General features: G+C 45.3%; 1 protein-coding gene and 3 pseudogenes across 3 annotated transcripts; 3 read left to right on the forward strand and 1 right to left on the reverse strand.

Annotated features, from left to right (window-relative positions):
* Window positions 1-2,417: 2,417 nt before the first annotated feature.
* Window positions 2,418-204,345, reverse strand: GFRA4 (GDNF family receptor alpha 4). Of its 3 annotated transcripts, none has more exons than XM_061583560.1 (8): window positions 204,286-204,345; window positions 69,807-70,085; window positions 33,053-33,133; window positions 31,486-31,831; window positions 25,709-25,818; window positions 20,692-20,826; window positions 12,582-12,739; window positions 2,418-4,577 (listed from the first exon to the last, which is right to left on the reverse strand). In XM_061583560.1, the coding sequence occupies exons 2-8, from the start codon at window positions 70,078-70,080 to the stop codon at window positions 4,434-4,436; spliced, it is 1,248 nt and encodes a 415-aa protein (XP_061439544.1). In that variant the 5' UTR covers window positions 70,081-70,085; window positions 204,286-204,345; the 3' UTR covers window positions 2,418-4,433. The 3 variants fall into 3 exon arrangements, with proteins under 3 accessions (XP_061439544.1, XP_061439543.1, XP_061439545.1); XM_061583559.1 differs by lacking the exon at window positions 204,286-204,345 and adding an exon at window positions 184,626-184,845; XM_061583561.1 differs by lacking the exons at window positions 2,418-4,577; window positions 12,582-12,739; window positions 204,286-204,345 and adding exons at window positions 18,502-19,101; window positions 184,626-184,844.
* On the forward strand, window positions 56,845-56,963 carry LOC133364720 (5S ribosomal RNA; annotated as a pseudogene).
* On the forward strand, window positions 171,274-171,392 carry LOC133364665 (5S ribosomal RNA; annotated as a pseudogene).
* A 28,412-nt stretch (window positions 204,346-232,757) lies between the features above and the next one.
* On the forward strand, window positions 232,758-232,874 carry LOC133364651 (5S ribosomal RNA; annotated as a pseudogene).
* The last annotated feature ends 55,484 nt before the right edge of the window (window positions 232,875-288,358 follow it).

Genomic DNA, 288,358 nt, shown 5'->3' on the forward strand with positions numbered 1-288,358 from the left:
CAAGGGACTTCTTCCCGCCTGTTCTTTAAGAAGGGGCCAAACGGGCGCGCAATCTTTCGCTCCTCCTTAACTGCCCCTCAGGTACTGCCCGCCTTCCCCCCTTCTCTCCTGTCTTTTCAGCTGTCTGCGTGTGCGCGGTGAGGGGGGAAGCATCACCCCCTCCTCTTCTGAAGTTTCCGATTCCAGGATAGGGGATAGGGGAGGGGCTGATGGTAAACTGCCTCCCCGCTTTTCTGCTGTGAGCAGCCCTCCCTCTTCCCCCTCTTGCTCTGAGCCTGAAAGAGGGGGAGGCATGAGAATGTCCAGGGAGGGCTCAGGCTCCCCGTTGCTAAGCGACCTTATCACTGGCAGTTCCTCTGTTTCGTCTTCGCTCCAAAGGGGGGAAGTTCCTCCCCCTTCCCTCTGCCATCCATCCAAATACTCTTCTCCCAACTCTCCGGGATCCAGCTCCCTGGGATTGGGACCCCAGCTCTGCCTTCCGACACAATGGAACTATATTAGTCTGAACTTGGAAAGTTTTGATATAACTCTGGCTGTTCCTGGTGCCAAAGCTAGATTGGGAAATAGAGTGTCAAAGACGGTCTAAATGCTCAAAGGCAAACAAATATGAAAAGGTTAAAGAAGCCTGAATTCACCAAGTTTTCCCCTCTGCCAAATCTCAGTAGGTCCATTTTGTGATTTCTGAGGTTCTGTTTTTAGTTTTTCATGTCATGAAAATTGGGGGTGGAAGGAGAAGATATGTGTTCAGATAAAACATGGTTAGTCACCCATTGCATGGCTGAAACATCACCTGCAAATCAGCTCAGTGACTTCCAACTGAGTTTACATTGGTTGTAGCCCTCTGCCTTTTAAAAAAAACCTCCCCCATTTCCCCATCTTTATCCAATCAGAAGACACCTCTTCATACTGGTGACTATAACCATCAGATCAAGAACATGATTCTTTTGCCCTCCTAAAAATATTTAACTTCTAGAGATATGAAAACAATTGAGAGCAAAATAAGAGCATAAGGAAGAGCTTTGGGGCTGGATCAGGCCAAAGGGGGCCCATCTAAGTCCAGCATCCTGTCCTCACAGTGGCCAACCAGATGCCCATTATGGGAAGCCCACAAGCAGGACCTGAGTGAAAGAGCACTCTCCCCTCCTGCAGTTTCCAGCAACTGGTATTCAGACTGTGGAGGCAGAGCAGAGCCCTCATGGCTGGTAGCCATTGATAGCATTATCATCCATGAATTTGTCTAAACCTCTTTTAAAGCCATCCAAGCTGGTGGCCATTACTGTGTCTTGTGGGAGCAAATTCCATAGTTTAACTATGCGCTGAGTAAAGAAGTTGCTGCCCTGAATCTTCCAACATTCAGCTTCATTGAATGTCCACGACTTCTAGTGTTATGAGAGAGGGAGAAGAACTTTTCTCTCTCCACTTTCTCTGTGCCATGCATAATTTCATATTCTATCATGTCATCTCTTAGTCACCTTTTCTGAGAGGTGACCTAATAAAAGTACATAAAATTATGCATGGCATGGAGAAAGTAGGCAGAGACAAGACTCAGAAGTCAGACTCCATATTTTGGGATTTCGATGGCATCCATGCCTTCCTGCACTTTCCTTTCAGCTTGAGTTGCCACTAGGTTGGTGATCAAGTGCTAAAGAAATGCCAAGATGCCACCTACGATTTCCTCTTAACCATCAGGCGGAAACAACTGCAGCACTTCAGGTGAATGCTTGACGTATCTAAAGGGATTTTTAGAAACAGCAGCTCTGAGTCAGAGGGCTTCATCACTCACCTTCTGCTTTGATATGAAGAACATTCCATCACTGCAAAGGCCTAGAAACTTCAGCAGAGTCTGCAAGAATGAACACATTTAACAACCCAAAGAATCACTTGAAGCATCAATGTGTTGTTTCTGGGAGCTGTAAAAAAAAGCAGGCTGCAGCCTCCGCAGTGCAGCCCAGGACCCCTGGCAAATGGTGCAAAGGATGTCTGCAAATGTTCTCTGCAATGTTGTAGAACAGGGATGGGTAGCATTTTTCAGCCCAAGGGCCATGCTTCCTTCTGGGAAACTTTCTGGGGGCCACATCCCAGTGGTGGCCGGAACCAGAGGCGAAAGTGAGCAGAGCAATGAATGTGAATTTCACCTTTGTACGGTAGGCTAATTTCTACACCCCTCTCCCATCATCAATCCAGACAAGCAAGAGGCGTTATCGGACTTTCAGGACAAATTCTAGCTAGGCAAAAATACTGAAGGAGAGTGCAAAGCAGGGCTGGTGAGGGGTATAGCCTGGAGAGAATCCCAAGGGCCAGAGAGAGAGACCTGGGGGCCACATTTGGCCCCCTGGGTCTGAGGTCCCTCATCCTTGTTGTAGAATATCTGAGGATGCACCTGTCAGATTGCCGGGACTTGGGCTGAACTGATCTATAAAAATGCAGCACTAGTTCAGAGAAGCAGGAGACAAACTAAATTATTGGCCAATTCCAATATAACATAATCACGACAATACTTTTAAGTTGTTGTGTAGGCATGGTATAGTAACACACTGGAATAACTTCTGATATTTCCCCTAAACTGATCCCTTCAGCACTTTCTAGCTTTTCCAGTTTTGTGTGCTTATGCACACCTTTCAGCAAGTAAAACATCCACCTTCTGTGGGACTACATATTTGCATTAGAGCCCTAGAGAGATTTGGAATGTAGGTATGAGGTCAATATTTTTTTTAAAAAAACAAAACACCACCATCTTATAAGTAGGAGGGAGGCCACATTCCAACACAAGATTAAGGACATTCAATCCCCTTGATCTGAATGGGCTCAGTGAGGCCTACCTCTGTCCTGAATTGTAGCCAAAATATTGTGTTGCAAGCCAACTATGGCTGATCCAGATCACCCATGTCCATTAATAAGAAATCTGATACATTGCCCAGCGAGTTTGAATGGTGTGGATGCGGGGAGTGCGCAAGATCTTCAGTCATAGACCTGCTTCACACTGACAGGTCCTTCACTTGTTGACGGTAGCTTTTAGCGGTCACTTGAACCTGTGAATCAGCCATTGCTGATGAAACCCACCACAGATGGAATATCCATTATATCCAATCTCAACCCAAACAAGGTACTTCTCTGGAAAGGTAATTCAAACTTTTGGCTGAGTGGTGATCATGATGCATGCAGACATCAGTCCTGATGGTGAAATTCTGCCTTGGATCCCAGTGGCTGCTGTTTTCCTCAGCAAATGTTTGGCTGCGCAAAATGTGATGTTTTGCACCTAGAACCCCAAAATCCCAGAAGATTGAAATGTTTGAGATTAGGTCTTTAGATTTCCATCCTGCAATCTCTTTTCAGGACCAAACTATGGCAATGGGTTTTCTGTGGTAAATACAAACTGTCCTTTAAAAAAATCACCCCGGAGAGTCTTGAGGAATCGCTCAGAGATAACTCAATGGAATGTTGCCGAATTCAGAGTCAGCAGCCAGGGTCAGTCTCTAGAGGGACAGTCCAAACTAAAGAGACACACTGGTTACATGATGGGATTTCAGGTACATCTACAATTGCTCTCTTGTATAGCACCAGACGAGGTGGGATTCTGTCCTTGAAGGTGCTCTGTGGGAACCAACGATGTGCTGGTAAGAATGGGCAGTTATTTCCTATTTGGAGCCAGAAGTTCAGTCCCATTGGTGCTGTCAAAGCAGTCACCAGTTCTGAGGAAGCTTCAAGCAAGCATGTATTTTCAAAGCAAAAACCACTTCCAAAACATAATCCATTGTTCCCATTTCCCACCAAATTATTGTGACCAAGGAGAGACAATGGATCTTGCCATTTGGGCCATCTAAGACCTCCAAACTTGTCTGTCTCTTTCTGAGTCTGGGACATCTAAGTCTCAAGTCCAAAACACTCAACCCCTCCCCCCCCTTTAAAAAAGATAGATGGTGATTGGGCGGTGTCATTACCAGAAGTTGACAGTATTGGCATGATGCAGCAGTCCCATGACTAGACCCAACACATGGAGAGACTAGGACTACTTCAACCTATTTTTGGAAGGTTTTCCAAGATGGCAGCAAGATCTTCTCACCCACGGTTCCTCATAAGACTGCTTCAGCACACCAAAGTAAGAAACTTTTCCTGACCTACTAATGTTAAAAAAAGAAAGAAGCTAATGTGAATTACTCCCTACTGTGACTTTGGGACTGGCCCATGGTTCCTTGAAGGGTCTGATCTCTGGTTCCTCCAGTAGATGAACACACTGTTGCTCACCGGGAAGGTGTCCAACAAGCTGATGCAATGAGTTTCTTCCCTTCCCTTCCAATAACCTTGAAGAGGAGGAAGCTAGAAGCTGGTGAGACCTTTCACCTCTGCTCCCCAATTTTCATCCCTGCTCCCCAATTTGAAAACAAACAAAGAAAAAGCAGTTCAGTCACAGCTCTTGAGTGCGGGCGAACTCCAATTCACATGGATGCCAGAAGGAATGTACTGGTGCATGCAGAGCACCACATCATCAACCAGCCATTAACGGTCAGTGCCAGTGCTGAGCTGGAGGCATCGGATGCTAGGTGATTGGCATCTCGTAGAAGCTTCTCCTCTGCAGATATCTGGAAAGAGAAAACACCCAGTCTGTTGCTTAGTCTATATCTCGGCCTGGGACATTTAATGGAGGGATGCATTTGCATTAGGTCAGGGGTAAGCAAGGGGGAGCAATTCAATTCAGTTTGCATTTAAAGGCAAACCTCTCTAATCGGCACATTCCGAAGCAACTGCACAATTTGCACTTTCCTGAACAAAAAATAAAATAAAATAAATGCATGCATTGGTGAAAATTGAATACAAAAATGTGTTCAGTTAGGGAAAATTGCTTTGCAAAATGTGAGTGTTAGGCGAAATTGCATACAAACATTTATATTAGGAGAAATTCAGCTAAAATGCTGATGATTTTTCCTGAGGGCTTTACAAATTAATAATTTGCAAACTGATGTAGAAATATGGAGAACTGAACTTAAGAATGAGAATAAATGAGACAGGGAAACTGACACTGATTTGCCCATCCCAAGTCAGGGGTGGGATGAGGTCCTGTCTGTGATTCCACTTCCAGGTAGAGTTCAGGGAAGGGTGGCACGTGAAAGGGCCTTCTCTTTGGTGGTGCCCCATCTCCGGAATGACCTTAACTGAGGTGTGTCTGGTACCATCATTATTAGCCTTTTTCAGGCAGGTGAAGAGTCTACCCAGGCCTTTGGGAGGGGGTAATAATGAAAATGAGCCAGTTCCAGTGGGCTTATTTGTTGCCCTGCTTTGATAGTCTGTTTGGATGCTAATTAGCAGAATGATTGTTGTAACTCTTCTATTTATGTGGTATTTCTTGCTATTTAATTGTTTTCATGTCCTTTTTTTACTTTAGAATTTATTAACCGCTCTACATTCAAAGAATATCAGAGCGGTGTACTGAAGTTGAGTATAAAACACCATACGGATCATAAAACAGTGTGGAAAAATGTGAAAACTAACAAGATTTAAAAACTGTGATTTCCGCCCTTGGACCCTTATTTATTTATTTATAAATATATTTGTATACTGCTCTTGCGTTAAAAACATCAAAGCAGTGTACAACATTAAAAACAAACAAACAAACATATGATAAAAACAAAAAAATGCAAGAAAAACAAAGGTCAACTGTTGCAATGGTGACCTCATGATGGATTATGAACTCTACACACAAATAAATGTTAACATTTATAGGCCATTTCCCCCAACCCTCAGATAACTTACAACAGAGGTGGGGAACCCCAGGCCTGGGGCCTGAATGTGGCCCTTCAAACTCCTCTGTCTGGCCCTCAAGACTCCCCAGGCCACACCCTTCACTGGCTTTGCTTTGCACCACAAATGTTTTTGCCAGGCTGGGGCGCATGCTTGATCTCCGATAATGCCTTATTTGGATGGAGGATATAGAGAGGGGGTGGGAATATGGGTAGAAACTAGCCTACTTGTTCAGAGGCAAAAATTCCATTCATTTCTCCACCGACTTTCGCCTCTGGCCCCAATTGGGAGTGGTGGTGGGGGGAAGGCAGGGAGGCCAACGACAAGCAGCACTAACAGATTTTAGATTTGTCCTGATTGTTCTTCCTGTTGAGTTCTACAAGGGCAACCTGGAGGCGAAGGAGCAGGAAACTGACAGCTAGCGCAATCCCCTGGATTGTAAGTAAGAAGGCAGGCAGGTGGGAGTTTGCCAAGGGCAGACTGAGTGCCCCATTTTCCCTAAAGGACCAGCCTCCATTGGCATATGGCCCCGAGAAGGTTGCCCGGAAAGGAATGGGGCCCTTAACCCGAGAAAGGTTCCCTGCCCCCTGGCTCGCAACAATTAAAAAGCTCAAAAATATCTTAAAAGAGCAATGAAAAATAAAGCGAGCAGCTTAAAAGGTGGCATTTTTCCAGGCAGAAAGAGGCACTTGCCAGACAGTCTTACTACCAAAGAGTTGTTTAACTGGAGATGCCAGGGATTCAACTCGGAGCCCTCTGCACACAAAGCAAGTGTGTGCTCTATGATTTAACTGTGGCTTCTTGAACGGCTGGTGTTGGAGCCTCTACAGGCTCCAACAAGGTACAAGGTACCTTGTACAAGGATTCATCTGAGTTACAAGGATTCATCTGAGGAAAGGTGATCAAACAGCCGCCTGCTGTATTCAGCCCAGGTTCACAGCCAAGACTCTTATGAATAGGTTATTCCCAAATCTCAATAGCTCGTGTTTAGATCTGAACATTTTGCAGCTAGCGAGGCATTAAATTTTAGTTACACAAGCAATTGGTACTAGGCATATAACTCCCCCCCCCTCCAGACTATTAAGTGTACATCTCAGTTCTGGTTATCAAAAGGTGCGTTGGAAATGAGAAAAACTGCAGGGGCGAGGGATTGATTCCTTTTGTGCTCCCTCCTTAGGGAAGGGCCATAGCGCAGCGGTGGAGAATCTGCTTTGCATGCAGAAGGGCCCAGGTTCAGTCCTTGGCATCTCCAGGTAGGGCTTGCAAAAAGCCCACTGGGAATCCTGGAAACTTCAGGATAGACTAGGCATGAGGAACCTCTGGCCCACAGGTCAAATGAGATCTGGCAGGGGTCTGAATGTGGCCCGTGAGGCCATTTCCCGCAAACCGCACCCACCTGCCCCACATCTGATGTGTGCCATCAGGGAGGGGCAGGTAAAGATGCTGCTGCAAAGGAAGCCTCAAGAGTTTAAAGTGTGCTTGTAGTAGTCCTGTGGCAAGCAGAGCCCCTCTGATGTTGTCTGTGTGCAGGGATGGTTTGGATTCAAACCACACCTGCAAACAGACGTTATTCATCTGTAGACTGGCTTTAAAGACAGTTCTGCCGGTCTACAGAGGAAAAGATTCCGATTGAAACTGTGCTTTCAAATGATGAAGTGGAGCTCAGAGACTGGACACCCCTCTCCAGTGGAGGCTCCGATGTCAGTGGGGCAGTGAATCTGCTTTCAGCACCTTGGACAATGCCTTGAAAGTTCAGAGTAAAACCCAGAGCGGATTCACTGCCCCACTGAGATTGGAGCCACCAGTCTCCACTGGCCCTCTGTATCATCCATCCAGACGAGTAGAAGGCACAAGCAGACTTTCAGACTGTCCCAGAGATTGAATGAAGGCGAGACCTCTGTATTCCCAGGACACGCTTGGCCACGGCCTTGTGAAACTCTCTCCTGACTCTCAGCCCGTGGTTCTGATGGCACAAGAGTGGACTGGCACAGTCCATGAGAAATGGACGCTCTCAATGCTGCCATGCAGAGGTGATCTAAATTGGTCAAAGTGGATGTTGGGAAGTCCCGTGGACATTGATCACCAGAGAGGAGGGCTCTTGATTATGATGATGCCCTGGAATGCTGAGGACATCCACCAGCTGACAGCTTGATAAACCGCCTCTGCGCACCTCAGAAAGCGCAGGCAGCAGCTCTGGTCTCCCAAGACATTGGCACAAGTGAGCTACCCGCCTTAAGAATCGTGGCACTCTCTAGTTTACCTCTCCAGCTGGGTTGCTCTTGCAGAACAGCCACCTTCCACATTTGACACATGTGATTTTAATGTTTGGTGGCGTGACTTTGAAAGTTAGGCATGCACAGTAGTGCCTAATCCCTCCTTCCCTGGCTTTTGGAGAGATGCCTCCTCTGACAGGGCTGACGCATCACAAGGCCCTATCTGTGAGCAGAGAGTGGGATCGTTAGATGGCATTTCTTTGAAACCTCCTGCTCCTGCTGTCTAATCGGCTTAGCCCGTCTCTTATCCTACAGCTGCTGGGTGCTGGGAGGCAAGTGAAGTTCAGTTCCCAGCATGGAAGCGGCAGCTAAGGGAAGAGTTTCCAGCCAGGCAATCTTATCAGATCTGGCTTGACAAGGCATTCATGACTATCAAATATAAAGGGGAAAACACACACTGAAAAGTGACTTCTTAGAAGTGGGCTGGAGTGTGTGTGTATACGTGGGGGGCGAGGGGAAGGGAGATAGGGAGGGTGGGTTGGGGGGTGCCAGGAGAAATGTAGAGGGGAGGGTTGCAATTAGGGACGGGTGAATCTGTCAGTTTGCATTTCTCTTGGTTTCTCATTTTTTTCCAAACCATAACTTCGGTTCTCTTTTCACATCCGTTTGTGATTTAAAAAAAAAAAAAAAGTTCTCATGAAAATTCATCGGCATTTGAGTGCAAATTTCTCATAATATACGCACTTTCCCAAAGGAATTTTTCTAATGCATTTTTGAATGCTGTTTTTGCATTTTTATGCACGCTTTGCCCCAGTATAAGCATTTTTGTACACATCATTTGGCTGGCGAACTGCACGGCAACATTTGTAAACCTGAGAATTATGAAGGATGGCTGTGTTTGCAGTTCTTGTATCGTTTTGGAAAGTGTGAGTTTGAGAGGTTTGCTTTTAAATGTGAACTTAATCCTAGGAATGGACATAGGACGCTGTCTTGCACTGAAGCTGTAAACACACTAGTCGCCAGATCATTGGCCACACCTGGAGGGGCAACTGGTTGATCTGCCAATCAGTTGCAAAACCTCTTTGAGGCTGAATTTAAACAATGAACTCAAGTGGCTCCCACCAGTTTTTACAGTAAAAAGGGGCAGGGTTTGACCAGCATCGTGTGCCGCCATTTTCAGGAGAGAGAAGTGGAGACACTCTGGAACCGGTGGAACAGGGAGTGTGTTTCTACCCTGAGTCCATGTTGCTCAGGGTTTACACTGACTGGGAGCAGCTCTCCAGGGTAGCAGGCAGGGAGACTCTCCCAGCTCTGCTTGGAGATGCTGGGGATTGAACCTGGGACCTTCTGCATGCAAAGCAGATGCTCTACCACTGAGCTACGGCCCTTCCCCCAAATCAAATTGATCCCCTGTCCCCAGTTGCAACGTCATGGAATGAAAAATATTTAAAGCTGGAATCAGAGACTTGGCAACAGACCCCAGGATCCCCACTTCTGCATTTGCCTCTGATGTGCAAAGTGGGGGCAGTGGCAGGATTTGTACTAGAGAAGCAGGAGGGGTGTGTGAGTGTGCTTAACCCTACTCCTTCCTTGTGCTCTTCCTCTGAATCCTCTCCCTCCACCTGCTTCTCCCCGCTTGACTAGGAAACCTGGCCTCAAAGCCAAGATTGGGAGAAAGGGGATGGATGGAGAGGAGTCACAGAAGAAAATGAGCGGGGGTGATGGAGGGTTAAGCACCCACCTCTCTTCTGCCCTGCAAGTGCTCCTCCCCTCCCCAAGTATCCATCTCAGAATATAGAGTGCTGCCCTTCTAGGGTCCCTTGACATCATGAAATAGCACTAGTGGAGATCAGGGAAGTGTGCCATTTTCTTCTTGCACTGGCCAAAAGTCTGATGGGGCACCCAGCCGTAGTTACACAGGGCACGACAATTCCAAAATCCTTCCCACATGTTGCATTGCTGAGCCAAGCATCCCCCATCTTATAACTGTGCATTCGGTTTCTTTTTCCTAAGTGTAGAACTTTGCATTTATCCCTGTTGAATTTCATTCTGTTGTTTTCATCCCAATGCTCCAGCCTATTAAGGTCCCTTTGGATTTTGTTTCTGTCTTCCACGGTATTAGCTGTGCCCCCCAATTTTGTATCACCTGCAGATTTGATAAGCATGCTCTGTACCTCCTCATCCAAGTCGTTAATAAAATTGTTGAAGAGCACTGGGCCCAGGACCGAGCCCTGCAGTACCCCACATCTGTCCAGTTTGAGAAGGAACCATTGATAAGCACTCTTTATTGATAAGCGCTCAGGTTGTGTTGTTAACTTCCTGTCCTTTGATGTGGTAAACCTGAGAGGAGGAGTGAGGGACCTTTTTCAGCTTGAAGGCTGCATTCCTTTCTGGGCAACCTTCTGAGGGCCACATGGCAGTGATGCGCAGGGCCAGAGGCAAAAGGGTGCGGAGCAAGACATGTAAATGTCACCTTTGTGCCGTAAGCTAGTTTCTACAAACATTCATCTATCCTCCCTCTAGAGAAGCAAGAGGCACAATCAGAGCTGGAGTACACATTCTAGCCAGGACATAAGAACATAAGAAGAGCCTGCTGGATCAGGCCAGTGGCCCATCTAGTCCAGCATCCTGTTCTCACAGTGGCCAACCAGGTGCCTGGGGGAAGCCTGCAAGCAGGACCCGAGTGCAAGAACACTCTCCCCTCCTGAGGCTTCCGGCAACTGCTTTTCAGAAGCATGCTGCCTCTGACTAGGGTGGCACAGCACAGCCATCACAGCTAGTAGCCATTGATAGCCCTGTCCTCCATGAATTTGTCTAATCTTCTTTTAAAGCCATCCAAGCTGGTGGCCATCAGTGCGTCTTGTGGGAGCAAATTCCATAGTTTAACTATGCGCTGAGTAAAGAAGTACTTCCTTTTGTCTGTCCTGAATCTTCCAACATTCAGCTTCTTTGAATGTCCACGAGTTCTAGTATTATGAGAGAGGGGGAAAAACTTTTCTCTATCCACTTTCTGCATAATTTTATACACTTCTATCATGTCTCCTCTGACCCGCCTTTTCTCTAAACTAAAAAGCCCCAAATGCTGCAACCTTTCCTTGTAAGGGAGTCGCTCCATCCCCTTGATCATTCTGGTTGCCCTCTTCTGAACCTTTTCCAACTCTATAATATCCTTTTTGAGATGAGGCGACCAGAACTGAACACAGTATTCCAAATGCGGCTGCACCATAGATTTATACAATGGCATTATGATATCGGCTGTTTTATTTTCAATACCTTTCCTAATTATCGCTAGCATGGAATTTGCCTTTTTCACAGCTGCCGCACACTGGGTCGACATTTTCATCATGCTGTCCACTACAACCCCGAGGTCTCTCTCCTGGTCGGTCACCGCCAGTTCAGACCCCATGAGCGTATATGTGAAATTCAGATTTCTTGCTCCAATATGCATAATTTTACACTTGTTTATATTGAATTGCATTTGCCATTTTTCTGCCCATTCACTCAGTTTGGAGAGGTATTTTTGGAGCTCTTCGCAATCCCTTTTTGTTTTAACAACCCTGAACAATTTAGTGTCGTCAGCAAACTTGGCCACTTGACTGCTCACTCCTAATTCTAGGTCATTAATGAACAAGTTGAAAAGTACAGGTCCCAATACTGATCCTTGAGGGACTCCACTTTCTACAGCCCTCCATTGGGAGAACTGTCCGTTTATTCCTACTCTCTGCTTTCTGCTTCTTAACCAATTCCTTATCCACAAGAGGACCTCTCCTCTTATTCTATGACTGCTAAGCTTCCTCAGAAGTCTTTGGTGAGGAACAAAACACTCAAGGAGGGTGTGAAAGAGGACCATGTGGAGGTGTGGCTGGGGATGAGGTATGGCTTGGGGAAAATCCTGAGGACCAAACGGAGAGGCTTAGAAGGCTATTTGGTCCCTGGGCCTGAATTTTCCCATGCCTGCCCTAGAGACCCCTGCAGTTAGATGGCATACGGTTTGTAAAGGTTGCCCTAAAGAGACCCTCCATCTAGTGGGGACCGGTGGCTCCAATGTCAATGGGGCACTGAAACTGCTCTGGGTTTTAGTCCAACCTTGGAAGCTTGGATTAAAACCCGGAGTGGATTCGCTGCCCTGCTGACATTGGAGCTACCAGCCTCCACTGCCTCCATCAAAGAAACAGAATGAGGGCAGTATTCAGCTTCCACTAATGCAAGGATTTCTGCTTGCACGATCGAACTTCCCCTCACTCTCCTCTCCTCGCATGTCCCCCGCGCCCTCCTCAAACCTGCTCAGGAGGGTTGGTGGAATCTCCCAAACAGATTTAGGGGAGCACACGTGTTTGTGCATGCGCACAGGGAGAGGAGAGGGAGAAGTTCTGTTGGGCAGCCCAAAGTCCTTGCGCTACTGGAGCCGCTTTGTCGCTTTCTGAAGGAAGCAACTTGTTTTCACGACTTCCACAGAGGCTGGGCAAAGACTGCGAGCAGCACCGGCGGGTGTCCCAAGGTGTCCCTTGGTCCGTCTCTGTTCAAACTCCCTCTCTGTGGGGCAAGGGGTGGTGGTGAAAATGTCTTCCCCTCTCTAGGAAGTGGCAGCTGGCTCTGGCAGCTCTGCCCAGTCTCTTGGCTGGATCCCATCCCTACCTTGGTGGGCTGCAGCTCTTCGAAGATGTTCTCTCTGAGGGTGGCCGCTGCCTTGTTGGTGTTGCGCTCCTGTTTGCGCATCTGCGTCGTCGGAGGGGTGGAGGAGCCCAGGGCTGTGCTCAGGTATGTCCCATTGCCGAAGGCCTGGATGGCATTTTCTTGAAGGAAAAAAACAGTAGAGTGTGAGAGCTCATTTCTCTTGAGGGTCCTGGGAACCTGCCTCATCTTGAGTCAGACCATTCATCCATCTAGCACAGTATCATCCATATCGACCAGCAGTGGCTCTCTAGGATTTCAGGTAGGGGACATTCCCAGCCCTACCTGGATGGAGATCTCAGGGCTCAACCTGGGACCTTCTGCAGCAAAGCAGATGCTCTTCCAGTGAGCTACGGAATATAGGAAGGAACATAGGAAACTGCATCCTACCAAAAGCCTTGGAGAGCCACAGTCAGCCATCACTGACGTTACTGAACTAGACAGATCGGTGGCTTAGAGTAGACCTGGAGATGGCGGGGATTGAACCTGGAACATTTGTGTGCAGAGTGTGTGTCCTTCCACTCAGAGACGGCTCCTCCCCATCACAGGACGCTCTGTTATACTGAGTCAGACCACTGGTCCATCCAGCTTAGCACTGTCTACACACCAAGGGTTCCCAAACGGCGGTCTGTGGACCACCAGTGGTCTGTGAGCTCCGTTCAGGTGGTCCGCTGCATGCCCACATTAAATATTCTTATTGATTTTTATTGTATTTTTGCTGCTCCTTTTGCTTCTTATATTGCATTTTATTGCAGTACAGTTTGAATTCTACGGCATGCAAACCGTAATACAATAAAAGGCAATATGTAAGAAATAAAAGAAGGAATTAAACATATAATAAAAACACACACAGCATTGAGCACAGCACATTACAATTGCTACGAGAGGAAGAAAAATCATTACGTGGTCTGCCAAGACCCTCAGCAATTTTCAGCGGTCTGCGGAGTAAAAACGTTTGGGGACCCCTGCTCCACACAGCTCTCTAGGGTTTCAGACAGGGGACATTCCCAGTTCTGCCTGGAGATGACCCAGGCTCTTTGGCATGCAAATCATCATCATCATCATCATCATCCTACCCTTCTTCCCAGTGGGTGCCCAGGGCGGCAAATAAAGGCACTAAAAACACTATAAAACATCTTAAAAACAGACTTTAAAATACATTAAAATAAAGCATAGTTAAAAAACATCTTTTTTTAGAAAAGCTTTGAAATCATATTAACAGCAATTCCAACACAGATGGAGACTGGGATAAAGTCTCTCCTTAAAGGGCTTGTTGAAAGAGGAAGGTCTTCAGTAGGTGCTGAAAAGATAAGTGACGGCGCCTGTCTAATATTTAAGCGGAGGGAATTCCACAGGGCAGGTGCCACAGCTTTAAAGGTCCACTTCCTATGTTGTGTGATATGGATGTCCTGATAAGATGGTATCTGCAGGAGGCCCTCACCTGCAGAGCGCAGGAGTAAGATGGTCTTTCAGTGTCGTGAGCCATGCAGGGAGGGTGCGGATAGACGAGGGAGAAACAGATGATGAGGACATGGATTGGGAACCCAAAGAGGGGTCAGGCAGCGGGGTGGACTCACAGGGCACCCCGGCCCCCATTGTTGACAGTTAAGCCCCCTCAGCTCATGATTCCCCTGTGGAAGCACCACCTGGCCCATCAGACTGCTCTTCAATTGGACACACTCGTGCTGCCCGCACCAGAGATTCAGCCTTGCACACCAGATGTTTCCCAGCCAAGCACTGCCCAGCTTTCCATGCCCAAACTGACAGTTAGCAGCCCTCTTCCATCGGAGGGGGAAGTTGAGATCAAACCACCTTCATTCGCTCTTGGAGGCGCTTCAGGTGGGAAGTTCAACTGCTTGTTGCACCTGCTCTACCAATGAGCTATGGTCTTTCCTCTCCCTCTCCCTCCTGAGTATGTGTATGGTGGTGGTGATGGATATTACCGCATCTCAGTTGGACTTTATTCCATGCCTGCCTGCATCCTTATCTTTGCTATGTTCCAGAATGAGGCCTAACTTCAGGGTCAAACTACATGTGACATTCACTCTGCAGTTCTGTCTTTGAATGCAGGTTTTTTCCCCCCTCCACAAATTGCCAGCATGGAGGGAGGGAGACGGAATTAGAGCCTAGCATTGGGGAGGAGTTTGGCTTAACCCTTTGCTACCTGCTGTGGCCCTGATTCCGATTGTGTCTGTGCGTCTACAATTTATAAGTAGGAGGACAAGGGAATCTGCACTTAAGGGCAAAACTACACAACTATGGTTGTATGTCGTTCGGCCCTTCTCCCAGCGGTACCACCAGGGCAAGACTTTAGGGCAGACATCCAAGGCCCCACTCAGCAGCAAGGGCAAGAGGGCCCCAACAAACAGCAGGGCTGGCCAACCACGTTCGGTAGCAAGCGAGGCAAGACTCATTCCCCTCTAAAGAAGATGTGTGTGTAGAGCCATTCAATCCAGAGTCTAAAATTACCTAAGTGTACTCCCGTGTGATGGGAATAATTTACCTGCCTTGTGGAGATGGAGAGAGACGATTTGTGGGTCTCAATACTTTAAAAAATAGAGGAGGAAAAAGATCCCTGTTGCCTCCATCCCATCGACAAGTGTCCAGGGCCTGAGACATTAATATGACATATGGCCCAGGCGCCCGTTTCAGGAATTCTTCTGCAGCCCCGCTCACATTTGCAGACTAACTAGTGGGATATGCTGGTCACACACTAGCCCACATAGCAAGGAGAGCTCCCTGAGGCCCCCTCCCCATTTCACTTGCTTGTGTGCTGCAATGTTCTCTCCTAACAGCCTGTCTTCCTTGGATTTATAAGCCAGGAGGGTGTTTGTGTTCTTTTGGTAAAAGATACACTCGAAAACAGCCCAGTTGTCCCAAGTTAGGTTATCAACATTTCAAAACATACTGCGGCACCTGTAGGGCGCAAAACAGCAGGCTGTGCATTACATGGTGCCGTAGTGTTTGTGTGCATACATTCACAGGCATTTGCACTAGTGACATGATGCTTCTGCTCCCCACTCTGATGGTTTAACTGGCGGAGACTTTGGAGAGGGAGTGCTTTGAGTGAGAGGCGAGACCAGCGGGAGAAGGCAAGGCAAGGCAGGCAAGGCAAAAATAGCACCGTGCACAGTTCCATGCAGGCTTAGCGTATCAATCCGGTAAGAGCAATGCTCGAGCTGCCACAGCCGCCCAACATGAACCACCACCAGCAGCAGCAGCAAAAGCCCGGGGAGCAGGACCTGAGCAAGCCCAAGGATGTGGAGATGGAAGCAAGCCTATCTGGACACTGGGGGAAGGCACTGCTACCAAGGGATCTGCTGCAGCCTTCTTTGAAGGATATGGACTGCTTACACAATGATGGGACTCTACTGTATATTTCTCTCTCTCTCTCTCTCTTTTGCAGGCTAGATTAATTTGAGATTTCAGCCTGTTTTGTGATATTTGGTGGTGTTATTTATTGATACTGTTGTCATTTATTATTATTATCATGTTCTGAACTGTTTTTATTATATTGTTCTGTTCTTGCTATGGAAGCCACTTTGAGGTCACCTGGTGATGAAAAAATGGAAATGGACAGCCTTCAAGTCAATCCTGACTTACGGCAACCCTATGAATCAGGTTTTCATGGTAAGCGGTATTCAGAGGTTGTTTACCATTACCTTCCGCTGAGGCTGAGAGGCAGTGACTGGCAGTCACTGAGAGGCAGTGACTATCGCTAGTCGGGCGGTATATAAATTTAATAAATAAATAAAATAAATAAAATAAAAATGGCTGTGTGGGGTTTTGAAACCTGGTCTTCCAGGTCATAGCTCAACACTCTAACCACTACACCACACTGGCTCTCATAATGGAAATGGACTGCCTTCAAGTCGATCCCGACTTATAGCAAAAATCTGAATAGGGATTTCATGGTAAGGGGTATTCAGAGGGGGTTTCCCATTGCCTCCCTCTGAGGCTAGTCCTCCCCAGCAGGCTAGGGCCTGCTCAGCTTGCCACAGCTGCACAAGCCAGCCCCTTCCTTGTCCGCAACTGCCAGCTGGGGGGCAACTGGGCTCCTTGGGACTCTGCAGCTTGCCCAGGGCTGCACAGGTGGCAGGGCACGTAACCCCTGAGCCACTCGCTGTGTGTGGGGATCATTAGCTGGCCCTTGACACCCAGGAGACACGAGCGGGGATTTGAACTCACAGACTCTGGACTCCCAGCCTGGCTCTCCTCCCCACTGGGCTATACCAGCGGCATACAAATATACCAAATAAATAAATATTGTTTCAGCAGCAGTCATCTTTAGATTGAGCCTTAAATAGGAGCTGCAGTTCTGTCCTAGCTACTAGCTCCACCTTCTGTCTCAGGAGTCCCTTCATTTAAAAGGACCTAGCTTGCTCTGGGTGCAAGCACACTAGTCGCCTACAGCGAAACACTTCCGCTGGCCGAACCTGAAGAGACAATGAGTTGATCAGTTGAGAATCAATCAGCTGAGAAATCAATCTGAAGCAATTAAAAAAAACCTTGAGTTGATCCCACCAGGCTTTTTAGCAAAAAGGGGTGGCGTTCAATTAGGGTTGTGTGCTTCCATTTTTAGAAAAGAGGTGGAGATGTACTGGAACCTGCAGAACAGTGAGTGGGTCTCTACGCTCTGACAGGGCAGGGAAGACTGTGGTTTGACTCAGGCTTCTGAGCTTCCAAGCTGGAGTCCTCTGTTAGAGGAGGGCAATGCAACCTCCTTGGGCCAGACAGGTACTGACCAAACCGACTTTTCCTGTGCAAGTGCTTCTAGTGTAGAATATACACCTGAGGCTTGCACTGAGGGCAATTCCCTCTCCCACTCTGAATCCCCAACCTCAGCCCTGAAGAAGGGAGCCTGATCCCAAGGTCACAACAGGGAGGTGCTGGGTTTGAATTATTGGGGGTATTGTGGCCGTTAAGGGGCATCTCAAAATGTTTAAGGGGCCAAATACTAGCAGCTGAATTCTGAAGAAGGGCAACTCTAATAAAAAAACATACTGGACCCTTTCAAATTGTGGACTAAATTAGGGACCGCTGTCCGAAAATAAGGACTGTTCCACGTAAACACAGGTAGTTGCCATACATGCCACTCGATTGCCGTTAACGTCGGAAAGGCCGGTGCTGTGCTCTCTACAAATGTTTGCTTTCTTTCAGCAGAGCTGGTTTGTGAAGGACAGGGAGCAGAGGAAGGCAACCTAAGTCAAAACCACTGTTGACTTATCTTTAAAGAAATGCATTTTTTAAAAGACTGTATAGAAAACGTTACATGAAAGAGCAAGTTAAAAACTGCTGGGCAGCCCCCATTCAATTCACCTGGACTATGCAGAGGCTGTCCTTCTCTTCCAACTTATTGTTGTTGTGCGTTCATGATTTGTGCTCTTGATGGCCTCAGGGCAGTTACACACAATCCCGCTTTTAATGCTGCCTGTGCTTGGAAAAGTTTTTGGGTGGACATACCGCTTCATTTCTCACCAGTGCATGTCTTGTAACTTTCTGCTGAAATCCTGTAACTTTTTATACCACAAATATTCTTGGCTTGGTTTTTGTGTGCGTGCCCTGCTTTTGTTGTGCTATAGCAATACAGCAATAATATTGGGAATGCATAGCAAAACAACTAATAAAGTGATATCGTGTGTGGACGGTCCAGTATAAATCCACCACTAATGCATTATTAATGTGTCAATGACATGTTGCTGAAATATGTCTGCAAAAAGACACACCTGTCTGGAAGGACCCTCCAACCTCCTGCTCTCTCTCACCCATTCCCTTTGGGTTTGCTTAAGGTTTTCAAAATGCCCTTTACACAAATGCATGTGGCAAACAGAAGAGAAAAGTCTCTCATCCTACCTTAGCCTGTAAGGGCCCCCTGTATTATTTGTTTATTCATATACCACCTCATGCCAAAATATGCTTCTAAGTGGTTTGCAAGTATAAAATCCAATGACACAAACATTGAAATAGAAACATTCATAATTAAAATACACAATTAAGACACACACTAAAACAATTGAAGCATTAAAATATAAACATCTATAACTGAAATATGCAACAAAACAATTCCCATTAAAACAACCCAGTAATTAAAACAGGAGACTCAGGTGTACAGAAGACTCTAAAGGTGCGCATGGCAGATTCCATGGAAGGATTTTCCTCTGGCCAGAAGATGTTTTCCTCCTCTGCACCTAAGAGGCTCAAAGGACTTCATAGTTGGCCGGTGTGCTGAAGGCCTGCCCTTGTCAAAGAGTTCTGATAATGAGGGGACTCTCTGTCCTTACAGACACCAATATCCAATCTGTTGCAAGGACCCCTCTTGTCAGATCTCCTTGAGCCCTGACAGCCTCGTGTCCTTCTTGGGATGCTGATGAGTCTTGATGTGCTCAGCTCGCCAGAGATTTTTCTTCTCTGTCTCTGACATTTGAAAAGGTCTGGCTGCCCACTTTCCTTCCTCCCGCTGTGCTCAAGGTCTGAGACATCCATTCTGGAGAAGAAGGTTTTCCCTTACTCAGAGGTAACACTGCACTTGGAGATGAGAGGCTACAGATTGTATCCCTACCCAGCTCTGGGCTTTGCAGACGTGCCTTTTGTTTTAAAATCTGTCAGGATTCTAATCCAGGGGGGCACTTTTGCATGCAAAGAGGAAACAGCTATGCATTGAAGTTGCATATCTTCATACATATATATTTGTAAGTGTCACACTTATAAAAGGGGAGCTCTGGTGACCTTCAGGGGGTGGGGGGAGCTCAGGTGACCTGTGGGGAGGGTGGGAGGAGGTCCAGTGACCCACGGGGGATTGGGGGAACTTTGGTGATGGTTGATGGGGTTGGTGAGCGAAGCGAGCAGGGGTGGCAGCCCCTAGTGCTAACATATGTATATGATGTCGTCTGTGTATACACCATACATTTAAATCCAATTTAGAGCACTTAGCTTCCCCCAAAGAATCTTGGGAACTGTAGCTTACCCTTCACAGAGCTACAATTCCCAGCACCTTTAAAAACAAAAGTTCCCAGGATTCTGAGCAATTTATTTATTCATTCATTCATTCAATTTGTATCCTGCCCTTCCTCCCAGCAGGAGCCCAGGGCGGCAAACAAAGCACTAAAACACTCTAAAACATCATAAAAACAGGTCTTAAAATACATTAAAACAAAATAGCATTAAAAACATTAAAAAAAAACTTTAGAAAAAGGGTTAAAACATTATTAAAAAACATATTAAACAATTCTGACACAGATGCAGACTGGGATAGGTCTCAGCCTAAAAGGCTTGTTGAAAGAGGAAATTTTGACATGCATGTCTGTGTCTCTCCATCTGTTATTGTACCCTGCGCTAGACAGTCACCATGTCATATTCCTGTCAAAGCCTTAGTTCCTTACCTCTAGAAATGGGAACAAATGGCCCGCCGCCCAAGGCTGTTGTAAGGATGGACAAGACCAGGAGGGTTTGTTATTCTTGGTTGCTCCAGAGGGTAGGTCCTGAACCAATGGGTTCAACCACCAAGAAAAAAGACTTAGACTAAACATTAGGAAGAACTTGCTGACAGTATGAGTGGTTTAATAGTGGAACAGACTTTCTGAGAAGGTGTGCAGACTTTTCTTCATTAGAATTTTTAAGACAGAGGCTTATCAGGGTTGCTTTCCTGCATTAAGCAGGGGTTGGACTAGATGACCCTTTGAGGTGCCTTCCAGCTCTAGGATTCTATGGAAACTAGAAACCAAAAACCCCAAAGTAGCATGTAGATGGCCAGGGAACATGAGCCTGATACATGACACAGATGAGAGAGTGACAACTGGAGGAAGTCTGTTGAAACAACTGCAAAACTGCCGCCCTGGGCTGCTGCCGGGAGGAAGGGCAGGATATAAATCAAATAAATAAATAAATAAATAAATAAATATGGGGTTGCCTTTCCCGCATCAAACAAGCATGACCCCAGATCAGGCACGGTGGTTGAGCGAGGCAGCCGCAAGCGGAGGGGAGAGTCCTCCTGCATGCCCCACTCCACTCCAAATCCCCTGACTCCTCCCCTGGCCCCCTAACATGGGGCAGCAACATGAAGCCACGTGGTACTCACGGAGGCAGAGGTTCTTGGTGAAGAGGTGGAGGAAGCTTTCGCACTCTTCCTGCCTGTTCCCGCTGGCGTTGCACGTACACCAGGGTGCGATGTTAGAGGTCGAGTTGTCACTGTAGTTTGGGGTGATGGGACTACCTGCCAAGGAGGTGGTGGGATGAGTGGCGTGGAGGGAGGAGGAGAGAGAGAGGGGAAAAAACCAATCATATTTCAAACATGACCATCGGCAGGGATGGGAGCTTCTGTCCATTTTGCTTCCTCTCTCTCAGTTTTGCAAGCTTGTTCAGTTTTCCACATTTCCACAACAGTTTGCAATTTAAAAAAAAAAACCTTCATGAAAATTATTAGCATTTTAGTGTGAATTTCTCCCAACAGACATTTCTTTCTGTTCAAATTTGCCCAATATACACATTTTTGCAAAGCAAATTTCCTGTATAGAATGCTTTTCTTTGTATGCTGTTGTCATGAATATCTGCATTTTTAGGCAAGCTTTACCCTAGAATGTGTATTTTTGAACATGCCACTTGACTGAAGAACTGCATTGAAAAATTCTGAGAAGTATAGTTTTCAAGAGACAGCTATGTTTCTGTTTGCTTATGGTTTTGGAAAAGGGTACAGAAGGTAGGCCCGCCTAGACAGGTCTCATGACAGATTATGTTGGCAATATGACTAACACATCAGGTTAAAAATAATAATATCAGTTACTTCATCAATGTAACATGCAGTTAGGGCAGGAAGAATTCTTCAGTTCAGTTCCAGCTCAAGTGCAGGACACTGGATCCTTGGATATAGAAGCACATATGCAGGCATGTGCAAGGAGTGGGATTTGTATCTTGAGCCAATGTGGTATAATGATTAGACTTCTGGACTATGACACCAGAGGTCAAATCCCCACTCAGCCACAAACCTCACTGGGGTGACCTCGGGCAAGTCGCTGTCTCTTGGCCTAACCTACCTCACAGGATCGTTGTGAGGATAAAATTGAGAGAGGGGGTGAAACATGTACACCGCCTTGAGCTCCTTGGAGGAAAACATAGCATATAAATATAATAAATAAATAAATAAGTAAAACAAATAAAATAAAAGATGGCAACCCCATTGGTGATTTTCCTTCTTCAGCTTCTGTAATGTCTCATTCAACTTGTGCCATGTTCTGAAGTTATTAGAAGATGCAATCCCCCACTGTTAAGCGGAGGTGGGAAGTCAAAATGTACATATGCCAGGCCATGGGGTAAAGTGAATTAGTTATTAGGGAGGGGAAGGGGGCAGAACTGCACACCACACTGTTGTCTTCAGCAGGGTAAGTTCATAAATAACTTATGAAATAACGGATGGATTTGAGCGGGTTTTTCCTTCAGAGGCTCCTCTGAGGGAATAACGGATGGATTTGAGCAGGTTTTTCCTTCAGAGGCTCCTCTGAGGGAATAACGGATGGATTTGAGCAGGTTTTTCCTTCAGAGGCTCCTCTGAGGGAATAACGGATGGATTTGAGCAGGTTTTTCCTTCAGAGGCTCCTCTGAGGAAATAACGGATGGATTTGAGCAGGTTTTTCCTTCAGAGGCTCCTCTGAGGAAATAACGGATGGATTTGAGCAGGTTTTTCCTTCAGAGGCTCCTCTGAGGGAATAACGGATGGATTTGAGCAGGTTTTTCCTTCAGAGGCTCCTCTGAGGGAATAACGGATGGATTTGAGCAGGTTTTTCCTTCAGAGGCTCCTCTGAGGAAATAACGGATGGATTTGAGCAGGTTTTTCCTTCAGAGGCTCCTCTGAGGAAATAACGGATGGATTTGAGCAGGTTTTTCCTTCAGAGGCTCCTCTGAGGAAATAACGGATGGATTTGAGCAGGTTTTTCCTTCAGAGGCTCCTCTGAGGGAGTGGATGGATTTGAGCGGGTTTCCCCCCCCCTCAAAGGAAGGGTCATAGCTCAGTAGTAAAGCACTTGCTGTGGGAGACTATGGAGAGTGGCTGACAGTTGGAGCACACTGTACTGAGCTAGATGAACCAGTGCCCCGACTTGGGAGGAAAGTGATGGGGAAATGCACTGGAAAGTATGGAATAACAATTGCTTGGTGTGACATTATAAAACCTCACAAACAGAATGAATGCTCAATAAACAGATAATCTAGAAGCAACTCATCCATTTACCAGTTTTCAGTGCTATCTTAAAAGAACTGCCCCCATCCTTCCTTTGTTGTACATTCTGAGAGATCCCTACACCAATACCCATCTCACTGCTCAGATAATCTAGGTCCAGCCTAGGGCACACTTTTCTGCTTGGTGTAGACAGTAGTTCCAATTTTTTAAGCAAGTTGTGTATCGCAGTGTATGCAGTAGGAGGTAAAGAAAATGCTGTGACAATAGAGCTGTGAAAAGGAGGACAACGAGCATGAAAAGGAGATTTTGCCTGGGCTTGGGGATAAAAACAACAATGAGTTTTGTGGAACCCTAAAGATGGTCAGATTTACTGTATTTTGGCTTAAGTTTTTGGGGACTAGAGCAAATTTCTATGCAGAAAGTGCTACCCTCAACAGATAAATGTGCACATATGGGTACAGGAGGCATATAAGAGTTAGACCAGAAGATCATGAGATACAAGAGGCAGCAGTATGCCCATAGAGTCCACAGATAACAGCAGTGACCAATTCACAGCATTAGTCATTGATGATACTATCTGCTAGCTGTAGTGACGGATTCCAAGGGAATACTTGTTTTAATCTGTTGCAGGAAACACATACACTTTCATCTAATAAATTGGGTTCTAGTCAGTGATTTCCACAATAAATCTGAAAGTCTTCAAGGTGCCACAAGACACCTTCTGTAGTATATTTATTTGTTAATAATTTGTATTACGTATGAGTTTATTTGTATTATGGCTTCATCCGAATTATGGAACAGCTTACCTGAGGAGAAACGCCTGGCGCCTACGGTTCTTTCTTTTAGGCGTCAGGTTAAGACCTGGCTATACTCCCAGGCATTTTAATGTTTAATGCTTTATGTTTATGTTTTTAGTTTAATGTGTTCCTTTGTTACTGATTTTATTCTATATTGTATTTTAATCTCGTTTTGTACACCGCCCAGAGAGCTATTAGCTATGGGCGGTCTAGAAATGAAAATAAATAAATAAATAAATAAATGAATACTCAGTTATCCCAGATCTCTCATGTTTGTCACATAAAACAGCCTTAGCAAGTTTCTAGCCCTCACTTGTACTACCCCTGCTCCATCCACACATTGGAGAAGTATTGGTGACTTACTGATGGCCTGAAAAGGGGGAAAGTGGCTCCCCCCAGAAAAGGACCAACACCCTTCCAATTTAGAGATTATCCTCACTTGTCACAGATGACTCTATGTACAAGCCTGCATATAATGTTTCACACAAAAAAATATTATTATATATAAAATTATATTAAATTTCCACCTTCCAGTGGAAATTACATGCAGAGTATCTTGTCACATCTACACCATACATTGAACTCCCCCAAAATAATCATGGGAACTGTAGTTTACTCCTCAAAGAGCTACAATTACCAGCACTCTTAACAAGCTACAGTTCCCAGGAATCTTTGGGAGGAGAAATGTGCTTTAAATATATGGTGCAGATCAATGTGACTTCAGTTTCCCTCTGGGGATTCTGGGACTTGTAGGCCTGCTGGGGACTGAGTTTGCTTGCTGCAGAGTCAGCAGTTATAAGATGGGGGATACTTTCAGTTATCAGATGGGGGATACTTGGCTCAGCCATACGACATGTGAGAAGGATCTTGGAATTGTCGTTGATCACAAGCTGAATATGAGCCAACAGTGTGATGTGGCTGTAAAAAAGGCAAATGCTATATTAGGCTGCATTAACAGAAGTATAGTTTCCAAATCGCGTGAAGTATTAGTTCCCCTCTATTCAGCACTAGCTAGACCTCATCGTGAATACTGCATCCAGTTCTGGTCTCCGCACTTCAAGAAGGATGCAGACAGACTGGAACAGGTTCAGAGGAGGGCAACAAAGATTATCAGGGGACTAGAAACCAAGCCCTATGAGGAGAGACTGAAAGAACTGGGCATGTTTAGCCTGGAGAAGACTGAGGGTATGATAGTACTCTTCAAGCACATGAAAGGTTGTCACCCAGAGGAGGGCCGGGATCTCTTCTCAATCATCCCAGAGTAATAATGGGCTCAAGTTGCAGGAAACCAGATTTCGACTGGACATCAGGAAAAACTTCCTAACTGTTACAGCCATATGACAATGGAATCAATTACCTAGTGAGGTAGTGGGCTCTCCGACACTGGAGGCATTCAAGAGGCAGCTGGACAGCCATCTGTTGGGAATGCTTTGATTTGGATTGCTGCATTGAGCAGGGGGTTGGACGTGATGGTCCTATAGGCCCCTTCCAACTCTACTATTATATGATTCTATGATTGCCCCAAGGTAAGTTTTTGGGGCCTTGGAGCTGGAGCTGGGAATGCTGGGGGAGAGGGGGGACAGAGGAGTCAGTGGCTGGCACACAGAGGCTTTTTTGAATAGTGGACTTTTGAGTGTTCAACTGAACACTTAAAAAGACCCAAACTCCTTTTGGAGCACACAGGATGGCAATCACTCGACCGTACGGCACTGCACTGTGAAAAGCCAAGAACGTCAGAAGTTATGCTTCATTACAGTGCTATAGCGAGTGTGAGATGCAGAAATTCTAGAAATGACTGTTCCTTTCAACATTAGAAAGATGCGTGCCTTTTGCAAACACGGGGCTTTGAATTCATCCTTTGATCTGAGTCTGGTAATTGCTTCTGCAATCAATAACAATAACAATATTTAAAAGCATTCAGTTGCATATGATCTGACACTGTGACTCATCATGCTTTGCAATTTTAGAAAGGATCCTGGGTTTCTGATCACATACTGTATCCGTTAGGGCTGCAGACTTCAGTGTGGGGGTTAATACTTACATGAACGCAGCAGTGGTTTTTCTGTATAACTGAAAACAAGCAAAAAAAGAAGCCACCAATAGCATTTAAGCAAGTCCCAATTATATACCTATGATCCCAGTATAGGCCAGTAGACAGGCAGCGTAATTTTCCCTCTGGCACCCTGTTGCAGACTGTGTGGACGGCTGGCAGTTAAACTGGAATTCAGCAAAACGGGACCTGGGAGAGAGGAAAAGATGGAAAGAGGAATGCGTTAGCAGCTATCATTTGATTTGCCATATTCATATCGTAAGCAGATTCTCGGTAAGGCAGCCTTTCCTAACCTGGGGCACTCCAGATGTTTTAGACTGCCACACCCATCAGCCCAGGATGGGGCTGATGGGCATGGCAGTCCAAAACATCTGGAGGGCCCTATATTAGGAAAGGCTCCAGTAACGGCTAAGAAACCGAAAGATACAATGCAAAGGGATCCTGAATATTGGTTTATTTGCCAAAATGTTTTCATTCCACCTCTTAACCCTAGCAAGGATCCAAAAGCACATGCATGCACACAAAAAACAGCTTAAACAATGACACAGTTAAAGCACACTATGCAAACCCAAGGCTGTAGACTCAAAACCGACAAACTCCAATGAAAAATCATTAAAAGTCAAGCAGGATAAATTTGTTTTCTCTGCCCTGGCAAAAGGTCCTTCGGAATGGAGCCAGTCTGAGCTCCATAGGGAGGTGATTTCATGAGAAGAACAGATGAAACGCCAGGCTTGCAGGATCAGGCCAAAAGTTCCTCTAGTCCAGCACCCTGTTCTTAGAGTGGCCAGCCAAATGCCCCAATGGGAAGCCCGCAAGCAGGACCTGAGCGCAACAGCAACTCTCTCCCAACTGTGGTTCCCAACGACTGGTATTCAGAGGCACATTGCATCCAGCAGTGGCAGTCTCTGGCCCAGTTCACATGGTAGCTGAACTTTGGATTAAAGATGCAGCTTTTCCTGCCGCAATTAGGGTTGCCAGGTTCAGGGCCTGAGACTGATCCTGTACCCTTAGGAGAAGAGAAAGTCAGCCAAGTGCAGGTGTTCTTGCAACCCTGTAATGGGAAAAACCACAAGGTGGAATTCTCCCTTCCCCCTGCACAACTTTTAAAGATACAAAAGACCTCTTGGTTGTCAGGCCCAGCCTCCCAGAGGTCTTCTGTATCTTTAAAAATTGTGCAGGAGGAAGGGAGAATTCCACCTTTTGGATTTTTCCATTACAGAGTTGCAAGAACACCTGCACTTGGCTGACTTTCTCTTCTCCTAAAGATACAGGATTAGTCTCAGGCCCTGAACCTGGCAACCCTAGTCGCAATAGATTTCTAATGTTCACACTCATGCTACCTTCCCTACCTTCCAATCTGCTGTTTTTCTGTTTGCGTTCATTTGGAAAGATCAATAGCTGTTTCCAAAGTCCCCGCCCCACGTTTACTCCCTCCGGAGTATCCTGAAGGGGAGTGGGGTTTTTTGTCAATTGCATGCTAGCCGGGAGACTGTGTGTGTGTGGGGTGCAATTGAGAGAAAAAACTTTTCTGTCAATTCCCTCCTGACACGTAATGATTATACAGGGGGGCGGTGTGTGTGTGTATATGCATAGGCATTGTTAAGCTACAGGGAAAACAATCAGGTGGGGGAGAAGAAATGATGGCTAGAGTGACCCGAAGTGCCTTCTTCAGCGGCGGGGGAGAAAGGGGAGTATCTGAACAGTGACGATCTGCCTGCCCACTGGAAACATTGGACCAAACAGCCTACATGGGAGGAAGGCAGCAAAGCAGAGTAGTTTTTTCCTTCACTTTTTGGATTTTTGGCAGCTTGATTTCATTCAGATTAAAGAAAAAGCAGCGGGCAGCTTCCCTTTGCTTCCCATGTCATGTAAACTGTGCGAATTAAACAGGCATGCAAGTAGAGGCCATCTCACTTTAAATCGCCATGTGAACCGGCCCTGTATCTCCGTTGGAATTGGTTTTTAATATATTTTTAAAGCTTTTTTAAAAATATGTTTTCAAGGCTTTTTTTAAAAAAAAGTTTTTAAACGTTTTGTTTTAATATGTTTTTAAGGATGTTGTAATATGTTTTAAAGTCTGTTTTTATGATGTTTTAGAGTGTTTTAGTGCTTTTGTTTGCCGCCCTGGGCTCCTACTATAAATCCACTTAATAATAATAATAATAATAATAAATAGCCATTGATAGCCTTAGAATAATAGAATAGTAGAGTTGGAAGGGGCCTATAAGGCCATCAAGTCCAACCCCCTGTTCAATGCAGGAATCCAAATCAAAGCACTCCTGACAGAAGGCTGTCTTATCCTTCATGAAGTCTAAACTCACTCGACAATGGGTCATGGCACTTCCCCAAGGTTTCAGAAAGTCCTGCCTGGAGATGCTGGGGGATTGCTTTATCCTTCGTTTGATGGGCATTGTCAGCCCAAGGGAGATTCTCTTAAGAGCATAAGAAGATCCCGGCTGCTGGATCAGGCCAGGGGCCCATCTAGTCCAGCATCCTGTTCTCACAGTGGCCAGCCAGATGCCCCTCTGGGGAGCCCGAAAGCAGGCCCTGAGCTCAAGAGCAACTCTCCCCAGGGATGCCTGTCTCCCAGCAACTGGTGTTCAGAGGCATCCCACTTCCGGGACATGCTTCTTCCTGCTGCTTCTACCACCATAGCCATTGTTCATTAATAGACACTATTTTTTCATGTGTGTGTGCAGAAGACAACTGCATGAAAAATAACAGTCCCGGTGAGCTGTTGTGGCAGTGCTAACAGCCAATGTCAAGGAAGACAGATGCTGTGCTGCTTTTGCCCCAAACTCAAGCAGAGTTTTAACGCATGCACACGCACACACCACACACAGAAATACACAATGGTGTCATACATTTCTGATTCCACATTACAGAGCCAGCAAGGACAGGGGTTCCCATTGGTTGACTGCAATGTGCTGATAACTCAAGTCAGCTCAAGACCAAGGGCATTCTAGTCACAGTCTTCTCTCTGTGTCGCTCCTTTTTTGCAAAATGAAGGCCAAAAGAGCAATATATTGTTGCTCTTTCTGCTGATGCCTGGAATTAAGGGTGAACTGGAGCCTCTACCTCCCACTGGCAGACTTATTAGCCACAACTCCAGACATGCTGCTGAAGTCTGCAACAGGCTGATCTGTGTTTCAGGATCCAGTGGGATCAGCCTCTGAGCTGCATGCCTGAGATGAATCCACATTGTTTGCCTTTCTGGGAGGACCCAGCAGGCTTCCTTATTCTTGCAGTCTGGGCCATGTATCTTATGCGTGTCAGATTGGACATCTGTTCTGCACAGAGGGTCTGGGGATTGGGGTTGGAACTCGACAACTGACTCTTAGTTTTTCATTCAAGTTTCTAGACCCAAGGCTGCAGTCAGGAGGAGCAGCTGGGATCAAGATAGACCAGGTGCTGAAGATCTGCAATCAGATTTCCCATCAATTTTAATTTCTTTTGAAAGCAGCTGTGGAGTGTGTGTGTGTGTGTGTGTGTGTGTGTGTGTGTGTGTGTGTGTGTGTGTGTGTGTGTGAGAGAGAGAGAGAGAGAGAGAGAGAGAGAGAGAGACTGGGTTGTGTCCATGATGCTGGGACAGAAGAGTTTAACATTTTCTCTGTGCTGTTTTCCTGATCTGCATTGCCCCCAGCTGCTATTTGTCCCAACAGGGAAATCAGAGTGGTTAAATCAGGAAAATGGCATGGGAGAAAGGGTTAAATCCCCCCACTTTTGTCAGTACCAGAGACCTGATCCACCACCATCACCATGCGCTGCTTTTAAGGAGGATCTAGTCTGGCCTCTAGTGCTACACAGCGAGAAGAACAGACAGGCCATCCATTGGGAAGAAGACCTGCCAGCTTCTCCACTGACTAGTCCTGAAGTCCTCGTTCCCTTTCCTAGACCTGTGATGAAAGGACAACTAAAAGAGGCAGGAAATGCATTAATATTTCCACTAATTCAGATTCTAAATCAGCCTTTCCCAACCTGTGGGTCCCCAGGTGTTGTTGGACTACAACTCCCATCAGCCCCAGCCAGCGTGGCCAGTGGTCAGGAATGGTGGGAATTGTAGTCCAGCAACACATGGGGACCCAAAGGTTGGGAAAGGTTATTCTAATTTATCCAAAACAGACACATCCTGTTGGCAAAGTTGAAAAGGAGACTTCAAGTCTTCTACACAATTTTGCAAGTTCTGAGGTTTGCCTCTCTTATTTATTTATTTATTACAGTTATATACCACCCATCCAGCCAAGTCCTCTGTGGGGTTTCTATAAACACAAAAGACGATTTATGTTTTTTTAAAAGACCCACACTTTCCAGAATAATGATGATGATGATGATGATGATGATGATGATGAAAACAGCACTTCTCTTTGCAAGTTCTCTTTGCACAATTTTAGACCTGAGCTGTCTTGCAAAGGGTTTTGCTTTGAATTAGCAAGTTCAGCAATCTGGGTGTTTTAGACATGAAACTTCGTGTGTGTGTGTGTGTGTGTGTGTTTGCCAAAACTAGTTTAGTAAAGTAAACATAATTTTACTTTGGCCAAAACACATTTTCATGTTGAACATGCCTTTCTTCTGATGTCTTAATCCACATGAACACAACCCCAACTGCTTGTTCTCTGCATCTAGAATTCAGATATATACTGCCTCTTGATATGGAGGTTCCATGCCAGCCTTCATTGCCAATAACATGGTGCAGAAAGCCTCAGTGACAGCTTGGAATGGGTGAACCTGTCCATTTCTCACTTTCCCGGTCTTAAGTTCAGTTCCCCACATTTTCATATCACATTGAAAATTCTCTTTTTAAAAGTCCTCATGAAAATTCATCAGCATTTTAATGTGCATTTCTCCCAATATAACAATTTTTGGTTATACAATTTCTCCTAATGTAATGCATTTTATGTTATTTTCACTAAAGCACATATTTTTATGTACATTTTCCTGCCAATATATGCATTTCGCTGCATGTAATTTGGTGAGAGTCTGGCATTGCAAAGTTCATCAGAGAAGGTGAATTGCAAAGGATTGCTGTGTTTCAGTTAGGGATGGGTGAGAATTTCGATTCAGTTTGCATTTCAAGCAGAATTTATCAAATTTGCAATTTCCAAAACAATATGAGAACAGAACCACAGCCATCCTTGAAACTCACATTTATTTATTTGGGATGCAGTTTGCCAACTAAACAACATTTACAAAAATGCATGTATTAGGGGAAAGTGTGCATAAAAATGAATACATGAATGAAAATTACATGCAAAAAGGCATGAAGTGATGAGAAATGGCTTGCAAAAATGGGCACCTTTGTCAAAACTGCCTGCAAAAATGTGTTTATTTGGAGAAATTTGCACTGAAATGGTGGAGAATTTTCATGAGGATTTTTTTTTAAAAAAGGCAGATTGCTGTAGAAATGCAGACAACTGAATTTAAAATTGGAAAAATGAGAAACTGAGAGAACCAAAAGAGACGGATCTTTCCATCCCTAGTTCCAGTTCACATCTTGCACAAATTAGGTAGGTTCAGAGCTTGGAAAAGTTACTTTTTTGAACTACAACTCCCATCAGCCCCAGCCAGCATGGCCACTGGATTGGGCTGATGGGAGTTGTAGTTCACAAAAGAAACTTTTCCCAGCTCTGGGTAGGTTCATAGTAAAATGCACCTGAATGTCTCTCCCCTCCCAAGGGATGGCCAAACAGGCCAAGCCTAATCAGAGACCCAGATGTAACAGGAAGCAGGCTGGCATGAAGAAGGAATCCAAAGCTATTTTCAGCATTGGCATAAGGGGGGGAACGCATTTCCCCAACCCAATCTCAGCCTTCAGAGTTACTCTTTTCAGTAGCAAAGAGCAGGAAAAAGTTGCCAAACCTGCAGACGTAGTTCACCCGGCAGGAGTCGACTGGGGCCAAACAGTTCGGTCTCTCCTTGGCTTCATAAGAGCAGGCGGGCACGATGGTCTGCCTGCGACGCTCAGCACAGGCCGTGTCGTCGCAGGGGCAGAAGAGAAGCTCCTGCGTATATTCGGGCGGCACGCGGTCAAAGAACTTCCGCAAGGCCTTGTGGCACTTGGAGCGATTGCAGGTGTCCGCCCGGGCCACACGGCGGATGCAGGAGGAGACGTACTCAGTCCGGAGGCGCTGGCAGACCTCATCCACATTGCAGGCTTTGGCGGCATCCAGACAACGGTTCACTTGAGTCACTTCGTTTTCGGAGCCTGCACGGCAGAGAAACACTCATCTGGCTTAGCGGCATGTGTGGAATCGCAGAACTAGTTTAAAGAGGGCATGCTCATTTTTGCTTTAAAAGAGCCTGTCCTACAGACTCTGAGCCCACCACTTTAAGAAGTCTCCATATCACTCAGTGGGAGAACAGCTAGCCTGTGGATATAGGGATATGCCAGTTCGAACCCCTGCGCCCTGTAGAGCTCACAGGACTGCTCTGGACAAGCCTCTGGTCGACTTCACAAGCTTGTTGGGAGGATCCATTCAGAGAGGGTATAGTTCAGGGGCAGAGCTTGGCAAAGTTACTTTTTTGAACTACAACTCCCATCAGCCCAATCCTATGGCCATGCTGGCTGGGGCTGATGGGAGTTTTAGTTCAAAAAAGTAACTTTGCCAAGCTCTGGGGTGAGGGACCTTTTCCAGCCTGAGGGCCACATCTCCTTCTAAGGAACCTTCCGAGGGCCAGAGGCAAAAGCGGGCGGAGCGATGCATACAGCTTTTATCTTTGTGCAGCAGACTAGTTTCTGCACACACTCACACGCCCCTCTCTGTCCCCCATCCGGGCAAGCAAGAGGCATTATCAGATACAGCTGGATAGAGCTGGCTTCCCCAACTGGTGCCCTCCAGATGATTTGCTTTCCAACTCCCATCAGCCCCAGCCAACCTGTCCAATGTTAAGGATGACAGGGAGGTGGGGTACAAAACATCTGTTGGGCGCTACATTGGGGAAGAGTAGGGTACATGGTTAATTTAAAAAAAGAGAGTCAAGGATGCCATATGGGCCATATTGGGGGTTCAAGCTGTTTTGCAAGTGTCAGCCAATTCTGCAAGGAGGAACTACCAGGGTTTGGGGGGACAAGAATGAGCAGCTACATGCTAGTTACAGAGGATAATGGTATCCCTACACAGGCCAGAGGCAGGAAATAGGTTGTTTCAGCCACAGATTTGCAGGTGAGAAGGGGAAACCTCCATCAGTGAAAAGCCAAAGTGGCCTCTGGAGAAATGCATAAAAACAGGCTTCTTCAGCACAAGCACAAATTAAACAATTCAGGAAAGTGAAAAAGGTTTTGTGTGGAGGTTTAAAGTCTTGGAGAGAGAGCTCCTGCATGTAATGCAGTATTGTCACAAGGACTTCTGCGTGTTTTTTGCAACTTCTAAGTGACTTGTTGGGGACAGGCGCATGGGGCAGAGATAACATCCTCACAAACACCTACCTGCAGTGATGGAAGCCAGTCGGACGTAGTCAAAGCCTCTCACAAATGGTTCGTAAGGGGAAGTCTCCATGACATTCATGCCTAACAGAAACAGAAAGAGAGGTCACTGCAGAAAGGTACGGCTGTCAATTGACTTTTTAAATAAAAAAAATCCATCCTTAAAAGTTCCAAGAAAACCTCCAGTGTCACTTATGGCAAAAAAAAAAAGGTGGGGGGAGTTTTAAATCAAAATAACACAGAGACCATAAAACGTTAAGCAAACAAAGAAGGGGAACCTACGAAGGAAGCTATACTGAGTCAGACCATTGGTCTATCTAGCTCAGTATTGTCTACACTGACTGGCAGCAGCTCTCTGGGGTTTCAGGCAGGGAGTTGAACCTGGGACTGAACCTGGGACCTTCTGCAAGTGGAACAGATGCTCCACCACTGAGCTACAGAAAGCAAAGCAGCCCTGATGGCAACAAAACAACAGCCAGTGGTCATAAGCACCCCCCCAAGACTGAGGTCTTAAGAGAGGGGCAGGGAAACTTCTTCAGCCAGAGGGCCACATTCCCTTCTGGGCAACCCTTCTGGGGGCCACATGTCAGTGGTGGGTGGAGCCAGAGGCAAAAGGGTGTGGAGGAATGATTGCAAATGTTACCTTTGACTGGCAGACAGCAACGGAAGGATCAAACTTTTTCACAAAGAACAGAAGGAATAGAAAGGGAGGCGGAGTCACGCTATATGTTAAAAATATCTATCCTAGAAATACAGGAGGATGAGCTTGGTAGCTTCACTGAAAGTATCTGGATTAAAATAAATGAGTCAAGGAATAAAAGGAACATGGTGGTTGGAACAAATTGCCAATGTTGCAAGGAGGCATGATGTAGTAGTAAGGGGGGACTTCAATTATCCCGATACCTGTTGGGAGACAAATTCTGCCAAAGAGGGTCCCTCCAAGAAATTCCTGACTTGTGTTGCAGATAACTTTCTCCAACAGAAAGTAGAGGAAGTAACTAGAGGATCAGTTATCCTTGATGTGATTCTAGCCAATAGAGATGCCCAGTAGGGCCATATGCATACCCTGGACTTCAGGAAAGCAGATTTCAATACACTTTTACTATGTCTTTTACTATGGGTGTACCCCCAAAAAACTTTTTTGTTGCTTTTAGCATCCCTCGCTAACCTCAGCTCATTCAGCTTTAGCCTTCCTGACGCCATTTCTGCAATTCCAAGATACTTGTCTGTACGCTTCCTTTGTGGCCTGGCCTTCCTTCCACTTCCTGTATGTGTCTTTTTTTTGTTTTCAGGTCCTCTCTAAGCTTTTTGGGAATCCATGTTGACTTCTGCTATTTTCCATCTTTTTTCCTTGTTGGAATTGTTTGCAATCGTGCCTTTAGAATTTCCTTTTGTAGAAACTCCCATCCAACTTGGGCTCCTTTTCTCATTAGGGTCACTTGCCATGAGACCTAACGTATCATTGCTCTAAGTGTATTAAAACCGGCTTTTCTGAAGTCCAGGGTACGTGTATGGCTACTCTCAGCTTTTGCTTCTGTTAATATCAAGAACTCAAATATAGTGTGGTCACTTTCCCCCAGAGTTCCCATAACTGCCACTTCATCCACTAAGTCATCTCTGTTGGTTAGAATCAAGTCCAGGATAGCTGATCCTCTAGTTCCTTCCTCCACTTTCTGCAGGAGAAAGTTATCTTCAGCACAACTCAGGAATTTCCTGGAGGGGTCATGTTTGGCAGAATTTGTCTCCCAACAGATATCAGGGTAATTGAAGTCCCCCATTACTACCACATCATGCCTCCTTGAAACATTGGCAATTTGCTTTTCAAAAGTTTCATCCTTGTCTTCTTGATTGGGTGGTTGGTAGTAGATTCTAACCACTGTGTGCCTTTTAATCCTTGCCCCATTTATTCAATCCAGATGCTCTTGACTGAACTACCAAGCTCAACTTCTGTGCAGGGATGTATATTTTTAATAATCCTGGGAACAGAAGTTTGTTAAGGGTGCTGAGAGTTGTTAGGTGACCCCTGTTCCCCACACAGAGCGACAATTCCCAGAGTTTCCAGGGAAGAGGGATTGGCTGATAAACCATTCTGGGGATTATAGCTCTGTGAGGGGAATTTCCTAACAACTCTCAGCACCCTTCACCTTACAATTCCCAGGATTCTTTGGGGGGAAGCCATGACTGTTTAAAGCGCTATGATACGCTTTAAATGTATAATGTAGCTGGGACTGAACGGAGGTTTCTGAACAGTATTCAAAGGCAGCCCCATGTAAACGACATTGCAGTAGTCTAACCTGGAGGTTATTAGAGCATGGCGAACTCTGCCCAGGCTATCTCTGTCCAGCAGGGGTTACAGCTGGGACAGCAACCTTGAGAGGGAAATGAGGCACGACTGGTTTCTCAGAGGGGAATCTGGATGTGTCATAAAAAAGCTTATTGTTAGATTGACTTTGCAGCGTTCTCTTTGATAATTTTCCATAAGACTGCTTCCTCAGCCTTCTATTTTATCTCTCCTCTCTCACAAAACCAGGAGCTGAGCTATTTTGAACAATAAGCGATTTACCATCCCCTGTTTTCTGAAGCAGTAAAAATGTGCAGTTTATTAAAACAAAAACAAAACAAAAACAGGGGGAAGAGGGAAAAAATCTATAATTGCCCAAATAAATGCATATTGCTACAGTATGCTGCCGTGGCTAAAAGAAAAGATATACTTGAGCGAGAGAGAAACTCAGCATGGTTGTAAATCAACATAGTTTTAATGGTTATATCAACAAATCACTGTGCACATTTCCTTGTGGGTGGGGTGTGGAGGGAAGCTGATGCACCCAAGAGGAAAACAGCTAAAAATCAATGGATGTAGATGAAGGCTTTCTGCTTGGTGATCTAAATAATGACTCCTGGGTGCTGGTTTCAAGCCAGCCCCCTGCCCGGGCCTGAGACTGTTCCTTGGCTTTCCTCTAGCCCAGCCTTTCCCAACCGGTGGGCCTCCAGATGTTGTTGGACTACAATTCCCATCTTTCTTGACCATTAGCAATGCTGGCTGAGACTGATGAAGTCCAAGATGGGGAGGTGGTGGTTCTCTCTCTGGATGTTGCTGGACTCCAACTCCCTTCAGCCTCAGCCTGCGTGACTGAGTGGTCAGGTGCGAATGTCACCTCACATACATATTTTGTATGCAATTTTCCCCAAGACACACGTTGTTGCAGAGCAATTTTCCTTAACATAATGCACAAATGTTTTCATGAACATATACATTTTCATGCACACTTTACCCTAGTGTATGCATTTGGGTACACATTACTGGACTGGAGAACTGCAATCCAGAGAAGTGTGGATTTCAAAGGGTGACTATGTTTCAGTCTGTGCATTGTTTCAGAAAGTGCAAATTAGGGATGCTTGCTCTGAAATGTGAACGGAATTTCTCCTCCATGCCTAGCAAAGGCCAACAATGACCAAACAGGCACACATTAGCAAAACGTAATTCAAACCAGAGAATCAAATGTAACACAGCAGCAGCAATCGTATTTGTAGGATTGCATCCCCCAAATATGCAGCTTCATGGTCCAAATGCCTGACCAAATCAAAATGGCTTTGGCCTTTTCTTAAACATATCTACAGTGGCAGCACAGCAAATATACTTTGGAAGGGAGTTCCAGAGGTGTGGGGTGGTGGTGGCAGCCACCGAGAATGCCCTGTGTCACAACACTGCCCTTCTTACCTCTGTTACGGGCAGGATAATAAGCAGACCCTCTCTGGCTGGTTGTAATGCATGGGTCAGTGGGTAGGGTGGAAGAAGCTCCCTGAGGTGCTCGGGATGGAAGTCATTAAGGGCGTGAAATGCTAACAGCAAATGCCTAGAACAGGACATGTCTACTCTGCCTGGGGTCCACCTAAGGATGGAGGAGAATTTTGCTAAATTCGAATTTGGCACTGGGCTTCCCTATAGTCCGCACCTTTGTTATCTTCGCAGACCAATCTTGTGTGCTGCGAGATTCTGCGGCTTTTCCTGACACCAGATTTTTTTTAAAAAAAGGTGTCAAATATAACAATATAAACAATATTACTGTGGATATCAACTCTCTCTTTCTGCTTGTTTTGTTCCCTTCTTCCCATGCCACCCCCCCGGGCCTGGTCTCTCTCTCTCTCTCTCTCTCTCTCTCTCTCTCTCTCTCTCTGCAACCTTCCCCTTCATTCAAGTAAAACCGGATGCAAGCAGGGAGGAAGCAAAGGAGGGCTAGGCAGGTGAGAGGCAGCTGCAGAATCTGGCATGGTGGGGAGGGGAACTTGAGCAAACCTTGACCAAAATAACTAGAGGAAATAATCAGTTCTATCTCCCTCCCATTCCCCTTGCTCTTGTTTTCAGCCTGCTAACTTTCTTTATATTGGGCGTTAATGTTCTTTCCATGCTGTATGTAGAAAGATCATTAAAAATAACATTAACAATAATGTTATTTTTTGCTGGGGGAAAAAGTGAACCAGTAAAAGCAGAAGATAGTGGAAAGCAAACACACCCAGACTGGAATCTCCTGCCAGTTTGGCAGAATGAGATTGAGCCAGCACCAAAAGCGAACTCCATCTCCAGCCCCACCCACAACTGCCAGGTCACATGCTGGCTTTGACCCCATCCATCAGGCTCTCCTTGGCTCCCCCCCTTCCTATGAGATTAGGGGGGACCTTCAGTCCTCCAGTGCTGCTGCTGCTGCTTCAGGCCTCCCCTCCCCAACTCATCTTGATGCGGAGGGATTTGAAACCTTGGTCTGCCCCGCCCATACTTGGGCCAACCAATCAAAAGCTGGGGCAGGGTTGAGCCCCAAATACTTCTCATTTAGGAACTCTGTTGGAGCTGAGTCCTAGTTCCAAAAGTAAGATTTCCTTGAGTCCTGTATATGCAGAGCAGTCATGAGGGAGAATGCATCTCTGGGCATGTGCAGAGTGGTGTCCTAAGGGGCTGCAGCAGGGAATCTTCAAGGTCTCAGGCAGACAGAGAGGGGTCATTTCCAGCCCCACAGCCTGAGATCCTCTCAGGTGGAGGTGGTAGAGATTAAATCAGGTGCATGCAATATATGCATCTTACCATTGAGCTAGTTTCCTCCCTGGTGTATGGAGGAACAATGGAAGCTGCCTTAGACTGTCAGACCATTGGTCCATCTAGCTCAGTGTTGTCTACACTGACTGGCAGCAGCTCTCCAGGATTTCAGACAGGGGTCTTTTTTCCAGCTCTGCCTGGAGATGCCATGATTCGCACCTGGGACCATAAAAAGCAAATGCTCTTCCACTGCGCTATGGCCTCTTCCATACATAGGAAGCTGCCTTAAACTGAATCAGAGCATTGCTCCATCTAGCTTTGTATCATCTACACTGATCGGCAGCAGCTCTCAATGGTTTCAGACCAGGGATCTCTTCCAGCATGACCTGGAGATGCCAGGGATTGAACCTGGGACCTTCGGCACGCACAGCAGATGATCTACCACTGAGCTATGCCCCCAGAAGCAGACCCTTCGCTGCCTTCTTGACCTTGCTGCAGAATTGCTTGCTGTGCTGGTTGCTCAGTTCATTGCCTCCAACTCTCTCCGGCCTTATCTCACCCCCCCCCTGCTCTCCCAGTTTGCTTTATTAGACAATATGTGTGTGCACCAATCCATTTGTGTCCATAAACCTTGGTATTTCACACAAACACACATGCAGCCCCCCCCATACACACACATCTTCTTCTCCCTGTTGGCTGCCCTTTGTAGTGGAGCCTTGTAATAATGACACACAACCCTGGCAGAAAACTCCCTGCAGAAGACATCAAGCTAATTATATTCAATCACTTCTTTCTCCCTTTCATCTGCTCCAAGGACCGTAAAATGTGCCAGCGTACTGACTCATCTCACTGGGCATTATTGGAGGCAAATAGTGGGTTTTTTTAAAGCAAGTTTTTAAAATATCAAAAAAATAGAACAGCTTCCTTCCCAGGGGGTGGGGGTTCGACATTTATGTAGATAAGCACAGTGGTCTACCCTGCAGAGACAGGAGGAGACGGTTTACATCAGCCATGATGGTCCTGTGAGTTGGGGAGGGGACTACTCTGCAGCAAGGCGACCAGGATTCCAGCAGATATGCATGCATTTGACTGCCTTCGATGATTTACCCCTGTCGTTAGCCATGGGGAAGGGGCACTGACTGAAAATGGTTGGCAGGAGATTCAGGCCAGACAAAAGATAGTACTCCTTCACACATGTAATTTTCGGATGGAGTTTTCTACCATAAGACACAGCGATGGCCTCTGGCTTAGATGGCTTTCTAAAAGCATTTAGACAAGCGTGTGGTGGAGGAAAAGTCCATCTGTGGCTGTTAGCAATGCTAGCAAAATGTATCCTCCATGTGCACAGACAGTCTACCTCTCAGGACAGGGATGAGAGACCTTCAGGGCAACCTTCTTGGGGCGACATGACAGAAACAAAAATGGTTGGAGGAATGAAAGTAAATGTTCTCTTTGTAACGCAGGCTGGTTTTTACCTGTCAAGAATGCCTAGTTTGAAACGTTAAAAACTAAAATGGTTCTAAGGCAAGGAATTGTGGGGGGGGGACATCTTGTCTGAAATGGGGCCTCTGAGAAGGCCATGAATTTGCAGTTTTCACAGCTGAAGCGAGTTAATTGAAAATTTGAAAATATTTATTGAAAATAAATATTTATTGAAAATAAAACAGCCGATATCATAATGCCATTGTATAAATCTATGGTGCGGCCGCATTTGGAATACTGTGTACAGTTCTGGTCGCCTCATCTCAAAAAGGATATTATAGAGTTGGAAAAGGTTCAGAAGAGGGCAACCAGAATGATCAAGGGGATGGAACGACTCCCTTACGAGGAAAGGTTGCAGCATTTGGGGCTTTTTAGTTTAGAGAAAAGGCGGGTCAGAGGAGACATGATAGAAGTGTATAAAATTATGCATGGCATTGAGAAAGTGGATAGAGAAAAGTTCTTCTCCCTCTCTCATAATACTAGAACTCGTGGACATTCAAAGAAGCTGAATGTTGGAAGATTCAGGACAGACAAAAGGAAGTACTTCTTTACTCAGCGCATAGTTAAACTATGGAATTTGCTCCCACAAGATGCAGTAATGGCCACCAGCTTGGACGGCTTTAAAAGAAGATTAGACAAATTCATGGAGGACAGGGCTATCAATGGCTACTAGCCATGATGGCTGTGCTCTGCCACCCTAGTCAGAGGCAGCATGCTTCTGAAAACCAGTTGCCGGAAGCCTCAGGAGGGGAGAGTGTTCTAGCACTCGGGTCCTGCTTGCGGGCTTCCCCCAGGCACCTGGTTGGCCACTGTGAGAACAGGATGCTGGACTAGATGGGCCACTGGCCTGATCCAGCAGGCTCTTGTTATGTTCTTATGTTCTTAATTAGGCTATGCTTATCAGGGGAGACTGGTACTTCAAGGCCACTGGCCTGGGAAGGTTGGTGTGTGCATGACTGTTAGGCGCAAAATCTCTAGGTTTCATAATCAGAAAGGACCCCTGATTGGCTAAATTCCTGGCTGCTGTAGCTGGGCATTTCCCCATAAGAATAGGATCCAGATCTTAGCCTTTGTTCCCCAGTGTTCCTCTATGGTTGCTGATGCTATCTACATGGCTTTCCAAATTCCATCTGCTAACCAGGCTATGCATCTCTGGGGAGATGTGGAACCATTAGGTGGTTTGCCGTTTACCTCTAGTATAGATTAGTCTAGACAGTCTTGTTACTTTTGTCTGTGATTGTAACTCTCTGTATTTTACCTGGCCTTCAGGGGTCTGGGTTTTAAGGAACTATTTTGCTGTTATACTTGTGCACTTATATTTTACTTAATAAAGCTACTTCTTATTTATCAGTGTGTTTATCATTGCAAGGAAGATTTGGCTCTAAATCCAGCACCTTGGTCATTTAACCACGGACTACCATATAACTGGATATTTTACCTTAAGGCTCCAGGACAAGGAATGCACCTTTGGCTCTTGTGTTCTGGAATCCTTGGCAGGTCTATTTCTGGCCCTTTGGGGTTCCCCTTGGTCCAGAGTGGGTGACCAGGATTAAGGGGTGGTGGTAGTCTACCTACTTTGCAGGGTTGGTGTTGGTTTACTCAGTGCTGGTAAGGGAGGCAGGGGTTGTGCCTGGCCAGGATCAGTTGCCCTGGGTTTGAGAAATGAGTCCTGGGACTGAACCGGGAGCAGTTCATGACACTACCTACACTCATACGACTCGTCCGGGTTGCCAGGCCTGGCCTACAAGAGGTCTTCTGTATCTTTAAAAGGTGTGCAGGGGGAAGGGAGAATTCTACCTTGTGGTTTTTCCCATTACAGAGTTGCAAGAACACCTGCATTTGGCTGACTTTCTCTTCTCCTAAAGATACAGGATCAGTCTCAGGGATTGAACCTGGCAACCCTACATCCCAGCCAGGCAAAAAGACTCAAGGAGGGTGTGAGGCAGGGGAGGTGAGGGGTGTGGCCTGGAGAAAGTTCCAAGGGCCAGGCAGAGATGCCTGCAGAGCCACCCTTGCCTCCTGGGCCTGAGATTCCACACCCCTTACTCAGGAGCTGGAAGGGAGAATTCATGTCAGGAAAGAGATGTGCACTTCTTTTCAGCCTGTTGTGTAAACGTTGATTAGTATATGCTGTTGTTTCTTGTGGAGGTTTATTAATAACTAATAATTAACAGATAATTTGTTATTTGTATGAAGTCTTGAAAATGCATGGTGCTTCACAAAGGGTAAGAGGGCCGGTCCCTGTTCTGGGGAGCTTACAGTTTAAGATTTGGCACAGGGAAGGCAACAGAGGGAGAGGAGTGGGACGGAGGTGGAGGGGTAGGGGAAAGAGATGGTAAATGGGAATGTCCACGGGTCAGTGAGTTAGGGACAGAGAGTTATGAGGGCTAAGGGGCTATTCACAGAATGGGTAGATTCTGAGGAGCTAGATGTGGCATCATCATCATCATCATTAACAACAACAACAATGCATTTATTACCCTCCTCCCTGAGGTTCCACGGCAGGTTACAATTTAAAATGCATCCTTAAAAACCATTTAAAACAACTTACAAGTACAAAAATTACAGAAATAGGGTGGGTCCTAAAATATCTATCTCTCACGTGTCAAAAACCAAGGTCAAGAGGCATTTGATACCTGAGAGATATATCCTGGAAATCTCAGTCACCTGAGCAACACCCTTACTGATGCTAGCTTTCTCACACTGGACAGTGTACCCACCTTTTTTCACAAGGTTCACACTGTAGTGTAGTGGCAAATTCAGAAGCGCAGGGCCCCTTCGTGATAGTCATGCCACACCCCCTTACAGCCACACCCCTTCACTTGCTTGCTTCCTCTCTGTCATCATCTCCACACCCCTCAGTCCTTCCCGCGTGTGCTCCCACAACAACAGATGTCCCTAGAAGCCAATGAGCATGAAAGAGGAGTGTGTTAGCTACTGAGAAGAGTCTTCTCCATGGCTACCACTCTCCTGTCACTCTGATTAGTTCCAATCAGCAGGAAAGGACAAGGAAGCACATTAGACACTTCTTCTCAGTGACTCACTCACGCCCCTTTCATGCTGATTGGCTCATAGGTTGCTGGAGACATAGGGACCCTGAGAACCCCCTGAGACCCCGGATGACTACACCGCTGGGTTCACATCTTAACAGGGGCTGCCCAGTTCCTGGACAGCAACAAGCAATGCCACATGTTCATTGGCTGATGTAACGGATCTCCTGAGTCCTCGCCACCCTTCATTTCAGAGAAGAGCTTTAGGGAGGTTCCTGTATCAAAGATTAGCATTGTGTCTCCTCCCTGCTGGAAAAAAATGCATGCATAGGGCTATGAATTTGCCATGGCTGTAGTCAGTGCAATTAATCTTACAGAAAACTCACTTTATAGGGCATGAACACCCCAATTACAGACCCTGGGGCTGATGGGAGTTGTTGTCAAACCATCTGGTGGGCACTGGATTGGGGATGGCTGCTCCAGACCAATTTAAGATTTTCTTTTCAAGGGTTGGAAATATCTCCTCCACAGCCGTAAGGGTCCAAAATGGATTGATTTCACGGTGTGCAAGGACACAGCCTATGTACTTCTTCGGCCCACCCCGAGAGCTGGATGTGGGCTTCCTTCCTGCTATCCTTGTTTTCAGGCCCAAAAGAGAAGAAAAAGCCCCCCTTCCACATATGGATCCTCTTGCTTGGATCAGGACAATTGCGTATGTAACAATGTGGCTGGTTTTTGTCCTCAGACAATTTCACCGGCGCTTGCAAATACGCAGGTTCCTGAAATGCAATCTTCGCTTTATTCGGCGTTGAGTAAATAATACGCTCCACAAATTCCCAGGACACGGGCTTTGATAATTGATTGTATAAATGGCTTCTTGGAAGCTTTTATGGCCTCTTGAGGGTGCGCACGTGTGAAAGACAGCGCTCTGCAAACAAGCCCGCATTGTCTGGGCTCCCTTTCGCTGAGACTCATCCATCAATTGTTCATTTGGGGACAGGGGGAGAGTTGGAGAACCAGCAATTTCTAAGAGAAACAACTCTGGGAGACCCACTTCTAACACCGGAGAAAGATTGGGAGGAACTGCAACAGGCCATCTGGAGCTGGAATTGTTTTTAATAAGGAAAGCAATCAAAAGAGGAATGTACTAGAAGGAGAAAAAAGGGCATCTTGGCATAGAGATTTTTATTTATTTATTTTGCCATCCAGTTGCAGGTCCATGTAGGTGCAGGAATCTGGGAACTGTTTCTGGCTTTATTCCGCCATCATGAGACATGTTTTTTGGGGCGACCCCCAATGGTCCCCACTCAGTGGCTGGCAAGCTCTGATTGGCTGTAGGTCCCTGCTGTGTGTCCACTGGCTGTCTTTCACGCTTCAACTGTTTACACTCAGAGGAGACTGATAGCTCCGGCATCAGTGAGGCAGTTAAATCTGCTCCAGGTTTTAGTCTGAACTTCCAAGGGGCTGTCCAAAGTGCTGAAAGCCACCAGTCTCAACTGTTTGCACTGGTGCCATGTTGGCACAGTTGTAGCAAATATGATTGAGGAAAGGGCCATAGCTAAGTGGTATTTGCATGCAGCTTTGCATGCAGAAGGCTCTGGGCTCAACCTCTGGAATCTCCAAAAACGAGAGTCCAAAAATGCAGACAGCTGTGTTGTTCACACACATATACATATAATGGTAGTACATAGCACAATGCCCAGTTTATTGGAATCAGCATGATTGCTATCCTATGCATAGGTTGCCTAGGATTAGGAGTAGGGATGGAAAGGCTCTGCCAATTTGGTCCTCTCTGTTTCTTATTTTAAAGTCTTAAATTCAGTTCTCCGCATTTCCACAGCAGTTTGAGATTTTTTTAAAAAACAACAAAAAATCCTCATGAAATCCTCTTCATCTTTTTAGTGTGAATTTTGCCTAATAATTTTTGTATGCAGTTTTTACTAATATAAACATTTTTCAAATGATGTTTCCTAATATTACACATCTTGTATGTTATTTTTACTATATATATCCATTTTTATGCACACTTCCCCCTCAAATCTCTCTTCTCAAGCATTCCAGAGTGCAGAACACGGAATAATGGGCTCAAGTTGCAGGAAGCCAGATTTCGACTGGACATCAGGAAAAACTTCCTGACTGTTAGGAATGGAGGCATTCAAGAGGCAGCTGGACAGCCATCTGTCAGGAATGCTTTGATTTAGATTCTTGCATTGTGCAGGGGGTTGGACTTGATGGCCTTATAGGCCCCTTCCAACTCTACTATTCTATGATTCTATGAAATATGCATTTTTTTAAAGACTGGGTGGAGAACTGCATTGCAAAATTCGGATAAGTGCAAATTTCAAAGGATGGCTGTGTTTTGGTTCTCGTATTGCTACAGAAAGTCCAAATTTGATAAGATTCAGCTTTACATGTGAATTGAATTTCTGCTCCATCTCTAAGTGGGAATAAGCTTAAACTGAACTCGGCAGTGTTGACTTCTGATTGCAGCTTTAACAAAAGGTCTTTCGCCTTTGGCTTTTAATCAGAAATACAAATCATCTTGCAAAAAAGTGTTACTGTTTCCACTGCTAGCCAAATGAAGCATTGGCCAGACCCTGTATAAAGCAGCTTCCTGTATTTCTGTGTCCCTATGTTGCGTAACAACATGTTGCGTAACAATCACAGTTGCTGTGAAGAGCCCTCTATTTGAAGGGTGAAGGAGAATGTTGGGCTCACCCCCTAATGAGGCACCTCTTGATATGCCAAAATGATGGACTGAATTTCCTTTCAAGAGAGGCTCCTTCTGTACCACTCCAGACAAGCTGAGTTTCTAAGGGCCCCTCCAGACATCCTTTTTATTGTGCATTCATGATAATATCTGCTCATGATGGGATCAGAGGAGTTATATGCAGTCCTGCTTCCAGTAGTACTTCTATCTTCAAACGTTTTGGGGTAAAAATACTGCTTCATTTCCAATCAGCGTATCTCCTGTAACTTTCTGCTGAAATCCTGTAACTTTTCATTATACAGCCACGGGAGCAGCTATATACTATAGTCAGCATGGATTTTTTGCATTCCGCAATGTTAAATTGGAAACACCCCCATGCCATTCTGATCCTTCCTATAAGCTCACTTCAAAACAAAACCTTACAAAACTTATAGTCCTGAACTCAGAAATGCTTGCTTAACAACCCTTTGAATTTTCATGGCGATACACAAAACAGTCAGAGAGAATTGAGAGTTCAAAGTGTAAAACGAGAGAGAGAAAAACCACACCCCTTTTGAACTTTTTTCTGTCAGAGTTCTTATAATCTGTTGAAATTCATTAAAAATCAGTCATGTTTACAGCGTACCTGTACTCCTGTTACTGACCTTGCCCCATACTCTGACCTTCATCTTCTGCAGTTTAAAGGTAAAAAAAATGCCTGGCTGTTTTTTAATTAATTTAAGAAATTTTGCATTGACCTGAATGATAATGTTGGGCATGCTCAGTAAGAACCAACTGTCAGTGTTCTAAAAGACAGACTCACAGGTGCTGGGCTTGCCTAATCAGGGGGCCACACCCACACCAGACTTTGATTTCATGTGAGACACTCATGGCTTCCCTCAGAGAATCCTGGGAAGTGTAGTTTGTGAAGGGTGCTGAGAGGATGTGAAGGGTGCTGAGAGGCCATTTAAACAGGCAAAGGGACAAGCCAGGTTTTATTTCATCCTGGTGGACGACTTTACAAGGTACTCATTTGTTTATTTGTTGAAAAACAAGGCTGAGGCAGCTGGCACACTAAAACACCATATAGCATGGGTGGAGGCAAAATATAAAACACGGATAGCAGGAATTAGGTCAGACAGAGGGGGAGAGTTTCTGTCTCGACAACTGCACAGTTTTTTATTTGCAAAAGGAATTAAACAAGAACTCATGGCCCCGTTTTCCCCACACCAGAACGGAGTAGCCGAGAGGAGGAACAGGTATTTACAGGATACAGTGAGGGCTATGCTGGCGGACCCTCCATTTTCAAGAGAATTTTGGGATGAATGCATTATATATGCAAATTATATTTTGAATCGTATGTATGCTAGTACTGTACAGTGCACTCCTTATGAAATGTTAAATGGGCAAAAACCATGTATAAAACAAATCAGAAAATTTGGTTCAACGTGCTGGGTGCATGTGCCAAAAGCACAAAGGAAAGGGAAACAGGGTCCCAGAGCAGTGAAAGGATCTTATTTAGGATTTGAAGGGGCTTCCCATCGCGTTTGGCTAACTAAGGAACAACGTATTGTTGTCACTAGGAGCGTAAAAATGCAGGGGCAGGATTGGGGGAACTGTAAAAACAGCAGTACAACAGTTGGACTCAGGGAGCCACCAGAGATTGACGTAGCAATTCCCCCAGTATATGAGGAAAGGAATAATGAAATCCTGTTAGACTGTTCAGAGGAAATTGAAGAAATAAGCACTCCAAGCTGCAAATATGAGGAGGTGCAGAACTCTGAACGTGAGACTCAGAGTAGTAAGGAAGAGCAAGAAAGCTGTGAACAGGAAACAATTCTTGAGGGTAGTGAGGAAGGTCAGTCAGAGTTAAGTCCTGAGCCAGAGCTAGTTGCAGAACCCCGAAGGTCACAAAGAACCAATCTGGGGAAGCCTCCAGAAAGATTTACTGTGGCACAAGTAGTAGCACAGGAAGCCAAAAACCCAGCACACCCCCAAGAAAGGGAAGACAAGTGGACAGCAGAGGACTTCCAGGAGTGGTATGCTATGCTAGATGGGGGAAGAGAATGGAGGGAGCCAGTAGACGCAATGTATTGGTATGATGACTCCAACATATAACATGATGTAAAATGTTGAAAGCATGTAACAAAAAAAAATATGCAAGTTATGTACTGAGAAACATGTGAAACTATGTGAACGTATGGGACTTGTGTAAAAGAGTAAAAGAGTAAATATAACATGTATATACAATTGTTACTGCAACATGGGTCTCCTACCACGGAGAATGGGTGGGGGATGTTGAGCAAGGTTGCTAAGTCATTCCCTGAGGTAGGAAGGGGTTAAAGATGACTACTCTAATTGTGGAGGCCACACAGCTGCGGCTTATCAGTTGGCTGGGCATAAAGCCTGCAAGCCCAGAACAGGATGTGTGGGGGGTGATAGGAGAGAAGCTAAGTATGTTGGTGTGTCTTGGATAAAGGGTGTTATTGCAAACAATTCTGAGTCGTGATTTCTTTGCTGAAGGGCGTTGTTACTCCGCACTGTGCCCTGTGCAACAAGAGCAGCTGGCTAGTTGGTTCAGGGCATATGAGCACAACAGAGGAGACTCCTATTCCCCTGACAGAGCTCCAGTGGCCAGAGTGGTTTAACAGTCAGCCACTCTGACTGAAGGTCTGTGAGGGGAACAGGGCGTCTCCTAGCAACTGTCAGAACCCTTCACTAACTACACTTCCCAGGATTCTTTGGGAGAAGCCATGACAGTCCAAAGTGAAATAACAGTCTGGTGTAGATGTGGCCAGGGACACCTTTGGTTTAAATCTGGGTGGGAGGTTACATGCAGAGCTTGGAAAAGTTACTTTTTTGAACTACAACTCCCATCAGCCCAATCCAGTGGCCATGTTGGCTGGGGCTGATGGGAGTTGTAGTTCAAAAAAGTAACTTTTCCAAGCTCTGGTTACATGTGCTTGCTGTAGAATTAAAAGGTGGGGGGAAAGCTGAAAAGCAATGATACTGTTCACAATGCTTTCCTTTTGGAAAGGAAGGGGGCTTCCCCTCTGCCCAGTGTCCACCCACCCAATCTCCACCCTTCCCCTCCGCCTTCCCCCTCCCCTCCCCCAGGTCAGTTTCACCTATCCTAAGCATGACTGCACAGGAGTAAGTCTCACTGAACTCAAAAAGCATGCCAATGTTCAAACCTGCCCTCCCCTCCTCCTCCCTCCTATCCCCTCCCTCTTGCCCCTTCTGTCTCCCTTCCTTCCCCTCCCACTTCCCCTTCCGAACTCCCCCTCTTCCTTCTCCTTCCCCTCCCCCTCCTCCTCCCCATAGTCAGTTTCACTTATCTTAGGACTGTGACCTGGGAGACAAGGGTTTGAATCCCCACACAGCCATGAAGCTGGGTGACCTTGGGCCAGTCACTGCCTCTCAGCCTCAGAGGAAGGCAATGGGAAACCCCCTCTGAATACCACTTACCATGAAAACCCTATTCATAGTGTTGCCATGAGTCGGAATCAACTTCAAGGTACTCCATTTCATTTTCAAGCATGATTGCACGGGAGTAAATCCCACTGAACTCAATAAGTATGCAAATGATCAAACCTGCCTCTTCCTCCTCCTTCCTCCCATCACCTCCCTTTTGCCCCTTCCCTCCCCCTTCCTTCACCCCTCCCCTCCCCTTCCAATCTCTTTCTTCTTCCTTCCCTCTCCTCTCCTCTCCCCTTCCTCCTCCCCAATGGTCAGTCCCACCTATCCTAGCCGTGATGGCACAGGTGTAAATTCCACTGAACTCAATAAGCATGCAAATGATCAGACCTGCCTTTCCCCTCCTTCCCCTCTCCTCTCCCTTCTCTCTTCTTCCTCCCCTCCCCTCTTCCTTCTTCCTCCTGCACTGCCCACTCCAGGCTTCCCTCCCCATGGTCAGTTTCACCTATCCTAAGCATGATTTCAGGGAAGTAAATCCCACTGAACTCAATAAGCATGCAAATGATCAATCCATTCTGAGCTTCTGTCCTGATTTCTAAAATTCCTTTCACACTACAGTACCTGTTGCATCAAGGAACAGTAGCTTTTTCAGCCGGTATATACTGGCATTTCACACAACTGTTTTTCATGCGGCTGCAATCAATGTCCTGTTTTTGTTCTTTACCCTTTATACACATGTACACTGTTCCCCACTGTGTAGGAGATCTAAGATATCATCCCATCGCCATGTAAGGCGATGCACTCGGGTCCTGCTTGCGGGCTTCCCCCAGGCACCTGGTTGGCCACTGTGAGAACAGGATGCTGGACTAGATGGGCCACTGGCCTGATCCAGTAGGCTCTTCTTATGTTCTTATGTTAAGGCCTCTCCAGCCTTGCAAACGTATTATTTTTGGTATTATTTATCACAAAAATTAGCGCTAAACTTGCACTATATTCCAGTAGAATTCCAGAACTAGCTTGTACGTCGTGTGAAAGCTCAAGTATAATGCACACATTACCAGGTAAGAAATCGTCAGAATAATGGAATAAAGTGCAGTGTGAAAGCAGCCCGAGTGATGGTCATGATGCCATAGCAAAGTTATCTACTCAAGTGCTCCCAAATGACATTTTGAAATGGGAACTTCCCCCTCTGGTAGATACAGGGAGAAGACCTCCACACTGTGAGATATGTCTTTATTCTAACTCAGCCTTTTGCCAAACGTTGGGTCTCCCGATGTTGCTGAACTACAATTCCCATAATTCCTGACCATTGGCCATGCTGGCAGGGGCTGATGGGAGTTGTAGTCTGGGGGCCCAAAGGTTGGGAAAGGCTGTATCATTTTCCTCTTATCTCCTCTTATTTTGGTGATGCCCAAGTGCCCACCCTAGTAAGGGTAAGAATGGGAGGTCAGGGCAGAGAAGGGGCTTATTTTTATTTATTTCAGGTATTTATAAACCACCTAATATTCAGAATTTTGAATTTTGACTTATAGCTGATCTGCGACAAATCGGAAGTCAACTAATTTTTTTTTAATTTTTTTTGTTGTATTGTTATGTTTTTTGACTTTGTTCTGTTTGTCTTTTGAAAAATTTGAATAAAAATTATTAAAAAAAATATTCAGAATTTTGAAGCAGTGTACACAGAATATTTTTAAAAAACCATACAAAGAATAAGAACAATTAGAATTCATCACAGCAACAGAAAACTACCTTAAAATGCCTGCTGAAATGGGGAAGTCTTTGTTAAGCACCTGAAGCTTAGCTGGCTTGCCTAATCTCATGCAGGAAGGAGTTCCTGGTAGCATCTTCTGGTGGTTACAAGCTGTGCATCTGAACCAACGGGGACCTCCCAAGATCTCAGGGTCTGGGCAGGGATATCAGGGTCTTAGGGATCTTAGACCCCTTACATTTTGAGAACTCAGGTCCCAAGAGGGTCCCTACGTCTCCAAGCATCCTATGAGCCAATCAGCATGAAAGGGGAGCATGTTGGCCACTGAGAAGAGTCTTCTAACATGCTTCCTTATCCTTTCCTGCTGACTGAAGCCAATCAGAGTGAAAGGAGTTTGTATAAGTTCCTACTACAAAAAGCCAAGTTGTGGAGAGTGAGAAGTCTGATACTGCGGAAGAAGAGACAGTGAATCCTGATGACAGCATCCCATCTACAACATCAAGCAGTTTGGTGGAAGCAGGAGATAAATGACTCTGAATTCCAGAAATATCTCTGACAGTGGGAAAGGACAGTCAAATGATGACAGTGATAGAGAAGCAGAAAGCAGTGTTCAAGGCTGGCCAGATTATTCTGGATTAAACTGGAATGGGTTCAGAGGAGGACAACAAAGATGATCAGGGGACTGGAAACAAAGCCCTATGAGGAGAGACTGAAAGAACTGGGCGTGTTTAGCCTGGAGAAGAGAAGACTGAGGGGAGATATGATAGCACTCTTCAAGTACATGACAGGTTGTCACATAGAGGAGTGCCGGGATCTCTTCTCGATCGTCCCAGAGTGCAGGACACGGAATAATGGGCTCAAGTTCTATAAATACATATTCTATAAATACATTCAAAGCAGGAGACCATCTAGGGAGACAATTGGACCCTTGGATGATAAGGGAGTCAAAGGTGTACTAAAGAACGATAAAGAGATTGCAGAGAAGCTAAATGAATTCTTTGCATCTGTCTTCACAGTGGAAGATATAGGGCAGATCCCTGAACCTGAACTAACATTTGCAGGAAGGGATTCTGAGGAACTAAGACAAATAGTGGTAACGAGAGAGGAAGTTCTAGGCTTAATGGACAATATAAAAACTGACAAATCACCGGGCCCGGATGGCATCCACCCGAGAGTTCTCAAAGAACTCAAATGTGAAATTGCTGATCTGCTAACTAAAATATGTAACTTGTCCCTCGGGTCCTCCTCCGTGCCTGAGGACTGGAAAGTGGCAAATGTAACGCCAATCTTCAAAAAGGGATCCAGAGGGGATCCCGGAAATTACAGGCCAGTTAGCTTAACTTCTGTCCCTGGAAAACTGGTAGAAAGTATTATTAAAGCTAGATTAACTAAGCACATAGAAGAACAAGCCTTGCTGAAGCAGAGCCAGCATGGCTTCTGCAAGGGAAAGTCCTGTCTCAGTAACCTATTAGAATTCTTTGAGAGTGTCAACAAGCATATAGATAGAGGTGATCCAGCGGACATAGTGTACTTAGACTTTCAAAAAGTGTTTGACAAGGTACCTCACCAAAGGCTTCTGAGGAAGCTTAGCAGTCATGGAATAAGAGGAGAGGTCCTCTTGTGGATAAGAAATTGGTTAAGAAGCAGAAAGCAGAGAGTAGGAATCAACGGACAGTTCTCCCAATGGAGGGCTGTAGAAAGTGGAGTCCCTCAAGCATCGGTATTGGGACCTGTACTTTTCAACTTCTTCATTAATGACCTAGAATTAGGAGTGAGCAGTCAAGTGGCCAAGTTTGCTGATGACACTAAATTGTTCAGGGTTGTTAAAACAAAAAGGGATTGCGAAGAGCTCCAAAAAGACCTCTCCAAACTGAGTGAATGGGCGGAAAAATGGCAAATGCAATTCAATATAAACAAGTGTAAAATTATGCATATTGGAGCAAAAAATCTGAATTTCACATATACGCTCATGGGGTCTGAACTGGCGGTGACCGACCAGGAGAGAGACCTCGGGGTTGTAGTGGACAGCACGATGAAAATGTTGACCCAGTGTGCGGCAGCTGTGAAAAAGGCAAATTCCATGCTAGCGATAATTAGGAAAGGTATTGAAAATAAAACAGCCGATATCATAATGCCGTTGCATAAATCTATGGTGCGGCCGCATTTGGAATACTGTGTACAGTTCTGGTCGCCTCATCTCAAAAAGGATATTATAGAGTTGGAAAAGGTTCAGAAGAGGGCAACCAGAATGATCAAGGGGATGGAACGACTCCCTTACGAGGAAAGGTTGCAGCATTTGGGGCTTTTTAGTTTAGAGAAAAGGCGGGTCAGAGGAGACATGATAGAAGTGTATAAAATTATGCATGGCATTGAAAAAGTGGATAGAGAAAAGTTCTTCTCCCTCTCTCATAATACTAGAACTCGTGGACATTCAAAGAAGCTGAATGTTGGAAGATTCAGGACAGACAAAAGGAAATACTTCTTTACTCAGCGCATAGTTAAACTATGGAATTTGCTCCCACAAGATGCAGTAATGGCCACCAGCTTGGACGGCTTTAAAAGAAGATTAGACAAATTCATGGAGGACAGGGCTATCAATGGCTACTAGCCATGATGGCTGTGCTCTGCCACCCTAGTCAGAGGCAGCATGCTTCTGAAAACCAGTTGCCGGAAGCCTCAGGAGGGGAGAGTGTTCTTGCACTTGGGTCCTGCTTGCGGGCTTCCCCCAGGCACCTGGTTGGCCACTGTGAGAACAGGATGCTGGACTAGATGGGCCACTGGCCTGATCCAGCAGGCTCTTCTTATGTTCTTATGTTCTTAAGTTGCAGGAAGCCAGATTTCGACTGGACATCAGGAAAAACTTCCTAACTGTTAGAGCCATATGACAATGGAACCAATTACCTAGAGAGGTAGTGGGCTCTCCGACACTGGAGGCATCCAAGAGGCAGCTGGACAGCCATCTGTTGGGAATGCTTTGATTTGGATTCCTGCATTGAGCAGGGGGTTGCACTCGACGGCCTTGTAGGCCCCTTCCAACTCAACTATTCTATGATTCTATGACCTTAGAAGGGGGTGTGGCTGTGAGGGAGCGAGGCTGTGACTATTATGAAGGGCCACTGCACTTCTGAATTTGCCACTACACTACTGGATATAAGGGATCAGACGGTCCTTAAGATATCCTGGATCCAAGTTGTTGAAGGCCTTGGAAATTAATTCAAGAACCTTGAACCTGACCTGGTGATGTAAGCACCATTGTTATGCCCTGTTGGTAGTCTGCCCCCAGTAACAGTCTAGCTCAGCCCTTCCAATTTTTTTGGTCTCCAGATATTGCTGGCCTACAGTTCCCATCATTCTCCTGACCATTCGCCTTGCTGGCTGGAGGTGATGGGAGTTGTAGTTCAACAATATCTTGAGACCCACAGGTTGGGAAAGGCTGGTCTAATGGTAGCATTTCCCACCAGCTGGAGCTTCTGGGCTAGGTGCATACAGCACATTACAGTAATCAAATCTTGAGGATGAATGAAATAATGAAATCATTTAAGCTGGGGTGAGGTCAAAGACGTTAAGTCAAAGCCTCCATGGATTGGGTGAGTTTGGAGCTTGTGGTTTGGGTGGTGAGAGAGTGGTGATATTCTGGGAGGAGGTTCCCGACAAAACAAGGCAGCAAGACTTTTGGGAGAACTTTGGTTGGGTCAGAGTAGCGCTGTCCTGACACCTTTCCTCCATTTTCTCAAAAGCTTGCTTCCCCAATGAAAGAGGCTTCCGGTTTTCTATCTCATTCACGGGGCACTTTAGAATTTCTCTACAATTTGGGTAGGTGTGGAGTTGAGCTGACCCTATTGTTGTGAGGTGGCTGAGGGTGGTGTGCATAAATTTCTGTTAAACAGTTCTTCAGAGCACTGCAGACCCCCCAGCTGACCGTGCTTCTTGATATGAAAATAGCTCCAAGGGAGCAGCGACATCTTCTCCTGGACTTTAATGGAAGCTGGGAAAGTTGGGTACTAATAACCTGAGACTGATATATTCACTGGTTTTGTTTTTAAGGAAAGTCCTTTCTTTACCTTTTGTTTTAAAATCCACACTGATTTTTTTTTTTTTAAGTAAAACGCTCTCAGTTAAAAACAAGCAAGGAATGAACAGCTATCAGGAGCAGGGGAAACCGCCTTCCCAGTTTCTTGCCCTTCCAGGAATGCTCGGCTGAGAACATCATGGGGTTTTCAGGAAGTGCAGGTACCCGGGAAAGCTGCACAATGCAGACCACCAGACAATTGATTTGCAGAATGAAAGAATGGGCACCCACAAAACCCTCAGCCACTATGAAAGCAAGGAAAGCACAACAACAGCAGCCAAATCCCACCCATAAGATTTCCACCCAAATTTTATCTCCTCTTTGACTATTTTTGAATGCATTTTTTCTCATTAATTGATGGAGAATGGTTGGGGGGGGAGGGGAACAACTACAGAATAAATTTTTGATACACCACTAACTCAGAGTCTCCTCTGGGTTGTCTCTCACGGACAATGCTTGGGTGTCAAAGATGGGTATTTCTACCACCTAAGCAATCTCTCTCTCTCTCCTAATTCATTCCCACTTTTTTTTCTTTCCAGCTTCCCTACCTTTGCTTTCAGCCCCCCAGTGGTGTTTTATTAATCCATCTATTTTCCAGCCTACGCATGGCTGCTCTTGTTTTACTCCAGGTTTAATTTCCACGGCGCATAAAACACTCATGGCTCTGACAAGGCAAGAGTTATGACTCCCAGAGTTAACACTTTTATGAGGTTCCCTTTAAAAACTCAGTACTTGCCAAAAAAAGTAGTGGCTTGAAGGAATAAAAAACAGTCTAAGGCCGTAATACTCTAATTATCGCACTTAAGAGGCTATTATTACACTTTTCGGACATGGGCTAGCCTTCGCTGGTCACAGGCGTGACGGAAAGCATAACACTGGAAGGACACTTCCTGTCTTGCACAAGTCGCACTAGCTGGTTGAGGAACCAGGCCTGTAAAGAGATGTTGTCTTCCCTTGAAGATGTGCTTTAAATGTATGGCGTGGATGTGACCTTTGTCTCCTGGAGTAGAAGACTGTCCCTGTATAGGAACCTGGCTGGCCTCAGGGGCAGCCCTGCTATTGGGCGGAGTGGCCAGAGCTTGGAAAAGTTACTTTTTTGAACTACAACTCCCATCAGCCCCAGCCAGCATGGCCAGTGGATTGGGCTGATGGGAGTTGTAGTTCAAAAAAGTAACTTTTCCAAGCTCTGAGTGAGACAACCACCTCAGGTGGCAAATGCTCAGGGGCAATAACCCTTAGCTGTTCCTTCTGAGTCCCAAGGCATTTCCCTCTCTTGCCTGGGGCCTCTAATCTGGCCTGCTGCCTCAGGTGTGGTGGAGAATGTTGGAAGCGGGGCAAGAGCAACTCCTGTTGTGTTCTTTTCTTTATGTTCCAGAAGGGAGATAGAGTTAGGGTCTTCCAGATGGCTAGACTTGACTACCTTTACCTGTGATGCTCTGACTGACTTCCTTCCGTTGCTAGACTGATATGCTTAGGGAAGCTTATCTGCCCCTCCTCCTTCCGCCCTTCCCTTCCTCTCTTCTTCAACTGTCCGAGAGAGAGGAGACACCTTTGTCTCTGCTCTCTCCCTCCTGAGCCATGAGGGCAACTCCCAAACCTGGGCATTGCGCCTCCAACTTAGTTAGTTAGAACTAGGTATGCCTTTCCTATCTGCTATGTATTTCTATAAATAAAGTGGCTTTTTCTTATTTTCCTAAGTCTTTAAGTCTCAGTGATCTAAATGCAGGGTAAAAACTGCTCCTAAGATAAATACACACACTGGCACACATGCAGCTCCGACCCCTGATGATCTCTGCTCATTTTTACAAATTTACGTAACAGAGAACGCTATCCTGCCCCTAGTGGTAGGAAGCTGACCTGTATTGTCTCCCTCTGTTATAGCGCTAGAACTCGGGGACATCCAATGAAGCTGAATGTTAGAAGATGCGGGACAGACAAAAGAGAGTATGAATTCACGCAGCGCATATTGAAGCTGTGGAATTTGCTTCCCCAGAAGGCACGGATGGACACCAACTTGGATGGCTTTAAAAGAGGATTAGACAAGTTCATGGAGGAGAAGGCTCTCAGTGGCTACTAGCCATGATGGCTGTGCTCTGCCTTAGAGGCAGTCTGCTTCTGAATACCAGTTGCTGGAAACTGCAGGAGGGGAGAGTGCTCTGCACTCAGGTCCTGCTTGGGGGCTTCTCATAATGGGCACCTGGTTGGCCACTGTGAGAACAGGATGCTGGACTAGATGGGCTGCTGGCCTGATCCAGCAGGCTCTTCTTATGTTCTCATGATGGGTTGCAGCTCTCAAGCATTTCTGGCAAGGAGACTTTCCCCGCCCAGGGATTTAACCTGGGGCCCTTTACATGCAAAGCAAGTGCTCTTCCACTGAGCTACAAGCTATATGTCAGTATTATCTACAATTATTGTCATACGGCCATACTACCCTGACCATGCCTGATTTCGTCTGATCTCGGAAGCTAAGCAGGGTCAGGCCTGGTTAGTACTTGGATGGGAGACCGCCTGGGAATACTGGGTGCCGTAGGCTTAGAGGCAGGCAATGGTGAACCACCTCTGAATACCTCTTACCATTCAAAAAGATTCATAGGGTCGCCATAAGTCATAATCGACTTTAAGGCATCTAACAACAAATTGTTGTTATTTGCATTTATCTCCCACCTGTCCTCCAAAGAGCTCAAGGGTCTCCCCCTCTGCATTCCATCCTCACAACAACCCTGTGAGGTAGGTTAGGCTGAGAGGCAGTGACTGGCCCAAGGCCACCCAGTGAGCTTCATGACTAAGTAGGGATTTAAACCCTGGTCTCCCAGGTCCTAGTCCAGCACCCTAACCACTACACCACACTGGCTCTCAGTCTTTACCTGGCAGGGGAGATACGCTTCAGGGTTTCAGAGAGGAATCCTTCCCAGCCCTACTTGGACAGGCTGGGTGGTTGAACTTGGGACTTTTTGTACATACAGCAGGCGCTCTACGACCAGGCTGTGTTGAGTAATGGCGTCGTAAGTGCTGGGTTACAGGGGAAAAAAAAGAATACTTAGCCAGTCCTATCCAAGTCAGGACAGGGGGAACATCTCGTAGAGCAACAGAGCAGGGCGCTAACACAATTTTCTATTCCATTTCATCTTTATCCCACCTGGAGGCAACTTCCCCAGCACCAGCTCACCAAAGCTGGTGACATCCCTCATTCCTTCTTCCTGCACCAGCTGTGTGCCAGCCAACACAAGTCAGCCCCAGGCTTCATGGCGCTTTCTAAGGCAGGTGGTGTGGGAGACCTTTTCAGTCTGAGGGCCAGAGCTTGGAAAAGTTACTTTTTTGAACTACCACTCCCATCAGCCCCAGCCAGCATGGCCACTGGATTGGGCTGATGGGAGTTGTAGTTCAAAAAAGTAACTTTTCCAAGCTCTGCTGAGGGCCATATGACCATCTGGGCAAACGTCCGGGGGCCACATGCCAAGGATGGCGGAGGTGATGGAAAGATCTGTCAATTTAGGTTCTCTCCATTTCTCACTTTTCTAATGTTAAATTCAGTCCTGCAGCAATCTGCAATTTTTTAAAGAAAAACAACTCATGAAAATTCTCCACCGCATTAGTGCGAATTTCTCCAAATAAACACAGTTTTGTAGGCAGTTTTGACAAAGGTCCACAGTTTTACAAGCCATTTCTTACCATATCATGCCTTTTTGCATGTTATTGCCACTCATGTATTCATTTGTATGCACCCTTTCCTGTAATATATGCATTTTTGTAAATGTTATTCAGCTGGCAAACTGCATCCCAAAATTCTAAGAAATGCAAATCTTGAAGGATGCCCGTTTTTCGGTTCTCCTATTGTTTCGGAACGTATGAATTTGATGAATTTTGCTGGAAATGCAAACTGAATTGAAATTCTCACCTATCCCTAGCTGAGGCAGAGGCAAAAGTGGGTGAAGCAATGAACGTAAATTTTATACAGTAGGCTAGTTTCTATGTGCACTCACACGCCCTACATTACAAGAGGCATTATCAGAATTCAAGGACACATTCTAGCCGGGCGAAACACATTTGGGGTATAAAGCAGGGTCAGCGAGGGATGTGGCCTTGGGGGAAGGGGGAGGCCTGAGGGGAGTTCCAAGGGCCAAACAGAGAGGGTGGAGGTGTCATGGCCCTCCCCAAGAACTCCGATGAGGATGACAAATCGGAGGAAGAGGCCACAGATCACAGCCTTCCCTCTCAAGTCCCTTGACTTGGAGATGGGCCCTCCCATTGAGACTCCCTCTCTGGAAGTGTCACACACAGGGCTGACGCCAGGCATGACTGGGCCCTTGGGCACCAGCCTGCCTGCCCGCCCGACGTACCTCTCCCATCACTTCATGTGAATGCCGTGCACGCTGCACACCCAGGCGGCGGCAGGGGAGTAAACTGGCCCTGCTTACACATCCCCTCTTCCTTGGCTCAGGGGAGGAGAGAGGACCATCCAGTGGCAGGGAGGCCCCTGCTCTGCCAGGGGAGGAGGGAAGCCAGGCCACGACGATGCCTCGAGGCAACCCTCAAGAAGGAGTGCCTGGCTGCAGGCCAGGAGCTCTCAGTGGGGCAGGCATTCTTGCGAGTAGCAGGACTCTCCCCACCTTTGTTTACAAGCGTAGGGTAGGGATGGGGAGAATATTCGCTAAATTGGATTTATTAATTGGATTTTGACATAATCCGACAATCCACATTGTTATCAGACCGGCATTGATTTCTTGCGGTGGGTCGCAGCTGTCATCGGCACGGTTTAAAACCCGCTCCAGAGTTTATGTTATTGTCTTTGTAATCAGCTTTCCTCTAAGCTGATGCATTCTTAACTTAACTCGGTGGAACAAGCGCCTACAGCACAAACATTTTCATTAGCATCTTTGTCAGCAATTATGGCATTTTCTTTTGCTGGGGAAAAAAACCGCAAATCGGCAATTGCGCAAACAATCAGGAACAAAAAAATGGCGGCTTGGTACTCAAAGCCGGAGTGTCGGAATTCAAATGGATAAGAACCAGCTACCGAACCCCATTCCTAGAGGTGGGTAGGCAGGACCGATTGCTGGAACAACTTCATGCTCCTGTGCAGTCTTAGATTGCAGCACCTGATCCTGGCACCCTGACCCCTGGCCTTATCCTTGAACTGCATTGAGGGAACCCTGAAGCTCCTGTCCTGAGCTGGTTTGATCCTTTCCTCATTGCTGGCGCCTAAGGGAATCTGGACTAATTTACTGCAGTCTGCTGGAATAAAGCTTGCCTTTTTTATTTTCAAGAAAGTACACCTGTTGTTGTTCTCAGCGCTTGGAAAAGTTACTTTTTTGAACTACAACTCTCATCAGCCCAATCCAGTGGCCATACTGGCTGGGGCTGATGGGAGTTGTAGTTCAAAAAAGTAACTTTTCCAAGCTCTGGTTGTTCTTGGGCAGGGGCCAGGACAGGAGGGCTGGGTTTGGCCTCTAGGCCTCAGGTTCCTCACCCCTGTCCAAAAGACTGCTCAGGGCTTTCTTTGGGTGGTAGTACTAGTTGTAATATATAACTACTCTTCATAGCAACAAGACCAGTTCCAGGTTTGAAGAGGCCCTTAGTGAAGTGCTTTATGGTGAGCATAACATTGCATCCCTGGCACCTTAGAATCATAGAATCACAGAATAGTAGAGTTGGAAGGGGCCTATAAGTCCATCAAGTCCAATGCAGGAATGAGCAGGGAGTTGGACTCAATGGCCTTATTCATCTTCTACATCCCCCCCCCCGGCATACTTATCTAGCAGTGGCAGATGGGGGAGGAATTTGGTTCGGTTTGCATTTAAAGGCAAATCTACCTAATTTGCACTTACTGAAACAGAATGAGAGCTGAAACCCTACAATCTTTTGGAATTTGCACTTCTCTGAATTTTGCAACACAATGCTCCAGACAAGTAATGTATACAAACATGCATATACTACGGTCAAGTGTGCACAAAAATTCATATATTGGTGAAAAATTATTTATTAATTTATTACATTTATATCCCGCCTTTCTTTTCATGATAGAAACTCAAGGCGGCTAACATATGGTTCCCAGGCAGTCTCCCATCCAGGCACTGACCAGATCTGGGTGCTTCCCGCATGTGCCTTCAGACCATAGCCTGGAACCAACATAACATACAAAATGCATTATGTTAGGGAAATTTGCTTTGAAAATATGGACACTAGGCAAAAATAAATTCATACTAAAATGCTGAATTTTCATGAGGCCCTTTTAAAAGAAAGATTGCATACGGATGTAGAAAAGTGGAGAACTGAATTTAAGACTGGGAATAAGAGAAATTCTGAGAGAAACCAAAATAGGGAGATCCACCCATCCTTAGGGGCAGCGACCATTTTAATTTCCACAGATGCCCCAAAGCGATGCTTCAAAGGCAACATGGTAGGAAATCAAAATGGCTGCTTCCTCCTGCCACTATCAGATGCAGAAGGAGCGCAGGCATTTAGTACCAGTGGGTCCTGCCAGTCTGAAGGGGCTCTGCCGGTTGCCTCAGGGTGCCAGGCACCAGCACAGAGCCTTCTGCAACAGTTACAATTGCGAGATACTCTGCAGCAGCCTTCGGCAACCTGGTGCCCTCCAGATATTTTGGACTACAACTCCCATCAGCCTCAGCCAGCGTGGCCAATGGCCAGAGATGATGGGAGTTGTGCTCTGACAACATTTAGAGGGCATCATGTTGACAACCTCTGGTGTAGCGGTTTGCTTGCTATGTACCTGCCATTCCCGGTGGCATGCTTAGCACCCAAGAGCTAGCCAAACTGCCAAGAAATGAAGACAGCCGTGGAAAGAGGCTAGAGCAGCCTTTCCCAACCAGTGTAACTCCAGATGTTGTTAGACCACAACTCCCATCAGCCTCAGCCAGCATTGCCAATGGTCAGGAAGATGAGAGTTGTGGTCCAACAACATCTGGAGGCACACTGGTTGGGAAAGGCTGGGCTAGAGCATGCCTCCTTTTTGTTTCAGTGGAAAGAAACACCTGTGGAAATCTTCATTTATTGCAGTAGCCACAACACAATGAACCGTGTACACATGGAGAACTTCAAAGAGGAATGGTAAGAGGAGGGAGGGTATCTAGGATCTCTTCAAAGGAGGGGGCTATCCTGGCTCGCTTAACCACCCCCTGAGCCACGGACATACCCCTGCATCTTGATACAGTTCGGATTGGAAATTGCAGTTGGTTCAAAATGCAGCAGCCAGAATGTTAACTGGAGCACGGCGCAAGGAGCATATCACCCCTGGGCTTTACTGAATCCACTGGCTCCCAATTTGTTTCCGGGCCCAATTCAAAGTGCTGGTTCTGACCTTTAAAGCCCTAAACGGCCTTGGACCAATGTACCTGAGGGACTGCTTGCACCCATATGTACCTGCCTGGGATTTAAGATCATCTGCCTCTGGTCTCCTCTGGAGTGAAAGAGACAGACAGGCATGCAGGAGAGAGCCTTTTCAGCTGTGGCCCCCAAGCTTTGGAATACCCTATAAACATTGCAGGTCAACACTGCCTGGGAAGGGCTGTAGGTCATAGGTTGAGCACCTGCCGTGCATGCAGGAAGTCCCAGGGTCAATCTCGATTCAGTTTGCATTTGAAGGCAAACTGTCCTAATTTGCACTTTCTGAAACAATTCATGAGGTGAAACACAGTTATCCTTTGAAATTCGCATTCCTCTTAATTTTGCAGGGCAGCTCTCTAGCAAAGTAATGTGTACAAGAATGCATATATTCAGGTAAAGCATGCGTACAAATGCTTATGTTACTGAAAATAACATACAAAAATGTGTATGTTTGCAAAACTGCATAGAAAACATGTGCATATGAGGAGAAATTCACATTGAAATGATGAGAAATTTTCCTGAGGATTTTTTTTCTGCGGATCGATGCAGAAATGCAGGGAACTGGACTGGAAAAATGAGAAAGGCAGAGAACTGAAATTGTCCATCCCCATCTCCAGGTAGGACTGGATAAGATACCTGCCTGAATCCCTGGGGAGCTGCTGCCAGTCAGTGAGGGCCATACTGAGCTGGATGAGCCAATGGTCTTGCTCAGCAGAAGGCAGATTCCTCTGTTCCTGCATGAGGGAGGGGGTGACTCTGACCCTCTGTGTTCATCTAGCGGCCCCTCGGCACCCTGTGTGGCCTCTGGATTGCCCTGTTAGAAGCTGCAGGAGGCTTCACCTTCTCATCTGCCTCCTTCTCCCCCATCCCCGTTTTATGCCGCTGCCTACGATTTTGAAAGGCCCACACTGAGCTCAAAAAGGGCTTTGAGGTGTTGTCATGCCAACCAGCTGCCAGAAGATGTACAGCCCAGAACTAGTGATGAAGGTCACGGAAAACAACATCAGACAACATCGGAAAATCAAGAGGGACGCTCTTTATTTCTAGACATGCAACAATGGCTTCCTCCTCCCTCCCCCGTGAAGATAAAAACTCCGCTCTGGTCTATAGGGCCAGTGTGTCGGATTGATGAATCCTTCCCTATGTGGAATTCTTTGGGTTGTGGGGGTGCTCTGCTGAAGTTTTCCTTTTGCCCCAAAGTTGGGGAGGAGAAGGCATAGTGATATTGGAATAAAACACTGATTATTTCAACATATACTTTTGTCTTCATCAGAGTCACAGTTATGACAGATAACACCACATTACAGATGTGTTAATTTATTTCAGATCTGTGGTTTCACTAACCATCCCCCCTATTCCCAGCACCCCCAACAATCTACAGTATAAAAGCAAAGATGGCAGAGGGCTATACACACAACAAGTGGGTTCAACAGACTTATTTTGTGCATCCCGGAGAAATGTTATTTTGCATTATGGAAAAGGCTGCTTGAGGCAGGTGCACCCCCCCGCACACTTTTGTAAATATGTGCTTAGACATTCTGTTGTGAAAGCCAGGAAGGGCTTGTGGATGCAGGAACCCTTTCATCACGCAACACAGGAGGCGGCAGCACAGTTCAGAGGAGGGTTTTCTGGATGGGCGATGGACGTGGATGACCAAGGCTGGGAAGGGCCACAGCTTAGCCTGCAAAAAAGTCACAGGTTCAACCCCCAGCATCTGCAGAAACGTCTGGGAAAGACACCTGTCTGAAACCCTGATAGCATATGCTAATTTATATGCATAGATGCAAATGTAGAAGTCATGTTGTTAATTTAACTAGAAATGCAATACATCTCAGAGTAGTGGGGAAGATTGTGATCAGGCAACCTGTCCAGGTGCTAACTGCTCAAGGGAAAGTTCAAGGCTCACCCGCTCTTCCTTCTTAGGGCTCTTTACCTTTAAACTAGGTTTGGACCAGACAATTCTTTAAATGAAGGTCGGTCCGCCGACAATCCCTCAAATAGAGGACTGTCCTCTGTAAAGTAGTACCCATGGCCACCTTAGCAAGAGCAGTTCTCCTAGTTGCTCCTAACTGCAGCAAGCATGCTTGTCCTGGGAGTGTTTATACACAGCCAATAGCAGACGGATGGGCTTTAGGGAATCCGTGACCTGGACGCAAAAATCAGTTTCCAGTGCAATAAAATTAATTGTATTTATTTATTTATTTATTTATTTATGGGGGTCCATAGTTTTTATCACACTCTCAAAGGGGTTTGTGACCCCAAAAAGGTTAAGAACCACCATCCTATAGTATTATAGAATGCTTTGATTTGGATTCCTGCATTGAGCTGGGGGTTGGACTTGATGACCTTACAGGCCCCTTCCAACTAATATTCTATGATTTTATTATTAAGAAGTAGGCTTCCTTGGCAGGTCTCACTGTAGTTCCCCTTTTGGCCAGAGTGGGGCAGTAGCACATAGGCTGAACCCCTGCCTGGAAAATCCTCAGATCACCATCTTAAGATCCACAGTAATGTTTCAGGTGTGAAAAGGACCAGGTAGGTGCCTGCAGCCGTGAATAAAAAATGTTTTGGGGAAGGGCTGTAGCTCAGTGGTAGAGCCTCAGTTTTGTATGAAGAAGGTCACAGGTTCAGTCCCCGGCATCTCCAGGTAGGGCTGGGAATGTCCCCTGCCTGAAAACCTGGAGAGCCACTGCCAGTCAGTGTAGACAACACTGAACTAGATAGAGCCATGGTCTGGCCCAGTATAAAGCAGCCTCCTGTGTTTCCTTAGTCCATGCATCTTTGGGTTAAGGGAGGATCGCTGATTGATCTGGCCCTGATTTAGACCATAATGAATAAATAACTATTGTGTATAGAAAACCAGCATGTCAGGAGGCTAACCCTGACATGCTAGCTTTCTACATTTAAAGGAGTATTCAATCATGCAAGCCACCACCTACAACAGGTGCAGGGAACCTTTTGCCCTCCAGATGGTGCTGAACTACAACTCCCTTCAACCCTAACAAGCATGGCCAATGGCCAGGGATGATGGGAGTTGTTATTCAGCAACAGCTGGAGGGCTAGCAGTGCAGCCCAGAATCAGCTTTGCCACTCATTTGCTATTTTTTAAAAGAACAGGAATGAACGGGCCACCATAAATCCCCCCGACTGGGCCAAGAGTATCAGTTGGTATTGTGCATTGCTAGCTTGACATTACACACATCTACAGTTTGGATGCTCCACAGACAATCCCAAAGTAACTTCTGAATGGTGACTTCCTAATGTTCAACAGTCAAACAGACTACCTTGGGGCTGGGCTGGGCTGAGGTTTCCGTCACTGGAAGCATTTTAGCAGAGGCTGGTCAATCAGCTGTCAGGGATGCTCTAACCCATTTGGATCCATCTGAAGGATCTTAAAAAGGATCTTAACTCATCTGGATCCTCCATTGTAAAACCTTCATTTAGTAGGGGGCTGGACAAGATGACCTCAAATATCCCTTCCAACTCTTAAAATTCAATGATTCTGTGAAAGGGGGGATTTAATTTCTGAGTACCTCTGCCCTTGGAAAGAGCTAAGATACGGTCTCAAGAATCCTAGGCAGATGCTTTCTACAAGGTATGGGTGATCGCAACACAATGGAATGGTAGGCCACTGAACCCCTTTTGAAACTCATTGAAACCTCTCTTTGCATGCCCAATGACTATGCACTGGACATAGGCATAGACACATGTCTATTTATTGGACATATCTATACACTGGATATCCCTATGCGTTGGACACATCTATACACTGGATATCCCTATGCATTGGACACAATGCCTGCACAGGATCCCATGCATAGAGGCATGAATCAAACAATCTTGACACTGCAAATCTCACCATGGGGAGGTTACTAGAGATGGGGAAGAAATTCGGTTCTGTTTGCATTTTAATGAGAACCGACTTCACTTGCACTCCTCGAAACCACGTATGAACTCAAATGCAGATGTCTTTTGAAAAGCCCCCTTCTCCAAATCTTGCAGTACAATTCTCCAGCCAAATAAATGCATATACGTAGGGAAAGGGTTCATAGGCGCACTTGTTTTAGTGAAAAATAACCTGCCAAAAATGCATAATATTTGCTTCCAAAAATATGTACATGAGACAAAATTGGATACATAGATGTATTTGCAAACTGAAAAATCAGAAACTGTGAGAAACTGAGCCTGAGAGATCCGTCCATCCCCAGAATTTACATCTGTTGTTCCCAATCCCTGTACAGACCTCCTTCTCTGGGCTTCCAGAAGTGTGGAGGCAGAAGAGCCCTGGTGTCCTGATCATGATCCCCTCCCCAGCCCTCCACGCATAGAGAAGAACATCCATGCAGGCTCTGTTGCTCAGTTAGAATGTGACATGGAAGGGAGAGATCACAGAAGGGTGGGAGAGAGCCGAGGGGGAAATAAATATCTGAACTGTCGAGAGCAGCCTCTCGTTTAATAGCGTGCGCTTAATTAGAGTGTGCACTTGTTTAATTTGTTATTTGACACTTCAAACACAGAGCAGATCAATGGTGACAAACTCTCTGTTAAGGGCACCAGAGTTAGGACTGCTTTGCAGGGAACTGATGTGAGGGGGCCAATCCGGGAAAAATGGCTTCCTGTGGCCAGGATCCAAAGTGGCTCAATAATGTACAAAGAGTCAACCGTGCAGCCCGCCCAGGTTGCGTGTGGAGTTGCCTCTCACACCAAAGCAGGACTTCTGCTGGGTCTGCTGATGGAATATAGCCACACAATGTGGGCGCTGTGATGGGTGCTTTTTCGGGTTGCCAAGGCAAAAGGAAGCTAACCATAAGGACAGAGATTTCAGCAGGAGCGACATCTAGACAGCCTTAAGACATAAAGCTAGAGAAATTTTAAATACCTATGGAATGTAAAGGCACTGATGGAATGCTGTTAATTCAGCAATTGGTAAGGTTTATGCCCGGGGGAAGCCTTTTTCAGTCCGAGGGCCGCATTACGTTCTCATTTATTATTTATTTATTATTTGAATTTATATCCCGCCCTTCCTCCCAGCAGGAGCCCAGGCCGCCACACTAAAGGTCTGTTTCCTATGTTGTGCAGAATGGATCTCCTGTTAAGATGGTATCTGCAGGAGGCCCTCCCCTGCAGAGTGCAGTGATCGACTGGGCATATAAGGGGTAAGACGGTCTTTCTTGCTAACTTTCCAGGGGCCACATGCCAGTGACAGGTGGGACCAAAGGCAAAAGTGGGCTGAGCAAAGGATGCAGATTTTGCCTTTGTACTGCAGGCTTGATTCTACACACCCCTCTCTCTATCCTCCATCCAGGCAAGCAAGAGTTCAAGGGCACATTCCAGCCAGGCTCAAGGTGGTACAAAGCAGGGCCAGTGAGCAATATGGCCTGGGGAGAGGGGGTGTGGTCAGGGAGAGTCCCAAGGGCCAGAGGGGCCTGAAAGGCTACATTTGGCCTCTGGGCCTGAGGTTCCCAAACCCTGTTTTATGATTGATTTTTATGTGTTTTAAATGAATTGTTAAATGTTGTTGTTATGTGCCTTCAAGTCGATATCGACTCATGGCGACCCTATGAATCAGCGATCTCCAAGAGCACCTGTCATGAACCACCCTGTTCAGATCTTGTAAGTTCAGGTCCGTGGCTTCCTTTACGGAATCAATCCTTCTCTTATTTGGTTTTCCTCTTTTTCTACTCCCTTCTGTTTTTCCCAGCATTATTGTCTTTGCTAGTGAATCATGTCTTCTCATGATGTGTCCAAAGTATGATAACCTCAGTTTCAACATTTTAGCATCTAGTGATAGTTCTGGTTTAATTTGTTTTAACACCCAATTATTTGTCTTTTTCACAGTCCATGGTATGCGCAAAGCGCTCCTCCAACACCACATTTCAAATGAGTTGATTTTTCTCTTATCCACTTTTTTCACTGTCCAACTTTCACATCCATACACAGAGATTGGGAATACCATGGTTTTAATGATCCTGACTTTAGTGTTCAGTGATACATCTCTGCATTTGAGGACCTTTTCTAGTTGTCTTATAGCGGCCCTCCCCAGTCCTAGCCTTCTTCTGATTTCTTGACTATGGTCTCCATTTTGGTTAAGGACTGTGCATATGAAGCGGGAAGTGCCAGACGTCCAAGCTGGATTCAGAAAGGGAAGAGACACCAGAGATCATGTTGCAAACATACTTTTATAATGGAAGGGACCAAGGAATTTCAGAAGAAAATCACCCTGTGCTTTATAGCTTACAGCAAAGCCTTTGACTGTGTAGATCATGAAAAACTATGGAATGCTTTAAAAGAAATTGGGGTGCCACAGCATCTGATTGTCCTGATGTGCAACCTGTACTCTGGACAAGAGGCTACTGTAAGGACAGAATATGGAGAAACCGATTGGTTCCCCATCGGAAAGGGTGTGAGACAGGGGTGTATTTTATCACCCTATTTGTTTAATCTATATGCAAACATATCATACGGAAAGCGAAATTGGACCAAGATGAAGTTAAAGAGGAAAGCACAAAAGCAGGACTGCAGCTGAATGTCAAGAAGACTAAAGTAATGACAACAGAAAATTTATGTAACTTTAAAGTTGACAACGAGGATATTGAACTTGTCAAGGATTATCAATACCTGGGCACTATTATAACCTCTGCTATATATCATGACTATGTACTATGATTGTAGACTGCTTCGTTTTTGTGAGCGGAACATTGTTCCTGTAAATATATTTGTGGAAAAAATGCTATTAGAAATCAATGGACTGTGACTTAAAGGCAACTTACGAAAGCAAAAGCACATTGAGGTTGGATCTGCGCTGCTTCCTTCTACTACTGACAAGGAGAAGGGAGGAACCAAATCAGCTCCTCCCCTTCCTGCTTCCCAAGAGTGACATCATGGTGAGGGGAAGACCAGCCTGGCCCCATCCATCGGCTAGAGAAGGTGCACCTGCAGGGAGTTCTCTCCTCCATGCTAGAAGGGACCCTGGGCACCAACTGCCATTTGACCTGGGTCTGCAGAGCAGGAGAGGAATGAACCCTGGACTCTGCTATAGGGGAAGGAGATCGAGAACGCTCACCTGCAGCTGCCAGTGGTTCTGGGAATGCAGAAGCAAATGGGGAAAAGGACACTAGTTTGGCTCCATCCCTCAGCCAAAAGTCAGCAAGGGAAGATCAGCCCAGTGGAGCTGTTGGTCCATGTCAGTGGGGCAGTGGAATCTGCTCCAGGTTTAGTCTGAACTTTCAAGGAGCTGTCCAAGGCAGCTGGCGGCTCCATGTCAGTGGGGCAGTGGAATCCACTCTAGGTTTTAGCCTGGACACCTCCTTGAAAGTTCCAACTAAAACCCAGAGCAGATTCCACTGGCCCACTGACAGGGAGCCACCCTGGAGCCACTGGATCATGCTGGCCCCAGCTGGGTAAAACTGCTCACTTGCCGATCACCAGGTGAGGTCTGAGCCTTGAAAAACTGGCCTCCTACATTTCCTTTCTCCCTCCACTCTCCTTTGTAAGCCTGATGTCAGGGACTGTTGCTTTCTGTCTGTCTCTTATTGATGTGAATTACTTTGGGAGACAATAACTGTCTGAAGAGTGGGATAAAAAGCTAGTAAATAAAAAGATGGCACCTGGTCTCCAGCAAGGCAGTGGAGGGGTCTTGGCTGTCTTACCTCCTCTAATGCTCCTTATCCCAGTCTGCATCTGTGCTGGAATTGCCTTTTAAGCTGTTTTTTTCAAGTTGTTTTTTGTAATAAGTTTTTAAAGATGTTTTGTTTTAATATGTTTTTGAGAAGTTTTAAAGGGCTTTTAGTGTTTTTGTTTGCAACCCTGGGCTCCTTCTGGGAGGAAGGTGGGATATCACATAAACAAATAAATAAACAATGTCAGCTAAGGGGTCCTTGCTGAGGTCTGTCCCTCTGATGAAACCCGGTAGAATGCCTACCCTTCCCTCCCAATAGCAGTTCTGTGCTGGGTCCTCCCCATCCTTTTTTGGCCCCAAACCGCCCCTCTTCTTCCAAATCTTCCCTCACGCTGCAGAGCCCCGTTGACTGACCTTCCATCAAGGTATGGTGGATGCTCCAGTAGATGCTGAGACAGTGCTTCTCCTTCTTCATCCCCCGCTTGCACTTGCAACCGTACAGCTGGCTGGAAAGGAGGGCGGTCACCGTATTCTGACACTGGCTCTTGGCATCTGGCCCTAGCTTGTTGGCACCATTGCCCGCGATGCACTGCCGGAGGGTCCGGAATTTGGAGCTGCAGTTGGGGTCGTTGGTGCAGGATTCACCGGCCTGCAGGCAGTCCCGGGCTGAGCTGACCCCGTCTGTCATGCCTTCTGCAGAAGAGCAAGGGAACAGAATGATGACATCCCCAAACTGGGCCCCCTCTAGTGAGATATTCAGATAACTGCCCAATAACCTTGAGCTATAAGCAGGGGGTCTTCAAGTGCAAGCATCACAAATTAATTTAAAAGGGTGAGATGGTTTGGATGTGGACGTTCCAGGTTTCGATCCTGGGGAACTCTTTGGATGGCTTCAGGCAAGCTGTTATCTCCCAGCCAACTCTACCGTACAGATGAGACTAACAAGCCAGAGAATGCAGAAGATTTTCCTATGACTGACAAGCGTTTAGTAGCTAGGAATGAGCAACGATGTATTTGGGAAATATTTTAAAGCTGAATACAGAATGCTGACCTAGATGGACCTTGATCTGATCCAGCAAGGCAATTATCATGGTATGTACACTTGTCAAACCATCTTGCAGCGCTGAGTAGAATATGAATTGCCTTCTGCACAGTAGAATCTACTGGATGACCACCAAGGGAGAGGGAGAAATCTGTTCCATTCACATTTCAATGCGAACCCACCTAGTTCGCACTTGCCGAAACAAGATGCACACCAAAACACAGCTATCCTGCACAATTATTTTGTGACGCCCTTCTCAGGCCAAAAGAAGTGTTCAAAAAGTATGCACAAATATGTGTAGATCAGTGAAAATAATGTGCAAAAAGGCATTATATTGGCAAAAATTGCTTGCAAAAATTCATATATTAGCAGAAAAATGTGTATGAATTCCATGAGGCCATTAAAAACAAAAACTTCAGAAACTGATGGGGAAATGGGACAAACTTTACTTGAGTTTGGCAAAATGAGAAACTGAAATTAATGGAAATGGACAGATTCGTCTATCCTTACTGACCACTGGCCAGTTTCTGGGGTTCACCAGCACCTTCTGATTGCTGGGGTTCTTGCATAGAACACTGGGCCCTATCCTGATCACCAGGTCAGACCATCCGTCCATTTATCTCAGGATTGTCTGCACTGACCGGCATAGGCTCTCCAGGGTTTCAGACAGGAAGTCTGTCCCAGTCCTGCTGGGAGGTGATGGGGATTGAATCAGGCATCTCCTGTGTGTAAAGGATCACTAAATTTGACTACAGAGTTACAGTCCTTCCCCAAGGCACTTCTGATATTCTTACGATAGAGTCACTGAAACCGGACTAGTTATACCTTAATTGCTAAGGGATCCCAAACATATGTTCCTGCGTTGTAAATTGGGAACATACTAGTGGATCATGTTGATTCCAGAATAAAAAGAGATCACACTAGGCGAGGAATAGTCAATGTGGTGTCCTCCAGATGTTGTTGGACTACAACTCCCATCAGCCCCAGCCAGCATGGCCAGTGGTCAGGGATGATGCGAGTTGTAGTTCAACAACCTTGAGAGGGCACTGCATTGGCTGTCCCTGCCTTAGACAACCCCCTTCCCTATTAAGAGTACAATTTTCTCTTCCTTGGTGGCCTTCCAAAGCTTTTAAACGATTCATACATTCAGCTGCAGTTCATCAAGTGTTTGGAAATCAAGTGATATTGCTCACGCTTGTGTGAACCAACTTGTTTCAAGAGGCAATAGACTTCATTGTTGTTGTTATGTGCCTTCAAGTCGATTACCCTATGAATCAGCAACCTCCAATAGCATCTGTTATAAACCACCCTGTTCAGATCTTGTAAGGTCAGGTCTGTGGCTTCCTTTATTAGTACACATATGGTACCTTTGTTACCTTTGTACCTTTTGTTAATCTGGCTTCGAAATTGCACCTCAGTGGGTAAAAGCTGAACCAGTGACAAGGGCCACTGTGGCTCCATGGTAGAACATCTACCTTGAATGCAGAAGGACCAAGTTTCAATCTCTGGCATCTCCATGTAGGGCTGGGAGATAATCCTGCCTGAAACCCTGGAAAAACCACTGCCAGTCAGTATGTGTGTGTGTTATGTGCCTTCATGTCAATTACGACTTATGGCAACCCTATGAATCAGCGACCTCCAAGAGCATCTGTTGTGAACCACCCTGTTCAGATCTTGTAAGGTCAGGTCTGTGGCTTCCTTTATGGAATCCATCCATCTCTTGTTTGGTCTTCCTAGGAACATCCAATAAATATTTATTGTTTGTAGCCATAGGCCATGACAAACCACAAGGACAGAGGCAATGGCCTTCTACTGAGTCAGACCATTGGTCCATGTAGTTCAGTATTGTCTGCACTAGAAAAGACAATAATGCTGGGGAAAACAGAAGGGAGTAGAAAAAGAGGAAGGCCAAACAAGAGATGGATTGATTCCATAAAGGAAGCCACTGACCTGAACTTACAAGATCTGAACAGGGTGGTTCATAACAGATGCTGTTGGAGGTTGCTGATTCGTAGGGTCGCCATAAGTCGTAATTGACTTGAAGGCACATAACAACAACAACAACAGAGGTTAGATTAAGCAAGCTTGGTAGGGTTGCAGAGGTTAGATTAAGCCAGTATTCTCCAAGACCACAGGAGGCTGTCTTATGGAGAGTCAGACCATTGATCCATCCAGCTCAATGTTGTCCACAGCACTTTTCTTCAACGTTGGGTTCCCAGATGTTGTTGGACTACAACTCCCATCCTCCTTGGCCATTGGCTAAACTGGCTGGGATTGATGGGAGTTGTAGTCCGACAACATCTGGGGACCCAAACTGGCAGCAGCTGTCAGTGCTTTCAGACAGCGGGTATTTGGACAGATCCACTTCAAAAATATAGAGGCTACCCAATGCACATTTAAAGCATAAAGAATCCTGGGAACAGTGGATTTACCCTCACACCCTGTGATTCTTGGGGGGAAGTATTGTGCTTTAAATGCACGTTATGTTGGGATAAGCAAGCTTGCTTGCTTTAATAGGGAGATGTCCCTTCTAGCCAGATTTGGGGACACCTCTCTGCTTGTTCACTCTGATGTAATTTCCTGTTGACCAGGTGTTATTTCCCCCTTCTCTTCCTCCTCTTTGTTAAGAGTTGTTGTTCTCTTTTATGCATACTCTCCATAAGGGAGAAACCTCCAGATACTTCTCTGCCAGAACATCCCAATCATGGATTAAAATCTAGTACTTACTGCTATCTTTTTCTCTCCAAGCTAAAGCCTATGTTTCCTGAACACATGAAAGGTCATGAATAAACATTTAATACTTTCACTAAAGAAGACTGTCTCTGTTGCTTTTATCCAGCTAGTCTGTATGAGGGGAAGGTGGGCTGGTTAATTCTCATTCTGCTCTGCTAAGTACACTCTGCTAAGAGATAGAACTCCTAAACTGTTTCTATCTCATTTGAGCCCAACACGTTGGATGTGCTTTAAATATATGGTGTGGACCTTCCCATTCCCAGCCCCAGCTGGAGATGCTGGGGAAAGAACCTTCTACATGCAAAGCAGGTGCTCTGCCACTGAGCAACTACTCTTCCCCATCGGAGACTTTCAGAGACTTCAACATCTCTGAAAGGTTTTCAAGGAGGCACTACAAGGCAACTGTCTGTCTCTCTCTTTACCCACCCACCCCGGGTATGAAGATTAGGAAAATATATTCACTGAAATATTGGGACAGCGGGATGGTAAATCTTCTCCAGATTGCCCCAAGGAAGTAATGATGATGCCTTCATCAATGGAGACTGTATAGGAGAGATGCAGTAGGACTGTGTGTGTGTTGCATGCTTTAGGTATTGGATTCTCTGCCCTGGGCTACAGGGTTCTGGGCCAGCTTATTGTAGCAAATCTCCACAAATTGCAGCATAAGTTCAGCATGCGTGTGTGTGGGGTGGTGATGGAGGGGGTTACCCGAGGAAGGAAGCTTGCAGTTGCTTTACTCTTTCACAGCAGCTGGAAACTGGGAGACCTAAATAGAACCTTGCTCTACAGGAGAGTGTGTTGCATGCTGCAAAGTTCCTGCTTTTTTAGAGGTACTGTAATGTCAGGGAAGCCCCCAGTTCAAAGCTCATATCAGCTTTGAACTCATTGGGTGGCCTTAAGCAAGCTGCTGCTTTCAGCCTCCTTCCCCTGTGATATGTGGACAGCTCCAGCCTACCTCATCGGATTGTTTTGTGAGGAGCTAATATAAACGAAGTACTGTGCATGCTTGGGATGTACCACATAAATGCAAAGGAATGTTATTGTTCCCCTTCTGGGATAAACATAGCATCTTGGCAGGGAGGGGAAACAGACAAGTGGAAAAAAATGAAATTAATTGTACCTTTTGTTTATGCTGTGCCATGCACTCACTTTGTACTGAGCTCCTCCACTAGTTCCAGCTGTGTCCAGAGGGAAAGGAGGTGACCCTTAAGTTAACATATATCCTAAGGTCTCCCAGCGCATGTTTCTATTTCATATGTAATGAACAACTGATTTTAAATTAAATCGAGTGGCATCTATTTGTTTGCAATGCAGCAGAGCGGTGGCTTTCAAATGGTGGCCATGGAGACTTGAGGGGGCTCTTTTGTGATCAGCGGTTGCAAGAAAACCTCCCTGAACAATGGCTTGCTTTCAGCTACCTGTCTGTCCCTGCAATGGTTCACCCTGGGATTGGGAGGGCACCACACAGGGGGAAGGGCACATGCCTTGAGCAGCAAAAGGTCCCAGGTTCCATCCCTGGCATCCAAGTCAAAAAGATTTTGGGTATCAGGGCTGGAGAAAGATGGCCCGCCACTGCAACCCCCTCCGGAGACTGCCTAGAGACACTGCCAGCCAAAGCTGGCCACACTAGGCCAAAGGGGTCTAGCAGAGTGTAAGTCAGCTTCATGTGGGACAGCTGCTCATTTACATACTGGCTTTATTTATGTACTTTATATACTTCATATTTCCATAGAAAATCTCTAAGCCAGGGGTGGGGGCTCTGCTGTGGCCCTCCAGATGTTGCCAGACTGCAACTCCCATCAGCCTCAGTCAGCACGGCCAATGGTCAGGGATGGTGGGAGTGCAGTTCAGCATCATTGATTCTAGAGGGACACACACATTCCCCATCCATGCTCTAAGTGGTTTATGCATCCCAACTAAAAAGAAGACAGACAAAAATGAAAATGGACTGCCTTCAAGTTGACCCCGACTTATGGCGACCCAATGAATATGGTTTTCATGGTAAGCAGTATTCAGAAGGGGTTTCCTATTGCCTCCCTCTGAGGCTGAGAGGCAGTGACTGGCCCAAGGTCACCCAGGGAGCTTCATGGCTGTGTGGGGATTCGAACCCTGGTCTCCCAGGTCGTAGTCCAACACCTTAATCACTACACCACACAGATAGATAGATAGATATTCCACAGTCAAAATTAGACACTACTACCACAAATGATGACTCCACATTTTAAGTAACATAATGATTAAGCAACCATAAATATCTCAAACAATATTCATCAGTAAAACAAATAAGAAGAACAACAAGGAAATGACATCAAGATAACAAAATTGAAATGCAACATCATTACAGTATATATAATCTAGAAAAAATTCATAAATATTACAAGCACACACACGGATGTGCACTTCACACACAGCAGTCATAATATGTTTAAGAACATAAGAACATAAGAAGAGCCTGCTGGATCAGGCCAGTGGCCCATCTAGTCCAGCATCCTGTTCTCACAGTGGCCAACCAGGTTTGTCATTCAAATGCACTGGGGTGGGGAACCTCAGGCCTGGGGGCCAAATGCAGCCATCCCGGCCTCTCTACCTGGCCCTTGGAACTCTCCCCAGACCACAACCCTCACTGGCCTTCCTTCACATGCCCCTTGAGTGTTTTTGCCTGGTTGGAATGTGCCTTTGAACTCTGATGATGCCTCTTTGTCTGAATGGAGGAACAAGAGGGGTGTGTGCATGTCTGTAAAGCAGCTTACTGGAGAAAGGTACATTTTACATTCATTGCTCCACCCATGTTTGCCTCTGAACCCACCCACCATCGGCATGGGGCTGCCGAAAGTTTGCCCAGAAGCAGGGCCGGCACCAGCCCACTGCAGACTGCTGAGAGTCCCTGCCTCCCCACGCACGTGCTTGTGTGCACACATTTAAATACATCCAGTCACACCACCTCCTGTGTTGCCACGTCAGCGTGCACGTCTGCCATCACCCAAGATAGTAGGTATTGACACCATCTTGGTTGATGGTAGGCATGTATGTGCAACTTGCTGATACAGCAATGCAAGAGATGTTGTGACCGGGTGTATTTAAGAGTGTTCAGGGGTGATGTCCCCTGGGAGAGTACAGCTTCTGCTCCATGATTCATGCCACTGTCCAGTCTCAGCCTGCAACCCTATGCTGGCAGGGATGTGGAATGAGAAGTCCACCCTCCCAGCCCCAGCCCCAGAGGCTCTCGCCCAGCCACAGGGCCCTTGCCCAGTGCCCGATCTGGCTGCCTGCTGGCACTGGGCCTGCCCAGAAAGGAATGCAGGCCTTTGTCTGAAAAAGCTTTCCCCACCCCTGACACACACATTTACGCGACACAAACCTAATCTAACCAAGCAACCCCCACATGCACAATCACTCAACATTAATACTCTCCTTATAAATATCACATTGCTCCAGCCACTCATTTCTCACACTCAAACATTCAACTAATCAATAATCGTGCACTGAAAGATTGGTCTGCTGAATTAGCTCATTGATTTCAATGGGTCTCTTCCAAGTGTGGCTAACACTGGATGCGTCTAGAGGCTCTCCACTCTTGCTCTGCTTGTTCACAGGCTGATCTAACTTGGGTTGCCTCAGCATGGCCACCACCATACATGGTTAGGGATGGAGGACACACAGCTTGGATTCCAAAGCAGACTCACCTGATTCAGTCTGGGTGGATCATGGCCCAGAGTGGATCAGGAGTCCAATTTGGTCTGCTTTAGAATCCACAGCCCTATAGATCCCTCTATGAGGTAATCCCTCTGTCAGTTCCTTCTACGCCCTTTACAAAGCTTCAGGAGTAGGGATGGAAGGATCTGCTAATCTGATTCTCTCCGTTCCTAATTTTTTTAGTCTTAATTCAGTTCACACTTCCGCAGCAATTTGTGATTTGTTTTAAAACCTCGTGAGAATTCTTCAGCATTTGAGTGCAAATGTCTCCCAGTAAATGTTTATATGCAGTTTTGACTAATGTACTCAATTTTGCATGCAGTTTATTCAAACGGAATGCATTTTTGTATGCTATCTTCACAAATGTATTCATATTTATGCACACTTTCCCCTAATATATGCATTTTTTATAAACACTGCTTGGTTGGCAAACTGCATCGCAAAATTCGGATAAGTGCGAATTTCAAAGGATGGCTGTGTTTTGCTTCTTATATGTTTTGGAAAGTACACATTTGATAAATTTGGGTTTAAATGTGAACTGAATTAAACTTTCCCCCCATCCCTAAGCAGAAGGCATCCTGCCGCTCATAGCCAGGAGTGGCTAGTGTGTGGGTCTTCTTGCCACTGTGCCTGTGGAACAGAATAGAGCAAGTTCCCCCATGGAGTGATGAGACTTGATGATATTATGTTGCTCTCAGAGGAAATTGTATGGGAGAAAAACACTGCTCCTACAGCTGAACATCAAAAAGACTAAAGTAATGACAACAGAAGATTTATGTAACTTTAAAGTTGACAATGAGGACATTGAACTTGTCAAGGATTATCAATACCTCGGCAGAGTCATTAACCAAAATGGAGACAATAGTCAAGAAATCAGAAGAAGGCTAGGACTGGGGAGGGAAGCAATGAGAGAACTAGAAAAGGTCCTCAAATGCAAAGATGTATCACTGAACACTAAAGTCAGGATCATTCAGACCATGGTATTCCCGATCTCTATGTATGGGTGTGAAAGTTGGACAGTGAAAAAAGCGGATAAGAGAAAAATCGACTCATTTGAAATGTGGTGTTGGAGGAGAGCTTTGTGTATACCATGGATTGCGAAAAAGACCAATAATTGGGTGTTAGAACAAATTAAACCAGAACTGTCACTAGAAGCCAAAATGATGAAACTGAGATTATCATACTTTGGACACATCATGAGAAGACATGATTTACTAGAAAATACAATAATGCTGGGAAAAACAGAAGGGAGTAGAAAAAGAGGAAGGCCAAACAAGAGATGGACTGATTCCATAAAGGAAGCCACAGACCTGAACTTACAAGGTCTGAACAGGGTGGTTCATGACAGATGCTCTTGGAGGTCGCTGATTCATAGGGTCACCATAAGTTGTAATCGACTTGAAGGCACATAACAACAACAACGAAACCCCCATGTACCTCTATGTATATCTGTGCAGATTTGAAAGTATTTTCCCTTTACAATCTGCATGGGAATGGAACAATGCAAACCTAGTCCTGTTCCCATGTAGATCCGGGGAGAACCAGGCCAAAATGGGTTGTCCATCCCTATGGCCCATAGATTCCGAAAAGGCTGAAGACCACAGTGGTCTCGCACTTGCTCTGAGACAGCATGAAGCAAGGACTGTGAGTCCCCAAAGTCTCGCAAACCAGTATTCCACCCCAAAGCATACCCAAAAGCCCTCCACAGTCCATAAGGGTTTTTCAGCAGGTCAGTCCACATCCAAAGGGTGTTGCCTGGAGGAAGCATGTTTGGAAACTGCTGCAGAACATCTTAGATGTCTGCTGGGGTCTCTGCCAGTTGTGCAGGTGGGCTGAGGACTAAAGACTTCCCTAGATTCATGTGCATGCCAGGAATCAGACTTAACTGAGAGGCTGCCTCTGATCTTTGAAAAGAGAGCTCAGTGGATATGTTTGTAGGAATCGGGGAGCATATACAGTATATAAAAAAGCAAGATAGCTTGGGAGGCAGAGGTTGGAGATGTATTGACAAATGAAATCAGCTAATGGTGCCTTCCAGCCAATCTCTTTGTTTCAGCAGAAGAGAGCAGCAGGGCTGATATTTACCACCCTGCATGCTCATGCTTTATATTTATGTTGGAATTAAATGCTTCAGGCAACGTGAACTGAAACATTCCAAATGACCCGTCCTTTTATTCGTATCATAGTTTCCCCCCTCAAAGAAAAGGGATGTGGCTTGGTTGAAACCCTCCCTGTGCCTTTTACCTACAGAGAAGCAAGGCTGTGCCTACAGAAGCAGCACGCCTAGAAGACCACAGCTGTAAGGCAGGCAGGAATAGAACAGGTGAAGTTTCTTCATCAACGCATCTCCAAGGTGGGAAGACCTTTGCAGGGAAGGGCTGGAGCTGAGTGGCAGAGCACCTGCATTGTATGAAAGAAGCCCCAGGTTCTATCCCTAACATTTCTAGGTAGGTCTGGGAAAGACCCCTCTCTGAAGCCCAAGAGAGCTGTTTCCAGCCAGCATAGACAGCGGTGATCTTGATGGGCCACTGGTCTGACTTGGGGGGAAATAAAAAGCCCCTGTCGCTTCCTATGTTCCTATGCACAGAATGTCTGCCCGTGAGACAACTGCGAGAGGCACAGGGACCGTACTAGGATGGAAACAAAGTTGGCGTCCTGATGGCTTGTCCTTCCGCTGAATGGGAAACCCTTACAGGACTAGCTGTGGGAAAGGGTGGGGTGGCATTCTTGAGCGTGAAGGGCACAGAGCATGCTGGCTGGTGCTGGACTTCATTGGCATCTGGAGGGCCAAAGGCTGTCCGTCCTCGACCGAGCGGGTTCTCTTGGGTCCAAAGTGTCCCCCGGTGAGACAGATAATAATTTCACTTGCTGGCTCACAATGACCAGAGACTGGGCAAAACTTTGAGCTTGACCGTCTCCATGAAAGTGCTTGAAGCCTTGGGTGGCATCTAAAGCAGCACTAAGGAACACATCCTGTTGGTGCACGGATTTCAGCTTGTGCAACAGAACTTTCTCCCCTCCCCTTCCCCCTGTGCACCCCCTGAAACTGATCTAGGGGTTCATCCAACCCTCCAGAGCATGTTTTGGGAGGGTGTGGGATGCCCATGGGGGGGCGGGAGGAGAGGGAAAGTCCATTTGCTCTACCAGAAAACCTTGTGCTGATGAGACAGGTCAGTTGGATACCAATCCTTTCCTCTTATCTTGAGTTTGGTGGCAGGAATGAAATTGGGATGGTGGTGGTGAACTCTCACTGTGTGTGGTAGGGATGGAAGGATCTGCCACTTTCCATTCTCTCAGTTTCTCATCTTTCCAATCTGAAATTCAGATCTCCACAATTTGCGTTTTTTTTTTAAAAAAATCCTCATTCTTCAGCTTTTTAGTGCAAATTTCTCCTGATAAACACCTTTTTGTGTGCAGTTTTGATTACTGCACACATTTTTACAAGCAATTTGTACTAATTTCATGCATTTTTGTATGTTATTTTCACAAGTTTATTCATGTTAATGCACAATTTCCCGTAATGTATTGACTTTTGTCAACAATGTTTTGGTTGGAGAGGTGCATTGCTAAATTCAGATAAGTGTGATAAGTGCCTGTGTTTCAGTTCTCATATTGCTTTAGAAAGTGCGGATTTGATAGATTCAGCTTTAAATGGGAACTGAATTAAATGTCTCCCCCATCCCTTTGTGTGGGGAGAATGTTGTCTTCCATACTGATACCATTTTTCCCTACTGTTTTTAGCTCTTGCCATTGACAAATGTTTGCAAGCTTTCTGTGATGGAAAAAGGGGCAGTCTGCTTTCTAATGTGCATAGTTAGCAAAGGCTAGTAGTAGCAACATAGGCAATAGGAGAGGCAGTGCTGTGTTAGAGTGTTGGACTGGGACTTGGGAGATCAGGGTTCAAGTCCCCACTCATCTGGGAAGCTCAGTGGATGACCTTTGGGCCAGTCACTCTCAGCATAACCTACCTCACAGGGTTGTTGTAAGGACAACGGGGATGGATGCCCATGACTGCATCCAGATTGATTCTTAGCAGTGTGTTATCTATGTGCCCATGTGCACTGGTGATGCAGTTGGGAGAAAAAGGCATGAGTGAAGCATAGCAACAGAAAGCTGCCGTAAAATGTGCAGATCCAATGTGCTCTGTACAAAATGCGGAGAGGATAGTTAGTATGTCAGTTCCACTTCAGAAAAAGACTACAGGTTAATCCAGCACTCCCAGAGAGAAATGCAAAGCCAGAGTCTTTTAGAAGCAGCTCCAACTTTATGCACACTGACATCCAAACAGTTTCTCCCCAAATAATGTACCTGACAAATGTTTTTGAGCTCTGCCTTCTTGGGTGCGATTGCTAGGTATTTCCGGACAGTAGAGGCTGGTAGCTCCGATGTCAGTGAGAAAGTGAATCCTCTCTGGGTTTTAGTCCAAAATTTCAAGGAGGTGTCCAAAGTGCTGAAAGCTCCTTGAAAGTTTGGACTAAAACCGGACTTCCCAGGAGGAATCGCTCCGCCTGTGCAGCCTCTGAGACGAGTTCCTGTCTCAGAGGAAGCTTTTTCAGTTATAAAACTAGTCAGAAGATTTTTTGACTGGAAAAAAATTTCTCCCAGGTAAGGGAGAAACGAAGAGATTATCCACAGAAAGCTTCATTTTGTTTGTTGGACTGGAATTCATTGGAATTGCCTATGAAGGAAGGCACCAGCAACGTCGGACGGAGCCAGGGATTACAAACAGGCTCTAACTGATTAAGCGAGATGTTTTTTTTTCTTTAAAGAAAAACGGAAATTAACAGGCAAGCATCCTCCTGTCTATTATCATCATTTTGTTATCGTTACCGGAAAAGAGATTTGTCAAAGAGTTAGCAACAAAGAAGCCCTGGGTGAGTTATAACTTTCTCTTTTACACACGGAATTAAGGAGGAAGAAAATCGAAATAGCTTATCTTTGTTTTTATTGCAAAAAGCTGGCATGGAATCGAGCATTTTAAAGATATAAATGGATGAGAGGCAACTAATTTGAAGTGAACATTTGATTTATTTGACATTTGAGTATTATATGTCTGGGACTATTTTTTCTGGTCTACTTTTTTTTTTTGGCGAATCTGCTTATTCTTTATGCTACTAACCATTTGGACGCTGTGAACTAAATTTGTTTTGGACATATAAGAGATAAGACAGTTCGTGCTGTCTAGAGGGTGATGTCATCTGGCTTGGAAGATTAACTCATTTGTGGCTGAAAAAAGAAATAAACTGTTCTTTGCTTGAGTACAGCGACTATATTGGAATTGAAGGGGTTTTGTTCTTTTGGTTTTAAGAATGACAATCAAGAAGGCAGCTGAGACCCTGGATGTTCAGGAAGGGGTTCTCTCTCTAAATATGTTTCAGAAAATGATGAATGAGATCAAGCTAACGAAACAAGAGCTGGGACAGAACAGGCAAGAGATGAAAATTGGATTTGGCAAAATGAGACAGGAGCTGAAAGAAATTCAGGATTCTATAACTGGACAAGAAAAAGAAGATGAAAGAAAGATCAAAGGGAAGGCTCAAGCCCTGGAGATTGGAATAGATTTATTAAATATGGACCTGGAAAAAGATTTGGATTTTATGGTTGTGATGGATCCTAAAGACAAATATTACTGTTTGGAATTCAGCGCTGTCCCTGAAGGAATTGGTGAAGAGATTAGAGAGAAAGATATCAATGGCTCGAAAAAATTCCTGGATTGGAAGGATTTGATGGAACTTGAAATAGAGAAAGTTTATAGAATTAATTCCAGATATGTGACAATGGAAAAACTCTCAAGAGATGTGCTGGTGCATTCTGTAAAAAAGAGGAACAGAGACACAACTTTACAACAACATTTCAGCAACACATTCAGAATTGATGGCAAGAAAATATTTGTGATGAAAGAAATTCCTATCAGACTCTTATTATATGACTATGGCAGCAAGATTATTGGGTGTGCAAAGATGGAAGATGGAAGATGGAATCATTATGACAGCAAGATTATTGGGTGTGCAAAGATGGAAGATGGAAGATGGAATCAATATTGATAATGGGAGAAGAGCTATTGAAATTACTGGACTTAGTAGACCTGAAGAGATGGATTAATTGACATGTCTATTTGGAGAAAAATTGATGGATATATATCTCAAGGATTAGTAACTTCTCTTTGACTTTTTGGGGAAAGAATAAAATGATGTTAATGAGTTTTGATACCAATTAAGATAACCACTGGAGGAAGTGATTGTATAATTTTATTAAGAGACAGGTTTGTTATATATCATAGACCTATAGCTAATCTACGACAAATCGGAAGTCAATAGTTTTTATTGTAATAGTTATTAATTTGTTTTGTTTGTTTTGTTTTGTCTTTGAAAATTTGAATAAAAATCAATGATAAAAAAAAGAGAAAGTTTGGACTAAAACCCGGAGTGGATTCATTGCCCCACTGACATTGGAGCCACCAGTCTCCACTGCTTCCAGATCTCCGGTTTTGAGGCCGTGGAATTTTTTTTTTAAAACCCTTGCAGTAAGCCAGTGTCCCTGACTCTCTGCGAGCACATTTCTCCAGAAGGGGAGCCAAGAACATTAAGGCGATGTCATGCTGAGTACATTTGCTTTTGGCATCAGTGCTATCTTCTTGTGCCCACTCCAGTGTGAAAGCCCCTCATTAAGAGTTCCCAGCAGCAATCCCCAGGGACTCATTCAAGCAGGGTCCTGAACACTTCAGCTCCTGCTCGCTGAGTTCGCGGCTGGTCCCTCTGGCAGTTCCTGACCCCCCGTTCAGCACAAAAAAGAAGCGGAAGAACATAAAGAGAGGAGCAGCTGTCAACTGAGTCATGCCGCTGGCCAGTTCAGCTCAGTTCTGCTGATGTGCTTATATCAGGGGTGGGTAAACCTTGGCCTGTGGTCCATATCAGGCCTTCAAGGCATTTTTTGTGACACCCCTATTACTGTGTGGTGGCAAAGACAGGAATGTAGGAAAAGAACATCAGAAACCTCCTTACAATGAATCAGACCACTGGTCCATCTAGCTACATATTGCCTGCGCTGACTGGCAGAGGCTCTCCTGGGTTTCAGGCAGGGAGTTCTTCCTAGCCCTACCTGGAGAGGCCATCGGGGATTGAACCGGGGACCTCACGCAAGGCAGATGCTCTATCACTGAGCTACAGCTGTGATTTTTTAATGCTGAGATAACTCTCTGCCACTTCCTGCTTGTGGAGCATTTTCATAGCGGGTGGCAAGCTCTTCCTAGAAGGCTCGTGCAAGATCCAGGGACAGATGAACCTTATGTCCCCCACAAGCTTAAACCACCTTAACCAGCATGGCTTTCTCCCAAGGGGTAGAGAGACAGTTTGTTACAGAACTCTGTCTCCCTCCTCCCACTTTCAGGGTTGAAGTTTCCCAGCTGCACGGCAAAGGGGAGGCCTGACAGCGGAATTGGTTCAGGATTAAATTACGGAGGAGGCATTCTGTGGGCTACCATGCTGCGGGAGACTGATAAAATGCAGAATACAATAACGGGTGTCAAAATCCAGCTTTCTGATCACCTTTTCTTTTTTTAAAGCAAGCTTCTAGTCCTCATGAATGCAAAGATATGCTCCTGGGGTATGTAATCTGAAACATGGGGTTGACCAATGGCATGCCACTCCTCCCTACATGGCACCCCTGCCCTTGGGATTGATGCCCTGGGGCACACAGCTCCCAACCGCAGGAAGCCCTACTTTTCACTTTTCACTCATTTGGTCCTCTCCAGGACTGAATCTGGGAAACGTCTGGGTCTGTCGGGGTGTGCGAGGTGTGCTTGAGCCTGTCCTATGACTAGTTTACCAAACTTTCACTACAGATGGGTGAGCTCCTCATTGGCTCATGTCAGTCTGACCCAGAAATCAAAACATAAGAGCAAAAGAAGAGCCTGCTGGATCAGAGACTGTCTAGTCCAGCATCCTGTTCTCACAGAGGCCAACCCGATGGCTCTTCCAGAGAGGCTGCAAACAGGACCTGAGCACAACAGCACTCTCCTGTCTTGTGATTCCCAGCGGGTATACTGGTGGCTGGTGCCCACTGGGACTGGCAGGGCCGAAGGCAGAGAGCGCAACAGCAGGTGGAATCAGAGCCAGTGACAGGCAGAGCCAATGCTAGTTCTGTCCCCGCCCTCCTCCTGGCTAAGTTCTGCAAGGGCAACACGGAGTCTATGGGGGAAGAAGCTGACAGCCGGGGCCACCACCCAAGGGACTGGTTGTAAGTAAGAAGGCAGAGAAGTGGGGGTTGGCTGAGGGCTGGCTGATGTTAGTGGGACCATTTGGTCCTAGTGGACCACTGTGGTACACAGAGGCATCTTGCCTGAGCTAGTTCCTCCAAAATCACTCAACAGTTTGTCTAATTCCCAAGCCAATCTGAATTTGCTCATGTTCCCCAGATGTGACCCATGAAATCAGCCCCTTGTAAATGGGTGCAAAAGCGCAAACTCCTCCTTGTAGAAGATCCAGTTGCGCCAAGGATCTCCTGCAGGGAGTGGAGATTTGACCCTCCACCAGCAGGTTTTTCCAGGTGCCGCATTTGAAAGTAGCCCTTCTGCAAAGAGGAGGCAGAGGCTCATTTCTGAGACCAGTGAACTTCAGGCCTGCTATTTGCAGTGACAGAAATATAGGGCGCTGCCTTATCCCGAGTCAGTCTATCTGTCCATCTAGTGCAGTGTTATCAGCACTGAGAGGCCCTGGCTGCCTGGGGTCTTTCTCTTCAATGGGGATGCTGGGGATTGAACCTGGCACCATTTGCATGCAGAGCAGGTCCTCTGGCACTGAATGACGGCCTTTTCCCAAATATATTTATCAGAGCTCCGAGGCTGAGGAAAACCCAATGAGCCAGTCATGAAATCATTTCAGGAACAAGCAGTTCCGGAACTGTTGTCAGTCTGTTACAGGTACGTGCTGTGAGCAATATCGAGAGAGGCAGAATGCCTTGGCCACTTGGTATATAAACAACTTGGGAACAGTTTACTTGTCGATGGTGCTGGTTGGTGGCTCCATGTCAGTGGGGCGCTGGAATCTGCTCTGAGTTTTAGTCTGAACTTTCAAGGAGCTTAATCACCTTGGATAGCTCCTTGAAAATTTTGGACTAAACCCAAGAAAAATTCCACTGCTCCACTGACATGAAGCCAGTGGCCGCCACTGCAAGTATTCTACTATCATAGCTCCCCCCACAAAGAATCTTGGGAAGTGTAGTTTGCTGGGCATTCTCTGATAATTGATTCTGACCCATCCTCCTACAGTTGCCAGGGTTCCTTGCGGGGAGGAGGAATGATGATGCATCCACTTTGAGTGCATCAAGCAGATACGCCCTCAGGGAACAACCTCGTAAAACAAAAACCAGAATGTAGGTTAATCTGATCCATTCAGAGGCCCGTCATTCAATCACAGACAGCCTGTTATACAAACAAATCACCAAGAGATGCTTGAGAATCCTGATATTTAATTACAGTCTTCAGCTTTGATTGGGAACATGAAGTTATTAATAACCCACACTCAATGAGAATTCATAAGGCGAATATCCCAAAAGGTCAAGGGGGTGGGGACAAGAAGTGCATTTAAGAAAAAAAAATGGGTGGGTGCATGATTTGCAAGAGGCAATTCATGAGAAGGAAAATTGATTATGGGGTATTGCCGAGAATGTGTGTACCATTAAAAAAAAAACCTATAGTGGATCTGCATGTTTTTGGTCGTTCGATCGACTGAGCCTTAAAGGAAAATTACATTTTCTACCACATAATCAATTGGGGTTAATGGAGCCTCTTGAAGACCCTCATCTCCCTCTCTTGTTACTCCAATTGGCCATTTCCCTGAAAGTTTAGCATTTAATCAGATGCTAAGTGCTGTGAGGACTTGGGTGAACCAGAAAGTCCAAGGGCCTATAAAGTTCAATTTCAGGCAGGGTTCCCCCCATTTCCTTGCCACTATGTTTAGCCAGCTTCTCCTTTCAGGAGACTGGCAGTCATTATCGTTTTGAGTAAATCAACCAGCAACCTAGGCTGGTGTGACATCCAGTGCGACGGGCCTGTTTGCACATTATGTGGTTGCTCCTGAATATCGACTTGTCGGCAGGGACCCCCAGAAGTGTTCTGAAGTTGCATGGGATCAAAGTGGCCCAATATTTAATTCAAAATTAAATTCAAAAGGGGTCACAACGCTACTGAAAAGGCAAGGTTGATATAAAGCAAGGCAGAAGAACTGGAAGCTCACTCTGAAGTAAGAAGGGAGGGCAGAAAATTCAGTTCAGCTTGCTTTTTAATGGGAACCTCCCTAGTTCACAATTCCAGAAACAATAAATTCATTGAAACACAGCTGTTGTTTGGAACTCACACTATTCTGAATTTTGCATTGCAGTTCTCAAATTTGTGCAAAAATGCATGTGTTAGGGGAAAGCGTGCATTAAAATGTACATATAAGAGAAAATAACATCCCAAATTGCATCGTATTAGGGAAAATTGCTTTCAAAAATGTGTATGTTAGGCAAAATTGCACATAAAAATGTGCATATTAGAAGAACTTCACACTAAAATGCTGCCAAATTGTTATAGGACTGGAAAACACTTTGCAGACTGATGCAGAAATGTCAAGAACTGGACTGATATTGAAAATATGAGAAAGTAAGGCTACATTTGCACTATAAAGAACTATGATACCACTTTAACAGTCATAGCTTCCCCCCAAAGTATTCCAGGAACTGTAGTTTTGTTAAGGGTGTTGAGAGTTTTTAGGAGATGTCTTTTCCTCTCAGAGAGCTACTGTGCAATTCCAAGAGTGGTTTAACAAGCAATCCCTCTTCCCAGGGAGCTCTGGAAATTGTGGCTCTGTGAGGTGAACAGGGGGTCTCCTAACAACTCTCAGCATGCTTAAGAAATGACAGTTCCCAGGATGCTTTTGAGGAAGCCATGATTGTTTAAAGCAGTGTAACACCGCTTTAAATGTATCGTGCAGATGGGCCCTTAGTCTGAGAATTACAAACCAGATCATTTCTCTTAATAATGCAAGCCTAACAAAATCTTTGACCACCCTAAGTACAACAGCAGCCCTTTCCCCCTGATCATCTGACGGAGAGGGCTCAGACCGTTGACAACTCTTAAAGGTCGGTACCCCCTCATCTTGGGTTTTTCTTCTGGAATCCCCATTCCCTACAAGTATGGTACTAAGAGGTGGAAGCTGACAGTCCACCAACAAATTGCTAGGGGCATGAACCCATATGATATATACTCTGTACTATATCAAAGGGCATATTGTGCTTTACAGGGCTTAAAGCACCCCATGTTCATTATCTTGCTGTTTCCCTTACAACCCCTCTGTAAGATAGGCCAGCTCTACTATCATATATATTAGCAAACCCAGTTCTCTGAGTGCTGGTCCTTATGCAACCAAAATGGCACCATCCACACACACACAAAAAGAGAGGGAATATCAAAGGTTGCAGAAGTATCCTTTTTTTTAGGGGGAAGGGGAAACCAAGTGAGAGAAAAACCCCAAATAGCCAGTAAGGACTAAACATATTTGGTGGTCACCAGCACCACACTGATCACCTTGCCTCTCCCGGTAACCAACAGCAACCCATCTGCCAGGAAGTGGCTCCGCTCCACCAGGTGTGCCACTTCTGGTGGCCACAGGATTACGACTGACAGTTGTTGGAATAGAAAACTAGGGGAAGGAGGAGTGGAATGGAGTATCCTGAAAAGAATACTCCTGGCAGACCCAAAATTGCAAATGGTGGCAGTGAGCAAAAGGAAGCTAAAAAATGGCAGCCCAAGGCCTGTTAATTTCCTAGCTGGGGAAAAGTTTGAAATGGGGACTTCCTGTTCTGGCACAGACCCAGTCTGCTACATCAGTCCATCCAACTTTTTTTTTTGTGGTCCCAGAATGGCCCCTCCCTCCCGAAAGTGTCTGTGGACAAACAGAAAATGAGAAGACATTGTCTGAACAACAGTGGACTGGAAGTTTGGATTTGCTGGAGTTGGTGATGATATCTATCTATCTAGAAGAATAGTCATGGAAGCAAATTACCTCATTAATTTTAAAACTCCACTAGACTGATTTATGATGGGTCTTAGATAATGAGTTTTAATTTGATGCCTCAGTAGACCTCAGTAGTGGCTTCTTGGGCCAATGATGGAAGTATTTTTCACTACCCCCCCTTTTTAGGTGACAGCGGAGAAGGAAATAACTTGTTCTCTGATGCAACACAGGTGTCCAAGCCAGAGATATTGCATAAGGAAAACTGACAGCCACTTTATACATTGCTTTTTGTTTCCAGTGAAGCCAACTGGTCTCGCGAATGCCTTGACTTGCTCATGGTGACCATTCCCACGGTGGTCCATCGCTACCAGTTCAGACCCCATGTGAAATCAGGAATTTTTTTTTTGCCCAAGCATGCATTGCTTTACACTTGCTTACATTGAATTGCAATGCAATTTTACTGCCCGTTCACCCAGTTTTGGAGAGGTCCTTTTGGAGCTCTGCTCAATCCCTTTCTGTTTCCACCCCCCCGAACAATTCAGTATCATCAGCAAATCTGGCCACCTCACTGCTCACTCTAGATCATTTATGAACAAGTTAAAAAGCACAGGTCCCAATCCTGATCTTTGAAGGCTCTTTAACACAATCAGAACCAATAGGAGTTTACTTCAGAGAAAATGTACCCCAGCAATGTTGTTCCACTTCCACAACAGACATCTGCTTGAGCAATGGAGCTTCCTCCTCTTCTCCCCTACAGCCCCCGCACACCCTCAAAATCTGCTCCTGAGGGTTGGGGGAACCTCTGGTACAGATTTGAGGGGGGGCTGCAGGGAGAGTAGAGGAAGTCTCATTGTGCGAGTGGACCTCTGTGTATGCAGGGTTAGATACAACTCAAGCTGTGTAGAATGGAAGCATTAATATGAAATATAACATTGCAAATGGGACCTCCAACAAAATGTGTGTTCTCGTGTTCTGATAGGGGTGCTTCTGCCCAGGATTTAAACCAAGGCATTTCCTGTGAGCGAGGCATTCCACTGCACACCTCACCTTTCTGTTTTTATTTTCCAGCTGATGCTAAACATCCAGTGGCTGCTTATCATGTTCCATCCTCACTGGGCTGCTTTTTTAAAGAAAAGTTTCTTGTCATTTTTTTTAAATTAAAGGTTTTTTTTAAAGTTGTCTAAAATGCAGGAAGCATCAGCTAAGATTCTCCATTGCTGATATTGGGCTCTCACTAAATTGCACAGGACAAACCCTGAAGTATCTCCCAGATGCTGTTGTGTGTGCGTGCGTGTGTGCATATCAAGGGGACTGATACCACATGTGGTGGACGTGTGAACATGTTAAGAGGTTTCTGAGGCAAGATCCCTGCAAAAAATATCTGCCAAACTGGGCTAGCTGGTGCCACCTGATCCAATGTTGGTTTATTGTCAATTAATCCAGTGGAGGACTGTCTGATCCCTTATGCTCCACCTCGATCGTTGAGATCTTCTGATCGGGCACTTTTGGTGGTTCCCCACATGGCTCCTGAGGTTCAACTGGCCTTCACTAGGCAGTGATCCTTTAGTGTGGCAGGCCCTGCCCTGTGGATCTCCCTGTCTGTAGAGGTTTGGCAGGAATCATCTCTATCTTCTTTCAGACGTCTTCTGAAGACTGTATTGTTTTGACAGGCCTATGCAATATGATTCTCCCTTTTTTTTAACAACCAGTATTTATTGATGTTTTCAATTATGTTTTTATGGATATTTTTTACTGATTTTGCTATATTTCGTATGTTGAATACCGCTTTGATATACTTTATGAAAGTGGGGATTATAAATATTTCAACAAATACATAAACAATACATAAAATAACCCATAGCAAACTGGTGGTGTTTTTTGCTAAAAGCTGTCCATATGGAAATAGCAATCTATTGGGGGGAAATGCAGGTTTCTCTATGAAAGAATGATTAAACAAGGCCTGGAAAAACTGACATTGTCTGAGAAGTTAACACAGAGTAGTAGGGTTGCAAGGGGAGCAGCTAAACATTTTGAGGAGATCTTTTTTGCCTCATGTCAACAGACAAGGGTGGTCTCTTCAGCCCCTGATTTCTCATGCGGATTTGTGGAGGGATAGGATATGGAACGAAAACCAAGTCATGCATCCAGTAGTCTCACATAACCCTGTCGTGCCCCCGCTGGAGATATTCAGAGGATGATCTGGAACTCCTCAAGGCAAACACCACAGAGGAGCAGCCCATGTCATGGGACAGTGAAGCAGCGCACGGGAATGCGAGGCCTCCAGGGGCCACAGCAACCCAGCCTCCTCTTCGAGGCACAGATAGCCCCTTCATGGAATCAAAGGCAGAAGCCAAGCAGCCACAGAGTCCTAGGGAGTGCAGACACCTAAAGGTGCAAGCTCACGTGCCTGAGGAACAAGGACAGCTCAGAAGCAAAGGGATACTTGTGAATAAGCTACTCCCCACAAGTCATCCCAATCCTCAGGCAACGTGGATGGCCTGCAGCCAGCGGTGGCTGATGCCCTGCAGCCAGCGGTGGCTGATGCCCATCAGAAGTAGAGTGGAAGTCATAGAAACCAACAGTAGATGGAGCCAATGACAGGCAGAGCAAACAAATCCCTAGTTTTGCCCCCCCTACTCCCTGCTGAGTTCTACAAGGGCAACACTGGGACTGAGGAGGAGGAAGGTAGCAGGCAGGGCCACCCCCTGGGCTGGTTGGAAGCACTGGAGATAGGTGGCTCTGATGTCAGTGGGGCAGTGAATCCACTCCAGGTTTTAGTCCAAACTTTCAGCAACTTGGACAGCTCCTTTGAAGTTTAGGCTAAAACCAGGTGCGGATTCACTGCCTCACTGACATTGGAGCCTCCGGTCACCGCTGGTTGGACATCATAGTCATAGAAACGTTATTGTATATAGCCAAAGGCCTTAACAATATATACAAGTATTGGTTAAAAGGCCCTTCTGGTCAAAACACATGTTAAAAATAAGACATTCATTAGAAAAAGAAGAAACACTCAGACCTTGGGGTAGGATTTTATATTACCACTAAATTCTGGACATAAGAAGGTAGAGCAGGTGAAGGCTGGCTAAGGGTTGACTGAGGTTTGGGGGCAGAGCCCCACTAGCCCCAATGGACCAGCCTCCACTGCTTGTAACTGTGCTCCGGGTGGTGCTCTGGAAGCTCAGGATGAGAAACCTTCAGTTCCAAGCTGGGACAATGTCTTTGAGTCAGTTCCCTGCGGGGTGGCCTCACTTATCGAGCTGGTCACTGGCCCTTGCTGCTTGTGTTACCCTTCTGTGTTTGGGCTGCTGCGATCCTGAGTCTGCCTCTGTTAATGCTCCACTGTTCTGCTTGCGTTAACCACCTGAAGCAGGACAAAATGAGGAATGCTGCACTGAAAGACGTGTAATGAAATGGTTTGTTTGCTTGAAATGTCAAGTGCGTCTGTGCTCTGCATGCTTCTTGGGTTTCAGTATTACTGCGTTGTGAACTGTTGTCCAACAAAAATGTTTTTAAAAGAGAGAGAGTTTTGCACTTCGGCAGACCATGAGATCCTTCAGAGCATGGTCCTACCTTCTCTCTGTTTCCCAGCACCCCTGGCTTTGGCTCCAATTACAGATGGAGACGTGTGTCCAGCCTGCATGCCATTTATTTTTGCATCACCTTTTAATACTACCGTTTGTCCTGAAGGATCCTTGGGGGATGCATTTTTAAACAAACTGGCCTAATCCACACCTTCAGGACTCATATAAGAACCAGAATGTAATTATCCCCCTGGGTTTTGCACGTCTCTGAATTTTGTTTCACAGTTCTTGGCTTAAAAAAAAGAAGAACCAAAATGCATGTGGCACAGGGGACAGTGTGTTTTAGGAGACTGAGTACATTGAGATGAAATTTGTATTTAAATAGTTATTTTATGATAAAAGATATGAGGTAGTATGGATTTTCAAATGGATGCTTTCTTTAAAAAATGCGGAAATGGAATGCAACGGATTTAGGAATAAAATTAAACATGTGCAAAATTACCATGGACTGGGAATAGACTGATCCATTGATGCAAGCCTGTTGGCATCCACCACCTGAGTTTGCAATTGGAGAGAGTGGCTTCTTTTCCAGAAATCTAACATGTGAGCTCACCCTGCCCTCCCTGAAATGTACATTGCCCCTTCTGTGACGCCTCCCCATATTTTTCCTCCGGCATTTCCGTTGGTGATTTCTAACATCTTGTTTCTCATTGACACTTTTTCCCCTCCAGTTTGAGCTCGCTCTTCTGCCAACAAAGATCTCAGAGAGGCTTTCATCAAATCAATACAAGCAATAAACAAGTCTATAAAGCAATTAAAAGCCCAGCAGATTTCGTGATTAAACAAACACGAACCAATTCAAACCGCATCTAAAAGACCCACGGCAAACGAAAAAAGGTTTAATCTGATGTTGGGGTGGGGGTGGGGAAACCCAACGGTGTCAGAAAAATGAGTGCTGTGTTGAAATCTCTCCTCCAATTTCCTTGACTTTTTTTTACCTGTGAAAGAGGCTTCAGCTTTTCTACCTGATTTGCAGAGTGTTCGGGAATTTCTTCATAACTGCAGCGGAAGTGGAGTTGCGCCTCCCTTACCATTGCAAGATGGCTGAGAGTGCTGTGGGCTTTCTCTTTCCATTAAATATTTCTGCAGCATGCTACAGCCTCTCCAGCTGCCCACCTTCCTGATCAGATAACATCCCATGGGCAGAGTTAACTCATGACATCAACCTTTAACCAAAGCATGGGAAACTGAGGAGGGTGGCTACTGAGTGTCTGAAGTGGGTGAGCTCACTGATTTTGTTTTTAAGTGATGTCTTTCCTTTTACATTAAAAACACACATTTAAAAATTCTGCACTGATTTCTTTAAAAGTAAAAAGACTTCACTAAACCCCCTCCCCTAATAATAATGAATGGGTGTCAGACACATAGTAATCATCCTTCCTGCCTTCACATAGTTACAGGAAAATCCAGTTGAGAATAGCATGGGGTTTTTAGGAAGCACAGGTACCTGGGGAGGCTGCAGACTATTAGAGAAGCCTTGTAGAACGAAACAAAGGACTCTCACGAAAAGGGTTAGGGGAGAAATTTGTTTAGTTTGCATTTCAATGCAAACTTCCCAGATTTGCAGTTCCTGAACCAATCCATGAACTGAAACACACTGCTCCTTTGAAATTCGTTCTTTGCTGAATTTTGCAATGTGATTCTTCAACCGTAGAATGCATATACAAATTTGTATATCATTGAAAATAACATGCAAAAATGCATTCTGACTGGGGGATATTGCTTGCAAAAATGCTTATACTAGGTAAAACTGTGTATAGAAATGCATATATTGAGAGAGGTGTGCATTAAAATCCACAATGGGCCAAACCAAATCCATCCCTACTCACAACCCCCTTGGTCAACTCGAAAGCAAGACAACTGCATTGTAAACAGAGCTCCTTGAAAGTTCAAACTATAACCCAGAGTGGATTCCACTGCCCCCTGACATGGAGCCACCAGCCGCCCCTGACAGTAAAGAAAAAATATTGAAAGCATACAGCAATCGTAACAAAAAGCAATTATAATAAAGGACACATTTCCCAGCAAAACAGAAGTCTTTAGCTTTCCTTCAGAGCATGGGGCTGTGTTTTTCTCCATTTGCTGAATGCTACAGAAAGAGGTTCCAGTTAACAGGTAATGAACCCTGCTCCCTCCAGAGAACGAGTATGTCTTTTGACCTTACAAAGTGTTTTTTTGCATTCTATTACTGCACAGATCTTCCTTGTCAAGGTATTATCCCCAAAAGGTGGCTTATAAATATTTTAAATAATTAAAATGAATAAAATCAAGCCTTTCCCCCTTGCTAGAGATGCAAAGATATGAACCGGCCCGTACACTACGGTCTACTACGAAGGCCCTCCTCCGGGTTCCGTCTCATAAGGAGGCCCGGAGGGTGGTGACAAGATCTAGGGCCTTCTCAGTGGTGGCCCCCGAATTGTGGAACAGTCTCCCTGAGGAGGTGCGCTTGGCGCCGACACTATTATCCTTTCGGCGCCAAGTTAAAACCTTCCTCTTTTCTGAGGCATTTTAATTTAAGTTAACTTAATTTTAAATGTGTTGTAACTGAGTTTAGATTATGTTGCTTTTTATATGCTCTGTTGTATTATATTGTGTGATTTTATTGTACTCTTGTGTTCACCGCCCAGAGAGCTATTGCTAGTCGGGCGGTATAAAAGTGTAATAAATAATAATAATAATAATAAAAAATAAAGAGACTGTGGAGGAGTGACCTCCTGGTTCCTTCCTTTAGAAGGGTAGGAACCCAGGGACGCTTGGAGTCACACAGGACCTTTTGCCGGAACTGGCACAGCTCATGGGGACAAGAAAAGAAGACTCTTGAGAGGGAGAAAGTTGGGTGGCAACTTGCAGCTCCATCCCACTGTCTCTAGGACTGTCAGCAAGCTGGCAAGCTTGGGGGTTGGCACAGGCCTCTTCTTCATGGAAGGCATAATTTACTAACACAGACACTTTGCTGAATTTACATCAGCCAACCCTGGCTGGGATTGATAGAAATTGTCATCCGAAACATCTGGAGGGCACCAGGTTGGCAAAGGCTGCTTTAACTCCTTCTATCAAGGCCTTCCCAATTTTTTTAAAGGCTCTTATGTCCTCTTTTACCTGAGCTGAGCCTTTTTATGCTCTGTGCTTTGTTGCTTTACTTTATTTGTTCTTGTTTCATTACTCTGTTTTATTGTTTTGTATATATTTCATCCTGTTTCATTATACGCCTCTTCAGGGGCCTTTTTTTGGCCAGGAAGCGGGGTACAGATATGAGCAGTAAATGAAATAAAATGATATAACGAGAAAGAGAAAGTAGCAAAGGCTGTATTTCTAGCCAATTGCTTAGCAGGAAGTAAATCTACACTCACTTTCTGATATTTAATATAATTTTATTATAGCTTTTCAATATATTAAGTACTGTTAAGGTAAACATGTTGGGCTACTTGTATTAGGTATTTGCTGTTTTGCGTTAACTAAGGCCGCAGTCCTAACTCTCTGGCGGCTGCCTGGTGAGGCTTAGCAGCATGGCAAGGCCACCACCACCACATCAGCAGCCCTGTTGCACCTACTGGCTGGGTCAGAAGGTCGAGAGGTGGTCAGATCGCCGTACCAGCCTGCAGCCACATCAGGCTCAATGCCATCGCTGGATGGCAGAGTGGCCAGCTCTGGATCCAGTGGCCCCGCATCCTCTACAGAAAGCCCTGTTTCTGGGCTTTCCACCGGCTGGGATCCTGGCAACCAGACTGATCAAGGGGATGGAGCTTCTCCCCTATGAGGAAAGGTTGCAGCATTTTGAGCTCTTTCAATTTAGAGAAATGGCGAGTCAGAGGTGATATGACAAGAGGTGTATACAATTGCACATGGCATGGAGAAAGTGGCCAGAGAAACGTTTTTCTACCTCTCACATAACATTAGAACTTGTGGACGTCCAACGAAGCTGAATGTTGGGAGATTCAGGACAGACAAAAGGAAGCACTTCTTCACACAGCTCGTAGTTAAACTATGGAATTCGCTCCCACAAGAGGCACTGATGGCTACCAGGTACGATCGCTTGAAAAGAGGCTTAGACAGTTTCACAGAGGATAAGGCTATCAATGGCTACTAGCCATAATGGCTATGGTCTTCCTCCATGGTTGGAGGCAGTATACTTCTGAGTACCAGATGCTAGAAAATGCAGGAGGGGTCCTGCTTGTGGGCTTCCCTATGAGGCATCTGGTTGGCCACTGTGAGACCAGGATGCTGGACTAGATGGACCACTGGCCCAATCCAGCAGCCAGGTTCTTCTTATGTACTTATCCCACCAGTAATTACTTGTAATTCATTACTTTTTTGAGTAATGAGTGGGTAATTCCTTTACATTTTGATTGTAATAGAACTAGGAGTAATTTTATTACTTTTGTGAAGTAATTGTAATGTTTCCAGCATTACTTTTGGGCATTACTTGGGGGGGGGAGCAGGGGAAGTCTTAAGAACATAAGAACATAAGAAGAGCCTGCTGGATCAGGCCAGTGGCCCATCTAGTCCAGCATCCTGTTCTCACAGGGGTCAACCAGGTGCCCGGGGGAAGCCCGCAAGCAGGACCCAAGTGCAAGAAGACTCTCCCCTCCTGAGGCTTCCGGCAACTGGTTTTCAGAAGCATGCTGCCTCTGACTAGGGTGGCAGAGCACAGCCATCATGGCTAGTAGCCATTGATAGCCCTGTCCTCCATGAATTTGTCTAATCTTCTTTTAAAGCCATCCAAGCTGGTGGCCATTACTGCATCTTGTGGGAGCAAATTCCATAGTTTAACTATGCACTGCTCCTCTGATTTGTGGATGAAAATCATGTGCCTCAAACTGGGCTTCTGTACAGCGTTGCTCTTCCCTCATGCTCCGTGGGTGGGTAGGAGGCGACGAGGGAGGAGGTGGAGAGTGAGACGGGGTGGAGTGGAGAAAACAATTGTTTAAAAAAATGGATGGTGGTGGTGAAGAATGGAGTGGAGGGAAAAAAGGAGACGGAGGGCAAGAATATGGATAAAAGAGGAGAAGGAGGCAGCAGCAGAATGGAGTTAAAGAACTGTGGAGGTGAAAGATGACTGTGTGTGTGTGTGTGTGTGTGTATGTGTGTGTGTGTGTGTGTGTGAATACTGTGTTTGCACTTGGCACACAAATTGGCCTCCACCACCCTCTCTGGGTACTGTGCTGCATTTGCAGTATTTTAACTTTTTTGCATCTCAGAGGAAAATGTTTGCTTGGGTGAGTGTCCCTTAGTTGGTGGCAGGGCAGGGTCTGGGAGGTGGTTAAGTGAGAGAGATTATGCTTGCTGGCTGAGTGGGGGGGGTTGCACTTAGTTTGACGTGCAAATATCTGAGTAGTGGCCTCTGACTCGCTCCCCACCTCCTTTACCAGTGGAGAGATTACCAGTGCTATCTTATGAATAAAAATAATTATTCTACTACCTCTGTGTGTTGTTTTAGGCTACTTAGATGTGCAGCAGCCAAGGCCAGCACCTTGTAGGAATTTTTTTAAAGTAACTGAAATATAATTGTAGTGATTACTTTGGAGGAAAAGTAAAATCATCAGTTACTTTCAGAGCAATTGTAATTGTAACAGTAATTACTATTTTGGGGGGGCATGTAATTGTAACTGTAGTTTATTACTTTTAAAAAGTAATCTTCCAAGCTCTACATCCACCACATGTTCAGCAGGAAGAAGGGGAACTGGTATCACTCTGCAGGTGGAGACCGGTATAGGGAACCTCTCCTCCCAGCCTGAACCAAGGGGTTCAGATTGTGCTGCAAAGGGCCAAACTAGACGTGATGATGGATATCTTTTTTTTTTTTAAAAAAGCAAATAGCAGCTGTGTATGTGATCTGGATCAGGGCCATTGTATAAGAAGAGGGTGGAAGCCAAAACTTTTGAACTGTACTCTTTTCATATTGAAAAATCCCCCATAGTATGTTTCCCCTGTTTCCAGAGCAGATGGCGGTGCCAGGGCTGATAGTGTGATTTTTTTTTCAGAACTGGAACTTTTACAAGTGCCCTTATAATGTCTGTTGCACCTTTGCAAGAAAATAGATCTTTTACTGTGGCAGTAGCACCTAAAGGCACCTAAAGCCAAGGAAGCTGTCCTGGTCCTGAACCAGTGCCTGGCATCAGTGATGGACTGGATGAGGGCGAACAAATTGAAACTAAATCCAGACAAGACAGAGGTGCTCCTGGTCAGTTGAAAGGGCAGATCAGGGAATAGGGATTCAGCCTGTGCTGGATGGGGTTACACTCCCCCTGAAGACACAGGTTCTCAGTTTGGGTGTGCTCCTGGACTCAGCTCTGAACTTGGAGGCCCAGGTCTCGGAGGTGGCCAGGAGTGCTTTTGCCCAGTTAAGACTGGTGCGCCAGCTGCACCCGTTCCTGGAAATGCCTGATTTGACTATGGTGATGCATGCCTTAGTTACATCCCGTTTAGATTACTGTAACATGCTCTACGTGGGGCTGCCTTTGAAGACTGTTCAAAAACTTAAACTGGTACAAAGAGCTGCAGCCAGAGTATTAACAGGGGCTGGTTACAGGGACCATACAACTCCCTTGTTACAACAGCTCCACTGGCTGCCAGTTTGTTTCCGGTCACAATTCAAAGTGCTGGTTTTGACCTTTAAAGCCCTATACGGCCCAGGTCCAGGCTATTTGTCAGACCATATCTCCCTATACGAGCCTGCCCAGGCCCTGAGATCTTCAGGAGAGGCCCTTCTCTCAGTCCCAACACCCGCAAGTGCGATTGGTGGGGACGCGAGATAGGGCCTTCTTGGTGGCTGCTCCTAGGTTCTGGAATTCCCTTCCTAGGAAGGCACGAATGGCCCCCTCCTTGCCATCCTTCTGTCGGCCAGTAAAGACTTTTTTATTCCGACAGGCTTTTGGGATTGAAAGTGTTTAGGATTGGGCTTTACAAGGCTTGTTTTATTGTTTTATATTATTATCTGTATTATTTTAAATTGTTTTTAGATTTTTAAGTGCCTTTTACGGTTTTAAGGTTGTGCATAGTTTAATTGTATTTTAATTAATTGTATGTTTTTCTATGTTTTTAACTACATGTAGTTTTATTTGTAAGCCGCCCTGAGTTCCAGTTTGAAAAAAGGGCGGAGTAAAAATAAAGTTTCATTCATTCATTCATTCAGTACCTACTCTCTGGAACTCGCTGCCTTTTAACATCAGGCGGCCCTGTCCATTCTGCCACTGTTTTGATGCCTGCTAAAAAACATTATTTTGTTTAGGCAAGCCCTACCCACACATGCCCTAAACACGCCCAATCTTGTCTGATCTCGGAAGCTAAGCAGGGTCAGGCCTGGTTAGTACTTGGATGGGAGACCGCCTGGGAATACTGGGTGCTGTAGGCTTAGAGGAAGGCAATGGTCAACCACCTCTGAATATCTCTTACCAGTGTGGCGTAGTGGTTAAGGTGTTGGACTATGACCTGGGAGACCAGGGTTCAAATCCCCACATAGCCACGAAGCTCCCTGGGTGACCTTGGGCCAGTCACTGCCTCTCAGCCTCATGAAAACCCTAATCATAGGGTTGCCATAAGGTGGAATAAGGCAGTACACATTACATTACATTGAAAACCCTATGACTATATCCAAAAAAAGATTCATAGGGTCGCCATAAGCTGTAATCGACTTGAAGGCATATAATAACACCAACCCACAGACGTGAGGCTATCCTGTGTACTTGTCCTTAAACTCTGTTGATTTGATCTATAATTTCATCATTTTATTATGTTGACTTGCTTTTCAAGTCTGTTAATTTTATTGGTATTTTCTTATAAATGTTTTATATACTTTTACGTAAACCACTTAGAGATTTTATATGTGTGTGTGTGTGTGCGCGTGGAGGGGGGGCAAGGTTAAGCGATGTATGCATTTTTTAAAACAAATGAAACAAATTAATTGGGGAAAATGGCCCTGCTTTGCTGCAGTCATAATCTAGGTTGTAGCCCTTTATCTCCCCGAGTCGCGGTTTACAAAAGAAAAATAAAATTAAATGCGTATATCAGATGTATTGATGCATCTCCATTGTCATATCACTTTTGCTTCTAATAATAGATAAGCCTGGTCCTTTAGGGAGAAAGGGGCACTGCCTCACCATCTCAGACTGCCCTCAGCTAGCCCCCACCTGCCTGCCTTCTTATTTACAACCAGTCCATTGGGCGGCGGCCCTGGCTGTCAGCTTCTTCCCCTTTCTTCTCAGTGTTGGCCCCTTGTGGAACTCAGTAGGGAGGAGGAGAGGATGGGGGCAGGGGCAAAACTAGAATCAGGCCATGTTGACACCATACATTTATTCCACTATTATTCCACTTTAAACAGTCACGGCTTCCCCCAAAGAATCCTGGGAAGTGTAGTTTGTGAAGGGTGCTGAGAGTTGTTTGGCTGGTTGCCATAAGTCAGAAATGACGTGAAAATTTCCATTTTCTATGAGGGGGAATAGGGGGTCTCCTGACAGCAGCCTTCGCAAGCTTCACTTCCCAGGATTCTTTGGGCGAAGCCATGGCTGTTTAAAGTGGAATAACAGTGGAATAAATGTATGGTGTGAGTGTTGCCTTAGTTGGCTCTGCCTGTTATTGGCTCTGGCCACCACTGGATAAGGTAATGACAATAATCAGCCTTGCTAGACTGTCAGCTTGAAGGGAGGCCTTTTCTCCTCATCTCCTTTTGTCATTCATTCATTCATTTTCATTGGTGATCGCTCGTGGCCGAGTAAGATTGTCTTCCAAGATAAGGTCTTTAGCGGTGGGTCTGTAAGTGACTGTGGAGGCCAATTCTGGATCCACACAGCCTCCCACAGTGAGGACATAGGTTTCCAGATGGAAGATGGTCACGATGAGGATTTGTTTGGCGTGCCTTCCGCTTACCTCGTTTGTCCCATTTTTCCCGTATTCATGCTTCTTCAAAGTCCACAGCACCTTTGATAATAGCCGACCTCCATTTGGGACGTTCATGGGCCAAGACTTCCCAATTCTCTATGTTCATGTTACATTTTTTTAGATTTGCTTTAAGAACATCTTTAAACTTCTTTTGCTATTCACCGATATTCCATTTTCCATCCTTAAGTTGGGAGTAAAGTAGCTGATTTGGAAGACAGTGATCAGACATTTGAACAACATGGCCAGTCCAGCAAAGTTGATGTTGAAGGATCATTGTTTCAACACTTGGTAGTCTTTGCTTCTTCCAAAATACTAACATTAGTCCGTCTGTCTTCCCAAGTAATTTGCAGAATTTTCCAGAGGCAGCGTTGGTGGAACCTTTCAAGAAGTTGGGAGTGGCGTTTATAAACGGTCCATGTTTCATAGGCATACAGTAAGGTTGGTAGTACAATGGCTTTGTAAATAAGCATTTTGGTCTCCCTGAGAATATCCCGATCCTCGAACATTCTACGCTTCATTTGGAAGAATGCGGCACTCGCAGAGCTCAGACGATGTTGAATTTCAGCATTGATGTCAGCTTTTACTCAGAGATGGCTGCCAAGATAGGGGAAATGATCAACATTCTCCAGCATCACACCATTAAGCTGGATTGATGGTGCTACAGAGAGACTAGTTCACACCTGTTGATGCACTTTGGCTTTTTTAATATTAAGTGAGAGCCCAAGCTTTCCATATGCTTCTGCAAAGACATTTAGGATAGTCTGAAGCTCTTTCTCTGAATGTGTGGAGACTACATTATCATCGGCATATTGAAGTTCTACGACAGACGTTGACATTACCTTACTTTTTGCTTTCAGCCTACTGAGATTAAAAAGCTTTCCATCTGTTCAATATATGATTTCCACACCAGTATGAAGTTTCCCCTCAATAAGGTGTAGAATCATAGCAATGAAGATAGCAAATAAGGTAGGAGCAATGACACATCCCTGTTTTACACCTACAATTGGAAGTTGCACGGAGAGGCTAGGAAAATATGGGTTCTGCCCAGGCCCAGCTCCTCCGAACTCCTCCTCCAGTGGCTGGATTTAAGAGGGAGTCCACAATGACTTCTTTGTGTTCTCTGCTAATCCTAGTGTTGGATTAATGCCCTGGTCTGCAGCTCCTGAATCCACACAGCAATGGGCGGTTTATGCACAGCTGTGTGTGAAGATTCTATGCTCTTGCCTGCTGAAAAAGATGCATGCCAGTGGGTTGGGTTGGGTGAGCCTTGAAGGCAGAAGCAGTCTTCCTCCTCACTTCAAAAAGTCTGGGAAATATTGCTTTATTTCATTCATTCATTCATTCATTTAGAAAGATGTACAAACTGCTTAATCAGAGAGTTCTCTAAGTGGTGTGCATAACAAATGGTACAACATCCCCCAAACTATTTTAAAAAACAAAGCAGTCCTTACTGGGAGGACGAGGGGAGGGGCGAGTGAGGGTGAGGGTGGTACAGTTGCACACACACCAGTGGGAGCACCAGATTGGCTCCGCCAGTGGATTTCCACCAGGGCAGCCTGGCTGCCTTCTTGGCCCTCTCCCTTTGGGTAACCTGCAGAGATGCTGGTGACTGAAGGGTCAGGTAAGTGCCACCCTCCCTCCAACTGCGACTGCAAGTATGCATTAATGTGATCATCATTGGTTTAATTGTGGTAGCCTATAGATCTGAGCAATAAAGATTCATTTCATTGAAACACTGATAAAATCAATACAACTTTGAAAAGATATAGGTAGCTAAATTGTACAGCCTTGCTGAAACAAAGCAGTTTTCAGCAGGCATCTAAAACAATATGTGGAGCGCACTAACATCGATAGGCGGGGTGTTCCACAGCACAGGTGCTGCCACACAAACAGACCCCTCATAGAAACTTAAAGAATATTATGTGGCATTTGTAAAAGAGCAGTCAAATAGGCATGTATGGGGCAAGGCAATCCCTTGAGGGTGCCATGGGCACCAGTGTGCCTGCTATTTTGGGCCAATGGCATCATGAAAGTTCTCAGGAAATATCCCCTCAGAACTCCACAATGCAAGAGAGACTATCTGCTCTTTCTCCTCAGTTCCTGTTGGCACTGGCTCAGCGTCTCCTGCACTGAACATGCCCCATCAGGCATGATCCCATTTCACTGGATGCCAAGACTGGACACCTATCCACCCTTCCGTTCTAAACAGAGAAAAGGTGCAGAGAGCTTTCCTGTGTGATTGAGTGTGTCATGGTGGTGGCCGATATATATGCCTTATTCCAGTGATGTGGTTTGTGTGGTGAGGGGCCGCCTTGTGGTCCTCTCATTTTTTCTGGTCTTTTAGATGTGGCAGCCATTTTGTATTATTACCACCATTTTGTAACTATCACCCGTGGAACTTTCTCAATATTCCAAATGTACCCACTGGCCTCAAAAACTTTGGTGCCCTGTGCCTTACGCAAGTGAGAGCCTACCTTTTATTTCTGTGGCTTCCTGCTCACCGGTGAGGTGGAATTTAGGAGAACCCGCACATTCCTGTATCAACAGGAAACAAGAGAAGGTCTTCTGTATTGCCCTTGAATAGAAGCACATCAGACCTGACTGAGAGGCATTGTCCTTTCTTCAGAGCCCACCCAGATCACGAGGCAATCAGGGGAAAGCCCTGAGGCCCATTTCTGGACTTTGCTCCTATAGCTGCTGCTCCTGGATGGGGAGGGGGTGGCGGAATATGCAAGGAGAATTCTCCTTTGCCTAGCAAAGCTAACTCCAGTTGGAGCAGCAACAACAGTGCGCTAAAGAAGCACACATTTTTAGACAGACAGAACAAAGGCATAACAATGCAAGAATCAAGAATACAGAAGCCTTTTATAATGATCAAGCCTGTTGCATGAAAGTCCAAACACCTCATGTTTACTCAGAGTACATAGGAGGCTGAGTCAGACCACTCTGGTCCATCCAACACAGTATTGTCTACACTGACTGGCAGTGGCTCTCCAGGTTTTCAGGCAGGAGTCTCTCTCACCCCTAACTGGTGACAACTGGGATTGAACTGCAGATCATCTGCAGAAGCTCTACCACTGAGTTATGTCCCTTCAGCCCAGATTGTCCTTCTATAGCTAACCATCGGTTGAGGATAGTCTGGATCCATGTTCCATGTTATTATTATTATTTATTAGATTTATATCCCACCCTTTCTCCCAGTAGGAGCCCATCTTAGTCACATATTTAATAAAAGAGCTCCAAACTGCATTATTGAGGTCAGTTTCTGTTCCCTTTCTAATTGCTTGTGTTGTACATGTAAATTTCTCCATTAGTGCCATCCTCCAAACATCTTGATACCCGTTCTCTATTTTACCAGTGCCTATTGCCTTCCCTTTTTTAGGAATTATAAGTCCCATGGCTGCAATCAAGAAAGATACCAAGTCTTTGCACATTATAGATTTGGTGAGCAAATCCTTTACAACAGCTGCTCAATGTTTGAGGACTAAAATCCTGGAGTGGCAGTGCTACATTTTAAGGACAGATTATCTCCAGGCCTGTAAAGAACCTTGTTTTTTAAACAATGTTAATGTTTTGTTGTTTGAATTTCTGTGCACTGTATTCTTTTCTGATGTGTATTTTGTATTTGTGTTTATTTTATTTTTTTGTGAGCCGCCTTGAGGGCCTTTGGCCAAAAGGCGGCATAAAAATAGAATGAATGAATGAATAGTTTCTGATGATCCCTCAAAAATCATTAATAAAACCAGACAGGGAGTCAGAGAATATAATTTGGTTAATAATTTTGCTTTTTTCCTGACATTGTTCCAAAATGCCTTAATCCCTTCAGTTGATCACCACATATGCAAACATGTATCCCACTCTCCACAGCCTTCCCAGCAGTTTGAGGATGCTGAATTAGTCTTTCTGTTGAGGATACGGGCAGTTAGGTAAGAGCAAAAGATAGCCTTTGAGACTGGCTGGTCATAGTAGGTTAGGTTTTTCAATTTATACATTGCTCCCTGCTAAGAACTCTTGAAGTGTTTTACAACCAAAATGAAAAATAGAAAGAAAACCACACAAACATTATTAAAAACAGGTTTTAATAGTACAATATTATATAAGTAGCGCTGCCTAAATGCTCAGGAAAACAAAAACTTCTTTGCCAGGTGTCAAAAGGATGATGAGGTTGGTGGCAGGTGGGCCTTCCTGGGGAGATCATTCCATAAAGGGGGGGCTACTACAGAAAAGGCCTGTTCTCTCGTTGCCAGTTTCCGGACCTCCTTTGTAGAGGGTGGCATGCAGAAAAGTGCTTCAGATGATGACTTCACAGTTAGGGGTGGGTGAATCTGTCAATTTTTTGGTTTCTCTGTTTTTCATTTTTTCAATCTTAAGTTCAGTCCTCCACATTTATTTATTTTATTATTTATTTATTAAATTTATATATAGCATTGCACAGGGGGTTGGACTTGATGGCCTTATAGGCCCCTTCCAACTCTGCTATTCTATGATTCTATGATATCCCACCCTTCCTCCCAGTAGGAGCTCAGGGTGGCAAACAAAAACACTAAAAACACTCTAAAACATCATAAAAACAGACTTTAAAACATATTAAAAGAAAACATCTTTAAAAACATCTTTTTTTAAAAAAAGCTTTAAAAACATCTTTAAAAGCAATTCCAGCACAGATAACAGACTGGGATAAGGTCTCTGCGTAAAAGCCTTGTTGAAAGAGGAAGATAACAGAGATCCACATCAGTTTTCAAATTCTCTTTCTAAAAATTCTCATGAAACTTCAGCAGCATTTCAGTATGCATTTCCCCCAATATAAACATTTTTGTATGCAATTTTGCCTAATATACACCTTTTTCTAAAGCAATTTTCCCTAAAGCAATGCACTGTTGTATGTTACTTTTACGATATGCATTTTCACAGGGTTTATTCGAAGTACACTGCCTGCTCCCAAACTAGTCAAGTAATTAGTCCAATAGTATACTATTAATATAAGGTTATGAAGATGTTAAAGGAACCAGTATTTATCTTCATTTTCTATTTGTTTTTATATGTTCGCATTTATTTCTTTTTCAGAAACTACCTAGCTCCTTATTAAATCCCATTAAATGCCTCACTGCACAAAAACTTACTTCACACTGCACAATTTTTTTCCACACTGCACAAAATGTGTTTTGCTGCACATTAGAACAAACCCTTCATTCCTGCACACCTTACAAGGGTGAAGAATTGCTCTGTGAAATTCAGGGAGGTGCAAATTTCAAAGGATGGCTGGGTTCCAGTTCGTGTGTCGTTTCAGAAAGCGCGAATTTGTAAGGTTCACCCTTAAATGCGAACTGAATCAAATGTCTCCCCCATGCCTACTCTCACAGGAACCAAAATAGCATTTTGAAGGGGGGGGGGAAGGAGGAAGAAGGGAAAAAACAGAATTCACAAGGCACAACTAGGAAAAAAAAGTCTGACTGAAAAATCAGAGAAGGAAAGACCCATCCATCACCAAACGCAGGCAAGGGTGGTTTGGTGACAGGGATGACTCTCCCCCTGGAGAGGAGGCAAAAGACTTTAGTGGACCCTGCCTGTTCCCTCCAGTAGGAGGTGTCATCCCTGATAACGAATGTCATCCATCATACTCAGGCAAACTCCCACATTTTTGCAAATTTCGCAAGACAGATTGCAACAGATCTTGTTTTTTATATGGATGCCCTCAGTTCTGGTCCAGGTGCAAGATTTCTTCTAGGTCTTCTGGCAACACTATTACCATCCTTCCAACCCTTCCCCACTTTACTATCATGTACCCTAACCTCCTAAGTAGCAGACAGGAAGTGACCCCTCCATGTCTGGCCTGGTGGTGGAGGATGCACCATCAGTCCCTGAGCAGAACAGGTCAAACTGCCTGAGATACCTGCCCCCTCAATTCTGACTTCTTGTTTTGGTAACCCAAGGATTCCTCCTCTTGGTCCTAGGGTCCTTTGCAACTGCTTGGGCTCCATGTCAAGGTCTCATGATAGTGGCCACTTGTGCATTGTCAAAAAACGAGGATGCAGATGTGCGTAGAAATATACATATAATTTATGTGCATACTATTAATTAATTAATTACATGTATATATCTCTCTTCCTTCTAGAAGGAGCCCAGGGCGGCAAACAAAACACTAAAAACACTCTAAAACATCTTTAAAACAGACTTCAAAATATACTAAAGCACAACATCTTTAAAAACAGTTGAAAACAAAATATCTTTAAAAAATCCTTAAAAAAAAAAGCTTTAAAAACATCTTAAAAAGCAATTCCAATGCAGACGCAGACTGGGATAAGGCTTATTTAAAAATAATTCCTGTAATTTACCTAGAAATACAATTTTGCACATTGCCATAGTGGAGAAGACTGTGAGCAGGTGACCTGGGCAGCTGCTTAATCTGTTACCCAGGTGCTCACTGTGGACGGGCAAGATCAAGCCCTCCCCCTGCCCCAATCTCCCTTCTTAGAGTTCTTAATCTTTCCACTGGGCTCGGACTGGTCAGCCCTTCAAACTGAAGACTGTTCTGTGATGGCCAGGGTGGTGTAGTGGTCAGAGTGTTGGACTAGGACCTGGGAAATCAGGGTTCAAATCCCCACTCAGGCACAAGTGACCTTGGCCTAGACTCTGTTTCTCAGCCTAACCTACCACACAGAGCTGTTATGAGGACAAAATGGGGAGCGTGGGAGCCATATACTCAGCCTATGCCCAAAGGAAAGGTGGGATCCAAATGCAACAATAAATAAATAATAAAGCAGCAAGGAGTTCCAGGGGTGCTTCTGGATGGTTTAACTGGTTTCAGCCATCACCATGTCTTTGTTGACAGGTAGGGGATGCTGTCTCTGTATAAGAAAAGTGGGGAATGTTAGGTCTGGGGACCAAACATGGCCCTCCAAACCTCTCTATCTGGTCCTTGGTATGCTCCCAGGGCCACACCCTCTCTCCCTAGGCCACACCCCTATCAGCCCTGCTTCTTATTCTCCTTGAGTGTTTTTGCCTGGCTGGAAGGTGTCCCAGAGCTCTTATAATTCCTTTGGCTTGCCTGGATGGAAGATTTTGGAAGTGTGTGAGTGTGTGTAGAAAATAACTTATTGTACAAAGGTACAATCCATTGGTCTGCCCAGTGTTGCCTCTGGCCAAACCCACCACCCTCATGTGGCCCTTGGAAGGTTTCCCAGCAGGAAATGTGGCCCTCGGTCTAAAACAGGTTCCCCACCTTTGCTATATAATAAATGTTGTTATCAGCTGGTGCTGCTCAACGCTCCCCTCCCCTCTTGTAAAATGAACAACTTTGAACCCCAGCCTTCCCTTCAGCATCTTGTAGGGAAAAAATATGGCTTGTAAATTTGTTTTATTCCTTTCATTCAATTTCCGTCCCGCCCTGCCTGTTCCCGATCCCTACGGCCCGCGGTGAGTTAAAACCATTTTAAACATTTACACAGTAAAATCAACGGGATCAAGTGCCTAACTGAAAAATACGTTATAGAGACAGAAAAAGAGATTAAAAAGTATCCCACACCTGCTCGCCTAATCATTTCCAAAGGACATTTGGGAATAACAGGGAGGCGCCTGCAAAATATGTGTCCAAAGAGGAAGAAGGTTTTATAGAGATTCTAGAAAAGGGTCCCGATTAATGCAGAGAGAAAATGAGGGGGGCGGGGGGGATTTTGTGAACCTTTTTTTCTCCTTGCAAATCCATCCACTCCGCTTGATTTTTATTCAGGGATAAGTGAAAAAAGTGAAAATGTCTGCATTTCCTTATAAGGCATGGGTAGGGAATGTCAGGTCCGGCACGAGGCTGGAGCTCAGTCAAGCGTTGGTCCGCTCCCGGAGTCTGATGGATCCTCTTGGTTTTCAGAAGGCCCTGGGAGATTTTCCGGCTGATAAGACTGGTGCTCCTGTCGAGGCCCTGGTTGCACTGTGGAATACGGAGATGACTCAGGCTATTGACACGATCGCTCCTGCGCGCCCCCTCCGATGTAGAGCTTATACAGCTCCGTGGTATACCCCGGAGCTGAGAGTAATGAAGCAAGAGAGGAGGAGGCTGGAGTGCAGATGGAGGCGAACTCCCAACGATTGTAACCATGCTTTGGTAAGTGCCACCAATAAGTTGTATATGAAAGCGGTAAGGACAGCGAAAAAACTTTATTTCGCTGCCTCTATTAGGTCATCCTTATGCCGCCCAGCGGAGCTTTTTAAAGTTGTGCGGGGGCTTTTACACTCTGGCCCTCATGATATTATAGAAGCATCTGAAGCCCGCTGCAACGAAATTGCTGGACACTTTCAAAATAAGATTGCTTGCATCCGTAGGGACTTAGACTCCGATGTTGTGACAGATGAATCCAGTGAAGTGTCCGGAGCACGGCCTTGTCCTTTATTATTGGATGTGTTTCAGTTGGTGCAGCTCGAGGAAGTGGACAAGGTGCTTGGAATGGTCCGGGCAACCACGTCTGTCCTGGATCCTTGCCCATCTTGGCTAGTGAAAGCTAGCAGGGCTGGAACCACCGGCTGGGCCAAGGAAGTGGTTAATGCCTCCTTGAGAGAGGGAGTAGTCCCTAGTAGCCTCAAGGAGGCAATAGTGAGACCTCTTTTAAAGAAACCTGCCCTGGACCCAGATAATTTGAACAACTACAGACCGGCGGCAAATGTCCCCTTTGTGGGCAAGGTTTTGGAGCGGGTGGTTGCTAACCAGCTCCAGGTGCTCTTGGATGAAACCGATTATCTGGATCCGTTTCAATCTGGTTTTAGGCCCGGTTTCGGCACTGAAACAGCCTTGGTCGCCCTGTATGATGACCTTTGTCGGGAGAGGGACAGGGGGAGTGTGACTTTGTTGATTCTCCTTGATCTCTCAGCGGTGTTTGATACCATCGACCATGGTATCCTTCTGGGGAGAGTTGGGAGTTGGGGGTACTGCTTGGCAGTGGTTCCGCTCCTACTTCATGGATCGTCGCCAGAAGGTAGTGCTTGGGGAACATTACTCGACACCCTGGACTCTCCATTGTGGAGTCCCTCAGGGGTCGGTTTTGTCCCCCATGCTTTTTAACATCTACATGAAGCTTCTGGGTGTGGTCATCAGGAGTTTTGGAGTGCATTGTCATCAGTATGCTGATGACACGCAACTCTATTTCTCCTTTTCATCTTCTTCAGGTGAGTCTGTTGATGTGCTGAACCATTGCCTGACAGCGATAATGGACTGGATGAGAACTAATAAACTGAGACTCAATCCAGACAAGACTGAGACACTGTTGGTGAACGCCTTCCCCGCTCAGATGGTGGATGTGCATCCTGTTCTGGATGGGGTTACACTCCCCCTGAAAGAACAGGTCCGTAGTTTGGGGGTCCTTTTTGACCCTTCCTTGTCTCTTGAGGCTCAAGTGGCCTCGGTGGCACGGAACGCGTTTTACCATCTCTGTTTGGTAGCCCAACTACGCCCCTATCTGGATGGCGACGACCTCGCCTCAGTTGTTCATGCTCTGGTAACTTCGAGATTGGATTACTGTAATGCGCTCTACATAGGGCTGCCCTTGAAGACAGTTCGGAAGCTTCAGCTAGTGCAGAATGCGGCAGCTAGACTATTGACGAGGACCAGTCGGTCTTCGCACATAACTCCTGTTCTGGCTTGCCTGCACTGGCTACCTATTTGCTTCCGGGCGAGATTCAAGGTGCTGGTTATGACCTATAAAGCCTTACATGGTGTGGGACCACAATACCTGGTGGAACGCCTCTCCCGCTATGAACCTACCCGCTCACTTCGTTCAGCATCTAAGGCCCTCCTCCGGGTACCAACCCATCATGAAGCCCGGAGGGTGGTTACTAGATCTAGGGCCTTTTCTGTGGTGGCCCCCAAGTTGTGGAATAGCCTCCCCGAAGAGGTACGCCTGGCGCCTACATTATTATCTTTCCGGCGCCAGGTAAAGACCTTCTTATGCTCCCAGGCATTTTAATCATTTTAATCTTGTAATACTAATCCTTTTATAATCTTATATTTTGTTTAATTGTATTTTGTTTTCATTGTGTCTTATATGTTTTGTGATTTTATTATTATGATGTATGTATTTTATCCTATTCTGTTTACCGCCCTGAGAGCTACTTGCTATGGGCGGTATATAAATGCAACAAAATAAATAAATAAATAAATAAGCGGAGGCAAAGAAAGCATACCCCATGACAAGAAGAAGAGTAGTGGTAGTAGTAGTAGTAGTGGTAGACTTGGGTTTGAAACCCAAGTATGACGAGAAGACCTATGGACTCACCAGGTATGCTGCTTCCTTGGAAGACGGATTAGAGATGTGACAGAAGGGTTGTCATCATTCATAAAGCACACTGACAGATATCCTTTTCTTCTCATCCATGTGGGAACAAATGATACTGCCAAGTAGAGCTACAAAGAAATCATGGCAGATTTGAAACTCTGAAGGAAACTCAAGGACTTTGGGGCCCAGATAGTCATCTGATCTATCCTTCCAGTACTTAGAAGAGGAGTAGGAAGGCAAGAAAAATACTCTGGACAAATCTGGCTGCAAAGGTGGTGCTGATGCGAGAGATTTGGATTCTGGGACAATGGGCTACACTTCCTGGAAGACGGACTGCTGGCCAGTGATGGGTTGCACTTCACAAGGACTGGGAAGAATGTGTTTGGCCACAGCATGGAGAACTTCCATCAAGGAGGCTTTAAACTGAATCCTATGAGAGAGGGAGACGTAAACTTGGACATAACAATTGATGAAGGCTTATGCACAGTAACAGGTACTGAGAGCTGGCTCTAATGGGGCTCAGTAATAGTCTTCATAAAAATGTAAGACAGAAGCCAGACCATAAATCACATGGTCTTCAATGACTGTATACTAATGCCCAGAGTATGAGAAACAAACAGGATGAACTTGAACTCTTAATACGGGAAAGTAAATAAGACTTGATAGGTATAACTGAAACTTGGTGGGATGACTCCCATGACTGGAAAACAGCAACTGAAGGATATAACTTGTTCAAAAAGAACAGAAGGAATAAAAAGGGAGTCGCACTATATGTTAATATATATATATCCCTGTTCAGAAACACAGGAGGATGAGCTTGGTAGCCGCACCGAGAGTATCTGGATAAAAATAAATGGGGCAAGGAATAAAAGAGTCTACTACTGACTACTCAATCAAGGAAAAGACGAGGATGAAACATTTGAAAAGCAAATTGCCAGTGTTTCAAGCAGTCATGATGTAGTAGCAATGGGGGACTTCAGTTACCCCGATATCTGTTGGGAAACAAATTCTGCCAAACACGTGCCCTCCAAGGAATTCCTGATTTGTGTGTTGGAAGTAACTTTCTCCTGCAGAAAGTGGAGGAAGAAACTAGAGGATCAGCTATCCTGGACTTGATTCTAACCAACAGAGATGACTTAGTGGATGAAGTGGCAGTTACGGGAACTCTGGGGGGAAGTGACCATGTTATACATGAGTTCTTGATTTTAAAGGAAGCAAAAGCTGAAAATAGCCATATGCGTACCCTTGAATTCAGGAAATCTGATTTTAATAAACTCAGAACAATTGTAAGTAGGGTTCCATGGCAAGCAACCCTAATGAGAAAAGATATCAATGGCAAACAATTCCAACAAGGAAAAAAGGGGAAAACAGCAGAAGAAGCCAATGTGGCTTCACAAAAAGCGTAGAGATGACTTGAGAACAAAAAAGGACACATACAGGAAGTGGGAGGAAGGCCAGGCCACAAAGGAAGAGTACAAGAATTGCAGAGGTGGCTTCAGGAAGGCTAAAGCTGAGAATGAGCTGAGATTAGTGTGGGATGCTAAAAGCAACCAAAAAGTTTTCTTCAGGTACATCCACAGCAGAAAACAGAGAAAAGAAATGGTGGCACAGCTACTCAATGAGGATGGCAAAATGATAACAGATGACAAAGAAAAGGCAGAAGTGCTTAATTCCTACTTTGGCTCAGTCTTCTCCCAAAAGAGGGTCTATGACCCTGCTGGCAAACATGAAGTTGAAGGAACAGGATTGCAGCTTGAGATTGATAGCCAAACGGTCAAAGAATACCTAATTTTATTTATTTATTTATTTATTAAATTTCTTAGTCGCCCATCTGGCTGGTTCTCCAGCCACTCTGGGCGATGTACAAATTAGCATATCAGTGCAATAAACATTAGAATCTGAGCCAATAATAATAATAAAATCTAATCACTTTGAACGAGTTCAGATCTGCAGGGCCCGATGAAATGCATCCTAGAGTATTGAAGGAACTGGCTAAAGGACTCTCAGAACCACTGTCTGATCTTTGCGAAATCGTGGATCCCCACACCCAAATCCCCCTATTTGATGCAAAATTCAAACTTGGAGCAAATTCAAACACAACATTAATTTAAACTTCAAGGGGTCATTTGCGAGGAAAGTTGCATGGCAGCAGGGCTGGGCCGGACTCTTGTCTGAAACCCTGGGCTGTCAGCCAGTCTGGGCTGACAGAACGAGCTAGATGAACCAATGGTCTGACTCAGGATAAAGCAGCTTTCAATGTTCCTGGAGTACATGAGCTCATTATGATAGGTCCCATAGCCAAGGAGAGTCCAAAAAAAATGTAGGCAACTGTGTCATTAGTGTGTGCACACAGACACAGTACATTGTATAATACTCAGCTTATTAGGATCACCACGACTGCATTCCTATGCATAGCTGCCTAGGACTGGGAGCAATCTTCACAGACCTCAGCAGTGTTTACTTCTGACTGCACAGGTTCAACTTGTAAAAGACTGAGTTTTAACAAAAGATCGTTAGCCAGCCTTTGACCTTTAATCAGAGATGCAAACCATCTTGCAAAGAACTGTTACCTTTTCAACTGCCTAGCGTAAAAAAAAGAACCCCATCAAAAGAAGACATTTCCAGCTTCTCCTTGATCTCCTTCTCTGACTTCCGCTGTGCTAATCTCTCATAAGTAAACTTGAAAGCCTCATTATCACCCCATTCATTTGCCAATTACCCTTGTATTCTAGCAGAAAGCATCATTGCTCCTACTCTGTGTATGTGCATTTTACACAAAACTGTGTCCTCTTGTGTCATCTTTTTCTGGTGATGCGTAAGGGGTCACCCTGCACGCCTCAGTGTAGAAGGGCATAAGAAGAGCCTGGCTGCTGGATCTTACCACAGGCCCATCTAGTCCCGCATCCTGTTCTCATAGCGGCCAACCAGATGCTCATGGAAAGTCCAAAAGTGGACTTGAGTGCAACAGCACTGCTCTAAGGGTGAGACTGTGCTGGGACCATCAAGGGACAAGTTTTTCCACCTCTCTTGCCCCACCCTTCTGCCTGGACCATATCAGGAGGAGCTGCAGACTGAGAGGTGCTGCTGCTGGGGTAAGACTGTGCTGGGACCATCAAGGGGCACGCTTTTCCTCTTGCTTTGCCCCCTTACCCTTGCTCTCAGTGACATTTTTCTGGGGACTGTCCCTTACCAGGAAGATGAATGCTTCCGTATAGCTGTTGATGCTTTTTAGAAATGCTAGGATTTTGTTAGTTTGATTTTTTTGTAAATTGTATTTTTTTTATTTGTGTTTTTTATTTGTGTGTAAGCCGCCTTGGGGGCCTTTTTGGCCAAAAGGCGGCCTAGAAATAAAATGTAACATAACATAACATAACGTAACGTAACGTAACACAACATAACGTAACGTAACGTAACATAAGATAACAGCACTCTCCCCACTTGTGAGTCCCAGTAACTGGCATCCTGGGGCATCCTGCCTCTGAAACCAATGAATGTTTGGAGAGCAGGGGCAGGCCTGATGCCTTCCCCCTAACCCAGCAGAGGAAGGTCCATTACGGCAAATGGACCACTGCCCCATCAACTTCAGCCTGCCCTGAACCAATCATCATCTGCCTGCCTTCTTACGTACAACAACCAGTTCCGAGGATGGAATTGGCTACCAACTTCCTCTCTCAGGGTTGCTCATTATAAAACTCAGCAGGGAGGAGGATGGAGACGAAGCTAGAAATAGTTGGCTCTGCCTGTCATTGGATCTGGCTCCACCTATCACTGACTTTGGCTCTTCCTCTGTTGGCCTCTCTGCCTTCCTCCCTACCAGTCCCAATGGGCACCAGCCACCACCATCCTACTCATTTATATCTTTGCTGTGGTTGCATGACAAGGTCTCCTCTTTTTCTCCCCCTGAGCCTTTGCATCATCGTGGAGGCGTTCCTCTCTCCCATTGCCATAAGTCGTGCATTTCGGTTGGGATGACTTTGCCAAAGTATCAGGGCGATGGATGAGATTCCAGGCCGAGCATTTGCGATCAATGCTGTCTTGTTCCAACATCCCCCACCCGCCCGCCCTGTCCTTTGTTCTGCAATGTGCCTGGCATGCTTTAAAAATGAATGCCATTCTAATAGGCGCCACAGCTCCCCGGTTGAGTTGATGTGGCCTCATGCTAAGAATAAAGCATTTTTCAGATAACAAGAATTTGTGATTGACTGAATCCCTAAAGGCTTTTCATGACCTACCAGAAGAGAATGACTTTCTATCCTCTGACAACTTTCTCCCTCTCCTCATCTAATTGTTCCTAAGCTTATCCTCCCTAACGCTCAGTTCCCAATTGCTTGTCCTGAGGTGGACAGCCCCCTTTTCCCTTGGAAAATAAATGTAATAAAACCCCTTGCCTTTTCCTTCACATAACCCTGAGCTAAAGGGTCACTCAGCAGAGGCATAGCAAGAGCCTTTCTCTTCGAATGCTTACTGAGAAATTCCACCAAAGCAACAACTGGGAGGAGAGCATAAGGAAGAGTGGTTGAATGAAGTAGCCTGAGAAATTGGCAACCTGAGGATTATCAGAAGCTAATTCTGGACCGTTCTATTGCGCTCCCCTCCGTCGTGTAAATACCGAAAATTACACTTCCAATCTCATTAATGTCTGTTTGCAGGGAGCAGTAGATGAATCATCAGATGCAAATGGAAGAGAGACGTTTTCATTAGGCTAACTTCTATTGCAATGGTTTAGCATTTTATTAACAGGGAATTAACCCATTAATTCCATTGATTTCTATTAATACCGTGCATTTCTCCAGGGCTTCATCCCCAAAGGAGCACAATCGCTTTGCAGTTCATATATAGGAAGCAGCTGTTTAAAATAAGAAGCAATGAACACCAAGCCTTTTATGATGGTTTAGCTTGTCTGCAAATTCAGACAGCTCTGTCAAAGGCATGGTTAAAAACAAGAGAACATAAGAAGAGCCCTGATGGGTCCATCTGATCCTGCATGATGCTGTTTCCCACAGATATCTACCACTCAGATATTTCCAGGAAGCTTAAAGCAGGGTATGAGACCCACAGCCCTCCACTGCTGTTGCCCCCGCCTCCTGGAATAGGTATCCCAAGGTAGACTGCCTCTGAACATGCAGGTTTTGTTTAGCTGCTGTGGCTTATAACCATGGATGGGTTTTATCTAACTTCCTTCATGGTCTACTTTCTCTTTAAAGCCATCTAAAGTAATTTCCATCAGCATCATTTATGTCATTTAGGGGTGGGGGGGGAAGAGAAATTTGGTTCCGTTTGCATTTAATGGCAAGCCTGCCTAGTTTGCATTTTCTGAAACAATATGGAAACTGAAACACAGCCACCCTGTGAAATTCACACTCAGGGCTGGTGCCAGAGGGTGGCCAGGTTGGACCCTGGCCGAGGGCCCCTGCTGCCCAGATAGGCCCCTGAAAGGCCCCTTGTTAGGGTGTGAGGGTAGTGCTCCCATTCTACAATCTGCAGCAGCGTCGGCTCCCAATCATGCTATGGATCATGGAGAGGGAGAATCCAGGCACCCCCCCAATACAGATAGTGCATGGGCTTCAATAAGCTCGCATGCATGCCCCACCTACCTCTCCTGTCACTGTGAATGCCATGCGCACTGCGTGCACATGCCTACCATCAACCAAGATAGCAGTGGGGGCTTCCCTAAGGGGCTGATGCCCCCATTGCCATCTTGGTTGATGGCAGGCATATGTACTCATTCACGTGAGACTATGTGACTCGAGAGGTAGGTGGGATGCATGGGTGGGCGCTGTGGGCCCAGTCATGCCTGGTACTGGCCCTCTTCACACTTCTCCAAATTTTGCAGTGCCGTTCGCCAAAGTAGCAGCATGAGCAAAAATGCAGACGCTAAGGTAAAGTGTGCATATGAAGGCATATATGAGTGAAAACAGCATACAAAAATGCATTCTATCAGGGAAAACTGCTTTGCAAAAATGTGTTTATTAGAAGAATTTTGCACTAAAATCCTGATGAATTTTTCCTGAGGACTTAAAAAAAAAACTGACATGGAAATCTGGAGAACTGAACTTGAGATGGTAAGAAGAGAAACCGGGGGAAACAAAAATTGTCAGATTCACCCATCCCCAGTGGAAATGAATTCCACAGATGAAACCTGTGTGGACTGTTTTCTTTGTTCTGTCATGAATTCCCTGCAATGGCAGTTACAGTGCAATCCTATACATATCTACTCAGAAGTAAGCCCCACTGACCTCCCAGGTAAGTGTCTACAGATCTGCAGCCTTAGTCATATTTTCTCTCTAAACTAAAAAGCCTCAAGTGTTTTAGCTCAGGGGAGAGTGTACCTGCAGCCCTCCAGATGTTGCTGGACCGCACCTCCCAGACTCCCCGGCCACTGTCCATCTTGCCTGCGGACTGATGGCCATTGACCATCTTGACTGCGGGTCAACGACACCTCGAGGGCACCAGGATCGCCAGCCCTGTCTTAGTTTTTCCTCAGAGCTCCAGCTTTAAGATACCTTTTAGTATTCCAAATGTGGCACATCATAGATTTATGAAAAGGTCTTACCATAACTCAAGAAAGGTACACCTGGACCCTTTCCTGCCTGCTTTAGATTTATTTATTTATTTATTTATTTATTGCACTTTTAAACCGCCCTTTAGCAACAGGTTCTCAGGGCGGTGTACAACAGAATAAAACCACATTTAAAAACCAGCGAATGTGGATTACAACATATAGGTATAAAAACGCATTAAAAACAGATTAAGACAAAATTAATAGAGATTACGATTAATTAACTATAAAATTAAAATTAAAACTAAGATTAAAATGCCTGGGCAAAGAGGTAGGTCTTTACCTGGTGCCGAAAAGATATCAAAGAAGGTGCCAGGCGTATCTCATCAGGGAGGGCATTCTATAATTCGGGGGCCACCACTGAGAAGGCTCTAGATCTCGTTATTGCTCTCCGGGCCTCCTTGTGAGTTGGAACCCGGAGAAGGGCCTTCGACGTCGAGCGCAGCGAACGGGTAGGTTCATAGTGGGAGAGGCGTTCCATCAGGTATTGCGGTCTGGTGCCATGAAGGGCTTTATAGGTAAGAACCAACACTTCGAATCTGGCCCGGAAACATATTGGTAGCCAGTGCAGTTGGGCCAGGACAGGTGTTATATGATCAGATCTTTTAGTCCGAGTGAGAACTCTGGCCGCAGCATTCTGCACCAGCTGAAGTTTCCGAACCGTCTTCAAAGGTAACCCTACGTAGAGTGCATTACAGTAGTCCACTCTAGAGGTTACCAGAGCATGGATAACTGAGGCAAGGTTCTCCCTGTCCAGATAGGGACGTAGTTGGGCTACCAGCTGAAGCTGGTAGAACGCATTCCGTGCCACCGAGGCTACCTGAGCCTCCAGAGACAGGAGCGGATCTAATAAGACCCCCAAACTACGGACCTGCTCCTTTAGGGGGAGTGTAACCCCATCTAGGGTAGGTCGGACATCAACCATCTGGGCAGAGGGCCCCCCCACCAACAGCATCTCAGTCTTGTCAGGATTGAGTCTCAGTTTATTAGCTCTCATCCAGTCCATTATCGCGACCAGGCAGCGGTTTAGTACATTAACAGCCTCACCTGAAGAAGATGAAAAGGAGAAATAGAGCTGCGTATCATCAGCATATTGCTGAACGCACTCTAAAACTCCTAATGACCTCGCCCAGTGGCTTCATATAGATATTAAAGAGCATGGGGGACAGAACTGAGCCCTGTGGGACCCCATATTGGAGTACCCAGGGCCTTGAGTAATGCTCCCCGAGCACCACCTTCTGGAGACGGTTCTCAAGGTAGGAGCACAGCCACTGCCAAGCAGTGCCTCCAACTCCTAAATCCGCAAGTCGCCCCAGAAGGATACCATGGTCGATGGTATCAAAAGCCGCTGAGAGATCAAGGAGAACCAACAGAGTTACACTCCCTCTGTCCTTCTCCCGACAGAGGTCATCATACAGGGCGACCAAGGCCGTTTCTGTACCAAACCCCGGCCGAAAGCCCGATTGAAATGGATCCAGATAATCAGTTTCATCCAAGAGAGCCTGGAGCTGCTGAGCGACCACGCGCTCTAGGACCTTGCCCAGAAAAGGAACTTTTGCTACCGGTCTATAGTTGTCAAGATTGTCGGGGTCCAAGGAGGGTCTTTTTAGGAGCGGTCTCACCACCGCCTGCTTTAGGCAGAGTGAGACCACTCCCTCTCGTAAAGAGGCATTAATCACCTCCTTGGCCCAGCCGGCTGTTCCATTTCTGCTAGCATTTATTAGCCACGAGGGGCAAGGATCCAGAACAGACGTGGTCGCCCGCACCTGTCCAAGCACTTTGTCCACATCCTCGAGCTGTACCAACTGAAATTCATCCAAAAAAACAGGACAGGACTGTGCTCCGGATACCTCATTGGGTTCAACTGCAACAATGTTGGAGTCAAGGTCCCGGCGGATGTTCATGATCTTGTCTTGGAAGTGTCTCGCAAACTTGTTACAGCGGGCTATTGATGGTATCATTGCGTCCTGAGGACCAGAATGTAAAAGTCCCCGGACAATTTTATAAAGTTCCGCTGGGCGGTTAGAAGATGACTGAATAGAGGCAGCAAAGTACTGCTTCTTTGCTGCTCTCACCGCCTTCACATAGAGTTTGGTAGAGGCCTTCACAAGTGCATGATTACAGGCGTCGGGAGTTCGTCTCCATTTGCACTCAAGCCGTCTCCTATCTTGCTTCATCACTCTTAGCTCCGAGGTATACCAAGGAGCCAATTGAGCTCTGCAGCGGAGAGGGCACACCAGGGTGATCGCGTCAGCTGCCTGGGTCATTTCCATATTCCACAGAGTGACCAGGGTTTCGACAGGAGCATCAGTTTTATCAGCCGGAAAACTCCCTAGAGCCTTTTGAAAACCCTCAGGATCCATCAGTCTCCGGGGACGGACCATCTTAATTGGTCCTCCACCCTTGCAGAGGGGAGAACACATTGTGAGTCTAAACCTCAATAGGCGGTGATCTGTCCATGACAAAGGAATAGATGTAAAATTCCTCACTCCCAGATCACCATCCCCTAATCCAGTGGCAAAAATCAAGTCTAGAGTGTGCCCCGATATATGCGTAGGGCCAGTAACAAATTGAGACAGCCCCATGGCTGTCATGGTGGTCATGAAGTCCTGAGCCGCTCCAGACAAAGCAGTCTCGGCATGAATGTTGAGATCCCCCAATACCAAGAGTTTGGGGGATCGCAACAGTAAATCCGAGACCACCTCTGTCAGCTCAGTTAGGGAAGCTGTTGGGCAGCAGGGTGGATGGTACACCAACAGTATTCCCAGTCTGTCTCACTGACCCAACACAATATGAAGACACTCCAGACCATTAGCCACATGGATAGGGTGCCTAACAAGAGGGATGGAACTTCTATAGACCACAGCGATTCCCCCTCCCCGACCCTCGGATCTACCCAGATGCTGGACCGAATATCCAGGTGGGCACAACTGGGAGAGATTAATACCTCCCAGATCGCTCACCCAGGTTTCGGTAATACTTGCTAGATTGGCCGCCTCATCCACAATCAAATCATGGATGAGGGAGGTTTTATTATTTACCGATCTGGCATTAAGAAGCAGCAACTGGAGATCCGAGAGTTGGCTGATAGAACTACCAGCAATCCTATGGGTGTGGGAAGGACCGGAACACGGCACAGCCACCAATTGTCTGGGCCGAGTTCCCCTAGGCTGGCATGTCCTCCTCACAGCGCCATACCTCCCATTACCCGTCACTACGCTGACTGGGGCCCCCGCTGGTCCTCCCTCCGAATACACTATCCTCCAGCCCAGGCACATGATAAATAAAATAAATAACAAAACACAAAATCTATACACACTCACACACTCACTCATACAAGCACTCATAAATCCAAACAATATAATAGATGAGCTGTAAAGGCAATTTTATTTGTGTGGGCCTCTTCAGAACCTTGATTTCATTATGAATTCTGCTGTTGTTTTAATTGCTGTAGTTAATTTCTTGTTGTGGTAGTTGGGTTCCTCTTCTTAGCTCTGTTATAAGTTGCATTTTCTGGTTGGGCCATTATAATCCACAACTGGGCAATACCTTTCTTAGGACCAACCAAAATGTCATGTAATAGTGAGCCCAAGCTTTTGAGATCTCTGTAACGCTTCATCAGGCTGGCTGTTGTACAAAGCAGGGTTTGGGGGATGGGGAAAACAAAAACTAAAAGGTATGAAAAATTAGGCTGGATTCAGTTTGGATAGGTGGCATTCAGATAGTTCTGGCAGAGTCATGTTTCTCCTGAAGGAGGAGGTTTGGGCTGCTTTTGAATCCATTTGTGACTGTGGAAGCCCAAGCAGTATCTGTGAAGTGGACTGACTCTTACCAGCACTGGCTGGTGGCCCAGCTATCTCAATGCAAATAGTTGTCTAGACTCTAGTAACCTCACAATTAGATTACTGCAATGCATCATATGTCCCCTCGCTGGATCGTCACCTTGCAGCGGTGAGTGGGCTTGCATGTTCCAATGAACCCTGTGAGCGATGCCGTCGGGAGTCATGTACTCCCAGCAGGGTCACCCACGGCGGTAAGGTCAAGGGAGAGGAACCAGACAAAGAACGATCCAAGAAAGTCCTCAACGGCAGAACAGGCAGAGGCTAACAATGTGTACGTTACAACCGCTGTGAAAGCAGATGAAGGCTGCAGCAGATAAAAGACTTCCAATCATCGTGGTATCCATGCCATTGGATCAAAGCCTTTTTCTGTCAAGAGTGTGTGTTGATCATCATGCGCCGATCTCCCCACATAAAACAAATTCATGCACAGGCGTCTTCCGAGCAAATCCATCTGGAAACCTATGTCCTCACTGTGGGAGGCTGTGTGGATCCAGAATTGGCCTCCACAGTCACTTATGGACCCACCGTTAAAGACCTTATCTCAGAAGACAATCTTACTTGGCCACGAGTGATCGCCAATGACAATGAATGGCATCATATGTGGGGCTGCCTTTGAAGATGGTTGGGAAACTGCAGCTAGTGCAAAATCCCATCGCCAGAAGTTTGATAGATGGTTTGAATATACTACACCAATTCTGCCCTGGCTTCTGATTCATTTCTGGGCAAAAATAAGAGTGCTGGGTTTGGCCTATAAAGCCTTGCATGGCTTGGGGTGTCAATGCCTCATGGAATGCCTGTTTTATCCAGAACCTACCTGGATCCTCAGGTTATCATTGGAGGCCCTGTTCTAAGTGTCCCCCCCCCCAGATATGCAGAAGGTTGTCACAACTGAGAGGGCCTTTTTAATAGTGCCTGTCAGCTCTACACTGCATCAGCAGTGCCAGGGGGGTCTGGAAATTCCTGGGTCTTTGGCAGGGAAGGAAAGTCCTTAGCCAGCAGTCGGGTTGTAAATCTGCCAGGCCTATCCGAAGCGTACTTGCCGAGTCAGAAGTCCAGAAGCGAGGTCAGTGGAGGTCCGGGATCAATTGCCAAGGAGGTCAGTCAAAGAGATGCTGCAGGGAAACTAGGTCTACACAAAGCCACGCCTGACGTTGCAGTCAGCAACAAGCTGCAGCCAAGGTGTGCCTTATAAAGAGCAGGATGGACAGCAGGTGTGAGCCCTCAGCGTTTGGGCCTTAAGGAGACAGGCCTGCCTCTCTTCTGCCTGACCTTCTGCTGTCTACGTTCTGCAGGTGAGGGGGGAGTATCCTGTTCACTGTCTGTGTCTGGCTGCAGGGCCTCTGCTGTCCCTGGGGTGCTCTGCAGCTGAGGGGGAGAAGGAGCTGGATTCTCAGGAGGCTCCTCCGTGTCTCCTGCTGCTCCTGGGTCTGCTGCTGTTACTCCCGAGTCGTCCTCATCTGAGGAGTCCTCTGACGGGGCCATGACAGTGCCCTCAACACCCATTTATAGAATGCCATGCAACAGGAAGTCTGCCTGGTGCCAATGTTATTTTTTGACAACAGGCAAAGTCTTTCCTGATCTCAGGCATTTGATTGCTTTTTTTTTCTTTGCTGGTGGTGTTATCTTCTGCTGAGGACATTTCATGGCAATTTTGCTGATGTTGTGTTTTTTGCGGTGGTTGCTGAAAGTGCAACTGCAGGGATTATTCAATTTGCAATTTAAGGGTTCATTCTATTAATGTTAAAGTCAACTCCCTGCCTATTGACATCAGGCAGGCACCTTCGCTGTATTCCTTTTGGTGCCTGCTTAAAACCTTTTTGATTAGGCAAGCCTATCCAGACACATAAATGTCAATGTTGTCATGGGCTGTCTCCATTATATCCAACCATTTCTTATGTATTTGTTACAGACAAAGCTCAGATTTTTTGGCACTGTGGAGATCGAACTTGTCAAGGATGATCAATACCTTGGCACGCTCATTAACCAAAATGGAGACAACAGTCAAGAAATCAGAAGAAGGCTAGGACGGGGGAGGGCAACTATGAGAGAACTAGAAAAGGTCCTCAAATGCAAAGATGTATCACTGAACACCAAAGTCAGGATCATTCAGATAATGGTATTCTCAATCTCTATATATGGATGTGAAAGTTGGACAGTGAAAAAAGTGGATAAGAGAAAAATCAACTCATTTGAAATGTGGTGTTGGAGGAGAGCGTTGCGGATACCATGGACTGCAAAGAAGACAAATAATTGGGTGTTAGAACACATTAAACCAGAACTATCAGTAGAAGCTAAAATGATGAAACTGAGGTTATCATACTTTGGACACATCATGAGAAGACATGATTCACTAGAACAGACAATAATGCTGGGAAAAACAGAAGGAAGTAGAAAAAGACCAAACAAAAGATGGATTGATTCCATAAAGGAAGCCTCAGACCTGAATTTACAAGATCTGAATAGGGTGGTTTATAACCGATGCTATTGGAAGTTGCTGGTTCATAGGGTCACCATAAGTCATAATCAGCTTGAAGGCACAAAAGAACAACAAATTATTCACAAATATGCAAAAATCCTTGCAGTTTAAGAATGTACCTATAGCCAACAGATATTTCTATCAAAGTTTAAAAAGCAGGGAAATTGGGCAGTTATAGTGAATCCACCAGGGGAGCAGGAGACCTGACCTCCACTTTGAGATATTGTACTGCCCTACACATTTGTCAAAATGCAAACACAATTTGGGTTGGTCTTTCACAGTCCAATCCACTTCCTGTGCAGCTTGGAAGAATTTGGTAACATGTACCTGTGAGCATATTGGGAGATTGGGTGGGTGGGCACTGGGCAGAAGTGAAGCCCTTTTCCTTTCCAAAAGAAAAACATTGTGAACAGTATCATTCTTTTTCAGGGTTTCCCCCACCTTTTAATTCTACAGCAGGCACATGTAGCCTCCCACTCAAATTTAAACCAAAGCTGTCCCTGGCCACATCCACACCAGACTGTTATTTCACTTTAGGCAGTTATGGCTTCCCCCAAAGAATTCTGGGAAGTGTAGTTAGTGAAGGGTGCTGAGAGTTGCTAGGATATGCCCTGTTCCACTCACAGAGCTTCAGTCAGAGCGGCTGACTGTTAAACTGCTCTGGCCACTGGAGCTCTGTCAGGGGAATAGGAGTCTCTTCTCAGCACTTTTCACAAACTACACTTCCCAGGATTGTCTGAGAGAAGCCAGGACTGTCTCACGTGAAATCAAGGTCTGGTGTGGGTGTGGCCCTCTGATTAGGCAAGCCCAGCATCTGTGAGTCTGGCTTTTAGAACACTGACAGTTGGTTCTTACTGAGCATCTTACTTATCATTGACTCCAGTGCTAAATTTCTTAAATTAATTAAAAATGGGCCAGGCATTTTTTAAACCTTTAAATGCCAGAAGATGAAGGTCAGAGTATGGGGCAAGGTCGGTAATAGGATTACAGGTACTCTGTGAACACGGCTGACTTTTAATGAATTTCAACAGATTATGAGAACTCTGACAGAAAAAAGTCCAAAAGGGGTATGGTTTTTTCCCCTCTCTTTATATACTTTGAACTCTCAATTCTCTCTGACTGTTTTGTGTATCACCATGGAAATTTAGAGGGTTGTTAAGCAAGTGTTTCTGAGTTCAGGACTATAAGTTTTGTAAGGTTTTGTTTTGAAATGAGCTTATGGGAAGCATCAGAATGGCATGGGGGTATTTTCAATTTAACATTGCGGAATGCAAAAAATCCATGCTGACTATAGTATACAGCCACTCTTGTGGCTGTATAATAAAGTTAGTACCTGTTTGTGAGGGACCAGTTTTTGGCAGCCAAGCTCAGATCAGGTCGTAGATGCAGACTGACATCTAAGTAATGATTAGAAACAATTATGTGGAGATTAATTGGTGCATGTATACAGAGCTTCAGGTGAAACAGTATTAACTGCTGCTTATATTAAATAATCTTCACCTACTTCTCAGGTTCACTTCCACACTAAACTGTCTCAAGCATCAGTTTTGATTACACTTCCAGATCACAGATTAGGTGTTTATATTCTCCTGGTTCAAGAGGGAGGTCAATTTAGGTGACCCCCACCCCCCCAACCAGTGGGAACTAAGGACAGAACAGTAAACTAGAATGGAGAAGTATTAATCAGAATATGGAATTAATTCCTGGGATTACCTTTCCAAGATGTCTAATCTTAGCCTCTTTGATGATACCAGTAGCTGGTACCACTAGCTACTGGTTACTGATTAGAACCTCTTGTTTTAATTGTTTCTATTGCTGTTTTAATAGGTTGCTTTTATTGTACATTTTAACTGTATATGTTTGTTTTAATGTTTTGATGAAGTTGTTTTACTGTGTATTTTGATTAAGTGCATTTATATTTTTTGTAATTGGTTTTATCTTGTAAACTGCTTAGAAGCTGCCTTGGCAATTAAGCAGTGTTCAAACAACAACAATAAGAGCAAGGCAATACTAAACCCTCTCTGAATACCGTTTACCATGAAAACCCTATTCACAGGGTTGCCATAAATCAGAATTGACTTGAAGGCAGTCCATTTCCATTTCCAAACAACAACAACAACAATAATGGTACTACTACAAGAAGTGGCGATGACCATTAACTTAGATCAGCTGTTGCTTAAGCTGATGCCCTTCAGACGCTGTTGGACTCCAGCTCCCATCAGTCTTAGCAAGCACGGGCAACATTCAGGGATGATGGGGATTGTAGTCTAACACCTGGAGGGCACCAGCTTAAGGAAGGCTGGTTTAGACAAATTCCACAAATTCATGGTAGATGTGTCTATCCGTAGTTGTGATAGCTGAATGGAACCTTCCTAGGCAGTATTATTTATTTATTTATTTATTTCTTGTTTGATTTATATCCCACCCTTCCTCCCAGCAGGAGCCCAGGTCGGTAAGAGTATATCTCTTGAATGTCAGATGCTCAAACATGAGATCAGCACCTGGGATACTTGGAAAAACCCCCGCCCCACTAGCAGGACACTGTGGCACTGATGTCTGTCCTACAACACCACCACCTTCCCTAGCATTATTGTTGCCACCACACCACTCACTCCTAGCGGTGATAATCTCATACAAGAGATCAATAGCTGCTTAGATCCAATTGGTACTTTGCTTCTGCCATTTCTGCAAGTGTTCAGTTTAGGTACATTGGATGCCCCTGGACATTGTGTTGTGGAGATTTAATGTGTTGGCCACCCATGGCTGCTGCACAAACGCAGTCATGGGGGAGGTGTGATTCATAAGTAGCCATGGTATAAGGGCCCAAGTGGCAGTGATGGTGATGATGCTTGGGGACCTAGTCCAGGCAGAGTAGGTGTCTGTGCCAGTGGGTGCCTTTGTAGTTTTGGGAGGGGGATTAGCACAGGGAGGCTAACCAGTGGACCATGTGTACGAAAGCTCCTATGTGACTTCTGCAGCTATCAGGTCTGACAGCTGCTACAGGCGCTCTGGTTAGACAGCAAGAGAGAAAAGAGAAGACACAAATCTAATGCCACCAATTTCCTCTTTTCTCTTTTCCTGCAGATGTATCAATATGGATGTGGCAAGGGGATGAGGGGAAGTAGTGGACCAGAAAGGGGCTCTCCCTCTGTGAAAGCCTGTAGCAGCTATCAAAACATATAAGCTTCAATGGGCACGTGGAGGTTTTGTATATAAAGTGCACCATTTACATATGAGGTGGCCCACAGTAATGTGTTTGACTACCTTACTAGAGGGATTTGCAGTTCTTTGCTCTGTTAATTCCTAAGCACAGTAGTCTTTTTCTCTGCTTCAGGCATATAGTCCATATTCTCAGGGCCAAATGAGACATAACTGTGGCACATCTGTGCGTTTAAATCCAACTTTGCCCCAGTAACACCTAAAATGAGGGTGGCCTTGCAAGTATGAACAGAACTGTTTATTACTTGACAAGTGGAAAAAAAGCCTATGCCAAGATATCCCTCTTGATTCTGATTATTCTGCCACTTAAGCATCAAAGTGTTAAGCATCAAAATCATGCAAATGTACATGATTGGATTTCCCCTGTTTTGCATAACTTATTCTGAATGTGGATTTTATTATTCAACAGACTTGATTTGGGTTCCACAGGTCATGGGGAAGGCTAAGAAGCTTTGCAGGGCATGCAACTCTGACCCCCTCCAGCCTCTGAGATTCACTAGACCAGGGATAGTCAAAGTGGTGCTCTCCAGATATGTTGTTTCCTACAACTCCCATCACCTCTGGCCATGCTGGCAAGGGCTGATGGGAGCTGGAGTCCAAAACGTTTAAGAATACAGTAGCAAAAGAAGAACCTGCCTGCTGGATGAGTCCAAACGTCCTTCTAGCCCAGCATCCTATTCTCACAGTGGCCAGCCAGATGCCTATGGGAAGATTGCATTTGGAGGCACCATGTCGGCTTTCTTTGCACCAGGCATCGCTCAAGTTTGTCTCTGTCACAATAAGGGCTAGAATGTTGCTTTTTAAAAGTTGGAAGCTTTGATTCCCAGGACGCTGAGTTTCATCGCCAGCCCCGCTCTCTGTAGCTTTATTGTGCTCTCCCAGGAAATCCCAGCAATTGCTCGGTCCTGGTTACAAGGCTCTTGGAGAAGGGGAGGGAGGGAGACGTGTGTGTGTGTGTGTGTGTGTGTGAGAGAGTGTGTGTGTGTGTGTGAGAGAGAGAGAGAGAGAGAGAGAGAGAGAGAGAGAGAGAGAGAGAGAGTGAAATCTGGGTCTGCACTGGAGAAATAAACATAAAAGCAAAGAAAGATTTCAAGGAAAGGAAGACCTGAGAGAAGCAATTAGGTCTCTTTTGCTATTCAAATGCTCCCTCCCTGAGTGGATTGTCGGCTGCTTTTTGCACCTCCACTTGTTGTCAGTGCCCTGCAAAGTTTAATTTCCTCATTTCCTTGTCACTTCTGCTTTTCTTTTCATGACACCCCCCCTCCAAACGCCCAGGACTGAATGCTTAACTCTTATCTCCACAGACCATTCCATCCGGCCTCGACTTGCCTTCGATCTCCCTGATTAAAAATGATACTTTGCTGGCAGAGATATTAGATGCTCTCTTTTTCTCCTCTTTCTCTACCTCCCCCTCCCCCGCCGCTCTGCCCAGAGGCTTTTGATCCCTTGTCCCTCCTGCATTTTCCATTGAGCGCCAAGACTGAATGGCTAATAACATCACAGTTGCCAGCTGAGCTCACAGATGCTCAACCATGCACATCCTAAGGGGGAAATGTGCGTAATTTCCATTTTCAATAAATTATTATGTAGGAGAATCTTTTATCCCAGTGGGAAAAGGAGGAGCAGGGAGGCGTGTGAAAAAAAGAGGGGGAGGAGGAACTTTCTTCGGAGTTGGTGATGTTTTTTAAAGAGGATGCAGAAATGTTTTGGAGAGCTGGAAAGAGGGGTGGAGATGCGAGAGGAAGTATCTGAAATCACTAATGCTGCATGGCAGGACCATAGTGGAAGTGAGTTGGGGGTCTTTGGCAGGACACTTTGGATTTGCATTTCCTTTAACTAGGGCAATTTGTCTTTATCTGGCCTCTCTTCCTCTCCCAGTGGTTCCAACTGAGGTTCTTTATCTCTCCCCTACCCAATGTCACCACAGGGTTACTACTTGTTTAGTTATTTATTAATACTATTTTTGGACTACTTAATATACTTGATCCCTAAGATCTCTCTCTCTTTCTCCTCACAAAAGAAGCAATAAAAGGATTAATACACATAGGACTATGACCTGGGAGACCAGGGTTCAAATCCCCACACAGCCATGAAGCTCACTGGGTGACCTTGGGCCAGTTACTGCCTCTCAGAGGAAGGCAATGGTAAACCCCCTTTGAATACCACTTACCATGAAAACCCTATTCATAGGGTCACCGTAAGTTGGGACTGACTTGAAGGCAGTCCATTTCCATTTTTTTCAATAAAAGCAGAACAGTGTAAAAGCATGTCACCATCTCTCAGCCTACCCTTTGTTGTGAGAATAAAGTGAGGAGGAAGAGAGCCACACAGCCACCTTGAGCTCCTTATAAATGCAATAAACAAACTTCCATCATACTTGACCCCCCTCTAGGAGGCACACCTTAACGTGGTGAGGGGATTTGAGAGTTTTGAAGAAGCTGAGAGCAATGCTGTAAGGAGTCTAGACCAAGAGGCTAGACTCCTAGCAGGGGCACGCAAGGTGGAATGGTCAAAGCTGAGATACCAGCTGGAATGTGAAAGTAGGGAACAGAGAAGAACTAGGAATTGTGGGGAAATGGGGCTTAGGAGACAGAAATGAAGCAGGAGAAAGACTAATTGAATTCTGTGAAGCCAATTATTTGAGCAACTGAAAAGACGACTGTACACATGGACATCACCAAATGGTCAATATAGGAAGCAAATTGATTATATAATTGGTAGCAGAAGATGGAGAAGTACCATACTTTCTGCAAAAACAAGACCAGGAGCAGACTGCGGTACAGATCATGAACTGGGCGTATCGAAAATCAGAGTAAAGCTAAATAAGAACAACAAAGTAATCATAATGCCAAAATACAATTTAAATAACATCCCAGAAGAATATAAAGATCAAATAAGGAACAGGTTTGAGGCTTTAAGCTTAGTTGACAGAGAACCAGAAGAACTATGGAGTGAAGTCAGAGAAATTATCAGGGAAGAATGCAAAAAGAAAATACCTCTAGTTAAAAAGAGGGAAAGACTTCAGTGGATGACTGAAGAAACTCTTAAAATGGTTAAAGAGAGAAGAAAAGCAAAAGGAGACAGAAACACAGTCAGAACCCTAAATGCAACAATACAGCGACTAGTATGTAGGGACAAAGAGAACTATTACAATAGTTATTGTATAGAAACAGAAGAGGACAGCAAAAAGGGTAGAACAAGAGCCCTGTTCCAAAAGATTAGAGAACTGAAAGGGAAATTTAAACCAAGAGTAGGGATGTTGAATAATCAACAGGGGAACACACTGACTGACCAAGATGAAATAAAAGGAAGATGGAAGCAATACACTGAAGAACTCTATGAAAGAGATGCCAGGATGACAGATTCATTCACGGAGGAACCGTATGATGAAGAACCAGACATTTTAGAATGCGAGGTGAAAGCTGCTCTTAAAATACTTGGAAGAAAAAAATCACCAGGAATAGATGGCATACCAATAGAGTTGCTACAAGCTACTGAGACAGAATCTGTCCAAATTTTGACAAAAATCTGTCAAGAAATATGGAAAACTAAACAGTGGCCCACAGACTGGAAGCATTCCATATACATCCCAATTCCAAAGAAAGGGGATCGTAGGGAATGCAGTAATTATCAAACTATTCCTTAATATCTCATGCAAGTAAAGTAATGCTCAAGATCCTACAACAAAGGCTCTTACCATATATGGAGTGAGAAATGCCAGACGTCCAAGCTGGATTTAGAAAGGGAAGAGGCACCAGAGAGAGATCATATCGTAAACATATGTTGGATAATGGAACAGACCAAGGAATTTCAGAAGGAAATCGCCCTGTGCTTTATAGATTACAGAAAAGCCTTTGACTGTGTAGATCATGAAAAACCATGCAATGCTTTAAAAGAAATGGGGGTGTCACAGCATCTGATTGTCCTGATGCTCATCCTATACTCTGGACAAGAGGCTACTGTAAGGACAGGATATGGAGAAACCGATTGGTTCCCCATCGGAAAGTGTGTGAGACAGCGGTGTATTTTATCACCCTATTTATTTCATTTATGTGCAGAACATATCATACGGAAAGTGGGATTGGACCAAGATGAAGGAGGTGTGAAAACTGAAGGGAGAATTATCAATAATTTAAGATATGCAGATGATACCATACTACTAGCAGAAACCAGTAATGATCTGAAACGAATGCTGATGAAAGTTAAAGAAGAAAGCACAAAAGCAGGACTACAGCTGAATGTCAAGAAGACTAAAGTAATGTCAACAGAAGATTTATGTAACTTTAAAGTTGACAATGAGGACATTGAACTTGTCAAGGATTATCAATATCTTGGCATAGTCATTAACCAAAATGGAGACAATAGTCAAGAAATCAGAAGAAGGCTAGGACTGGGGAGGGCAGCTGTGAGAGAACTAGAAAAGGTCCTCAAATGCAAAGATGTATCACTGAACACTAAAGTCAGGATCATTCCGACCATGGTATTCCTGATCTCTATGTATGGATGTGAAAGTTGGAGAGTGAAAAAAGCAGGTAAGAGAAAAATCAACACATTTGAAATGTGGTGTTGGAGGAGAGATACCATGGACTGTGAAAAAGACAAATTGGGTGTTAGAACAAATTAAACCATTAGAAGCTAAAATGATGAAACTGACCACAGACCTGAACTTACAAGATCTGAACAGGGTGGTTCACGAGAGATGCTCTTGGAGGTTGCTGATTCATAGGGTCGCCATAAGTAGTAATCGACTTGAAGGCACATAACAACAATACCTGATGCAGATTTGTTTGGCATACAGGCTATTCGGCTATGTGTTCCTTTATTCTGTTTTTTTTTAGACTCTTCCCTCTCACTTGAGGCTCAAGTAGCCTCGGTGGCAAGGAATGCGTTTTACCAACTTCGGTTGGTAGCCCAGCTATGTCCCTATTTGAGTAAAGAGGACCTTACATCAGTGGTACATGCTCTGGTAACCTCGCGTTTGGATTACTGAAATGCACTCTACGTAGGGCTACCTCTGAAGACAGTTTGGAAGCTACAGCTAGTGCAAAACGCGGCAGTCAGACTGCTAACAAGGACCAAGCGGTCTGAGCATATAACACCTGTTCTGGCCCGCTTGCACTGGCTGCCAACATGTTTCCGGGCCAGATTCAAAGTGTTGGTATTAACCTATAAAGCCTTATACGGTGCGGGACCACGATACCTTGCGGAACGCCTCTTCCGATATGAACTGGCCCGTAGACTACGTTCTACTACGAAGGCCCTCCTCCGGGTTCCAACTCATAGGGAGGCCCGGAGGGTGGTGACAAGATCTAGGGCCTTCTCAGTGGTGGCCCCCAAACTATGGAACAGTCTCCCCGAGGAAGTGCACCTGGCGCCGACTCTGCTTTGTTTTCGGCACCAGGTTAAAACCTTCCTATTCTCTGAAGCATTTTAATTTAAATTGATTTAATTTTAAAAATGTTATTGTATTGATTTTAGACTGTATTATTTTGTATTATATTATGTCATTTGTTGTATTTCCTATGTTATTGTATTTCTATGTTCACCGCCCAGAGAGCTATTGCTAGTTGGGCGCTTTATAAATTTAATAATAATAATAATAATAATAATAATAATTTCAGCACAGCAATTCTTAAAGCCCAGTTGAAGGAGAAAATAATGTGAGAATATCTCCCTGCAATGTGATCAGAGTTATGACCCATGGCTGTCACCTTTCACCTTATGTTTTGTTTAACTTCATTCTCCTACAATGCACATTTGCACATTTTCATAGAATAGATTTGTATGTGGTTATCATACTTCATCATACGTCACATATATGTGCATTTTTCAAAATTAAGCCTACACCAGCAAACCTGCGACATCTAGTTCTTGAGTCAGGGTGCAGTCCTAACCCCATTCTCCTGGGAATAAGGTCTACTGAGTTCAATAGGACTTACTTCTCAGTAGGGATGGTACAATAATTTGTTGTGGTTTGCATTTAAAGCTGAACCCATCTAATTTGCACTTCCAAAAACAGCATGAGACTCAAAACAGAGTCTTCCTTTTAAATTCACACTTACCAAATTTAGCAATGCAGTTTACAAAAATGTGTATGTTAGAGGAAAATGTGCATAAAATGAATATAGTAGTGAAAATGACATACAAAAATGCATTATATTAGTAAAAATTGCTTGTAAAAATATGTACATCAGTCAAAACTGTGTACAAAAATATTAGAAGAAATTTGCACTTAAAATGCTAAAGAACTTTCATGGGGATTTTAAAAAAATATCACAAGCAGCTGCCAAAATGTAGAAAACTGAATTTAAGACTGGAAAAATAAGAAACAGAGAATCAACACTGACAGATCCTTCCATCCCTACCTGTGAGTATACATGGTTAGGATTGCATTGTAAGATATCTATTCATCTGAGAACTGATCTACATTTGCAGACCAACATGATAGAGAGTTCATGGGACTGTTTCTGTGGGCAACTGCATGTTCGAATGATCCCACACGTGGTTTTTTTTAAGTATTAAAAAGCTAGCATTCTAGGGAGAGAGCAGAATTAGTACCCTTTCCCTGAGCCGCTAGCTTTCATAGGCAGAAAAATGGAGAGCAATCTTCTATGAGAACTCTAAAATACTCCAGCCTCAGGAAGTCAGTACCATGTGGTTTATCTGAACACAGCCATCAGCCCTAAACAAATGCAATTGGCAGATGAATTCCTGCACTAGAGATGAATTCAGTTTACAGGGGGAAAAAACAGTACCCGAAATCAGGGCAGGACTTTGAGACAAAAGTCCAGGGTCCCACTTAGCAGAATGATCAACAGGTCATGAAATGTATCAGGGCTGGATTCCCACATTTTGAGATAATACACACTAGGGATGGGTGAGAATTTTGATACAGTTTGCATTTCAGGCAGAATGTATCAAATTTGCACTTTCCGAAACAACATGAGAACCGAAACACAGCCATCCTTCGGAATTCACATTTATTAGAACTTTGGGATGCAGTCCGCCAACTAAACATCACAGATTGCTGCAGAAATGTAGAGGACCGAATTTAACATTAGAAAAGTGAGAAACTGAGAGAACTGAAATTGACAGATCTTTCTATCCCTAATACATACACTGCCATCTAAAGCAGGGATAGCCAACCTCAGGCCTGGGAGCCAAATGCGGCCCTCCAGGCCTCTCTCTCTGGCTCTCAGAATGCTCCCCAGGCCACACATCACCCCTGCTTTGCACCCTCTGCATGGGTTTTTAATTGATTGATTGATTGATATCCTGCCCTTCTTCCCAGCAGGAGCCCAGGGCAGCAAAGGCAAAGGCAGGCAGCTATGTTTTTGCCTCGCTGGAACATTTCCTGGAACTCTGACAATACTTCTTGCTTGTTTGCTTGGCTTGATGTTGACTCTAGCAAGGACTCTCATTTTCCTTCCAGCCTTTTGTACTCTGCATGCTGGCCCAGGTGCTTCTAATCAGTCTGTGTTCTTGCGAGTTCTCCTGCTCCTTAATCGCGCTGATTGCCTTTGTTGTTGCAGCACCTGTTGGTATCTTCTTTCTGCTGGGGAAGGGGCAGCCTCCTGGTCCCTTCCTGATTCTGGCAGGCAGGCTCCCTCAGGGGCTTGTCTCTGGTCTGGTGAGGGGTCCTGGGCTGTCTCCCTGCTTGTCCCCTCTGCTGGGTCTGCAGTCTCCCATTCCTCTTCCTCCTCGGATGAGTCCTCTGAGGGGGGCAAGACAAGGTCTTTCCATCTCTAATACATACACTGCCATCTAAAGCAGGATAGCCAACCTCAGGCCTGGGAGCCAAATGCAGCCCTCCAGGCCTCTCTGTATGGCTCTCAGGATTCTCCCCAGGCCACACACCAGCCCTGCTTTGCACCCGCCTCAAGGATTTTTGCCTCACTGGAACATGTCCTGGGACTCTGACAATGCTTCTTGCTTGCCTGCATAGAGGATAGAGAGGGGTGAGGTGGGGAAACTACTGTGCAAAGGGAACATTTTACATTTGTTGCTCTGCCTACTTTTGCCTCTGGCTCCACCTACCACTGGCCCCTGGAAGGTTGCCGAGAAGGGAATCTGGTCCTCAGGCTGTACGAGGTTCCTCACACGTGGTCTAATGGAAGGGGTGCAGGGAGGGTCTAGAACGACCTAGCTGCACCACTGGCCCAAAGAGATGAGAGGCATGGCTGGGTTGCATCTCTCTTTACCTCCATCTGCACTATACTTTTACAGTTCTCAGAGTGATTTAAAAGCCAATCCCTCCTCCCAGGGGATTCTGGGAATTAGGGCTCCGTGAGTGGACCAGGGGTCTCCTAACAACTCTCAGCACCCTCCACAAATCACAGTTCCCAGGATTCTGTGGGGGAAGCCATGTCTGTTTAAAATGGTGTAATACTGATTGTACAGTGCAGATGATTTATCCGTTGATGAGAGAGAGAGAGAAAGAGTTAATATAGCTTTCCCAGTGTTAGCAGCTACACATTTCTCCCATGAAATCCAGCAGACAGAATGGCCCCAACTTTGCAGACATCTGATTGTGTCCATGAGATTTGAGAGGCAGCTGAGTTGGGGAAATTCCTTTTCGAAAGGGCCTTTGTAGGCAGTGGGGTCAAAAGGCTTTCAAGGGTTTGGCTGAATTTCTCTTTCCATTGCAAAGGAAATGGGCATAAATCAACTTAGCTCAGAAATGCATCCTGCCCCACACCACTGAAGAGATCCCTGTAGAATTCCCTATAGCAGAAGTTCTCAGGCATTATGATGATGATGAAGAGAAGATGATGATGATGATAATAAAAGCAATAAATACTCTGCATGTCCAAATCCACACCACACCATACCAGGCGGTGGGATGGTGATGATATGGGAAGCAGCCTTTGCTGGGGCTAATGGAAGTTTTAGCCCAAAATCTCTGAAGGGCACCTGGCTGGGGAAGACGGATAATAGAACCAGATCACATGTCTCAAATCTCCACCCCTCAGCTATAATTAGTGATTGGGAAAAGTCTGGAATTGGGGAGGTTTGGACTTAAGAACTCCATTTCTGCTGCAGGGATGAGACTGTGCTGGGACCATCAAGGGGCAAGCGTTTCCACCTGCTATGCCCCCCATCCCTGCTCTTAGTGACATTTTTCTGGGGACTGCCCTTTACCAGGAAGATGGATGCTTTTGGTTGGCTGTTCTTGTTTTTTAGAAATGTTAGCATGTTGTTAGTTTGATTTTTTTTTTGGTAAATTGTATTGTTTTTATTTGTATTTTGTATTTTTATTTGTGTGTAAGCTGTCTTGGGGGCCTATTTGGCCGACAGGCGGCCTAGAAATAAAATGTAACATAACATAAAATAACATAACATTTCTCATGGCTTCTGATGTCCTAGGAAGCAGGATTCATCTAGCATCAATGGGAGCTTCATTTGCTATGCTTTGTGGCATTCTTGACGAATGCACATGGCACGTCTGGGGCCTGAAGTCTTGTCAGAATGGTTCAAGGGAGATCCCTCCACCACCTTGCCTGACCCAGAAATTAGGGGGAAATGGGGCAGGCCCTAGATGTTGATTAGGTGGGGTTTGAGGCTGCTAAGGCCTGGTGCCATGACATCATCGCTGCACACCAAAATCAAGGGACTCAAGTTTTTGTTGTTGTTTCCTTTCATAGAATCATAGAGTTGGAAGGGGCCTTGTAGGCCATCGAGTCCAACCCCCTGCTCACAGCAGGAAATCCACACCTAGAGCATCTCCTGCAGATAGCTGTCCAGCCTCTGCTTGAAGACATCCAGCGAAGGGGATCCCACCACCTCTCTAGGCAGTCGGTTCCATTGCCGAACTGCCCTTACTTCGTTTCGTTTCGCTGTCCCACTCTGGCAATTGGATTTTTCACATTGCAGATCTGACAGTGTGTCCCCATCTCTTGCTCTGCTGTTTAAAACAATGTGCAATACAAATGTTTCCTAACATCGGGGCAGTCTCCATGCCCCTGATTTCTGCACCTGGCCGCCATTTGCAAGGACTTTGGGGGTTCCTTATAGCAGGGATGGGGAACATCTGTGACCCACCTAATGTTGTTGAACTCCAACTCCCATCAACTCCTACCAGCATGTTCAATAGTCAAGTATGATGTATCCTGTTGTTTCTTCTCTCTCCAGCACTTGATAAACAGAGATATAGTGCCCATGAAGATGGAGGTTCCATTTCTGCCTAGCATAGCCTTGTCCTTCATAAAACCGTTGAATTGTTTTTAAAGCTACTTTTGCTAGGAATCATCATAACGCCACTGGGTTAAGAATGTCACCAGTTAGTTGAGTATTATGTGTAGAAATGTTATTCCCTTTTGAACTGGCTTCTGACAAATGCTGTTAGTTGATACAAAAGCCTCAGCTGATAGAAGGAATGAATAATTTTATCCTTATTCATTCCCTCAATGCTGTCCATGATTTTATAAACTTCTATGGCACAGAAGCGCCAGCTAAAATGCCCCCAACTGTTTCAGCGTTTCTTGATAAGGAATACTTGAACGGCGTAAGTGGAGATTAATTTCTAAAATGAGAGGTGCCCGCTGTCTGAAATCCTTGCTTCCTAATCCCAAATGTCAACCATCTTCAGTCCTATGATCAGCAGGGGATGTAAAAAACACATTGTTTGCCAATCTGCCCTGCATTTATTGCACGCAGCACTGTTTCAGTTCCACTGCAGTTTGTCTTCTGCTGTTCGTGCATCTGCACCTTGGACAGCTCCTTGAAAGTGCAGAAGGGATTCCACTGCCCTACTGACTGATGTCACCAGCTGCCCAGGGAGTACATTTTTTTCAGTGGCTCAAAGTAAGCCCTGGCCAAACCTTTGTCTGCAAACCCAGGCTTGGCATTAAGGATGCAGCATCCTGGCACCATGTACCCCTGTAGAGTCCGCCACACTGAAACCTGCTTACTTTCCCTGCTCCCATTGCAGTTGCATTGAGCTGTAGCAGCCACAGTTCAGTTGGAACCCTATTTTTTCCCCACAATGCCCCAATGTTGTGTCACCCCAGTGCTTCATGGGAAAAACAAAATGGCAGTGGCTAGCAGGTTGCTGTTCAGAACAGCTTTGCTTGCTCTTGAGGGGAGGTTTGTTGCTTAAGAACATAAGAACATAAGAAGAGCCTGCTGGATCAGGCCAGTGGCCCATCTAGTCCAGCATCCTGTTCTCACAGTGGCCAACCAGGTGCCTGGGGGAAGCCCGCAAGCAGGACCCGAGTGCAAGAACACTCTCCCCTCCTGAGTCTTCCGGCAACTGGTTTTCAGAAGCATGCTGCCTCTGACTAGGGTGGCAGAGCACAGCCATCATGGCTAGTAGCCATTGATAGCCCTGTCCTCCATGAATTTGTCTAATCTTCTTTTAAAGCCGTCCAAGCTGGTGGCCATTACTGCATCTTGTGGGAGCAAATTCCATAGTTTAACTGTGCACTGAGTAAAGAAGTACTTCCTTTTGTCTGTCCTGAATCTTCCAACATTCAGCTTCTTTGAATGTCCACGAGTTCTAGTATTATGAGAGAGGGAGAAGAACTTTTCTCTATCCACTTTCTCAATGCCATGCATAATTTTATACACTTCTATCATGTCTCCTCTGACTCTCCTTTTCTCTAAACTAAAAAGCCCCAAATGCTGCAACCTTTCCTCGTAAGGGAGTCGCTCCATCCCCTTGATCATTCTGGTTGTCCTCTTCTGAACCTTTTCCAACTCTATAATATCCTTTTTGAAATGAGGCAACCAGAACTGTACACAGTATTCCAAATGCGGCCGCACCATAGATTTATACAACGGCATTATGATATCGGCTGTTTTATTTTCAATACCTTTCCTAATTATTGCTAGCATGGAATTTGCCTTTTTCACAGCTGCCGCACACTGGGTCAACATTTTCATCGTGCTGTCCATTACAACCCCGAGGTCTCTCTCCTGGTCGGTCACCGCCAGTTCAGACCCCATGAGCGTATATGTGAAATTCAGATTTTTTGCTCCAATATGCATAATTTTACACTTGTTTATATTGAATTCCATTTGCCATTTTTCTGCCCATTCACTCAGTTTGGAGAGATCTTTTTGGAGCTCTTCGCAATCCCTGTTTGTATTAACAACTCTGAACAATTTAGTGTCATCAGCAAACTTGGCCACTTCACTGCTCAGTCCTAATTCTAGGTCATTAATGAACAAGTTGAAAAGTACAGGTCCCAATACCGATCCTTGAGGGACTCCACTTTCTACAGCCATCCATTGGGAGAACTGTCCATTTATTCCTACTCTCTGTTTTCTGGTCTTAACCAATTCCTTATCCACAAGAGGACCTCTCCTCTTATTCCATGACTGCTAAGCTTCCTCAGAAGTCTTTGGTGAGGTACCTTGTCAAACGCTTTTTGAAAGTCTAAGTACACTATGTCCACTGGATCACCTCTATCTATATGCTTGTTGACACTCTCAAAGAATTCTAATAGGTTACTGAGACAGGACTTTCCCTTGCAGAAGCCATGCTGGCTCTGCTTCAGCAAGGCTTATTCTTCTATGTGCTTAGTTAATCTAGCTTTAATAATACTTTCTACCAGTTTTCCAGGGACAGAAGTTAAGCTAACTGGCCTGTAATTTCCGGGATCCCCTCTGGATCCCTTTTTGAAGATTGGCGTTACATTTGCCACTTTCCAGTCCTCAGGCACGGAGGAGGACCCAAGGGACAAGTTACATATTTTAGTGAGCAGATCAGCAATTTCACCTTTGAGTTCTTTGAGAACTCTCGGGTGGATGCCATCCGGGCCCGGTGATTTGTCAGTTTTTATATTGTCCATTAAGCCTAGAACTTCCTCTCTCGTTACCACTATTTGTCTCAGTTCCTCAGAATCCCTTCCTGCAAATGTTAGTTCAGGTTCAGGGATCTGCCCTATATCTTCCACTGTGAAGACAGATGCAAAGAATTCATTTAGCTTCTCTGCAATCTCCTTATCGTTCTTTAGTACACCTTTGACTCCCTTATCATCCAAGGGTCCAATCTCCTCCCTAGATGGTCTCCTGCTTTGAATGTATTTATAGAATTTTTTGTTGTTGGTTTTTATGTTCTTAGCAATGTGCTCCTCAAATTTTTTTTTAGCATCCCTTATTGTCTTCTTGCATTTCTTTTGCCAGAGTTTGTGTTCTTTTTTATTTTCTTCATTCGGACAAGACTTCCATTTTCTGAAGGAAGACTTTTGCCTCTAAGAGCTTCCTTGACTTTGCTCGTTAACCATGCTGGCATGTTCTTGGCCCTGGTGGTACCTTTTCTGATCTGCGGTATGCACTCCAGTTGAGCTTCTAATATAGTGTTTTTAAACAACTTCCAAGCATTTTTGAGTGATGTGACGCTCTGGACTTTGTTTTTCAGCTTTCTTTTTACCAATCCCCTCATTTTTGTGAAGTTTCCTCTTTTGAAGTCAAATGTGACCGTGTTGGATTTTCTTGGCAATTGGCCAGTTACATGTATGTTTAATTTAATAGCACTGTGGTCACTGCTCCCAATCGGTTCAACAACACTTACATCTCGCACCAGGTCCCGGTCCCCACTGAGGATTAAGTCCAGGGTTGCCGTCCCTCTGGTCGGTTCCATGACCAACTGGTCTAGGGAATAGTCATTTAGAATATCTAGAAACTTTGCTTCTTTGTCATGACTGGAACACATATGCGGCCAGTCTATGTCCGGGTAGTTGAAGTCACCCATTACTACCACATTTCCTAGTTTGGATGCTTCCTCAATTTCATATCTCATCTCAAGGTCTCCCTGAGCATTTTGATCAGGGGGACGATAGATCGTTCCCAGTATTAAGTCCCTCCTGGGGCATGGTATCACCACCCACAACGATTCTGTGGAGGAGTCTGCCTCTTTTGGGGTTTCGAGCTTGCTGGATTCAATGCCTTCTTTCACGTATAGAGCGACTCCGCCACCAATACGTCCTTCCCTGTCCTTCCGATATAGTTTATATCCAGGGATAACCGTATCCCACTGGTTTTCTCCACTCCACCAGGTCTCCGTTATGCTCACTATATCAATGCTCTCCTCTAAGACCAAGCACTCCAGTTCTCCCATCTTGGTTCGGAGGCTCCTAGCATTAGCGTACAGGTACTTGTAAGCAGTGTCTCTCTTCAAGTGTCTTTGGCACTTGTCGTTTGGCCTGTGGTAATTTTGCTCTTCTGAATTTATATCCTGTGCCCCTGCTCTCACAATGCCTACTTCTAGGCCTACCCCTTTTAAAATCTCATCATTTCTTTGGTTTTTATCCCAGGGGGGAGGTTTATTCCGAACCGGACCTTTCTCAGCTCCTGTCGGGTTTCCCCCCTCAGTCAGTTTAAAAGCTGCTCTGCCACCTTTTTAATTTTAAGTGCCAGCAGTCTGGTTCCATTCTGGTTCAAGTGGAGCCCGTCCCTTTTGTACAGGCCCGGCTTGTCCCACAATGTTCCCCAGTGCCTAACAAATCCATACCCTTCCACCCGACACCATCGTCTCATCCACGCATTGAGACTGCGAAGCTGGGCCTGTCTGGCTGGTCCTGCGCGTGGAACCGGTAGCATTTCAGAGAAAGCCACCTTGGAGGTCCTGGCTTTCAGCATCCTACATAGCAACCTAAATTTTGCTTCCAGGACTTCACGGCTGCATTTCCCCATGTCGTTGGTGCCAACGTGCACCACGACCACTGACTCCTCCCCAGCACCGTCTACCAAACTATCTAAACGACGGGCGATATCCGCAACCTTCGCACCAGGCAGGGAAAACACCTTGCGGTCTACACGCCCATTACACAACCCACTGTCTATGTTCCTAATGATCGAATCACCCACTACAAGGATCCCTCCACCCTCTGGAGATATATCCTCGGCATGAGAGGATAGCTGCTCATCCCCCAAGGAATGGGTCCCTTCTAAGGGATCGTTTCCCTCTTCCTCAGCTGGATGCTCTCCTTCCCCGAGACCATCGTTCTCCATGATAGCAGGAGAGCTATCATCGTTGGAGTGGGACACAGCTATAACGTCCCTTGAGGCCTCCTCCACACACCTCTCTGCCTCTCTCAGCTTTTCCAGGTCTGCCACCTTGGCCTCAAGGAAATGAAGTCGTTCCCGGAGAGCCAGGAGCTCATTGATTAGTGGTAGAGCAACTGCTTTGCATGCAGCAGGCACAAGTTCAATCCCCGGCAGCATCTCCAGGTAGGGCTGGGAGAGACCCTTCCCTGAAACCCTGGCAAGCTGCTGCCAGTCAGTGTAGACAATATTGAACTAGATGGACCAAAGGTCTGACTCAGTATAAGGCCACTTCTTCCATTGTTCCCATTTAAAATCGGCCCTTTCTTCAATCCCCAGAGTCGCCTAACAATCAATCCCTCTGGGAGTTGTAGCTCTGGGAGGGGGTCTCCTAACAACTCTGAGCACCCGTAACAAACTACAGTTCCCAGGGAAAGCCATGACTGCTTAAAGTGGTATGATGCTACTTTAAATGCAAGGTGCAGATGTGACTTCAGTACTAATTGTGCTCATGTGAACCAGAATGCACAGAAAACACTCACAGCTCTGGAAGGCACAATGTGCCTTATAATAAGGGACACTGCTTGCAGAAATATGTATATTAGGTAAAATTGCATATAAGAATGTATATATTAGCAGATACGCACACTAAAATGCTGATGAATTTTCATGAGAACCTTAAAAAAAGTGGAACTGAACTTAAGACTGGAAAACAATGAGAGGACCCAAAATGCAGAGATTCACATATGCAAATTTTATGCAGATTGCTTTTTTGGCAATATGTAAGTGCAGAGGTCAACCCCTGTTGTTGATTTCAGAATTAACCAATGGGCAGTTCACGGGGCTCATTCCCTCTCAAACACTCTGGAAGTGGGTCCTGCTGCTTCAGAATGATTCCTCCCACTTCTGGTCTGTTTTCTTTCCCCTCAGCAGACTTTATGAAAGAATGAAATAGGAGCCACAAATTCTTAAGGAACATGTAGGGCCTGTGAATGATATGCATGAATGATATAGTTAATGAAAAGGCCCGAAATAGCTGCTGCATTTTTTTTATTAATGCTTTCTCCTCTTCCCCCACGTCCCCATCTTAAATTAATTTCATGGTGGTAAAAAGTGCCAAGCTCATAAGTCAGAAGAATGAGCAATTCTCTTAATCTACAATAGGTGGTATAGCTTTGGGGGCCCACCATTTGGCACAATAAATGCAGCTCCGAGAGAAGGCTGAAGTAATTATTTTAAGCCGAGGATCTTCAATAGCCTTATCCCTCACCGCAATAGGAATGGGCATTGTCAGGATTTATCCCGAAATCGCTGACCTCGGCCTTTAACTCAAGGGGTCAAAGAGCAACATTGCTTCGGCGAATGTCCACCTGCCTGGTGAGATTCTTTTGTCAGCGAATAATCAATGGATTGAGAAGATGAGCTTGCAGATGGCCTGGGCTGTTCAGATTTGGGTTGGTCGGATGTGAAGTAGCGAGGTGAAAAGATGAGGGATTGCGTTACGCTTTGGGGTGGAGGGGTTCTTTTTAAACAAATCCCTTTCTTAACGGTTGCTGTGCATGGGGATCATGGGTTTTTGTGCTGGGGTGCTGAACATGTGGATCCTCAAGAGATGGCTGCCTCATTCCCCTCCCTTGAAGTATTTGTCTTTTTGCTCTTGCTGAATTCCCCCCAAATGAGCATTTTACTCTCTCTCAGAGAATAAAGCTATGTTATCACCGCAGTGGTAACCTCTATTGGGGTTATGCCACCTCAGACAGCACACAGTTGGGTGCTCCTGCCTACAAGTAAGGGGTAAGGGTTGGAGCTCAGTGATGCATTTACCAGCTTTGCATGCAAAAGGTCCCAAACCCAGACATTTCCAAGAAGGGATAGAAAAGGCCCTGTCTGAAACCCCAGAACAGTGGTGTAGTCTTCAGGGTCTCGGAGGATCTTAGACCCATTACTTTTTTGGGAGCAGGGTCCCAACAGGGTCCCTATGTCTCTAGCATCCTATGCGCCAATCATCATGAAAGGGGAGTGTGTTAGCCACTGAGAAGAGTCTTCTAACATCATTCCTTGTCCTTTCCTGCTGATTGGAGCCAATCAGAGTGAAAGGAGGTGAGTCAGCCACTGAGAAGACTCTTCTCTGTAGCTAATACTCTCCTCTTTCGTGCTTATTGGCTCCTAGGGACATCTGTTGTTGCAGGAGAAGGCATTAACAAGGATCTCATTCTCAAACCAGTAGCAAAATAAGAGGGAAGGGCATGGCTGTCATGAAGGGACCCTGCACTTCCGAATTTGCCGCTATGCTGCTGCCTCAGAGAGCCACTGCCAATCAATGTAGGGAATACTGAGCTGGAAGGACCAATTATCTGACTCATTATAAGGCAGCCTCCTCTGTTTTATGCAACCCTCTCCCTTCATCTGGTAAACTAGCATATCAGGATGAATGCAAGGTAGAACTGTTTCCCCAGACATGCAACTTTTCTGTGGAGTGGGAAATATTTTGTTTGGAGGAACATTCACTGGTATGTGAGCTAGTGATGGGGGAGAACATCTGCTAAATTGGACCTGGCACTGGATTCCCGCTGAATTCAATACTTCGCCATCCTTTCAGACTGGCACTTATTTCTTGCTGGGGGTGCGGCTGTAATTGGCATGGATTTTGTGGGCGTGGCTGCAAATCGGCAAGAATTTATTCTTTCAAACTTTCCCCCCTATTTTACATTGAGTTAACACCGCCAAAAAACTATGTGGAACACTGTGATCATTTATGTAAGCTACCTAAAAATTGCAGTGTTTTTCCGGCTGCCAAAAAAACATGTCAAATACTGTGATCATTTACATAAGTATCTACGTTGATAACTACTAAATTTTGACCACCAATAAAACAACAACCGTGGATCGAATCACCAAAAAATGCACACTGAAGATCAAATCAGCAAGTGTTAGAGCAAGTGGGAACAAAAAAAAAGGCAGATCGGGATCAAACGACTGACTATTGGAATGCAAGTGCATTGGAACCGAGTGATGAACCCCATCCCTAACGTGAGCTGAGCTCTCACATACAGTCTGGAATGGCACAGTGTGGACACAAGTTGAGCACCCCAGTGAGAGTTAGGCCTAAGATAAGAGGGACCAGATGCAATAAAGACCAGGGCTCCTCTGTCTAGGACAGTGGTTCCCCAACTTTCCCCCGCATGGACCACTTGAAAATTGCAGAGGGTCTTGGCAAGCCACTTCATGGTTTCTTTTCCCTGCCTTGTTGTTGCAGCAATTGTAAAGGCATGTGCTGGATGCTGGATACTTTTGAACTGTATTTTATTTTTTGGCTTCTTTTATTTCTTTTTAATTTATTTATTTATTATTTTATTTATACCCCACCCTTCCTTCCAGCAGGAGCCCAGGGCGGCAAACAGAAACACTAAAAACACTTTAAAACATCATAAAAAGACCTTAAAATACATTAAAACAAAACAACGTTAAAAATATAAAAAAACACTTTAAAAACATCTTTTAAAAAAAGGGTTAAAGATATTAAAAGACATATTAAAAGCAATTCTAACACAGACACAGACTGGGATAGGTTTCAACTTAAAAGGCTTGTTAGAAGAGGAAAGTCTTCAAAAGGCACCGAAAAGATAGCAGAGATGGCTCCTGCCTAATATTTAAGGGGAGGGAATTCCTCAGGGTAGGTGGCGCAGAGTGGTAAGCGGCGGTAACGCAGCCAAAGCTCTGCTCATGGCCGGAGTTCGATTCCAACGGAAGGAGGAAGTCGAATCTCCCGTAAAAGGGGTCGAGGTCCACTCAGCCTGCCATCCATCCGCGGTCGGTAAAATGAGTACCCGGCATATGCTGGGGGGTAAAGAAAGGCCAGGGAAGGAACTGGCAATCCCACCCCATATATACAGTCTGCCTAGTAAACGTCGCAAGACGTCACCCTAAGAGTCGGAAATGACTCGCACTACAAGTGCGGGGACGCCTTTACCTTTTTAGGTGGAATTAAAATTAGAATTAAAATTGTAATACAGTAAATTGTAATACAATGCAAGAAATAAAAGACTCAATAAAATATAATTACAAGTCAATGTGAATATTTTATGTGATGGATAAGCCATCCCCTGTCTTCAACCACAGATCCACAGACATGCCACAGACCACCTGAATGCAGCTTGAGATCACTGATGATCCATGGAGCACAGCTTGGGAACCTCTGATCTAGTATAATAACAATGCGAAAGAAAAGGGAATTTTGGCTAGTGCACCTTTTTCTCAGTCCTGTATGACCGGCTGAAACTTTTCTTTTGCCTACCTGCCAAAGGCCCAAAAGTCTAGTTCTGGCCTCCTTCATGTCTGCTCACCTTGTCCTTCTTGCCAAGAGATCAAGTAAGAATAACAGGGTCACACTCCTCCTGTCCTTCTCCTGATAAAGGTCATCCATCAGGGCAACCAAGGTCGATTCAGTCCCATAACCAGGCCTGAACCCAGATTGGAATGGAACAAGATAATCTGTTTCATCCAAGAGTACTTGCAATTACTGTGCCACAACCCTCTCAATCACCTTCCCTAAAAGGGGGGAATTAAAGCTTGCTGAGGGGGCATGATCCAGTGGATCCAGTGTGGTCAGTGTGTCTTTGTGGGAGGGAGAAGTCCCAGCCTCCCTGAAAGAGGCAGTCATTTGACCACTCCTGAAAAAGCCCACCCTGGACTCATTGGTTTGTGACTGCCAGGTAGCAAATTCCCCCCTTTTAGGGAAGGTGATTGAGAGGGTTGTGGCACAGTAATTGCAAGTACTCTTGGATGAAACAGATTATCTTGTTCCATTCCAATCTGGGTTCAGGCCTGGTTATGGGACTGAATTGACCTTGGTTGCCCTGACGGATGAGGATGACCTTTATCAGGAGAAGGACAGGAGGAGTGTGACCCTCTTATTCTTACTTGATCTCTTGGCAGCTTTTGATACCATTGACCATGGTATCCTGCTGAGCTGACTTAGTGAGATGGGTATTGGAGGCACTGTTTTACAGTGGTTCTGATCCTATCTCTGGGGTTCGGTTTGAGAGAATATCATTAGGTGATTGTCTTTCAGTCCCCTGGTAGTTGTGCTGTGGGGTGGCTCAGGGTTCCATCTTTTCCCCAATGCTATTTAACATCTATATGAAGCCTTTGGGAGCAGTCATCAGGAGATTGGGGGAAAGGTGTCAGCAATACACTAATGACACGCAGCTCTGTTTCTCTGTAACATCGGGAGAGGCTGTGCAAGCCCTGGACTGGTGCCTGGAGTCAGTGGTGGGCTGGATGAGGGCCAATAAACTGAGTCTGAATCCTAGCAAGATGGAGGCGCTGTGGGTTGGTGGTTCTTGAGTTTGGATAATTGGTCAGTTGTGTGCTTTGGAAGGGGTCGTATTCCTTCTGAAAGAGAAGGTTCTTATCAGGAGGTCCATTCTGTACAACATAGGAAAGGGATCTTTAGTGTTGTGGCACCTACCTTTTGGAATTCCCTCCCCTTAAATATTAGACAGGCGCCATCTCTGTTATCATTTCGGTGCCTGCTGAAGACCTTTCTCTTTCAACAAGCCTTTTAAGTAGAGACCTGATCCCAGTCTGCGTCTGTGTTGGAATTGCTTTTTAAGATTTTTTAAAGCTGTTTTTTAAATGATGTTTTTAAAGCTGTTTTGTTTTAATATATTTTAAGGTCTGTTTTTAACATGTTTTAGTGTTTTTAGTGTTTTAATGTTTTTGTTTGCTGTCCTGGGTTCCTTCTGGGAGGAAGGGAAGGATATAAATCAAATAATAAACAAACAAACATCTAATAATAAACAAATGCCCTTTCCTGTTGCTAAGTAATGTGTGTGTGTGTGTGTGTGTGTGTGTGTATGAAAGAGAGCAAGAGAGAGAGAGAGCTGTAACTGAGACTCTTAAGAATGGAACTTTCTTTAAAATAAGATGCTCAGATTGCTGTATGTTGCCACATGGGCTGGTCAAAAATGAGGTAAATTGAGGAGGGAGAGGTTTCCCTCCACTCAGAAATCAAGACCTGAGAGGGGCACCTAATGGCTGGTGTTTGAGACATGCCAGCCCCAGGAGAAGATATTTCCATATATGTAATTGGGGCAACCACTAAAGATGTAAGGTCCCATTCTGTGTTCGTCAGTGCTGTTTCCATTCTGCTACAGTTTGACTTCTGCTGAAGCCTACACTGCTTGTCGAAACAAATGTAATGAATTATGTTGTCAATTGCATAATTAATTTCAATGCATTTCAGGAGATTGCATGAGGGGAGAATAGGGTTGTATCCTCTCGCGCCCACCAACCCCACCTCTCCACCGTTCAAACACATGAGGGGGCATGTCTGCAGAAGGGAACCTACTGTACATGTGATTTAAAGCCCTGATTGCACAGGACTCCACATTGCAGGGTTGAGGAAGCCTGCATTTGTAGGACAGTCTTCCCTTTACAGATGTGCCTTCCAGTTTGTGGATGATGGGGGGGCTTTGCTTAGCGAGCAGTGGGACCAGTTGGTGTGGCCCTGCTCTCCCTTACCCCCACGATTCCTCAGTTGTGCCTCCACAATCCCCTGTGTGATGTATTATTTAGTCAGATCTAATTAGCTACACAGGCATTGCAACATCATCATGCTTGCATTCTGATCCTCTATTGGCTGAAGATGGCCCAGGTGTTCAGCGCTTTGATGGAATTGTTTTATTGTGTATGTTAATTATGCATGGGTTTTGTAAATAACTTTATACTTAGAAGTCATTTTGGCATGTAAGCAGTATATTAAATAAAATGACAATGACAAAAACAGTATGTGATTCTTTTCAGGATTGGGAGAAAACGTTTTAAAATGGTATTGCAAGAGCAGGAGATTTGGGGTGACAATGGTAGCAAATGGACAGCAAAAGAGACTCGGAGGGGTGGGAGGTTTGTACAATATTTCAGGCCTCTCACAAAGCACTGTTTGTACCCCAGAAAACCAAGAAAATCCAGCACAGGCCCACAAAGGACCATTCTTGGATATATGATGAAATTGCCGCATCCTCCTTAATCATCATCGTCATCACCACCGTAATTATCACTCATAAGGTGCCTAAAATTGCTAAGAAATGCACAGATATTAAAAGATAATGCAGAAAATAAGACAAGAAATGATACAAAAGGAAAAAGGAATGAGGAGGGAAGAGGAAAGCAAGCATAGGAGCAGCTACCCCTTCGCTGGCCATGGGACACAGCACTGTTGGTCTCCCTGTAGCTCTAAGTACAGCAGTGTTCTCAGTACAGGTCAAAGAGTCATACTTTAAAAAGAAAGAAAAGCAAATGATTTGTGCCTTTGACATGTATGCATAGTATACACACTACATGTCCTTTGCATTGCTATCTATCTATCTATCTATCTATCTATCTATCTATCTATCTATCTATCTATCTATCTATCTATCTATCTATCTATCTATCTATCTATCTATCTATCTATCTATCTATCTATCTATCTTGCCAACATCTCACCACTCGCCGACCAGGGAGGGTCAAGAGTCATTCCACTGTTTAAGACAACAGGAGTGAAAGATTTCACTCCTTCGAGCTGCACGGTGACAGATGGTGCCATGTGTGTGTGTGTCAGAATTTGTAAGGCTCCCCAGAGCCAATACTTTGATTCCTGGATCTAATTGTGAGAACTGTGTCAAGTGCCAAAATAAAACCATCCATTTATACAATTCTCTGCATTTATGTGAGTGAAGAGGAAAGTCAAAAGGAGTGGGGGGAAGAGCGACAATGGTGAGGATATTCCTGGCCAGCAACCATCTCTAACTGATTTGGTTAATTGAGATGTGCCTTCAAGTGCTGCTGTGATTGGAAAGTGTCCAAGGTAAAAAGTGAGTCTAATTTCCTGAGCAAACCTGCTGATTCCACCAGTTCTTAGTTTGCTTCCCCAACTCATGCGCACTTCAGTGAAAGAACTGAGCTTGAACTTAACATCAGAGCCAGCTGGTTTGGCATGACAGGAATGACTCGGAGACTAGCAAGGGTCTCCGTCTTCATGCAGGGAATCAAGTGTTGCTGGAACAAGGGCTGTTATGGGAAGAGATCCAAATGAACTGGTAATGGGTAGCGGTGCTGTTTTTTCAACTCCTGCTGGAGCTGAAATGTGTTTAGGAGAATAACAAATGGGACCGGCAACAAAATGTCACAGCATGGCGTGCTCTCAATTAACACTTCAGCCAGCCAAGAAGGATACCCTCTTCCAGGATACTCTATTGCGTCCTCCCTCCCTCTGGTTCCCCCCTTCAATAGTCAGTAAGTATTCTGTGCTCACTAAGCATGCTAAACCCTCGCTGAGACATTTAACGTACAGTAGGGCCCCACTCATATGGCAGGTTACGTTCCAGGCCCCTGCCAAAAAGCAAAGACTGCAGGAAAGTGGGGCCCTACTGTATTCCAGCCGCCGGGCTCCAGCTGACAGTGATCAGCCGCAGCGCGCAATCAGCTGTAGCATGGGGAGCGTGCCGCTGGTGCCCCCATTCTAGCGGAACGCCGAAAAGCAGGACACCGAAAAGCGGGGCCCTACTGTACATGATGTTTCCCACAGAATCCTAGGTTTATTTGGGAAAAACAATATTGCTTTCAACATGCTGTCAGTGTATTATATATATATATATAATCAACATGCTGTCAGTGTATTTTATACACACACACACACACACACACACACACACACATATATATCCTGAACTATTTCCTCCTACATTTTTAGGATATATATATACAGCCTGAACTATTTCCTCCCACATTTTTAGGATATCCCTGCCCCCAAAGATTTGTTGTGCTTCTCCAAACCATGGGGTACCCCCGAATCTGCAGATGTTTCTCACTTGTGCATGCTGAGATGTTTGTATTTGGGGTGCATAAAGACCCACACTGATAAATGAGTTTGCTACTAGTGCATAGGATTCTTAGTGAAGTTCTCCTATGTGAAACTGGCAGGCAACAATTCAGATCCATATTCTATTGATACAGTTGCATTGGTTTGCCTGTGGCTTTACAGCATTCACAATTATGAATGCTACTAGCCTGGGGGATTAAAAGACCACAGGGTTGTGTGTGCAATAAGACTGTACCAGCTGGAACGCTGATGGGAGCTGTAGTCCAAAACACCTGGAGGTTACCAGGTTGAAGGCTGCGTTCAAACAGACTTAAGACATGAGACTTTCCCCCACCCCCAAATCGATCTCGAAGTCCAATTAAAATCTGAACATGTTCTACCTCCATGTTTGGAGGCAGCATGCTTCTGAATATCAGTTGCCAGAAGCCACAGGGGAAGAGAGTGCTTTTGCACTTGGGTCCTGCTTGTGGGCTCTCCCATTGAGGCATCCGTTCGGCCACTGTGAGAACAGGATGCTGGATTAGATGGGTCACTGGCCCCATCCAGCAGGCTTTTCTTATGTTCTTAATGGAATTTTGGATTCAGAGCTCAGACGTTTGCCAGATTTCAAATGGATGAAAAATGCACACACAAAAAGTCTTTAGAATGGTGTACGGGGGGGCAGTAGTATAATGGCAAATCCAGAAGTGTAGGGTCCCTTCATGATAGTCATGCCATGTCACCTCACTTGCTTGGTCTCCGTCGTCGTCTCCATATTCCTCAGTGCTTCCCATGCATGCCTTCTCCCACAATGACAGGCATTCCTAGAAGCCAATCAGCATGGAAGGGGAGTGTGTTAGCTACTGAGAAGAGTCTTCTGCATGGCTGACTCACCTCCTTTCACTCTGGCTCCAAACAGCAGGAAAGGACAAGGAAGCACATTAGAAGACTCTTCTCCCCTTCTAATGCACTCCCCTTTCATGATGATTGGCTCATAGGATGCTGGAGACATAGGGACCCTGCTGGGGCCCTGTTTCCAAAAAAGGAAAGGAATAAACGGACAGTTCTCCCAATGGAGGGCTGTAGAAAGTGGAGTCCCTCAAGGATTGGTATTGGGACCTGTACTTTTCAACTTCTTCATTAATGACCTAGAATTAGGAGTGAGCAGTGAAGTGGCCAAGTTTGCTGATGACACTAAATTGTTCAGGGTTGTTAAAACAAAAAGGGATTGCGAAGAGCTCCAAAAAGACCTCTCCAAACTGAGTGAATGGGCAGAAAAATGGCAAATGCAATTCAATATAAACAAGTGTAAAATTATGCATATTGGAGCAAAAAATCTTAATTTCACATATACGCTCATGGGGTCTGAACTGGCGGTGACCGACCAGGAGAGAGACCTCGGGGTTGTAGTGGACAGCATGATGAAAATGTCGACCCAGTGTGCGGCAGCTGTGAAAAAGGCAAATTCCATGCTAGCGATAATTAGGAAAGGTATTGAAAATAAAACAGCTGATATCATAATGCTGTTGTATAAATCTATGGTGCGGCTGCATTTGGAATACTGTGTACAGTTCTGGTCGCCTCATCTCAAAAAGGATATTATAGAGTTGGAAAAGGTTCAGAAGAGGGCAACCAGAATGATCAAGGGGATGGAGCGACTCCCTTACGAGGAAAGGTTGCAGCATTTGGGGCTTTTTAGTTTAGAGAAAAGGAGGGTCAGAGGAGACATGATAGAAGTGTATAAAATTATGCATGGCATTGAGAAAGTGGATAGAGAAAAGTTCTTCTCCCTCTCTCATAATACTAGAACTCGTGGACATTCAAAGAAGCTGAATGTTGGAAGATTCAGGACAGACAAAAGGAAGTACTTCTTTACTCAGCGCATAGTTAAACTATGGAATTTGCTCCCACAAGATGCAGTAATGGCCACCAGCTTGGATGGCTTTAAAAGAAGATTAGACAAATTCATGGAGGACAGGGCTATCAATGGCTACTAGCCATGATGGCTGTGCTGTGCCACCCTAGTCAGAGGCAGCATGCTTCTGAAAACCAGTTGCCGGAAGCCTCAGGAGGGGAGAGTGTTCTTGCACTCGGGTCCTGCTTGCGGGCTTCCCCCAGGCACCTGGTTGGCCACTGTGAGAACAGGATGCTGGACTAGATGGGTCACTGGCCTGATCCAGCAGGCTCTTCTTATGTTCTTATGTTCTTAATGACTACACCCCTGACAGGGGGTTGGAAGTATATAGAACCTGCCCTGAATTTCCTTGGTAGGTAAAAGCAGGAGAAAAAAAATGTAATACTTAAATAAGCATCTGTGCAACAACTTTCATTTCATGGATGCTGTGATCAACTGCAGAGGCCCCACACCTTTTACAGTTCAGTAGGCAATGACTGGTGAGAAAGCCTTGGTTCTGGTGCCCTGCATGTGGAATACAATCTCCTGATGGTAGAGTTGCCAAGTCTCAGGCAGTGGTGCAGTTAGGATTAGACCTTGGGGCCAAAGTCCAAGGCTCCATAGCTCAGCCCCTCCCCACCACAAATCACCAGTCAGAGAACAGCAGATGATGGGGGCAGATGCAAACACGCCAAGCATCAGCACCTGTTTTAACAGATTGTTTTACTGATTCCCCTGGTCTCTGCTCTGCACTGAATTTCCTGTTTCTGCTGTGCTAATTCATGAATTAACATAGCAATCATACATATACAAGAGGGTTTATTTTTTTACATTGCATTTGAAAACGTTTGCATGATTCATGTGAGCCTCCCTGGGCAAAACTTGTAGGGCTGCTACCTACAAATTTAAAAAAGGGTAAAACAAATAAAAAAACCTCAAATGGGTTCCTGTAACTGGTAGATCTCAAGGTGGCTCTGGTCCACCCGAGATTTATCTCTTCATTATTATACAGTTTTCTATTCCCCTTTCCTCCAATATGGAGCACAGGGTGGCTTACAACAACAGTATATAAAAATCACAGTTAGAGTGTCGGATTGGGAATTGGGAGACCAGGGTTCAAATCACTGCTCAGCCATGAAGCTCACTGGGTGACCAGTCACAGTCTCTCAGCCTAACCTACCTCACAGGGTTGTTGTGAGGATAAAATTGGGAGGGAAAGAATGCCATCTTGAGCTCCCTGGAGGAAATGTGGGATATTATTATTATTATTATTATTATTATAATAATAATAATAATAATAATAATAATAATAATAATAAATTAATTAAACCAAGACATTGAATAAAATACAGGAAGTGACAGCAATAATGACGCACTGTAGATAAGAACCACATCTTTTAAATTAACAAACAGGAAATACATCACCATGAAGTGAAAAGTCCCTGTAATTTTTTTCATTGCTACTCAAGTCTTAAAAACACTACCCTGTACAGTCAAATACTGGCACAGCAATTGGGAAGGCACTGGCTGCATCCACACCATACATTTAAAGCACAGAAATGCTTATCAGCAAGTTCCAAATACCCAGACAAAGATGAAGAAGAGAGCAGTGGAGGCTGGTGGCTCCGATGTCAGCCGGGCAGTGAATCTGCTCTGGGTTTTAGCCCGAACTTTCAAGGAGCTGTCCAAGGTGCCGACTTATTTTGGGAATAGCTTTCAGCCTCCAGCCTCCACGGCAGGAGAGGAATTATAGCACAGAGTCTAAGAGGGCAACAGCACAAGGATGGAATGGAAATCTGGTGACAATGGTGGAATGGAGTGCTCTGGAAGTAGGGATGGCTGGCTGGAACCCTGAACAGGAGCACTCCAAACGGCAACATTTTTATTGCAAATCCCACTTGCCCTATATACACTTACAGCAAACTCATGACTGTGGATCTCTAGGTTTGCGAGATGGTACCAGTCATGCAGAAAAGGTTCGGGGGAAACCCCAAGGGTTACAGAAGTACAAAAAAAAAAAACCTTTAGGGGGAAAATCAAGGGGACACCCCCTCCCCCAAACAGCACAATTGAGACTGAGCATGTGCAGTGTGCAAGAAATGCTGAGGGGGAAATGGGTGGTACTGGCTGTGGAGATGTAATGACCTCTCCTGGGAGCGGGAGTGGTTGGCTCATGGGTACCTTGAACAGGAACTCTCCACACCACAACTGTTTGTGGCTGCTTTCCTTTTTACAAAGCATCGTTGCAAGCACAGAGTTCCTAGAATGGGCCAGCATTAACAACAACGACAACAAAATCTTGCTATATAAAATGATCCCAAACCTTTTACCCTCTTCATTCAACCCTTCCCAAATTCCTCCATTGGCGGCAGACAAATGGGAAAGGGCCTCTTTTCCGCTGAAGCGGAATCCCAGTAGAACCTTGGGAATGTGTCCTTTGGACACCCTGAGACAATCCGTCCCAGCTGGAGGGCCGGCTCAGGTTTCAGGGCTGGAGATTAAGGGCAGATTTTGTTCCCTGTGGTTGGTGACAGAAACTGTGGCTACAGGAAGGAAAACTGTATCTGATTGTTAGCCCCGGACTCCTCAGACTGTTTTGTCTAAGTAACACAGATACTTAGCCTGTGATGAGGTCATGCTTTTACTTCTAACTCAAAGGAAAAAGGGAGGGGGGAAGATTCACTCTGTGGGGAGGCAGCTGTGGGGCTTAGAACTATGCTGAAAGAAACCCTCTCTGAGGATTTCAGCAAGATATGCAGCAAGTAACTGATGCCAGAAAGTATTTTGATTGTGCTGTGCTCCCATCATTTATTACTTGTAAAATGTCTATCATTGTGACAAGCCATTTCTGTGCGTGTGTGTGTGGAAGAGAGAGAGGGAGGGCAAGTCTGTGCTGCAGGAATTGAGGGTGGGTTGCCTCCACGGATTCTGCACATGGACGTGGACTTTCTGTGAGCTGGGACCTGCAGTGACTTCAGATGTACACATATATCACAAGCAGGGATGGGAGGATTTCAGTTTCTCTCTTATTTTTTCCAACATTCAGTTCTCCGGATTATCACATCAGTTTGTATTTGTGTGGTTTTTTTAAAAAAAAGAAACTCCTCATGGCAACTAAGCAGAATTTTAGTGCAAATTTCTCCCAATATACTCATTTTTGCACGCAGTTTCTCCTGGCATAATGCATTTTGTGTCATTTTCAGGAATACATGCATTTTATGCACACTTCACCTTTATGCCTTCTTGGTTCACATTACTCGCCTGGACTGCACAATTCAGAGAAGTACAATTTTTTTCTTTAAAAAATGTCTGTGTTTCTTTTCTCATATTGTTCCAGAAAGTATGAGTTAGGAAGGTTTGCCTTTCAATGGAAACTGAATCCAATTTCTCTTCCACTCCTAATCACAAGGGATTAGGAATGTGTGCTTTGGGCACACTGTGACAATCCAGGTGCCACCAGGGAGCATCTACTCAGGGGGTCGGCAACCTGTGGCCCTAGAGGTGCCTATGACCCTTGGCCTCATTTCATGTGACTGCAAAGACCCTTCTGTCTCCCTCCTGGTAATGAACAACAACCCTCCTGCCTGGACGTTAGTGTATCAAGATGCTCCTGGATGCCCCACCTGGTTTTGCTCTGGCTCCACTCACCATTGGCACCAGCCCTCTCCCGGAATGTGCCCTCCTGACTGATTGCCCCCACAAGGAAAAGAGACCCTCAACAGAAAACAGCTTCCCTGTCCCTTATCTAATCACATTGGGAGAGTTGGTTCCCTGTAGCATCTGTTCATGCCATGAGTCTGCCAAATATGTCTGATCAGAAGTCTGGAGAAAGAGGTAAAACATTTCCTTGCTGAAGGAGGGGAAGGGTCATAAGAGGGGATATGGATGGGAGAGAAGTTCCATGAAGTTCGCATTTAAAGATGAATCTACCAAATCTGCACTTTCTGAAACAATATGAGAACTCAAACACAGCCATCCTTCAAAATTTGCACTTATCTGAATTTTGCAATGCAGTTCTTCAACCAAGCAGTGCTTACAAAAATGCATGTATTGGGGAAAATGTGCATGAAAATAACATACAGAATCCATAATATTAGAAATTACTTGCCAAATGTGCACACTGTATAAAAATGTGTTTAGAAGGAGAAATTCACATACAAATGCTGAAAACTTTTCATGAGGTTTAAAAAGAAATACAAAAATACTGCAGAAATGTGGAGAACTGAATTTAAGCTTGGAAAAATGAGAAACGGGGAGAACCAAAATGGACAGATCACCCATCCCTGGTGGTGAACAGGTTTTGCATGCATAAAGGTCCCTAGTTCAGTTTCCAAAAATCTACATTTAAATGAGTTCAGTTAGCAAGGCTAGAAAAAGTGCCTCCTCTCTGAGTCCCTAGAGAGCTGCTGTCAGTTGGAGTGGACACCACTGGGCTAGATCAGTGAGCAGACTGAGTAGGAGGCAGCTCCACATGTGAACATAAGAAGAGCCCCACTGGATCAGGCCAAAGGCCCATCTAGTCCCACTTCCTGATCTCACAGTGGCCAGCCACGTGCCCATCAGAAAACCTGCAAACAGTGTCTGAGTGTAACAGCCTCTTCTGACATGTGATTCCCAGCAAATGGCATTCGGAGTCATACTGCCTCCAGCAGTGGACAGAGAACACAGCTGTCATGGTGGATTACTACTTGCTAAGGGTGTCTCCGTATTTGCCCCCAGAGTCTTGCCTAGGGTGAAAGCCTCACAGAAGTAAAGAAGAAATCTTAAGACCAGCATTGCAACTTCTTTAGTCAGAAGTCCTTAGGTTGGTGAGATGACACATCCCAACAATTTGCATTTTTTAATCTGAAAAACTGAGGACTAGAATCTTACTCAAAAAAGAGACTTGCTTTAACCTCCCCACAAAATTATGGCAAGACCTTTATTATGCAACCCATAAATATGCAAGCCTGGTTTTAGGCAGGGGGCATTCCCTGCCCTACTTGGAGATGCCAGGGGTTGAAACTGGAACATTCTGCATGCAAACCAGATGCCCTGCCACTGAGCTACTGCCCTTCCTTATGGCTTGTAGGGTGAATCCTGCAGCCTAATTGCGCATTGGAACACGGCTGGTGCTAATCAAGTTGGTGGATCAGTGAGTAGCCCGTGCTAATCCATCCTGCACAAAAGCAGACACAGCCCAGGTACAATACACTGCACATGTGTCTGCCACTTGATGTTCCAGCAATAAACTCCTTCTCCCCCTTTTTGAAAGAAAGGTAAGCTGTCTCTGCATTAAATATGTAAATTAAAAAAAACATCTTGGAAAGAAGAACTAAAGGGAACTAGAGAAATAGAAAAGGGACGAGATTGATTATGTGCATATTTTAAGCTGCTTGTTTCTCTGAATAAAAGAATTACAAAAGAAGCAAAAATGTAGCCCAGACAACACTCCAAGAATGTAATAAATGGAAATATTTCTCTCTCCTCTCCTTTTGTTATTAAATTATAGATTAAAATAGGAAGTCTGAGTGAATATAGACACATATATCTCTTTGTGTCGAAGTTTATGCAGCATTCAGCATTAAAACAACTTGAAAGTGGCTGACAAACGGACTCAAGAATGCTGCTGGTGCGTCTTTTTTTTAAAGATCAAATAAAATGTGCAAAATGCCCACACCTAAGTAGGACAATGGTGCCCCCTCAGCCGTGCTGGCTGAGGCTGATGGGAGATAGAGTCCAACAGCATCTGGAGGGCCACAGGTGTATGGGTGTGTGATTTATACAGCTATGCATTGCAGGGAAGTGTTACCACAAAGTGAACATTCCTGTAATTCTGATGCGGTGGTGGCTGATGCCCACGGTGACTAGGAGGGCGGAAGGCAGGGAGGCCAACAGCAGGTGGGATCAGAGCCAATGACAGGCAGGACCCTCCCCCCCAGTGCTCCTCCTTGCTGGTTTGTACAAGGGCAACACTGAGACTTAAAGAGGAAGAAGTGGACATGCAGTGCTGCCCCCGGATTGGTTGTAAGCAAGAAGGCAGGCAGGTTGGAAATGGAAATGGACTGTGTTCAAGTCTACCCCAATTTATGGCTACCCTACGAATAGGGATTTCGTGGTAAGCGGTATTCAGAGGGGTTTCCCCTTGCCTCCCTCTGAGGCTAGTCCTCCCCAGCTGGCTAGGGCCTGCTCAGCTTGCCACAGCTGCACAAGCCAGCCCCTTCCTTGTCTGCAACAGCCAGCTGGGGGGCAACTGGACTCTCTGGGACTCTGCAGCTTGCCCATGGCTGCATAGGTGGCAGGGCATGTAACCCCTGAGCCACTCCTTCTGGGGGTGATCTTTAGCTGGTCCTTGACAGCCAGGAGACACGAGCGGGGATTTGAACTCACAGAGGCTGGACTCCCAGCCAGGGGTTGGCTAATGGCAGAATGAGGCTAGTGGGGCAGTGCCCCATGCACCCTGATTGATTAGCCTCTACTGCATTCAGCACACTAAGGAAGGAGAGAAATGGAGCGTCCAGTGCATCCTTGCCTCTTCTTTCCCTCACCAGCGCTTCTTCTGCTCCGAGGTGCCACCCTTCTCCATCCTTACCCTTTGCGCAGCTCAGTGACTGGCCTATTCAGGGCACATGCATGCTCTGCCCACCCACCAAACAGCTGGAGGGGATGGACGTGAGCACTATACAAACTCCTGCATTAGCCTCCACTGCTCTTAGGTGATGCTCCTACAAATCCAGCTGTGCATGCTGAGATGTGAAATCCTTCTACAGAAAGCCAACCATGGCTGCACCCATGCCATGCTTTTAAAGTGTATTTAAAGCATGTGGCTTCCTCCAAAGAATCCTGGGAATCATAGTTTGCTAAGGGTGCTGGGAATGTTAGCTCTGTGAGGGGTAAACTACATTTCCCAGGATTCTTTGGGGGAAGCCACGTGCTCTGAATTCGTTTGTTTATTTATTAGATTTATATCCTGCCCTTCCTCCCAGTAGGAGCCCAGGGTGGCAAACAAACGTACTAAAAACACTCTAAAACATCACAAAATGTTAAAATGCATGGTGCTGATGCAACCAGTACCTTCCCAACAGCTGTGCCTCTATTTCACTTTACAGGGATGTGTTTTTAAGACTTGAGTGGCCACGTAAAGAATTATAGGGACTTTTCACTTCATGGTGACGTATTCCTGTTTGTTCATTTAAAAGATGCCTGCGGAAACTCAATCTTAGAAAAATAAATCTCCAGTTTTATTGCTTTAGAGGAAAAAATAGGACTAGAGAGGAAATGTGAGTTTAGGAGGAGGCAGGGGGATTAGATGAGCACTTCAAGGGAATAAAGGTTGTAGTGGAAACAATGAAGATGAGGCTGAAGCAATGGGTGCTTCCAAGTTACCTATTTATTGCACACTTATCCTGATTTGTTTGCAGGGAGGTTAGACTACAGCTATTTAATGAGCATTCATTCTGATTTGTTTGCAGGGAGGTTAAACAACTTGTGTCAAGCAATAAGTATTATTGTACACTTTCCAGTACATTTTCCTGCCACTGTCCTTGTCCCAAAAAGTCTGACCTTTTGGGGAAGCCAGATGATGATGATGAACGATAAGGAGATTGCAGAGAAGCTAAATAAATTCTTTGCATCTGTCTTCACAGTGGAAGATATAGGGCAGATCCCTGAACCTGAACTAACATTTGCGGGAATGGATTCTGAGGAACTAAGACAAATAGTGGTAACGAGAGAGGAAGTTCTAAGCTTAATGGACAATATAAAAACTGACAAATCACCGGGCCCGGATGGCATCCACCCGAGAGTTCTCAAAGAACTCAAAGGTGAAATTGCTGATCTGCTAACTAAAATATGTAACTTGTCCCTTGGGTCCTCCTCCGTGCCTGAGGACTGGAAAGTGGCAAATGTAATGCCAATCTTCAAAAAGGGATCCAGAGGGGATCCCGGAAATTACAGGCCAGTTAGCTTAACTTCTGTCCCTGGAAAACTGGTAGAAAGTATTATTAAAGCTAGATTAACTAAGCACATAGAAGAACAAGCCTTGCTGAAGCAGAGCCAGCATGGCTTCTGCAAGGGAAAGTCCTGTCTCAGTAACCTATTAGAATTCTTTGAGAGTGTCAACAAGCATATAGATAGAGGTGATCCAGTGGACATAGTGTACTTAGACTTTCAAAAAGCGTTTGACAAGGTACCTCACCAAAGGCTTCTGAGGAAGCTTAGCAGTCATGGAATAAGAGAGGTCCTCTTGTGGATAAGGAATTGGTTAAGAAGCAGAAAGCAGAGAGTAGGAATAAACGGACAGTTCTCCCAATGGAGGGCTGTAGAAAGTGGAGTCCCTCAAGGATCGGTATTGGGACCTGTACTTTTCAACTTCTTCATTAATGACCTAGAATTAGGAGTGAGCAGTGAAGTGGCCAAGTTTGCTGACGACACTAAATTGTTCAGGGTTGTTAAAACAAAAAGGGATTGCGAAGAGCTCCAAAAAGACCTCTCCAAACTGAGTGAATGGGCGGAAAAATGGCAAATGCAATTCAATATAAACAAGTGTAAAATTATGCATATTGGAGCAAACAATCTTAATTTCACATATACGCTCATGGGGTCTGAACTGGCGGTGACCGACCAGGAGAGAGACCTCGGGGTTGTAGTGGACAGCACGATGAAAATGTCGACCCAGTGTGCGGCAGCTGTGAAAAAGGCAAATTCCATGCTAGCAATAATTAGGAAAGGTATTGAAAATAAAACAGCCGATATCATAATGCTGTTGTATAAATCTATGGTGCGGCCGCATTTGGAATACTGTGTACAGTTCTGGTCGCCTCATCTCAAAAAGGATATTCTAGAGTTGGAAAAGGTTCAGAAGAGGGCAACCAGAATGATCAAGGGGATGGAGCGACTCCCTTACGAGGAAAGGTTGCAGCATTTGGGGCTTTTTAGTTTAGAGAAAAGGCGGGTCAGAGGAGACATGATAGAAGTGTATAAAATTATGCATGGCATTGAGAAAGTGGATAGAGAAAAGTTCTTCTCCCTCTCTCATAATACTAGAACTCGTGGACATTCAAAGAAGCTGAATGTTGGAAGATTCAGGACAGACAAAAGGAAGTACTTCTTTACTCAGCGCATAGTTAAACTATGGAATTTGCTCCCACAAGATGCAGTAATGGCCACCAGCTTGGATGGCTTTAAAAGAAGATTAGACAAATTCATGGAGGACAGGGCTATCAATGGCTACTAGCCATGATGGCTGTGCTCTGCCACCCTAGTCAGAGGCAGCATGCTTCTGAAAACCAGTTGCCGGAAGCCTCAGGAGGGGAGAGTGTTCTTGCACTCGGGTCCTGCTTGCGGGCTTCCCCCAGGCACCTGGTTGGCCACTGTGAGAACAGGATGCTGGACTAGATGGGCCACTGGCCTGATCCAGCAGGCTCTTCTTATGTTCTTATGTTCTTATGATTTAAATTTATTGCCTGCCCCTTCCTTGCAAATCATGACCCAAAAGCGACTTACAATGATAAGAAGACACTAAAACCAAGTGTAACAAGCAAACCCATCCATATGGAAAGAAGACAGGTCTTACAAAACCTCCCACGTTAAACGAAGCCACAGCACCCAAAGCCTTTCAAAGTAAGGGCCAAAAGCCAGGGTAAAAATATCTAAAAATAGATAAGGATGGCACCAGGCTTGCCTCCCTGGGTGCAACATTCCGCCAGTGGGGAGCCACCGCTGAGAAGGCCTGTTCTCACCACCCTCTTCACCTCCCTCAGAGTTCATTGTGCAAGAGCTCCCAGTCAGTGTAAATGCACCACCTGAATTTGCTGGGATGTGACTAAATGCTGCCCGAAAATAATGAGTCTGGAGGTATCCTCTCTGTCCATCCAGCCTCGGACAAGCTGATGGTCTCCAGCTGTTGTGGACTACAACTCCCATCAGTCCAAGCCCCAGCTGATGGGAGTTGCATTCAGGAGTGTAGTCGTCCAAGGTCTCGGGAGGTTTGAGACTCTTTACCTTTTTGGTCCCTATGTCTCCAGCATCCTATGAACCAATCAGCATGAAAGGGGAGAGTGTTAGCCACTGAGAAAAGTCTTCTAACATGCTTCCTTGCCATTTCCTGATTGGAGCCCATCCGAGTGGCAGCAGGTGAGTCAGCCACTGAGAGGACTCTTCTCAGCAGCTAACACTCTCCCCTTTCATGCTGATCAGCTCCCAGGGACGTCTGTTGTTGTGGGAGAAGGCATTAGCAAGGGTAGTAAAGCAGAAATCAGTATTCAAACCTGGCCAGGTGATAATCTTAGAAGGTTGTATAATCTTAGAAGGGGCAGAGCTGTGAGGTGGCTATCGTGTCTATCGTGAAGGGACCCTGCACTTCTGAATTTGCCACCACACTACAGGGTTGTTTTCCAAAACAACTGGATGGCATCAACTTAGCAAAGGTTGGTTTTGGGAGAACTTTGGGAAGGGTGGTATGGTCTGAATGCTTCCCTCAGAAGGGGAATAGAATGGAAAAGAAGGAATGAAGGAGGGGGCAACACCCCAGCGAGGTTTGGAATCGGTGGGGAAAAGAAGCTGTCCCACTTTGGAATCTAGGAGCCAGGAGAGGAAGAGGTGAAGGGCGCATGTGCATGAGGAAACAGAGCAGAGGGGAGATAGACTTTCACCCCAGTCCTTATCCATCTTTTCCTTGGAGGAGGTTTTCATGTCGCGTGCTGGGTGGCTTGAGAGGTGTGGATGGGGTGGGATGAAGAATTTGAGAAGTTAAAAGGGGGGAGTGGCAGTGGCGAATCTGTGTGACAGCACCTTGGACAGCTCCCCGAAAGCTCAGACTGACATCTGGAGCGGATTCCATTGCCCACTGGCATGGAACCACCAGTTACCACTGGTGCTAGGCAGGTTAAGGAGCAGGCAGCAGCCTGCAAAGAAGAATGCAAAGATGGAGAGAGAGAGAAGGGGAGCGATGGCAATTAACGCCTGTGTGATCTTTCGTTGTCCGTGATGGAGAGCACAAAGGCAGACAGGAGAGGAGAGGAAGGGCTGACAACAGAGGGGCTGAAGAAAGGAGTGAGACACTGTGGGTGAACAAAGCAGGAAGAGGAATGGAGGAACAGGAATGCCTTAGACCATCGGTCCACCTATTTTAGGGCTGTCTACACTGACTGGCAGCATTTCACTAGAGCTTCAGAGAGGGACTCTTTCCTAGCTCTACCTGGAGATGCCAGGAATGGAGCCTGGGACCACCACTGGGCCAAGCGGATTCTCTTTCACTGAGCTATGTTTCCCCACCCACCCCCTGAGATGGAGGGAAGGCACTTTGCAAAGAAGACAAGCTCAGATTACTCAGAGGGCGAACACTGCGGTCTTCTTGATGTTCATTTGCCCCCAAAGAGCCACGGAGAACCGAAGACATTTTGGTCACATCCACACACCATACATTTGAAGCATATTTCATGCACATATAAAGCACACGGCTTCCCCCAAAGAACACTGGGAACTGTCGTTTGTGAAGGGTGCTGGAAATTGTAGCTCTGTGAGGGGTATACTACAGTTCCCAATGTTCTTTGGGGGAAGCCATGCACTTTAAATGTGCGTTAAATGTGCTTTGAATGTTTGGTGTGGATCTGCCCTTTGCATGCATGCACACATGTGTCATCTGGTGTCTTCCCTGCTATGGTGAGATATACTTCGTTTCTATTTCAATGATAGGGATCCTTTCTAAATTTGCATCTTTACATATAAATCCTCACATGCACATTTTATACATGTTGGTGTCCTTTTGGTTTTTGGCAGCACATAACAAGCCCCCCTAGAAAACACATTCTTTTAAAATAAGTGGAGATTTTCAAGGATCCAAATTTGGCGCCAACATCCAGATTCTGCAATGGATTCATTGACTGTCGACGCAGAAAGCAAATTATGTTGGCAGCCAAGTGTGCGTGTGTGTGGAGCCCAAGAAATCAATTATTTGCTCATTTATTCAGATGCAACCTGTAGATCCATGCAAACTTGCCTTTTGTTCCATTCACATTGAACAAGAGTCCCTGTCCTCATGTGGAAAGTATTAACAGTTCCCTTTGTTTTCTTTCCCTGTGCCAGCAAAATGTTTTGCCCTCTCACACATCCATTAAAGAGGGCAGGGGAGTTCTTGGCCCCTACGAAGAGGCCCGTAGTATTTCCTCTGTCTCCCTGAAGGGAAGGCAAGCTTCCCCCAAAGTCTGGAATCTCTCACGGAGGGGTCAATGAGGAGACTGAAAAGCAAAGCAAGCAGAGGGTAGGAAAACAAAATAACGATTCTTGCCAAGTCCAGACCACCAAATCACTCAAAGAAAGCTCAGCTGTTCCTGTCAGCAGCTTCTTAACTCGTTGCAAGTGCTACTGCCAGGACTCTTTCTCGCACAGAGGGCGAACCATTATTGATTTCTAGCAAAATGGCCGTCAGGATGATGGCCACATCAGAGGGAAGGCCTGCGTTTCCCGAGGGCTCCCGTTGGGCTCAGTGTGTCTGATTTGGGGAATGGGTGCATCTGTCCCTTTCTATTTTTCAACATGTCTAATTTTTCCATTCTTAAGATCACCTTCCCAGGTTTCCACATCAGTTTGTGATGTTCTCCTGAATGTCCTTATGAAAATCCAGGGGCATTTTAGTGCAAATTTCTCCCAAGATACACATTTTTGTATGCAGTTTTGCCCAACGTGCACACTCTTGCAAAGCAATTTCTCCTAAAACAGGGCTTCCCAAACTGTGGTCCATGCTTCACTCAGGTGGTCCGCAGCATGTCTGTGGATTTGTGGTTGAGGATGGGAGACGGCACACCCATCTCATTTAAAATTCAAATGGATTTTTAATTGCATTTTATTGCTTTTTTAAAGTTCTTACATTGTATTTTATTGGATTATAATTTGAATTCTATTTGAATTACAATACAATAACGTACAATATTTAAGAAATAAAAGAAGCAATTAAAATGTAATTAAAAATCATACAGCATCTAGCACGGCACATTACAATTGCAGCAACGGGCAGAAAAACCATTCCAGTAGCCTGCCAAGAACCTCAGTAACTTTCTAGTGGTCTCTAGGGAAAACTTTTTGGGAACCATTGTCCTAAAATCATGATTCTTTTGTTGGTTATTCTCACAGATATATATGCATTTTTAGGCACATTACTTAGCTGGACAAATGCATTGCAAAAATTTGGAGAAGTGCGGATTTTGAAGGACGGCTATGTTTTGGTTTGTGCATGGTTTTGGAAAGTGCGAATGAGGCAGGCTCGCCTTTAAATGAGCACAGAATCAAATCCTCCCCCCCATTCTCTAGCCTTATGTTGCCCCACCCATTGCACAGAGCCCTCAGCACAGACTAGTCCATTCACAGTCAGGTGGAAGGTTTATATTTTCTGCCCACTGGAATGGTGCCTTCCCCTGCCAATAAAACACTCAGGGCAGAGCTCAGTGGGTAGACCATCTGCGATGCCTGCCTTCAATCCCGGCATCTCCAGGTAAGGCTGGGAGATTTCCCTGCCTGAAATCCTGGAAAGGTGCTGCCAGTCAGTGCAGACAATACTGAACTGGATGGACCAATGATCTGACTCAACAGAAGTCAGCTTCCCATGTTCCTGTGAGGAGGTGGTATTCCTGAGGGATGAGCAGGTCCTCGTTGACATGATTTGGGGCCTACTCTAGCACTTCGGAGCAACTCTTATCTGACCCAGAATCAGGGCCAGTGCCAGGCATGCCAGGGCTCTTGGGCACCAGCCTGCCCTGGGCACTGGGATGCATGCACACCCACCTACCTGTCTCTCCTGTCTTTTGTGGCTGCATGCCCTGCGTGCATTAACCAAGATGGTGGCCAAGGTTTCCCTAAGGGGCTGAAGCCCCTGTTGCCATCTTGGTTGCTGGCATGCATGTGTGCTACACGTGCGCATCCCTGCCATCAACCAAGATGGTGGCAAGGGCATCAGCACCCTAGGGAAACAGCCACCATCTTGATTAATGGCAGCCCTGCAGAGCGTGCAGCCCCAAAAGACAGGAGACACAGGTAGGTGGAGCCAGCGGATGGGTGGGCGGCTTGGAACCTCTTTCCCTGCGATCCGTGGCAGCTATTCTGTAGATTGTGGAAGGGGAGCGTTATTCCTCACCCACTCTATTGAAGGGGCCCTCAACCTGGCTGCCCTTTGGTGCCAGTCCTGCCCAGAATGATCTGAGCTGACCCAACCCAGCTCTTTGAAGGCCATGCACAGTCATGAGGAGACTGCCTGCCACCCATATGGTTAAAGAGGTTTTAAACCTGCCTGCGTGTTTCCTCCCCCCTCTCTTCATCACCAGATGGCTCCCACTTTTGGCAGCCCCAGATTGCTCTGGGTGGACCTGATCTGACTTGGGGCGATCCAGGGGTTGCATCAACCTGATCCAGCGAAATCCTGGGTCGGTCCAATTTGGTTCAGGAACCAGGATTCAGTAGGACCCGGTGCACAGCCCAGTTTTCCTATTTTATCCTCTCTACAACCCTGTGTGGTATGTCAGCTGGCCCAAACGGACCCACTAAAGCTACATCCTGATCTCTGCAGCCCAAGATCAAGTGCTCACTTTGCAACATTCCATTTGGCTCTTGATGGATGTTTGTTTTGACAGATTAAAGATGTTTTTAGTAATGATGCTGCCAAACCTTGTAAATAATTAGACAGTCGGTACGACAAATCAAGCCTGCTTGTAATTCCTCTGTGCATAACGAGCCCTGATGCGCTGAATTTCTTAATATGTTCATTATTAAATGTGAAGCATAGTATGAGTTGATCTCCCTTTTTTCTGCCTCTGCAGTCATAAGGACATTGGAAATGGCCTTCTACTAGGGCAGACTCTCTGCCCATCTAGCCCTGTAGTGTCCACTCGGACTGGCAGAAACTCTCCAGGAACTCAGGCCTTTCCCAAAGTGTGGAAGATCCTTTTATCTGGAGATTCTGAAAGAGATGCAGAGGCTACATCTGAACACTATTTGCTGGGGATTGCAAGTGCGGAGAGCGTACATGCCTGGCTTGCGGGCCTCCCCAGAGGCACCTGGTTGGCCACTATGAGAACAGGATAGGGCCCCAATCCACCATTTGAGCTTTTCTTATGTTCTTAAGAGACACCCGCTCTGCTGGGGCATGCTCAGAGGTTGCAACACTTTCGTTATTCAGAGCCATGCTGAGAATTTCAGGGATAAGTTGCAATTTCACCAAGGTTTTTTTTTCTCCTTTAATAAGAATAGCCATATGGAAGGTTCAGTCTGGATTGGGCCCTTGACATGGGAGGGACAGGGCGGTGGCAGCGGGGGGGGGGGGAGGGAACTTCCTGCCAATACACAACTTCCACTACCTTGACTGGGAGCTTTCCTGCCAATGCCATTCACATTGGTGGTGGGCTTGATCCAGATTGGGACTGGCAGCATTGGCACTAGAGGTTTGGAGGGTCCTTGGGCGAGACATCTGCCTGGGGCTCCCTCCCTCAGCGAGTCTACCTCTACTGCAGCTTGTCTAGCACCAGCAGGGCCCCTGCTGGGGTGTGGGCCCTTAGCAGATAGCTGACCATGCTGAGCCTCGATGCTGTCTTAGTCGGAAGAGCAACAGCATGCACACAAACACACATACATCATTAGCATGTGCAGAGAGCTTTTCTTTCACAGCCAGCTCTGGGTTTTTGGCAGGATGGCTCCTTGTGGGCAACTCTAAATTTCCCCATCCCTGGTACAGCCCAGTGGGGAGGAGAGCCTGGCTGGGAGTCCAGAGTCTGTGAGTTCCAATCCCCGCTCGTGTCTCCTGGGTGTCAAGGGCCAGCTAAAGATCACCCCCACAGGGAGTGGCTCAGGGGTTACGTGCCCTGCCACCTGTGCCACCCTGGGCAAGCTGCCTAGTCCCAAGGAGCCTCGCTGCCCCCCAGCTGGCAGTTGTGGACAAGGAAGGGGCTGGCTTGTGCAGCTGTGGGAAGCTGAGCAGGCTCTAGCCAGCTGGGGAGGACGAGCCTCAGAGGGAGGCAATGGGAACCCCCCCCAAATACCGCTTACCATGAAATCCCTATTCATAGGGTCGCCATAAATCAGGATCGACTTGAAGGCAGTCCATTTCCTTTTCCTCTATGAGGAGAGGGTTTTATTCTTGGGGCACCCAACACCAAGTCTGCATCAGATGAGCTACACTCATTGAGGGGACTGCAAAGCCCCCCACCTCACTGATCTTAAAGCACAGGCTGGATGGTACATGCAGAGGCACTCTCTCGACTCTCTAGGACTCAAGTCAGGCCAGAGTGGCCACTGGGTGGAAATGTGTTTCATTTAATAGGAACGTCAAATCTAGATGTCTTTTGGCACATGCAGCCTGGTTGGATACACAGCCCACGAATCTCCGACATTATGCTGAGAAACTCTACCCCCTCCTGCCAACCACAGGCAAAATGTTTTGACAAAAAAAAAAAAAGAAACCTTGACCTGAAGGATGCTCTTGGCTTCTCTGCTTGGTCAGAGAAAGGGGCCGAGCAAGGAATACCCACCAGGGGGTCTTTATGACATAAATCTTGACAATTTTGTCTGGCTGGGCCATTTTAAACCTCTGCTTGCCAAGACCGCTCCGCAGGGAGCCATAGGACATGAAAGATGAACTGGGGAACCAAACCCTGAAGAGAAGCACTGAGGCACCAGGTTCTCTTCTCCAACTTCAATAAGCAGACTTCAAACACCTGTGTTTCAGCAGGCCTTCTTCTGAGGCATGCATGCATGCCTGTGCGCATGGGGGGGGGGAAAGGATACAGTTTTGAGTCCCGCTGGAACAGCCCAAATGGCACAGGTACTGCTAAGCCAGACGCTCTCATCAGAGGGCCTCCATAAATCAAAGATAAAATACAACTGTTTTTACAGAATCTCCCATGCAGCCAGAGTCCCAGAAGGCTTTTAGAAAGATGAATTAAACAGCTACGGGGTTATGGTATGTAACAAACGATAGCCCAGGGAGAAAGAAGCTGTCAAGAAGAAAAGAGGCTGTTTTTCTAAAGGGTCTGGGAAGGGGCATAAAACAGAGGGTGGTGCAGAAAGCAGGTCATCTGTGGATAAGGCAAAAAGCACTACAGAAGAAATAATAATAATAATTCTGTATGGTCTTCCTCTGAATATGCAAAGCACGACACATGACAGCAAGCATTATGTCATGGCTAAGAGGCAGAGCTGTGAACAGGCTCCAGTTCAGATCTTGGCTCTGCCACAGACTCACCTGATGGACTTAGACATGCTGCTTTCTCTCAGTCCTGCTCCCCCCCAATATGGAGATAACATTTCTGACCTACTTTATCTCTTTGTTGTAAGGATGACTGAGAAACAGGCATTGTGGGACCTCTTTGAACACCCTAAGGCAGCCTTCCTCAACCTCCAGATGTATTGGAGTACAACTCCCATCAGGCCCAGCCGGCACAACAGTAACAACAGGAACACAAAGGCTTCTCCCCCGCAAGACACAGTTTGTTTATCAGATTTTTTAGAATCTCAGCCTTCTCATTTTGTCCGTGTATTTGCAGGCTGTTCATGCACTCCTCACATGTAGGGCGTTATCATGTTTAATCTGGAGCTTTTAGCAGCCACCTGCAACGTCTCACGTTTTAGAAGCCACATGCAACACATGATGTCAGGAGTGACATCCTGCTCCAGATTAAACATGGGCATTATGTCCTACATATGGGTAACATGTGAATAACAGTGTATAAGGCTCATGAGGTACACTAGGTACACAGCAACATAGAAAGCTTCCTTATACTGAGTCAGTTCATCTAGCTCAGTACTGCCTACACTAACAGGCAGCAGGTGCAAAGAAGTCTTTCCCAGTCCTGCCTGGAGATGCAAGGGATCGAAACATGGGACCTGCACGCTACTGGAAGTTGCCTTATACTAAGTTAGACTTTTGGTCCATCTAGCCATGCTACCTTGAACACTCCCCACCTCGTCTGATCTCGGAAGCTAAGCAGGGTCAGGCCCGGTTAGTAGTTGGATGGGAGACCGCCTGGGAATACCGGGTGCTGTAGGCTTAGAGGAAGGAAGGCAATGGTGAACCACCTCTGAATACCTCTTACCATGAAAACCTTATGAATATATCCAAAAAGGATTCATGGAGTCGCCATAAGTTGTAATCGTCTTGAAGGCGTATAACAACAACAAGTTCAGTATTGCTTACTCTGACTGGCAGAAGCTCCACAGGGTTGCAAGGCAGGGGACATTCCAAGCCTTACCTGGAGATGCCCTTGGACTGAACCTTCCAATTTCAAGTCAGATGCTATAACACTGAACTATGGTCCTTCCCAAATGCAATTGGCTATGGAACACACTCACTCACTCTCTCTCTCACACACACGTTTGCACTTGGCTTCAGATGGTATTCATTAGGATTCTAGTGGGGGGGAGTTGATCTCAAAAATCTGACCCCTCCTCTGGCATACCCACCAGCTTTTCAGAAATTTTGAGAGTGGGACATATTTTTGATGCCAGTTCTGAGTGCCACACTAGTTATGACATCATTAACACAACTCATTAATGTGTGTAGAGAGTGTGTGTGTACAAAAAGTATACATGGCCCACTCAGTTAGGATTGGGTTCCTGGGGGCTGAGCAGTAACTCTTTGCCTACATTGTGGTCATAGTCTGGAGCAGGGGCCCCATGTCTGCCATTTATATTGGAAGAACAGCTCCCATTTCTGCTGATGGAAGCTTTTCTTCCCATTTCAGTAGCACACAAAGGCAGGGGTGGCCGGTGCCATTGGGACTGGTGGGGCGTAAAGTACAAGGCCAACAGTTGGTGGAGGTCGAGCCAATGAGCTCCATCCTCCTCCCTGTTGTGTTTTATAATGAGCAACCCTGAAAAACTGAGGAGGAAGTTGACAGCTAATTCCATCCTCTGACCTGGTTGTTGTACATAAGAAGGCTGGCAGATGATGATTGGTTCAGGGCAGGCTGAAGTTGGCGGGGCAGTTCCCTGTTTGCCCTAACAGACCAGCCTCTACTGCAAGTAGAGAGCCAATGTGGTGTGGTGGTTAGAGTATCAGACTGGGACCTGGGAGACCAGGGTTCAAATCCTCATGAAGCTCACTGGGTGACTTTGGGCCAGTCACAGTCTCTCAGCCTAATCTACCTCACAGGGTTGTTGTGAGGATAAAATTGGGTGGGGGAGAACCAAATTGGCAAGCTGCCTTGCTCTTCTTGGAGGAAAGGTGGGATATGAACATAATAATAAAATAAAAGGCAGGGTTTCTGATCTGGATCAGGACCACAGTGGGGAGGACAGGTGGCAAGGGACAGAGGCTTGCCACCTCCTAACCTTCCAATCCAGATCAGGACCCCATTCCTGCAAAATAACCACCATTCGTGTAATTGCTAATTGTATGAATGCACCATATTGAGCAGCTGTCTGAGTCTCTCTCTCTCTCTCTCTCTCTCTCTCTCTCTCTCTCTCTCTCTCACACACACACACACACACACACACACCTGTGCTGCAGAGGCTCTGCTCTTATGTTTTGCTGCGTTTATGTATTTACTCTGCAATAGCCGTCTCTTCATTGATTTAAAAGTCAAGGCAGCATTTGTAATTTTGGATATATTAGAAAAAAGGAAAAAAGGGAAGGAAGGTAAAATGCCTGTATGTTCTGATAATATGCGATGACAGTATGTTCCTCTCATCTGCAGGGTGGAAAGCTGCATGCTGCATGCTGCCTCTCTGTCTGTGCGCATGTGCATTGATAGGGTCAAGGAGAACTAGCATGGCGCCGGGGAGCCCTGCACTAGAGAGAAGACGCATCTGCTACCATCTCAGAGTTTTAGGCTGCAATCCTGCATAGATACCAGGACTGGGGAAACCTGCAGCCCCTCCAGTCCAGGTGTTGTTTATTTATTTATTAATTATTTGATTTATATCCTGCCCTTCCTCCCAGCAGGAGCCCAGGGCAGCAGCCCCTTTCAACCTGGCTGGTAGACACTTTCCTGTGAAAAGGAATGGGCAAATCTGCCCCATTTGCATTTTAGTGCAAATTTCTCCTAATCTACATATTTTTGTATGCAGTTTTGCCTAACATACAGCGGGAGGCTGGTGCACAGTAGGATGGGTAGGGCAGAAGCCAGGGAAGCCAGCAGTAGCTGGAGCCAGAGCAAATGGCTAGCAGAGATTGTGCCAATGATAAGTAGGCCCCGCTAGTTTTGCTTTTGCCCTCCTCCTCCTCCCTTTTGAGTTCTGCAAGACAGCACTAACAAGGAGAAGGCTGACAGCTAGTGCCATCCCCTAGACTGGTTGTAAGTAAGAAGGTGTAGGAAGCAAGTGGGGGTTGGCGGAAGGCAAACTGAGCTAGGTGTCTGCCCTCATGTAAGGCTGGTCCATAATATCTTTTGGCCAGGCAGTGTCCCCAGATATAATGCATCTTTGTATGTTACTCTAACTAATGCACACTGTACTCCAGTAAACATGTGTTTCTACACATTACTTGGATGGAGAACTGCATTGCAAAATTCAAAGAAGGGCACATTTCAAAGGATGTTTTTCTTTGTACCTTGCTTTGGAAAGTGCAAATTAGGTAGGCTCACCTTTAAATGTGAGCTGAATTTCAGCTCCATCCCTATCTGGGAGTGAGGTCCCAGATACTCACTGGGACTTACTTCTGCATGCACATGTTTAGGATTGCACTGTTAAATTGCTATCCTATACCCACTCACATGGGAAAAAGTCTTATTGAACTCAATGGAACTTCTGCATGAAAAGAGATGCATAGGCTTGCATTGTGAAACATTAAGTTAGACCTCTGAGGAGGGAGTTGATTAATCCCAAAGAATGGTAACTCTCTGAGCTTGTAAGACTTTTTATTTTAACAAGTCCTCCTTAATAGGGAAATTTCAGGCCAAGTTAAGTACATTAGGGTTCCTTGAAACAAAAGTTTGAATAATCACTTTGGATTAGAAAATCTTCAGGTTAATCCCATTTCTATAAATCAATGTTCTTCAACGTTGGGTTCCCAGATTTTGTTGGACTACAACACCCATCATCCACAGCCATCTTAGCCAATGGTCAAGGATGATGGGAGTTGTAGTCCAGCAACATCTGGGAACCCAAGGTTGTAGGACACTGCTCTAATCCTTGGATATCACTTGCACCTTCTCATTTTGATTGTCGCCTTAGCCCTCTTCAGTTATTGCTGCTCATGTGACACCCATCATAAGGAGTCACATAGGAAGCTGCCTTATACAGAGTCAGACCATTGGACCATCTAGATCAGTATCAATGGTGGTTGGTGACTCCATGCCAGTGGGGCAGTGGAATTTGCTCTGGGTTTTAGTGTGAACTTTCAAGGAGATGTCTGTCATGGTCCCGTCAGAGGACTCCTCAGATGAGGATGACTCGGGAGTAACAGCAGCAGACCCAGGAGCAGCAGGAGACACGGAGGAGCCTCCTGAGAATCCAGCTCCTTCTCCCCCTCAGCTGCAGAGCACCCCAGGGACAGCAGAGGCCCTGCAGCCAGACACAGACAGTGCACAGGATACTCCCCCCTCACCTGCAGAACGTAGACAGCAGAAGGTCAGGCAGAAGAGAGGCAGGCCTGTCTCCTTAAGGCCCAAACGCTGAGGGCTCACACCTGCTGTCCATCCTGCTCTTTATAAGGCACACCTTGGCTGCAGCTTGTTGCTGACTGCAACGTCAGGCGTGGCTTTGTGTAGACCTAGTTTCCTTGCAGCATCTCTTTGACTGACCTCCTTGGCAATTGATCCCGGACCTCCACTGACCTCGCTTCTGGACTTCTGACTCGGCAAGTACGCTTCGGATAGGCCTGGCAGATTTACAACCCGACTGCTGGCTAAGGACTTTCCTTCCCTGCCAAAGACCCAGGAATTTCCAGCCCCCCCTGACACTGCTGATGCAGTGTAGAGCTGACAATGTCCAATGCACTTCACCTTGGATGCTCCTTTAAAGTTTGGACTAAAACCCAGAGTAGATTCCATTGCCCCACTGACATGGAGTCACCAGCCACCATTGCTTAGTATTGTTTATACTGATTGGCAGACAGTGTTCTCTCCCAGCGTTACCTGAACCTGGGACGTTCTGCATGCAAAGCAAGTGCTCTGCCACTGAGCTAAGGCCTTTCCCAAGGTAGAGAAGAGGTGCATACTTCCTGCCCTCACCCTGCAGTGTGTCTCCCTTGCTGTTCCTGCAGCCCTTGACATACTGAGGGCTGCATTTCTCCAGTGGGCAACCTTTTCTACTCATAGAGAATACCTATGTGATCTAGAACCTTGAGATCCTCTGGGGATCTAATTCACACAGCAGTTTATTCATTTAACAAACTTATAGACAGATTTTCAAGGGAAAATATATATTCTCAAAGCAATTTACAAAGAAATATATGCCTACAATAATAATAATAATAAAATAATAACATTTTATTTCAGAGCCGCCTATCTGGCCAACTTAACGGCCACTCTAGGCGGCGTACATAAAATTTTTTAGATACAACATATAAGTACAATCAATCAATATAAGATGAACGCCAGCTTAAAGCAACCATTTCATTCCAGGACACAGAAAACAGCACAATATTCCCAACAGCCCTGCACAAGCTAACCATACCAAAATCAAACTGTAGCACTGCTTCTGTAAGGCAGATCGGATCAGCCACCATAAAAAGATGGGGATTTAAAGCCCATTCAAAAGCACTGAGGGATGATGGCACTTGCCTAACTTTGAGCGGAATCGAATTCTGCAACTGTCTGGGGCCACCACCAAGCCAGGTTCCATGCACCTGCTAGCCTGGTTGTCTTACCAGGAGGGCACTTAAGCAAGGCCTCCGAAACAGCTTGAAGGGCTTGCAGAGCTCCCAGCTGGAGATGTTCAGTCCCCTGTAAGTGAAGGGCTATAGCTTAGGGAAAAGGCCATCGGTGGGTGATCGAGTACAGGCATACCCCGCTTAAAGTTGCTTCACTTAAAGTCGCCTCGCTATAAAGTACATGCTCCATACTCCACCATACCCCACTTTAATGTACGCGCTTCACAATAATGGACACTTAATGGCATGATGCCGCTGCCATCTAGTGGTGATTGCCGTGCAGTACATGCATAGATAATTGCTTCACTTTAAGTACATTTTCACTTTACACACACACTCCGGTCCCATTGCGTATGTTAAAGCGTATGTATCTCCTTTGCATATAGAAGGTCCCCGGTTCAGTCCCCAGCATCCCTAGGTAGGGCTGGGAGTGTCCCTTTTCTGAAAATCCTGGAGAGCTACTGCCAGTCAGGGTAGACAATATTGAGTGAGATGGACCAGGGGGGCTGACTCAGTTTAAGGCAGCTTTCTATGCTTTTTCATTGAGGACTGCGGGAGCTGCAATGGTGACACAACAGAGGGGGCAGAGCCAAGGAATGCGCCTCCTTCCGCTATTCTCCCTGTACTATGGTAATCATGCAGGAGGTGGCGGGGAAGGAATCCTGAGCAGGGCTTTCACTTTTCCTATTTTGAGAAAGCGGTAACTTTGCAAAGAATGATGATAAAGGTCTCAGAAGGATTGCCCAGCAGGAACAGCTGAAGACGAAGCACAGCAAAGCAGCTGTCAGGGTAAAATGCCGATGCTGTCTGCTGTGCACCTTGCGCCACGGTTATTAGCAGGCTCTGCTACCTGTATAGGCGCTAATTTGAATTGGTACAAAACAGATCACAGCAAATGCATTGTGGTTTTCTTCTACTGCCCGTAGAAGCAAAGAGTAAACAAGAGCTGAGCTGCCCATCTCTTCCTCCTCCTTTATGGCACAAAATCTTTTCGCAGGAGAAAAGGTAGTTGCTCTTTCAAAAGTATTATAGTTAGATATTCTGATGTCAGGGGCACAGATTAAATGTAATGTGAAATGCACATAAACAATGCTGCTCTCTTTATGGTGAGGAAACCTGTGATGTATGTTAGAGCATCTGCCTCTGGGACATTTTAGGGCAGAAAGACGCAAGTGCAAGGACACGGGGTTACAGCTGAAAATGATAGCCCTGAGTTGTGTCTGCCCCTTCCCACTCCACAAAGCTCAACCTACTCCATGTCTCCTTGACATCATTAAGAGGTGTGTTTCCTGGCTCCCCCGCCCCACCTCATTGAGGTGGAGCGGGCAGAGCTGCTACTCTAGCTACCTGTCAGGAGGGAGAGGGAGAAGGTGGGTGAGAGGCTGCCTCGGTTTGCTTCCTGAAGTTGGAGAACAAGGTGGCTCCTCTCCTGTGCCTTTGGAATTCCCTCCCCTTAATATTAGACAGGTGCCATCTCTGTTATCTTTTTGGCGCCTCCTGAAGACCTTCCTCTTAGAGACCTTATATATATATATAAAGATCTTATAAGTGTTTTGTCCCTTGTTTGGTGCCAGGGGATCCTTCTGGGGTGGAACAACAACAACAACAACAACAACAACAACAACAACAACAACAACAACAACAACAACAACAACAACAACAACAACAACAACAACAACAACAACAACAACAACAACAACAACAACAACAACAACAACAACAACAACAACAACAACAACAACAACAACAACAACAACAACAACAACAACAACAACAACAACAACAACAACAACAACAACTGTATAGGAGGTGACTGGACTGGAAGCTGAATCTTATCTCAACACTGGTGAGAGGCAACCACACCCAAGGGTGCAAGGGATGCTGCATGGCACACACAGCTCTGTCTCCAAAATCTCACCACTACTCCCTGCTCTACAGGATCTGTCACTCAGGGAGCCACCTCACTCTGCCTAATGGTAAGGTCAGCCCTAAGTTACAGGATACATTGAAGTTGACATTTAAGTCCCATTGAAATCAGTAGGTAAACTTAAGCATGCACTCGATTCTACCCCAATGAAACCAATGAGATTTCAAAATGCTTAGCTCTGACTGAATCATGTCCATTGATTCCTCAAATTATTTTTTTAAAAAAAATAATAAATGAATAAATCCTGCACATTTTTGGGGGGGGGGGGTCCGAAGTATATTTCCCTAATGTAAATTTATGATAGCTAAATAGAACCTGCATGTTCAGTGGCAGTATTCCTTTGGGTATCAGAAGTGGGGATAGGGAAGGACCCCAGGAGATTAGAGTTGTTTTTATGTCCTGCTGAGATTGGTATACTATCATCTGTGAATTTGGCAAGTCCTTCTTTAAAGGCATCCTAGTGACCATCATGCCATCTTGTGGCAAGGGGTTCCACGTGCTAATTGTGCAAAGAATTGCCTCCTTCTGTTGTTTCTTCACCCTAGTGCCAATCAATTTTATTAGTACCCTTTAGTACTAATATTCTAAGAGGAAGAGGGAGATGGAAGGAGAGAAAGAAAATAACAGAGAATGGGGGGTTAAATGGGGGAGAATGGGTGAACATGATAATTAGGGCTAGTTCAGCCACAAAGGCAGACTGGGCAGCTGTCTAGGGCAATACCTGTCAATGGAACCTGAAGTGCTGGGTTGTTTCTGAATAAATCCATCCCTTTGTGTGGTTGGGAGAAATTTGGTTCTACCTAATTCCCACTTCCTGAAATGATACACAAGCTGAACCTCAGCCATCACTTGAGATGGTGCACTCCTCCAAGTGTGCACAGAAATGCAAATACTGCTGAAAATAACATACAAGTAGGCACTATATTAGGGAAAATATGTTGCAGAAATGCATATTAGGCAAAATTGCATGCAGAAATATGATTAGGAAAAATTCACACTAAAATTCTAATACATTTTCACAAGGTGTCCCCGCCCTCCCCCCAAAACCCACAAACTGATGTGGAAACGTGGCAACCTGAATTTAAGATTGGAAAAATGTGAAAACGGGAGAAAGCAAAACTGAAGTGAATGAATGAATGAATGAAACTTTATTTTTACCCCACCCTATTTCCAAACTGGAACTCAGGGCGGCTTACAAATAAAACTACATGTAGTTAAAAACATAGAAAAACATACAATTAAAATACAATTAAACTATGCACAACCTTAAAACCGTAAAAGGCACTTAAAAATCTAAAAACAATTTGACGATTAATTAAGATAGCCTATGGAGAAAAGTGATCTTGCATGTATTAATGGACATGTTTGATATATATTATATACTTATAGCTGATCTGCGGCAAATCGGAAGTCAAGAAGATTTTTTATTGTATTATTATGTTTTTGTTGTTTGATTTTGTTTTTTGTCTTCTGAAAATTTGAATAAAAATTATTAAAAAAAATCTAAAAACAATTTAAAATAATACAGATAATAATGTAAAACAATAAAACAAGCCTTGTAGAGCCCTAAACACCTTCTATCCCAAAGGCCTGTCGGAATAAAAAAGTCTTTACTTGCTGACGGAAGGATGGCAAAGAGGGAGCCATTCGTGCCTCCCTAGGAAGGGAGTTCCAGAACCTAGGAGCAGCCACCGAAAAGGCTCTATCTCACGTCCCCACCAATCGCACTTGTGAGGGTGTTGGGACTGAGAGAAGGGACTCTCCTGAAGATCTCAGGGCCTGGGCAGGCTCGTATAGGGAGATACGGTCTGACAAATAGCCTGGACCTGGGCCGTATAGGGCTTTAAAGGTCAAAACCAGCACTTTGAATTGTGACCGGAAACAAACTGGCAGCCAGTGGAGCTGTTGTAACAAGGGAGTTGTATGGTCCCTGTAACCAGCCCCTGTTAATACTCTGGCTGCAGCTCTTTGTACCAGTTTAAGTTTCCGAACAGTCTTCAAAGGCAGCCCCACGTAGAGTGCGTTACGGTAGTCTAAACGGGATGTAACTAAGGCATGCATCACCATAGTCAAATCAGGCATTTCCAGGAATGAGCGCAGCAGGCGCACTAGTCTTAAATGGGCAAAGGCACTCCTGGCCACGGCCAAGACCTGGGCCTCCAAGTTCAGAGCTGAGTCCAGGAGCACACCCAAAAGTGTTCACCCTTCCCTTCCCTGAACAGAGTCCCAGTTGAAAGGATCTGATCCCTTCAAGAATCTGGAGGCATTCAAGAGGCAGCTGGAGAGCCATCTGCCGGGAATGCTTTGATTTGGATTCCTGCATTGAGCAGGGGGTTGGACTTGATGGCCTCATAGGCCCCTTCCAACTCTACTATTCTATGATTCTATGATCTAGGCAGATGTCTAAACGAACTGCTTCCACAATGTTCAGTATTTTGATTTGGTGTCCGGTGCAGCAAGAGAAGAAAGCGAAACTGGAACGGTCAGACTCTGCTGTCTCTACCCTTGAGTCGGCCCTGTTTATGAGGGCTGTGCATCTGCCACCTGAGCTTCTTTAATCATGCCATGAAGTCATGGAATTATTAGGCACAGAATTCAGAATCACAGGAACCTCCACTTTTGCTGTCCATGCCAACCATTTTGTGTTGGTATCTACAGCACTTTTATCAAGATGTGAGGAGCACCTCCTCATTTTTTTTTTTAACCAAAAAAGCACCGGTCCTTATGATCGTAATTACAAGCTTCAGACAATGAGGGCATAGCTTGGTGAAAATTTCAGGTGCTGGTTGTTTGGGGAAGGGCTGCAGCAGAGCATCTGCTTTGCACATAGAAGGTCCTGCATTCAATCCCTGGCATCTCCAGGTAGCACAGGGAAAGACCCCTGCCTGAAACCCTAGACAGCTGCTGCCAATCAGTGTTGGCAATACTGGGCTAGATGGGCCAACGGTCTGACTTGGTGCGAGATAGCTTCCTACATAGCAGAGGGGCCATAACTCAGTGGTTGAATTTCGGCTTTGCATGCAGAAGGTCCCAGGTTCAATCCCTGGCATCTCCAGGAAAGGCTGGGAATGCCCCCTTCCTCAAACCCTGGAGAGCCACTGCCAGTCAGTGCAGATAGTACTGAGTTAGATGGACCTAACAGTCTGACAGTGCAGTGTAGACTCCTCTGTTCCTATGGTGTGCGTGTAAGATTGTGGCTCATCAATACCTGTGATTAGGAAAGAAGTGGCCAGAGGGCTTTTTCTAGTTCTGTGTCTCTATGACTATAAGCCAAATTAATCCTGCAAATCTCCAAAATTCCTAATTAGGTTTAACTTGCACAATCCATTCAGGTCAGAGGATCTTGGGTTGTCTTGGTGTAGACAAGGTTGGTGCAGCATTTGAATGTTTGAGGGAGGGGGGAGGGGTTGCAGAGTATTATTCACGGCCCTGTGGAGGGATCAGGAAAGGAAGATGATTTGGATTCTAAACAGGGTTTGGGAGGAGGCACCTGTGCTACTGCATAAACTGCACAGAATGCTGGTGATAGACATCATTTTCCAGCTTTGTGAAGGATTCCATGGATCTTCTTGGACAAGTCAGATATGAAGGTAGGAGACCCTCATGCGTAGGATGCCTCCTCCTCCTAAGTCAGATCATCATGACCATCTCGGTGTTGCATATGTGCAGAGACTGGGGATTGAGACTGGGACACCTTGAATGCAAAGCAAATGCGCTGCCACGGATCTACACCTCTTTGCCACAAAGTGCTCAGGTGGGATTGAGTGACTGAAAGCTCATCACGGATGAGTGCAAGGGAAGAAGTGATGAATCCCCTTTTCTCACCCATTTTAAAACAGCTTGTAAAAACCTCTCACCCCCCAGTTGAGGCTTGGCTTGGCGACTGGAAGTAGCCATGCTTGAAGAAAAACAGATTTAAAAATAGGGCAGCAAGTGCAGCTGATGGAATTTGAAATCCCTCCCATTCATGCTGCACTTTAAATCACATCACCAGTATTTTAATAGGGAATCAGTTGAACCCCGATATTACTGCTACTACTGTGTTAAATTGTTGGTGTGCATAGTATTTTAATGCTGTATTTGCATCTAGATGCACTCTCAGTACTTTCCCTGTCTATTGGGGGTATCTGTGACCCACCTCACAAAGTTGTTGTTTGAAACTAGAAGGGCCTGTCCAAAGGATTCATGTAAATTGGTTCTATGCTTCTGATCCAGCGGTGGTTCCGTGTCAGTGGGGCAGTGGAATCCAATCTGGGTTTTAGTCCTAACTTTCAAGGAGCTGTCAAAGGTGCTTTTTGGAAGTTTGGACTAAAACCAAGAGCTGATCCCACTGACATGAAGCCACCAGCCGTCACTGAGTATAAGCATTTTTGCAAACAGGTTCCCACGAATATAATGCATTTCTGTATTTTATTTTCACTAAGATATAACAGTTTTTTATATGCAATCTCTGGCTGGAGAACTGCATCACAAAATCCAGAGAAGTGCACATTTCAAAGGAGAGCTACGTTTCCATTTGTGGATTGGTCCAGGAAGTGCACATTTGGGAAGTTTGCCTCCAAATGCGAACAAAATGAATTTCTCCCACATCCCTACATGACACTCACTGAGTTACTGTGGGCCCGTTTCTTTCAGGATATTCCTTGTGAACAGGAAAAAACCCCATTGGATGCTATCCTGAGTTTTGGGGAGGGGGAGGGGGGAGGCAGGATGCAAATGTGATTGATAAAAAGCACAATGCCTCTGACAGTGAGCAGCAGCTTTTGTGGTGCCCCAGAGTGGGGGGGGGCAGGGGAAATGGTGCCAGTGCCAGCTGGTGGATCCTTGTTAACGGAGCAGTGTAACCCACTCTGGGTTTTAGTCCAGATTTTCAAGGAGCTGCCCTAGGTGTTTCCAGCTAAAACCTGGAGTGGATTCCACTGCCCCACTGATATGGATCCACCAGCCACCACTGAATGGCATCCCACCTTTCTTGTGGACACCAGTGTGAAGACTGGCTCCTGGCCTCCCTTTGGTCAGACAGCACACCACTCTTTAGAAAATATGGCCCTGTTACCTGTCCTGACCCATTGCATACAGTTCCACTTCCCATACGCACCTCCCAACCAGCGATCTCATCAGAAAGTACAGGAATCCTATTTTCACAGTGATGGATTAACCCTATGTTCTTGGGGGGGGGGCTCCCAGGGTTGAAGAGCTCTATGCACTTCCTTAAGCTACAGGATCAGGGGCTCCCACATAAAATACAACTGTGGCCTGTAGCTGCGTGAGGTCTCACGCCCACGTTTGCTCACCAGACCGTGGGAGCACCTGATCGTGTAAACGGGAGTCGGCTCAACTGCAAGCCAGCCCGGAGGGGTAAGGCGTGTGTGTGTGTGTGTTTCTTCGTCTCTGGTCCTGGCATCACTTTTGAGCGTGTGAAGTCCTTCTGCATGACAACGAAAAGCCAAGGAAATCTAGATAAAATTCGAAAAACAAATTTCGACAAGCCAGGGAAATCTAGAGAGTTCAGGGAACGCAATTTTAATTGCGTCTAGAGAATGACTGATGAGCAATTTCCCCCTCGCCCGGATCAGCTAGACCCATTTCTTCAGTCAATACCATTAAGTGATTGTGTGCAATTAAATAACCGAATCGCTTCCTTTCCCCGGGCCTTCCAGCAAGTGAGGGCGTCTCTGTGCAAAGCGAGGAGCGATCCCCCTTTCTTGATCCCACGGCCGGCTCCAGAACAGTTCGGGCTGAAAGCCGAACACCGTGCTTCGCGTGCGCCAGATTCAAGTTGGAAGCAAGCTCAGCAGGAACCAGTGGGCTTTACTTCCAAGTAAACACATGCCGTTTCAAGACATAAGCCCCGCTGCCTTTCGACGGAACCTGCTTCCCCCGAATGTGCCTGAGCATCGAAGGATGTTTAAATCGAGTCGAACGACATCCCCCACCCTTCGGAGAAAATAACAACAATAACAGGCTCCTTGCTTTGAAACAGCTGCCGCCAAGACCGCATGTGAATCCAGATTCGGATAAGTCTCTCCTCTGTTTTTGGAGCAGATTCGTGATCCGAAGCCCCTTCCCCAGAATCTGAGGCTGCATTTGGGACGCGTCCTCCGGAGCACTCGAGACCAACGCACTGCCTCTCAACCCACTCACCTCCGCCGTGTTTGACCCACACAATCGGGATAGCTAACGAGCGGCCAAAGGGTGGATTTGGGGGCGACCTGTTCAAGGAAGCCGATCCAGCCCCACCACAGCAAGGGATCAGAGAAACAGGTCCAGCCGCTCGGAAGGGAATCGCCCAATCTCGCCAAGGCTGCCTCCCAGACGACCCCCCCCCCCACGCACACAAACATCTGACAACCTCCTTGACGGGCTTTCCAGGTGGGTCAAGCCCTGCCGGTGGGGAGACCCGTTCAGGGGAGCCCCGGCAGAAAACGAGTCCTCCCCCACCTTGCGACCCTACCCGCCTCCAGGCAGGCGCACGACCACGCGGCGCAGAGACCAGCCACGAGCCCGGGGCCGACAAGTCCCTCCGAGGGAGCTTCCACTCACCTGTCAGGATCAGCGTGACCAGGTACCAGATCCTCTTCATCCTGGGTTAGATCCGGGGCCCTTCCTCCGGAACGGCAGAAGCTCAGGACGCAAGAGCCACAAGAGAGGACCGGGCGCGAGCCTTCACTCCTGAACGCGTAAGAATCCCCCGGCGCTGTCGGGGATCCAGCCGTGCTCCTGCTCGGGACGCATCCCTGCCATGCGCCTCAGCCCTTGGAGATCCAGGCGGGCGGGCTCAAGAAGGACCCGCCGGGCTCCGCTCGCTTGGCATCCCGCGCGAACTTCGCCGCCGAGTCGAGCAAGCGGGTCCGCCTTCCTTTGCAAACTTCTTGCAGAGGGGAAAGCCGCCGGCCCCCGGCCCCCGCTGCCGGTGAAATTGAAGGAGGGGATCAGTTATCCGGCGAGGTCAAGAGGACTGGACATCCATGGCGGGGCGCCTTGGGTCGGTGCCCTTTGGAACCCGGAAAAAATGGGGAGTAAAGGCCGGCGCAATTTCACGAGCTGCCTGCGCGGCTGCTCCCCTCGCCTTGCAGCTCCTCTGCCCGCCTTCTCTTCCTAAAGGCTGCTTCTCTCTGCCTGCCCAGGGAACAGAAGGAGCCGTCTTAAAGGGACCGGAGCAGCCACAGGGACGAGGAGCTGGGCTTGCAGCACAGACCACCCTCCTGCTCTCCACCCCCCCTTCCCCCGATCGCCCAGACCTTTCTGCCTCTTTGGGCTTCACAGTCATTTGATGGGCTCGGCCTGGGTTTGTTCTGGAACAATGGAAGGCAGCGGGGAAGCCCGGCTGCCAAGTTCAAGAGCTCTGCTGCCGGAGGGGAGGAGGGGCTGGCTCGGCCACAGCGGAATTGTCGTCGCTGAAATGGCACACCGTTGCTGGTTGCCAAGAAGTGTGGAGGGGTTGCTCTCTTTTTTTGGTCTTTTTTTGCAGTGGTTCAGGTGCCCTCCCAAAAGGGTGCAGGGAGGAGGCATGCCAGCACGGCACTGCTCTGCCTTTTGTCCCTGCCGTCCTGTCACCAGTCAGTCTAGTTTTGGATCCAGCACAAAAAAAGGGAAGCTGACATGAACCCGGGACTGGCGGGGGAGGGGGAGGAACACTATGCAACTCGGTTATGGTGTGCAGTTTTCCTCCTGATTTGTATGTGCTTGCAAAGATTTGCATGCACATTATGCTAATTTCGTTTTTTTAAAGAAATCTCAATGATGGATATTGCTGAATTTTGCAATAACAGCATGCAGTACTCAAGAAACTGGAAGGCTAGGACTGGGGAGGGCAGCTGTGAGAGAACTAGAAAAGATCCTCAAATGCAAAGATGTATCACTGAATACCAAAGTCAGGATCATTCAGACCATGGTATTCCCGATCTCTATGTATGGATCTGAAAGTTGGACAGTGAAAAAAGCGGATAAGAGAAAAATCAACGCATTTGAAATGTGGTGTTGGAGGAGAGCTTTGCGGATACCATGGACTGCGAAAAGGACAAATAATTGGGTGTTAGAACAAATTAAACCAGAACTGTCATTAGAAGCTAAAATGATGAAACTGAGGTTATCATACTTTGGATGCATAATGAGAAGACATGATTCCCTAGAAAAGCCAATAATGCTTGGAAAAACAGAAGGGAGTAGAAAAAGAGGAAGGCCAAACAAGAGATGGATTGATTCCATAAAGGAAGCCACAGACGTCAACTAACAAGATCTGAACAGGGTGGTTTATAACAGATGCTATTAGAGGTCACTGATTCATAGGGTCACCATAAGTTGTAATCAACTTGAAGGCACATAACAACAACAACAAGTTGGTACACTCCTATTGTTCTTTAAATAATGCATCCATAAAAGCTAAGGTTTACGTTTCCTCCCTGTTCATTTTTTTAAATGCATCCCTCAAATCTGCATTTCAAAAGTGAAATTTGAAGAGGTTCAAAAGTCAAAAAGTTGTTCTAACTCTAAAACATTTCCACATTTTCAATTTAGGAAAATATTTGGTTTCAGTCCCTTTAGGCCAAGTATGGGGAACCTTTGCCCTCCAGATGTTGCTGAACTACAACTCCCATCATTCCTGGACATGGGCCATACTTGCTGCTGCTGATGGGAGTTGTAGTTCAGCACCATCTGGAGGGCCAAAGTTTTCCCATACTTGCTTTATGAGGTTCTACAGAGGGTGGCATCCTGTCTGGAGACAGAAAGGACTGGAGTTCTGCATAGTTCTGCACTCCTAATTCTCAATTGAAAACCTCCATTTCCAGTTCAGGAGAAAAGATAGGAGAAGATTTTCTTTTCTGTTTATGTGTCTGTGGTGCACCACTTCACTGATCATGGGTGTGGCACACAGGACTATGTTCAGTTAGGAACCAGCCTACACCAGTGCTTTTTGGGGGGAGGGAGGTAAGGAGTTCTGAATGAAATCCACAAACATCCCTGAAATCCCCCCAATTTAACCCCAAACATATCCCCTGCAGCCAGTGGAGGCTGGTGGCTCTGATGTCAGTGGGGCAGTGAATCCACTCCAGGTTTTAGTCCAAACTTTCAAGGAGATGACCAAGGTGCAGTAGCTTGGACATCTTGAAAGTTTGGACTAAAACCTGGAGTAGATTCCTGCCCCACTGACATCAGAGTCACCAGCCTCCACTGCCTGTAGCCTTCTAAAAAAATAGTAACTAAGGGGTCTGTTTCAAATAGGGATAGGCAACTATTTGGATGGCATAGTTTTCCATCCCCTCCTGTATTCGTTACATGCAGCACTGTTTCTGTTCCACTGCAGTTCGTCTTCAACCAAAACCTACATTATTTGTCTCACTGTCTGCTGTGTCAAAATTAAATAAGTATTTTAGAAACCAGTAATGATTTGTTTTATTGATAAATTGATTGATTGATTTTTTTTTATTTATATCCCGCCCTTCCTCCCAGCAGGAGCCCAGGACGATTTGAAACTAATGCTGTTGAAAGTTAAAGAGGAAAGCACAAGCAGAACTACAGCTGACTGTCAAGAAGACTAAAGTAATGACTGTTATGTAAATTTATATAAATGATATTAGCAGCGATCAACGGTCTGAGATGTATGTGTCCCAGTGTGTGTATTTACCTAAGTAGCAGGCTTTTACACTGCATTGAGATCACTGAGACATAAGACTTAGTAAAATAAGAAAAGCTACTTTATTTATAGAAATACAGAGTAGATAGAAAGGCATACCTAGTTCTAACTAACTTAACTAAGTTGGAGGTGCAATGCCCAGATGTGGGAGTTGCCCTCATGGCTCAGGAGGGAGAGAGAAGAGACAAAGGTGTCTCCTCTCTCTTGGACAGTCGGAGAAGAGAAGAGGGGAAAGGGCAGAAGGAGGAGGGGCAAATAAGACTCCCTAAGCATATCAGTCTGCAAAGGAAGGAAGTCAGTCAGAGCATCACAGGTAAAGGTAGTCAAGCCTATCCATCTGGAGGACCCTAACTCTATCTCCCTTCTGGAACGTAAACAAAAGAACAAAACATGAGTTGCTCTTGCCCACTTCCAACGACACCAGAAGATTTATGTAACTTTAAAGTTGACAATGAGGACATTGAACTTGTCAAGTATTATCAATACCTTGGCACAGTCACTAACCAAAAGGGAGATAATAGTCAAGAAATCAGAAGAAGGCTAGGACTGGGGAGGACAGCTATGAGAGAACTAGAAAAGGTCCTCAAATGCAAAGATGTATCACTGAACACTAAAGTCATGACCATTCAGACCATGGGATTCCCGATCTCTATGTATGGATGTGAAAGTTGGACAGTGAAAAAAGCGGATAAGAGAAAAATCAACTCATTTGAAATGTGGTGTTGGAGGAGAGCTTTGCGCATACCATGGACTGCGAAAAAGACAAATAATTGGGTGTTAGAACACATTAAACCAGAACTGTCACTAGAAGCTAAAATGATGATTGAGGTTATCATACTTTGGACACATCATGAGAAGACATGATTCACTAGAGGAGATAAGAATGCTGGGAAAAACAGAAGGGAGTAGAAAAAGAGGAAGGCCAAACAAGAGATGGATTGATTCCTTAAAGGAAACCACAGATCTGAACTTGCAAGATCTGATCAGGGTGGTATATTACATGCTACTGGAGGACACTAATTCAGAGGGTCGTCATAAGTCATAATCGACTTAAAGGCACATAACAACAACAAATGTTGTCATGATGTTATTCCAACCCATTCAGTGAAAAGGAAATGCAATGCAAAAGTATGGGAGGAGGGGAACAGGTAACAAACAGCTGGAAGGATTGGGGTCAGAAAACCAGTACAGGGCCTCATTCCGAATCAGACTCATGTTCTGGAGTGGCTGCTTTTACTTCAAAATAAAACTAGCTTTTTTTTAATAAAGAAAAGAACATAACATAGTTTTGCCCTAATGCTATCTGAGATGGATAGAGGGGGCATGTAGAACTTTCTCACCCCTCCCCAATTTGTCTGTGGTTTCCAACCATTTGACAACTCCCATGATCCCAATCTTGCTGAGGCTCAGGGTGTCCAGAACTGAGCAGCACCCTGTGCAAGGAAATCCTGAACCACAATATGCAACTTGATTGATTGTGTGTCTGCCTAGTGCCCTTCACCAAATGATTCCCAGTCCAAAATACATTACAAATGTCAATATAGTCAATGCAGCGAAATCAATACAATACAGCAAAACAAACTGATCATCATAAAATCAGCAACGAAGCAGCAATTAAAACAGGTAAAGATACAAAGCTTTAAAAGCCTGGCATTGAGAAGGTAATAAAGTCAAGTGACTACAGATAAGATTTTCCTCTCTCTTCCATAATACTAGAACATGTGGACATCCAATGAAACTGAACGTTGGAAGATTGAAGGGGCGGAGCCTTCTTTACACAGCAAATAGTTAAACAATGGAATTGACACCCACATGATGCAATGATGGCTACTAACATGGATGGCTTTAAAAGGGGTTTAGACAAATTCATGGAGAAACAATGGTTATTAGCCATGATTTATTTATTTTTTATATATTTATTATTTGATTTATATCCCGCCCTTTCTCCCAGCAGGAGCCCAGTGCGGCAAACAGAAGCGCTAAAAACACATTAAAAAAAAGACCCTAAAATACACCAAAACAAAATGTTAAAAACATTTTTTAAACAGCTCTGAAAACATCTTTTAAAAAGGGTTAAAAAACATTGTTTTTTAAAAAACGTATTAAAAAGCAATCCCAACACAGACGCAGACTGGGATAGGTCTCAACTTAAAAGGCTTGTTGAAAGAGGAAAGTCTTCCAAAGGCGCCAAAAAGATAGCAGAGACGGCACCTGCCTAATATTCAAAAGGAGGGAATTCCACGGGGTAGGTGCCACCACACTAAAGGTCTGTTTCCTATATTGTGCAGAACGAACCTCCTGATAAGATGGTATCTGCAGCAGGCCCTCACCTGCAGAGCGCAGTGATCGACTGGGTATATAAGGGGTAAGACAATCTTTCAGGTATCCTGGTCCATAGCTGTATAGGGCTTTGTACACCAAAACTAGAACCTTGAACTTGAAATGATCACTATATTCTGCATTTACTGTCAGAGTCAGTATGCTTATGAATACCAGGTGCTGAGAATTACTTCAGACCCATGAGGGCTGGAATCTTACTTCTATTTATTAAGAGATGGGCTATAGCTCCATGGTATCTGGTTGGGTATCTGCACGCAAAAGTCCCAGGTTCACTCCTCAGCATCTCCATGTAGGCTGCCTGCCTAAAACCTTGGAGAGCCACTGCCAGTCAGTGTCGACAGTACTGAGTTTAATGGCCTAATGGCCTGATTTGGTATGACATAGTTTCCTAAGTTCTTCACAAATAGATTTGCTTTTACAGGCAATTCTCCATCTGAGAAGCTTGATTGATAGATATGCTTTCATCACCATTGCTTTATTTTTTTATTTTGAGACATTGCTGGCTTTAAACTAAATTGAATGTTTTGTTAACAAAAATGTTTTAAACGATTTAATTGTTTGTGTGCGAGTGTTTAGTTTGGTTCAGAGTGTGTCCTGTCTTATTATTATGGGATTTTAAAAATTATGTTCATCATAATGGAATATCTTATTATAGGATGTGTTATTGTTTTATACTCAAAACACTTGTAAGCCATTAGCACCAAATTGTAGAAAGGCAGACTAGGAATTTTATAAGTAAGTAAATAAATAAATATGCTCTTTAATATTGTGAACCACACATTTGTTTGTTTATTGCGACTGTCAGTCTAACCCTCCTAACAATTTCATTGGTGCGGGAGAAGTACTTTTGTAAAGCTCTGAGAGATGGAAGGGGAACTGGAGGACATAAGACCTTTCACTCAAGGTTTGTTTTTTTTAACTATGCTCTTGGGTCCAGAATGTGGAATTGGAAATAAAAATTGTGCAGTTGGAAAGCTCATAATGTGCAGTTCAGAAAATGGGATACTTGGGCACATTAGGTGTATGTGTTTATTACGCACTTAAATGACAGAAATGATATAAGGATAGGATGCACTCAGACTTTCCATACTTAAAACAAACAGCCCAAACCATGTTAAAGCACCTCCTCCTTTTTGTCTGGAACCTCCTCTTCTTCAACTTCACCTTCAGGCAGATAACGCTTCATTGTATCCTCAAAAAATGGAAATGGACGGCCTTCAAGTCGATCCTGACTCATGGCGACCCTATGAATAGGGTTTTCATGGTAAGCGGTATTTAGAGGGGGTTTGCCATTGTCTCCCTCTGAGGCTGAGAGGCAGCCCAAGGTCACCCAGTGAGCTTCATGGCTATGTGGGGATTCAAACCCTGGTCTCACAGGTCACAATCCAGCACCTTAACCACTACACCACACTGGACCTTTAAAGTGCTCCTTTCTGTGTGCCTGTTTAGTGGCTGAACCATAAATGAATCGTCACCGTAAATAAGAACTACTGATTCCTATGAAAAAATTGCCCGTGATACAGTGCGTAAGCAAAGAGCAAAGCATGCTGTGTGTGTTCATTCATAGAGTCATAGAACAGTAGAGTTGGAAGGGGCCTATAAGGCCATCAAGTCCAACCCTCTGCGCAATGCAGGAATCCAAATATAGAGTAATAGAAGCGTAGATCAGCTCCCCCCCTTTTGTTTTAGTGCTGTGTTTTTGATGGGGATTTTGTGCAGTGGGAAAATCTGCTTTAATCCCCCCTGCGTTCACTTGTCAAAGAGCTCCCCCTTCCCCCAAATGCCACATCTCCTAGGGACAGGAGCAAGGAAAAGTCTGTCTCAATGCACAGTTACACGCCCTTGTGACAACCAGGAGACCAATCCTCTCCTTCTGCCTTCACCTCTCCTTGCATGTCTGAATGCCAGACTCTTTCCCTGATCTGGCTCCTCCCAGATATTCTGGACTAGAACTCCCATCAGCCCCTGCAGTCCAAAATATCTGGACAGCACCAGGTTGGCCAAGGTTGCTCTAAACGGCAAACTGGATCAAGTCGCACATTTAAAATGTCCTCGCTCAGGATAATTACACTGTGCTGGCTTTTGGCAGAGTCCCCTGTGAAATGTTTCACTAGTATACCCAGGTCACGTTAAAGGCTTTGTTCTGATTACAGCTTCCTCTTGCACTGTGACTCTAGGAGGTTGAACTTAAAACCAATTTTATATATATATATATATATATATATAGCCATCCAATTGTGGATATTTGCTGTTTGCCCTGGCCTCAGGGCCACGGTTGCAGTTGTAAACTAAATTAGGTGTGAGTGTTGGCGTGTGGGTGGCATTTTCTGTTCCTGTTCCACAGATCGTTTTAGCAGATATTGATTTCGATAGGAATCGCTGCCGGTTACACTTGTTTCGGGCAATTGGAAAGAAAGAGCAAAAATTCCAGCCTTGCCCTCTTTTTACTGTTTTTTTAAAAAAGGGCCAGCAGCCTGATCCTATCTCCAGCACCACAAGCAACAGCTTACGGAAGAATGTGCTAGCACAGTAAAAACAAAAGGCCAGAGCCCCACGAGAGACAGCATGGTGTAGTGGCTAGAGTGCTGGACTAGGACCTGGGTTCAAACCCCCACTCAGCCATGACGCTCACTGGGTGACCTTGGGCCGGTCATCATCTCTCAGCCTAACCTACTCCACAGGGTTGTTGTGAGGATACAATGGGGAGAGGAAGAACCATGTGAGCCTCCTTGAGGAAAGGTGGGATATCAATGCAATAAATGCATACACTTCCACCATCTGCATGCTGGCTAGGGCTGATGGGAGTTGAAGCTCAGCAACACTTGGAGGGCCACAGGTTCCCCATCCCTGCCATAAGGAATGATTCCCCAAGCCCTCGCAAATGACAGGAGCACAGATCAGAGGCATGGAGACTCCTCACGCGATGGGAAACATCTCTGCGGCACACCTCTTTCAACATTACAGCAACTGAGTGGCGAATCCGCCCCCATCTGCAATGCCATATAATAATGCTAACTGCAGACTGGGCCAGCAATAAAAGAAAAGGAACCCAACTCAAATGAAAAGAAGAACAAACCTGGGTTCCCTGTTTGTGGAGCGCAGCAACGATGTCATCTGTGGCACCAGGTCCCAGGAACTTCAAGCCCTTCCGAAGGAGCTCCCAAGGCCCCTCTCAACCCTTCACCCCATTGCCTCATAATGTCTGTGTCGGGGGCGATGGAGGGAACAGGAGAGTCTGCTCTGTCACCTGCTGCCGCTGCTGCTACGTTTTTGGAATGTCAGCCAGCCCATCTGAGCTTTGCTGAGTTTTTTTCAAGTGCACTTGTATACACCGGGACAGCTCAACTGGTCCTCACAGCAAGGAGATTGGGGCAGATATGTAAAAATTCCAGTTGCACTTCATACCCCATCAATCCAGCACTGGGAAGTCGGGGCCAGCATTTCAGACAATAGTGCAGAGCGGCCACAGATTTTGAGAGGCCCAAAAACCCACTGTCAAAAACCTGCTATGTTAATTCGTAGGGAGGCAGGTGTCTTCTTTTCTTAATAGAGCCTTCATTGCCACTGTTTTCTGTTGCCTTTGCACCTCATAATAAAACCCCTGCTCAGCCATGAAGCTTGCTGGGTGACCTTGGGCTAGTCACTGTCTCTCAGCCTAACCTCCCTCACAGGGTTGTTGTGAGGATAAAATGAGGAGGGGGAGAACCAAGTACACCAGCTTGAGCTCCTTGAAGGAAAGGTGGGCTATAACAACAGCAACAATATAGTGAGGAGTTCCAGGGGGGCAGTTTTACACAGGCTGCATTTCCTTTAGATCACTCAGGACTGGAATGTTTATTCACACATACATATTGAGAGCGTAAGTGGAGGCAAAGTCTCTCCTAAAAGGCAGCAGTTCCACTACCTCACATCAGATCACCAGCAAGGAGATACCTTCCACACCTGAGCGAGGTACCTTATCCAACGTCTCTCTCTCTCTCTCTCTCTCTCTCTCATAGAATAGTAGAGTTGGAAGGGGCCTACAAGGCCATCAAGTCCAACCCCCTGCTCGACACAGGGATCCAAATTAAAGCATCCCAACAGGTGGCTGTCCAGCTGCCTCTTTGAGGGCCTCCAGTGTTGGAGAGCCCACCACCTCCTTAGGTCATTGGTTCCACTGCCGTACCGCTCTAACAGATAGGAGTTTTTCCTGATGTTCAGCTGAAATCTGGCTGCCTGCAACTCAAGCCCCACCCCCACCACACACTCTGGGGATGGGTGGATCTGTCAGTTTCAGTTTCTCTCTGTTTCTCATTTTTCCAATCTTAACTTCAGTTCTCCACATCAGTTTGTGGATTTCTCCTAATAAGCACTTTTTTGTATTCAGTGTTGCCTAATATACACATTTTTGCAAAGCAATAACCCCTAATATAATGCAACTTTGCATCTTATTCTCATGAAAATTTGCATTTTTATGCAGACTTTACCTCAGAATATGCACTTTGGTAGATGTGACTCTGCTGGAAAACTGCACTGCAAAATTTGGAGAAGTGTACATTTCAAAGGAGATGGCTGTGTTTTTCAGCTTGCATCTTGTTTCAGAAAGTCTCCCTTTAAATGTGAACTGAATTAAATTTCTCCCCCATCCCAAACTCTCTCATACACCCTTTTGATGGGTGTCTTATTAAAAAAATAATAATTCCAAGCATCTCTTCATCATTAGCAGTCATCAGCCAACCATTCTGGGCTATTTGCCACAGGCCTGTCTAGCAAACACCTGTTTTGCAGACGATGGCACAGACTTGTCCTCTGTTGTTCCAGAGGGCAGGACAATCACTGATGGGTGGGAACTGGAGAGATGTAGCTAGACATTAAGACTGTTTGTGACGTGAAGCAGAATTTCTCTGAACGTGGTGGACTCTCTTTATGGGAGACATTGGAGCAGAGGGCTGGATGGTCATTTCTGCAGCTGCATTCTACATTGCAAATTGTGCATTGAACAACAGGGGGTTAGATGAGATGGCTTCTAAGCTGAATTGGTTGCCAGTTCATTTCCAGGCCCAATGCAAGGTGCTCACATTAGCAGTGACAGCTGATGGTTCCATGTCAATATTTGAAAGACTATATCCATCCCTGCTGAACTTCTTGAATATTAAAACCTGCAGAGGGGGCTCTCTTGTAGTTCCATCACCCTGAGATGTTTGGGGTGGTGGAGGTGGCACAGGAGAGGACATTCTCTATGGCAGCCCCTAAGTTATGGAATTCCCTCCCCACAGAGGTGCTGTATGCTGAAGACACATCTCTTTGCCTTGGCCTTTGACACCTGAAATGGGTGCTTTCAGGACCCACCCTATTCCTGTAACTGTTGTTGATAATAATAATAATAATGAATTTTAAATTGTAACCTGTCCTGGACCTGATAGTGAGGGGTGGGTAGTAATCATCATCATCATCCCAAACCCCCAGGATTCTATAAATGGTTGGCCAGTAAACATAGCATTAATAACACCAATATTATTAACAGAGGACAAACTGAGGCAGGCACTCTGTTTTGAAGCAAATGATGTATTTGACATCGTCGTCATCATCCTTTATTTACATTCACATAACGCAATTCACATGTCCAAATAGCAGGAGGCTGAACATGACTGAGCAGAAGTTCTGTGCATGCTCATGTGTGAAGGAGATGATTGGTGTTAGACTGGGGATGTCCTAAGGACAAGGTCAATTCAGAAGGCCAGGGCCAATTTCATGGGTATCCTGAGCAATTTTTCCAGGGGAAGCGGCAAAGTAAAACACTGAAAATGGGGAGTGGGCTAATTTTGCACTAAAAAATGAGAAGCATTTTGCCTCATCTCTCATGTTCTTAAAATGCTAGAAACTCACTCTAAGAAAGAAAGAAAGCTGGGAATCTGGGGGTTATTGTTCATGGGGTGGGAGAACTGCCCCTCTAGCCCCCCTGTGAACTCATGCCCAAGTCTGAAATGCAGGACATGCTAGCCTCACTTAACAGAGGATCACACCACAACCATTTTTGAGTACCCAATACTACAGTATGGGCAGGGGTGTAGTTGTCCATGGTTTCAAGGGGTCTTAGACCCCTTTCTTTTTTGGGAGCCCGGTCCCAGTTGGGCCCCTATGTTTCCAGCATCCTATGAAACAATCAGTATGAAAGGGGAATGTGTTAGCCACTGCGAAGTGTCTTCTAACATGCTTTCTGGTCCTTTCCTGCTTATTGGAGCCAATCAGCATTGAAAGGTGAGTGTGATCCACTGGGAAGACTGACCCTTGTTAGCACATGGATCTCATTCTCAACCCAGCAGCAAGAAAAAGAAGGGGGGGAGGAGGCAGATGTGAATCCTGATGACAGCGTCCCATCTACATCATCAAGCAGTTTGGTAGCAGCAGGAGATAAATGTATTGACACAGAATTCAGTAATTCAAGCAATATCTCTGACAGTGACAAAGGCCATCAAATGGTGACAGTGATAGAGAGGCAGAAAGCAGCATTCAAGCCTGGCCAGATTATTCTATAATCTTAGAAGGAGGCATGGCAGTGACTATCATGAAGGGACACTGCACTTCTGAATTTACCACTTCACTACTGATTATGGGTTGAGACATTTGGATGGTGAAGACATTACTTCTGCATAGATGTGCATATCGTGGGGCGCATGACGGTGCACACAAGTGGGCGCACTGGGCATGATTCCTCTCCCTATAATATGCAAGTCGACGCTAAAGTAACATCTGCACAGTCCTTTCATCTCTAACTAACCCCTTGTTGTCACTCCTAGGGGAGCACATGTTGAAACTGGAAATAAAATAAAATAAAATAAAATAGTTGCAGATGCCAGCTTTTCATCTCCCAACCTGGATCTCCTCTTCAGAACACTGAGAGAATTGATCTAATGACCATGAATAGAAAGTCCTAGTCAGCAACACACCTACAATCCTCGTGTTCATGCACCTGTTTGGCAGGTTTTACAATGCAGCAGTGAAAAATATATATAACACTTCTCAGATACATATATATGTGTGTGTGTGTCTGTCTGTCCCTAAGAGAAGAAGGGGTGTGCAGTGTAAGAACCAGTCAGTTCTCTGAAATGAGAGGACATAAGAGAGTGAAAGAAGACATCTTAATTAATTTGATTTTTTTTTTTTAAATCCAAATTAGGTGTGTTGCTGGATTTCCAGAATTTTAAACACCACGAGGTAAAACATGGAATTTAGCAAGATTAATACCTAAATGATGATAGCTGTTATATGCTTAGCAACAAGAATTAAGACTGTTTTTTTTAAAAAAAAAAACACAACACAAATTATTTCTCCACATCGTATTTGCATAGCAAGCTTCTGAGCTAAATGGATTGCAGGGGCAGCAGAGGGGGACACAAAATTCATCTCGCTGAAATTTTAATTTTCTTCTTCTGAAAATCGCCCCCCCCAGAGTTCCATTTATGGATATGGTTTGATTTGGGGGGGACAGCAGTGAAGAAGAAGAAGAGGAGGAGGAGGAGGAGGAGGAGGAAGAAGGGACAATGATGAAGTAAAAAATGAACGGTCCCTCCAAGACCATGAACTCTGTCCCTTTAAATTATTCCTTCTATTTCCAATGATCAGGCTATGAGTGCCATGGCTTATATGGCTAAAAGTGCCACAAGGAGGTATCAGTGGCTTTGGGAAAGCCCCAAGGTTTGCAGAGGTACAAAAGAGCCCACCTCTCTAAGGGGAACCTTAGATCATAGGAACGTAGGTGGTTGCCTTAGACTGATTCCCAGACCCATTGGTCCACCTAGCTCAGTATTGTCTACACTGACTGGCAGTGGCTCTCCAAGGACCTCAGGCAGGGTTTTACCCCAGCCCTGCCTGGAGTTGCTGGGGATTGAACCTGGGACCTTCTGCATGAAAAGCAGAGGCTCTGCAACTCCGCTATGGCTCTTCCCGATCATCTGGAGAAACTCTGCTCATAGCACTGCACCCTACAGAATATCATGGCCACGGCTCCTCCTGCCATTGGCTTTGGCTCCACCTACTGTTGGGCTCCCTGGCTTCTGTCCTACCAGTCCTGATGGACACCAGCCACCATGGCACATAGAGGAGGGGAAAGACGGTCTGGGCTCCTTTGCTGGGAAGAAGGGCAGGATATAAACAAACAAACAAATCCAGGAGGGTAGATTTAGGTTGAACATTAGGAGAAAAGTCCTGAAGGCAAGAGCAGTTTGAACAGATAATGGAATGGATCACTTAGAGGAATGGTGGACTCTTCTTTGCTGGAGACCTTCAGGTGAGTCTGGACAGCCAAATGTTGGGAGTGCTCTAGGACTGGATTCCTAACTCTGAGCAAGGGGTTGAACTAGGCTCTCTGATTCCATAATTTAATGCTCCCCACAGTGGCGGCTAATGGCTCCATGTAAGTGGGGCAGTGGAATCTGCTCCAGGCTTTATTCTGAACTTTCAAGGAGCTGTCCAAGGTGCTAAAGCAGATTCCACTGCCCCGCTGCCATGGAGCCACTAGCTGCCACTGGTTCCTCCTATTGGGGGGGGGGAACTAGTTGAACTTTCTAGTTCCTCCTTGACATGCTAGCTTTTTATCTGCAGCCTTTTCCTTTTTCATTTAGCAATGTGACCCCACCACTACCACCACCTGCTCTCCAAAGGAGACCAGCCCAGGCCCAGGAACAGTTTTGCCCCACAGTGAACTGCTTGCCCAGACCAGGGCTAAGCCTGTAGTGTTGGGTAAATACAGCCAAGGAACAGCCCAGGAACTCCTTGGAACCAGGTGGAGTGAGTTAGTCTATCCTTGTCCTGGAAATGATTTTGGGAAGGTGAACGTACAGATGTCAAGACAAAAATGCAAACAGGAGCGGAAATTGCTGATGTTTGCTTATTTGTCCCATGTTTGGAATGGAAACCAATTCAGTGGATATGATTGGTAGTCACTGTTGTTGCTGGTGTTCTCAGTCTGCAAATGATATGTAATTGATTACATTTCCCCCCATTTGCGTTGTGTTTCCTTTGCACTGAAATGAATGCAGCAGAATAACCTAATGACAATGTAACTTATGGATTTTTATGTAATTTTTAATTCACATACTTTTACGTAAATGCAAGGTTCTAGTTTTGGTGTACAACGCCGTATTCAACTTGGGATCAGGATACCTGAAAGATCATCTTACCCCTTATATGTCCAGTCAATCACTGCACTCTGTAGGTGATGGCCTGCATCAGATTCTGTCTTATTAGGAGGTCCGTTCCGCACAACATAGAAAGCAGACCTTTAGTGTAGTGGCGCCTACCCTTTGGAATTCCCTCCTCTTAAATATTAGAGAGGTGCCATCTCTGTTATCTTTTCAGCACCACTGAAGACTTTCCTCTTTCAACAAGCCTTTTAAGTGGAGACCTTATCCCAATCTGTGCTGGAATTGCTTTTAAAGAAGTTTTTAAGGCTGTTTTTTAAATGATGTTTTAAAAGATGTTTTGTTTTAATATATTTAAAGTCTTTTGTTTTTAAGATGTTTTAGAGTGTTTTTAGTGTTTTTGTTTGTCGCCCTGGGCTCCTTCTGGGAGGAAGGGCAGGACATAAATTTAATAAATAAATAAATAAATTTCACCACAGCAGACAGTGAAACAAATAACGTAGTTTTTGGTGGAAGGCGAACTGCAGAGGAACAGAAACAGTGCTGCACATGACAAATACAGGACTGAATGGAAAACTCTGCCTTCGTACATCCCTACAGAAATGGGCTCAGAGCAGCCTCTGGTGGATTCATTCAAAAAAGGAGCTGGAAAGGGGTCCATAGTGGGGGTGGGGTGGAGGTAGGGTGGAAGGAAGGAGAGTGAGGAGTAGTTATGTCGATACATTGTCTCTGCTTCTGCTCCTAAAGCAGCCTTTCCCAACTAGTGGGCCACCAGATGTTGTTGGACCACAACTCCCATCAGCCTCAGCCAGCATTGCCAATGGTCAGGAAAGATGGGAATTGTGGTCCAACAACATCTAGTGGCCCACTAGTTGGGAAAGGCTGTCCTAAAGGAAAGACTGAATTAAGATCTGACTGCCCATAATCAAATTGAAATCCACTTATGTGCATCTGCCACATGGTAGAAGTCAGCTCTCCTTCTTTGCCCTGAACCTCTTCCAAAACAGCAGAGTGTCACTCTCAGAAGTGCTTCCTCCCTCTGGGCAAAAAGGGATGAAGAATTTGTAAGGAGGCAGGTGGGCCCAATGCTGTTCTGCAGAAAGGGCAGAGATGTCCCCAGAGTCCCTCTCCGGCCACATTCACACCAGACATTTATTCCACTATTATTCCACTTTAAACAGTCATGGTTTCCCCCAAAGCATCCTGGGAAGGTTCTGAAAGCTGTTAGAAGACTCCTGTTCCCTGCATAGAGCTACAATTCCCAAGACTTTTCTGGAAAGAGGAAATGGCTGTTAAACCACGATGGCAAATTGTAGCTCTGTGAGGAGAATAGGGGGTTTCCTAACAACTCTCAACACCTTTCACAAACTACACTTCCCAGGATTCTTTGGGGGAAGCCATGACTGCTTAAAGTGGAATAACAGTGGGATAAATGCATGGTGTGAATGTGGCCTCTCTCTCTCTCCCTTCCCTCTCTCTCTCCCTTCCCTCCCTCTCCCTCCCTCTCTCTCTCTCTCTCTCTCTCACTGTAGTCCTGCAGGCATGAGTGGGCAAGACCTGTTGGGCATGCGAACTGCCTTGCTGGATCAGTTATCTAGCCTCCCGTTCCCAACTTCAGCTAGACAGGCCCTGCTAGGAAGCTCACAAAGCACAGGAAGAACATAGGAAGATGCTGTGTACCGAATCAGATCTAAGCTCAGTATTGTCTACACTGACTGGCAGTGGCTCTCCAGGATTTCAGGTAGAGATCTCTCCCAGCCCTACCTGGAGGTACCAGGGTTTGAACCCGGGTCCTTCTGCATGCAAAGTAGATGCTCTGCCACTGAGCTACAGCCATCTCCCCGAGAAAAGGCATGAAATCAATGACCAACTCCGACAGTTTGCCGCCATTACTTGCTTCTGAGCATGGAGGATCCATTCAGGAGCTTGAATAACCACATCCAGACTTCACCAGTCTGAGGCCAGGGAGAGAGTTTTTCCGAACTGAAGTTTCGGTGACTTTTTTTTTGGATGTTTGTGCCCAGCTGTGTTTTTTTTTTAAAAAAGGAATTAAGCGCTGCCTTCTGAAGCAACACACCCCTATTACTGCCTCTCTAATTAGCAGTTGTTAATGCTGATAAGAGAGTGATCAGATTTAATGGGCAAGAGATTACAGCAATTAGAGAATGGGTTTAGCCAGCGTTACAGTCTAGGCCTTTCTCCCCCTAGGCAAGTATAGCGCATTGGGTGTGGCATTTCCAAATGAGGGAGCGAAGTAGAGGGACAGAGGGAGGGAAACTGCTAAAGGGAATGTTGGCTTGACAATGGGGGGAAATAATCAGTCAGTTGTAAATGTGCATCCAAAGACTTGTTTTAAAGAAGCAGCTCAGTGGCAGAGCAGGTGCTTGGCATGCAGAAGGTCCCAGGGTTAAGCCCCATGGCTGGGAGGGACCCCTGTCTGAAACCCCAGAGACCAGTGGCCAATCACAACAAAACTGAGGTGGGGATAGACCAACGGTCCATGTAGGAGCTGCTTTGGCTCAGTGGTGGAGCATCTCAGGTTCAGTCCTCAGCATCTCCAGATGCACAGCTCAACCACTGAGTGATGCCCTTTCCCTAAAGCAAGTCCTTATGTTCCTAATTGTCTTGCTGGATCAGGCCACAGCTCTACCTAGCCCGGCATTTGGTCTGCAGCAGCGGCCAGCCACATGACCGCAGGATGCCCCTCCTCCCTAGTTTGTCACCAGCATCAGGTGCCAGAGATGGAATGCGTCTGCACTGATTTTATAGCAAATGAGAAAAAATGAACTCAGTGGGCTGTTCAGTCAAATGGTTCTTCCTTACAAAACAAATGCAAGGAGCAACAAATGACTTGTTTTCATTATCCCAGTTGCGTACCCATCCGTCACTTCTCTGGGGTATGGTGGGGCTCAGCTTTCTCTGGGGACAGTAAGTGCTTCAGCATCCCCCTTCCGACAGCTGTCTTATTTATTTATTTATTTCCAGACTCTCCTGGGGAGATGGTGGCTGCCCTGTTGGGTGCTGGAATGAGGCAACAATGCTTGCAGTTATTACCTGAACCAGTGGGAGGTGCTAGACAGAAAGAAGAATGATTTTGTGTCCCTCTCACTGACCACCTTGTAACTTGCTTGCTTGTTTGAGCACTTCTTCCTACTTCTTCTCAGACCACACATCTCTTCTTTTCTTCTCTCTCCATATAGCTCCCTCTCTGAGCTATGCATGCTGTTAGTGAATACACTTTAATTTTTTCCTTCTCATCTTTACTAATGGTCTTAACAGACTGATTTGTTGCAACTGCTGTTTTTACTCTGTCTTCCAATATCGCCTCCCAGAACACTGATAATGGAACCAATGACCTAGGGAGGTAGTGGGCTCTCCGACACTGCAGACATTCACGAGGCAGCTGGACAGCCACATGTCAGGAATGCTTTGATTTGGATTCCTGCATTGAGCAGGGGGTTGGTCTTGATGGCCTTATAGGACCCTTCCAATTCTACTATTCTATGAACACACAAGAATGATGCAACATCTAGGACAGGGATGGGGAACCTGTGACCCTCTAGTGGTTGCAGGGCTATAATTCCCTCCATCTCTGACCATTGCCCATGCTGATGGGGGAAGATGGGAAATGAGTCAAACAACATCTGGAGGGTTGTAGGCTGCCTAACCCTGACCCAGGAAAAGAAAATGCTAGGGGTGCCTTTAACCAACTGCATCTACAATGCCTGCTACGGCTGTATCTGGGTCAGGATAACATAGCCACAGTAGTCCATGCATTAGGAACCTTGAAACTGGATTACTGCAATGTGCTGTATGTGGGGCTGCCCTTGGGCCTGGTCCAAAAGCTCCAGCTGATGCTGAGCGGATCAGACAGCCAACAGCACCTGCTAAAGCATCTACACCTGCTGTCCACATGCTACTGGGCCAGATTAAACACTCTTTTGTTAATGTGCAAAGCTCTGAACAACTTGGCTTCAGGATATCTTAAGGACAGCCTGACTCCTTATTTCATTTCCAGCCCAGTTACTGAGACCATCCAGATAGAGGCGGCTGGTGGCTCCATGTCGGTGTGGCAGTGGAATCCACTCCGAGTTTTAGGCCAAACTTTCAAGGAGATGTCCAAGGTGCTGAAGCCATAGCAAATTGCTGCAGAAATGTGGAGAACTGAATTTAAGATTGGAAAAATGAGAAACAGAGAGAACCAAATTTGACAGATCCTTTCATCTCTATCCTCCACTCACGCCAGCAATTTCATCCCACGTTTATGGTTGTCCTAGGCAATTGTGGTCACAACAACACAGTACATTTAACGCACAGTGAAAGCATGTGCTTTCTCCCAAGGAATTCTGGGAACTGTAATTTGTTGAGGGTGCTGGGAGTTGTAGCTCTGTGAGGAGTAACCTACAGTCCCCAGGATTCCTTGTGGGAATCTGTGCATTTTAAATGTGCTTTAGATGTCTGGTGTGGATGCGACCTGTGTAAAAAGAGGTGACGGTGCTGTTTGTGCATCTAAAAAGGGCCAGCTCTACCAACTGGCAGAGTAAGACAGCTGCTTTAGGTGGCAGATGTCAGGAGACAGCAGCAGTCCTCCCCACCACCATCCTCCCCCCCTCCAAAATCTCCTAGGCTAGCCAGTTTCACATTTCCTAAGATAGTCTACTGCCCTTCAAGTACAGAGGAGGATGTTGTTCCATTTCTAGTGCTGTAGTAAGATTCAGCTGCCAGTCTTGTCGGATACTGTACATAAAAGGGGAGGGGATAATCTGGTCCTTCACCTTAGGCAGCAAAATAACAATAATATATGTATGCTGCTGTTTCATATAAATATGCTCAACACTGCTCACAACAGAAGCAGAATACAAATCACCACATCAGTAACCATCAAATACTAAATCATTTCAAAACATAACAATCCAACAAATAGCTCAGTTTGATTATATGAGAGTTACAATATTTAAAGTCACCAATTGTATCAATTGAAGACAAGCATAAGAAACATTCCATTACAAAAACCCAAGGAAACAGCCTGCAAATATCCAAGAAAGATTTATTGGGTTGGCAGCCCTGTGTGTCTAAATGCACGTTAGAACCCCTCCCAAAAGCAACTCACCTTTGCAAGAGGTGGCACCTGGCCTCTGAGAGAGCTCTTGAGCTTTTTAGAAGCTGCAGAGACCAGACATGACGTTTAAGGGAGGGCGAGGCTTTGCTTCCAATGGCTGGTCATCCTGGAGTGGTTCAACCCATGGGAGCCCAGAGCAGGACTTCTCAAGAGGGATCTCCATGGACCTCTCTCCTGATAAATAAGAAGGCAGACAGAAATGCGAATAGATCTATCAGTGGTAAGACCATACCCACAACCATTCCACAAATCCACTCCTACAAATACTCCCACCCCTTGCCAAAGAGCCTACAAATGAGAGGCAAAATAGGCATTGTTTCCAGCTTTGTAAAGCAGTCCATGTTGTGAAACAGAAGATCTGCTTTGCATCCAAAAGGTCCCAGGTTCAATCCCCAATGGCAACTCCAGGTAGGGCTAGGAATAGGGTTGCCAGGTTCCTGGCCTGAGACTGATCCTGTATCTTTAGGAGAAAAGAAAGTCAGCCAAGTGCAGGTGTTCTTGCAAGACTGTAATGGGAAAAACCACAAGGTGGAATTCTCCCTTCCCGCTGCACAACTTTTAAAGATACAGAAGACCTCTTGGTTGCCAGGCCCAGCCTCCAAGAGGTCTTTTGTATCTTTCAAAGTTGTGCAGGGGGAAGGGAGAATTCCACTTTGTGGTTTTTCCCATTACAGTGTCGCAAGACCACCTGCACTTGGCTGACTTTCTCTTCTCCTAAAGATACAGGATCAGTCTCAGGCCAGGAACCTGGCAACCCTAGCTGGGAATGTCCCCTGCTTAAAACTCTGGAGAGCTGCTGCTTGTCATTGTAGACAATACTCAGCTAGATGGACCAATGGTCTTACTTGGTATAAGGCAGCTTCCTACCTTCCTAACTGGATATTATCCTGGGACCTTCTGCATGCAAAGCACGTGCTCTGCCACTGAGCGGTACTGACTCCCTAAAGGTAGGCTAATCAACAGACAACTCCAGTTCCTAGCAATCTCCCTTATACTCTCTAAAGCGTCAGCGCATCTAGCATCTAGCCCAGTACCATCCACTCCGATTAACAGCTATGCTTTTCCCAGCCTGGAGACCCAAGATCCTTCAACCGGGATTGCACCTGGGACCTTCTGCATGCAAAGCACGTGTTCTGCCACTGAGCTATGGCCTGTTCTGTTTTCATGAAAGCAGCTGAACCAACTACAACACTGGGATTCATTCAGCATTTAATTATTGCTAATTAAGAGTTTTTCTTTTCTCATTCATAAATCCTTGTAATTAAACATACGGCGGCTTCCTCTGTTCCCCCCAGGGTTGGATTGGGAGTTTTGTATCTATGTAAGAGCCAAAGGTCAGGCAAATTCAGAGGGTCCTGCTGGAGAGAAGCATCAGAGGAATTCTGTGGAGGCTGGTGAAATCCCTTGCAGTGTGTGTGTGTTCATACATTTCTACACCCCAGGGATGGACCCTCGACACCCAGGCCCTCAATGCTACTTCCCTGCCTCCCTGTTACTCACAGCAATTTTTTAAAAAATGGATCCCAGCAAAGTGGTTAAGCAGGATCCAATTTGTTGAGGATAATCTTTAAGGCACAACCTTGAGTCACCCAACCATTTCTTCTGTAGAAGGAGGAAATTTGATTTAGGCTGAAAGGAAGGCAGAATTCCAGCTAAAGTCAGCAAAGATGCAGATGGTAACACACACAGAGAGATGGAATAGAAATGAAGTTCTGACAGAACGGATTTTTCTTTTGTTCCTGGGCAGACTTATGGCACCCTGCGAGTTATTCTTTTGCAATTCTTTTTTTAGTGGCTTTTAAAAGAGCCACACTTAATTTCTAAAGGAGGGGGGGCTGTTTGGAAGAATATCTTTAGATCTGGAGGTCCTGCCCCCTCCCAATCCCCTATGTGGGGAGAATGTTACCCAGCAGTGCAGAGGGGCACAACTTTTTATTTTTTTTAAAGTTGGGGTCTTGTAACTTCAAGGGTTTTGCTGCGTTGTTACATCTCTGCATCTGGAAAAGTTTCTGGGGCTGAATTTTTCCATGCCGCCTGCCAAAGCAATACTTTGTAACTCTTGTCCAGGAGTTCTCCAACTGTGGTCCATGGACCACTGGTGGTCCATAGGCTTCATTTAGATGGTCCACGGCACGTCTGTGGATTTGTGGGTGGAGATGGGAGTTGGCGCATCCATCGCATTAATCATTCACATTGATTCTGGTTTTTTGTTTCTTCTTTTATATTTTGTATTTTATTGTATTACAATTTGAATTCAATAAAATCTATAAGGATAAGAAGGAAAACAGTTAAAAACCATACCGCATCAAGCACAGCACACTGCAATTGATACAATAGGCAGAAAAACCATTAAGCGGACCATCAAGACCCTCAGTAATTTTCAAGTCGTCCATGGGGGGGGGAAAGTTTGAGAAACACCAGCCTAGTAGAAAAACACTCTGTACATGCTTGGTGGCATACTTCTTCTTCAATTATCCCACTGATGAGACCTGCACTGAAAAGAAATTAATTAATAAATGGGTCTGCCCATCCCTCAGGCAGTGCCTCTCTCGGGCTTGAGGCAGATTCCCGAGCCTTGCTTGGGGATTGAACTTGGGCCCTTTTGCATGCAAGGCATGAGCTCCAACGCTTAAGAATATAATAAGACCCTGATGGATCAGGCCAAAAGCCCATCTGGTCCTGCACACTGTTCTCAGAGTGGCCAACCAGATGCCTTTTTGCAAGCCCCCAAGCTGGAGCCGAGTGCCACAGCAACTGGTAACCAGAGATATGCCGTCTCTGACAATAGAGGAAGAATGTAGCCATTGTGGCTAGCATCACTTAGCTACTTAAGGCACTACGTGAGGACTAGGGTTGCCAGGCTCAGGGCCTGAGAATGATTCTATATCTTTAAGAGAAGAGACGATTCAGCCAAGTGCAGGTTTTCTTGCAACACTGTAATGGGAACAACCACAAGGTGGAATTCTCCCTTCCCCCTGCACAACTTTGAAAGATACAGAAGACCTCTTGGAGGCTGGGCCTGGCAACCAAGAGGTCTTCTGTATCTTTAAAAGTTGTGCAGGGGGAAGGGAGAATTCCACCTTGCGGTTTTTCTCATTACAGAGTTGCAAGAACACCTGCACTTGGCTGACATTCTCTTCTCCTAAAGATACAGGATCAGGATCAGGCCAAGAACCTGGCAATCCTAGCTACAGCCCAATTACATTTGCCTCACAATGTGAACTAGGCGGTGGGCTTCAAAAGCGGTGATGATGGTTTTTCTGGCTGTGTTTTGAAGCAACTCTACCCTCAGTTGGACCCACCTCCCTTCCTGACTGCTGACTTCAGATCTTTCAGGACCACCCACAGCAAAGTGTTGGGCCAATCACTGTCTCTGCTTGAGCCAAAAGCAAAGCATTTCCATTAGCCATGTATGGAAGGCAAATGGGTTGTTCTACCAATCAGTTGCAAAATCTGCCTGAAGCTGAGTTTAAAAACACCAATGCACTGGAGCTGATCTGACCAGGTTTTAGAGAAAAAAGGGGTAAGGTTTGACTAGCATCGTGTGTGTCCCCCATCAGAAAAGAGAGGGAGACACACTGGAAGCAGCACAATGGTAAGGGTGTCTCCTGTCTACCAAACAAACTGAGTTCTGTCTGACACGTGTCAGAGGGCATGATCGAACCCTTTATGGAAAGATGCACACCTCGCTGGCCGCTTCTGGAAGGGGACCTGCAGTTCAAGTTTCTTCTGTGGTAGCTTTTCATTAGCACTGTGAAGATTTATTACAAGTGTTGTTGTTATAATAACAACACTCTCTGCACTGCTGGCAGCTGGTTTGAACAGCTCCTTGAACAGAGGCAAGGAACGAGAAGGGAAATGGCCCTACAAAGTGGCGTTATGGACAGGCAGCTGGTGTAGCTCTTTCTTCTGCCTGTCCACCTCTTGCTGCCCTGCAGCAAACTCCTCTTGTCCTTACTCCTTGCATGGTGACTTGAAAAAAAGGTGATTTAGGAAGCAAAAGGGCGAGAAAGGGGATTGTTAGAGGAGCCAGGATTTAATTATTTGGATCCATGCTGTATAGCAGGGGTGGGAAACCTGAGGTGCGGGGGCTGACTGGCTGGCAGTGGCAACCGGCAGCTCCATGTCAGTGGGGCAGTAGAATCCACTCCAGGTTTTAGCCTGAACTTTCAAGGAGCCAAAGCACCTTGGACAGCTCCTTGAAAGACTAAAACTCGGAGCGGATTGCACTCCTCACATGGAGCTTCTCTGCCTGGCCCTTGGAACACTACCCCAGGCCACGCCCCTATCCCAAGGCCTCATCCCCTCTGCCCAGGCCATGCCCTGCCCTGGTGCTGCTTCTAACCCCAAGAACTAGGGACTTTCGGACAGCAGAAACAGACTGTTGAACTATAGAGGCTGCTGGTCTGATCCAGAAGGGGTCTTCCCATGTTCTTAGGATTGCAGCCTGCACATTGCCCTCTGTGCATGACCAGAAGAAAGAAGGTTATTCCCTCTTTATAACAGGGGAGGAGGATCTCTGGCCCATGGACTGAATGTGGCCCTCCGGGCCTATCTATCTCTCCCTCTTGACTGTCCTCAGACTACCCCTCCCCTCCCCAGCTTTTTTACCTGGCTGGAACTGTGGCAATGCCTCTTGATTTCCTGGATGGAGAGGAATGCATGAGAGCATGTACAAAGTACCCTTCTGTACAATTTACATTCATTGCCCCACTTGCTTTTGCCTCTGGTCCTGCTCTACCACTGGCAGCTGGCCCTTGGAAAATTGCCCTGAAGGGAATGTGGCCCTTCCTCAGCCCTTCCATATAAGACCTTAAAATACTGTGGCTGAAAGGTGGGTGAGCAGGGGATAGTTTTAGGGAGAGTGTCCCCGCTACCTGTTGGGGTCATCCCGAAAGGAGGGGTATGGGAGAAATGTAGTCCAGTTCCCATTTTATGGTGAACTTTACCTCATTTGCTTTCCCCAAGCAATTTGTGAGCCAAAGCACAGCTATTCTATGACATTTGCACCTCTCTGAATTTTGCGATGCAGTTTCCAACCAAATAAGGTGGTGAAGGTGTAGGGAAATCATGTCTTTGGGAAAGTGTGTGCATGTTGGGGAAAATAGCATACACAATGCATTATGTTAGGGGAAATTGCTTGTAGAAATGTGTATATTGGGCAAAACTGCATTCCAAATATGTTTCTAATTCACTAATAGGCAAAAAACTATTAGCCTATTAGTGAATTTCTCTGCTTTTTAATCCAGGAGGTAAGAAATGGAATCCTGGGCAAGCTTGCCAAGGATGGATTGATCATTTGCATGCTTATTGATTTCAGTGGGATTTACTCCTATGTAATCATGGTTAGGATAGGTAAAATTGACCATGGGGGAGGAGCAGGGGGAGAGGAGAGGAAAGGAGAAAGGAAGGGGAAAGGGGAGCAGAAGGAGGGGGAGGGGGAAGGAGGTGATTGGAGTGGGAGGGGCAAAGAAAGGAGCAGGGGAGGGCAGGTTTGATCATTTGCATTCTTATTGAGTTCAATGGTATTTACTCCCATGCAATCATGCTTAAGATAGGTACAACTGACCATAGGGAAGGGGGGAGGGAGGGGGAGAGAGGGGATAGGAGGGAGGAGAAGGGAGGAGAAGGGAGGGTGGGTTTGATCAGTTGCATACTTTTTGAGTTCAATGGGATTTACTTCCGTGCAATCATGTTTGAAAATGGAAATGGACTGCCTTCAATTCGATCCTGACTTATGGTAACCCTACGAATAGGGTTTTCATGGTAAACAGTATTCAGAGGTGGTTTTACCATTGCCTTCCTCTGAGGCTGAGAGGCAGTGACTGGCCCAAGGTCACCCAGCAAGCTTCATGGCTGTGTGGGGATTCGAACCCTGGTCTCCCAGGTCATAGTCCAACACTGACCTGGGGGAGGGGCAGGGAGGGTAGGAGGAGGGTAGGAGATTGGGCGGGTGTGCACTGGGCAGAGGGGAAGCCCCTTTCTTTTCCTAAAGGAAAACATTGTGAACAGTATCATTGCTTTTCAGGGTTTCTCCCACCTTTTTATTCTACAGCAGGCACATGTAGCCTCCCACCCAAATTTAAATCAAAGCTGTCCCTGGCCACATCCACACCAGACCTTTATTTCACTTTAGACAGTCATGGCTTCTCCCAAAGAATTCTGGGAAGTGTAGTTAGGGAAAGGTGCTGAGAGTTGCTACGAGATGCCCTGTTCCCCTCACAGACCTTCAATCAGAGTGGCTGACAGTTAAACCACTCTGGCCAGTGGAGCTCTGTCAGGAGAATAGCAGTCTCCTCTCAGCACTTTTCACAAACTACACTTCCCAGGATTCTCTGAGGGAAGCCATGACTGTCTCACATGAAATCAAAGTCTGGTGTGGGTGTGGCCCCCTGTTTAGCCAAGCCCAGCAGCTGTGAGGCTTTTAGAACACTGACAGTTGGTTCTTACTGAGCATGCCCGACATTATCATTCAGTTAAATGCAAAATTTCTTAAATTAATTAAAAATCAGCCAGGCATTTTTTAAACGTTTAAACTGCAGAAGATGAAGGTCAGAGCATGGGGCAAGGTCAGTAACAGGAATACAGGTCCTGTGAACATGGCTGATTTTTAATGAATTTGAACAGATTATGAGAACTCTCAGAGAAGAAATTCCAAAAGGGATCTGTTTTTTTTTCTCCCTCTTTAGACTTTGAACTCTCGATTCTTTCTGACTGTTTTGTGTATTGCCATGAAAATTGAGAGGGTTGTTAAGCAAGCGTTTCTGAGTTCGGGACTATAAGTTTTGTAAGTTTTTGTTTTGAAATGAGTTTATGGGAAGCATCAGAATGGGTATTTTCAATTTAACATTGCGGAATGTGAAAAATCCATGCTGGCTATAGTATACAGCCACTTCCGTGACTGTATAATGCACACTAAAATGCTGACAAACTTTCATGAGAACTTTTTTTTTGTTATAAGTGGCAAACTGAACTCTGCCCTGAACATGGCCCCAGTTCAAAGAATCGGATCTAGGCAGGGGTCCAAATGACCTGCTTCCACAGTGTTGCCGGTTTGCATTTACTGCCCAGTTGAGTGAGGGGATCGATTTTGGAATGGAACTGCTTTTGCTAAACAGAATATGCACATTCGGAATAATCCCACGATAGAGCCCTGGAGATGTGCTTCAGAGGTCATAAGACAAAAGATATGCTTGAAAAACAAACTCTCTGCAAATAGAAAGTTTGCACATCGGGGAGAAGGCTAACCCAGAATCTTTCACCCTCATCTGACAGCTTTCTGAGTGTAGGGGCAACACTTTATTCCTTGATTCACTGACTTTCAATATGCAGGGAGTTTATTTTTAACCATGGGGACATTTTATACATCAAATGTGCCACTGTAAAAAAGGTCCCTGTCTATACAAGTTAGCACATCAAAGAAAGGGCCAGGCTTCCAGATTGTCTCTCCCTTATGTGCTAGCATTCCAATTGCATGGAACTGGGTCCCCTCCCCATGGTACAATTCCAGCAGTGGTGCCATGGATTTATTCTAAATCAGGGGGTGGAGAATTGGATCTGGCTGAAGGGCCTGATCTAGAAGTGGCCAACCCTTCATGTGCCACTTTGACAGGTGGGCAGTGCCGTCCACTTGTTAATCACCTGACATTATGTGACCTCAGGCATGAGAAAGGTGGGCATACAAATGAAGTGCCTTCTTCCTGCCACCAATTTAAACCGTCATATGTTATCAGGCATGTGAAGGGTGGGCACAGTTCCCTCAAAATGGACCAACCTCGGAGGCCTGGTAGGTCTAATTAGACTGGTGGGCTGGAGGTTCATCAGCAATCAGTTCTGTGTCGGAGTCACAAGATGGGTTCATTAACATAATCTGGAAAAACAGGCGATTTGGTTTAACAGCACAGGTTTTCAGGGCGCAAAATGCTTTACAACCTCATATCTCATGCATTCCCATAAGGAATCTAATTATCCTTATTGGACCATGGCTCCACCTGCACTGCACATGCAAAGCAGTATCATGCCACTTTAAACAGTCATAGTTTCCCCCAAAGAATCCTGGGAACTGTAATTTGTTAAGGGTGCTGGGAGCTGTTAGGGGCCCCCTCACACAGCTACAATTTTCAGAGTGGTTTAACAGTCATTTCCTCACACACACACATGGTACCACCACCACCTGATGCAGCCTATGATGTGAAAATGCTAGGTGTGATAACCACACAAGAGCGTAAGAAGAGTTTGGCTGCTGGATCCAACCGGTCTTAATTTCAGTTCTCCACATCAGTTTACAAATTCTTTCTTTCTTTCTGTTAAAAGTTCTCATGTATGTATGCATGCATGTATGTATGTATAGTTTATTTATATACCACTTTTTGCCCAAAAGGCCCCCAAAGTGGTGAACAACATATTAAAACATATTACCAAAAAGAATTACATAAGAAATACCAGTAAAAAATATACAGTAAAAATACAATGCAACACGAACAATGCAACAAGAAGAGGTAAAACATTTTTGCAACAAAACAATGTTTTCTTTGTTTTCAGGTGATGCGCACAGTTACCACAGGAGATGTGGTCTTAGGAGAGACATTCCTTCTTTTCTCAGAAGCACACGTAATCGGCCAAGTTTTCCCTCTCCACCGCCACACAGCCTTTGTTGTTGATGAGCTGGTCCACCTGCCCGGGCAAATTCCATGCTAGGGATAATTAGGAAAGGTATTGAAAATAAAACAGCCGATATCATCATGCCGTTGTATAAATCTATGGTGCGGCCGCATTTGGAATACTGTGTGCAGTTCTGGTCGCCTCATCTCAAAAAGGATATTCTAGAGTTGGAAAAGGTTCAGAAGAGGGCAACCAGAATGATCAAGGGGATGGAGTGACTCCCTTACGAGGAAAGGTTGCAGCATTTGGGGCTTTTTAGTTTAGAGAAAAGGAGGGTCAGAGGAGACATGATAGAAGTGTATAAAATTATGCATGGCATGGAGAAAGTGGATAGAGAAAAGTTCTTCTCCCTCTCTCATAACACTAGAACTCGTGGACATTCAAAGAAGCTGAATGTTGGAAGATTCAGGACAGACAAAAGGAAGTACTTCTTTACTCAGCGCATAGTTAAACTATGGAATTTGCTCCCACAAGATGCAGTAATGGCCACCAGCTTGGACGGCTTTAAAAGAAGATTAGACAAATTCATGGAGGACAGGGCTATCAATGGCTACTAGCCGTGATGGCTGTGCTGTGCCACCCTAGTCAGAGGCAGCATGCTTCTGAAAACCAGTTGCCGGAAGCCTCAGGAGGGGAGAGTGTTCTTGCACTCGGGTCCTGCTTGCGGGCTTCCCCAGGCACCTGGTTGGCCACTGTGAGAACAGGATGCTGGACTAGATGGGCCACTGGCCTGATCCAGCAGGCTCTTCTTATGTTCTTATGTTCTTATGTGAGGTCAGTGTGATAAAGTGATGGTAGAAACAGGAGATCATAAAACAGTCATTGGATTGCAGGATCATCTGCCTGCTGTTATATAACATCTAGACTGGTCCATTCCATGCTGATATAGAGGAGGTTAACCCTGCCAAATTTCAGGCGAGTAGTTTCAGGAGTTTTCATTCTTGACAGCTTTTATATTTCCTTTTTCCAAGAGATGTTTTTTAAAAAGACCTTGTCATATAGAGAGCAGATTGCCTACAAAAGTAGTGAGTGAGCAAAAATTAAAATGACTATTTAATATTAGGAATATTCACTGTGATTAGGAATAATAATAATAATAATAATAATAATAATAATAATAATAATAATAAATGTGTAACCACAAAATCTCGCTGCTTATTATTGTTTGTGGGTAGCAACTGGAAAACAACAACACTGTATTCAGAAAGCTGTGGCTAAATATGCCCCAAAGGTTTAGTAATAACCCTTAGCAATCAGAATTGAAGTATAAAAAGACACAGGCAACAAACATTTTTTTTAAAAAAAATGTAAATAAGGATGGGACTAGGATTGATTGGGAAAGAACAGAAAACATAGAAAAGTTGAACAAATGTCACTCAAACCCCAGCAAACACTTCTAAGAGACAGAACTTACAAAAGATTTCGGCATTTTAAGACTTCAACCCTTCCAAGCACTGTGACTGGAGAGTGCTGGGTGGGGTGATAGCATTTTAGCCTTCCTCCTTCTCTCCCCAGTGTGTGTTCTCCTTTATGGTGCTATAATTACTCCATTTCAGAGATACCCTATCTGGATACATTAGAGACTGTCTTGAGCTGCAGATCTGTACAAATCTCTCTAAATTGATTTGTGACTAGCTGATTCACTCTGTAGAGATTTGTAGCTGTTTCAACCCTATTTGGACAGGATACAAATAGTCCTGAATTGGCTCTATTTGGTTTGTGATTTCTGATTTGTATGAATACATTGCATAGCTCTTCATGGCACCCTCCAGATGTTGCTGGACTCCAGTGGTGGCTGGTGGCTCCATGTCAGTGGGGAAGTAGAATCTGCTCTGCATTTTAGTCCAAGCTTTCAAGGAGCTGCTGAAGCACTTTGAACAACTCCTTGAATGTTCAGGCTAAACCCAGAGCAGATTCCATTGCCTCACTGGCAAGGAGCCACCAGCAACCACTACTGGACTCCATCTCCCGTCATCCCTGACCATTGGCCATTCTGGCTGAAGCTGATGGAAGTTGGAGTCTAATAACATGGGGGGCACCACATTGGCTACCATTGAGGTAGAGGGACCATTGAACTGAGTGGGTGTATGGCAACGTGAAGTGTTCACATGTAGAAAGAAGTTCTCTGTGCTTCCAGAGTGAAGGCATTAGCCTGAAGGTTCCAGTCAGTAAAATTAACACAATGCAGAAACTCCACATTCATCATTGAAAGAGAAACAGATTGAACTCCTAAGGGTTTGCAGTCTAACTGTGCCAGAATTTCTGTTTCCGTTAAAGGAGTCTGGTGTGTGATGTTAGCACTCTCATTTTAAAGATATAAGATAAGAAGCTGAAATGTGCAAGATTGTTTGAATCTGAATGGGAGGGCCCAGAATACATTATTTAAGCTTAGTCACTTATCTAAAGCCTAGATCTTCTATAACAAAGCACCTCTACACAATCAGTAGAGTAAGGGGTTTCAAAGGCAGTGACAGTTGGTGATTCCATGTCATTGGGGCAGTGGAATCTGCTTCTGGTTTTGGTCTGAACTTTCAAGGAGCTGTCCAAGGTGCTGATGGACCTCTTGGCCATTTGGGGTGAACCATGCTCTTTTCTTTGTGTGTATGGTGTGTATGCAGCAGTAGAGTCCACTCTTGATTCTTCTTCTGCAGCCAGAATTTCCTCACACTTTTTTGATGCATTAATTAATTATTCAATTTATAGGAGCCCAGGGAGGCAAACAAAAGCACTAAAAACACTTTAAAACATCATAAAAACAGACTTTAAAATATATTAAAACAAAACATCTTTTAAAAAGCTTGAAAATCTTTTTTAAAAACAAAGAAGAAAAGGTTTAAAAAATATATTAAAAAGCAATTCCAACACAGATGCAGACTGGGATAAGGTCTCAACTTAGAAGGCTTATTGAAAGAGGAAGGTCTTCAGTAGGCACCCAAAAGGTAACAGAGACGGTGCCTGTCTAATATTTAAGGGGAGGGAATTCCAAGGGGTAGGTGCCACAACCATAAAGATCCGTTTTCTATATTGTGCAGAACAGACTTCGTGATAAGATGGTATCTGCAGGAGGCCCTCACCTGTAGAGCGCAGTGATCGACTGGGTATATAAGGCATAAGACAGTCTTTCAGGTGTCCTGGTCCCAAGCTGTATAGGGCTTTGTACACCAATACTAGAACCTTGAACTTAGCCTGGTGGCTACTAGGTAGCCAGTGCAATTCTTTCAGCAGCAGGGTGACATGTTGGCAATACCCTGCCCCAGTGAGCAGTCTCGCCATGCATTTTGCACCAGCTGCAGTTCTGGACCAACCTCAAGGGCAGCCCTACATAGAGTGCATTACAGTAATCCAGCCTACAGGTTACCAGTGCATGGACAACAGTGGTCAGGCTATCCCGGTCCAGAAACAGCCACAGCTGTCTTACCAGATGATGCTGGTAAAAGGCACTCCTAGCCACTGAGATCACCTGGGCCTCTAGTGACAAAGATGAATCGAGGAGCAACCCCATACTATGAACCTGCTCTTTCAGAGGGAGTATGACCCCATTCAATGCAGGCAAATGACCAATTATCCGAACACAGGAACCACCAACCCACAGCATCTCTATCTTGCTAGGATTCAGATTCAGTTTATTGGCCCTCATCCAGCCCACCACCGAGTCCAGGCAGCGGTCAAGGGCTTGCACGGCCTCTCGCAATTCAGATGTTATGGAGAAATAGAGCTGGGTATCATCAGCATACTACTGACACCACGCCCCAAAGCTCCTGAGGACCATTCCCAAGGGCTTCATATAGATGTTAAACAGCATGGGGGACAAGATGGTAACCTGTGGCACCCCACAGCACAACTGCCAGGGGGCCGAAAGACAGTCACCCAATGCTATTCTCTGAAAACAACACTTGAGATAGGATCGGAACCACTCTAAAACAGCATCTCCAATACCCATCTCACCAAGTCAGCCCAGAAGGATACCATGGTCAATGGTATCAAAAGTCCCTGAGAGATCAAGTAAGAATAGGAGGGTCGCACTTCCCCTGTCCTTCTGATAAAGGTCACCCATTAGGGCGACCAAGTCCAATTCAGTCCTGTAACCAGGCCTGAACCCAGATTGGAATGGGTCCAGACAATCTGTTTCGTCCAAGAGTACTTGCAACTGCTGCACCACAACCCTCTCAGTCATTTTTCCTAAAAAGGGAGTATTTGCAACTGGAGGGTAGTTGTCACAAACCAATGGGTCCAGGGTGGGCTTTTTCAGGAGTGGTCGGATCACTGCCTCTTTCAGGGTGGCTGGAACCACTCCCTCTCACAACGATGCGTTGACCACACCCTTAATCCAATTGGTCAAACCCCCTTGGCAAGCTTTAATAAGCCAAGAAGGGCAAGGGTCGAGAGGAAACGTTGCTGGCTGCATTGTTGCAAGCATCTTGTCCACATCATGATGCCACATCAACTGAAACTGATCCCAAGAAGTTGCAGCAGACAGCGCACTGGACACCTCACTGGGGACTACAGTAGATGTGGATGGAGCATCAAGGTTGCTACGGAGACGAGCAACTTTACCCTCAAAGTGCCTTGCAAACAATTCACAGTGGGCCTCCGAAGGGTCTAAAACTCCATTTCCTGGAGTTGATGTCCACAGACCCCAGACAGTATGGAAAAGCTCTGCCTGGCATTGCACCCGGTCAGGTGGAAACTGTGGAAAAGGATCTCCAGTTGAGCTTTGCTTCTGGGGTTCAGTTGAGCTCCACTCCTGGGTCTCAGCTGAGCCTTACTGGTGGTCATGAGCTCAACCGGTTGTATACGACAAGGGAGTATACTGGCATTTCCTGTGCTGGATATATGAAAAATGGAGTATTTTTGTAGCGCTATGATGATGTGACATTACTGCTGCTGCTGCTTTCGAGGGCCCACTGCAGTCTGGTGCCAGCCCTGCTCCCAGCAACACACCCACCTGCCCATTGCACTGCACTGCCTCTTTGGGACCTGAACCAGGAAAGGGTTACAGATTCTCCAGTTCTAGGACCCTGTTTGCAAGATTCCACAGCCTTAAATCTCTCTTAAGCAATCACTCGCAGATGCTGTATTTTATACAGGATAACCATCTGGACTCAAATAAATCCCACTGTTGCAAACTGGTCATTATTCTTTTTAGATTCCTGTACTTTTTTCCCAAAGAAGGGAGGGAGGAGAAAAGGGGGGGGGAGAGGAGGTGTGTGTGTGTGTGTGTGTGTATGAAATGGCACATTGCATAGCTATACCCGTAAAGAGAGGCACAAGGAATTGTAGGATATAAAAAGGTCCTTTTAATTTACAAAATTCTGGTTTGGGTACTTCAGAAGTAGAGTCCCGAGGACTGGATAGTAGGTCTGTGCACTGAACTGAATCAGGCTGATTTTGGGGGGGGGGTTAGGTTTCAGTCAGATCTGATTTACACTAGCTGGTGAATGGAGGGTTAAAACCTGCCCCCTGCAGGGATTTCCTTTGTCAGCATGTATCCCGAGAAACGCACTGGATCTCCTGGCCAAGCCCACTGGAATCAAACTCAGACTCGCGTGTATTTTTCTCCAGTATTTTTAATAAGGAACTTCAGTCTAGGACATTTAGTAGGTCACCTTCCAGGTTTCACAGTATTCTGCATCTCTACACAGCACAATCAAACATTCTGACTCAAAGCTAAGACATTGCCGCAGCAATTAGACACCCCCCTCCCTATGACCCTTTAATAGGTGTGCATGGGTCTTTTCTTGCGTGAGGAAGGTGTCACAGAACGGGAACATGTGCACCAACCAGCGCTCCTCCTAGGTGGGAAAGTGGGGGATAGCTGCACCTGCCGTCTCAGTTGCCTGCATGTCTGGGCGACAGGGGCGGTGGAGCCTCATTGAGACCCTCCTCCTCTAGAGGTGGTGGCAGCAACTTGGGAGAAGAGGGGGTGGAGGGGAGGAGAAGGGACGGTCTCCTTCTGTTGTAAATGGAGCTAAAGAGGCGGCACTGTCCTCCTCAGAAGTACTGAAGCCTACTGCCCCAGCACTTAAGAACATAAGAACATAAGAAGAGCCTGCTGGATCAGGCCAGTGGCCCATCTAGTCCAGCATCCTGTTCTCACAGTGGCCAACCAGGTGCCTGGGGGAAGCCCGCAAGCAGGACCCAAGTGCAAGAACACTCTCCCTTCCTGAGGCTTCCAGCAACTGGTTTTCAGAAGCATGCTGCCTCTGACTAGGGTGGCACAGCACAGCCATCATGGCTAGTAGCCATTGATAGCCCTGTCCTCCATGAATTTGTCTAATCTTCTTTTAAAGCCGTCCAAGCTGGTGGCCATTACTGCATCTTGTGGGAGCAAATTCCATAGTTTAACTATGCGCTGAGTAAAGAAGTACTTCCTTTTGTCTGTCCTGAATCTTCCAACATTCAGCTTCTTTGAATGTCCACGAGTTCTAGTATTATGAGAGAGGGAGAAGAACTTTTCTCTATCCACTTTCTCCAGGCCATGCATAATTTTATACACTTCTATCATGTCTCCTCTGACCCGCCTTTTCTCTAAACTAAAAAGCCCCAAATGCTGCAACCTTTCCTCGTAAGGGAGTCGCTCCATCCCCTTGATCATTCTGGTTGCCCTCTTCTGAACCTTTTCCAACTCTAGAATATCCTTTTTGAGATGAGGCGACCAGAACTGTACACAGTATTCCAAATGCGGCCGCACCATAGATTTATACAACGGCATTATGATATCGACTGTTTTATTTTCAATACCTTTCCTAATTATCGCTAGCATGGAATTTGCCTTTTTCACAGCTGCCGCACACTGGGTCGACATTTTCATCGTGCTGTCCACTACAACCCCGAGGTCTCTCTCCTGGTCGGTCACCGCCAGTTCAGACCCCATGAGCGTATATGTGAAATTCAGATTTTTTGCTCCAATATGCATAATTTTACACTTGTTTATATTGAATTGCATTTGCCATTTTTCTGCCCATTCACTCAGTTTGGAGAGGTCTTTTTGGAGCTCTTCACAATCCCTTTTTGTTTTAACAACCCTGAACAATTTAGTGTCATCAGCAAACTTGGCCACTTCACTGCTCACTCCTAATTCTAATTCTAATTCCTGGTTGCAAGCTACTAGGATCTTCCCCCAGGTCTCATTCTCTATCTTTGTCTTCTTCTTCATCATTCCAGGACTACTCCACGGCTCATGACAATGGGGAAGCAGCAACCAGCAGGACTGAACCCTCCTCTCACCAGCTGTTGAAGGGGCGGTTCACTCCTACTGGCTGCAATGTGGGTGGTGGGGAGGGGCACAGTTTCTCCTTCTTCCCCTCCCAAATGTATGTTTAATTAGGGTTTAAACCCCTAATTTGGTTTGAGGCCCACATCCAGGTTGGATCGGCCCTGGGTCTCGGCCCTGAATCGATTATACACAGCTCTACCACCTAGAGAAGCTTGGAGGACCACGTTTGGCTGGTGAGACGGAGTTTTCCCACCCCTTAATTAGACAGATTTATGGAAGAAGGTGGGCTATCAATATCCACTTGCCTTGATTATTAAATGGAACCCCCATGGCACTATATCTCAATGGTCAGATACGGAGGCAAATAGCTGCTGTCTATTAAGTTTAGGATGCACACCTTAATGTGGTGAGAGGGTTTGAGAGTGTCGAAGAAGCTGAAAGCAAAGCCGTCAGGAGTCTAGACCAAGAGGCTAGACTCCTAGCAGGGGCATCCAAGGGGGAATGGTCAAAGCTGAGACACCAGACTAAGATGCATCCAAACTCAGAGGAAGGCAATGGTAAACCACCTCTGGATACCTCTTACCATGAAAACCCTATGAATAGAGTATCCAAAATTGGAGGTCACTGATTCATAGGGTCGCCATAAGTCATAATCGACTTGAAGGCACATAACAACAAATTAAGTTCATGCTGCCCCCCAGGATGCACAGTAGCAAGGGTCAGATCCAGTGTCCACTTCTGCACTACAGCAAGGAAAACATGTGAGGAGCCTCTGCCAGAAGACAGCTGTGGAGGCGATGGTGGATTAATGCCACATGTTCCCTCCTCGAGGAAAGTAGGACATCTGTGGTGATGCACAGGAGATGACATCTCTTTCAAGGGAAGGGCTGTACCTTAGTGATAGAGCATTTGCACTGCATGAAGAAGGTCCCAAGTTCAATCGCCAGCATCTGGGAATATCTTCTGTCTAAAATCCTGGAGAGTTGCTGCCAGTCAGTGTAGGCGATACTGAGCAAAATGGACCAATGGTCTGACTCTGTATAAAGCATCTTCCTATGTCCGTATGCTTGCCTTTGTTGTGTGAGGCAGGGATGCTTTGTACTTGCCAAATCTATCAAATGCACAACAATGTGAGGACTGAAACTCAGCCACCCTTCAAAATTTGCACTCTGAATCTTGCGGTGCAGTTCACGAACCAAACGACATTTGCAAAAATGCATATATTAGGGGAAAGTGTGCCTTAAAATGAATACATTAGTGAAAATAACATACAAAAATGTGTATTAGGAGAAATTGCTTGCAAACGTGTTTAGGAAGAGAAATTGGCACTAAAATGCTGAAGAATTTTCATGAGTTTTTTTTAAAATTGCAGATTGCTGAAGAAATATGAAGAACTGCATTTAAGATTGTAAGGATGAGAAACTGAGAGAAGCAAACAGATACATCATTCCATCCCTACTTGATCGGAAGCCTTGGGTGGTAGTCAATGCTGGTCCTACTCAGAGTGGCTTCATTGAAGTGAATGGATATGACCAACTTAGGTTCATTAATTTCAATGGGTCTTCTCTGAATAGGACTTAGTTGAATACAATCCTTTATGCATTAAGTAGAAAAATCCATGAAAATTTACAATTCCTCTCTAAGCTTCAATATCCTCAGTCAATCTAAGAAGGATGCAGACAAACTAGAATGGGTTCAGAGGAGGTCAACAAGGATGGTCAGGGGACTGGAAACAAAGCCCTATGAGGAGAGACTGAAAAAACTGGGCATGTTTAGCCTGGAGAAGACTGAGGGGAGATATGACAGCACTCTTCAAGTACTTGAAAGGTTTCCAGGATCTCTTCTCGATCATCCCAGAGTGCAGGATGTGGAATAATGGGCTCCAGTTACAGGAAGCCAGATTTCAACTGGACATCAGGAAAAACTTACTAATGGTACAACAATGGAACCAATGACCTAGGGAGGTGGTGGGCTGTCCAACACTGGAGGCCTTCAAGAGGCAGCTGGACAGCCACCAGTCTGGTATGCTTTAATTTGGATTCCTGCATTGAGCAGGGGGCTGGGCCTGATGGTCTTATAGGGCCCTTCCATCTCTACTATTCTATGATTCTAACCATGGCATTCTAGCCACTATTTGGCACTGACTCTCAAAATTATGCTGAATCTCAAGTATTGCAAGGCTTTGGAGTCCTGGTCCATCTGAGAGGTCTAGAAAGTAGATGAATACAATGTATATATATCTGATAAGGAAATTAAAATCAGCACATACTAAGGGGTCAAATCCAGTTGGGAGTATCATATCTGATAATACATTCATATATGAGAAACAGCCGTGTATATCTGTTCATCTCTCTCTCTCGCCCTGGCTGCTTTAAGCTTTGCATTCAGTCTGGACATGCTTTTTCATCGTGAGTTCCCTCGCCCCCCTCTTTTAAGTATTTTTTATACGTGTTATTAACGTCTATCTGGATAGTTTATTTTAAATGAACTAAAGATTGCAGCCAGAGTTGGAAAAGGTACTGAAATGCATAACTAAACTGATCAGGATGGTGGTAGATGACCTTTTTCCCTTTTTCTTTTTAATGGAGAAAAGTTTAAAAGCAGCTGGGACTTCTCAGTGGAGGGGGGGAATGGAAGGCAGCTACAATGGTTCATTTTTTAAAAAACAGGGAAAAACTGTTGAATGTTGTTGGGTTCAGATGGACATCAGTAGTGACTCGTAATTTCACCTGTGGAACTCACTGACACAAGAAGAAGTAGAGATGGACACAGTTTTGTTTACATTTTACATGTATTAATTCATAGGTCTGTTCCATTTCTGCATTAATCTGCAATTCTTATTTTTTTTTTAATCCGCACACAATAATTAGTGCCATTCTCGCACTCTCAATCTGACACAGGGCCCAATCCAGTAGTTCAGAATGGACCCAACCCGGGCTGATCAGGCCAGGAATTGATTCAGGGGACAGCCCTAATGTTTAATTAGGGTTTTCAACCCCTTTAAGCACACACTTGGGAAGGGAACAAGGGAGGAAGGAGAAGCTGTGTTCCCCCACTCCCAACCATAGGGCAGGCAGCAGGACTAAACTGGATACTCATCATCTGGTGAGCGGAGGCTTCAGTCCTACTCATTTTGGCTGTGTGCACCTATTTCCCTTGCTGGGAACAAGTGCATGCAACCCAAGCATAGGGGTAGTGGTGTTTTAAAGCACTCTTGCAAACAGCCCACCCTGCTGCCTGCCTCTTCTTCTTTTCTGCTGCACCAGGTTGTCCCATCTTCTGACAGCCCTGTCTTTTTTTTTTAAATGATCCTTCTGCAGGTTCACCTACGGAAACCTTGTTACGACTTTTACTTCCTCTAGATAGTCAAGTTCGACTGTCTTCTCGGTGCTCCACCAGGGCTGTGTCCGACCCCGGCGGGGCCGATCCGAGGACCTCACTAAACCATCCAATCGGTAGTAGCGATGGGCGGTGTGTACAAAGGGCAGGGACTTAATCAACGCGAGTTTATGACCCGCACTTACTGGGAATTGCTCATTCATGGGGAATAATTGCAATCCCCGATCCCCATCATGAATGGGGTTCAACGGGTTACCCGCACCTGTCAGCGTAGGGTAGACAGCCCTGTCAAATTCCCCCCCCCCAGGGGTCCCTTGACCTCAGCACCCCAAGGGGGCTCTTTGCTTCTGAGAACAGCCCCGATTCCCTAGGGTCACTGCTTCCCAGGCAAACTCTTACCTTCCCGGGATTAGTTACACCCAAATACCAATCCTGGAAGGGGTACACTGCCACCACCCCTTTTTTTTAGCTTCCACTCTGAATAAGGGGAAATCAGAGCACTAACAAAGATCCCAGAGCAGACCTTTTGTTACACCCTCTGCTCTAGGTCATTAACCCAAACTAATTGATGGTAGTCAGTAGCGACCGGTGATTAAAGAACTGAATTTAGAGTCATAAGTCCCAAGCAATAGACACCATTAATAAAAGGGTAGTTTATTTAAAAGAAAAGGAAGGCACATACAAAAAGAGAGCAGCATATATTTCCTTTAAAGCTGATTGCCCTCAGCCGGGCTAAACAAGAGATACATTTGCATAATACTGTGAGAGATTCAAAACAGACAAAAGAAAATAACAAAAGCTTTCTCAGTCTAGTTTCATACACACTTCAAGGTGAAAGCCTGGTTCCCAATGGCTTACAAGCGATTGAAGGTAGATGGATTAGGGAACGGGAACAAGTAACTGAAGGATCACCCTTCATTTTTGTGGGGTTTAGCTGGCAACAGGGAGGGGCCCAATTAGCCATCCTAGGCATCCCATCCACGATCACCTCCTTTGAAGATAAGGGGGGCTAGACAGTCCCACCCAGCGGTCCTGATCTGCAGTACCCACCCTCTCTGACTTTGATCTCAGGAAGCAGATAAGAGATAACAGATAAGGTTCAGTTGCATCTTCTGGACATTTGCAAATTGCCTGACTGGCACTTGGACTTTTCCAGCAGAGTATCCCAGGGATCAACAAAGCTCCCAGAATTCCCTCTGGTTGAACCATTTTAGCTTGACCAACTTTAGCTCAAAGTTAGCTATTCTTAACAAGCCCAGAATCACTCTGGATGGGCCAACGTGACTCAGAGCAATTGGGGCCTGTCTCAGCTTGAACCCGGGAAAGCCTGGATCCCCACCGATTGGCCCCATTTGGTCCAAGATCCAGACTGGATCCAATGCACAGCCCTAATAAGAAAAATCATGTTTAACTAAGCCCTTAAATACATATTTCTGGAATGTATTTTCTTACAAACTATGTGTGCCTAAGAGAGCAATTTTTCAATTGCTGTCATTGGCTCTGTCATTTTTCAATTGCTCTGTTAGACATGCATATTTTGTGAGAAAATATATTCCATACTTTCTGGGTGATGGGAGGGAGAGCTGAAGGTGGATGAGCCACAATTTCTTATGCCTTGCCAGGCTTGTGCCAGCATGACAGAAGGTGTTGGGAGTGGTGAGCCCCCCCTTTCAGTGTTTTCTGTATTTTTTTTTTTGAGAAAGTGTTTTCTTCCCATGGGCTTCACTGCAAAGGAAATAAACTATGCCAGTTCCAAGGCTGGCACAGTTTGTCCCACATTCTCAGGGCAAAGGTGTTAGGGGAGTAGGCTTGAGGATCTACAGCCTCTTCTTGCACCATGCCCCAACACACACACACACACACACACACACACACACCATTTCTTTGTTGATCTCTCTGATGTAAGAGCTTCAACGTCAGAGGGGAGCTAGCTTTGAGCCCTTTTTTTAATATGTTTTTTATTTGAAATATATAAAGAAAGATTAAATATTAAATATTCACACAATACAGAAACCATATACGCAAAGAATAGTACATTACATATAAAAGTACTACTCAGTCTATCACTATCCACATACAATACAAATGACTTAACATTGGTTATTAGGCAGTTTTAGATAATAATTAATTAACAAGAGGACAGATCCCAGATCTCCAGAGAAACTATTGTAGCCATAAGCTGTTAAAGGCAATTGGAACCTGTATTGGTGCAGATGTTTTGCTTTGAGCCCTTTTATAGCACCACAGAGGAAGCCCCCGGCATCAGATTTCCCTCTCTGAGGGTGTATGTCTCTCTGCTCTTGGAGAGGGAGATCTGACAGTTCGTGTAGTGGATGGGATGCCCTCCCAAGGACTGTAGGATTGCAGCTTACAGGTATCCTTCCCCCAGCATACGGCTGCATTTTCCCTGAAAGATGTGCATTTCAGTATATTCTCTGAACTGAGAGCTGCAACACAGCCTTCAGAGAATGGCAAAATCCAAGAGGTAACTGTTCAGTTGCACACATTATTCTGCACGGTGGTGGTTGGTGCTCAATGAGACATGCTTTAGATGCCATTATTCTTACTTTAGTAATTTCAGGGCACTCAAAAGAGGCTTAAGCTGAGACATACAATTGGCCCATTGAGCTCAGTATTGCCTACCCAGGGGTTCCCAGAGTGTGGTCCGTGACCTTTATTCAGGTGGCTCATGGCAGCGACTCTGCAGAGCTGTGTAGCCTATGTGTGTGTGAAGAATTACATGTGTGTATGTGCGTGCTGCTCTGTCATTCTTAGAATCTGGCCTTCTACTTGGAAGGTGAGCAAGACAGATCGGAAGTCTGGTGGCCGGCGGCAAGATGGAGGAAGGTCCTGAGCAGGGCAAAGAGAACTGGCAAGGCCCTTGAAAGGAGTAGGGTATCAATGCATACCTTAGCATCTATCACAGCACATTACAATTTACCTTTGCTAAACAACAGGCAGAAAAATCATTAAGTGGTCCTCCGAGACCCTCAGGAATTTCCAAATGGTCCAAGGAATTTTTTTTTTTGGTGCGGGTGAGAAAACACTGGTCTACCCTGACTGGCAACAGCTGTCCAAGGTTTCAAGTAAGAAATTCTCTCCCAGCCCTACCTGGAGATGCCATTGGGGACTGAACCAGGGACCTTCCGTGTGCAAGGCAGAAGCTCTGCCAATGAGCTACAGTATGTATCTATCACTGGAAAGAAATGGGACTCAATATTTCAAGGTAGTTGGGTCAAGAGGAAGGGTGGGGAAAATACCTGCATATCCCATATTAAAAAGTCCTTACATTTACTATGTAAATCCGATCTGCATTAGTAGTCCGCAATGTCTGTCTGACTCAGCAGGCGGCCGACAGGCCAGATCTACCTTCTGAGTCCTCAAAAGGCTTTATCAGAGAATGGAAGCATCAACACTCCAATTAAAATCTTTATCGGTCAAAACAAAACAAAACTGAAACCTGAACAAAATATCCTGCCTCAAGTCTATCCGTCTCCTACAGATGCCCCTTCAGATATGTGGCTGAAAAGATAGGCAAAATAACCCCAGGAAACACACAATTCTTTTTTGCTCGGCTCCAGGCTAATTGTGCCAGCTTCCCTTTCCTCTCCTTGCCACCCCCCCCTCACAAGTCCCCGAGTGTTGTTGGTGAAATCATTAGACGAAGGGGCGGAAGGTTAAGCAGGGAGAAATCACATTGTAGTTTGGGTCGAGACAAAGTGGTTTACACTCCCACAAAGTGGGAGTGAAAGGGCTGCCACAAAATCCATCTGGATTCTTCCAGGTGCATCTCTGAAATCTTGCCTTTCTGCAGTCGTTGCCTCTTTCCTTTTTGAGCCTGGTGGAGCATGGTAGTTGATGGAAACAAATACAACCGAAATGGATTAATAGGCACAAAGCAGGGAGGGGGAGGAGACCTGAAAAGAGAGGAAACTGCCTTATAAGACCAAATCATGTGTGTCAATTATTACTCACTGGAATTGAGTTGGCTGTCCAAGTGAGTTTATAGCAGCCCACAGGGTAGACAGAAAGGGCAGAGGATCTTCTTACTCTTACTCATTTCTCAAACGTCTTTCTGAAGTGAAGGGTCAAATCTGTAAAGATGTTTGGAGCAGCCACATCAAAAGGTAGGGGCAGGGCATTCCAGGAAGAGTGCTGCCAACCCTGCTTGGATATGGATATCTTTGCAGAGGATCCCTAGTCAATCTTTACCAACAGCACAATCCAAACCATATCTACTCAGAAGTAAGTCCTCTTGAGTTCTATGGGGTTTAATCTAAGTGTGTTTAGAACTGCAGCCTTCGGGGGCTTTACTCCTGAGTGCTCCCACTAGGGTTGCCAGGTTCATGGCCTGAGACTGATCCTGAGTATTGTCTACAATGACAAGCAGCAGCTCTCTAGAGTTTTAAGCAGGGGACATTCCCAGCTAGGGTTGCCAGGCTCAGGGCCTGAGACTGATCCTGTACCTTTAGGAGAAGAGAAAGTCAGTCAAGTGCAGGTGTTCTTGCAATGCTGTAATGGGAAAAACCACAAGGTGGAATTCTCCCTTCCCCCTGCACAACTTTTAAAGATACAAAAGACCTTTTGGTTGCCAGGCCCAGCCTCCAAGAGGTCTTCTGTATCTTTAAAAGTTGTGCAGGGGGAAGGGAGAATTCCACCTTGTGGTTTTTCCCATTACAGAGTTGCAAGAACACCTGCACTTGGCTGACTTTCTCTTCTCCTAAAAATACAGGATCAGTCTCAGGCCCTGAACCCTGGCAACCCTACATCTAACACTTTCACAACACAAGGCTTCTTTCTTCCTACTATGGCCTTCTGGTGACTGGCCCGGCCTGAGGGCATGATGGGGAATTTTTATTTTCAAACAATAAGCAAAATATATTATTTTGTAAAGCTATAAAGGTTTATGATATTTTAATAAGTTTAGTAGCCAGCCACAACCCTTTTCTTCTTGGAGCTGTCTTCCCTGACTGTGTTGGTTTGTATAGAACAGCTAGAACTCTACAAGATAAGATTCACTAATAGGCAAAAGACCTTGCGGTTTAATAACGTACCTATAGCCCACAGCTATTCTATCAAACTTTAAAAAGCAGGGAAATTGGGCAGCTATAGTGAATGCACCAGGGGAGCAGGAGACCTGAACTCCTCTCTGAGAGATTGGACTGCCCTACAAATTGGTCAAAATGCAAACACAATTTGGGTTGGTCTTTCACAGTCCAATCCACTTCCTGTGTAGCTTGGAAGAATTTGGTAACATGTGCCACTGCCCAAGGTCACCAGTCAACTTCATGGTTGTGTGGGGATTCGAACCCTGGTCTCCCAGGTTGTAGTCCAACACTGACCCAGGGAAGGGGCAGGGAGTGGGAGGGGAGGAGATTGGGTGGGTGGGCACTGGGCAGAAGGGAAGCCCCTTTCCTTTCCAAAAGGAAAACATTGTAAACAGAATCATTCTTTTTCAGGCTTTCCCCCACCTTTTTATTCTACAGCAGACACATGTAGCCTCCCACCAACATTTAAACCAAAGCTTTCCCTGGCGACATCCACACCAGGCCTTTATTTCACTTTGGACAGTCATGGCTTCTCTCAAAGAATCCTGGGAAGTGTAGTTAGTGAAGGGTGCTGAGAGTTGCTAGGAGATGCCCTGTTCCCCTCACAGACCTTCAATCAGAGTGGCTGACTGTTAAACCATTCTCTCAGGGGAATAGGGGTCTCTTAGCACCCTTCACAAACTACACTTCCCAGGATTCTTTGAGGGAAGCCATGATTGTCCAAAGTGAAATCAAAGTCTGGTGTGGGTGTGGCCCCCTGATTAGCTAAGCTCAGCAGCTGTGAGGCTTTTAGAACACTGACAGTTGGTTCTTACTGAGCATGCTCCGCGTTATCATTAGGTCCCAGCCAAAATTTCTTAAATTAATTAAAAATCAGCCAGGCATTTTTTCAACTTTTCAACTGCAGAAGATGAAGGTCAGAGTATGGGGCAAGGTCAGTATTAGGATTACAGGTACTCTGTGAATATGGCTGATTTATAATGAATTTCAACAGATTATGAGAACTCTCAGAGAAAAAAGTCCAAAAGGGCTCTGAGGTGTTTTTCTCTCTTTTTACACTTTGAACGGTCTATTCTCTGTGACTGTTTTGTGTATCGCTATGAAAATTGACAGGGTTGTTAAGCAAGTGTTTCTGAGTTCAGGACTATATGTTTTGTAAGGTTTTGTTTTGAAATGAGCTTATGGGAAGCCTCAGAATGGCATGGGGGGTATTTTCAATTTAACATTGCGGAATGTGAAAAATCCCCGCTGGCTATAGTATACAGCCACTCTCGTGGCTGTATAATAACACTGAACAGACACTGAACATTTCTGAACATCTCTGTACTCTCCAAAATGTAGGAAGGATTGCATTAACTAAAATGCCTAGCTCATTAGCTACAGTACTCAGCTCATGCCAAAATGTACTGGGATGTGAAGTTTTAAACATTGCCAGATTGACTGGAACATAATGTAGACTATGCAATGCCTATGCAATGCTTATGTAATACTGTAATGCCTATGCAATACTGATGTGTAAACCCCTGATTCGTTAATGCTAATTTCTTTGTCGTGAAGTGTATGAAAACTCCAGGCAAGCAGTACCATGTTGCAGGTCTCTACTCACTCAGAGGGAGACTGACCAAGCATACGCTTGTCATCCAATAAAGGGCCTACCTTTTTGCTGCAAGCCTGTCTTCAATTCCCTCAAGGGTCTCCAGTCCAATGAACTACAAAATTCCCCATCAGGCACTTAAACCCTTTTTGCCAGAAGCAAGTAGGCTAGATTAAATGTTCCCTACCCAGGCTCCATCTTTTAGCTAAGATTTCTTAATTTCCAATCAGAGAAATGTTTCTGTTTGAATTGTATGCTCCAAGCAACTGTGGTTAATGCTTAATATATCATGCTTAATGACATCACTAGTGCCTGCCCCTGTGACATCACTAGGGCCCACCCCTGCAATCTCAGGGTTTGGGATGCTTCTGACCTGGCAATCCTACTTATATAGAGTTAGACCATGCAGGCCCAGCTCCAGCAGTGGGCCAGGTGGGGCACTGGCCAAGGGCGCAGGAGCTCCAGGAGCCCCCCCCACTGGTCCCAGCCCAACCCCACCAGTAGATTCCCCTTATGGATAATATAATATCACAACTATTTATCTGCAAAACTTGTAAATACAACACTGCATTTGCCTGTACAAAACTGTTATGTTTTTATCTCCAAAAGAGGAAGTGTGAGATGAGAATATAGTAGAGACCCAAGGTTAATTGTAGATGTGAAGAAGTGGTGTATCCATCCAGTGATGAGGAATTGGCACCCCCATGTCAAAAGTTGGATGGTTTTTCTTTGAAGATGGAGATTCCCATATTGGTCAAGGGTTATTTTCCTCTAAGGGGGTGGGGCCAAGAGGGAGGAGGGGTATGGTTTGAGAAGGAAAGCATGTGTACCAGTGTCCCACTGATAGCCTATGCACAAGGGCCCCCAGGAACCTGGAGTCAACCCTGAAATCATGTGTCCACTTAGCTCATTATTGTCAACTCTGACTGGCAGCAGCTCCAGGGTTACAGAAGTGAGGAGTGTTTCCTAGTCCTATCTTGGAAACACCAGCTATTGAACCTGGGAGTTTCTGCATGCAAAGCGTGTGCTCAGCCATTTAGCTACTGCCTTTCCCCACCTTTGTTGCAAGGTTTGTTTCTTTTGAATGTGCCTGAGAGTCACACAAGGCTGATGGGATTGTAAGGATATAAACTGATGTTGCAATGAGATCAGTGTTGACTGTATGCTTGCTACTGCAGTCAAGGGACTCTTTTCCAGTGTTTCTCAATCTGGGCATTCAGCTTTTCAGATTTCCTGAGAGGAATTATGATATGCCTATTTCAACTGTTAAAATGGGATGCTGATTAAGCCGCAGGGGTATTGTAGCTTTAAGTGTAAGTGCTATAAACCACCTTGAATATTGAGTGAAGGGGGTATCAGTGTTTTGAGATCAATAAATGTGTGCATGAATTTGATCATGCTTGATTGTTTATGCTAGTGATGGGCAGGCCTTCCTTGATCTGATTCAGAATTTGCTCTCTTGATGAGTGTTGCTGTTCCCCAAAGCTCCTGCCTTGTAATCTTGCCTGCCCACTGACGGTGTCATGTGCATGCACATTATTGCACTGCCTCGGGAACTTTTTGTTGATTCGGTTACAGTTGCAACTAGGGATGGGGGAGAAATTTGATTCAGTTCACAATCAAAGGTGAGCTTACCTCAGCCGCACTTTCTGAAACAACACACAAACCGAAACACAGCCAGAAATTTACCCTGCTCCAAATTTTGCAATGCAGTTCTTGGGCCAAGCAATGTGTACCAAAATGTATACACGAAGGTAAAGTGTGCATAAAAATGCGTAGATTAGTGAAAAAAATTATACAAAAATGCATTATGTCGGGGAAATTGCTTTGCAAAAAATGTGTGTATTAGACATAGTTGCATACAAAAATGTATAAAGTATGAGCAATATGCACTAAAAAGCTCATGAATTTTCATATGGGTTTTTTCCCCCCAAAATATGGAGAGATGAACAAGACTGGGAAAATGAGAAACCGAGAGATACCAAATTTGACAGATTCCTCTGTCCCTAGTTGCAACCAACATGGATGCTGCTTTCCATTATGAAATGCTTGGAGCTGCCCAGAATGAGAGCCAAATGCATTTGCGCTGCTGACCTATTTTGCTCAACATGAGGGTAGGGTTAGATGACCAGTGCAGACTGCACAGATTGGATTGGGATAGAGAGGACAGGGACAGTATCTTCCTTTGGCGTGCTACATGTGCCTGTGTGTGCTCATTCCCTGTTGGATTGCTGCCTGCTGGCAGGTTGGAAAATCAAGCATGCGCAGCATGCTAATTTATTTGTTATTTAAAAACATTCAACAAAGTGCACACTGGAATCAAAACAACTTCAGTGAAGGCATATGTACCTTCCTGGGGATGACGTTTCAACAGGGTGGGGCCAGCACTGAAAAAGACCTGCCCCGAGTACCTGCCAGCCTAACAGCACTGTTCCAAGTAAGAATATTTGTCCATCTACCTGAGTTTTGCCTACTGTAATCGGCAGCAGCTCTTCTGCAGAAAAAAAAGCTCTTTCTCATCACCTGTTCCCTGATCCTTTGAATTTCAGATGCTAAACCAGGTGTCTTCTTCATGCATGCAAAGTATATAATTGTTGTTGTTGTTAGCTACAGCCATACTACCCTGAACACGCCCAATCTCATCTGATCAGAAGCTGAGCCGGGTCAGGCCTAGTTAGTACTTGGATGGGAGACCGCCTGGGAATACTGGGTGCTGTAGGCTTAGAGGAAGGCAATGGTCAACCACCTCTGAATACCTCTTACCATGAAAACCCTATGACGATATCCAAAAAAAGATTCATAGAGTCGCCATAAGTCATAATCGACTTGAAGGCATATAACAACAATTGATTATTAGTATTAGCATTTATTGCATTATCAAAAAGACTAAAGTAATGACAACAGAAGATTTACGTAGCTTTACAGTTGACAATGAGGACATTGAATTTGTCAGGGATTATCAATACCTTGGCACAGTCATTAACCAAAATGGAGACCAAAGTCAAGAAATCAGAAGAAGGCTAGGACTGGGGAGGGCAGCTGTGAGAGAACTAGAAAAGGTCCTCAAATGCAAAGATGTATCACTGAATACCAAAGTCAGGATCATTCAGACCATGGGATTCCCAATCTCTATGCATGGATGTGAAAGTTGGACAGTGAAAAAAGCAGATAAGAGAAAAATCAACTCATTTGAAATGTGGTGCTGGAGGAGAGCTTTGCACGTACCATGGACTGCAAAAAAGACAAATAATTGGATGCTAGAACAAATTAAACCAGAACTGTCACTAGAAGCTAAAATGATGAAACCGAGGTTATACTTTGGACACCTAATGAGAAGACACGATTCCCTAGAAAAGCCAATAATGCTTGGAAAAACAGACGGGAGTAGAAAAAGAGGAAGGCCAAACAAGAGATGGATTGATTCCATAAAGGAAGCCAGAGACCTGCACTTACAAGATCTGAACAGGGTGGTTTATAACAGATGCTATTGGAGGTTGCCGATTCATAGGGTCACCATAAGTTGTAATCCAGTTGAAGGCACATAACAACAACAAAAAATGTATTGCCTGCCGTTCACCCAAAGGTCCCAGGGTGGGTTATAAAATTTTAAAATACAGTATTAAAAACAAAAACAGCCCACAATCCCAAAATAGGCTGGATCCTAAAAATACACACCTCAGGTGTCAAAGGCCAGGGTAAAGAGGTGCATCTTCAGCATTTGGCTAAAACTGTACAGCAAAGTTACTGAATGCACCTCAGTGGGGAGTGAGTTCCATAACTTTGGGACTGGCACAGAGAATGCCCTGTCCTGGGCGACTACCCTCTGAGCTTCTGAGAGCAGCAGAACTCCAAAAGAACCCCCTCTGCTGATCTCAACACCAGAGAGGGTCTGTAGGAATAGAGGTGGTCTTTCAGTTACTTGGGAATTGAGTCGTTTAGCGCCTTAAACACTAACGTGATCACCGTGAATTAGGATTGAAACGAACTGTCAACCAATGCAGCTGTTTTAAAAGGGGGTTATACAAGTTCTAAAGGGAAATCCAGCCAGAAACCTGGCTGCTGCATTTTGGACAAGTTGCTTAGTTGTCTTCGAGGGCAGATCCACATAGAGTGCATTGCAATAATCCAATGTGGAAGTTAGGGGTTGTATTCAATGAAGTTCTACTCAGAGTAGAGCAATTATAATAAATGATTTAAGTTAGTCCTGTCCATTAATTTCAAGGGGTCTCTTCTGAGTAGAGCTAACATTAGAAACAATCCTTGGTGTTTTATTCTTCTTATTTATTTCACTTGTTAGTTGCTTGTTACCTGAAGATCTTCAAACCGCTTACAAGACATTCAGACCATAAATATAAATACAAAATACCATAAAACAGAAAAAAAATAACCCCCTTAGCAGCCACAGGAAGCCTGGTGGCACACTGATAACAGCAACAAAAATAATCTCAGTTTATCAAATGCCTGGAGGAAAAGATGACCTGGCACTGAAAAGATGTTAATGAAGGTGCCAGATGAACCTTGCCGGAGAGTGCGTTTCTCAGATGGGGAGCCACAACGGAAAAGGCCCTCTCCCTTGCCACCACCCTCTGAGCCTCCCTTGGGGGACGGGAAGATTGCGAAGGGCCTCAGAAGAAGATCTAAGGCTCTGGGTAGGTTGACATTGGGAGAGGTATTCCAGAAGACATTGGGGTCCTAAGCTATAAAGAGCTTTGGGGAAGGGCCATAGTTCAGGAGTGCAGCATCTGCTTTGCATGCTGGGAGGTCAGTCCCCAACATCTGCAGACAGGGCTGGGAGAGACTCCCTGCTTGAAACCCTGGAGAGCTGTTGCCAGTCAGTGAAGGCAAAACTGAGGTAGATGTACTGTTGGACTGACATGGTATAAGGCAGCCTGGTAGGGGGACATGGTCTGAGAAATCCCAGAGCGGGGTGCTGAATGTGACCCCAGAGCTGCCTGTTAGGCCTTGCACTACACTGTGACTGCAGACATGTGAAGTGCAGTTGTCAGCTATTACACCGTGTACGCGTTTAATATTTGCTGCTTTGATAATATGAAGCTTTTTATGATTTGTTTTGTTTCACACGGTTCCACGGTGCTTCCAGCACCCTGTTGTAGAAAAGCATGTTCAGAATACATTTTAAGAACAGTAGATGAGGGTTGTCAGAGAAACGAGTGCAGAAATTACAGCTGTTTGTGTATTTGCTCGTTGTCAGGACCGGATTTACTTCATGTGAATGTCACCAGCATTTGTTGACACCAGATTCCATAGGTGCAAATATTATATAATTAATGCTGTTACTGATCACATTTGCATTGCATCTGCATTCTGTGGACTCTAATGACAGAGTACAGATAAATAAAATGTACATATTTCCCCCTGTCCCCCTCCCTAAGATGAGGTGATGATGGTTGGGAATAATTGTGTCCTTTTGTTACCTTCTGAATCTCTGTCTTCTTGTTACAATGCTGTGCACATTTACTTAGATGTAAGCTCCCTTGAATCCAGTGAAACTTACTTCTGAATAAACATGCAAAGAATTACCCTATAAATCTCATACACAAGATTTTTTTATTCTGTCTTTTTTACACAGCGACGGGTGAGGCGGTTGCTGTTCCCCCCCCCCCCAGGGCTTCCATCTTTTCTTAAAGAAAAGGTCCCTTAATCTGGAGTTTCTCCAAGCTTTGGAATCCTTTGCCCTCTGAATTGATGAAGTTTTCTAGGCCTCCTCTGTTCAGCGCCAGCCTTCTCTTCTACAGTGTGCCAAGATTCTTGCATGCTGTTCCTTGTTTATACAGTCTGCTGCATGCTACGATATGTGAGGTGCAGTAGTGTATCCCACATTGGCATTAGAAGTCTGTAGAGCAATCGTCACCATCATTTATTACCCACCCGTCACCCAAAGGTCCCAGGGTAGGTTACAACAATTTTAAATTACAAGATTAAAAACAATTTAAAAACAACCTAACATCTCCAAACAGGATGGGCCCTAAAAGTACAACTCAGGTGTCAAAGGCCAGGGTAAAGAGGTGTCTTCAGCATTTGCCTAAAACCTCAGTGGGGAGGGAGTTCCACAACTTAGAGGCCACCACAGAGAAGGCACACTCCTGGGCCACCCCCCCCCAAGGTTATGAGGATGGCGGAACTACCAAAACGGTCCCCTCTGCTGATCTCAACACCCAAGAGGGCCTGTAGTGGTCTGTCAGATATTTGGGTCCTAAGCCATTAAGAGCTTTAAACACTAGCGTGGACACCTTAAATTGGGCCTGGAAGTGAACTGGCTACCAATGCAGCTATTTTAAAACAGGGGTTATATTCGCTCTGATCTGTAATCTGCTGCATTTTAGACCAGTTGAAGTTTTCAAGTTGTCTTCAAGGGCAGCCCCACGAAGAGTGTGTTGCAATGATCCAATCTGGAAGTTATCATAGCATGGAGTACTGTGGCCAGGTCATCTCTGTCTAAAAGGGGCCAATGCTGGTGAACTAGCCAGAGCTGGAAAAAGGCGCTCCTGGCCACTGAGGCCACCTCAGGCTCCAGTGACAAATGTTGGATCCAGGAGAACCCCCAAGGTGCAAACCTGCTCCTTCTAGGGGAATGCAACTGCGTCCAGAACAGGCTGTCTCTCCATCTCCCAGAATGAGAACTCTGGACACATAACACCTCCGTCTTTTCAGGATTCAGCCTCAGTATATTGGCCTACATCTAGCCCATCACTGCCTCCAAGCACTGGTCCTCAACTGCCTCTCTTGATTCAGATGGAACGGAGAGCTAGAGCTGGGTATCATCTTGCATATGGATGGCACCTCGCTCCAAATCTCCTGGTGACAGCTCCCATCAGCTTCATATCAATGTTAAACCGCACGGGGGACAACATGGAACCCAAAGAGTAGCCTCCCATAGTTGGAGCAGAACCACTGAAGCACAGTGCCCCCAATCCCCACCTTCCTGAGACTCTCCAGAAGGGCACCGTGGTCACAATATGAAACAGGTTCAAATCAGTTGTAACCATGTTGGTGTGTGCTCTTAAACTATACCCCTTCCCTAACTAATGGCAGGGCCAGCTTGGCCACTCTTGCGCAAATTCCCATTCACTGCGATGGGGAATCTCAGGAGCCTGTGCCTTCTTTTCAGAAGTCCCATCGGACACTTTTGCATTTCCAAGGTATCAATATCAAAGGCAATAATTGTCCCTTGAAGGAAGATGATGAGACTTTTCATCATACTTTGCCAGCCCCTTTAAGAAGCAAGGCTTGAAGTTGTCACCGAGGCAAACAGACAAAAAGCTTTGCTATTCTTTCAACTTTATTCTTTCTAGAACTTTGCTAAGGAGATTCAGGACAGAGAAAAGAAAATACTTCTCCCCACAATGCAGGACAGATCAATTTAAAAGAGGATAAAGGACATCCTTGTTGGGGGAGAAACCTATCAAAGGCTACTAGTCTGGTGGATAAATAGAACCTCCATGTTTAGAGGCAGTCTATCTCAGAATACTAGTTGATAGAGTACAACAGCAGTAGCGGGCTGCTGACTTCATGCCCAGAGGTGCCTGGCTGGCCACTGTGGAAAACAGGACAATGGGCGAGCAGGGAGCCCTGCATGGACTGACAATTTTGTCTTGTCCCCCTGCTGCCCCGTACACACACAAACACAAGTCAGACACCTCAGATCTCAGTCTAATCAACCTACCTGGTGGCCCACTGAAGATCTAGCTTGGAGGGGGGCCCCTCAGGCTTTGTACCCTGAGTATTTTTGTCTAGCTGGAATGTGTAACATGTTTTTATTTTGGAATTGTTGTAAATGGCAAACTAATAAAAAAGAATAACACCCCCCCATAGCTGATGTATACAATTTTGATAAAACTACGGCTAAGGTAAGTAATGTGTCTTTGAATTCTGAGCATGTCTCCTGCTTGTCTGGTTGAGAGATAGGGAGGGATGTGTGAGCATGTGTAGTAACTAACCTACTAAATGAAAGTAAAATGTACAAGTGTTGCATGGTTGTCTCTGGCTCTGCCCACAACTGTCCTGCAGCTCTTGGGTTGAAAAAATTTCACTGCCCCGATCCAGCTCTGCCTGTGTGTCACAGCCCCGGCACAATTCTTGTGATAATTAAATACCAGGACTTATGAATAAGAAAAGAATAACACTTAATTAACATTCATTAAATGCTGAAGAGATTCCAGCGTTGTAGTTGGTTCATCTGCTTTCACAAAAACAGGGGGGGGGACCATAGCTCAAGTGGCAGAGCACATGCTTTGCATGCAGAAGGTCCCAGGTGCAATCCCAGTTGAAGGATCTTGGGTCTCCGGGCTGGGAAAAGCATAGCTGTTAATTGGAGTGGATGGTACTGGGCTAGATGCTAGATGTGCTGACGCTTTAGAGAGTATAAGGGAGATTGCTAGGAACTGGAGTTGTCTGTTGATTAGCCTACCTTTAGGGAGTCAGTACCGCTCAGTGGCAGAGCAATGCTTTGCATGCAGAAGGTTCAGATTCCAGCAATGAGCAGGGAATTGGACTCGATGGCCTTATAGGCCCCTTCCAACTCTACTATTCTATGATTCTATGAGGTCCCAGGATAATATCCAGTTAGGAAGGTAGGAAGCTGCCTTGTACCAGTTTCCTTGCAGGGCCCCCTTACCCTATATGTGCCCACTCAACTGCTTAGAATCATAGAATCATAGAATAGTAGAGTTGGAAGGGGCCTATAAGGCCATCAAGTCCAACCCCCTGTATTTGCAGGAATCCAAATCAAAGCATTCCCGACAGATGGCCGTCCAGCTGCCTCTTGAAGGCCTCCAGTGTCGGAGAACCCACTACCTCTCTAGGTCATTGGTTCCATTGTCGTATGGCTCTAACAGTTAGGAAGTTTTTCCTGATGTTCAGTCGAAATCTGGCTTCCTGCAACTTGAGCCCATTATTCCGTGTCCTGCACTCTGGGATGATTGAGAAGAGATCCCGGCCCTCCTCTGTGTGGCAACCTTTCATGTACTTGAAGAGTGCTATTGTATCTCCCTCAGTCTTCTCTTCTCCAGGCTAAACATGCCCAGTTCTTTCAGTCTCTCTTCATAGGGCTTGGTTTCTAGTCCCCTGATCATCCTTGCTGCCCTCCTCTGAACCTGTTCCAGTTTGTCTGCATCCTTTGATCTGTGCAGGGCCGAATTAAGACATGCTGAGGCCCTAAGCCGTGTCCAGAGGCCCCAAACCACAAAAAAAAAAAAAAATGAGAAAAAAACTGCTGGAAAAGTGGCTAGGAGGAGATCAGCATAAATGATGCCTGGAGTGGAATGATGCCTGGAGTGGAAGTCTGAGGTGAGGTTGGGCAACCTGTGGATGATGCAAGTAGTCCCGCAGCCCTGGAAGGGAAGTTGATGGGATTGGGTGTGGTTTGGAATGCGGAGGTCAGGGTCCTGAATTTGGGTGGTGGGTTTGATATGAAAGGTTATTTAAGCGATGTCAATTACAATAAAACATCTTAGTTATCTCCAACATACAGTATTTAGAGGCTCCTCATAATGTGAGGCCCTAAACCATAGTTTACTTGGCTTGTTCCTAAATCTGGCACTGGATCTGTGGAACTGACAGGCGCAACGTAATACTTGTTCCACGCTTGTAAGAAATTGTTTTTTGGTGTGGCAGAACCTACTGTTGGAACTCCTTGCCTATTGACATCAGGCAGGAGCCTTCACTATACTCGTATTGCTTAAAACATTCTCTTTAGGCAAGCCTATCCATTCCAGACACATAGATTATGATGGGTTTTAATCCTTTTTTAGTCTGCTGCTGTTTTCAATTTTTTTTACAATGTTTTCAATTACTTGTTTTTAACTCTTTGTATCGATAATTTCAGTGTTTCTTGCAAACAGCTTAGAGGTTTGTCACAATCAGGTGGCTGCAGTATATAAATAGGTAATACCATAAACAAATAAATCATGACACGTCAGACCAGCTCAATGTAACATAACAACCTAAGAAGAGCCTGGCTGCCAGATCAGGCCTGAGGGAGTCCATTTAGGCCAGCATCTTGTTCTCACAGTGGCCAACGACATGCCCCAAAGGGAAGCCCGCAGGCAGGACCTGAGCTCAATAGCAACTATTGGCACTCACAGTTCCCGGCATGGAGAGGCATGGAGAGTCCAACCGTGGACACAGAACATAGCCATTGTGGCTAGTAGCCATTTCTATGCTCCTCTGCTCCTCCCCTCTCCTCCTCCTTCTGTCTGTCCAGGCCTGGAGAGGACATCGATCCAGAAGCAGGACCAACAACTGTTATTGGTGGTCATTTTCCTTGCCTCCTTGCATATTTATTTATTTATTTGTTGGATTTATATACTGCCCCATAGCTGAAGCTCTCTGGGCGGTTTGCAGTAACTAAAAACATTAAAACAAATAAACAAATTTAAAACACATCTTTTAAAAACAATTGAAACACAATTTAAAATTTTAAAACAATTTAAAAACACATGCTACAATGCCTGGGAAAAGAGGAAAGTCTTGACCTGGCGCCGAAAAGATAACAGTGTTGGCGCCAGGTGGACCTTGTCAAATACATCATTCTATAAAGTTCCCTCGGAGGGAATGGGAAACTTCAGGCCTCCTGAAGACCTTCCTCTTTGCATCCCAAACCTGAGATTTCAGAGATGGGCCCTAGTGATGTCATAGGGGTGGGCCCTAGTGATGTCATAGGGGTGGGCCCTAGTGATGTCATAGGGGTGGGCCCTAGTGATGTCATAGGGGTGGGACCTAGTGATGTCATAGGGGTGGGACCTAGTGATGTCATTAAGCATGATACATGGAATATCAACCACAGTTGCTTGGAGCATACCACTTAAAGGAAAAAAAAATCCTCTGATTGGAACTTCAGCTAGAAATCTTAGCTTAATGAGAGTGTTTCCAGGTCCGGCTGAAGTGATGGGATCATTTCTTCTCACCTGCTTATAGAACCTGGGTAGGGAACATTTAATCAAGCCTACTTGCTTCTGACAAGAAGAGTTTAAGTGCCCTCAGGCCAGGACAGTCACCAGAAGGCCATTGTAGGAAGAAAGCCTAATGTTGTGGAGATGTTAGATGGGAGCACTCAGGAGTAAAGATGGATGCCCCTGAAGGCTGCAATTCTAAACACACTTACTAAGAAACTAAGCCGCACAGAACTCAACAGGACTTACTTCTGCATAGATATTGTTAGGATTGTGCTGTTGGTATTGCTTGACTGGGGATTCTCTGCAGTGATAGCCATATCAAAGCAAGGTTGGCAACCCCCTGCCTTTTAATGTGGTTACTCCAAACGTCTTTACAGACTTGACTCTTCACTGCAGAGAGAGAGGTTTGTGAAATGAGTAAGAGTTAAGAAGATTCCCTACACTTTCCTGCCTACCCTGTGGGCTGCTGTAAACTCACTTTGACAGCCAACCCAATTCTAGTGAGTAATAATGGACAGAGAGAAAACACACATGGTTTGATCTACTTTCACAGACAGCAGCTTGGGAACAACAGCAATTGCAGCCACACTTCCCAGTACGTGAATTCTCTTTTTCCACTATTGGGCAAGGAACAAACCATCATGCAAATAACAAGTTGCATCATCAGTGGGTTTAAGGGGGTTGAGCTGACCACAAGGAACCACTGTTGTTGCTGGATGTAAGGGAGTAAGGTTAGTGGTAAATGAAATGCAGATAGAAAAAGAAAAGACTGATGATTTCCTAAATGCAATACCATACCAACCACAACAAGATTCCTATGAGTAAGACTGAAAACTCAGCATCCCACAACCAGTCAGGGTTCCTAACCAAAACTAAAAAAACCATGGCAGCCAGTCAGCCAAGGTCACAGAAATCTCCATGCAGCACAACCTGACCTGGAGGCTTCAGTTAGTGCAGAATGCTGCAGCACGATTGCTGACATAAGTGAGACCCTGTCAGCACATAATACCTCTGCTCTGAAATCTGCATTGGTTATCAATTTGCTACCAGTCTAAGTTCAAGGTGTGCTTTCCATGTTACAGGTGCCACATAGTACTTTTTCTGCTCTTGTAAGAAATTGATCCTTTAGGTGACAGTACCTACACTTTGGAACTCCCTGCCTATTTACATTAGGCAGGCGCTTCACAGTACTCATTTTGGCACCTGCTAAAACATTTTTATTAGGCAAGCCTACCCAGGCATGGAGAAGCTATTACTGTACATTTTTTATCTGTTTTTAACTCATTTTAACTTTCCCTTGCTCACCTTTTAAAGATACAGAAGACCTCTTGGTTTATTTATTTATTTATTTAAAATACTTATACCCCGCCCTTCTTCCGAGGAACTCAGGGTGGCTCACAATTAAAACAATAAACAATCAGAACAACCAATATACATGTTAAAAACAATTAAAAATAGATTAAATCAAAATAGATTAAAACTATAACATTTTCAGTTAAAAGCCCGCCTAAATAAAACAGTCTTCACCTGGGCGCGAAAGGATGATAGCGAGGAAGCCAACCGAACCTCGCTAGGGAGGGAATTCCACAATCTAGGGGCAGCCATCGAAAAGGCCCTATTCTGTGTCTCAGCAAGAAGAACTTGCGAGAAAGATGGAATAGTAAGGAGGGCCTCACCGGATGATCTTAAAATCCGGACAGGTTCATAGAGGGAGACATGGTCTAACAGATAGCCTGGACCTAAGCCATATAAGGCTTTATAGGTCAAAACCAGCACTTTGAATTGTGCCCGGAAACAGATTGGCAGCCAGTGGAGCTGGTATAGCAAAGGAGTAGTATGTTCTTTGAACCCAGCTCCAGTTAACATTCTGGCTGCCGCTCTTTGTACCAATTTAAGTTTCCAAGCAGTCTTCAAGTGCAGCCCTACGTAGAGCGCGTTACAGTAGTCTAATCGGGATGTAACTAAGGCATGTGTTACCGTAGTCAAGTCTGACAGGTCAAGGAACGGGCGCAGCTGGCGCACTAATCTTAATTGAGCGAAGGCACTCCCGGCCACAGCAGAGACCTGTGCCTCCAAGCTCAAAGTCGAGTCCAGGAGTACTCCCAAGCTGCGAACTTGAGATTTCAGGGGGAGTGTAACCCCGTCCAGCACAAGTTGAATCCCTATTCCCTGATCCGCCCTCCGACTGACAAGGAGCACCTCTGTCTTGTCAGGATTTAGTTTCAACTTGTTCATCCCCATCCAGTCCATCACTGACACCAGGCAGCGGTTTAGGACCTGGACGGCTTCCTTGGTATCATTAGGTGGAAAGGAGGAATAGAGTTGGGTGTCATCCGCATATTGGTGACACTGAACCCCAAAACTCCGGATAACCTCTCCCAGCGGTTTCATGTAGATATTAAATAGTATGGGGGACAGGACTAAACCCTGGGGGACCCCATAGGTCAATGGCCAAGGGGTCGAGCAGGTATCCCCCATGACCACCTTCTGGGTTTGCCCCTCTAGGAAGGATCGGAGCCACCATAGCACCATGCCTCCAAGTCCCATCCCAGCGAGGCGACCCAGAAGGATACCATGGTCGATGGTATCGAAAGCGGCTGAGAGGTCCAGTAGAACCAACAGGGACACACTCCCCCTGTCCAGTTCCTTGCGTAGGTCATCCACCAAGGCGACCAAAGCCGTCTCAGTCCCATAGCCGGGCCTGAAACCAGATTGAAATGGATCTAGATAATCCGTCTCATCCAAAAATCTCTGGAGCTGGGCGGTTACCACTCGTTCTATTATCTTGCCCAAAAAAGGAATATTGGAGACTGGACGATAGTTACCTAATAATGAGGGGTCAAGGGAGGATTTTTTCAGCAAAGGTCTTATTACAGCCTCCTTTAGACAGGGTGGTAATCTGCCCTGTTGTAGAGAGGCGTTGATCACTTCCTTGACCCACTCGACCAGTCCCTTTCTGGCATTTTTTATAAGCCAGGATGGGCAAGGATCTAACATACAGGTGGTAGGACGCGCCTCTCCAAGGATTTTGTCCACATCCTCGGGTTGAACAAGTTGAAAGGAATCCATTCTAATTATACAAGTAGAGGCTGAAGTTACATCCACAGAGACTGTATTAATTTTGGCGTCTAAGTCAGAGCGAATCTGAGCGACTTTATCAGCAAAATATTGAGCAAACTCGTGACAGCGGGCTGTTGAGTGGTCAGCATCATATTCATGTGGGTCAGAACTTAAAAGACTCTTGACCACTTGGAACAGTTCCGCAGGACGAGAGTTAGCAGATGCAATGGTGGTGGAGAAGAAAGATTTCTTCTGAGCCCGCATTGCTGCGGAATAGGTCTTTAAATAGCTTCTAGCCCGTTTTCGGTCAGATTCGCTCAGAGTTTTCCGCCAATGTCGCTCTAGTCTCCTTCTTTCGCGTTTCATCGCTGTCAGCTCTCCAGTAAACCAAGGGGCAGATTTAGCTCCAATCCGCGGAAGGAGATGCTTAGGAGCAATTGTGTCTACCGCCCTGGTCATTTCCTCATTCCAGAGGTCGGCCAAGGCTTCGACAGAATCACCTGCCGAGGTGACAGGAAAGTCCCCAAGAGCCATCAGGAAACCATCTGGATCCATCAGTCTCCTGGGGTGGACCATTTTAATCGGTTGCCAGGCCCAGCCTCCAAGAGGTCTTCTGTATCTTTAAAAGTTGTGCAGGGGGAAGGGAGAATTCCACCTTGTGGTTTTTCCCATTAGAGTGTAGCAAGAACGCCTGCATTTGGTGACTTTCTCTTCTCCTAAAGATACAGGATCAGTCTCAGGCCATGAACCTGGCCACCCTGGTGTGTGTGTGTGTCAATAAATCTTGTCAATCACAACCCTGACTTCATTTATTGGCTAAAAACCTGAAAGGGCAGGGATTACAGCAGCTGGTTCTAACAAATTGCAGGGGGGCTGACATTTTTGTTTATATCTTTTGAACCAGAATACCTAGAAACTTTTTTTTAATGAAAGCTGAGTCCAGAGATTATGATGACTCACCTGGAGCCCCAGAGATGACCCCAAAATCTGGAGTCTCTGGGTGAAAACCGGAGACCTGGCAACCCTAAGTCGAGACCTTATCTCAGTCTGCGTCTGTGCTAGAACTGCTTTTTAAGGCATTTTTAAAGCTGTTTTTTAAAAGCTGTTTTAATTTATTTTAAAGCCTGCTTTTAAGGTGTTTTGGAGCATTTTTAGTGTTTTGTTTGCCGCTCTGGGCTCCTTCTGGGAGGAAGGGTGGGCTATAATTTAAATAAATAAATAAATATGGGCACAGCCTGTCCCTTAATATGACCTGCCCAGAAAGTGCAGAGTGGAAGACAGAGCTAGTGTGAGGACAAAAGGAGTGGGGAAGGGGGGGAGGAATACTTTGAAAAGCCAGTGTGCCACCTCCTGCCAACCTCCAGCAGCCAACCTCCCTCCTGACCTCCTGCCCCAGTCCTCAGTGCTGTAGAGCTGATTGATGGTGCTTCTGCAGGCTGTCTTCATTTTTTAGAAGAAAAGAAGTTGTGGGGGACTACCACTATGACAGTGTCATTTGTCACCCACTCCCCAATCCTGGGATTGTAGAACCCCAAACCTGTCCCCCTTTGACTGGCCCTAGTGGCACCACTGACCATATTTTTTCCAACAAGTTCTCTCTCTCTCTCTCTGACATATTTGCATGGTGATGAGGGCTGCTGTTGCATATAACCTAGATCAGGCTGTGATGCAGTAGCCCCCATTTCCTCCTCTTGCACAGAAAGGAATGCTTCTGATATGATGCCTCCAATGACTCATACATGCATGCATGCATCATAAACAGAGTATGTTTCTCTCCCTCGGAACTATTGCTTTTATTCATATGCAGAGTCAATAGACTGATTTATATCACAATCCCACGCATGTTGACTTGAAAGTCAGTTGCACTTTGTTCAGTGGGGCTTCTTCCCTAGTAAGTGTGTTTATAGCTGCTATGACTCCTTTACGTAGACAGCCAGTGTGGTGTAGTGGTTAGACTGTTGGACTGGGACCTGAGAGACCAGAGTTCAAATCCCCACTTGGCCATAAACCTCACTGGGTGACTTTGGGCCAGTCACTGTCTCTTACCTCACAGGGTTTTTGGGAGGATAAAATTGGGAGGGGGAGAACAACGTTTGTACTCTACCTTGCGCTCCTTGGAGGAGGAAAAATGGGATATAAATATAACAATAAAATAAATGTAGTAGGGCCTGACCCACCAGTTGGACAAATGGAGGAAACCTGGGAGGGGGAACTTGTGGCTCTCTAGTTGTTGTTGTTGGACCCTGCCTCCCATCATCCCTGACCATTGGTCATGCTGGCTGGGGCTGATAGGAGTTGTAGCCCAACAACATCTGGCAGGCATCCAGTTTCCCCATCCCTGGATTAAACAGTCTTGAACTAGATGATGCAACATAAGGCAGCTTCACTGTTGGTTAACAGTCTTCTTTGCCATTTAATGTCCTACAAAGCAGGACTATATAAATAGTCATTGCAACATTGACTTTATGCAAAGGGCCTTCCATCACCAGTGTTGGGTGAATCTGTCAATTTTGGTTTCTCTCGGTTTTGAATTTTTCCAGTCTTAATCGCTCCACATTTTTACATTTCCACATCAGTTCGAATTTTGCTTTTAACTAGTCCTCATGAAAAATCATCAGCATTTTAGTGCAATTTTCTCTTAATACACACATTTTTGTATGCAATTTTGCCTCATATACACTTTTTTTGCAGAGCAATTCTCCCTAATATAATGCCTAATATTTATCCTAGTATATGCATTTCTGGACATGTTACTTGGCTGGAAAATTGCACTGCCAAATTCGGCAAAGTGCAACTTATTTATTTATTTATTAAATGTATTAGTCACCCATCTGGCTGGCTGTCCAGCCACTCTGGGCGATGCACAACATAAAAACATATAGTTCACATTAGAGCCTTAAAATTCCAACAATAACACTAAAATCTAACCCACCCCAAAGGCCTGCCTGAAGAGCCAGGTTTTCAGGGTCTGGCGGAAGCTCATCATGGAGGGAGCATGGCAGATGTCATTTGGGTGGGAATTCCATAGAGCGGGTGCCACGATTGAAAAAGCCCTCCCCCTAGTTCTCACCAGTCTAGCTGTTTTAACTGGTTTAACTCTTGAAGGGTAGCTGTGATTCGGTTCACATCTTGTCTTGGAAAACACAACTTTGGTGGTACACCTTTAGAAACAAATTCAGTTGTGAATTTCTTCCCCACCATCACTTCTAATGAGAACCATCAATGCTTCACCTGGCCTCTGCCTGCCCCACAACAATATTTATCCTGTGAACGAGACGGATGTCCAGAATCTTCTGGCAGGGTTGTCTCCCAGCAAGGAGAGTGAATTTTTATCAGCTGAGAATCAAGTGGCAGAATGACTACAGCATCTTAATGAATCTCCTTATACGTCTAGCCTCCCCCCCGCCACACCACCCACAAACAAAGCAGAATCAAAGAAACTAGTCAGCATGGATCTGCTTGTTACTCCTCTTCGCGTACCATCATAGTGAAACAGATGGATTTCTCTAAATCTATTCACCCTTACAAAAAGCACTTTTTCCCGAAGGAGAGTAATTGTCTTGCAGAAGCCAGCCTGAGAAGGTGCAATCTGGATCAGCAAAAGGCTTGAATTGGAAGCTCTCCTTTAAAAATAAAAAGAACGAATCCCAAAGCCTCCTGTGATTATTTCTAGTGAGAGAAACTGACTGGCCCATCTTACTTACTAGAGACTGGGATTCCACACAGCTTGGAAGGCAGATCCAGTCCCCTAATTGGAGGTAGGAATGCTTGAGGAATCTGATCTTTGGAAATTCTGATATGAACTGACTTGATCTGCACCACCTGGACAAATGGGTGGATTAACTATCCCCTGGAGTTGGCACATCTCTGAACGTTGCAACACAGTTCTTGGCACTCTTAACATATCAAAACTATGTTTAGAAATGCATTTCTAGTTGCCTTGACTAATGCAATGTGCTGTTTCTGGGACTGCCCTTAATGAGAGTCTGGAGGTGGCAGCTGGTGCAGAATGTGGCTGGTAGGCTAATAACTGGGCAGCCTGATGGGGCAATGTATCACTGGTTCTGAAAGCGGGGCACTGGCTGCCAGTGAGCTGCCAGGCTTAATTCATGATGATAGTACTGGCATACAAAGCCCTAAGTGATTTGGCGCTCAAGTATCTAAATGAGCACCTCCTCTAGTATCAACTGTCTCAGGCCTTATCATTGGTGGGGGAGACCCTGTTGTTGGCACTGCCCAGTTGGTGCTGACCCATGACAGGGCCTTCTCAGTGGCAGTTCCCCATCTGTGGAATGCCCTCCCTGGAGAGGTGCATCTGTCTCCCTTACAACTGACTTTTTACAAAGAGCTTAAAAATGTTCCTGTTCTCCCAGGTATTTGATGGCTGAAATATACTGTTCCCCTCAACCTTGAAATGATCAGCTGTGAGGATATATGACTCTTTTTAAATGTTTTGAGATGTTATTAATGTTTTACAATGGTTTTACAACATGGAATTAAAACAATGATACTAAATTACTATTATCCTCACTGTTAGCCAATTAAATTAATTGCCAGTTGCTTGTCATACAAAACGATTTAAAAACAGAGGGTTGTCTCCCACACTAGTTCTGCTCAGAGTAAACCCAGTGAAATTAATGGCCAAGACTACCTTAAGTTCATTCATTATAATGGGTCTACTCTGAGTAGAGCTAGAATGGGATACAACCCATAAGCATCAGTAAAAATGCATTTTAATTCGGGTTGCCAGGTTCATGGCCTGAGACTGAATCTGTATCTTTAGGAGAAGAGAAAGTCAGCCAAATGCAGGTGTTCTTGAAACACTGTAATGAGAAAAACCACAAGGTGGAATTCTCCCTTCCCCTTGCACAACTTACAGAAGACCTCTTGGAGGCTGGGCCTGGCAACCAATCTTCCATGGAACGGAAGTGGCGCCATCTTGTCCTTAGAATAGTAGAGTTGGAAGGGGCCTATAAGGCCATCAAGTCCAACCCCCTGCTCAATGCAGGAATCCAAATCAAAGTATTCCCGACAGATGGGAATCTCAGGCAGCAAAATGTATTGACCTGACTCTGTTCGGGCATGTCTCCATTTTGAAGAGGAATAGGTGCCCACTGGGTCAGTGGAGGAGATAGGCTGCAATTTACATCCCCCCCCAGCTGCCAAAATGTCTCAGGCCAGCTTCGATGGTGGGATAGCTAGGCAAGTGTGAACATATTCCTCATAATGTCAGGTACCACAACAAATCTTCCAGCTATCTCCCTCATTTTATGACCGCCATCTTTGCCTAACATAAGTGGCTGCGTTTTCCCCTCTTCTGCCAATTTGGGTGCAAATGTCATTTCTTTTATTTGTTAATGATGGAGGACATTAGTCTAGGCAGTGAGAAGATTTGTGAGGCAAATTGTTGTTATGTTTTATTGCCTCCACAGAAGCGCCGTGACCTCTATTACTTCTTTGTTTTATGGCAGCCAGTATTTTTTTTAAAAAAATCTAGATTTATGTGCCCTGTACAGGGAAAGTGCTTTGTTCATTAGGTTGTTGTGTCTCTCTGTGTGTCGCTGATCCATATGGTGGTATCTTGCATTTACACACACACACACAAGATATCCAAGGTTTTCCAGCTCTGTGCTATTCTAATACTCTGAGTAAACCCTATACTACACACCATACTCAATTATCAGTGATTCCCCCCCAACACTGCCTTTTGTTGTTTATTTGTAAGCAAAAGCATCAACAGAGGTGACAATCTTGAGCAGAGATCCTCTTGCATTGGGGGCGGGGAGAGAGGAAGGGGTTATTTAACCCTTCCCCCATTCAAAATCTACACCTTCCCACCTGTATTACTACCCCCAAGATTAAAGAGATGGTTGCTCACACTTCCCCCTCTCCATAGGGCAAAAAAGGAGCTGAAAGTGATGATATTTGGAGGGGAAATGGCCAAAGGGAAAAGGGTTGAGTACCCTCCCCCCCCGCAAACTCCAGTAGCAGTCCTCTGCTCAAGATTGCAGCCCCCATCACTCACTCCCTCTCCTAATATTGAGAAGACAGTTTGGAGTAGTGGTTAGCGTGCTGGACTAGGAGACCCAAATTCAAATCCCTACTCAGCTCTCAAGATCACTGGGGGCCAGTCACTCTCTCTGAGCCTAACCTACCTCACCGTGTTGTTGTGAAGACAGAATGGGAGGGGAGCACCAACTGCACAACACCTCGAGCTTCTTTCCGGAGGAAAGCAAATTATCAATGTAATTAATGGTGGTGGTGCTGGTGATGCTGATCTGTTGCTCCAGGTTGCAGCCTGTATGGCTGCTTTTCATAAGTGAAAATACCGACATTCACTTGAGTTATTGTCATGTGTACCTTGGGCTTAGGAAACATCTTCACAATTGGACATTCAAATGTGAGACAAGCTGATTTCAATATGAGCAACTTCTGTCCTAGTTTTGGGGAGTTCTGATTGTTGAAAGGGAACCCCTAGCAATATCACAGTGAGAAGTGAAGTCTTTGCTGCCTTTGCATGCTGACTGAAAAGAAAAGCTGTTGGAAACATTCTCTCTCTCTCTCTTTTAAAATCTAATTTAGTGCAGCTTACATTGCCGGCAGTCCTACATGAATCCCAAATTGCTTCTTATTTTCCATCCCACCAATCAGCCATGGATCAAAAGGAGACGAATTTAATTCGTACACTTTCTTGTTGCAAGGTAGTTTAGGGAGCTGTAGTAATCTGACCAGTATGGGGTTAAATATAGAGCCTCATTATTTTTATGGGCTGGAGCAAGACTTCCCCCTTTGACTATTCTATCTATCTATCTATCTATCTATCTATCTATCTATCTATCTATCTATCTATCTATCTATCTATCTATCTATCTATCTATCTATCTATCTATCTATCTATCTATCTATCTATCTATCTATCTATCTATCTATCTATCTATCTCCATCCTGAGCATATCTATCTATCTATCTATCTATCTATCTATCTATCTATCTATCTATCTATCTATCTATCTATCTATCTATCTATCTATCTATCTATCTATCTATCTATCTATCTATCTATCTATCTATCTATCTATCTAAGCAGCATACAGAAAGGGAAAACAACAACAAATGTTATAAAAATATACATTAAAACCATAATATAAATGCATACACAATACAAATACAAATTAACAAATAAATACTAAAACAATTCCTTCGCACTCCCCCACTCAACGTCTCTCAACCTCCTTTCTGTTCTAGTTCCTCTCTGTTTCTTCCTAGTGTTATTCTCAGCAATAAATATGTTTTATTACCCTGCAAATAAAGCAAGTAAGAGTCTTCAGATATGAAGCAGACTATGTATGGTAAACCATACTTTCGTTTTCTGTGAAGGACAGTTTGTGTGTGTGTGTGTGTATGTGTGTATAAGCATTCTAGGTGATGGCCTCTCTCCTCCCAGACCAGAGGAACTGCACAGTTTTTAAACTGGTCCCAATAGGGAGCACGATCCTACTGCACTGAGTAGTACCTTCATGTTGTTATGCTGCAAATAAAGCTTCCACTGATTTAATGTTCAGTGTTTCATCAATCAGAGCTTGCAAACCTGCTTTTCTGTTCTAGTTTAATATAGTATTTGGAAGCCAGTCTCTGAATCTGACTTCCAAATCCATCTTCACACAACACATGTTTAAACTATGGAATTCTCTCTCACGAAAGGTAGTAACGGCCACCAGCTTGGACAGCTTTAAAAGAGGATGAGACAAATTAATGGAGGTGGATAAGGCTACTAGCCACAATGGCTGTGCTCTGCCTCCATTATCCGAAGCAGTATGCCTCTGAATACTTGTGCTGGGAATCACAGGTCGGGAGAGGGCTGTTGGGCTCAGGTTCCGCCAGGGGGCTTCCAACAGGCATCTGGGTGGCCACTGTGAAAACAGGATGGGCCTCAGGCCTGATCTTGCAGGCTTTTATTATGTTCCTATATTATGATTTTTTTGTACATTGAAGACTTTTGAGAGGTAAAGAATGGTGTGGAGGCAGAAGATAAGTGACAATTAAATGAATTTGTTATTACTGTGTGCCTTCAGGTCAATTTCGACTCATGGCGACCCTATGAATCAGCAACCTCCAATAGCATCTGTCATGAACCACCCTGTTCAGATCTTGTAAGTTCAGGCCTGTGGCTTCCTTTATGGAATCAATCTATCTCTTGTTTGGCCTTCCTCTTTTTCTACTCCATTCTGTTTTTTCCAGCATTATTGTCTTTTCTAGTGAATCATGTAGACAGCCAGTGTGTTGTTGTTGTTATGTGTCTTCAAGTTGATTACAACTTATGGCGACCCTATGAATCAGCGACCTCCAAGAGCATCTGTCATGAACCACCCTGTTCAGATCTTGTAAGTTCAGGTCTGTGGCTTCCTTTATGGAATCAATCCATCTCTTGTTTGGCCTTCCTCCTTTTCTACTCCCTTCTGTTTTTCCCAGCATTATTGTCTTTTCTAGTGAATTGTTGGAGTAGGGGCAACTATGAGAGTCTCCCCAAAGGATTGCCATTTTGGGATTGTCACACAGGCAACAAGTTGTTGTGAAACAGAGAGCTACTAGGAGACTGATAAGTGTACCATAAACACACCAAGGCTAGGAGCCAAGGGAGTTTTCCTCGGTTGTACTCAACTAATTTTTTCTCAGAGTAGACCTATTGACATTAATGGACCTAATTTACAGTGCAATCCAATATGTGGGTTCAATGGGACTTACTCCTAGATAAGTGTGGATTGGATTGCAGCCTTAGTCATGTTCATTAATGTCAATGGATCTGCTCTGAGTATGGCTAACACGGGAATTACAACTCTCTGATCACAATTACCAGGGAAACCATAGTCCGGCTGAGCCAAGGCTACAGCCAGAAGGTTCTTTTTTTTTTTTTAAAGGAATATACTGCTTATTTAAAAAAATCACCAAGTGGTTTACTTATTAATTAATTAGTTAATTAAATTTATATCCTCCCCTTCCTCCCAGAATGAACTCAGGGTGGCAAATAAAGAACAAAACACTGAAAACATCTTTAAAACTTATTAAAAACAAAACATTTTTTTTAAAAAATCATAAAACAAAACATATTTCTAAAAAATCTTTTTTAAAAAAGTCTTTTTTAAAAATCCTTTAAAAACATATTTAAAACAATTACATAAAATGGTATAAAATATTCATTTAAAAAGAATAAAAACAGAATAGCAAAATAGCCACTGGGCTAAATTCAAGGTGCTGATTTTGATGTAGAAAGCCCTGTACAGCTTGGGACCAGAACACATGAAAGATCGTCTGACCCCTTATATATCCAGCCAATCACTGAACTCTTCAGGTGAGGGCCTCCTGGAGATACCATCTCATCAGGAAGTCCATTCCACACAATATAAATGTCTTTTAAGTAGAGATCTTTCCAAGTCTGCATCTGAAGGTTTTAAGAATTTTACCATTTGTGTGTTTGGTGCTGTGGGCAGGATGGAGATTTAATTAATTTAATTAATAATAAAATAATAATAAAAATTAGAATAAAAACAGTAGACATAACAACATTAACAAAATATTGATAAAGTCAACAGATCTTAAAAACAAATGTACCTAATATCATTATGTAATAAAATTACATCTCTGGATAGGTTAGCCTAAACAAAAAAAGTTTTAGCGTGGTGGCTGGTGGCTTCATGTTGGTGGAGCAGTGGAATTCGCTGTGGAATTTAGTCTGAATTTTCAAGGATCTGTCCAAGGTGCTGAACCTATTCCATTGCCCCACTGACATGGAGCCACCAGCCACCACTCTTTAGCAGGCTTCAAAAACAGTACTACTGTGGTGCCTGCCTAATATCAGTGGGCAGGGAGTTCCAGAGGGTAGGTGCTGCTACACTAACAGGTTGATTTCTAGCCAGTTCAGAACAGACATTATGTGGCAGTTGTGAAAGTGTCAGTTCTGCAGATTGAAACACTCTTGTGGGCACTTGTGGGGTCTTTCAACAATCCTGATTAGGTCAGAATAACCGGATTTCATTCAGGAAGTGGAACAAACCAAAATGGAGGTGCACAGGTTCAAAGAGTGCAAAACATATACGTGTCACACCAACAGGTTTTCTTTTTTGGTACCATCGAAAATGTTTGTGAACTAGTGTTTGTAGTTTTGGTTGAGTGAATGAAGAACTGCACTTTCCCAGTGACTAGGCACTGCCTTTTGACCTCTAAGAGGAAGGGATGGGCAAGTCTGTCCATTTTGGTTTCTCTCAGTTTCTAAATTTTCCAGTCTTAAATTAAGTTCACCACATTGCCATATCAGTTTGCAATTTTTATTTTATTTTATTTTAAAAACGCCTTATGAAAATTCATCAGCGTTTTAGTGTGAACGTCTCGTAATATACACGTTTGTATGCAATTTCCCCCGCTATCCACATTTTTGCAAAGCAATTACCCCTAGTATAAAACATTATTTTTTGCTGATATATGCATTTTAATTGCACACTTTGCCCTAATATATGCTTTTTGTGCATGTTACTAGGTTGGATAACTGCATTGCAAAATTCAGAGAAGTGCAGATTTCAAAGGATGCCTGCATTTTGGTTCATGTGTTGTTTTGGAAAATTAGGTAAGTTTGCCTTTAAATGTGAACAGAACTGAATTTCTCCCCCCTTCCCTACTAAAAAGATATGACACTCCCACTGTAGGAAAGCAGTCTTGAAAGAATTAGTAGTATTAGTATTAGTAGTCACTTCCTTTGCAAAGCAACCCAAAGCGACTTACAACAATAAGATTAAAACCAATCATAACAAACCCATTAAAACAATGAAGACAACGCAACCTAAAAACAGATCAGAATCTGTCTGACTCCTGTGCAACAAGTGAATAATATTGATAGGCATCCATTTATTGACAGAAAACACAATAGGGCAATATAATGGCCTGGAAAAGCCTTAGAGCAGACTTTGGCTCAGAGCCTTGCCTGTGCCAGCCACCTCGCCTTTTCTGCTGCCCGTGCCACATTGGCAGTAGAGACTTTGGCTCCAGCTCGAGTGTGTACGCTGGTGTAAAGGACTTTTTAATGTTTTAATAACAAATATTACAAGATATCTTTCCTCATGCCTGTTGCTTGCTGAGCCATCACGCTGAGAAACCATATTTATGGCACTGTAAAGCACAATGAAGGCAGCGGTGCTGGGAATACTAATCGCCTAAAGTTTATTACGCCAAGCCTGAATGCTTCATTTTAATTGCATGGAAACATTTAATTTGTTAGATGGCGTGTCATGTAGCTTTCCTCAGGCACCAGTAACTTATAGCCACACTGGGGCAATCTACCAGACTAGGAGAGGTTATAAAATGAAATGGATATTTCTGGCTTCCTTTTCTTTTCTGTGACTCCCTTTTTACGTATGTGTCTCTATGTGACTGCAGGTTCTTTGGTTTTTTTCAGGGTTACCGGTACTAGGCTTTTTCTCTAGAAATGACAGGGGTTAAGCAAAGCGGCTTCTTAAATGGAGACCTTATTCGGCATAAAGAGCATTTCCTTGGAGGAGCTTTGCTCACACTGAGACTTGGGTTCTGATTAGAGCTGGTCTCCTTTTGTTTTAGGAACTTCGGAAGCTGGCCTTGCACAGAGTCAGGCCATTGGTCCTTCTGCCTGAGTACTGCTAGGGATGGAAAGATCTGGCTGTTTCGGTTCTCTCAGTTTCTCACTTTTCTAACGGTAAATCCAGTTTTCTACATTTCTACAGCGATCTGCAATTTTCTTTTTTAAAAAATCCTCATGAAAATTCTCCACCATTTTAGTGTGAATTTCTCCAAATAAACACATTTTTGTGGGCAGTTTTGACAAAGGTACACATTTTTGCAAGCCTTTTCTCATCACATCATGCCTTTTTGCATGTTATTTTCACTCATGGATTCATTTTTATGCACATTTTCCACCTGATATCTGCATTTTTGTAAATGTTGCTTAGTTGGCGAACTGCATCCCAAAATTCTAATATAAGTGAATTTCGAAGGATGGCTGTGTTTCGGTTCTCATATTCTTTCTGAAATTGCGAATTTAATAAATTCTGCTTGAAATGCGAACTGAATTGAAATCCTCACCCATCCCTAAGTATTGCTAGTACTGCTAACACTGACTGGTACTGACTCTGGGGTTCAGCCCAAGGAAACTCCCATTCCTGCCTAGAGATGCTGAGGATTGAACCTGGAACCTTTGGCATGCAAATTAGATACTTTACCATTTGGTTGCCAGGCCCGGCCCCCAAGAGGTCTTCTGTATCTTTCAAAGTTGTGCAAGGGGAGAATTCCACCTTGTGGTTTTTCCCATTACAGAGTTGCAAAAAGATACAGGATCAGTCTCAGGCCATGGACCTGGCAACCCTACTTCTAGATGAAGGAATTAATCCACGGAGCTGTTGCACCAGCAGCTTCTGTGTATGTGGGCTTGAACTGGCACCATTATGTGAATAAAGCTGAACCAGGTAGCACAGAGTCAGGGTTATGACTGGAGTGAAGTAACCGGTTTGTTGATACAAGATGTTCAACCCAGGAAGAAAAGAAGATGAATATAGTTGGTCTACAAAGCAGGAACAGCAAAACATCCACCCAAACAGCACAGAAGGGAATAGTATAGGAATGAAGTTAAAATAGCAAAGAAATTGCATGATAACGGCATTGACAAAGCAATTATGAAAAACAATTTGAGTATATATTTTAAACCTTCTTCTCTCCACAAAACTCCCCTCCAGCCCATCTAGTTTAAAGCATCTCAAGCCAACCTATGTTTCCTAGCCCTTAAAAAATCGGCTAGCCATTTGGAATAAAGTGCATAGCTAGCCATCCAGTTGCAATGGGTCCAAAAAGCCTTTCATATCCAGAAGGTGCCAGAACAGAAATGGGGGTGGAAGAGGAAGAAAGTAAAGTGAAATAGGAATGGGAACAAAGAAAAGTGAAAAGAGGCGATGTGTCAGAGGGGAAGGAAGGTTGAACATCTGGATATTTCTTTTTAAATTGATCCATCATGACCTTTTCCTCCTTTGCACCATGTTGTAGCTAGAGATGGGTATGAGGACTATTCCACCTTCTGCACATGCCCACAATCTTTCTAGGGGAAAGGGCAAGTGACATTCATTTGTCGTCACCCTCACACACCATCACTCGGACAGATTTCATATCAGCATCTTCTTCAAAATGTTATGATTCCACCATCTGCTCTGACACCTGTTGATGATCCCCTTGGCCTCTTATCAGGCATTGTGCTTTTTCTTATCATCGATGCAGGTGCCAGAGTCTCACGCTGGCTGATATTTTTCTTCAGGAAAAGGTCCAAGCAGTTTGTTCAGATCTGCTCTCGTCTGCTGCTGTCGTGCATTTTAGCCCATCACCTGGACACCCTACTTAACCAGGAGACAGAATCAGTGCAACCCTCACCCCTCCTGTTTGAATACTCCTTGCATTTTGACCCCAAATCGAATAGGACTGGCTGGTGGAATTAAATGGTACATATGGACATATCTGTCCATTTAGATTTCTCTCCTTTTCTCAATCTTAAGTTCAATACTTCACATTTCCACATCAGTTTGCAATTTAAAAAAAGTTATAATGAAAACTCATTAGCATTTTAGTGTGAATTTCTCCTAACAGACACACTTTTGTATGCAATGATATGTATAATATACACATCTTTTTGCAAAGCAATTTCCCTAATACAGTACATTTATATATGCACACTTTACCCTGGCATATGTATTTTTGTGTGCAATACTTCCCTGGAGAACTGCATGGCAAAGTTTGGAGCAGTGCTAATTTCAAAGGATGCCTGTGTTTTGGTTCATTTGTATTGTTTCAGGAAGGGTTAATTCGATAGGTTTGCCTTTAAATGCTAACTGCTTTTAAAGGTTCAAGATCCTTGTCTGTGTCTGATCACTAGAGCAACTATTGGTGGTGTACATTGTATAGTACGATGCGCCCTCTATCATTACCATCAGTTGCCTGCTTCAGCCATCTGTTGAAGACACACCTTTCCCTCCAATTGTTAAAGCTGTACACTGTTTTCAGTATGTTATAATGCTTTATTGCATTTCTCTACTTTTTATTCCTATTCTTAATAGTTTGCCTTGACAGTTTTATTATATATTTTTTGCAATATTTGTGTTTTTAAATTTGTTGTACACCAAATTTGTTGTATTTCATATATATATTGAACCTTCATCCAAGCTTATGGGGTCCATATGGGGTCTTCCTGGCACAGTAGTGGGCTCTGATCCTGACTGTATTTGAGGTTAGGATTCCTCCAGAGTAGAATTCTGAAATAGGAAGCCTTGGGCTGCAAGTGAGTGCTGTATCGTCGGGTCTGAACTTAGGTTTAGGGTTTTTACTTATTTATTTATTTTAAAAACTTCTATGCTGCTTTTTCAGATACTGGCTTTGCAAAGTGGTTTATAATGAAACAGACATTAATATATAATAACAATAAAGTACTGAAATATTGATTTTAATATCCAAAAAATAAATAGATCAGCAGAACAGCAGCAAATTAGCCACCTGGTTTATCTGACAACTAATCCCAAAGTGCAATAAAATAGTGAGTTTTTAAGGCCTGTGTAAAACTAACTAGCAAAGGGGTTTATCTTATCAGAGTGGAATGGAGTTCTATATTCAGGGGCCATAGGGTTGCCAGGTCCATGGCCTGAGACTGATCCTGTATCTTTAGGAGAAGAGAAAGTCAGCCAAGTGCAGGTGTTCTTGCAACTCTGTAATGGGAAAAATCACAAGGTGAAATTCTCCCTGCACAACTTTTAAAGATACAGAAGACCTTTTGGTTGCCAGGCCCGGCCTCCAAGAGGTCTTCTGTATCTTTAAAAGTTGTGCAGGGGGAAGGGAGAATTCCACCTTGTGGGTTTTCCCATTACAGTGTTGCCAGAACACCTGCACTTGGCTGACTTTCTCTTCTCCTAAAGATACAGTCTCAGGCCATGGACCTGGCAACCCTAGCCATCACAGAAAAGGCCCTGTTTTGTGCATCTGCTGGCAGGCACCTCAGCAGGGCCTCCTTAGGTAGAGGATGGTTGGTATGGGCACAAATGATCCCTAAGATAACCTGGACCCAAACTGTTTAGGGCTTTAAAGGTTACCATCAGCACTTTGATTTGGGCCCAGAAACATACTGGTAGCTACTGTAAATGGTACAATATAAGCATAATACGTTCTGACTGCCCAGCCCCAGGCAATAGCTGGATGGCTGTGTTTTGTACTAGCTGAAGTTTCCAAACCGCCTTCAAAGACTGCCCCACATAAAGTTCATTGCAGTAGCCTAGCCTGGAAGACAGTAGTACATGAAAAACTGTTATCCAGTGGTGGTTTTGAATTAGTGAAAAGTTATTTCCATAAGTTGGAGCATTGGATTTTTGCCAACCCGCTTATGCCCCATCCAGCCTAAAACACTGGTCTGAGGGTTGGGGGATCCTCTGCAACAAAATGGGATACGGTGCAGAGAACTGCAGAAAAGAAGGGAGATGAGGTGTCTCAACCCGTGTGAGCAGAAACACTTTCTGCTAAAAGAAAGCAGCCTTCAGATGCAGCCTTCAGATCTTGGCATCCTGATGATTATCATGGTGTGTGTGTGTTAAGGGTGGGGGAGGCGAGTCCAGCTGGTGTGTGTGAGGTGTCTTGATTCTGTAGGCTTCCTTGCTAGGGCATCATCTTGGTGCATCCCCTCAGGGCTTCTGTTGGGGTTCCCTGATTCCCCCCTCTTGAGTCCTGCTGGGCCTCACAGTGGAGTCCTTCTCAGATGAGGAAGTCTCATCTGCTTCCACCTTTGGGAGCTGACAGCTCCCCAAATGCACCAGACCCACTAAATGTTGGATTTGTGTCTTTATACCTTTGCAGCTGAAATAGGAAGCAGAAATACAGTCATTTCCTAAAATAGCCTTTTGATCATCTTCTAGAGGGTCCACACTCCACTGCTTATGTAAGCTGAGCACATTATGCAGCCTTCGCCAGCCTCATGTTCTCCAGATGCTTTGGACTACAACTCCCATCAGCCTCAGCCAGCACAACAGTAGTCCAAAACATTTGGAGGGCGCCATGTTGGTGAAGGCTGCCGTTAACCTATGAGAAATGGGAATACAATTGGCTTTCAGAGCAAAGCATACTTAGACCTGCCTAGACCAGCAGTGTAGTGGCAAATTCAGAAGTGCAGCTTCCCTTCATGATAGTTACAGCCACACACCCTCCTATTCTCTCCTCTCTTTTTTGCTGCTGGGTTGAGAATTAGATCCTTGTTAATTCTTTTCCCACAACAACAGACGTCCCTAGGAGCCAATCATCACAAAAGGGAAGAGTGTTAGTTACTAAGAAGAGTCTTCTCAGTGGCTGACTCACTTCCTTTCACTCTGATTGGCTCTAATCAGCAGGAAAGGATAACGAAGCATATTAAATATCTTCTCGGTGGCTAGCACACTACCCTTTCATGATGATGATGGAGACATAGGGACCCTTCTGGGACCCTGCTCCCAAAAAAGTAAGGAGTCTAAGACCCCCCAAATTCCTGAATTACTCCCCTGGCCTAGACTCCCATCTACTTGATCCCACAGCAAAATCTCCAAGAAGACTCTGGCTTCCAAGCAGGTGGCGTTCCTCAGCTGGTGGAGAACTCTCTTCTGTTTTCCCTCAGAACAGTTTCACCAGCTGGACTCCTACCATTCCCAGAGACGACCCACTGGCTGACTTGGTGCTTTGCAAAGTACAAGTGGAGTGTTCCAGCTCCACAGAGCTTGCAGCCTGCAATTAAACACAAGGGAAATTACAGAGGAAGGGCACAGTTATGGACCCATAGAGGGCAAATGTGCTTATTTCAGTTAGGAGTACTTTGGCTTAGTTACAGAAGGGGTGGGAAAACTCTGGCCATGGGCCAACATTGGCCCAGGACAGGTCCCAGTTTGGCCCATAAGGCTGTTTTCCCCAAACCACACCCACCTGCCTCACACCTGCCATCAAATGTGATGTCAGGGGGACTGGGGGGCTGCCTCCTCTAAAATTTTCCTCCCCACCCCTATATCCCCCCCCCAAATTAAATTTATTTCAGGGGAAAAATTCTCCTCCCACCCCTAACATTTTTGGTGTCCCCTGAATGTTTAGGCTGGCTACTGGCCTGGGTAGAAACTTGGCTGGATTGGCAACACTACCATCAGCTGATGGGTGGTGAGTTCAAGCCTTCTGGATTGGTTGCACGACTGGATTCCCTGTGGTGAACTCCATCCTGCAGCTTATCCCTGTAGAGGGCAGCTTTGCCGACCCCGTGCTCAGGGCTTGAGAAGCGCTTTGCGCAGTGCTTCTCAAATTCCTGACAGCCAGCTGGTTGCTGAGCATTTGAGAAGAGCTGTGCAAAGCAGTTTGTAAGCCTTGTGCTCAGCGCTTCCCAAGCCCCAAGCATAGGGCTGGCAAAGCCCCTTCTGTTGCAGTTCCCAAGTGCCTGACAACCACCTGGCTGTCGGGTGCTTGGGAAGTCCTCCACAAGAGGCTTTGACATTTGGGCAGGACAACCTATCTGTCAATCATCTGGTATCATAATCGGTTGTCTTGGCCACCTGGGGGTGGAGACAGATAACTATCTGGCCCGCTGGGCCAAAAAGATCCCCCACCCCTGCAGTGGAAAGTATAACCACAGGGACTGTGCCAAAGACTCCATGAAGAAGCTACTTTTCTCCAGGAGGGATACAGTGTATAGGTCAGGAATGGGGAACCGCTTGCCTTCCAGGTGGTGGAAAACATCACCCACCAGGCCCAATAACATGGCAAATGGGCAGAGATGATGGGAGGTGGAGTCCAGCAACATCCAGAGGTCTACAGGTTTCCCTATCCTTGGAGGAGGTGTTTGGACTCAAAGCCAGATCACATCTTAAGCTGGGATGCCAGGTGGGGATTCAGTCTCTCTGTGCCCCCCCCCCAGATCTAGTCCTAGGAAAGGATTCATACTGGACTCCAGGAAAGGAATGGGCTCCTACTGGGAGGAAGGGCAGGATAATAATAATAATAATAATAATAATAATAATAATAATAATAATAATAATAATACAAGGACCAGCTAAGGAAATCTCCTTGCACCAAGAGGCCAGAGTAGATCAGGTAATATTCCCCGATAGTCTGAGTCAGGCTTGCTGATCTGAGATGTACGAAAGCAGCATTTTCCATTCCGCCCTGCATTTGTCACATGCAGCACCGCTTCTGTTCCACTGCAGTTTGTCTTCTGCCCCAAACCATGTTATTCATTTTGCTGTGCGCTGTTGTCATTACATTAATCCACCCCATTCATTTCAGTGCAAAAGGAACACGATGCATATAGGGGAGGGGAGAGTAATCAATGTTCGTCTCCAGACTGCAGGCAACAACAGCAGCAAATACTGAGCACATTCACTGGATTGTTTTCTGTTCGGGACATGGGATGAACAGCATTGGCAGTTTCTGTTCCCCTTTCCATTTCCATTAGAATTCTCTGGCATCCCCATTGACCAGCCAAGGAGTGTTCCCTTTGGCTGCTGGTCTCTTTTCCGCACCACTGCACTGCAACCAGGCTTCTTAGTGAACAGTGAGTGTGAGCTACAAATAGGGAAGTCCCTAGAAAGACCCAGGCATGCTGCTCCCCTTGTAGCCCCACCCTCAATTTTCTTACCTTTCAGGGCTATTGTAAGGGCTATTTGAAGGACCGCGCCCTCCCCTCCCATCGCATTCACCACCTGAGGCACTGCATCCCATTAACTGCAATGGTACTGTCGGCTGGGACACAGGACGGGGCCTTTTTCACAGCACCCCAAAGGCTATGGAATTCCTTCCCTAGGGAGCTGTGGTTGCCCCCTTCTTTTGTAGCTTTTGGGAAAGTACTAATTTGTTTAAATAATAAAAAAATGGCTAGGCATTTGATTCACTTTGTGCCTCTCTCTGCTGCTGGAATTATTTTATCATGACTCTGCTTCAACGTTTTCTGTTTTTACTGCACTTTTAATTCCTATTTGTACCTTTCTGTGGATGTAGCCTGCCTCGGGGGGGGGGCTTTTGAAGGCTGAAAGGCTGGCTAGACAATCATTTTATAAATTAGATACGGAAACAAAGGTTGCTTCCAGATGACCTGTTTATTGGGCATTCATTGTAATTTGTTTACAAGGAGGTTAGACGATGTTGATTATTCAATGAGCATTCATTCTGATTTGTTTGCAAGGAGGTTAGATGACACTGTCAAGCATCTCACATTTTCCAGTGTATTTCTCTATCACTTTCCTTGTTGCAAGAAAGTATGACCTTTTGGGGAAGTGATTTTGATGCGCAAGACCTCTCAATCGGCTATAATTATGCAACCTGAATTTGCCAGGGTGTGACTGAATCCTGAAATTAGCAACAGCCTAGAAGCACCCAAAGTTGTGAAGAGCTCTGAACATTCAGAAGGGGGTTTACAAATGTCCAGCATCAATTACTGTTTGGCCCTTGAAAACATCCAGATTTCAGGCTCTGCTCTTTAGCTGGATAAGAAACTTCAGTGTATTTTAAAGGACCAACGGGTCGCATCCACACCATACGTTGAAAGTACATTGAAAGCACATGGCTTCCCCCAAATAATCCTGGGAGCTGTAGTTTGCTAAGGGTGCTGGGAAGTGTAGCTCTGTGTGTGTGTGTGTGTGTGTGTGTGTGTGTGTGTGTGGAGGGGGGGTAAATTACAGCTCCCAGGATTATTTGAGGGCAGTCATGTGCTTTAAATGTATGGTGTGGATGCGACCTTAATACATGCATGCACATTTCACAACTGATGCGGCAAATGTTTTATTTTGTCCTTGGGTGGTTGTATCCAAGTTCCAGAACACCTATGGGAGAAACTGAACCAAGATATGGGACCATAAGGACAGCTGTAACATCTGAAGCAGCCCTCTAAGCACCTGGGAGTCGGTAAATAGCTTCTCAGAGTAGAAATTTCCACTGCGAAGAGAGAGAGATTGCCGACAAGTGAACATCACATCCCCTGTGAGACTTGTGCTGTCTGCCAAGGCAGCTGAAGGAAGCCTTGAGTGACTCACAGCAGAATCACAGCACAAGCAAAGCCTTCCTTGGGCTTTCGTGTTAGTCTTTGTTTGTAAAATGTCACAGATGAGGTTGCCATCCTGTCGGAGCCCTTCATCCCATCAACATTCAAAAGTGGTTTTTTGACAGAAGGCTGGTAGGAGGTTTTTGTCTGGCTGGAACTGTGTACAGAGGAGGAGGTGGAGCAAAATAGCACTTTGGACACATTTTCCCAATAGGAAAGGCGGGGAAAGAACTCTCGGCGAACGCAGAGGAGATGCTGCAGACGGAATCAGCCGTGTTCAAGGGCCTGAATGAACAACACTGGATATTAAACATGGGGAAATGCAGAAATTTGTAGGGATCCCTGGATACTCCTCTGTGGACATTGAGGGGCCGTGATGCTTCAAGCTGAGCTGCTGCCAGAATCAATTACCTGTGTGCATATGTGCACGCACACACGCCACAAGGTGGTGATTCATTCACAAATTTGTTTGTGAATGCTTGAACAAGGCATGAACAAGGACTATTACTTGAAGAAGGACTATTGGCAGTTCTCATACCCAACATTACATATATATTTGTGCCTCATTTTTCAACTACACGTCACGCACACTCAGACACACAGAATCAGTCCATCAATCAATCAACAACGATCCAATTCTATTGTTTTCTAAACAAGTGATCATGCAACCAAATGCGTGTTTTCTAATTGATTGATTTCCTGGTTTTAGGTATCCATGTGAGCTGTGTGTGTTCAGCGAGCAGCCTGCTTTGTTGGAGGAATGAGTGATCCAAGACAGGCCACATACCATCTCCTGGGTCAACAGAACCACCAGCTACTAACATAGTCACTGACAGATAGTCACTCATTGCTGCATCCTCTCCACAAGGAATGTTCCTTGGACACAGCTGGCTTTGAACATCTGTTCAACATCAGCAAGGAGGCTGCTGCAACATGTGCCCTTCGACCATGCCCCTTGGGGCCATGACTTGGTGATGACTTGAATACGATGAGCAATGGAGAGAGAAAAAGAGAGGGATAGAGGCACCAAAGCCCCCAAATTCCAGCTTCTCTTAATGTAGGCAGAAAAGTGGCAGCTGAATGACAGTGTGAGGCAGCCTTTCCCAACCAGTGTGCCTCCAGATGTTGTTGGACCACAACTCCCATCAGCCTCAGCCAGCATTGCCAATGGTCAGGAAAGATGGGAGTTGTGGTCCAACAACATCTGGAGGCACACTGGTTGGGAAAGGCTGGTGTAAGGGTTGGCTCCAAAATGCTCATGGATCCAGACTTCAAAAGACATAACTAGGACAGAAGAACAGGCTGAGTTTGCTTGTTTTCGTCTTCCCTCCCCATCCTCTTTTCCTTTTGTGCAATGTGTTTGTAGATTGTAAGCCTGAGAGCAGGGACTGTGGTTTTTCACTGATTTGTAAGTCACTCTGGGAGCTTTTCCAGTTGTAGGATATAGATGCTATGAATGAATGAAAGTGCAGGGATGGGGAACCTGCAGCCCTCCATAACTTGTTGGACTACAACTCCCATTATCATCCCTGACCGTTGGCCATGCTGGATGGGGATGAAAGGAGTTGGAGTCCAGCAACATCTGGATGTAGAGACACAGGTTCTCTACACCTGATCTAGTGCCATCAGTGTGCATAATGTTTCTCATAGAACATGAGGATAGGACTGTGCCCCCAAGCAGCCCTGTAGTCAGGGTGGGGCAAATGGGTGCACCCCCCTCGAGCTGTGCTTCACTGCCCCGCCAAGGATTTTTTAAAATGTATGACATGACAGACAATGACCACCTCCATTTAAAGAATCACAGCTTGTTTTACGAACAGAAGCAATTTAAGAATAGGATCCTCAGAAAAATTCAGTGAATAAGGCAGAGCGAGTGTGCAACAAAAGCTTTATCTGGAAGATCCCAAAAAGTCTTCTCACTCAAGAGTTTCCCTGACTGAGGGTGGATTTTTCATGGTCACAATCACCCTCTAATTACATAAGTGATCCTGAAAAAAACAACCAGAATAGTAACATGACCCTTGAAGAGTTAAATATTAGAACTCTGTATTATGGGCAAGAGTTAGATTCCAACCCTTACACTTTGCTTTGCTTTTGAGTTTCAATTCCAGTTGTGTTCTCTGCCCAGCTAGCAATAAATAAGCATGTTTGTAAGGAGTAAGGAGATTGTTTATTCTGAAGTTATTATGATGAGCAGAGGAGGGTTGAGTGCTTATTCTAAAGTAACTTAAAGTGATCTGAAAAAAAACCCTATCCTTTACTCTTTTAAAGCACTTACTATGCTCACAATCATTGTGACTACTTTTTTCCTTTTTCTTGAGTACTTGACGGCAAATGATGAAAACAGACCTAGAGGAATAGAAGCACTGCTGTGCACATATAGTTAGCTAACTTACCTAGACTGTAACTCGGATCTAATTTCTGATTTTCCCAATGTGAGCAGCTGAGCTTGAGGCCTTTTCATGGTTTCTGGGCAGAAAAATCAACCCAGCATCCAGTAAAAAAGAACTGCTTAGTTAGTCCTTTATACAGGAAGTTTATTATGCAGTATTTTTTTTACAAGGTTAAGGACTCAATCCCATTGATTTCAACAAGAAAGTTACAGCACCACTCTCTTACTCTGTTTCTAAACCCTTTTTTTATTGGTGTTGTGACAAAAGATTAAAACTGAATTTTTGAGAAAACAAGCTCCACATTAGTCTTTACTTCTTAGTTATAGCATTAACTATTTTGTTTTTTTAACACCTTTTGGTATCATCTTGTTCACTGTATCCTTAACGTCCTTTTTTTTCTTATGAAACAAAAAAATATGCTGGTCATTTAATTTCTGGTGTTCATACTAAATTTTCTGTTAACCTTGACCTTTACATAACCCATTATGTAAGTTAACACACTCTATATGGAGGAGTGAGAGGGAAGGTCACTGTCTTTCCCTTCCCCTGGCCTGGCCCTCACATCCTCTTCACCAGTGGAAGGAGGAAGAGGCTGCAGCTATGCGCCTCCCCCAAAAATGACCACCTAGAAATGTGGCTGCCTCACCTAACAAGGCAGGCAGGCTACAGGGCTGCCCTCAAAGGGCATGCAACTTAAAATTGGAGTCAAAACCTGCGGCCCTCATCCTAATTTCATGTAGCCCTCTGCAAGCGATCAGTCCAGACCTCTGGCAAGAGCAATCTGCCCCTCTCCTGGAAGCCTGCTGGGTGCCAGAGAGAGCGAGAAAAGGATGTGGCCCATCCACTTTTGGCTCCGGCCCTGCCCACCCTTGGTTTTATTTCTGCCCACAGCTGGATGTAGCTGGATTCACTGCCCCACTGACATTGGAGCCACCTGTCTCCACTGCCCAGGGAGAGTTCCGAGGGCCAGGTGGAGAGGCCTGGAGGGCCATATTTGAGGTTCCCTACCCCCTGTGCCAGACCAGCTGTTTAGTCATGTCACCAGTAGCTCCAAATGGAACAGATGGAAGAACCTGAAGTTGGGAAGGGGCAGGGCTGGTAAGATGCTGTGAGTTTTCAAACTCTTCCTGATTTTTGTAGGCCTCAGAGAGCTTCATGGGGGGGGGGCAGAGCGTGAGAAAGAAGGACCCAGTGGCTGCCTCTTGAGGGAAGAGCAGGTAGGTGGGGAAGGAAATCAGGGTAGGGAGTGGGATACATCAACTGATGGTGTGACCCATAGCTCAGTGGGTAGAGCATCAGTCTTGCACACAGAAGATCCCAGGTTCAATCCTCAGCATCTCCAGAGATAGGGCTGGGAATATCCTCGGCTGATGCCCTGGAGAGCTGCTGCCAGCCAGTGCAGACAGGCATGAGTTAGACAGACCAATGATCTGACTCAGAAGGCAGATTCCTGTTTTCCTTTGGGAAAGTTAATCTGGGCTATTTTCCTCTCCCCTCCTGCATTCAGCCCTGTGTTTCTGACAGGAAGAAGGTATTACTGCCTAGTGATGGTCCCGTTAACGGTGAGGAACAATAGTCCCACCCTGAAAGAATTTGGCTCAGGTACATTTACAGGCATTCCTGGGCATTTGGTATGTACACGTGTGAAATTAAATGCGTCGGAGAGATCCCCACGTGATGTGGAATTTCAGGCAAATATTCAGCAGATAATCTTGTTTTCCTAAACGCACAGTGCAGTCTAATCACAAGTAAAATTGCTATGAATTAACATTTAAATGTCAAAAGGCAGCATACCTAAGGCGTTCTCTAGAATGGGGTTCCTTGCTAGGCTGATTTCTGTTATTCTCATTTTGTTTTGTTAAATGCTTTTCCTGGAAGGGTCTTTACCCTCTCTCTCTCTCTCCACAATCCCTTTCAGTGTGGACAGAGCATCACCCCATGTACAGAGGAGCCCCCACGGAGCTAAACAGAGGTCTGCTTTGTCCACTTGGGGGCTGCACATGGGCAGCGGTGTCCAAGTGTGTGTATCACACCCACATCATTTTCACTTGATAATAAACTCATAGCATTTATGTAAACCACTTAGATATCCCCCAACCTTTCAACAAGCCTTTTAAGTAGAGAGTTTATCCCAGTCCGCATGTGTGCTGGAATTGCATTTAAAACTGTTTTTAAAAAGTTGTTTTTATGATGTTTTGTTTTAATATGTTTTAAAGTATTTTGTTCTTAAGATGTTTTAGAGTGCTTTTAGTGTTTTTGTTTGCCACCCTGGGCTCCTTCTGGCAGGAAGAGTGGGATATAAATTTAATAAATAAATACAAATAAATAAATCTTACAGAATCATAGAATAGTAGAGTTGGAAGGGGCCTATAAGGCCATCAAGTCCAACCCCTGCTCAATGCAGGAATCCAAATCAAAGCATTCCTGACAGATGGCTGTCCAGCTGCCTCTTGAATACCTCCAGTGTCAGAGAGCCCACTACCTCTCTAGGTAATTGGTTCCATTGTTGTATGGCTCTAACAGTTAGGAAGTTTTTCCTGATGTCCAGTCCAAATCTGGCTTCCTGTAACTTGAGCCCATTATTCCGTGTCCTGCACTCTGGGACGATCGAGAAGAGATCCTGGCCCTCCTCAAATCTAGATAAATAAAAACAAATACAATTGCATTTTTAGAGTTGGAAGGGATCTTGAAGCCATCTAGTCTGACCCCCGCCCTTCTTAGTGCAGGAATCCTTTAACTAGAGGATCCCTCCCAGGCAGACAGCCTCCCAGAAGCCTCTGCTTAAATAACTCCAGGCAGAACAGCCCACCACCTCCTGAGTTCTGCTGTCAAACATCCCTTACCATTAGGAAGTTCCTAATAATGTTTAACTGAAATCGGTGTCCCTGCAATTTCCATCCATTAAGTCTAGAAAGGGCTATAGTTCAGTGGCAGAGCACCTGCTTTGTATGAAAAAAGACCCAGGTTCTATCTCCGGGTAAGGCTAGGAAAAGCCTCCTTTCTGAAACCTTGGAGAGCCACTGCCAGTCAGGTTAGCCTGTGCTGATGAGCTAGATGGGCTAATAGTCTGATTCTGTATGCAGGCAGCTTCCTATGTAAGAGAAGGGCTCAGTGGTCGGTAGAGCATCTGTCGTGCATGCAGAAGGTCCCTGGTTCAATCCCCGGCATCTCCAGGTAGGGATGGAAGGATCTGCCCATTTCCATCCCTTCATTTTCTCCTTTCTCTATACTTAAATTTGGTTTTCCACATTTGTCTTTTTTTTAAAAAAAATCCTCATGCAAATTTCTCTCAATATGCACATTTTTATATGACAAATGTACACATTTTGGTGAGCAATTTTCCTTAATATAGTGCATTTTTATATGTTATTCTCTCTAATATGTTCATTGTTTTCTGCAAAGGTCCCCCCAAAATATGCATTTTTGTAAACATGGTTTGATCGGAGAACTGCATCATAAAATTCAGAGAAGTGCAACTTTTGAAGGATGACTTTGTTTCAGTTCTCATATCATTTTGGAAAGAGCAAATTTCATCAATTTGCCTTCAAATGCAAACTGAATCAAAATTCCCTTCCCCCCAAAATTCCCCTCCCAAAATTCCCCTCCCCCCATCGCCTGAAACCCTGGAGAGCTGCCAGTCAATGCAGACGACAGTGAGCTCCATGGACCAATAGTCTGAAGGTACCAGGCAACTTCCGATGTTCTTGTCCTCCCCTCTGGAGTGACAGAGAACCAATCAGCTCGATCTTCTGCCCTTCAGGAAGCCTACTGAGTTCTTCCAACCATTTGTCGTAGGACTTGTCTCCCAGACCTCGACCATAATAGTGGCCCTTGGAACTTTAGGAGTTTGGGAAACAGCACTACCTTAGCAAAACTTGCCTATTCATAGGAGGGACAGAGAGAACTGAGCACCCAATAGATTTATTTGGAAATGGGGTCTTTTTAAATACATTTTTGGAATATACAAGCTGGAACAAATGTGATGGTCTACAGTGCCAGAGGACTCTGTTGTTTAGAGCAAGGTTGATATTGGTTTATTGCTGTTTCCTATCAACGTGCTGGTTGGCTGGCTATGGCACCCCATGCTTGGCTGTTATTCAAAGACTTTGGGGAAGGGCTATAGCTCAATGAGAGAGGACCTGCTCTGCATGCAGCAAGTCCCAGATCTAATCCCGGGCACCTCCAAGTAGGGCATGGAAAGACTCCCTGTCTGGAACTCTGGGGCTGCCAGTTATTTTATCCCAGTCTGTGCCTGTGCTGGATTTGCTTTTTGAGATCTTTTTCAAGTTGTTTGCAAAAGACGTTTTAAAGATTTATTTCAATATGTTTTTAAAGATTTTAAAAAAATGTTTTGAAGTCTTTTGTTTTTAAGATATTTTAGAGCGCTTTTAGTGTTCTTGTTTGGCACTGTGGGCTTCTTCTGGGAGAAAGATCAGGATATAACAACAACAATAATAATGCAGGGATGGAGAACCTGGTGCCTTCAGATGTTGCTGAACACAACTTCTGTTGTTGCTGTTTACTAGATTTATTAGCCTCTTGTTAGCCAAAGGTCTCCAAGCCTCTTTAACAACATTGTTAAAAACAAAAACAATCATGCCATAAAAGCAAAACAATACAACAAAAGCCACAACCCCGATGCAGCCACAGGGAGGTGGCATACTAATAACAAAACAACAACACCTCTGTCTATCAAATGCCTGGGGGAAAAGGTAAGTCTTTATCTTGCACCGAAAAGCTGTCAATGAAGGTGCCAGGAGGATGTCACCTGGGAGTGCATTCCACAGATGGGGAGCCACAACTGGAAAGGCCCTCTCCCTTGCCACCCTGGCCATGCTTGCTGGGCTGATGGGTACTGTAGTTCAGCAATATCTGGAGGGCCAAAGGCTCCTCACTCCTGCTCTGGACAATACTGAGAGAGACTGAACCAATGTCCTATGGCAGCCTGCAGTATTCCACATTATTTCCTCGTTTATGTGACTGGCTTAAGAAGTCACTAGGTTTCTCTCTCTCTCTCTCTCTCTCTCTCTCTCTCTCTCTCTCACTCACACTCACACTCACACTCACACTCACACTCACACTCACACTCACACTCACACACTCACACACACACACACACACACACACACACACACACACACACACACGGAGGCTGTCAGTGGCTACTAAGCATAAGGCTATCAATGGGGCTACTAGCCAGGATGGCTATGTTCTGCATCCACTATGAATGCCAGTTGCTGGGAATCTCAAGTGAGGAGAGCGCTGTTGCACTCCTGCTTGTGGACTTTCCATCGGCATCTGATTGGCCACTCAGAGAACAGGGTGCTGCTCGATGGGCCGATGGATGCGCAATGTGGGAGGATCGAGGAGAAGGGAGTGACAAAGTATTGTTTTTTGCGCTGTGGAAATTCAGTTTCTCCACAACAGCATGACTTGCTTGAGAATGGACATCTGGAGCCCCTGCAACAAACCAAGGGCTTCTGGTCATGTATTGTGGAAAGCCCATTGTCTGGTTAAGGCCATGGGTTGCTATGAGATAGAACAGAAGACTGTGTTTTCTGAACAATTGGTAAAAGAGTCGTGTTTTTCTTCATGTAGAATGGAAAAACAATGTGGCATTAGCTGAAATTCATTACAGGTATTTAATTTGCCTGAAGGATTTTGGGATCGCTTGGTGTGGGGAACCCCAAACCACCACTAACAAAACTAATGAAAACTAGGGCTGCATTCACACTGTACATTTATTCCACTATTATTCCACTTTAAACAGTCATGACTTCCCCCAAAGAATCCCGGGAAGTGTAGTTTGTGAAGGGTGCTGAGAGTTGTTAGGAGACTCCTAATCCCCTCACAGAGCTACAATTTCCAGAGTCCCCGGGAAGAGGGATTGACTGTTAAACCACTCAGGGAATCGTAGCTCTCTGAGGAAAATAGGAGCCTCCTAACAACTCTCAGCCCTCTTCACAAACCACACTTCCCAGGATTCTTTGGGGGAAGCCACAAATATTTAATGTGGAATAATAGTGGAATAAATGTCTGGTGTGAATGTGGCCTAGGCTGGATGTGATATGAGGCTGTTGCAACCACTTACATTCTCTAGAACAGGTGTGGGGAACCTCTGGCCCTCCAGATGTTGCTGAACTACAACTCCCATCATCCTTGGCCATTGGCCATGCTTGCTGGGGCTGAATGGGGGTGGGTTTATTTATTTATTTGATTTATAGCCCACCCTTCCTCCCAGCAGGAGCTCAGGGTGGCAAACAAAAGCACTAAAAACACTTTAAAACGGCATAAAAACAGTCTTTAAAAGTTGTAGTTCAGCAACATCTGGAGGGCCAATGGTTCCCCACACTTGATCTAGATCAGTGTTTCTCAAGCAGTGGGCTGGGACACTCTGCTGGGCTTGGCCCACAGCTTGCCCAGTGCCTCCTCACTTGCCTGCTGTGACCCCTAGCTGCGCCATAGCCATTTGGCTGGAGCAATGTGAGCACCAGCAACACCTTGCACGCTGAGTAAATGTGACCGGGAGGCAGAGACATTAGGTGGGGTAGGAAGGAAGGAGGGAGGGAGGGAGGGAGGGAGGGAGGGAAGGAAGGAAGGAAGGAGGGAAGGAAGGAGGGACAGAAGGAGGGACGGAAGGAAGGAATCTCTCTTCTAAGGGGAAACAGCCAGGGAGATGCAGAAGAAAATTAGCAAGTGAGATAAAAGGTTAATATTTATTATAATTATTGGGGGAGGGGTTGTGTGAAGAAGGAAGTGTAAAAGGACCAGAGAGAAGGGATCAAAGTGAATTGCTGGGTGGTGGCGGCAAATAAAGAACTAGCTGAGTATGAAAGGAGACTGGGAGTGTGTAAAGTTTCATTCCTCTTGGCTGAAAGTAATATTTTTCAGATAGACCCTATTTACCAAAATTTCCATTGTGTCACCACTCAAGATTTCAATTTCAGAATCTGAATTTGTATTTTGAACGCAATTTGTTTTAGCCCCAAATTTAAACTTCAAGTGCTTTAAACTTGTTGGAATATCTTGATTGTTTTGGTACTGTATGTTAATGTATCAAATATTGTCTGGGTCTAAATTCCATTACATGTCAACTGTCAAATACTGTCAGACATCAGCTGTCAAATATCACAGACTCAAAGCTCATTACTGTCGATTCTCAGGAGCAAATTTGTTTGGGATTTCGCCCTGCATCAAGGAAGGAGAGGTGGAGGGCATAGCCAGGGAGAGGAAACTGAGGTCTAGAAACTTACAACTGATGTAAAAGATGGTGGGAAATTGGGTCTGAGGAAAGTGAGCCTTCCATATTTTCATTTGGAAACATTTCCTTTTACTGATGCCTTTTCCTTTCCTTTGATACATGGCATAAATAGAGAGGTCTGTTACAGAACATAAAAATTATCTATAGAATCTACCTGACGGGCTTGACTGAAAAAGGCAATTTCAGCATGAGCTAAAAAGCTGTTTCCTGAATCGGTGACTCACGATGTCCTATAAAACACACACTAAAATGTCATAATGACCTATCACTATTATTCCTTCCCTTAATTTTAGTGGTAGGAGGGGAAAAGAGGGTGGGATTTGAAGAAGCTGCTTTGGAGGGGTTCAGCTTGAGATCTGTATTTATTCTTATCAGTGGTATCTGTTACGGAAGTAGCGTGGGAGCTGGTTGACCACAATTTCACCCTATGGTCCTGTGACAGCATTTAAAGGTCCTGCATTTTGTGGGTGGGGCTGATTGCACAGGTCCTTCTCATGCAATCATTTGTCTGGGGCTTGGAGTGAGGATGAACGGGTACCAAGGACACATAGGATTATTGTTGTTGTTGCATTTATGTCTCTCCTTTCCTCCAAGGAGCTCAGTAGCATACAGACATGGTTCTCCCCCTCCTGATTTTATCCTCACAAGTACCCTGTGAGGTAGGTTAGGCCGAGAGACAGTGACTGGCCCAAGGTCCCCAGTGAGCTTCATGGTAGAGCAGGGATTTGAACCCTGGTCTCTCAAGCGCCCAGTCTGACACTCTAACCACTAAGCCACTCTGGCTTCACACAGTTGCCAATCATGTTATTTCTAAATATGGAATTTATTCCTTTTAGTTGGTTTTCATTTGTAAAATTTGATTTCCTGGGTTTTAGAGCAGGGTTCTCAACCTGTGCCCTGGTCCACAAGTTTCATTCAGGTGGTCCATGACATCTCTGCATTAAATATCCCTACTGATTTTTGATTGTATTTGTATTAGAATCATAGAATCATCAAAAATTAGAGTTGGAAGGGGCCTATAAGGCCATCAAATCCATCCTCCTGCTCAATGCAGGAACCCAACTTAAAACATACCTGAAAGGTGGCTGTCCAGCTGCCTCTTGAATGTCTCCAGTGTTGGACAGCCCACCACATCTCCCTAGATAATTGGTTCCATTGTCGTACTGCCCTAACAGTTAGGATAGTGTTTAGCTGAAATCTGGCTTCCTGCAACTTGAGCCATTATTCCGTGTCCTGCACCCTGGGACGATTGAGAAGAGATCCCGGCCCTCCTCTGAGTGACAACCTTTCAAGTACTTGAAGAGTGCTCTCATATCTCCCCTCACTCGTCTCTTCTCAAGGCTAAACATGCCCATTTCTTTCAGTCTCTCATCATAGGGCTTTGTTTCCAGTATCCTGATCATCCTCGTTGCCTTCCTCTGAACCTGTTCCAGTTTGTCTGCATCCTTCTTGAAGTGTGGTGTCCAAAACTAGGGGCTGTACTCAAGATGAGGCCTAACCAGTGCTGGATAGAGGGGAGCTAGTACTTCACACGATTTGGAAACTATACTTCTGTTAAATAGCATTTGCCCTTTTTGAAGCCACATTTGAATTTGGTTCATATTCATCTTGTGATCAACAACAATTCCAAGATCCTTCTCTCATGTAGTATTGCTGAACCAAGTATCCCCCATTTCATAACTGTGCATTTGGTTTCTTTTTCCTAGGTGTAGAACTTTTCACTTACCCCTGTTAAATTTAATTTTGTTGTTTTCAGCCAAATGCTCCAGCCTATCAAGATCCCTTTGAATTTTGTTTCAGTCTTCCAAGGCATTAGCTATCCTTCCCAATTTTGTATCATCTGCAGATTTGATAAGCATTCTCTGTACCTCCTCATCCAAGTCATTAACGAAAAGGTTGAAGAGTACTGGGCCCAGCACTGAGCCCTGCGATGCCCCATTCATTACCTCCCCCCACTTTGAGAAGGAACCACTGATAAGCACTCTTTGAGTATGAGTCTGTAGCCAACTGTGGATCCACCTGATAGTTGTTCCATCCAGCCGACATTTAGCTAGCTTGCTAATCAGAATATCATGGGGCACTGTGATGCCCTTCCCTGGCTCTCCCTGTCAGGTTCCTACCTGCTCGTGGTTACTGCCTGTCTCTAGGCACCACCAGGGACTCCACCAGTCCGGACTGTCCTTTTTTATGGTTTCCCTCTCCGCTCTAGCATAGATCTCAACAGATCCCCCTGCTAGGCAGCACCACCAGTCACGTCCTATAACCAGTATTCCTAGAGACTCTGCCTGAGTCTCCCTCAATTAGGTTACCTCTGTGACTGCGTGCTTAAGCTGTCCCAATCCCTTTGATTTACTCAGACTGCTTATAATTCTAGTTTGCTCTGAATACTTGTGGTGTTATATTCTTCCCTTCACCCGCTGCCACCATTTGCCACTCTTCAGCCTTGGTTATTTACCTCACCCTCCCTTCTGGTCTGTGAAACCCCAGCCAAGGATCAGGCCTCTGGTAAACCAAATTAAGTATTTATTAAATAACACAGAGAACAAGATTAACAAGATTTCTTCATCAGGCACATAAGCATATGGTTTTATCTAATACTAATCCGAACTCCACCCCCTCCTTCTCCACGCTCTCCTGACAAACAACTCTCTCAAACCCACCAAAACAACCCACTCCAGTCCACCCACGTCCACCTCACATCCACCCAGATTTACCTGTCATACTTCCTTTTATACTGTCAGCCATTTTAAACATTCAGCCAATCATCCAGCATTCTACTGCCCATTCACTCCCCCTTCCTCTTTCATTCTACTTACCATGTATCTCCTATACAACCCTATTTACATTAATACAGGAACATCACAGGCACTTTGTCAAAAGCTTTGCTGAAGCTGAGGTATATTATGTCCACAGCACTCCCACACTCTTTTATTTCTTATATTGTATTTTATTGTATTATAATTTGGATTATATTGGAATGCAAATTGTTATACAATAAAATACAATCTAAGAAATAAAAGAAGCAATTAAAAATACAATTAAAAATCATACAGCATCTAGCACGGCACATTACAATCACTGCAACAGGCAGAAAAATCACTAAGTGGTTCACCAAAACCATCAGCAATTTTCAAGTGGTCCATGGGGAAAAAGGTTTGGGGACCCCTGGTGTAAACTATATTTTAGGAATATAGCAAGCTGCTTTATACTGAGTCAGACCCTTCGTCCATCTAGCTCCGTACTGTCTACACTAAGTGGCAGCAGCTCTCCAGCGTTTCAGGCAGGGGACATTCCCTGTCCTACCTGGAGATGCTAGTGGGGATTGAACCTGGGACCTTCTGCATGGAATCTGGTATCCCAACATTGCTTGCTCTGAATAACAGCAGTGCTCCGCACTAGAGAATCTTTCCTTTCCCTGATATAGACACTGGTGTATTGGTCCTGGGTCACGGGGGGTCGTCGTCTTCCTTTAGTTTTTCAGAAGCCCATTTGTGGAGGGTCCTTTCCCTTTGGGCTGCAGAGGAAGTGTTTGGTAGGGGCTGCTGCTGGGCTGCGGGAGAGGTTAGGATCAGGAAAAAAGGAGTGGTAGCTGGTATAGCACAGTGGGGCAGAGAGCCAGGCTCGGAGTCCAGAGTCTGGGAGTTCAAATCCCCACTCGTGTCTCCTGGGTGTCAAGGGCCAGCTAAAGATCACCCCACAGTGAGTGGCTCAGGGGTGACGTGCCCTGCCACCTGTGCAGCCGTGGGCAAGCTGCAGAGTCCCAAGGAGCCCAGTTGCCACCCAGCTGGCAGTTGTGGACAAAGAAGGGGCTGGCTTGTACAGCTGTGGCAAGCTGAGCAGGCCCTAGACAGCTGGGGAGGACTGGCCTCAGAGGGAGGCAATGGTAAGCCCCCTCTGAATACCCCTTACCATGAAAGCCCTATTCGTAGGGTCGCCATAAGTCAGAATTGACTGGAAGGCAGTCCATTTCCATTTCAGGGGGCAGAAGAGGGGAGAGGCTGGTGAGAGAGAAAGAAAATGGGCGTATGGGATAGGAGGGGTATGAGGGGAAAGGGAGGGTAGAGAAACAAAACTGGGAGCATGGGACAGGAGGTTGTGAGAGGAAAGGAATGGATATGAGTGTGGGAGAGACTGGGGAATGAGTGAGAAAGAAAAATGGGAGAAGGGAACAGGACGGCTTGGATGAAAAGGAGTGCCTGGTGAGTGTGTAAATAATTAGGGCAAATTAGAATGATGTTTGTGGGGGTCAAAGCCACTTTCTCAACAAAATAAAAAAGGCACCATCCAAAAAAGATACCTTTCCTTTTTCATTACACATTTCAGCACCTAGAAGAACTGAAGCTGGAAAGGGACATGGCCGTGGAATGCCCACCCTGATGCCCTGCGGCTTCTGAATCTCCATCGCTGACAGCTGCTGGAACTGGAAGGAAAACCAAGCTAACTCAGGCAACATCAGCCTTTGCTGGCCGGAGCTGATGGGAGTTGCAGGCCAAAACATCAAGCAGTTTGGCAGCAGCAGGAGATAAAACGTGTCGGCACTGAATTCAGTCATTCAAGCTACATCTCTGATAAAAAGGCAGAAAGCAGCATTCAAGCCTGGCCAGATATTTGGTCGCTAGAAATGTGGGGAGGACAGGAAAAGCTTGAATCCCTGGCTGAGATGTGAATCAGGCAGATTCGGTTGTTCTGTATGCTCCAAAGCGAAGCATTTTTGGAATACTGAAAACCCAGCGTGCTTCAGTGTCAAGAGAATGGTGTGCAAGTTCTGTTATGTACAATGGAACTTCAAAAAGACATGCCCTCATCTTGCATCCATTGTTCAACAGGACTCCAAACAAAGTCAGAGTCTGGCATCTCATTTTTATTGTGTAATCTTAGAAGGCTGTGCTCCTCGTAGAAAGGAGCATGGCCGTGAGGGTGTGTGGTGTGACTATCACGAAGGGACCTTGCGCTTCAGCATTTCCCATTACGCCTCTGGATATAGGATTCTTTTAGCTAGAGATATGGATTTGGGGAGCTTTTGCATGCCATTCGGGGCCTTTGCTACTAAGCTGTGGCCCTTTCCCCACAAAGAGTGCCATGGGGGAAAGGGGGCATCTGCATTTGGTGGGCCCTGATGTGTATATCCCTGATGCAGCGGGAGAGAGGCCTACAGCCAAGGGGCAGCCACAGAGAAGTCCTCTCTCTCCTCCCCTACTCGTGATGTTCAAACTGGGCAGCCTGAAGGTGCAGTCCAATTCTATGCCTGCATTATTTCACCCCTCTCCTCAAATGGGGGATAGCAGTGTCTGCTTTGTTATGAAATGTGCCGTTTGAGATGCTGGCACTCAGTTCTTGGGATCTTCTGTCATTGAGACCTGGATGCACTCCAGAGTTTGCAACCCCAACAGCCAAATCAAAAGTACAGTAATACCTCAGTTCACAAAGTTCCTGGACATTACTTTTTTAACAGAAACTTTGGTATCAGAGGTAGGAATAACATGGAAAGAATAAGGATATGTTCCTACACCTGCTCATAGATGGTGGGGGCAGCTTCAACTGGGGCTTTAAAGCGTGCCTACCTGGCATTCCTCCCTCCCCTCCTCTCTCTTTGTTCTACTCTGAAACCTATTGGATCCTTCCCTCCTCACCCCTGGGAGAAAGGAAGGGACCTCTTTAATGCAAAGCAAACACACAGGCTTGCCAGTTTCACCCTAACAAAGCAAAGGCACAGGCTTGAAATTTTATACATAGCCAAGCCAAGCCAGAGGCAGGTCAGTTTCACCTTAAAGCAAAGGTAGAAGCTTAAAAGTTTATCCATAGCAAAGCAAAGCTGGTCAGTTTCACCTTAAAAAAGAAGAAGCCTTCCTTAAAAGCAGCTTCATTCCTGGAAGATTCCTTAACTAAGGTATTGCAGTAAATGTATTATATCAAGAGGGGAATTAGCTTGCTTGCTAAAGATATTAAACAGAATCAATAAACAACAAACCAACAATAGGGTCAGTTTAAATGAGTTTAAGAACCAATACAAGAGTTAATTCTGAAAGCAACACACAGAAACTCTAGAATAACACAGCTCAGAGCAAAGGGAAGGGAAGAGCTGGCACAAGAAGTTACTTGCTTTAAGAAGAGAAGGGGGGAGGAGGAAGGGGACATAAGAACATAAGAAGAGCCTGCTGGATCAGGCCAGTGGGCCATCTAGTCCAGCATCCTGTCCTCCCAGTGGCCAACCAGATGCCTGAAAGAAGCCTGCAAGCAGGACCTGAGTGCAAGAGAGCTCTCCCCTCCTGTGGCTACCCGCAAACTGGTCTTCAGAAGCATACTGCTTCCGACTGTGGAAGGAGAGCATAGCCACTGTGGCTAGTAGCCATTGCTAGCCTTTCCCTCCACGGATTTGTCTCATCCTCCTTTAAAGCCATCCAGGTTGGTGGCGATCACAGCCTCTTGTGGGAGAGAATCCCCTAGTTTAAGTGTGCACTGTGTGGAGAAGGACTTACTTCTGTCTGTCCTGAATCTTACAGCATTCAGTTTCATCAGATGTCCCCAAGTTCTAGTGTTATGAGAGAGGGAGAAAACTTCTCTCTATCCGCTCTCTACATGCCACACATGATTTTATGCACTTCTATCATGTCTCCTCTGACCCGCCTTTTCTCTAAACTAAAAAGCCCCAAATGCTGCAACCTTTCCTCGTAAGGGAGTCGCTCCATCCCCTTGATCATTCTGGTTGCCTTTTCCTGAACAGTTTCCAGCTCTACAATATCCTTTCTGAGGTGAGGTGACCAGAACTGTACACAGTATTCCAAATGCAGCCGCACCATAGATTTATGCAACGGCATTATGATATCAGCAGTTTTACTTTCAATACATTTCCTAATTATCCCTAGCATGAAGTTTGCCTTTTTCACAGCTGCCGCACACTGGGTCAACACCTTCATTGAGCTATCCAAGGTCCATTCCTGGTCAGTCACTGCCAGGTCAGACCCCGTGAGAGTATATGTGAAATTAAGATTGGGGTAATGATTTGTGGCTTGGGTAATGATTTTGTGGGGCTTTGGGAAAGGTGTTAGGGCAAGAACCAGAAGAAAGCAGAAGAGTTTTTAGGGCAAGGGAAATAAAGGGAACAGGCCTCCCCCAGAAAGAAGCACCTTATTTGGCTGAAAACAGAGGGGGAGGAGGAGGGATGGAGAGAAGCCTTGTAGGGAAGGGAGATTTAATACCTCTCCATTTTGCAAGGAGGCTGCCTGATGTGTCAGTGCTGAGAGGACCTATTGGAGCTGGGCAACAAAGGAGACAGAGAAAAGGGAGAAGAAGGAGATGAAGGAGGGGAGTCCATGGGGAAAGTTTCTGGGCAGAGAGATGAGGTCTCTTAGGTACCCAAAGATTCCTAACTAAAGCATCCCCTCTTATGCTCAAGTTGGACTTGGAAATTAACATCAGAAAAAGAGTGCAGATCTGTCTTCCAAGCAGTTAAACATTTTAAAACGGTGTTGGCCAGAAAAAGTTTGTCTAAAATGTTTGAGGAATGCCTTCTAGAAATGCATTTTATTCTGCTGTCCAGGTGAGATGGGGAGAGTAACATCTTTCGGGCTCTGCCAACAAGGGCCTCAGTCCTGAAACTACAGCTGTGAGCACAGTAGTCGCCTACAGCAAAGTATTTCCATTGGCTGCACCTGGAGGGGAAATGGGTTGATCTGCTGATCAGTTGCGAAATCTGTGTGATGCTGAATTAAAAGAAACTGCACTGGAGCTGATCCCAAGTTTTACAATAAAAAGGGGCAAGGTTTGACTAGCATTGTGTGCCCCCCCCCCAATTAGAAAAGAGAGGTGGAGACACACTGGAACCAGCAGAACAGTAAGCATGTCTCTACCCTACATGATTACTAATGGTGAGGAGGGGTTGGTGAAAACGAGTGAAATTTGGGGTGATCGTTCCTTGGCTTAATGCTTCCAGAAGGGAGTTTGATGCTCTTTCATTTATTTTAAACTTACAAATGATAAAGGAGGGAGGGTGATGATGATGATGATGATGATGCTTTCCTTGCAAATGCAACCCAAAGCAACTTACAATAATAGTAAAACACTAAAATCAATTGTAACAAAATAATAATAACAACCTAAAATCACATCCGTACAGATAAAAGACAGGTCTTACAAAGTCTGCCACACTAAAAGAGGCCACCAGTGCCTTAAGCCCTTCAAATTAAGGGCCAAAAGTCTGGGTAAAAAAGAAGGTTTTTGCGTGGCACCTAAAAATAGGTAACAGTGGCACCAGGCGTGCCTCCCTGGGGAGAGCATTCCACCAGTGGGGAGCCACCACTGAGAAAGCCCGTTCTTGTGTTGCTACCTTCTACACCTCCCTTGGAAGGGGCACACTGAGAAGGGCCTTAGATGAAGAACTTAGATTTACAGTAAAGGAGATGATCATTTTACCAGCAGGTGTTGCAACCCAGCTTGCTTGAACTTGCAGGCTTGGCTTCCTGTCAAGGAGTCTCTTGAGGCATCTCCAGGCCAAAATCAAACCTCCCTTCTCAGGTGCAGGCTACCACAGCAAAGCTGGGGGATTTTTAGAGGTGCTTTGCAGCAGTTTGTTTGTTTACTGCCCTTCTACTCACCCTCCAACCTCTGGGCAGTGCTGACAGCGAGTGTAGCCAATGTCCTCATGGAGACGATTCTCCTTGAAGCTCCCCTCTTTCTTTGGCTTAAAGTGCAGTAAACATGGGGAGCACAATCTCTGCATCCCATCTGCTGCTTTGATCCCCCTTTCCTTTCAGTGTTCAACCTGTGTATGTCCTCCGAGAAGCCTGCAAGCAGGTCCTGAGTGCAATGGGAAGTCCTGGTCAGCAGCCATTGACTCTTTTAAAGCCATCCAAGCAGGTGGCCGCCATTGCTTCTTGTGGAAGCAAATCCTGTAGTTTCACCCTGCACTGTGTGAAGAAGTACTTTCTTTTGTCTGTCCTGAATAGGGTTGCCCTTAGACTTATCCTGTATCTTTAGGAGGAGAGAAAGTCAGCCAGGTTTTTCAAGTTGTGCAGGGGGAAGGGAGAATTCCACTTTGTGGTTTTTCCCATTACAGAGTTGCAAGAACACCTGCACTTGGCTGACTTTCTCTTCTCCTAAAGATACAGGCCAAGAACCTGGCAACCCTACCCCTGACCCCAGCTAGAAGCCCTACTTTTTCAGTCAAAAGATGGCTAGTGGCACTACCTATAGGCTACCTCTTCAGGACAATCAGCTTGGATTAGGGTCATTTTAGAGGAACTGATTTAGCTGATCTTGTTTCCTCTCAGTTGCTGGTGGATGCTGGCCTTGTGGTTTCTTCTCAATGACACGCTCCCTGTGCCTTTCACCTGGGCAGTCCCAGAGACAATTTACTGGGTGTTCACTACAAATAAAAGTGCCATCCAAAACCTGTTGGAGTAAAATTTATTAAAATGTATGTGCCTGTAAATGACGACGATGGGGAAGGGGATGGGGAAATAAAGCAGGCAGGTTATTCAGAAACACTGCTTTATACTGTGGCATAAATTGTAAAGCCCAAATTGTCTTTTGTCATTGATACCAACAGAGCTGCAGCAAATCTCCAAGTTCCTTTATTGACACAATTATAGTAGTGAGGTCTTACTGGGGTCCTAGAGATGTCAACAAGGTTTCACGATGAAATAGAGGCTCCTGCAGATATGCATTAAAAAATCCTCTCCTCACAAAATTTTGAGGGACTCAGCTCTGGAGCCAGCCCCAATGAATTACAACAGAGTATGCATCAACATTACAGCTCAGAGCCTTTTTTGGACACATAAGGAAATGGGGATGTACGAGTGGCAGATGGAGGTGGACAAATCCGAAATGCTCCTTTTCTCAGTTCTGCAGTCTTTAGTTCAGTTCTGCATCCGTTCCACACCCCAAAAAGTAAAAATAAATTAGTGTACATTTCTCTGAATACTATATACATTTATGCATGCAATTTTTCCTGATCTAATGCAGTTTTGGATACAATTTTCACAAATATAGGCACACTTTCCTCATATTTGCATGCACTTTTTAGCTAGAGAACTGCATTGCAACATCCGGACATGTGCAAATGTGTGGAGGACAGCTGCGTGTCAGTTTGCATACTCTTTTGGAAGTGGGAATTAGGCAGGTCGCAGAATTCGTTCTGCACAATAAAGGAAACGGACCTTTAGTGTGGCAGCACCTACCTTGTGGAATTCCCTCCCTTTGAATGTTAGGCAGGCGCCATCTCTGCTATCTTTGCAGCGCCTTTTGAAGACTTTCCTCTTCCAACAAGCCTTTTAAGTAGAGACCTATCCCAGTCTGAGTCTGTCAGAATTGCTTAATACGTTTTTTAATAATGTTTTAAACCTTTTTTTAAAGTTGTTTTTTTTAAATGTTTTTAACGCTGTTGTGTTTTAATGTATTTTAAGATCTGTTTTTATGATGTTTTAAAGTGTTTTTAGTGCTTTGTTTGCCACCCTGGGCTCCTGCTGGGAGGAAGGGCAGGATACAAATATGTATCTCTATATTTGTGTTCTTTTGTAAACCGCCTCGAGGGCCTTTTGGCCGAAAGGCGGGGTAGAAATATTAAAATCAAAATCAAATCAAATTAAATAATAAATAAAATAAATAAATAATTAAATTACAAACCCAACCAAATTTCTCTGTCATCCCTACCGGCAGGTACAATGAAACCTCTCATTGGCCATGTTTGGTATAAACAGGAGGACCAAAGCAGCCTTTACTTTACTTTATTTGCGGTCAAAGACCCGTCCTATTACAATCATATAACAATTGTACATTTACATCCATAAAATACACACATTAGGTAAGTGGAATTTCCAACCGTAACAATTGCGCAGCATATATAAAATTAGCAACCTTCATTGTTGTTTCTTTCTTTATTCCAGTAATTAAATAACGTAACTTATTATCAGGGTCTAACTGCGCAAGACCAAAGCAGCCAATTCCTGCTCAACAGACAAGCACATCCTAACTTCAGCAATCTCTCAGGCTGGGAACCTCAGGAGCTTTGAGCTGGACAGCACCTCCTCCAGGTTTGGAGTTGGACGTGCTCCCAACTCCCCAATGACAAAATGTTGCAACGTCTGGGGCTTTTTAGTTTAGGGAAATACAAGTAAGAGGTGTCATGATAGAGGTGTATAGGATTATGCGTATGCGTGGTGTGGAGAAAGTGGAATAGGGAAAGGTTTTCTTCCCTCTCCCAAAGCACTCGAACTCAGGGCCATCAGTGAAACAGAATGTTGGTTGCCAGGCCCAGCCTCCAAGAGGTCTTCTGTATCTTTCAAAGTTGTGCAGGGGGAAGGGAGAATTCCACCTTGAGGTTTTTCCCATTACAGAGTTGCAAGAACACCTGCACTTGGCTGACTTTCTCTTCTCCTAAAGATACAGAATCAGTCTCAGGCCCTGAACCTGGCAACCCTAGCAGGGGTGACCATTGTGGCAGGCTGGAGATGGAACCTTGGGGCAGGTGACGGGTGCATTCAAGGTACAAACTGGGAGATTAGGAATGGAACCTTGCAAAATTGCAGGTGATGTGCAGAAATTGAATGTGTGTGTTTGTGTGCATGTATGTGTGTGTGTATGTATGTACTAGGGTCTTAAACTAGACCCTAAGTACTAGTCTTATGAGACAGGGAGACAATATATATTTATCTCAAAGAACTTAAGGTCACCCAGTGGAATTGACTGGAAGTAGATTCAGGACAAAGAGCTTGAGGTAGGACCTATAGCTCAGTGGTAGAGTAACTGCTTTGCACGCAGATGGTCCCGGGTTCAATCCCTGGCATCTCCAGGAAGGACTGGGAATGTCCCTGGTCTGGAACCCCAGACAGTTGCTGCCAGTTAGTGTGGATTATACTGAGCTAGATGGACCAGCAGGTCTGGCTGGGTATAAAGCAGCCTCCTGTGTTCTCAGCTTTACATAGCTCAGTGGTCCAGCCTGGCAGGCCAGCGGTCCCAGGTTCGGTCTCTGGCATCTCCAGAGAAGGGCTGGGAAGGATGCTCTGGAGAGAACCTCACAACCAGTGTAGATAATACAGAGTTTTGGGACCAATGCTCTGACCTGGTATAAGGCAGCGTCTTAACGTTTCTTCACACCAGATGTATTTAACTTGCAGAACTCCCTGCCCTGAGATGTGGCGAGGGGCACTAGTTTTAAGCTTTCTTTAAATGGAGGGAGAAAAATTCAGAAAGGAGGAGAAATCTGCCAATGCCTGATAACCATGGAGGGCCAGTCCTACCATTAGGGAAAGTTGCTCAGCTCCATAGCAGTCTTGATGCCCCATCCACATCTACTGTGGTCCCAATGAGGTGTCCAGTGCAACGTCTGCTGCAACTTCTTGGGAACGGTTTCAGTTGATGCCGCCTGATGACGTGGACAAGGTGCTTGCGATGAGGCAGACAGCAACGTGTCCTCTCGACGCTTGCCCTTCTTGGCTTATTAAAGCTTGCCGAGGGGGTCTGACTGAGTGGATCCAGGGTGTGATCAACACATCATTGCGGGAGGGAGTGGTGCCAGCCACCCTGAAAGAGACAGTGATCTGACTGCTGCTGAAAAAGCCCACCCTGGACCCATTGGACTATGACAATTACCGACTGGTCACAAATATCCCCTTTTTAGGGAAGGTGATTGAGAGGGATGTGGCACAGTGATTGCAAGTACTCTTGGATGAAATATTATCTTGTTCCATTCCAATCTGGGTTCAGGCCTGGTTATGGGACTGAATCAGCGTTGGTTGCCCTGATGGATGACTTTATCAGGAGAAGGACAGGAGGAGTGTGACCCTGTTATTCTTACTTGATCTCTCAGCGGCTTTTGATACCATTGACCATGGTATCCTTCTGGGCTGTCTTGGTGAGATGGATATCGGAGGCACTGTTTTAGAGTAGTTCCGATCCTATCTCCAAGGTCGTTTTCAGAGAATAGCATTGGGTGATTGTCTTTCGGCCCCCTAGCAGTTGTGCTGTGTGGTGCCATAGGGTACCATCTTGTCGCCCATGCTGTTTAACATCTATATGAAGCCCTTGGGAGCAGTCGTCAGGAGCTTTGGGGCGAGGTGTCAGCAGTATGCTGACGATACCCAGCTCTATTTCTCCGTAACGTCTGAATCAGGAGAGGCCGTGCAAGCCCTTGACCGCTGCCTGGACTGGGTGGTGGGCTGGATGAGGGCCAATAAACTGAGTCTGAATCCTAGCAAGATGGAGGCGCTGTGGGTTGGTGGTTCCCGAGTTCGGATAATTGGTCAGTTTCCAGTTTTGAATGGGATTGTACTCCCTCTGAAAGAGCAGGTCCGTAGTCTGGGGGTGCTCCTGGTCCATCTTTATTGCAAGAGGCCCAGGTGACCACAGTGGCTAGGAGTGCCTTTTACCAGTTTGGGCTGGTGAGACAGCTGCAGCCATTTCTGGATTGGGATAGCCTGACCACTGTTGTCCATGCACTGGTAACCTCCAGGCTGGATTACTGTAATGGGCTCTATGTGGGGCTTGAGGTTGGTGTGGAAGCTGCAGCTGGTGCAAAATGCAGAGGTGAGACTGCTCACTGGGGCAGGGTATCCTTTAAGGTGAAACATGTCAACCTGCTGCTGAAAGAATTGCACCGGCTGCCCATTTGCTACCAGGCCAAGTTCAAAGTTCTAGTTTTGGTGTACAAAGCCCTATACAGCTTCAGACCAGGATACCTGAAAGACCGTCTTATCCCTTCTTTACCCAGTCGATCACTGCGCTCTGCAGGTGAAGGCCTCCTGCAGATACCATCTTATCAGGAGGTCCGTTCTTCATAAGATAGGAAGCAGACCTTTAGTTCGGTGGCACCCACCCTGTGGAATTCCCTACCCTTAAATATTAGACTGGCGCCATCTCTGCTATCTTTTTGGTGCCTATTGAAGACCTTCTTTCAACAACCTTATTAAGTTGAGACCTTATCCCAGTCTACGTCTGTGTTGGAATTGCTTTTTAATATGTTTTTAACCTTTTTTATAAAGGTGTTTTGAAAGCTTGTTTTTTAAAAAAAATGTTTTTAAAGATGTTTTGTTTTAATGTATTTTAAAGTCTGTTTTTACAATGTTTTAAAGTGTTCTTAGTGCTTTTGTTTGCCGCCCTGGGCTCCTGCTGGGAGGAAGGGTGGGATATAAATCACATAATAAATAAATAAATAAGTGTGGCAACTGCCTCAGGTAGCAGAAGCTGAGGGGGGGGGGTGGCAGTAGGCGTGGGTGTGGCTCTCCCAGCAATTCCTCTTTATGGCCAACCTATCCTGGGCTCCTTAATCTGGCCAGCTGCCTCAGATGTAGTGGACGATGCTGTCTCACCAGCAGTGTGGAACAGCTGCTCTGGTTGGTTTCTGTCTGTGGCATGGGGAGCGGGCGCCATCTTGTCCTTCACCTTGGGCAGCCACATGTCTTGGGTTGGCCCTGTAGCCATGATTGCTAAATGGAACTGCCATGTTCTGATCCTGACTGTCTGTGGTTCAGAAAGATCCTGGGCCGGAGGTGTTTGCCGCCTGGCTTTGCATTGTCAACAGCT

This window comes from Rhineura floridana, chromosome 9, assembly GCF_030035675.1.
Source record: "Rhineura floridana isolate rRhiFlo1 chromosome 9, rRhiFlo1.hap2, whole genome shotgun sequence".
In the NCBI taxonomy this organism is placed as follows: Eukaryota; Metazoa; Chordata; class Lepidosauria; order Squamata; family Rhineuridae; genus Rhineura; species Rhineura floridana.

Coding starts and splice junctions, on each gene's coding strand:
- GFRA4 (XM_061583559.1), bottom strand. CDS start 184,665: ATGAAGAGGATCTGGTACCTGGTCACGCTGATCCTGACAG. Junction 33,134..69,806: donor CCACCATACCTTGATGGAAG/GTCAGTCAACGG, acceptor TGTTTCTGTTAG/GCATGAATGTCATGGAGACT. Junction 4,578..12,581: donor AAGAGCTGCAGCCCACCAAG/GTAGGGATGGGA, acceptor TTCTCTTTCCAG/ATATCTGCAGAGGAGAAGCT.